This window comes from Heteronotia binoei, chromosome 1 (assembly GCF_032191835.1).
Source record: "Heteronotia binoei isolate CCM8104 ecotype False Entrance Well chromosome 1, APGP_CSIRO_Hbin_v1, whole genome shotgun sequence".
Taxonomy (NCBI): Eukaryota; Metazoa; Chordata; class Lepidosauria; order Squamata; family Gekkonidae; genus Heteronotia; species Heteronotia binoei.
This window is the reverse complement of record NC_083223.1, coordinates 223484209-223770028: the sequence shown is the minus strand read 5'-3', so window position 1 is coordinate 223770028 and position 285820 is coordinate 223484209. Positions and strand designations below refer to the sequence as shown.

Sequence of the window (285820 nt, the reverse complement as noted above, 5' to 3'; positions counted from 1 at the left end):
TTGCTGTCAGATGGCCGTCTAGCCTCTGCTTAAAAACCTCTAAGGAAGGAAAGCCCACCACCTCCTGAAGAAGCCTGTGCCACGGAGCAACTGCTCTAATTGTCAGGAAATTCTTCCTAATGTTTAGCCAGAAAGTATTCTAATTTCAACCCATTGGTTCTGGTCTGACCTTCTGGGGCAATGGAAAACAATTCTGCACCATCCTCTATATGACTGCCCTTCAAGTACTTGAAGATGGTAATCATATAACCTCTCAGTCATCTCCTCTCTACGCTAAACATACTCAGTCCTTTAGCCTTTCCTCATAGGACTTGGTCTCCACACCTCTCACCATCTTCGTTGCCCTCCACTAAACACACTTCAGCTTGTCTATATCCTTCTTAAAGTCTGGTGCTGAAAACTGAATACAGCACTCTAGGCGTGATCTAACCAGAGCAAAGTGATACCATCACTTCACGTGACCTGGACACTAAAATTCTGGTGATACAACCCAAAATTGAATTTGCCTTTTTAGCAACTGCATCACACTGCTAACTCATGTTCAGTGTAGGTCCACTAAGACCCCTAGATCCTTTTCACACATGCTACTGCCAAGTAGAGTTGCCAAGTCCAATTCAAGAAATATCTGGGGATTTTGGGGGTGGAGCCAGGAGCAAGGGTGTGACAAGCATAATTGAACTCCAAGGGAGTTCTGGCCATCACATTTAAAGGGACAGCACACCTTTTAAAATGCCTTCCTTCCATAGGAAATAATGGATAAGGGCACCTTCTTTTGGGTCTCATAGAATTGGACCCCATGGTCAAATCTTTTTGAAACTTGGGGGGTATTTTGGGAAGAGGCACTGGATGCTATACTGAAAATATGGTGCCTCTACATCAAAAGAAAACTCCCGAGCTCCAGATACCCACAGATCAATTCTCCATTATTTCCTATGGGAATAATATTCCATATGGAATAATAGAGTTCCCAGCAGACATTTCCCTCCCCTCCTCCCACTTTCTGATGACCGTGAAGGGGGGGGGGCTCCAAACCAGGGAGTCCCCTGGGGATTGGCAGCCCTAGCTACATTGCTTTCTCTCACACACACACACTCATACCCACCATTTACTTGCTCTAAAACGAAAGCAAAACAAACGGAGGGGCTTCTGCTATTGACCCTTCCCCATGAAGTACTTCCTACTTCCTGCTTCCTGCTCAACTTTAAAGGCACGCACGCACACACAGGCATTTTGAAAGGGGACCTGTTTGCAGGTTTCTAAACCTACCAGAGATCTAGAGGTAAGTGGGGGCTGTGGGGGCGGGGCTTCCTCCCACTGGCCAGCTGGCTGGGGGTGGGGGGAAGCCTGTAAAACCAGTGGATCCCCTGCTGGGACCTGGAGATTGGGAAGCCTACTGTCAAGGCAAATATCTCCCATCTGCATTTGTTTTTTTCTACCTAAATGCAGAACTTTACATTTATCCCAGTTAAAATTCATTTTATTGGTTTTAGCCCAGTTTTCTTGACTATCAAGAACATCCTGTATCCTGTTTCTGTCTTCTATTATATTTGCGACCCCTCCCAATTTAGCATCATCTGCAAAACTAATAAGCATTCTCTCTATTCCTTCATCCAAACAATTTATGAAGATTTTGAACAAAACAGGTCCCAGGACAGATCCTTGAAGCACTCCACTTGTCACTCCTCTCCAAGAGGATGAGGAACCATTCACAAGCACTCTTTGGGTGTGGTCTGTCAGTCAGTTACAGATCCACCTAACAGTAATAGGATCCAAACCACATTTTACCAATTTGTCAACAAGAATAGTATGTTGAACCTTAACAAAAGCCTTTCTGAAATCAATATAAACTATGTCTACAGCATTCCCTTGATCCAGCAAGGTAGTAACATTTTCAGAAAAGGAGATCAGGTTAGTCTGACATGACTTGTTCTTGAGATCACAGCCATCTTTTCCAAGTGCTCAAGGACTGACTGTTTGATGATTTAGTCTAAAACTTTTCCAGATACAGACATCAAGCTGACAGTTCAGTACTTCCCAGATCCTTCTTTTTCCCCTTCTTGAAGATGGGGACAACATATGCCCACCTCCAGTCTTCTGAACCTCACCTGTTCTCTAAGAATTCTCAAAAATGATGGACAGGGGCTCAAAAATTATGTCTGCAAGTTCTTTTAGTATGTTTGGATGCCGTTCATCTGGCCCCAAGGACTTAGTTTCCTTTAAAGAAACTAGGGGCGTTTTCCCACAGAGCTTACCGCGCAGCGTCTGCGTGGATTTCCCACCAACTGCTCCACATAACCAGGAAGAGCCATGGCTTTTGCGTCACTAACGTAAACTGGTTTTTAGCGGTTTACATCTGTGACGCAAAAGGTCTGGCACTTCCTGGTTCTGCAGAGCAGTTGGTGGGAAATCCGCGCAGATGCTGCGCGGTGAAGAGGGACGTCGCTCCACGGTAAGCTCTGTGGGAAAACACTCTAGGTGTTAATGTACTATCCCTATGCTGATCCTTGGCTGCAACTCCCTTCACTCATCATATGTTCTGTTTCTTCCATATTGAGCACCATTTCCCTCACAAGAGGAGACTGAGGAAGAGTAGGAATTGAGCATTTCTGCCCTTTCTTCATCACCTGTTACAATTTCACTTTCTTGTCCTTGTAAGGAGCCTACCATGTCCTTGCTCTTTTTCCTACTTTGTACATAAAAAAGAACCCCTTTTTGTTGTTTTTAGCATATCTTGCTACTCTACACGGATACTGAGGTTTAGCTTTCTCTACAAATACTGGTGATTTGCTTATAATCATCCCTGGTTATAAGACCCAAAATGTTTTTTTTTTATTTTTCAAGTCTTTAAAGAGCTGTTTATGGAGCCATCTTGGCTTCCTTAGGCTCCTCCCATTTTATTATATTTACCCAGAGACTCTCAACTAAACTGCCATGCTCAGATTCATGAATTTCCTCACAAGTATATACCTCCTTCACATATAATGCTACTTTCCACCCTTCCTTACTTTTTTGTCCCTTTTAAATAAATTGTACCTCTCAGTCCTATTATTCCAATTGTGAGTGTCATTCCACCAAGTTTCAGTAATGCCTAATAGATCATAGTTCCCTTCCTATATTAGGATTTCCAGTTCCTCCTGCTTATTTCCCATACTCTGCCCATTAGTGTAGAGACATCGGAACCCATGTTTTAAGCATCCTAAGGTTTTTGTTTCCTTATGTACCTGTGAGTTAATGTTACCTAGCATATGTGCTATTCCCTGCAAATCTTCAGCATTCTTATCTCCAGTTATTGGCATCATAGTAGGCTTTGAATTATTGTCTCACTCCCCAGTACAATTTAGTTTAAAGCCTTCCTTATTAGCTTAGCAAGGCTCTTACCAAACACTTTCCCCTGTACTTTTGTGAGGTGCAAACCATCTTCTGATAGAAGAGCTTCATCTCAAAAGTGTAAGCCGTGGTCCAAAAATCTGAATCTTTCTTGATGACACCATCTATGGAGCCAGTCATTTATTTGCAGTATTCTTCTTTCCCATCTTAAGCCACAACCTTCAACAGGAAGAACTGATGAAAACACAACCTGTGCTCCCAGCTCCTTCACCTTCTGACCAAGAGCTACATAGTCTCTTTTAATACATTCCAGGTTGTGCCAGGCAGTAGCATTTGTTCCCACATGGATGAGCAAGAAAGGATAATAATCCATGGGCTTGACAAATCTTCCTATCCTTTCTGTTACATCCTGGATGTGTGTACCTGGTAGAAAGTATACCTCTCGAGATGGCAAGTCTGGTCAGCGCACTTTGGGCTCTACCCCTCTGAGTAGGGAATCCCCAACTACTAGCACACACATTTTCCTTTATTGGGGAGCAGAAGCTCAAGTCTTCTGATCCACAGGGGTCTGAGAAACTTCCTTCAAGCTTTGCAGAGGCTGATGAAGTAGCGCTTGTTCTGGTGGTTCAGAATCAGTATCCATGGGGAGAGCGTGGAAATGATTGCTTAGCAGCAGAGGCTCAGAACATCTCCTTGGTTTTCCTGCTCTTGCGGGTTACATTTTTCCACATGCCCTCCTCCTGTGATTGGCTGTCCTCCATTCCCTGAGATACCTTTTACTCTTCTTCTTATCCTCTCAAGAGCACTTCATGCATTCTATCCATGAAATCCTCACCTTTGGGGAATATCTGGAGATGTGGGAGGTGGAGCCTGAGGAAGGTGGAGTTTGTGAAGGGGAGGGACTTCTATGTGGTATAATCCAATAGAGTCCACCTTCCAAAGCAATAATTTCCTACAGGTGAACTGTCATCTGGATATCAGTTATAATCCCAGGAGGTCTCCAGCCACCACCTGGTAGTTACTAATCAAAATTCCACCGCTCCAGACACAACAAGAAACAATTTAGTAATAGCCAGTCATTTGTTTACAAATATATCACATACAAATCCCAAATATAAAGTATGGACTATGGTGAGTCAATCCAGTACACTGCTTCAAATCTTCCTCAGATCCAAGGATGAATAGGTTGAATCCAAAAAACATATAGTCCTGTTTGCTGAGATTAAAAGAACAAAAGCTAAATCACTGAGGCATAATGACTGACAAAAATAAAGTATACTCATTCAAAAACTAAAACCCCACACCTTCTTGCTATCACTTTGAAGTGAAACCAAACTAGACTCCAAAGAATTTACAATCTTAATAACTAAAAATAAAAAAATAGCTGAATCACAAAAGCATAATAAATTAACAAGAAAAAGTATGAGCACTCAAATATAAACCTACTTGTTATCACTTTTGGAATGGGGCCAAACCAGATTCCAAGGAACTTACAGTCTTATTTGCTAATGTAAAAAGAGGGGGCAGAAACTGAGTTAGGCACTAATACATAGAGACTAAATCTATATATATAAAGACAAGTCTCCTGACCTACAAATCAAGCCCCAGCCAAAACCCCTGGACCTAGAAACTTGGAATTTGGGGAGAACAACCTTCCATGTTGTAGACAACCACTAGGAAAGGATTTTAAGAAATTTGCCCACTAAGAGGGTAAAAAGGAGTAAAATGTGTTTCCCTAAAAGGATATAGTGTGGCTTGGAGGCTGCTGCCTCTTCCCCCGCTCACAAAGACAGTTAGAGCAAAAGGTCATTTGCATAACCCACCTGATTGGATGTCACCTCCAACATTCTAAAGCTCCCTAGGCTTGCCAATCTTCTTGTGGAGCCTGGCTGGTCTGAATTACAAGACAAGTCTCCTGACCTATAAATCAAGCCCCAGCCAAAACCCCTGGACGTAGAAACTTGAAATTTGGGAAGAACATTTCTTTCATGATGTAGACAGCCACTAAGAAACTATTTGAAGGAATTTGCCCACTAAGGGGGTGAAAAGGAGTAAAATGTGTTTCTCCATAAGGATACAGTGTGGCTGCTGCCTCTTCCCCTGCTCACAGAAAAAGAGCAAAAGGTCATTTGCATAAACCACCTGATTGGACATCACCCCCAGCATTCTAAAACTCACTAGACTTGCCAATCTTCCTATGGAGCCTAGCTGGTTTGAGTGACAGTTGCAGGAAACTGCTGACAACTTTCCATACCTCATCCCCATCCCACCCCCAAACCAGTTGGAACACAGAGGTCATTTGCATATGCGGTCTGGTGGGTCCTCACCCACAACATTCTAAACCACATGCATTTTCTGTTGGGAGTCATTGAATGTGCCCTGAGGTAAAATGCACCTCCCAGTCTTCCTCTAAAAATTCACTAGGGGGTTAACATAAAAGCCAGTATGTGAACTGAACTTTCAAATGATCAGAGGGAAACAGTGCATGACCTTTCGAGGGCCCGTTTGGAAGTGAACCTCTCACTTGAACATGCCAAAGTATCCACCACACCACCACTCCCTCAGATCAACTCCCTCCCACACTTCTCACAGCCATCACCTCTTACTGCCTTCAAGAAAACTCCTGGCAGACATCATGGAAGATACACCAATGCTGTAAGGAGAAACATAGAGATGCAGCAAAGAAATTCGCAAATAGTACTTACATACCACAGCAAAGCATGGGTATCGAGCTAGTCAATTATAAACATTTTACAACTCTTCAAACAGGTAATACATACCAATAACTTGTGTTTATGTGGGAATCACCGCAAACATCCACCAGTATCCAAAGCCTACAGTAATTATACAGGAAAAAATTTTCCTGATGGAGATAATCTCTCGGCTTGGCTTCGCGAACGAAGATTTAAGAAGGGTGCAATAGTCCACGTCTGCTGCAGGCTCGCTGGTGGCTGACAAGACCAATGCGGGACAGGCAGGTCCGGCCACAGTGGCTGCAGGGAAAAGTCTGATTTAGGGTTGGTGCTGTAGCAGTGCGATTCTTCCTCAATCTCCTTTTGTCCTCAAGACCAGGATAAGACCAGGATGGAGATAATATTCAGAATACTATTTGAAGCAGTCATGCAGCACAGATGTGAGGCTGCAAAATTATCTTAAATTTACAAGAATGCCAAGGACATATTTAATCCTTCAGGATATAAAATTTAAATTTATGAATGAAGAAAAACCCTTTCTATAGTAATATTCCCTAAACATTTTCAATTAATCTTTTTATTTATTTATTTATTTTCGCATTTATATCCTGCCCTCCCTGTCGAAGCAGGCTCAGGGCAGCTAACAACAACATTAAATCCACAATAAAACAATAAAACCATAGAACAATAAAAACAATTACAGTAAGATCAATTAAAATTAACAATTGCACTTTAAATATTGAACAAATTTTTTATACTGATACACATTACAGAATTCAGATCTGCAGGCATGAGACGGCAAAATTATCTTAAAGCTACAGGAGTGTAGAGAGATCTCATAACATATTTAATCCTTACATATGTAAAGTTTAAAAATTATGGATGAATTAGAACTGTCGTAAACATTGTAGAATATTATGAAAGACATCCAGAGAAGGAAGCAGCACTATTCTTTGCGGATGCAGAAAAAGCATTTGATAATTTAAATTGGGACTTCATGTTTGCAGTGATGGAAAAAATGGAGCTTGGAGAGAGTTTTATAAGGATGATAAAAGCAATATATTCTGAACAAAGGGCAAGGTTGTGCATCAACGCAGATCTTACAGATGAAATGAAAATCAGTAAAGGTACTAGGCAAGGCTGCCCGCTTTCGCCATTGTTATTTATAATGACTCTTGAAATTTTACTGATGCAGATTCAAGAAGAAAAAGTTCTAGAAGGATTACAAATAAAAGGATATACCTATAAATATAGAGCATTTGCGGATGATATAATGTTTATAAATGAAAATCCCTTACAAGCTACACCGTTGTTGTTAATGAGAATACAAGAGTTTGGGGAGTTGGCGGGACTTTACATAAATAAAGAAAAATCAAAAATTTTATGTAAGAATATGCAGAAAAATAGACAGCAAGAACTACAAAGATTAACGGGTTGTGAAGTTACCTCTAAGGTAAAATACCTAGGGGTAGAGATAACAATGAAAAATATTGATCTGTTTAGGAACAATTATGAAAAACTCTGGCGCAAAATAGAAGAAGATATGCTAAAGTGGAACAAGCTCAATTTGTCATTGTTGGGCAGAATAGCTGCAGTAAAAATGAATAGCTTACCAAGGGTTATGTATTTGTTCCAAACCATCCCCATTGTGAAAGATGTTAAGCAATTCGATAAATGGAGAAGAAAAATCTCGGAATTTGTGTGGGCCGGAAGGAAACCCAGAATTAAAATGAAAGTCCTGATAGATGCAAAAGAGAGAGGTGGATTTCAATTACCAGATTTGAAACTGTATCATGAAGCAATTTGTTTAGTATGGTTGAAAGAATGGATAACGTTATTAAATAAAAAACTTCTAGTGCTAGAAGGCCATGGGAAAAAATTCGGCTGGCATGCCTATTTGTATTATGGGAAAAAGAAGATGGACGGTCTTTTCTCTCACCATTATATAAGGAGTAGCTTACTAAATGTGTGGATAAAGTATAAGAAATATGGCGATGAGAGAAGACCTTTGTGGATAGTGCCGGCGGAAGTGATAAAATTAACGGCCAAAACAGTTAAGGAAAAACAACTATCATACAACCAACTACTAAAAATACAAAGTGGGAAAATAGAAATGAAAACTGCAGAAGAATTGAACTATAAATATGATTGGTTTCAAATGCAACAAATAAAAAGTTTGATGGAGAATGATGTCAAAGCGGAAGGAATAAGGAAAGAGCAAACAGAAATGGAAAGAGTTCTGCTTGGAGATAATGAAAAATTAATTTCAGAAGTGTACAAATTACTTTTACAATGGACTACAGAAGATGAAGTAGTGAAATCTCAAATGATAAAATGGGCAATTAATGTAAATAAAGAAATAAAGATGGAATCTTGGGAATATTTGTGGAAAAACTCTATGAAACTCGCAACATGTCATAGTATTAAAGAGAACTGTTTTAAGATGATGTATAGATGGTATATGACTCCAAAAAAATTAGCAAAGATGAACAATAAGATGCCAGATAGGTGTTGGAAATGTAAAAAACATGAAGGCTCTTTCTACCATATGTGGTGGACTTGTGAAAGAGCTAAAATGTTTTGGCAGATGATTCAACAAGAGATATCTAAGATCCTAGGATATGAATTTAAAAAAGAAGCAGAGACACTTCTGCTGGGATTACAAATGGAGAATTTTCCAAAAGAAGATAGAACTTTAATATGGTACTTGCTCTCAGCTGCTAGGACATTGTATGCGCAGTTGTGGAAGCAAGAAAAAATACCAGAAAAATGGGACTGGACTTTAAAAGTTATGTCATGGAGTGAAATGGATAAGCTAACAAGAAAATTAAGAGGCTGCGATTTAGAACTCTTTAATCGGGAGTGGAAGAAATTCAGAAGATATGTAGAAAAAGAGTGGAAAATAAAAGGACACTGGACAATTTTTGAAGATTAAGACCTTTAAGACAAGAATATAACTTTTGAAGGGTTTTTTTTTTCTTTCTTAATCAATTTTTGTTTTTTCTTGATAGTTAAAGGTACCTTTAATATCTGTTTTCTAAAAAATAACACTGGCGGGGGTCAATTACTGGGGGTGGGGTGGGAGGAAAGTAAGATGTGGGGTAGAATGATGCTTTCATCTTAAGGTTTTTATAAGCTGTAGAAACAGTTCTACTACCATATGTTACCAATAAAAATTGTTTATACGCAAAAATTATGGATGAAGAAAGACACTTTCTGTATATTTTCTGGACATTTTCAATTCTATAGTCTTTGAATTTATTTTGATATAAAGTACAGAATTTAAATCCATCAGGGGATGGGCAGCAGCTGTAAAATGATTCACCATTGGACCCTCTTCAGCATTGCCACAAATGTAAGAAATGTGCTCAAGGATTCTCACCTTAATAGGTCTGGTGCTTATACCAACAGAAGTTCAAACTACCCTACTTGTTGGAGAGCTGTGATCAGATCTGCCATGGTGTCTATTTTTTAATGAAAAGGAGCTATAGCAGGCGAATATTTGATTTGGAGAAGCAACACTGTGTGCTTAAATGTCACCCTGAGTCCCTCAGCTGGCCTACCATCCCCTTTAGGGACCTGACTGGTCACTTTATATTTAGTTCCTGATTTGACATCATCTGCTGCTATCTTTTGATATTGCTGTGAAGCCCAATCAGTTTTTGTTTGATTAAAGCAACTTTTTAAGATAAACATGTATTCATAGATAACATAAAACATGTTTTTTAGATAAACATGGCTTCATACCTGGACTTTTGATCTTTTCTCTTTGCACAGTGCTCAGAGTCACTCATGAAGCCTTTGGCCAACTTTTTCATCCTCTTCTCCAGCCAAAATGAAGCTTGAGTGTGTGCATGTGTTTCTGGCTACAATTCTACTCCATTTCATTGTTTGACAAAGTGTGCAGGCACACAAAAGCTTACATTCTCAATAAAACATTGTTGGTCTTAAAGGTGCTATTGGACTCCAACAGTTCAGGGTGTTAGCTTTGCCCTTTGCCTCCCTAAGCAGTCTGGGTCTAGACTATCTCAGGAAGTACCCACATGGGTCCCAGGGTATGGTTGGAAGACACACAATACAGAAATCTTACTGAAGTTAAGCAGGTCTCAGTCTGGTTGGTGCCTAGATGGCTGGAGGACCAGTTCACAGGCCAAGCAACCCAAGGTGCTTCTAGTAATTCCAAGGCGGTAGAGAGCAACAAGACAGGAGTTGCCAATCCCCAGTTGGGGACAGGGGATCCCCAGGTTTGGAAGCCCTCCCTCAGCTTCAGAGTTATCAGAAAGCAGGAAGATGAGGAGAAAAATGTCTGCTGAGCACTCCATTATGCCCTGTAGAGACTAGTTCACATAGTGTATAATAGAGAATCAATCAGTGGGTATCCGGGGCTTGGGGGTAAAGGTGCCAAATTTTCAGCATTTTTTGAGGTAGATGCACCAAAGTTTCAGCATAGCATCTGGTGCCTCTCCTCAAAACACCCCCCAAATTTCAAAAAGATTGGACCAGGGGGTCCAATTCTATAAGCCCCAAGAGAAGGTGCCCCTATGCTTCATTATTTCCAAATGAAGAGAAGGCATTTAAAAGGTGTGCAGTCCCTTTAAATGTGATTACCAGAACTCCCTTTGGAATTCACTCATGCTTGTTACACCCCAAAGTCTCCTGGCTCCACCCCTAAAGTCTCCAGATATGTCTTGAGTCAGACCTGGCAACCCTGGCAGGAGTAGATGATGAATGCAGCTTCTATCTGCTACCAACTTCCCAAACCCATCAGACTAGAGCGTGCCTCGGACCCAGCAGAGATGGCACAGGAGGTGGCATGTGGCCCTTGGACTCATTGACATTTCCTAGACCCATCCTACTGCTGCCCAAGACCTCAGCCAGCCCTGCTGAGCAGGAGACCTTCAGGAACCCCAGGCTCAAACTTTTGAGATTCATGAAGGAAGAAAGGTGACTGAGGCTTACCCAGCTTTCTTTGCTAGGTGGAATTGCTATTTGTCCAGTAGAGCTTCAAGGAATGAGAAAATCTGTGATTTCCTCTTAACCAAAACATCTGTACTTCAGGTGTCAAGCCCAAATAATTGAGCATTTTAGTAGGTATAAATTGCTAGTATATGTGTTATAAATTGCTAGGGTCACTTAAACATGGCAAAGGTGATAGGAATCTTGAAAAAGCCAACAGAAGTTATGTCTAATGGATGGAATTTGCAATATAATCACTTGGGGAGAGGAGGCACAAACCACCTGATTTATTTACAACCAGAATTTTTCTTATTCTAAAAATAGGCATTTACTCTTTAAATGGAAGTGTCAATAGTGAACCCCCCCCCCCTCTTTCTTGAACAATTCTTCAGTGGAGCAAAACAGTCCCTCAGGACATGCAGTATGCCCACTAGCCCTTCCCCAGCAAGTGTTGGGATGTAAATGCAATAAATGAATCTTCTTGCTCTTTTAGGTTCTGCCGGGGAGGCTCAGAATACTAAATCACTTGGATGCACTAGAAGCAGGGTCTTTTTCAGGGGTTGCCCCTAACATTGAAGAATTCAGGGGTTGTGGCTCAGTAAGACAGCATCTGGTTAGCATGCAGAAGGTCCCAAGTTCAATTCCAGACATCTCCAGTTGAAAAGATCTCGTAGCAAGTGATGTGAAAGTCCCTTGACACTTGTCCTGGACACTTGTCAGAGCACACAAGAGTGACATTGACAGACTGGTGGTCCAACTCAGTATGAGGCAGTTCTGGGTGTCCAACCGGTTCTCCTCAAGGCTCACATTTTTCCTCACTGTCCTCTTTCTGGAAACATCTGAGATTGGAATTTAATGAGCCAGATTCTTTTGGGCTGCTGCTGATTTATATGTATTATGACATTCCATTATATTGTTTAATTAATTTTAGGGTTTTATTGTTTAATGTTAATCTGCAAATGAATTTGCAAGTCTTTTGGATGAATCAGCAGAATGAGTTCTCAGTTAAAGAAAAATGACTGTGGGTTGGATGCAGACTAAATCTAACAACTCCCCCATCCTGCTGTAGACCCCTTATGTCATTCCTTAGAATTCTTATTCCCAGGACAGCATTTTGTGGAGATCAATGGGCTGAAGTCAGAAGGGAGGGGCAAGAAAGTTCAGCTCCATTAATATCCAGGGTCCAGCCCTGCACCACTCCCATTCATCGCATTCATTCTTTCTCTTCCTCACTGCCCAAAGTCAGTAAATCCCAGCAATTTTAAAGAGCAAGAGAAGTTTGCTTAACATAAAGCTTGCTGAGAGTCCTCATAGGCAAACATTCCACCATAGGCCAGTTAATGGCTACAATTCAAATATTTTGACAGCAGTTAATGAAATTCTCGTTGGCGTAAACCCAATTCTGACTTACTAAATACAATTTAATTATACGGTTTTGATCAATGGCTTGCTAAGAAATAATGCAGTTTTAAAAACTAAAGATTTGACACTGGCAAAGATTCCACAGGTTTGTGAAGGACTTTACAAAACCAGCCAACTACCTGCAAATTCTTTCCTCTGTCTTCAAATATGACCTACATGATAGTAAGGCCACCAAGGGAGTCAAAACTCCAGTGGGTCCTAGTCACCTGGGAGCGGGAGGGTTGTGTAAGGGAAGTCATGTTACTTGTATTCACACAATGCTTAAACTGTCAGGGGTAGGGTTGGCAACCTCCAGGTATCACCTGGAGATCTCCCACTATTACAATTGATTTCCAGACAACCAAGATAAGTTTCCCTCGGGAAAATGGCTCCTTTGGAGGATGGACTCTATTGCATGATACTCTGCTGTGGTCCCTTCCCACCCCCACCCTCCACAGTCTCCACCCCTAGACTCTCCAGGTATTTCCCAACCTGGAGTTGGCAACATGAGCTGGGGCAGAGTCCCTAAAAAGAGCCCTCCTAAATCATGTCAATGGTTCACCTAGTTCAGCATCCTGTTTCACAAAGGGCCTCACCAGTTACCCTGGAGGGGCAAATAGGGTATACAGGCCATGGCCTCTCCTGGTGTTGCCTGTTAGCACTGGTATTCACAGAGAGTAACTGCAGCTGAATATGCTACCATTAATAATATGTGAATGCAGATTATCATTCCATATATTTTGTTTCCTTCTCCATGCTAAAGTTTGGTGTTTGGATAGGACTGTCAGTCTGCCCTAGAAGCATCCCAGAAAAAGCTTCTTGATCTATCACATCTTTATCCTGCCCTTTCTCTGAGCAGATTTCAAAGTATTTGATAGTCATGATCTATTCCAACAATTAGTATTTTAAGGTAAGTACATATCATTCATTTACAAAACGCATCTAAGCACAATTACATCAGAACAAATAGTTTAAAGTGCTTAGTGCTACAAAGTGCTTGTATGTCAAAGTGCCTGTGCAGATTTTTCTTCCAAAAGGCTCCATGCTCCATCAGAGGGACATCAGGGAATCTTCAAATATATTCCTTTTGGAAGAAAACTCTCTATAAGATGTTCTAGTCGCTTCGTCCCGAGTACGCCGCCATTTCCACTCTAACCGTCTGAGTCCTTGTTTCAGCTGTCACAGCTCCGGGGTGTACCACAGGGCCAGCTTAACGCGAGGGCGCAGAGGGCGTCAAGGTGCAATCTCATCAATGACTCTGGAGAGCCGGCCATGCCAGGAGTCAACCAGATCATCAAGAGAGTCACCAGGGGGCCAGGGATCCCTTAAAGCCATTTGGAACTGCTCTGGGTCCATCAGACTCCGTGGGTGAGCCAAAATAAGCTCGCCGCCCAAATGGGTTTGGGGTGGAGCATCCACATGAGCCTTGAGGGCAAAGTGGTCCAACCGTGGCACTGCCTCTGCAGTTATATCGTCCACCATAACCCCGGCCGCAAAGATCAAATCTAACATGTGCCCTGCTGATTTTATACTACTGGTTTTACCACCTGTGTAAAAACAGTAGTATAAAATGATGCGTGATTTAATTATTGTTGTGGTAGTTTAATTTTTGAGAAGCTTTTTAAAATTTTAAATTGTGTTATGTTGCTAACCACTTTGGGTAGGAGGAAAGTGTGGAACATAATTCTTTTAAATAAATAAAACATCTGCTCTTCAGTCTTATTATAATCTTACTTCCTCCAAACCTGAGTGGTTGCCTCAGACTGAGTGTGGACTTGCACACCAAACACTTTGATGATGATGATGATGAACGTAGATTTATACCCTGCCCTTCTCTCTGAATCAGAGTCTCAGAGTGGCTTACAATCTCCTTTATCATCTTCCCCCACAAAAGTCACCCAGTGAGGCAGGGGGGCTAAGAGAGCTCCCACAGAAGCTGCCCTTTCAAGGGCAACTCTTGCGAGAGCTATGGCTAACCCAAGGCCATTCCAGTAGCTGTAAGTGGAGGAGAGGGGAATCAAACCTTGTTCTGCCAGATAAGAGTCCACCACTTAACCACTACACCAAACTGGCTGTCTGTGATCTTGTCTCCAAACAATTTTTTTAAATATAATAGAATAACTAGGACCAGGACTACTGCTTTAAGGGAGACACCAACATGGGGGAGGGGAGAAGAGAGAGGGAATGGTATTTTAACCCTTTTACCTCACCCCATTTTCCATCAAAATCAATCCTGCCATCATTATGTGTTTATTCCTGCTGGGGGGAAATTTACTATAAAATTCCCTCAGAAGAGGGTGAAAGCAGCTCAGGGTGATTTTCAATGGCGAAACAGGACGAGAGTCATGGAACAACACATAATGTTTGGTTCTACCCTGGGAGTTTCTTGTATTAATGGAGATGGTTAATGATTAACTGAAGCAAGGCTTGCCCTGGTTACTCTTTTGCACTTGCTTTTCTTTTTTTACTACATAACTGATACAGCTGCATATACATCCATATGGAGGATTTGGCCCCCAAGTAGGAAATTCTTATGTATGTGAAAGAGAACAGTGATGTAGTACTACCAACACTGCTTGGGATTTCAGCCCCAGCACTAAACATGACCAGCAGCAGGAATATAGACTTGTACAGTTTGGCATCAGTCTACCCAAATCAACTATTATAAGGCTACTTTTTCAAAGCTGAAAACTGGGTTCCTTCTTCAAGCTGCTTTCTGTTACCAGCCACTGGTGATTGGGTCCCACTTGCCACAGTTAATTGTGTTCTTTATCGCTTTCATCTGCATACTTGAGGTACTTCTAATAGGTTCTACTGGGTGAACCACATTCCCTAGAACAGAAGGGGAGAGGCTCAGTCCCTGACTGGGGCCAGTAGACACATTCCAGAGGGGCAGCCATGTTAAACTGCTGTAGCAGAAATAATGAGTCTTTCAGCAAAGAAATTTATGGTGACATCTGTTTTCATGAGACTCACAAAAGTTACTGCTGCATAGCATTTGTTGGTCTCTATAAAAGTGCCACAATACCCCTTTGTCACAATGGCCAATAGGTTGTTAACTGGCCATTGAGAAAAAAACAGTCAAGCTTGCTTTTTCTTTATACAAAGATCTGATCTGCAGATATGAGCTGACAAGTAGGGTTCCGTCCTCCAGGTAGAGCCTGGAGATCTCCTGCTTTTGCAACTGATCTCCAGCTGACAGAGATTAGCTCCCCTGGAGAAAATGACTCCTTTGAAGGGTGAATTCTATGGCATTGTATCATGCTGAGGCCCCTGCCCTCCCCAAACTCCACCCTCTTCCAGATCCACCCCCCCAAGTCTCCAGGTATTTTCCAACACATATCTGGCAACCCTACTGACAAGTTTTTAATAGCTCCAGCCTAAACTTATCACCTCTTCATTAATGTAGATCAGATTGCTTCTTACAGAGCAGTTGAAGGGACTGGTTCAAAAGTTGACAATGCGAGTCACTGCCTGGAGATCTCTGTAGAGAAATGACAGTGCAGGTGGTGAGAACTGCAGAACTTTCTTTCTTTCTCTCTCTTTCTCTCTCTCTCTCTTCCTTCCTTCCTTCCTTCCTTCCTTCCTTCCTTCCTTCCTTCCTTCAGATCTGTGAAACAACATACAACTTTAAAATCTTAAGCAGGCTTCAGGTGGCTAGAGACAGGCATGGTTGCTATGAGGATCCAGTTATTGTACTTTACTTCAATTTTTAAACTTCATTTTTATGTCAGTCAGAATTGGCCTAAGACCATTTGCCGCATTAACTGTCCTCTTATGCTGTCTCCATGGGGTCTGGCAAGTCCCTCTGAAGTCTGCCTTGAACCCTGGCCAAGTGATGTGGGAATTCTTCCTGCTCTCAGTTGCCAACTCCAGGTTGGAAAATTCTCAGCAATTAGGGAGTAGAGCATGTGGAGGATAGAGTTTGGGGAGGGGAAGGATTTCAGCAGGGAAGTGCCACCATAGAGTCAGCTTTCCAAAGCAGGGGAACTGATTTTTGTACTCTGTAGATTAGTTGTAATTCCAGGAGAACTCCAAACACCTCTAGAAAGTTGCCATCTCTCTCCTGCATTATCTCTGCCACATTGACACTGCAAGCAGCCACTTGGGTTGTGATTGACTCCCCAATACCTGCACAACTAGTTTTCAAGCAGTTTTACAATAGTTTTGCAAAAATGCTGTCAGCAATATTTGTTGCTGTTTTAATTCCTAGGATACAGGGGGAGCTAGGCCCAAAGATGAGCTGAGCTAATATCAGTAGCCAACATCCTACCGTTTCACTCAGCAAAGTTAGGAGCCTTCCTTCAAATTAAGTGGCTTCTCTTCTTCCAAAAGGGCCACTTAATTTGGAGAAAGGCTGGATCTGGTTGCCAACCTCTGAATCTGAATGTTGTAACCTGATGGAAGTATACAGTTGTCAGAATGATTTTCTGAGAGTTCTTTTTGATCATTGTAAAAGCTTAGATGAAGCCTTGGCAAAACTAGGTGTGAAACATCAGTCTGCCTGTTAGCTAAACAGCTGGATTCAAGTTTGACTGTGTATGAAACTTTGATTTACCACACAGCTGGATTGATTCTCTCTACATGGAATGGAAGATTTTCCAACTGCCAAGTGATTGTGCTTGGGGCTAACTTGAAAGAAATTCTGGTTTTGGTTGGTTTCTCTGTTCCTTTTCATATATATAATGATTGAATATTGTTGTTTATATGATTTATTTGCTGTTTATGGTGGAATTACTTTGACAATTATCATATTTTTAAAAATCATAGGTATATTAGCTGTAGTAGAGACTTTTCTTGCATAGGGTTGCTATGTCCAACTCAGAAAATATCTGGGGACCTTGGGGGTGGATCCTGGAGATTTTGAGGATGGAATCAGGAGACTTCTCCATTCTCTAAAATAAATAAAAATACAGCAGTGCAGTTCCTCTGATTAGTCTTCATTTCCTCACATCCCAGCAACTGCACATCCACTAAATGAAAGTGAGCACACACACACTCCCTCCACAAAGCAGCCAAAATAAAGAGTTTGCAAAAACACACGTTTGTGATCTCACTGGGGCAGTTTACTCACAGGAGTTGCTGAATGTAACCATCTGCTATATTTCAGCCAACTTCTTCAAACTAACAGGAAAATGAAAGGAGAGAAGCCTAGGTGGTGAAGTTTTCCTCCATCCCATAATCAAGTTCTAATTAACTCCATTTTTCTGTACACATGACTTCTGAAAGGAATGTAAAACAAACAGAGGGGCTGTACGGACTTCTCTTCCAGTTTGGTGTAGTGGTCAGGGCTTCTTTTGAGCAAGAACGCACAGAAATGCAGTTCCAGCTGGCTTGTCATCGGGGGTGTGGCCTAACATGCAAATGAGCTTCTGCTGGGCTTTTTCTACAAAAAACCCCTGTGTGAATCAATAGTGGCATCAGGGGATTTGGCCTCATTTGCAAATGAGTTCCTGCTGGGCTTTTTCTACAAAGAAAGCCCTGGAAGTGGTCAAGTGTGCAGATTCTTATCTGGGAGAACCAGGTTTGATTCCCCACTCCTCCACTTGCACCTGCTGGAATGGCCTTGGGTCAGCCATAGCTCTTGTAGGAGTTGTCCTTGAAAGTTGTCCTTGAAAGGGCAGCTGCTGTAAGAGCTCTGTCAGCCCCACCTACCTCACAGGGGGTTTGTTGGGGGGGGGAGGAAAAGGAGATTGTGACTGTGAGATTCAGAGTATAGGATGGGATATAAATCCAATATCTTCTTCTTCCTTTCCCACATACTTCACACACTTACTTGGAAGAGCCACATGGCTCTGCTTGCTTGCTCAACTCACCCATGCAGCTTTTCTCCTGAGATTTAAAGGCACACACACAGTCCAAAACACAGGCAGTTTGCAAGGTTCTTTTAATCCTGCAGTGGCTTAACATTGTGGCTGTTAGGGCAGGACTTCCCCCTTCTGGCCAGCTGGCTGGTGGTGGGGAACAGCCTGTAAAGCGGGGGGGGGGGGAGGATTTCCTCGCAAGCCTATTTTTGCAGAGGCTTTTTGCCACTTTATCAGCATCTGGGTGGGACCTTGAAATCTCTGAATATTACAACTGATTTCCAGATTATAAAAATTAGTTTCCCTAGTGAAGCCGTTTCTAGCAGCCAGCAGCAACGCTGCTAAACTGTGGGAACGTATTTGCCTCCCTGGAAGGGAAGGGAGGACTTTTGTGGCCCATTTGGGTGTGCTCTGGAGGGGACGGGGCTTTGCTGTACTAACAGCAGGACCACCCGCCCTCTATCTCAGTCCATGGCAGAAGCTCGGAGGAATAGGAGCGCTTTGTGCTGGCTCCTGTTTTTTCTTGTTATTTTCGTTGCCGCGGACTGCGAGGATCATCGGGAGCATTTATTTTCACTCCGAGCCAGTCTGCATTGTTTATTTATTTATTTATATTTCGATTTATATCCCGCCCTTCCCACCGAGGTGGCTCAGGGTGGCTTACAACATATAAAACTTACATAGGTTTGGCTTAAAAACAGTTAAATAACAACAGTTAAAACAATAATTTAGTAAAACGTAAAACATAAAAAAGCAGCGGTCTATCAAATGCATTCTAGCTCCATCCAAAGATTCTCAGTGTCAGTTAGTTGTTGTAGGCCAGCCAGAAGAGGACTATCTTGCAGGCCCTGCGGAACTGCCCTAGGTCCCGCAGGGCCCTTACCTCTTCCGGCAGCTGGTTCCACCAGTAAGGCGCCGTTACCGAGAAGGCCCGATCCCTGGTGGATTTCAGACGGGCCTCCTTTGGCCCGGGGATTACTAGCAGATTTTGTGAGCCCGATCTTAGTACTCTCTGGGGAACGTGTGGGGAGAGACGGTCCCTAAGGTAGGCAGGTCCTAGGCCATATAGGGCTTTAAAGGTAATGACCAGCACCTTGTACCGGACTTGGAATATTATTGGCAGCCAGTGCAGATCCCGAAGCCCCGGCCGAACGTGCTCCCATCTAGGGAGCCATAATAGCAGCCGGGCGGCGGCATTCTGCACTAACTGCAGTTTCCGAGTTCGGCACAAGGGCAGTCCCATGTAGAGGGCATTACAGTAGTCCAACCTCGAGGTGACCGTAGCATGAATCACCGTTGCTAGGTCATCGTGCTCCAGGAAAGGAGCCAGCTGCCTCGCCCGCCTAAGATGGAAAAATGCAGACTTGGCAGTGGTTCGCTAACTGTATCTAATATGGCAGGGAAGTCGGAGTGGAGCGACGCGATTTTATCCACAAAGAAATTCGCAAAAGCCTCACAGCCAATTTCCAATTCGTTAGAATTTGGTCTGCCCTGTGGCAGTGTTGTAAGAGTCCGAATTATATTGAACAGTTGTGCCAGGCGCGAAGTTGCAGACGCAATCTCGGCCGCAAAGTATGTTTTCTTTGCGGCCTTGACTGCCATCTCATAGGACTTCATAAACTCTCTATAAGATGTTCGAGTCGCTTTGTCTCGAGTATGCCGCCATTGCCTCTCTAGTCGTCTGAGTCCCCGTTTTAAACGCCGCAACTCCTGGTTATACCAAGGTGTCGGCTTTAAACAAGGACGCAGAGAACGCCTAGGTGCGATCTCAACGATGGCCCTGGAGAGCCTGTCGTTCCAAGACTCCACCAGGTCATCTAGGGAATCGCCAGGGGGCCAGGGATCCTGCAGAGCCATCAGGAACTGTTCTGGGTCCCTCAGGCTCCGCGGGCGAGCTAAAATGTGCTCGCCGCCTAAACGGGCTTGGGGTGGGACGTCCACACGAGCCTTGAGGGCATAGTGATCCGACCATGGCACTGCTATAGAAGCAAGATCATTCACTAAAACTCCCACCGCGAAGACCAAGTCTAACATGTGCCCCGCCTGGTGGGTGGGCGTTGTAACTAATCGGGAGAGTCCTAGTGTCGCCATGGAAGACACTAGGTCCATCGCCTGATTGGAGGTCGCGTCATCGGCATGAACATTGAAGTCACCCAGGATCAGAAGCCTTGAGTGCTCCAATGCCCATCCTGCTGCAGCCTCCATCAGGGATAGGAAGGCGCTGGCCGGTGCGTTAGGCGGTCGGTACACCAGCCAGATCGCCAACCCCTCCCCAACGTCCCACGCCAGACCGGCACATTCAGTGCCCTTGATCTTGCAATTAAGGGCTGGGGGGAGAGTTTTATTCGCTCCTCCTCAGGCCCCCTTTTGTCAGTTTCCCTTATCAGCGATCGGATCGCTGACAAGGTGAGAAGGCACGGCTCTTCAGTGGCAGTGGCAGTGACAGCTTCTCCGGGCTCCACGGCGTTGCCCCAAAGACCGACCTTGCTTTCGGGGGCTGCGATGTTCTGTGGACGAGGGGAGAGGAGCTCCAGACAACGGCCTGTGTTGCCCCCCCTTTTTTCCCGGTTTCAATTCCATCCCCCCCCTTTTTTCGCTTAAGATCTGTGTTCCAGGGGGGTGATTGCGCACTCACACACCCAATTTTGTTAAAGTCCTTCCCCTCTTTTCTAGGGGGTGTTTGTGCCCCCTTTACCTTCTTTTATAGGCAAGGGAGTTTGTTTTTGACTACCCTGCTGGGGCCAGGTTGGGCTGTCTTGGGTGGAGTCGGCCATATTTGGTTCCCCTTCTTCTATGGGACGGTGGCCATTTTATACAGCTGTAGAAGGGAATCCAGTTTGTGGGTCTGATTCAGTATAAGGCAGATTCACATAAGCAGGCACTTTCAGCTTCTGGGGCTGTTCTTCAGTAGTGAGCAGCGGCTGGGGGCAGTTTTAATAGGGTCAATTTGGTGTAATTTTTTGTAGTACTATTTGCCCTTGGCATTGCAGAGATGTCTGGTAGAAAAGGGAGGGGTATATCCAAGGGTAAGCAGCCTGTGCCAAAGGCCCCTAAGGCCCTGCCTAAAAGGCCACCACCGCCTATATCTTCCTCTGATGATGAAGGTGAGGATGAAGTTAATGCAGCTATTATGCAGAGGCTGTTGGCACAGGAGCAAGTGTCTGGTATTCCTCCCTCACAAGGTGTAGGAACGGGGAAGGTTTCTAAAATGGCACTTCAAGCAGATATGTTAACTCGATTGTCTATTCTCGAGGGCAGGTCTGCTGGAAACATCGCAGGGGGCACCTTCGGAGTTGGCAGTTCAGATGGGGGATCAGTTCCATCTCTGGGGGCTGCTGGATCAGTGTCGGCACTGGTGCATATTGGAACTGTGGTAAGGCTGGTGACACTCCACAGTCAAATACTGGGCTGGCTTGGCCTTAGGATCCATGGGGTCCTGCCACCTGGCATTGCTGCTGGGAGTTCTGGTGTAGCTCCCTCTCCAGTTATGGGCTCTCAGCCAAATTGGTCTTGGCCACCTGGACAGATTGGCCCCTATGGAAATTGGCCAGCTGTTGGGTAACAGGGTGTTGCAGGTTCTTTTGGGGGGGGTTCGGGTTTGCCTTCTCCCTACGGGGCAGTCCCCTTTACGGCCTTACCTTTCGGGGACGTAGCATTACCTTTGGGTGATCATTTGTTGTTCACAACAAAAGATAAGATCCTAAAGGGGGAGTATGTCAATATCTTCTCCGGGAGTTGGAAAAAAAAGATAAGGAGGATTTAGATGACAAAGAAAAAGAGAAATTGAAGAAGCGCAAAGTAAACCAGACTTGGGCCAATTGGCTGCCTGGGTTTTTTATATATGCTGTTGTGATTGCACGCGCCCAGCTTTGACAGGCGGCTGCTCTTATCCAGTATATGGATATCATTTTTTTTTTCAAATTTTTATTCAACACCACAGAAAGGTGAACATAAAATAGAATTGTATACATACAAAATAGTCAAAAAATCATTCTTAAATATATGTGTACATATATCCTCAGAAACCGATAGACAAATTATAACCAGATATTTCAAATTAAAACCAAAAGGGCTGCCCAAAGCTAACCACATTTACGATAGTAACAGAAATTTATAACTCTCACATTTTAAGAGCAAATTTACATAGCAAGGATCGTTGTCTAACTTTTCAATTATTGGAAACCATTTTGCAATAAACTTTTCATGGGCCATGTAGGGATCTATAGAATTAAGACCTGATGCTATTTTTTCCATGGCCATATGGTCCCAAATTCTGGGAAACCATTGATCAACACTTAAATAATGAAGGCTTTTCCATGTGGTAGCTATGACAGATTTCGCTGCTGTCAGCAGAGTTACCAGCAATGAGCGATGCCTAGATGGAATTTTCAAGTCTAACCAGTTATACAATAATATGGAATCTGGAGTATATGGAATGTGAACACCCGTAATTTCTGATACCTTTTGGATAATACATTTCCAGAAGCTTACGACTTTCTCACATTCCCACCAACAATGGAAAAAAGAAACTTTCTGGCCACACCCTCTCCAACACAAAGGGGAACTGTAACGTACTCAGTCTGGAGACGCGAGCAGGGCAACATTCTTTATTCGGAGCACGTTGCAAGAGAGAGAACACGCGGGCCGGGTCCCGCTTATGTACAATCCCCGGTACAGCCTACTGGACAGGTCAGGCCAATCCTGACCTGTTAAACTCCCCGCCACAGCTGGTGATTGGCGGGGATTTCGCGCCCCGCGCTGGAGGCGCCTGGGACCGCCCAGTCGCCTCTGCGCATGGCGCATATGGCTGCCGATACACTACACCCCTCCCCCCCTGGTTAATGAACATAGTCCTTAAGGTATGCGGGAGGTCGGCGCTCCCTGGTGGACCTTCTGGGGAGGTCCGGTGGAAGCGGCGCGGCTTCCGCCGCTGGTGCATCGGTGGGCCGTGGTGTGGCCGGAGGCTGCGGGTCTGGTTCCGTCGGTCTCTCGGGCTCTGTCGGTCCCGGCGCTTCGTGCGACGGTGTTGCTGGTGTTGGGGCCGCGTCCTCTGGTCGGGCCTCGGTTGGCTCCTCCCTGGATCACGCCCCTTCTGTATCCGCAGGTTCCTCCGGTAGCATGCGGCGGCAGAGCTGGTCTATGTGCAGCCGTAATACCTGGCCCCCCTCGGTTGATATATCGTAGTGGCGGGACCCCGTTACTCGTAGCACTCTGCCCGCCACCCACTCAGGCCCCCTCGCATAGTTCCGGGCATATACTGGGTCGCCCGCAAAGAAACCCCTGGCCGCGTCCCGGACCTCGGGACTTCCGCGGGTCCCCGAAGCCCTGTCAGGGTGTAGTCTGTCCAGTCGGGTTATGAGCTTGCGCCCCATGAAGAGCTCGGTCGGACTAACCCCTGTGACCGGGTTGGGGGTAACCCTATTATCGAAAAGGAATGCAGCCAGCCTGTGGTCCCAGTCGCCCTGCACGATTCGGCTCAGGGCTTCTTTTGTTGTGTGGACCATCCGCTCTGCCTGGCCGTTGGTGGCCGGGTGGAAGGGGGCAGACCTTATGTGCCTAATCAGATATCTCTGGAGGAACGCCTGGAAGTCGGCCGAGGTGAACGCGGTCCCATTATCAGAGACTATGGTGTCCGGGATACCGTGTGTGCATAAGACCCTGCGCAGCGCTCTGATCGCGGCTGCGGATGAGGTGGACCCTACGGGAATGACCTCTAACCATTTGGTGTAGGAGTCCATGATTATCAGGAAGACCTGCCCCTGAAATGGCCCCACGAAATCCAGGTGGAGTCTCGACCACGGCTTCCTGGTTGACTCCCACTGTGTGGCGGGGGCGCTGGGAGGTTGGGGCCGCGACTCCTGACATATCTGGCACCTCCGGACCCAGCTCTCCATCTCCCCATCCATCCCCGGCCACCAAACGTAGCTCCTGGCTAAGGCCTTCATGTGGACTATGCCGGGGTGGGTCTCGTGTAGGGATTCCAGAACACGCTTTTGCAGCGGGGGGGGGGGACCACCACCCTACTTCCCCATAATAGGCACCCTTTGTGGGCTGCTAGTTCCTCCCTCCTGGTTTTATACGGCTTGAATTCTTCCCCCATGTTCCCTTCTGGCCAACCCCTCACCACCCAGTCGAGCACCCGTGCCAGTGTCTTGTGTTTCTGGGTGGCCCTGGCGACCTCCGCTGCATGGAGGGGCTGCTCCGGGAGGCTCTCCACTAGCATTACCTGGTGTGCGGGGGCGGGGTCTGGACCTACTTCAGGGAGTGGCAGCCGGCTGAGTGCGTCCGCGTGACCCATAGCTTTGCCGGCTCGGTGGACCAGTGTGTAAGTGTATGAGTTGAGGAATTGGTTCCACCTCAACACCCGCTGTGATAGAATTTGGGGGGTTTGTTGGTCTGGGGCTAACAGACCTAGGAGGGGCTTGTGGTCTGTAGCAGTAGTGAACCTCCGCCCGTACAGGTATTCATGGAACTTGCAGACCCCCGCCACGATTGCCAGAGCCTCCTTGTCTATCTGCGCGTAGTTGCGCTCAGTCGGAGTCAGTGTGCGGGAGTAGTACGCTACCGATACCTCCCTCCCATCCGGGAGTTGGTGCCCCAGGACTGCTCCCACCCCATAAGGCGATGCATCACAGGCCAGGATGACGGGGAGGCCCTTGTCAAAATGGTGGAGCACCGCATTGGACACCAGGACGTCCTTGACCGCCTGAAACGCGGCGGCTTGTCGTTTGCCTTAAACCCAAGGGGCTTTTTTGTCCAACAGCCGGTGAAGGGGCTCTGCAAGGGCTGCCTTGTGGGGGAGGAATGAATGGTAGAAGTTAAGCACCCCCAAGAAGCTTTGTAGCTCCGCTTTGCAGGTGGGGGCCGGGGCTTGCACGATGGCTCGGGTCTTTTCTTCCGTTGGGTGGATTCCCGCTGCATTTACGGCGAACCCCAGGAACTCCACCCGTGGGACCCCCAGCAAGCATTTCTCCCTCTTAACCTTGAGCCCCGCTGCCTGGAACCGCCGGAGCACCTCTCTTAGACGGTTGCCAAACTCTTCGGGGTCCGGGGCGGCGACTAAAACGTCATCGAAGAATGGCTGGACTCCGGGGATCCCTTTAAGGAGAGCGTCCATTATACTCTGGAAGATCCCCGGAGCGACGCTTACCCCAAACTGTAGCCTCCTCACCCGGAAGGCCCCCCTGTGTGTCACGATCGTTTGGGCCTCGGCCGTCTTATTGTCTACCGGGAGCTGTTGGTAGGCCTGTGCCAGATCCAGCTTCCTGAAGATTTTAGACCCCGCGAGGGCAGCCAGGACGTGGCTAACCACCGGCACTGGGTAGGGGTTATCCTGCAGTACCCTGTTTATCGTGCATTTATAGTCTGCACAGATCCGCACCTACCCGTTTGGCTTGATTGGGGTTACGATGGGGGTCTCCCAGGTGGCGTAGTCCACTGGCTCCAGGACTCCCTGGGCCGTGAGGCGGTCTAGTTCGGCCTCTATTTTTGGCTTCAAGGCGAACGGGACCCTCCTTGCCTTGAGCTGAATCGGCCTGACCGTGGGGTCTAGTGGTAGGGAGATGGCCGGCCCTTTGTAGCTCCCTAGGGACCCATCGAATATGTCAGGGAACTCTTGGCATATCTCGCCAAACCCTCTGGGCGTTAGGGTTTGCCCCACCCCCTCCAAGCGGATCCCCAAGGGTTTGAACCACACCAGTCCTAGCAGGGTGGTAAGCTGGCGCTTTACCACCAGGATGTCCAGCGGGCCGTAGAAGGACCCCCGCTCGACTTGCACCCGCGCCCACCCCGCGATTTGCACCGGGTTCTTCTGAAAGTCCCGGAGTATGAAGTCCGCCGGCGTTAGTTGAAGCCGCTGGCGGGGGCACAGTTCCCTCAGGGTTTCCTCCGCTATAATGGAAATGGAGGAACCTGAGTCCACCTCCATTTGGCAGGGGTTCCCTTCGATGAGGACCGCCATTTTAATTTTGTCGGGGGTGGCGAGGGGCAAGTTCAGTACCAGAAGGGACGTGGAGTCTGTGGAGTGGAACTCCGCCGACTCGTGATGCGTGGTCGGCCTCCGGCGGTTGGGCTTGGCTCAGCAAGCCCTGGCTATGTGGCCGGTCTTCCCGCAGCTCCGGCAGTCCCAGGTCCGGTACTGGCAGTCTCTCCGGTCGTGGGGGTCGCCGCAGCTGGCGCACTTGATGGCAGGAACCCTCTCCGACGCTGGTGGTCGATCGGGCGCTTGGGGGCGTTGGGCTGCTCTGTTGGGTGGCCCGGCTGGGCGACGCAGCTGGTAGGCTTCTCCCTCCTCCGGGCAGTCGTGGTCCAGCTCCTCGTGGTGGACAGCATCTGTCCGGGCCTTGGGAAAGGTCCTGGAGGTCCTCTCGAACGCCACTGCTTCGTTGAAAGCGCTCTGGAGGGTGAGCTCTTCCTTGGTAAAGAGCTTCTGCTGGAGCCTCTCGTCGCGGAGGCCCCACGTGAAGCGATCGGCCAGGGTGTCTTCCAGCTGGGGGAAGTTGCAGTTCCCGGCGATCCTGCGGAGGGTCGCCAAGTAGTCGGCGGCCGATTCTCCGGCAGCCTGGTCCCTTCTGTGGAACAGGAACCGGCGGGCCACCCGTGAAGGCTGAGGTAAGAAGTGGCCGGTGAGGAGTCTGCTGACCTCGGCGAAGGACTTCTCCGTGAGGCGGGCGGGGGCCGAGAGACCCTTGGCGATCTCGAATGTGGCCGCCCTGCAGACACTCAGGAGAACGTCCCTCTTCATGCTGTCCTCCGTGACCTTGTTGGCCCTCAGGTAGCATTCGACCCTTTCCAAGTAGGACTCCCAGGCCTCTGGATTCGCTGGGTCGAACGGCTCAACGTGACCGGTGGTTCCGCCCTGGTTGGCCATGGTGGCTGAGGCGGCGGTCATGGTCGGTAGTGCCCTTGGTCTCCGACGTAGCCGGTGAGGCTAGCATCCCATCCTCGTCGCCAGTGTAACGTACTCAGTCTGGAGACGCGAGCAGGGCAACATTCTTTATTCGGAGCACGTTGCAAGAGAGAGAACACGCGGGCCGGGTCCCGCTTATGTACAATCCCCGGTACAGCCTACTGGACAGGTCAGGCCAATCCTGACCTGTTAAACTCCCCGCCACAGCTGGTGATTGGCGGGGATTTCGCGCCCCGCGCTGGAGGCGCCTGGGACCGCCCAGTTGCCTCTGCGCATGGCGCATATGGCTGCCGATACACTACAGGAACAGTCTGGTAAAATATGTGCTAAACGTATAGGAGTATAATATCACCTTAAAAGTATTTTATAATTTAACTACAGAGTATTAAGTGAATTGGTGCTAAAAGCTTCTGATGACCATATAGAATCCCAATGGTCTGCATCAAGAATCGTATCATAATCTCTATGCCAACGTACAATATAAGAAGGCGGCTATCTAAAATGATCTAACAATAACATGTGATACAATTTAGAGATAGTATGTTTACAGTAAAATGAATAACATTTATAAGGGGTACACAATGTTTATTGGGCCTGCCTGGATTCAATATGATGAGGAATTCCAGATGAGGGCTGCCTTGTACCCTTCCCTGCAGTGGGATCACATTCATCAGCAGCTATGGCTCCAAGTCATGTCTCCTGTGTGACCGAAGTTGGGCAACCACTCAGACAGCGGTCATTTGGTGGCCAGGGCAGCAGTGACTTCTTCAGCTTCGTCATCCTCTTCCTGCAGTTTTGCGGGGCAGGCAGTTCAACCCCGCCTGCTGTGCTGGGAGTTCAGCTCCCAAGAAGGGTGCAGTAGAAAGCTTGTCAGTTCAAGCATGAATGCCCCATGAGTGGTGGCTCTCACTCCCTCAGTAACTCTACAGAGGGGATGGGGTGCATCTCTCTGAAAAAGGTAAAATGCTTTTCTTGAGAGATCTCTGGCAAGGGCTGTGGGTGGCATTGGGCCTCCCGGTGGGCACTAAGGCCTAAGTAGAGACTTGGCCTTAGTAGTGGCAGGTTTTTACTGGGTTTATGGTACTATGCAGCTAGAGGAGGACCAGAAAGCATCCCCCTTTTGGGGATTTATGGGTCTGGCAGAATCAGCCCTTGGGTTTGATGCCCTTGGATGAGAGAATGCAGACTGTCCTGGAGGCTCGGCTAGGGGGTGCCTTCCATTGAGATGTGTGTCTGGTGGTTGGGCCCTCTGGGGCTTGCCTCCTTGCTGGGCCAGCCTGGCAAGAGCTGTGACATACAGCTCCGGCTGGGGGCTGGGTCTCTCACCCGCTAATGGCAGGGGAGCAGTTTGTTGAGACCCCTGGCCCTGACCAGGCCGGAGTTCTGGTTGCCCTTGCCGTTTATTATTATACTTAATAAAGTGACCCTTAGTTATACCAATACCTTGTGTCCGACTCTTCATTCTGACTTGGGGGGCAAAATGCCTTGCTGAGGTGCCTCCTCTCCCCCAAGCCCTGCCCTCTTCAGGCTCCATCCCCAAATCTCCAGGAATTTCAAAACTCAGAGTTGGAAAGCATAAGGCTGGAGGAAGGCTTCAAATCTCGCTTAGTAGAGTGGTAGAAAAAAGAGCCATTGTTTTGCTGTATCTGCACCTATTTAAATTTTGTCCTGGATTTTTTTCTGGTATGAATAAAAATGTCAAGCAGTATCCAAAGTACAACTGTGTACACTTCCTTCCCACCACACAATACTGGTTTTCATAGTGGAATAAAATGGTATATCTAAATTATTAACCAGTCAAAGTGGAAAGTTGCAATACTCATCCAGTGCCTTTGGGATAGGACAGGGTACATCTCTAATTTTTTAAATTGTTTAACTGTTTCAAGAGATGAGTGGCAACTTGCTTAGTCAGTGGATACGTATTGGCACATCTTTTAAATGGATCAGTAGTTAAATGCTCATGCTTTCATATCATGTTTGTCTCAGTTTTATTTCAGATTTCTGCTTGGCTCCAGATTTCTACAGTCCAAATTATATTCCTCTGATTATTGGGTGTCACAACCTGTTGATTGTATAAGGTATAATCCACCTTTGAATGTCAGTGAGAAAGGCAGATAATAAAGAAATAAATATTTACTTCATTTATATCCTGCTTTCCTTCCCTGTGAGGACTTAATGTAGCTTATGTTGTTCTCCTTTCCTCCTAGAGTTGCCAGCTCTTGGCTCACCATCCCCAGAAGCATTAGGAAGGGGGAGTGCAGAAATCAGTGTTGTGTATTACTGGCCCCCACCACATTTTGTTCCTGGATCCATCAAGCAGCTGCAGGAGCCCAGGGGCAGAAGGTGGGAACTTGCTCACCATAGTACACAACCTAACAACACTATTTCCTCCATTTTATCCTCATAATCAACCCTGTGAGGTAGGTTAGGCTAAAAATGTGTGACTGGCCTCAAGTCACCAAGCAAATCTTGCGTGGCAGAGTAAAAATTCAGACCTCCTAGAGATCCTAGTACAGCATTCTAACCACTGTACCAACACTAGCAAGTTAGATCAGAATTCTGTTCCTATTCTGACATGAATGTTAGAGGATGATTTATTACTAGGGATGGGCACAAACCTCCAGTTCACGAACCACAAACTGGCAATGTTTGTCAGGAAATCAAGTTCATGACAAGGTATGTGTCCATCCCTATTTATCCCTCTCTCTGAAGCTTAAACTGCCTTGCAGAGCTGTTGAGGGGAGGGGCTGTGGTTCAATGTTAGAGCATATAGTTGGAATCCTGAAGGTCACAGGTTCAGTCCCTGCATCTCCAGTGAAAAGGACCAGGTCACAGGTAATAGGAAATATCTCTTCCTGAAACCCCAGAGAGCTGCTGCCAGGCAGATCCAACAATACTGACCTTGATGGACCCTGGTTTGACTTAGTATGACAACTTTTTGCATTCATGTGTTGTATGATAAATTGGTTAACTCCCACATACACCACCCTGAGCTGCCTATAGGAAAGGTGGAATACAAATAATAAAATATGTGCCATAGAATAAATGCAAGACCTCTTGAGATCCTTTTACCCACTCTGTCTCTAATTCCAACTCAACATTTCATCCCAATATAGACTTACATAAATGTACACACCTGTCATCTAGACTGAAAAATACATGCATATGTATAATTCTACTCATCTCCCTTTGAAGTACACCAGATAAGGGAAAGGGGGCAATATTTTCCAAATGCAGTTTCTAAGTATTTAACAGGACATACACTAATGTTTGCATTCATGTGCTTTCCTTCCTACATGAAAGGTACATGTATTAATGTACTTGGATATCAATGCCTGAAGTTTCATACTGTAAAGTGAGCACTTGTCCTCATTTCAAGACCACAAAAATGGCTTAAAGGAACCAATTTCAAATATTAGAGAAAATGGCTCACATTTTTTGAAGGAACTGTAGCAAAATATGATGAAGCCAGGAAAGAGGTGATTCTAATTCCTTTTTTTAACAGAGCCCTGCAGACACCCTGTGGCCAGCCTGGTCAATTACACAGCAGTAAAGCAGCACTGGCAGAAAAGGAAAGCAACAGGTATCTCCATTTGCTATGTGCCAAAGAAAAAGGAGGCATTTGAAAAGGGCTAATGGGAGAGGCTAAACCTTCTTAAGAAATAGTTCAGCCCCCCTTCCTTGAATGTTCAGAGTTGTTTTGTTTTTTAGTTTTATACCTGGCCTCTCAAGCGTAAGCTTCCAGATTAAAGCATAAAATTACAATTCAATACATAATCAATGCAATTCTAAAGAAGTAAGCCTCTAGCCATTCTCTCTGTGAAAATTGCAAAGCAGAAAGGGCAGGGAGCATTTGATTTAAAGTTCTCTGTAAAAAGCAACTTCCTCCACATTTGTGGGTATTGTGTTTTAAATGCTATCAACGTTGCATTTTACTAAAATTAATAAATTTCACACTGAGTGAATTAGACTTAGGGAGAGTTTTGCATTGATTTTGTGTTTAACCCTCAGTTCTAACATCATAGAATTTATGGCTACAGTCAGTGCCTTTGGTATGTGCTCATTTTTGGTGGGCAGGCAATAGAAGGGGGATACCTTTTCTTGGAGTGATACCTGTTAGCTAAAATCACATAAGGAAGCATTGTCTACTGCGCAATGGTCACTCTGCACCTTGGATTTGTGGGGAATTGAAAACTGATCTGGGTGAGCTTTGATTATCACTCATGAAATTAATGTCTCACAGGATAAAACCTCCTAGGATCTAGTTTAATGGTCCTGCTGCTGCTTTGGACTGTTTTCTGTGTTTTCCATGGCGGTGCATTTCTAGCCATTTCTAAATGTACAGCACACAGTTCATGACAAGCCAACAGAGGCACAGTGAATAGGGTTGCCAACAGTCCTAGAGAAAACCTCCTGTCCATTTAATACAGCTTTAATGTGTAGAACTGGGCAGTTAATGCTTTTCATAGTATTGAGGTAAATGGCATCATATAGTGAACAGCATTCCATTAAGCCTACATTAAATGAACAGGACATTTTCTCTAGCGCAGCTGGTAACCTTAAAAGGAAACTCCATGACACTATAGCATGCACACCTGAGGAGCAGCAGTGATGAACTGTAATGTAGGCAAGTCATTGGGATGGGTGCATTTGTGTGTTTGTGTGTTTAATTAGCTACTGAAATGTTGCAAGAGTTCTTGAGTTTTATGATCACATGAATATGGCCAAAAACTGAAAAGACCACTCACTATGTTCAAGTTGATGTTTATGAGCCATCAGTTCACTCTGTTGCACTCAGAACAAAGGAGCTGAGGGCTGCCTGTTAGCCCATGAGTAGACTGCAAAATAAAGCAGGAGTCCAATGATGCTGGAATCTAACAAAATTAATTCCTGAATTTCAAGCTTTAAAAACCAATTGCAGATAATTAGACCTTGGTTACAAGAAAAATGGATATATATTAAGCCAGAGGTGTCAAACATGTGCCCCAAGGGCCAGAACAGGCCCCCCAGAGGGCTCCTATTGGGCCTACGAGCAATTTACTGCTGTCTCTTCCTTCTTCCTTTCTTGCTTCCTTCTGTGTCTCAGCATGCTTTGCCAGGCTTGCTCAGTCGCACAGGATTTGTAATTATTTCTCTGGGGAAGACTATAGTTTTACAGACAAACACATAGCCCTCAGTCTGTGTCATGGTACAAAATGTTGCAAGAATTTTAAGTATTTTTTTTAAAAAAGAATTGTGTTTATCTGTGTTCTTTATAAAGTTTATGGTCCGCTGCCTGGTGTTACATTTTATGATATACATGGCCCCACCCGACAAGGTGTCGTAAGAACATAAGAGAAGCCATGTTAGATCAGGCCAATGGCCCATCCAGTCCAACACTCTGTGTCACACAGTGGCCTATATATATATATACACACACATATATACACACACATACACAAACACACACACACACACTGTGGCTAATAGCCACTGATGGACCTCTGCTCCAAATTTTTATCCAATCCCCTCTTGAAGCTGGCTATGCTTGTAGCCGCCACCACCTCTTGTGGCAGTGAATTCTACATGCTAATCACCCTTTGGGTGAAGAAGTACTTCCTTTTATCCATTTTAAACCAACTGCTCAGCGATTGAATGCCCACGAGTTCTTGTATTGTGAGAAAGGGAGAAAAGTACTTCTTTCTCTACTTTCTCATTCCCATGCATAATCTTGTAAACCTCTATCATGTCACCCCACAGTCAACGTTTCTCCAAGCTAAAGAGCCCCAAGCATTTTAACCTTTCTTCATAAAGAAAGTGTTCCAAACCTTTAATCATTCTAGTTGCCCTTTTCTGGACTTTTTTCAATGCTATAATATCCTTTTTGAGGTGCGGTGACCAGAATTGTACACAGTATTCCAAATGAGAACACACCATCGATTTATACAGGGGCATTATGATACTGGCTGATTTGTTTTCAATTCCCTTCCTAATAATTCCCAGCATGGCATTGGCCTTTTTTATTGCAATTGCGCACTATCTTGACATTTTCAGTGAGTTATCTACCACGACCCCAAGATCTCTCACTTGGTCAGTCTCTACCAGTTCAAAACCCATCAACTTGTATTTGTAGCTGGGATTCTTGGCCCCAATGTGCATTACTTTGCACTTGGCCACATTGAACTTCATCTGCCACGTTGATGCCCACTCACCCAGACTCGACAGATCCCTTTGGAGTGCCTCACAATCCTCTCTGGTTTTCATCACCCTGAACAATTTAGTGTCATCTGCAAACTTGGCCACTTCACAGCTTACTCCCAACTCCAAATCATTAATGAACAAGTTAAAGAGCATGGGACCCAGTACTGAGCCCTGCGGCACCCCACTGCTTACCATCCTCCACTGCGAAGACTGCCCATTTATACTCTGCTTCCTATTAATTAGCCAGTTTTTGATACACAAGGGGACCTGTCCTTTTACTCCATGACTCTCGCGCTTACTAAGGAGCCTTTGATGAGAAACTTTATCAAAAGCTTTCTGGAAGTCAAGATAAACAACATCTATTGGGTCCCCTTTGTCCACGTTTGTTCACCCCCTCAAAGAACTGTAACAGGTTACTGAGGCAAGATCTTCCCTTACAGAACCCATGCTGAGTCTTCCTCAGTAACTTGTGTTCATCAATGTGCCTACTCATTCTGTCCTTGATAATGGTTTCTACCAACTTTCCCGATATTGAAGTCAGACTGACTGGCCTGTAACTTCCTGGATCTCCTCTGGAACCCTTTTTAAAGATGGGGTGACATTTCTTACCTTCCAGTCCTCAGGAATAAAGGCAGATTTCAATGAAAGATTACATATTTTTGTCAGGAGATCCACAGATTCAACTTTGAGTTCTTTCAGAACTCTTGGATGTATGCCATCCGGACTGGTGACTTATTCGTTTTTAATTTGTCAATCAGTTGTAGGACCTCCTCTCTTGTCACCTCAATCTGACTCAGGTCTTTCAACACCCCTTCCAAAATTAGTGGTTCTGGAGCAGGCAAACACTTCTCTTCTTCCACAGTGAAGACGGAGGCAAAAAATGCATTCAGTTTCTCAGCCATTTCCCTATCTTCCTTCAGTAATCCTTTGACCCCTTGGTCATCCAACAGCCCCACTGGCTGGTTTCCTGCTTCTAATATATTTGAAGAAATTTTTATTGTTGGTCTTTATGTTTTTTGCAATATGCTCCTCCTAGTCTCTTTTTGCCTGCCTGATGACAGTCTTGCATTTGATTTGCCACAGCCTTTTATTAATCTCACTTGGACTAGCTTTCCACCACTTAAAGGAGTCCTTTTTACCTTTTACAGCTTCCATTACTTTGTTTTTAACCATGCAGGCCTTTTCTTATACCTGTTTGTGCCTTTCCTAACTTGTGGTTTATATTTTATCTGAGCTTCTAGGATTGTAGTTTTAAATAGCCTCCAAGCTTCCCCAAGGGTTTTGACTGTATTTACCTTTCCTTTCAGTTTCCTCTTCACATGCCTCCTCATCTCAGAGAATTTACCCTTTATAAAGTTAAACGTGGTTGTGCTGGTCTTTTGGGGCAACTACCTATTTATACAAATGGCGAAATCAATAACGTTATGGTCACTGCTCCCAAGCGGTGCGATCACTTTTACATATCTCACCAAGTCTTGGGCATTACTTAGGACCAAATCCAGGATCGCCCCACCCCTGGTAGGTTCTGTGACCATCTGCTCCATAGCACAATCATTGAGAGCATCTAGAAACTCAATCTCTTTCTATTGACCTGAACACATATTGACCCAATCAATCTGCAGGTAGTTAAAATCACCTATTACAACACAGTTTTTATGTTTAGCCACTATCTTTAATCCTTCCATCATATTATAATCATCCTCTATCTTTTGATTTGGTGGGCGATAACAAACTCCCATAGTTAAATTTCCTTTGAGTCCCTCTATTTCGACCCAAAGCATTTCTAGAAGGGAATCTAATTCTCTGACCTCAGTCTTACTGGACTGTATACCCTCTCTGACATACAGAGCCACCCCACCTCCAACCCATCCCCCCCTATCCTTCCGATATAACTTATATCCAGGAATCACCGCATCCAGCTGATTCTCCTCATTCCACCAAGTTTCTGAAATTCCCACAATGTCTATGTTTTCCCCCAACACTAAACATTCCAACTCACCAATTTTACTTTGAACACTTCTAGCATTTGTATACAAATATCTATAATTTCCCAGGCAAGTTAGGCCCGCAACCTTCCTCCTGCTGCCTCGAGACTTTGGCAAACAGTCCATACTGTTTGTCACCATCTCAGTGGACAACTCTAATCCATTACCCGGTAGAAAAGTAACAGCTAACCCTTCATCTCTTTGAGATGAGTCCTCCCGAACCAGAGACATTTCATCTCTTGTCAGCTTTCCCCCAAGATTTAGTTTAAAAACTGCTCTGCCACCTTTTTGATTTTAAGCTCCAGCAGCCTGGTTCCATCTGGGGACAAGTGGAGACCATCTCTTTTGTACAGCTCCCACTTGTTCCAGAAAGCATCCCAGTGCTTAACAAACTTAAACCCTTCCTCCCATTATTTATGTCAAATCCTTTTCAAACCCTTCCAAGGAAATTGTAACAAACAGTGGTGGACCTACACTTTTGGGACCTTGAGCTTGAACTGTTATGGGGGGCCCCTTCTCAACCAGCAACAATAGGACAACATCCAACAAGGTCAAAGGGCCTCACAGCCCTTGCAAGGACCTCAAGGCCCAAATGGCAGAGAATGGGGTGGTGGGGTGGAGAGCTGGAAAATGAGCTGTAGAACTATTAAGCCTTGCAGCAACAAAGGATTTGAGGATCCAGCTGCCAAATGTAGGCTATGAATAGATTCTGGAAGCTCAGTGAGCCCATACAGCTGGGGGTTTGGGTGCTGCAAGCCCCCAAGAAAATTTTGAAATTTGACCAATTACAGGGGCATTTGGAGGCCATATAAAATGGATATTAGAGCATAGTCTAATGTCAATATTAAGTACTTCAGCCTATTGGCTTATGAGTCTGTCACTAAAATAGCCTTATTTTAATAACAAACACTTTTTAAAATTCCATCAATTTTGTAGAAAAATTCGCTGATTAAAAAAAAAGTTGCTTCAGGGCCCCTCCAGGATTAGGGGCCCTGAAGCTTAAGCTTTATTAGTTTCATAGTATTTATTTATTTATTTGATTTGATTTATATCCTGCCCTCCCTACCGAAGTGGGCCCAGGGTGCCTTACAACATAAAATCCAACAAATAATTCCACTTCTCTTAAATACCGGTGCCGAGTCAATTAAATGCCAGCCGGAAGAGCACAGTCTTGCAGGCCCTGTGGAGCTGCACAAGGTTCCGCAAGGCCCTCACTTCATCTGGCAGTTGGTTCCACCGGCAGGGGGCTACAATTGAGAAGGCCCTGTCTTTGGTTGATTTCAATCAGGGCTTAGGCTTCCCAATCCCCAGGTCCCAATGGGGGATCCCCCGTTTTGACCGGCTTCTCCCCGCCCCCAGCCAGCTGGCCAGCAGGGGAAGCCCCGCCCCAACAGTCATCCTGTAGTTTTAGAGCTCCTGCAGGTTTAGAAACCTGCAAACAGTTTTTAAAATGTGTGCCTTTAAGGCTGAGCAGGAAGCAGGAAGGGCTTCATGGGAAAGGGTCAGTAACAGTTTTGTCGGAGAAGAGCCCCTCCCTTTCTTTTGCTTTCAGTTTTCAGAGCAAGTAAAGTTCTGCAGGAACAAGACCCAGTAAGTATTTGTGTGTGAGAGAGAGGGAGGGGGCAGGGGATTCCCTGGTTTGGAGGCCCGCCCCCCGCTTTAGAAGGCGTGAGGGGGGAGGGAAATGTCTACTGGGCACCCTATTATACCCTATGAAGAACGATTGCCATAGGGAATAATGGGGAATTGATCCGCGGGTATTGGGGGCTCTGGGGGTGCTATTTTTTGAGGTAGAGGCACTAAATTTTTAGTATAGCATCTAGTGCCTCTCCCCAAAATACCCCCCAAGTTTCAAAATGATTGGACCAGGGGATCCAATTCTATGAGCCCCAAAATACGGTGCCCCTATCCTTCATTATTTCCTATAGAAGAAAGGCATTTGAAAAGGTGTACTGTCCCTTTAAATGTGATGGCCAGAACTTCCTTGGAGTTCAATTATGCTTGTCACACCCTTGTTCCTGGCTCCACCCCCAATGTCTCCTGGCTCCGCCCCCAAAGACCCCAGATATTTCTTGAATTGGACTTGGCAACCCTATCAGGGCTCCTTCGGCCCAGGGATTACTAATAGATTTTGTGATCCCGATCCGAGTACTCTCTGGGGAACATGTGGAACATGTAGATCCACTGCTGGTAACAAATTAAGAATATTCAGCAAAAAAAAAAATATTATGTTCATTCTCTGGCGCCAATTCTGTATGAACTTCAGAGAAACCAATGAAGAATGGGCAAAGCAGAACAGAATGAACAGAATGCTTCTTCTTCACAAAATGCATTTTATGGATCTGACAACATGAGATCGAGCCCACAATAGCTTCTGTTTCAATAACTTCAGGGTGCCACACATTTCCTTATGATTCCACCACCCTCCCTTTTCATTGGTACAGCCGGCTAGGAGATTCTCCACCCTGTTTCCTCTTCATGTCTTGCAGCCTCATCCTATCAGTCACGGTGGCAGCATAGAATCATGTAGGGATGGGAAGCTTTGCTAACTAGTGCAACAGTCTCACTCTGTCCTGCAGCACCACAGCCTTCTAAGGACATTCACCTGTTGCCAAGAAGAGTTCTTTGGCTCTGGCTTTATTGACAGTAAATGCTCAGAGGTACAAGGTTGCCCTCTTTTTTGCTGGTGCAGTTTCTGTGCCTTTAACTGCTGCCTGATATACAGACGTGTAGCAGGTGAATCATTCCTTGTATGCAGAGATTCTGTAGGATTTTGAAGCAACCAATTCATTACCATCAGTTCACCTTTTCCCTGCTGTGGAATGCAGCATGTTTTCATTGTTAATATTAGGGTTGCCATGTTAGGAATGGGCCCTTGTGGCTGCCCTTTTTACTGCAGCTTGATTCCTGCATATCACACCTCTGTTAAAGGGACAAGAGCAGCCAGGCCATGGGGGAGGGGGGGTGTTGCTAAGTGGTGGCTGGCTGGGGAGTTCTTCATATTTGACTCCTTGACAATGCTTTGAAACATCCAGCAATATTTAAATTTATTTACTTATTTAATCAAATGTATATCCCGCTCCCTCTTCCCCGAATGGGACTCAGGGCAGCTAACAGCATTTAAAATATACCAGTAAAAACAACACAAAGATACAATAAGTAATATTTAAAATATAAAACAGTTAAAATCTATCTCTATTAAAATCTATCCAATATCAAACAGGGTAGGATGTATGGATGGTGATGACACAGCTGAAGCCTACCAGCTGCCTGGTGGATCACAATCACCCAAAGGCTGCTTGAAAAAGAGCAGCTTTGCATGCCTTGCAGAAAATAGGAAGTCCTGCAAGGACGGGGCCACTACTGAGAAGGCCCTCACCCTTGTTGACACAAGGCAGGCAGTTTGTGGACTATAGACCTTCAATAAATTCTGAGACGAAGATCAGAGAAAACAGGGAGGGATCATGCTGGAAGAGGCGGTCTCCAAGGTATGAGGGTCCCAGGCCATTTAGGGCTTTCAAGGTAAGTACCAACACTTTGAATTGACACTGAAAATTAATTGGGAGCCAATGTAGCTTCTATATGCTGACCAGGACACTCCTGTCAGCAATCAGGCAGCTGTGTTCTGGACCACTTGCAGCTTCTGAAGCATCTTCAAAGGTAATCTTGCATAGAGTGCATGACTGTGGAGAGCTCCAAGAGGATCTTCATAAACTGGGTGAGTGGGTAACAATGTGGCAAATGAAGTTGGTAAGTGTAAGGTGATGCACATTGGGACAAAAAATGCCAACTTCAGGCTAATGAGGTCTGAACTTGCTGAGACTGAGAGAGGAAAAGATCTTGGGGTTGTAGTGGCTAGCTCAATGCAAATATCAACCTAGTGTGATGCAGTAGTAAAAAGGCAAACTCTATGTTAGGGATTTTTAGGAAAGGGATTGAAAATAAAATGGCTGATACTATAATGCCCCTGTATGGATCTATGGTGCAGCTTCAATTGGAACACTGTGTACAGTTCTGGCCACCATATCTCAAAAAGGATGTTGAAGAGCTGTGAAAAGTACAGAAGAAGGCAACCAAGATGATTAGGAGACTGGGGCACTTTCTCTATGGGGACAAACTGAAGAGTCTGGGAATCTTCCATTTAGAAAAGAGACAACTAAGGACATGATAGAAGTTTATAAAATTTTATTCCTCTCCCAAAATACTGGAACTTGAGGGCATCAGTTGAAGCTGATGGGCAGTAGATTCAAAGTGGACTATAGGAAATATTTCTTTACACAGTGAGTTATTAAAATGTGGAATTTGCTGCCAGAGGATGCAGTGACTGCCAGCTTTGAAAAAGATTAGATAGATTCATGGAGGATAGATCTTTCAGTGGCTACTAGCCATAGTGACTAAAGGGAACCTCCACATTCAGAGGCAGTGAATCTCTGAATCCCAATGTCTAGAGATAACATCAGGGGAAGGCTTTGGCCTCTATACTGTGTTGATAGCCCTCCTGCGGAACTGGTTGGCCACTGGATGAGGCAGGATGTTGGACTAGATGGACCACTGGTCTGAATCAGCAGGGACTGTTAGGATTGTTAGGAAATGATGTCCTGGCAGACCAATTTGGAGTCCAATTCCTACTACCACCCAGACGAAGTGTCCAGATTACGTAGAAAACAGTCAAACTTAACATATTCAAAGGTGTTGATCGAATATCAGTGGAGGTAGGACTTACCAGCAGCAGGGAATGGCCTAGCTCAGCATTGCAGCAACATGACGATGTCACTTCCAGCATGTACTAGAAGTGATGTCATCACATAGCCAGCTGGTATTTGGGCAAAAACTCTCTGGTAGAAGCTGGGGTTGCCAAGTCTAACTTAGATAATATCTGGGGACTTTGGGGGTGGGGCTGGGAGACTTTGGGGGTACAGCCAGGAGACTAAATAAATAAATAATAAATAAATAAAAACACACACTGCAGTTCCCCTAAATACAGTCTTCATTTCCTCACCCAAGCAGCTGCAAATCATATCTCTCTCTCTCTCTCTCTCTCTCTCTCTCTCTCTCTCTCTCTCTCACACACACACACGCACATGCACAAGCAAAAATAAAACAGTTTGCAATCCCACACTGGTGTGGTCTCACTGGGGCAATTTATTTACGAGTTGCTGAACTTCCAAGAACACAGGGAAACTAAAGGTTCAAATTTACCCTTTACTATGCAAATGACCTCTGAAAAGCTTGTACAACAAATGGAGGGTCTGGGCTACTTTCACAGCTACTGGGAGCAGCCATGTTGTTCTGGCTGCTCACCCCGCCCCCATTCAGCCTTGAAGACACAGACACACCATCCAAAAAGGAAGCCTTTGCAAGCTTTCTCCTAGGTTCTGAAGGGGAAAGACACATGGTAGCTGTGGGGGCGGAGCTTCCCCCTGCTGGCCAGCTGACTGGGGGCAGGAAGGAGCCTGGGAAAGCAGGAGAAACTCCGCTGGGACCCAGGGATGGGCAAGCCCAGTAGAAGCAGCTTTTAGTGTAGAGATTTGTCCAAATTCCAGAGCATCCCACGTAACTGGCAATGCGATGACATCACTTACAGTGTGTGTCAGAAGTGATGTTACTATGTTGCCAGTGATGTCACTGACATGCCAGGCTAGGCCTCCCCCATCAACGCAGCCAGTAAGTCCGCCTGCCAGCCAACTGATTGGGGGGGGGCAGCAGCTGAGGGCACTCTGTCACCCAATCTCGTTGGTTCATACTAAACTGACCTGATTTACATCAGATTTTTTAAAAGCTGTGCAAACACAAAGACACTGCTGATTTAAACTGAATGGTAGCCATTAGCATCAAGGGAGTAGATTAGCAACCCACTTTACGTGTGGGCTTCTAATGCAACCCCCAGTCCCTGTGTTTGATCTCCCTGTTGATTTCCCACTTGAGCCAGTAGGGAAAATTTTTTTAATTAAGCCATAATGTCACTTATAGGAAATACAAGAAGTGATGTCATATCACTGGCATGAAGTCAATGCAACGCTCTAGGATTTGGGCTAAACTCTATGGCAAAACCATAGTTTTACATTTTGACCAAATCCTAGATTGTTACATCACTGGCACCATGATGTTACATCACTTCTGATATTTGCCAGAAGTGACATCATGCTATTGGCACAGTGCCATTTCCTCCATTCTCACCACCCCCTGACTGCCAGACCTTGACTTGCAACTCTAGTTTGATGAAGGCTGAAATACAGAAAAAGTTGTGATCAGAGGGTTCAGATTTCTAATTTCACTGTTATTTCCACCTTCTCTAAACACAGTGGTTGTGGGTGATTGGCTAGAAAGCTACTTGAAGATAGCACAGTGCACCAAATCCATGTGTTTCATTGTGCAATGTGAGGATATGGCTGGGATATGCAATCTTACAGTGTTTTTAAGTAACCCTGTATATAAATCACAATGATCTGTGATTTTCTGGTACCGCCTATAGACCAGTATATGAGATGTGATGTAATAGCTTTTTTGTGTCTTTATAAAAATCCTAGGAGGACCTATAAAGAACAGAGGCTTCAGATCTCTAACTTTGCTTTGTTTCAGCTTTCTCAAAACACAGTGTTTGGGACAGATTAGAAGCCTACTCTAGATGAACTGACAGCAAGTTTCTAACCCACCCTCATCTCCAAAATCGCCCAAGCCATGAATGCCACTGTCATTTTAAAGGGATTTAACTGTGCCTTTCCAAGTGCAAAAACCACTGGGTATGTGCATTTCGTTATTATAGAAGGCATGTGGATGAAAACAAGAGCACCTCAGCCCCTGTGCTGTGAGCCTGATCCACAACATTTTAAAAATCACTTTAAAATGGCATCATCATATATAAATGAGACCAGTGGACACCATGATATCAAGTTTCATGCTTGGCCCCCAGGAGACAGAAGACAAATTAATAACTTATGTTGTTTAATATCTACATGCACCCCCTTGCCCAGATTGTCCAGAGGTATGGGCTTGGGTGCCACCAGTATGTGGATGACACCCTGCTCTATCTGTTGATGGGTGACCGGTCTGGCTGCAACCTGCAAAACTTAGACCTGGTGCTGCAAGCTGTACAGAGGTGACTCAGGTTGACTGAAACTGAATGCAATGAAGACAAAGATCCTTTGCCTGAGTTGCAGCGGTCTTGGTGGGGAGTTTCCTCTGCTGGCTTTTGGCGGGGCACCACTGGTGATGGCGCCAAAAATCAAAAGCCTGGGAGTGCTTCCGGAGCCTTCTTTGATGATGGAAATCAAGATAGCAGCCACTGCCAAATCTGCCTTTGATCATCTTCGTTGGATAAGGCAGTTGGTTCCCTTCCTCACGCGCAGCATGGCAACTGTGATCCATGCTATGGTTACCTCGAGAATGGACTACTGTAATGCCCCCTACTACTGTAATGGCCCCTACTAGCTTCAGCTAGTGCAGAATGCTGCAGCCAGGCTGTTATTGGGGCTCCCCATGTGGGAGCACATACAGCCTGTGCCGAAAGTGCTTCACTGGCTGCCTGTTGCATACCGGATTCATTTCAAGGTGCTGGATCTTACCTTTAAAGTCCTATATGGCCTGGGATCTGCTTACCTTCAGGACTGTGTTTCCCCATATGTTCCCCAAAGGGAATTTAGGGGGAGATATTTGTGAGTTTCCTGCACTGTGCAGGGAGTTGGACTAGATGACCCTGGAGGTCCCTTCCAACTCTATGATTCTATGAGTACTGCTTTCAGGGACTCAAAATCTCTGAAAGCGGCCAGGCTAAAAACAACTAGGGCCAGGGCTTTCTCAGTGGCTGCACCCTATTCGTGGAAGGAGCTCCCAGAAATGATCAGGGCCTTGAGGGACCTCTAACAGTTCCACAGGGCCTGCAAGACCAAATTATTTCATCTTGCATTTGGTTGAATATAGAGCTGGATGGAGTAGCAATGTATTTAATATCACCTAAACCACTGGAGGAAAGTGAAACTGTGAAAATTGAGACAATTTTAGATACCGCCTAGTCTTTTATTTTAGGTATTGCATTATTGTATCACAACATCACTATGCAACACCTTTTTATGTTTTATGGTTTTATAATGTTGTATGTTTTATATTGCCATTGGCTTATTAGCTGCCCTGAGCCTGCTTAAGTGGGGAGGGTGGGATAGAAATCTAATAAACTAAATTTTTAAGGAGAGACTGCCTGCTTGCTTGTTGTCTCATCTGGCCCAGTGAATGAGTGGGTAGCAATGCAGTCAACCTCATTGTGGGCCTGGATTTCTGTTGGAATTACAACTGATCTCCAGACTACAAAGATCAGTTCCACTAGAGCAAATGGCAGCTTCAGAGGGCAAACTCTATGGTATACCATAAATTCTAAGTGAATCACTTTCCCCTTCCACAGTCACTGCCTCCAAATCGCCAGGAGTTTATCAGTCCAGAGCTGCAACCCTAGACACTGTGCAGTGGTAACAGGGATGAAGAGAAGAAACTTCTAGGGCAGTGTCAAGGAGGAGGTGGGTCCACAGAGTGAGTGAATCCCTTTTCTTGAAGATCCTGAAGTGAGACCTATAGTTGTAAAGTGGCTTGTCATAGAGAATTCTGAGGTTTGTAGAAGAAAGTTTGAGTCCATTATCATCTTTAACACGAACAAAATTGTATTTAAAATATAAGCTTTCATATGCAAGCACAATTCTTCGTAGGGTTCTCAGTCTCAAGATGGTGACTGCAGATCTCCTGGGATTACAACTGATCTCCAGGTGGCAGAGATCAATTCCCCTGGAGCAAATGGCTACTTTAGAAGGTGGACTCTATGGCATTATTGAAGAAGAAGAAGAAGAAGATATTGGATTTATATCCCGCCCTCCATTCCGAAGAGTCTCAGAGCGGCTCACAATCTCCTTTATCTTCCTCCCTCACAACAGACACCCTGTGAGGTGGGTGGGGCTGGAGAGGGCTCTCACAGCAGCTGCCCCAAACCCCATCCCCCTCAGGCTCCACCCCAAAAATCTCTAGGTATTTTCCAACCCTGAGTTGGCAACCCTAATTCTTCAGTTTGCTGAGGTTGCTGAGAATCCTGCTAGAGATCTTTGGCCTCCTGCCATATAACTACAATGCCCAGGATACTTTGGGAAGAAGGTGTGTATACTAAATCAGTTTCAGTTTGTGACCTAGATGTACCCTGAGAACACTTAATACTCAGAAACCTGAAGTTTCCATAGTTCTTCCATAATTGTTAAAACAGGTTTAAGGTTATAGTGCTATAAATCCCACATAATGTCTTCTGTGACATTCTAGGCATGGAGCAGGTGTCACGGGGGTATGGGGGAGGTATTTGTGAGTTTCCTGTATTGTGCAAGAGGTTGGACTAGATGACTCTGGAGGTCCTTCCAACACTATGTTCATATGATGTATCATTGAGACTTCTTTTACAATAAAAACCAAAAAGACACACAAGCCAGTAGAAGAGAAAAAAGTTAGTCATGTTGTCCTGGCAAGAGATAGTTAACTAAACTAGCAATATAAAATGGAAATCTGAATATATATATATATATGGATTTACCAATAAGTTATTTCATATTTCCGACTAAAACAAATATGCTATATAATAACAAAGGACAGAACATCTTTATGTACATTGTCATAGTTGAAAGGTAATTTAAGGCCAATTCATACATTACTTTTTGACATAGAAACAGCATCTTGAGAAGGATCATTTTGGGCCCTCCTCATGTGGAAACAGCTGGCTTTTACTATATCAGGGACTGGTGTTGCAACAGCATGTATTTACTTGTAGGTATAATCCCAAGAAATAATTCCAGCATAAACCTGATGCAGTAAAATCCTCTCAGGATTATGCTGTTGTGCACAAAACTGCAAAGCTGGTCTTAACAGTCAGGTGGAAAACAGTCAGTGCCTCACATGATCTAACACTGCACATATCCCAGAATCCTCTGCAGCATTCAGCATTCCTCAGCCAATAAACTATGTGAGAAATATACCTTGAACATAGCATGTTCAAAAAATTACTATTTTAGGTAAATGGGAACATTTTACATGGGAAAATAGAAGGAATCATTATGATTTGGGATAACTGAAAGAACTGGATAACTGAGGGTCAGATTATATTTGTTCTATTGTATTGGCATACATACTGCTTCAATATAAAATGAATGATGTACAATTTTATTACAAAACCCAGTATCTTAAAATGAGAAGTTTTAAACTAGGTTCTGAGGGATCTCAGTTTTAGCAGAACTCAGTCTTTAAATAAATTTTAGCCAGTTTATTTTGGAACACAAATTGTAGCTCTTTGGCACTGTCCTTGCCATGATGTCCTTTTCTTTTGCAGAGACATTTAGTGGTAGTAGTTGCTGAAAGCGTGTAAAATATACAGCAGTGTGGTGATGAATGCAAAGAACTGAAAAGGAGAAAAATAATAATTGATAAATTATAATGCTCATTGACATATTGTTTCAGAATGGTGGGAAATCATAAGACAGCTTCAAAGGGTCCATTTCCTTCTAAGAAGAAAACTCCCAGGCCCCTTGTATCCAGAACTTCCATGGTCAGAGATGGCATGTTCCCATCACGAAGGCAACTGGACTGCAGCTCAGTTCTCCTGCCATGCTGCAAGCAAGGTGCATACATAGTACCCCACTGCATATTTCCCAGCTTGAATGTGCCTGCCCCTCCCCCCCCCCAGCTCCGATGTCCCTAGATTGCAGCATTCCAGATCAGGCTATGCTGCTTGGAATTTCGGGTTGCCAACCAGGCCTGGCAACCATCAGGAAAGCGGAGGGGGGACAGGAATATGAAAGGTGGCCAGTGGAGATGGTGTGATATAATTTCTTGGGGAAACCTTCACCCAAAGGGTGATTAACTTGTGGAATCCACAGGAGGTAGTGGTGGCTACAAGCATAGCCAGCTATATATATTGGCCACTGTGTGATATAGAGTGTTGGACTGGATGGGCCATTGGCCTGATCCAACATGGCTTCTCTTATGTTCTTAACCTGGAAGCGAAGTTGTTACTCTCTATGACTCTCCAGAAACTCTATGGTGAAATGATATAATTTTGTACACTTCCTAGAGATGCAGACCATCACACCATCAGCCCAATGGCTTTCCTTTGCCTTCTTTTCTTACTGTCACCCCTCAGAGTGACAGCAGGAAACAGGAGCTAGCAACAGGGGATTTCTTCCAAAAAACCAACTGACCTCTAGACCACTGTGATCAATTCTCCTTAGTGTTGCCAGCTCTAGGTTGAGAGATACCTGGAGATTTGGGGGTGGAGTCTTTGGAGGGTGAGGTTTGGGGAGGGGAGGGACCTCAGAAGGGTATAATGTCATGGAGTCCACTCTCCAAAGCAGCCATTACCTGCAGGAGAACTGCTCTTGGTCTCCTTCAGGACAACTGTAATAGTGAGAGATTTCCAGGTATCACCTCGAAGTTGGCAATCCTAATTCCTCTGAAGAAATTGCAGCCTTGGAGGATGGGATCGATGGCATCACATTTCTTCTGGCCTCTTTCCCCTCCCCAAACTCTGCTTTCCCCAGGCATCAGTATCTATGGATCTTCACTTCAACTATGGTTGACAGGAGGACAAGGGTCTCATGCCCAAGGTAAGAGAGGCTTAGGTCTCTGGAACCTCTTCTTATCATGAATTTAATAGGGATAACTACTTAAGGGAGAACTATTTAAGAACTCCCTGGGTGTCTGAAAGTTTATTTTCCTTTAATATAATGGACTCCGTGGGGGATGGGAAGGCATGTTGTTTGCCCTCAGCTCCTATTGCCAACAAGCACTTAGGCAGCCAGCAAGAGGAAAAAATGATAAAAGATTGCAGGCAATATCTTTACATCACTTCCAGGGAAAACCCAGAAGTGACCACACACCATTCCAGGAAGGTCAGAATTTCTATGGTTTTATGGCATCCCCATGTCCCCACTGACACAAATGCCTGCCAGTTGCCAACCTCTGACTGGCAACCAATGTGAACATTCATCTAAGACTGTGAGGGCTGCCTAGGCCTGCCACCTTTCACACAAAAGGAATGCATATCCCCCTGCACACAAAGATGAAGCCTAACTGGAAGGTTTCATTAACAGAGACATTGGGATCACTTGCCCATATAGGTAACTTACTGTGGCGGCAGCATTAAGCTGATAGTAGAGAGGTATATATTGGTCTGGCACTTCTGTCTCAGAACGGATTGTGGCATTAGCCTGTAAGACTGCCGCACTCATATAAAAAATCCCAGTGGCTCCATGGTAAAGGCTATCCTGAAAAATTAGAGCAGGAAGCTGATTATTTAGGGAGTAGTAGTAGTAGTAATAAAAAGAGCATAAAACAACCAATGAGAAGCCTAAAGTGTCCATAGAATAGATTATGCTAGAAGCAGATCATAATTTAATTTAAATAGTAGGTTCTATCTGTGTAAACTTAACTATTACATAACTTAAAGAACTTAAAGAACTGTTGAATTCTGCTGTTCATATACATAATGAATGCATAAAATATATTTGCTGATTTGCAAAATTTGATCTGCATCTAATAGTTACGAGGAGGATAAAGGAGCTATGCATGAAACTTAAGAACTACCTTGGTTTTTAAAATCTCATTTTCTTTTAGTAGCCATGAGAAGGACAAAGTGCTATGCAGGACAGGAAGGCTTTGCCCACTGTAAAATTATAGTCCAATTCCCTCTAGGTTTTGAGATGTCACCAAGCTTTCTTGACATGCTTTGCTGCCCTTAGAAACTTGATTTAAACAAACAAACAAAGCTAAGAATGCGGAATTCTATATCTAGTACTGGTAGGGTTGCCAGCTCCAACTCAGAAAAAATCTGGGGATTTTAGAGGTGGAGCCCGGAGACTTTTCCATTCCCAAAAATAAAAATATAGCAGTGCAGTTCCTCTGAATATAATCTTCATTTCCTCATCTTCTTTTTTGCCTTCAAAGGGTTCGCCAGCAACTGCACTTCCACTAAATGAAAGTGAACACAGTTTGCAAGCACACACTTTTGTGATCTCATTGGGGCAATGGTATAAATTGCTTTACTCATGGGAGTTGCTGAATGTAACCATCTGCTGTACTTCAACCAACTTCTTCAGACTATCAGGAAAACAAAAAGAGAACGACCTAGGGGGTGGAGTTTTCCTCCATCCCACAATCAGGTTCTAGTTAACTCCATTTTACTGTTCATTTTACTATACACACTACTTCTGAAACAAATGCAAAACAAACAGAGGGAGTATGCTCACATCTTCCTTTCTCACATGCTTCACACACTCTCCAGGAAGAACCACATGGCTCTGCCTACTCACCCCACCCATGCAGCTTTCCTCCTGCTGAGATTAAAAGGCACACACAGAGTCCGAACCATAAGCAGTTTGCAAACTTCTCTTAAGTCTGTGCACATTTAAAGGCACATCTTGGTTGTGGGGGTGGGGCTTCCCCCTGCTGGCCAGCTGGCTGGTGGTGGGGAGCAGCCTGCAAAACTGGGGGATCCTCTACTGGGACCTGGGGGCTGGCAAGTCTAACTACTGGATTCTGTATTTGGGCATTATAATATATGTAGCTTTGCTTATAAATGAATAAGCAATACGCATGTACTTCTGTGCTGGATCAGGATTAAATGTGCCTCTCAGTCAAAATCATGATGTGAACAGAAATTCACTTCAAATGGATTCTAGGTGGCAACTGATTTGACCTAGTGCTACTATGAGGAACGAAAGAAATCTCACCTCCACTACAGGATGCACAATTAAATTGACATTTCTGTTAACATCCAGTATCCCTGCCTGAACAACCACCTTCCCAAAATAGTACTGCAGGGCTGGTGACAAACGATACAGGGAGCTAACACGCCTTGCTTTCCAATCTGATGTGTTAGCAGATCCCCACAAAACACATTTGCTCCCCAAATCCTTGTTAAAAGTCCTAAACCAAATTTACATTGCCTCCACACTAACCCAGCATTGTGAAAACACTGTACCATGTATGAAGGAGTTTACATAACAGGTGACAGAAGCAAGTTCAGCCCAAAACTATGTGTATACATTTTTCCTCTTACCAGGATTCTCCAGGATTGAATGTTTCTGTGGAAGCCAAACAGGTAGGCCATTAGGAGCAGCAGAGAAATGACAAATGAACTGACAGACACATACATAACCCATCCCTGCAGCAAAGGGAAATGTACATTGGTAGCTGCTACGAGGATCCAAACCCAACAGCCAAAGAACTACAAGGGAAGAAAAAGAAAAGGGACAGTCATCAGCAACACTGAACATTAGAAGAAGATGATGATATTGGATTTATATCCCACCCTATACTCTGAATCTCAGAGTGGTCACAATTTTTTCTACCTCCCCCCCCCCCACAACAGACACCCTGTGAGGTAGGTGGGGCTGAGAGAGCTTTTTACAGCAGTTGCCCTTTCAAGGACAACTCCTGTGGAAGCTTTGGCTGACCAAGGCCATTCCAGCAGGTGCAAGTGGAGAAGTGGGGAATCAAACCCAGTTCTCCCAGATGTCCATGCATTTAACCACTACACCAAACTGGCTCGCTAATACACCCAGTACCCAATATTGCCTGCCTCAGACTTTTAAAAAGTCCAGAGACAGGCAAGCCCATCTGTCTTTAAAACTCTGTGGTTTGTTTTTCCCAGACAAATGCCATATCATGTGCTCAAAATAACACACAGTGTTCAAACCAGTAAAAGCAATCTAGAAAACAAGTTAAAAGCAGCAGAGGAAAAAAGGGTCCTACGTTATTCAGGGCAGGCAATGCAATTGACCAGGGCTAGAGAGAGAAATTTCAGCTTGGATCAAAACCCACTATGGAATATAATCCAGATTATATTAAAAGTAGATAATTTTTAAGAGCATTTGTTGTAGTTGCTTTCTCTCTCCTAATATTTCTAGTAATGTTATTTCAATTATACACACACTTTTTCATTTTTGAATAGGGATTTGTGCCTTTGATGGCATTCTCCCACTAGTGGCCAGGAGGGACCTCACAACCCTACTAGCTTCTCCCCAGCATGTTGTGTCTGTCATCCTTCCCCCACCACCCCACACACACATAGGCTGGTCCCCACAGAGTTCCTTCTTTTCTAAGGTTAAATGTCCAGTCACCTTCAGTGCATTCTAAACAGTTTGGCAGTATTAGATTTTACCTTTCCCCCCTAAAATTAGCAATAATATGTAATAAACAAAAAGATCATTATTTTAAGAAGGGCTATGTGAAAAAACTTCTTTAAAATTCCGGTTTGTGTGGGTGCTTTTAAAGTACATTTAGAGTTCCCCCTTGGCCTATCAAGTGTGCTTTGAAAAAGAGAGTTAAACCCAGGTCTGCCTTTCCTTTAATCATCTTGATTGTGTTTGCAAGATCTGTTGAGCAGAACAAACAGGGTCAGCCTGACCTTTTGATTAAATGGATGGGTATGAGAAGGCGCAGAGACACCTGGAATGCAGCGGAATCACTGCCAATCGGCTTCTGCACTCCTCCTCTACAAATGCAGACAGCTCCTTTCTCTCCAAGATATCTACCTAGCTGAAGAAGGGGAGCCTGGAATTTCAACCACCCAGGTGAATGCTTGCCCTTAAGAGTTGGCTAAGACTACAGGCTGTGTACGTCAGGATTAAATGAGCTCTAAGGAACACTCACTGGGCCAGGCTGCAAGGCTGCAGTGTTACCCACCCAAACCAGGAAGTGAGTCTCATTGGCTTCAGAAGGACTTATGTTTAAATAAATGTCTTTTGGATAGGACTGCAAGGATGGGAAAGGAAGGACTCAGATCCTCGCTCAGCCATGAAGTTGGTTTAGGCTTGCCAGCCCCCAGGATCCTTAGATTTTTCAGGCTCTTCTCTGCCCTCAGCCAACTGGCTGGCAGGGGGGAGCCCAGTCCCAACAGCCATTATGTGCCATTAAATTTTGGCAGGACATTTTAGAAGAAGCTTGCAAACTGTTTGTGTTTGGGAATGTGTGTGTGCCTTTAAATCTCAGCAGGGCAAAAGCTGCGAGGGGGGGGGAAGGAGCAGGTACAGCCAGGTGGCTGTTCCTCATGAGTGTGTGAAGGGTATGAGAAAGGAAGTGAACACAGCCCCTCTGTTTGTTTTGCATTTGTTTCAGAAGTCATGTGTATAGTAAAGTGAATAGTAAAGAGTTAAATAGAACCTGATTATGGGGTGAAGGAAAACCCCATCCTCTAGATTGCTCTCTTCCTGAATTTTATTTTCTTGCGTTAATCTTAAGAAATTGATTGAAATAAAGCAGATTGTTACATTCAGCAACTCCCATGAGTAAAGCAATTTATACCATTGCCCCAGTGAGATCCCAAAAGTGTGGGCTGCTAACCATGCTTGGGAAAAGAATTCATTGTTTATTTTGGCTGCTTTGTGAGTGTGTGTCTCCCTTAATAAAGCTGCACTTGAAAATAGTACCAAAGCCTGGCAGGGGACTTATAGGGGTATGACAAATTACTATTTCATTTAGCAGAAGTGCAGCTGCTGGGGAACCCTTGAGGGCAAAAAAGAGGATGAGGAAATGAAGGCTGTATTCAGAAGAACTGCACTGCTGTATTTAAGGGAATGCAAAAATAACCAGGCTCCTGGCAACCCTAAGTTGGTTAGCTGAGCCTTTCGGTCTGTCTTAGACCATCCTACCTCACTGTGTTCTTGTGAGGCTAAAAAAAAAAAAGAGTATAAGTATACATACAGACCCTGAGTTACAAGAGGGGGGAAAGTAAAATAAACAGGATGCAAAGTGCTTGTGGGGAAGAGAAGGTTGCTTTGTTTTCTTGGGGGTTGTCTCTGCTATTGCAGTTTTGACTATTGTGCTTTCATTGGGACCAGTTCATGCTCACACTTTTTCCTGGGTTTTCCCTATCAGGATTCCATCCATTCTCGTTCACATTTACATCTAGGACAGCTCCAGAGCTACAAAACAGGACACCATAGCCATGCCATACTCCCAAACTATGGAGTCCAGCAAATGGGAAGGTAGGCGCAAGGGACTAGGGAAGGTCCAGAGCAGGAAAAGCTTTTGCTCTTGCAAAGTGGGTCAGGAAACATATGCCCAGTTCTGGATTCCAAAACTCTAAGGGGCAGTTGAGGGCGAGCCAAGGAGTCCTCCATTCCTGGGATAGGAAGTGGTCCACTGCTGCATGCACTCCCCATCATTAGAGCTATGGATGTGTCCTTTGCAAGGGGTACAGTGGGTATATTTATCCTGTTGGTCCCCTCTTAATCATGCCATAAGTGGAGCCCTACTCTGTTGTTCATGTAATGTAATGTAATGTAAAATTTTATTTATATCCCGCCCTCCCCCGCCGAAGCAGGCTCAGGGCGGCTAACAGCATTTCAAGTAAACAATACAGTAATAAAAACATTAAATTCACATTAAAATTCACATTAAAATCAGTCAATAACAATTATTCATTCTGCATAATTGTTAGCCTAGACCCCTACCACTATATTAGAGGGACACTGTGCTTTCCTGTTCAAGCTGATTTAGATCTACCTGCCTTCCTCCTTCAAGTGACATTAAAGCCTCTGTCATATTTATGGATCCCTAAGCAATAGTTTTCTCTCAGGACTAAGGAATCACATTCCATCTCATTGTGCAATACACAGTCTCCTGCCTTGTGCTTCCACACCCGTTCTCTCTCCCTCCGCACTCCAGTCTCTGTCAGGTCTCCACCCAAAAGTCTTTGAACAAGATGCATAGAGACAGAATAAACAATATCTGCTTTTTACAAACAGAAGGTACAAATAACTTGTTTGTTTTTAAGCTGAGTTTTTATTCTGAACTAGCTTGTCATTCTGATAAATGCCCAAAGTGAGTTATTAATGAAGAAACAAAATAGGATTCCTCACAATCATTTGTTTTTAATAATTTTTTTTTCAGTAAAGAGTAGTATAATTTTCTGTGGCTGAAGGCATACCAACCATTAGCAAACAAGACCTGGTGGGACTCTCATTGTAGCCAGTCTAAAGATACAGATTCTTCTTCAGGTTCAAGACCAGGGGTGGGGTGGGGAGGACTCTGGTATGTTTGCTGCAGAAGCTGTCTGTCTGCATGGAATTGAATGGCTGCTTCACCATGATGTTACCAAGAAGCTCCACCACCAAAGCAATTTTGCACTTTTAATATAGCAGTGAATGAATGGATAAACACATGAAAGTTTTTAAAATCTCCCCACCCCCAATTCTTTTGTATTTGCAAAAGGGATTATGAAATTATTACAAAGGGGTACAATGTATATTATTATTAAAAAAACAAATACTGAGTATAGTGTAAATCCATCTATCTAAAATGTAAAATGGAAGAGAAGATGATATTAATCTGGAACAAAGCTTAATTAACCAGTTATCATAAGTCTAAGAAATTAAGTTCCAGATAAATCATCTTGCTATGGTTTCTGAGATTAAGGAGGTTAATCTCAATAAGGACCCAGGGCATGTATTAATTGCCATCAAGCCTAGTATGCTAGAAAGGGATTGTGGGTTAGGGAGACTGCATTGTGTAGTGGTTAGAATGTCTGACTAGGATCTGGGGGACCCAGGTTCGAATCTCCACTCTGCTATTGAAGCTTGCTGGTTGACCTTGAGCCAGTCACACTCGCTAAGCCTCACTACTTAACATGTTTGTTGTAAGGCTAAAATGGAGGAAAGAAGAACAATGGTAATTTCTTTGGGTCCCCACTGGGGAGAAAGGTGGGGTATAATAAAATAAATAAAAGAGTCATGTTAAATATGCTGCTTGGGGCAAGGATTTTAACTGTGCGGTCTGGAAACCAACTAAGTTACCAGATGTCCAAGAATGGCTTAGGGAGGTCTTGTTTGTGATGCTGAAGAATATACTTTCTATGTATAAACATATTTTGGGAGAAAGATTATAAACACAAGCAATTTTTATATCAGTGACAACCATGTATGAAATACTGGAATAATAATAACAGAACTAGTGATGTATAGCAAGAAGTAATACCTTGAATATAAATAAAGACACTGGATAAAAATGTGTGAAGATGATTTATCTAGTACTTGAGTTGGTTGGTTTATTATTTAAAAGGTCTTTTTTTTAACGGCAGACAGCCCCACCCGAAGCATGGAGAGAGAAACAGACTGATAGTTAAGCCACAGTTCCAGTATATATTATGGACTGGATTCAGCCAGTTTTTCCACTGGTGAAAGGAAGGACTGGGTTTCCATTGACCACCAAAAAGATGATACTGGAGAGTATGGGACCTGCGTGTACAAAGGTTGCATGGGAAAGGGGCCATGGTAAGCAGGGGGAGCTGGCTGGATCAGTGGTTATCTTCCATATTCATTTTTTAAAACTTCATTTATTTTGCAAAGCTAGCTGCCCTGATTGCTTTATCAAGAAGGAAACTTTAACCCTTTCTTCCTGGAAAAAGCCACCCCCAGCTGCTTTTAATCCTACTGAAGAAAATGTACAGATACCTGTATATTTTTCCCAAACAGTGTAAAAGCAACTCAGGGGGTGGCTTTTTGTCGTAATTCAGAAGCTGGGACCAAGTGCGAAGATCCAGCCCACGCACTGGTGATAAGAGAAAGATTTACACCAAAAGAAAAACACACACATGCACACAAGGAGGCGCCTGGAAAAAGTTATCTAGTGCTGCGCAAATCAGTCAGAAGCTTCTTCATAACTCAAAAACTCTTTATTATCTTCTTGGTACATTCTTAGTTCCTACAAAAAGCCCTACAAAAGACAAAAGACGCTACAAAAGGACCAAAAGGACCAAAAAGCCCAAAAGGACCAAAAGCCCCAAAAGCACCCTCCCAATTCCGAGGGCTGCCTTTTATATCTTTCATGACTTAATAACATGCCACCTGTACCAGCCAATTAATTACCCTGTGTATTCTGCCCAGAGACAGTAGCTCACACATGCGTATATGAAAGAAACAATAAGTTTTCTCTAACAGCAAAATCAAGGTTATATGAAAAAGCACTGTCCACATTCTTTATCTCTCTCTGTTCCTCAAGCCTGCATTCCAACACGTCTTCTCTGTATTAAACTGAATGAATCCCCACAGCTTTTCCTAGTGAGAAAACAGCTGAAGGAGAAATGGTTAAAGTCTCCACTGTTTTCCTCCTCAATAAAACAATCCTGGCAGATTTATTTGCAAAAGTCGGAGGAGACACTAAAAATAACCATGGAAGATGTTGTGTCTAGGGTTCAAGAAAAGGCCTAGGCGCTGCCTCAAGCCTCAGCCTCCACGGGGGGAAGGTTTGCAAACAAGTCAGTGAGATAGACAGGCAAACTGTGGGTTTGCTTCTTCTTTACTCTCCTGTCATTACAGTCCCTTTGATGTAGACTGATAGATTACAGGGAAATTGCCTTTCTGCTTTCCATTCTGCCCTCTCACACACCTCTCTTCTCTTGTACACACAACAAAGAAGGAGCACAGGCCCCTCTTCTTTGCCACAATGGATGACAGATACCCCTCTGGATCAGCATTCATCCAAGGTAGTCTAGATTAGTTCTGTCTCTATCTCTAAGCTTCACTATCTAGAATATAGTTCCTAAATAAAAGGACTATTATTATTCTTGAAACTGAAAAATGGCTCTGTGTAACTTTGTAACTCTGCCAGCACACTGAGAACAAAGGGCTTCAACTGTGTGTAGCCAAGGTGCACTCTGCTAAGTATGAGATGGGATACTGGACTAACTAACCAGTTACTCCCAACAATTGTAGGTAAACCCTCAGCAATCGATCTACTGATATGTATCAGTATGAATCATAACTTCTCAGTTATGAAGCCAAAAGGAAGCTGGACTGAGACATCTGCGGTAAGACCTCTTGCACTATAACATCCATCCTCCCTTTGTGTTGCCAATGGAAGTGTACTTCCTGCTGTGTCCCACTTTTCAAATAACCTAGACCAAGGGTGGCCAAACTTGATTAATGGAAGAGCCACATAGAATAAAACACCAGATGTTTGAGAGAAGCAAGACGTGAATGTCAGATGTTTGAGAGCCGCAATACAAAAAGATCTGATATTTAAAAGAGGGAGGGAGGGTGGGAGGCAAATAGATTGGGGAGGGAAGAGGGAGAGAGAGGTGGAAAGAAACCAACTTTAACTTTAAATGCATTCTCTAATCCGCTGGCTGGCTTGGCTTGAAGAAGTGATTTAAAGAGAGAAATGTCTTCTCCAAGCCAGCTGATGGGGAGGCAGGGGCTTCAAGAGCCACACAATATGTGTGAAAGAGCCACATGTGGTTCCTGAGCTGCAGTTTGTCTACCCCTGACCTAGACTAAATCTAAGGCAGGACTGGCAGCAAATATGAATATTTACTGACTTTGGTCACATCACAAGAATACAAGACTAATTGAAAAAGACAATCATGCTAGAAAAAGTTGAAGCTAGAAGGAAAAGAGAAAGACCCTGCATGAGATTTGCTCAGTCAAGGAAGCCACGGCCCTTAGTTTGCAAGTCCTGAACAAGGCCAGAAGTCATTAAACCACAGAGTCCCCAATTCCCCATAAAGTGACTTGACTGCACGCACACATACAGACAGAGATTTTGTTTGGTGTCAACTACTATGTAGTGTATGGCGTTCGCAGAACGCAACCAGTTCATAATGGCCACAACAGCAGAATGACATCAGTCCACCCCAGCCGCGGAGGTAACTGAGAAACATCCAGGTGCCTCCGCGCTGAGCGCAACGATCCACCAATCACAGCTTGTGGCGGGAAATACGGCTGGTCGGCATTGGTCCGGCCAGCAGGGAGAATAGTCCGGCAACTGTATATATGCGGGATCCGGCCCGCGTGCTCTCTCTCTTCCATCTTGTATTGTACCATGGAATAAACTATGTTGCCCTACGCTCGTCTCCAAGTCTGGTACTTTACAGTGGCGACGAGGATGGGATCCTAGCCTCATCGGCTACGACGGAGATCTTGGGCAACGAACGACCGGACACGACCGCCGCCGCCACCATGGCCAACCAGGGCGGAATCACCGGCTACCTCGAGCCTTTCGACCCTGCAAATCCAGAGGGCTGGGAGTCCTACTCGGAACGGGTCGAGTTCTACCTCCGGGCCAACAAGATCACCGACGCCGGAGCAAAGAGGGATGTTCTCCTGAGCGTCTGCGGGCCAGCCACGTTCGAGATCGCCAAGGGTCTCTCGGCGCCCGCCCGCCTGGCGGAGAAATCCTACGAGGAGATCATCAGGCTCCTCACGGGCCACTTCTTGCCGCAGCCCTCACGGGTGGCTCGCAGATTCCTGTTCCACAGAAGGGACCAGACCGCAGGAGAGTCAGCCGCGGACTACTTGGCGGCCCTCCGCAAACTCGCCAGGAACTGCAACTTTCCCCAGCTGGAGGAAACCCTGGCCATAGTAGCGGGGGTCCATAAATTCAACGATTATTTGTATGGGCGCCGGTTCACAATAGCGACGGACCATAAGCCGCTTTTGGGTCTGTTGGCCCCAGACCGCCAAACTCCCCAAATCCTGTCCCAGAGGGTGTTGAGGTGGAATCAATTCCTCAACTCGTACACCTACACGCTGGTACACAGGGCGGGCAAGGCAATGGGTCACGCGGACGCTCTCAGCCGGTTGCCGCTCCCTGACACAGGCCCCGATCCAGCCCCAGCACACCAGGTCATGTCGATCGAGTCACTTCCGGAGCAGCCCCTCCACGCGGCGGAGGTGGCTAGAGCCACCGGAAAAAACAAAACCCTAGCACGGGTGCTCGACTGGGTGGTGAGGGGGTGGCCAGAGGGGGACATGGGGGAAGAGTTCAAACCCTACACAATGCGAAGGGAGGAACTCGCAGCCCACAAAGGGTGCCTACTATGGGGGAGCAGGGTAGTAGTCCCCCCCCCTCTACAGAAACGGGTCTTGGAATCACTCCACGAAACACATCATGGAGCAATGGTCCTTAGACCACAACACCAGCTCTGAAAGAGATGCAATTTAAAGATGTTTTCCTAAAGGAACCACTGGCCTTGCCTGGAGCTGCCCGGAGGCACAATGGAGAGCAAAAACCAACAAAACTGCATTACAAAAGCAAATGATTTATTCTAAATTGAATGACTGTGAATATGTTATTTCAGATGCATTATTGATACTGTGCTGAAGGCAGAATATCCCACTGCTTGGATTTAGACTAATGAGTTTTGCAAGTAAACCATCAGATCGAATTGTACAAGATTAACACAGTAAGGCATCAATGTGTCCAACCTATGAATTTCTCTTAAGTCTCTCTTCATACGCAATTTGTAAGACATAAATAGTTTGAAATCCTGCTTGAACCAACTCTCTGCTATAAACTGAAGATCCTCTTTGTAAGAACTGGAATACAAATAAAATATTCTAACAATTAAGTGGGTTTAATTATATAAATAACATGGACCATTTTCGCACATGTGCAAACTGCCGCATTGGCATTCTTAAATCATCAATGTTTATAAAACTTCTGCACAATGTTTGGCTGCTCTGAGAGTAGCTCCAAACTTACTGCCCCATTATCCTGCATTTTTTCAAATATTTTCCTGCAATTTTTTTTTCCTTTGGGCATTAATTTGCAGTTTTCAAGTATGGAATTCCCAAAATTGAATATTGTTTCCCATCACCCTTTTGTGGTGTTAGCATCACATGCAAAGCCCACCCCAAACAACAGCCTGATTTTTAACATAGTTTTGATAGTGTTACAACAATATTTTTTAAAACTTAATAATATCACTGCATTATAATGCAGAGACAAAATGAGCGGTGAGCTTTAATATAGCTTTCTCCATGCAATTAATGTAGCTTTCTTCATTACCAGTCCATGAAGTTCCTTCTCTCTTTTTTTTGTGGTAGATTTTGATGCCTCATGCTTGTATTCTTTCTTCATTCTCTCCCGCCCCCCTTCTCTTTCCCTATAGCTCCTGGTGTGTTTTCAATTACAATTCAGTCTTTTAAACATCTGAAAATAATGGAATTATCTAATTAACTTGATAATCATGAAAACTCAATGTGTGCAGTGTTTCCATTTAGCATGCTTCATAATTATTGAATAATACTGTTATGAATTGATATATCCAGTTTGACAATCACAAACAAAATACTATTTTCATTAGGGTTATGTGTAGGCTTCCCAACCCCCCCCCCCCGCCCTGGTGGAGAACCCCCGAATTTGCAGCCTCCTCCCTCGCTCTCCAAAAATCTGGAAGCGGGGGGGGGGGGGGGAGAGAACATGCGTGTAGGCATCATGTAGTTGTAGAGCTCCTGCAGGTTTAGAAACCTGCAAACTGATCTGTTTGTAAAATGTGTTCCTTTAAGGCTGCGCAGGAAACAGAAAACAGGAAGGGCTTCATTGGAAAGGGTCAGTAATAGTTTCCATGGAGAACGGCCCCTCCCTTTCTTTTGCTTTCGTTTTCACAGCAAGTAGAGTTCTGCAGGAAGAAGATCTAGTAAGTATTTGTGTGTGAGAGAGAGAGGGAGGGGCAGGGGATTCCCTGGTTTGGAGGCCCTCCCCCCTTTAGAAAGCATGGTGGGGAGGGAAATGTCTACTGGGCACTCTATTATTCCCTATGGAGAATGATTCCCATAGGGAATAATAGGGAATTGATCTGTGGGTATTGGGGGCTCTGGGGGGGCTATTTTTTGAGGTAGAGGCACCAAATTTTTAGTATAGCATCTAGTGCCTCTCCCCAAAATACCCCCCAAGTTTCAAAACGATTGGACCAGAGGGTCCAATTCTATGAGCCCCAAAAGATGGTGCCCCTATCCTTAATTATTTCCTATGGAAGAAAGGCATTTAAAAAGGTGTGCTGTTCCTTTAAATGTGATGGCCAGAACTCCCTTGGAGTTCAATTATGCTTGTCCCACCCTTGTTCCTGGCTCCACCCCCAAAGTCTCCTGGCTCCGCCCCCAAAATCCCCAGATTTTTCTTTAATTGGCCTTGGCAACCCTAGTTATGTGGGAATCTTCACTGAGCATTTTCTTAGTTGATGACTAAGGAGGAGTGGGAGATCTTTGAAATGAAAGCAGCCATGCTGTTCCCCATGATACATCTAGCCCTTTTACAATGTTATGATGTTATAACGTTACAGCACATGCACAGAAAAGGAAGGTCCTTCGCTGATTAAGTACATGATGACACATTTAGTGTGCTTCATAATTTTCAAATAACACTGTTATGAATTGGTGTATCCAGTTCGACGATTATGGGCCATTTTCTTAGTTGGGTCCCCATGATACATATGGCCTTTTGCAATGCTATGATGTCATAACATTACTACACAAGCAGAAAAAAAGAGGAGGCTCCATCAAAGACAAAGTACACGATGGCATGACCACACAACCCCTTTTCAAATGAACTGTAGAACACATGGGTAGGGTTGGATCTGAATTCAAGAAAAAAAGTCCCCAAAATAAATGCCCTTTTGTAGAAAGAGTGCCACAAAGTCAGAGCATCAGCTGGGGATTCAACTTGATGGGAAACAGCAGCAATGCTGAGATGTAGAAAAGGTCATGTTTCGCACCATACTTAATGCAAGATATTGACTGTTTTACTCACTATCCTTTTGGCTGGGAATTTTACATACTATTAAGAGGCAAATCAATTTTGCCTTTTAAAAAGTAGCATCTATATTTCTGAGAAAAAAGCATTTTTAATCAGGCATAAATACCCTAATTTGGAAGGTCCTCTTGCAATTTAGCTAGTCTAGCTATTTACCTGGCAAAAAGAAGAGCCAGTCCTGTGCTATAGTTCTTTGAATTGCATTTGATATTGGATAATTTGTGCACAGCCGAGGGTCCTAATTAGTTATAATCCATAGGACCAGGTATATGGATCATCTTTCAATTTCTTCTGTTTAAAACTAGACAGCCTATTATTTATTTTAAAAATCTGACAGCCACATATCCCTGACCGTGAGGCAATATATAGTTGTTATTACAACCATAAAATGAAGCAAAAAAATCTAACACAATTAATTATGAAAATATAGCAAGCCAAAATACCAAAAAAAAAGGTCAGTTTTGTCAACCAAATTCACCAAATGTCCTTAAAATAAATAATGAGACTGGAGTAGGCTTCCCAAATCCCCCGCCCTGGCGGGGTACCCCCGGTTTTGCAGCCTCCTCTCCCGCTCTCCAAAAATCTGGAAGCAGGGGGGGAGGGACGGCGCTTCCCCCTCACAGGGCCGCCGCAGCAACACCAGCGCTGCCGCCGCTGCCGCCGGCCCGGGCACAGACACAGGCAGCAGCAGCCGCCGCCATTGCCGCCGCCGCTGTTGCTGCTGGGCCGGGCCCGGCCCCGGGCAGAGACACAGGCAGCAGCCGCCACCAGTGGGCCGGTGCCGCCGCCGCTGTTGCCGCTGGCCCGGGCCGGCCCCGGGCACAGACACAAGCAGCAGCCGCCGCCGCTGCTGCCGCTGGCCCGGCCCCGGGCACAGACACAAGCAGCAGCCGCCGCCGCCAGTGGGCCAGTGCCGCCGCCGCTGTTGCCGCTGGCCCGGGCCGGCCCCGGGCACAGACACAAGCAGCAGCCGCCGCCGCTGCTGCCGCTGGCCCAGCCCCGGGCACAGACACAAGCAGCAGCCACCGCCGCCGCCAGTGGGCCAGTGCCGCCGCCGCTGTTGCCGCTGGCCCGGGCCGGGCCGGCCCCGGGCACAGACACAAGCAGCAGCCGCCGCCAGTGCCGCTGCTGCCGCTGGCCCGGGCCCGGCCTCGGGCACAGACAGAAGCAGCAGCCGCCGCCAGTGCCGCCGCCGCTGTGGCCCAAGTTACAGGCTCCGAGGAGAGCGGCAGAGGGTCTCCTCTGGGCAAGTTGTGATGGAAGCCAGCAATGAGACCTGCTGGCCAGCCTGGCCCCACACCCTGTTGTTGCTTCTCCCCCACTCAAGGAGTTGCTACTAGTCTTTCCTTTTGGTCAAGGGAGGACAATTACCGTAAGTTGGCATTGATGAGAGGATATGTTTTGCCTACACTCTTCTGGAAGTGGCACCCTGGGGGTACAAAAAAAGGACACTATTTATCTTGCCTCAGGTTGTAGCTTGGAAAAGGCATCAGAGCCAGAGCCCCTGCGGATGTTCTTGATAGCAAAACGTAAGCAAATACCTGCCACTCCAGTTAAACCCCTGCAGGGACGTAGTCTGGACAAATTCTCTCCCCCCCCCCCCGCTGGGTGAAAATGCAGCGCAGAAATATGCTAAACAAATCAACTGCAGATTCCCTTTGGTCTGTGTCTTGAAAAATGGCGGCTAATGATGTTTTCGGGATTTTGGTGGGTTTCTTCATCCCCTTCCCATCTTCAAATGCTTCTTTATTCCGTAATTACATTGTTTATGGCACTGGTATTATCTTCTGGGACTTTGGTATTGCTGTTTTAATCTGCTGTTTGCGCCAGCTGGTTTTATGGCTGTGTTCTCTTTTGATCCTTCTGGTTTTGTTTTTTTTAAATACAGGTTTTATGTCTTACTAGAAGTTGTTGTTGCCAGTTGCTATTTTGAGGCCTTGGAGAGCATGTGCCCCCCCCCCAGTTTTTGGAAATATCCCAGTGGGGTCTTAAGTGCCATGAGCAGCCAGAAGGCAGCCCCCCAAGGCTTGCTTCTTTACTGGCTCCTTGATATGGTTCCTGTGGGAACCTTCTTTTTCCACCAGCACAACCATTCTCCCCCCACCCCCAGCTGAAGGGAACAGCAGAGAAGCCAGTAGACCTTATTTCTTGTTTTTCTTATGATCAAAATGACTCAGGTCAGTTTGGGTGAAATCTCCAAGTTCCTTCTGATCTCTGCCAAAGTGATTTGAGTCATTCTGGTTTTGAGGGAAACAGACTTGTAAATCCTTCTTTGGTCAAAGCAGAACAGAGCTGGGATCCTTTGGTCTGTACCAGTGTTCTCTCTAAGTTGAGTTAGTGTGAGCTAGCTCACAGTTTTTTAACCTCCAGCTCACACATTTTTGTCTTAGCTCAAGAAAAATGGCTCCAGAGAAAACTAATTTATGCAGTAGTTCGCAACTTTAATGCCAGTAGCTCACAAAGTAGAATTTTTGCTCACAAGACCCCACAGTATTGGTCTATACCCTCAGTTTGAGCGAAGTTGCCCTCAGCTTTGCTGGGCAGCCAAAGCTTTCATTTCCAAGTAGGCGAGTTTCCAGTGTAGCATGTTTCCAAGTCAACGTGGCTCTGTATACCGGTGTGTGTGTGTGTGTGTGTGTGTGTGATGGCCAGAACTCCCTTGAAGTTCAATTATGCTTGTCACACCCTTGCTCTCGGCTCCGCCCCCAGTCTCCTGGCTCCACCCCCAAAGACTCCTGGCTCCACCCCCAAAGTCCCCAGATATTTCTTAAATTGGACTTGGCAACCCTAGACTGGAGTTTTATACTTGATTTTCCATCAAGGCCAGGATAGAGGTTCTTCTTGGGGCTAAAGATTTTTACTGAATTTAAATGCATGTCTGTATGTCTGAATTGTATCTATTTTCTATTGTGACATAGATTGCTTCTATATTAGCTATTTCATCAGAAATCACCTTCATTCACTCATTCATTGCAGAGATTCCAAAGGTCATAGCTAAACTGCCACTTTTCATGCTTTCCTCCAGCTTTTGAGCTTTTGGTAATTCTAAAGCTATTACAGTGTGGATCCCCACAGCACACTCAAATAGTCTTCACCGAACAATAGTGATACACCCTCAAGCTTACTGCTGTAGCCCTGAAGACAGGAAACTTGGTACTTCTGATGCTATATGTTTCTAGGAAGGAAGGAAACAAAACTCTCCATCCAATGCTGTGTTTGCACAGTGCCCCTCTATAAGTGCAGAATATAAGTCCAGCCTATAACCAAAATATCTCTCACTCCTATGTCTATCTGTGCATCCAATATTTGCCATTCCGAGGATGTTTGTGAGAGAGAGAGATGATCCATAGTCAGTATAAAATATTTTATATTGGACATGATTATAGTGGTCTTCAGGCAGCTTCACCTTTCTCTCTGACATAGGCATAAATCACTGGAAACTGCACCCTTCAGCTAGATTTGAATCCAGTAGAACTTCAGAAACCAACAAGATTTTGAGAGCATAAGCTTTCTAAGCTCAGACAAAGGAACCTGAAAAGCTTATACCCCAAATATGTTGTTGGTATCTAAGATGCTACTGGGTTCCAGTCTAGCTAGGGTCTCCAATCCCCAGGTGAGGGCAGGGGAACCGCCGTTTTGGAGGCCCTCCCCCCGCTTCAGGGTCGTCAGAAAGCGGGGGGAGGGGATGTTGGTCTTCCGCGTTTAGTGAGAGAGGTTCCTGAAGACGCAAAGGAATCCAGTCTTGTACACTGCTGCGATTAGACTAGGTATATACATTTATTTACAACTATAATACAGACTAGCAAAATGCTCCGCACACAATTCACCATCCAACCTCCAACAAGTAGCAGAGTACTACTGTACATTTATACATGTCCTCTACGTAAGTGACCAATCAGGTTTAGTGCTGAGTCATGGTCACATCACTCTGGCTGATGCAATCTGGCTGTCTTCCAGATGCCCCTGTCAGCCAGATCATCTAATGTCAATTAGATCCTTTGCTGTCAGCAGTGGTCTGTTGCCTGCACATACACTGACAGGGGAGGGATATGTCTGCTGGGGACTCTGTTATTCCCTATGGAGATTTATTCCCATAGAAAATCATGGAGAATTTATCTGGGGATATCTGGGGCTCTGGGGAGGCTGCTTTTTGGGGTAGATGCACCAGATTTTCAGTATAGCATCTAGTGCCTCTCCCCAAAATACTCCCCAAGTTTCAAAAAGATTGGACCAGGGGGTCCAATTCTATGAGCCTCAAAAGAAGGTGCCCCTATCCTTCATTATTTCCTATGGAAGGGCCAGAACTCCCTTTGGAGTTCAGTTATGCTTGTCACAGCCTTGATCTTGGCTCCACCCCTAATGTCTCCTGGCTCCACCCCCAAAGACTCCTGGGTCCACCCCCAAAGTCCCCAGATATTTCTTGAATTGGACTTGGCAACCCTAAGTCTAGCTGTTCTACTGCAGACGACTATTCTCTGAAATGATCACCTAGTCAGTGAACACCCTGGTATAAAACCAATGTATGCGGGCTTAAAGCACCATGTAGTAAAAGCTGGCACTGTGTTTAAGACCATAAGTTAGAACATTCACAGTTCACAAATGAGCCCAAATGAATTCCAATCAAGTTCTTAAAGAGGTATGGGAGTGATTGTCTGGAATTCAAGCTGTTCTATGACTGAGGTCAAAACCCAAGACTTTATCTAAAGGTGGGGAAAGCAAGAAGTTCAGAACCAGATAAAGAATAGGCAGGTGCACCATGTGGAAACCTGGGAGAGGGCCTTCTCAGTCATGACACCAAAGCTCTGAAACTCTTTCCCCAGGGAGATTCATCTTTCCCCTTCTTTTGATGGCCTCTTGTTGTTCAGTCGTGAAGAGTCAAGTCCGACTCTTCGCGACCCCATGGACAAAGTCACGCCAGGCCCTCCTGTCTTCCACCATCCTCTGAAGTCTGCTCAAATTTGTGTTAGTTACATCAGTAATGCTGATGTACTTAGGCAACTTGTCCAGCCATTGCATCTTTTGCCTTCTGTCTTTCCCAGTATCAGGGCCTTCTCCAGTGAGTGCTCCCTTTTCATTTGGTGGCCAAAGTATTTGAGCTTCAGCTTCAGCATCTGACCTTCCAGGGAACAGACAGGGTTGATTTCCCTTAGGACTGACTGATTTGATCTTCTTGCAGTCCAAGGCACTCTTAAGATTCTTCTCCAGCACCACATCTCAAAAGCATCTATTCTTCTGCACTCGGCCTTCCACACATTACTACTGGGAATACCATCGCTTTGACTATACGGACTTTTGTTGGCAGGGTGATGTCTCTACTTTTTATTATACTGCCTAGGGTCGCCATAGCTGTCCTCCCAAGGAGCAAACATCTTTTAATTTCATGGCTACAGTCACCATCTGCAGTGATCTTGGATCCCAGGAATGTGAAGTCTGTCACTACTTCCATATCTTCCCCTTCTATTTGACAAGATGTGATGGCTGCCATTAGAGTGGCGTCATCTGCATATCTGAGGATGTTTTCCCCAGCAATCTTAATTCCGGTTTGTGCTTCATCTACAATGGCCTTTACCAGTAAGTAAAGACTTTTTTGTTTGGCATTGCTTCAGTGATCCTCCTTCCTAACTAACGTTATAATTGCTGTTTTCATGTCTTATTCATGTTTTAACTCTCAACTCAAAAAAGTTCAATGCATCATCAGAGACTTACAACCTCTGCCAGATAATAACAGTTCTCTTTTGCAAGTGCTGGGGGCAAACCTTTTCATGAGCAAAGATAGCCCCCCCCCCCCCAATCTCAAACAACTCCTTACCCACAATAATACATCTAATTTGAACATGGACACTGGTACCAAAGCTTGCAATAAACCCAGATGCCAACTTTACTGCCACATACAGCCAGATTACTCAGTCACTGGACCTAACAACATCAACTGCATCATCTCAGGGTTATTCGCTTTTCTCATTTTTTAATACTGTGTATGCCATTAAATGCCAACAATGCCCTTCAGTTCTCTGCACAGGACAAACCAATCAAATTCTGTGCCAAAGATAAATGGACACAAATCTAACAGCAAGAATCATAGAACTGAGAAATCTGTAAGAGAACATTTTAACTTCCCAGGACTCTGAATAGGGGAACTCAAAGTAGCTGTTTTATTTCAAAGGAACTTCAGAAACAGGTTGGAACAGGAAATTGCTGCAATCAGGACAATGGAACTCTTAGGACTTGACAGAGATATCAGCTTCTTATCTCACTATACATGCTAAGTCACTACATATGTTCTCACATACCTAGAAATCAAACTTTGTTGGTCTTAAACGTGCCACTGGACTCAAACTTAGTTCTCACATCTGTTAACTCCTTTATTATCTGTATGCCAATTTGTTGCTATTTACATGTCTTACCTAACGTGTTATTCCAATCTTAGCTCTAATTTATTGCTCAGTTACTTAGGCAACTTGACTCTAATTAGCTCTTCCTGTCAAGTAAACCCCCCACATCCATATGTAATATTTGAGGAAATCTTTTTCAATGAATCTGAAGGAGTGTACATGTACACATATTAAGTCTCTCTGTTCTCACTTATACCCAGAATTGAACTTTGTCTTGAAGGGGCCACTGGACTCAAACTTAGTTCTCCCAGATGTTTGCTAATTTACTGTCATTCACAGATTTTACCAATCGCCTTAATCCAATCTCAGCTATAATCACCCAGCCATTACTTATGTATCTTATGTATCTTGACTCTAACTGGCCCATCCTAACAACCAACTCACCCCCACCCCCTGTATGTAACGGCTGAGGAGATTCTGTTTCACTGTTAGGGTTGTCTTCGCCATGATTCCTAGAGCGTCCCTGGCGTGACGTGCCTGGCACATTGATGTCACTTCTGGCAACAGGGCTCTTCAGTGACGGGGATTCCCCCCGGCGGCCTCCTCCCTGCCAGTGGGTTGGGGGGCCCCAAACTGGGGGATCCCTCACCCTCAGTGGGACCTTGGCAGCCCTATTCACTGTAATTTGAGGAAGTTTGTGTGCACACAAAAGCTTATACCCTGAATAAAAGTTTGTTGGTTTTAAAGGTGCCAGTGGACTCAAACTTTGTTCTGATATTTTAACTCTGTTTTTGATTGTTTTAATCCCTTACACTAATGGTGAGTTTGCTATTAGACAAAGGGAACATCTAGCTAAACGCATCAGGGCTTCCATTTATTTGCACCAACTTTTACTGTTTTCATATTCACTATTACACTAAATGTTTATCACCCATTTATTGTTCTAGAACACTAATAATAAACTCCTTTTTGTTGTCATACTGCCTGGGTCCTCATGTCTCCTTGGTCACAGTTAAGAGGTATTTACTAATAAGGAAGACAGGGATGATTGGGTGCTCTGGCCCCCCACTTCCAGACCTATTGTACCATCGATTTTTAACCTCCCAAATGGCTAGAGTGTCCAGGAAAACCATAGAGTTTCCCCAGAAATGCTTAGAGTGGCCCCTGAATGTGTGCTGCCATTTTGATGACATCACTTCCAGGTGATGTCATCGTGCCAGCAACGCAGGGTGAGGTTCCCCCACATTGGGCCGGTGGGTTGGGAACCTCCCAGGCAGGGGATTCCCCGCCCAGACCAGGGGCTTGGCCGCCCTACCCTTATCAGAGTGGTGGCAGCCAGTAGAAGGCCCTCCTAGGCCCTTCTGTGTGACAGATCCTGAAGAAATAGCACTTCATTTCATAAAAACATCTCTACTGGATCTTAGACCAAATTAAAAAACCTCCTAATTTCACATTCAGACTAGCCAGCTAGATGCTTCAAGGAAGCTCAACAGTAAGATATGAAGGCATCAGCCCTTCTTTACCATCACTATCTCAATTCATTTTCTCCACATCAGACTCAGTGCTGCTTTGATTATCATCATTACTTGACCATTAGGAAGTGCCAGCAATGTGCACGGTGCTCCACAGAGTAGCAGAGCCTCACCATCAAATGTATTGATATTTCATTATCGTGCAAAACCATTTGTGTAAATATTTCATCATGAACAGTCCATGAATCTTTCTCCCTGACCTGGATATCGCAGGCTACCATGATCTTGTCTATCTCAGAAACTAAGCAGGGTTGGCCCCAGCTATTATTTGGATGAGAGACTTTCAAGGAACACCAAGGTCAAAATACAGGGGCAGGCAATGGCAAACCACCTCTAAACATCTCTTGCCTTGAAAACCCTACAGCAGTGGTCTCCAACCTTCTTGATACCGGGGACCAGCCCCAGGGCTGGCCCGCCCACCGCAGCCCCAGGGTTGGCAGGGTGGGGGCACCAAATTCCCCCCATCCCCTGTGGTGCTGCACAGCCTCGCCACCCCCCCCCAGTGCCTTGCAGCCTCGCTGCCCTGCCCCCCCTCCCCTTGCGACGCCGCACAGCCTCACTGCCCGCCCCTCGCAGTGCCTCCGCAGCTGCAGGCAACGCGCTGAAGAAGCAGCCTGCCGGACTTTAGCTCCGTTGCCCCCCACGCACACGCGACAAGGCTCAGATCCCCCCTCCTGCTGCCGCCTTCCCTCTCTCCCCAGTGCTACAACGTAGCGTGGCGCTCCGTCACCCTTCCTCTCCCTCCTCCCTCCCTCAGATAGAGCAGAGCAGAGCCAAAACTGGGCCTTACCAGTTTCGATGGGGCCAGTGCGCCATCTAACACTGAAGTACGCGCGAGAGAATGCTTCTCCACCCTCACTTCCTGTTCCAGGAAGGCAGGAGGAAAAGCATTTTATCACGCAGTCTTCAAAGTGTTAGATAGCGCGCTGGCCCCATTGAAACTAGTAAGGCCTAGTTTCAGCGCGGCTCAGCTCGATTGGAGGGGAGGGCAACGACAAACTCCATGGCAGGGGTGGGGGGGCTGCCAGGCTTCGCAGCCCACTTGCAGACAGGCCGTGGCCTGGTAGTGGTCTGCGGCCCGGGGGTTGGGGACCCCTGCCCTACAGGATAGCCATAAGTTAGCTGTGACTTTCCACCACAACCATGAATCTTCCAGATCATTAATTCAGAAGTAGGAACCTAGCCAAGTAATTCTTTTTGGACATTAGTTCCTGCATACTTACTTGAGACATAATTATAAATGGCTACATACTTTTCAAAGGTGTTCCCAGACCTACCCAGAGCTACCACTTGCATACCAAGAAGGGGGGGGAACAAATCTGACATTTAACTTTTCATGCTCAGTGCTGACTCAGACCTCCACTCCCATTTCTAACAAATGAACAAGGATTACTTTGAAGGGAGAGAGGCAATTAAACAGGTTTGGGATGGGGAGGAAGAAATAAGCAAAGTTTGCCTTTTTAAAGTAAAATGATGGAATTAATGTCACAGCCTCACTGCTCTAGTCTTCATAGGGCTGTGTACAACTTCAAAATCCAAAATGTTTTCCAAATGGTAAATTCTTTTTTTACGGAACATAGTCCACTGTGTTAGCTTGTTGTATAAAAACAAAGAAATTCTGCAAGAATGACTATGTGAATAAACTGGTAGATGTTCTCATGTCCTGGCCCCACAGTGAAATGCATGAGAGCTGCACAAGAACAATACTTTTAGTTGGACTTCAACACAATTTTCCCTCTAGATTATGCCTCTGCTTTCTATTGCAGTGTAAACTATGCATCACAGAAAAACAGATGATCAACTAGCCTATGGATCCTCAATGTACTAAAACACAATCAGCCACACGCATTAAAAACTCTCCCAGCAGGTTTACTGCCTAGCCCATCTAGGATTACTCAGAAGCCTTGCAGAAGGCGAAGAACATACCATTATGATTTGAAAGGTGCATCATCCTTTTCAACAAAGGTCAAACTTGGGACTGGGGGGTGGAGGAAGCGGTTCTTCATATTTGCAGTGGGAATGAAGTGTGGACAGCACTGACTGGCTAGCACCTCTACACTCCCCCCCATTGCAAGCCCCAGAGCAGCTCCTTCCTCTTTTCTTAAAAAGATGGATCTATTCATGTATCTGTGGATTTCTAAAAAGGTGATCAGACCATCTGAAGCAGAACAGGAGGGGTAAAATTGATTGCTGAACCACTATTAGATTCACTAATATGTACAACTAGTCATTCAAATTGTGAAGCCAAGAGGCAGCTTAGTCCACACTGAGCATGAACAACTAGTGACATTTTTTTCTAACAGTATATCTGACTTCAGGAGGGAGAGATGGGTGGTTCTTGCTTCTGACAAGCTGAATAGCACTCCTGAACTAACTTCACAGAAAGCAGTGTCATACATTTATTCCAGTAATGTTCCCCATTGTTTTCTCCCCTAGAATTGACAGCTTCCAGGGGTACACTGACTCTGAACATGTAAGTTCCATATAGCTATCATAGCCATTGATAGAACCATCCCCCATTAATCCCTCTAATCCCCTTTCAATATAATACCATCTAAACTAGTAGCAGTGAATTCCACACGTGAACATACATGAGGCTGTCTTATACTGAATCAGACCATCAGTCCATCAAGGTCAGTATTGTCAACTCAGATTGGCAGCAGCTCTCCAGGATCTCAGACCAAGGCCTTTCACATCAGCTACCCCTTGATCTTTTTGCAAGAGATGCTGGGGATCAAGCCGGGGATGTTTTGCATGCCAAGCAGATGTTCTTATCACTGAGCTATGGCTCTTCCATCTGTTTTGCATGAAAGTTGCTCCTTTCTTTTGTCTGTCCTGAAGCTAACCACCAATCTACTTTATGGGGAGATACTGTGTTCTAGAGCTTTGAGACTTGGAAATTTATTTCTATCTGTTCCAGACAAACAATGTGGACTTTATGCTCTTTTTGTTCTAAGGGCAGAAATGGAAACTGAATATCTAATCAGAAACACGTTTTAAGCATCAGCTTCAAGAACATGTGAGAACTGGGAGGTAAGTTCAGTTCAGTTCCTCTGTTTATTCTAATTTCCTCTTGTCAGCACCATTTGACAAGTTTTAAAGGCAAAAAGTCCAGCTGAGTTAAAGTCCACATGCCATGGACTGCATCAACTAGCTAGCTCCACAGTAGTTTCCAAAGAGGCAAAGTCTTAGGAATGTAATCACCCTCCTCTTTCTCCTATGGAATTCATCCTCACAATAAATACCTTTTTGTAAAAACAAGATAGATTTGTGGATAAGAGTAAGGATTGACATGAACTGGCTCACAAGCCAAAATTCAGGCCAAACTTGAGCCTGTCCAGAGCTCGGGAACAAATGTTCAGGGAAGGCACATTCCCCAAATATTCACTGGAGTTTTGACCAGTTCAGTTCAGCTGTTCAGGGCCAGCCGTTTAAACCTAACAACTGAGTAGTGCAGGGTCCACCGCTCAGCTGTTAGGTTTAAACGGCTGCCAGTCATTTAACCCTTCAATTTTGTTCCTCTCCAAGCAGCAGACAACCATTTAACCCTTTAATTGGCAGCCATTTAGCCCTTCAGTTTTGCTCCCCCACCTTTGAAACTGTGTGGAACAAAACCTAAGAGTTAAATAGCTGGTAGCAATTTAACCCTTCAGTTCTGCTCCCCACTGCTTTGAGAGGGGAGAAAAATGAAGGGTTAAATAAACTCCCTTTCCCAGGCAATTCCTGCCCCCCTTTTTCCAACCATGACTCACCACAGCCAGGAGAAAGGCAGAACCAAACTTGCTGGACCAGTTTGGTTCATGTGGGGCCCATTCCGTTTGGGTTCAGTTGATGGGTTCAGTCCTGAATCGAACCACCCTTTTTTAGGTTCATGCCCATCCCTAGATAAGAGGCCTCTTGAATCAAGGTAGAGGGCCAACTAAGGGAGCCCACCACAACAGACAAGGTTACTGGGAACTTGAGACCCATGTTTCAAACATTATGTTGCCATCACCATGAGATATACTGAAAGCAAGCACACACACTAAAATTTTAATTGCACTGACTAGTGCCTCCAAATCAAAATGTTCTGTTGTCATCTCTATTCTCTTACTTGTGGTATAGTCTTGGTTACACCCTCATATAACACCTAGCATTATATAGCACATTCAGTGCAGTAAGCAGTCATATTAAAAATCTTTTTGCAATCCTTACAACAGTCTTGTAAGCTAGGCTGGTATTATTTCCCCCATATGGTAGATTGGAGGCCTTAAAACCAACTACTAAGTTCTTGTTGAAGGTGAGATTTGAACCAGGGACCTCTCAGATCATCCTCTTAGCCCCTGCACTTACTACCTACATTGCAATCAATTGCCATTAAAACTATATAGTAGTGTTACTACCTGGAGACTTACTTGCTTGTAAAAAAATTAGTCAGATGGTTAGAGATAGTTCCAAGCCATGAATGGAACATGTTATTATATACTCATAGAAATTTGCCTGCAGGAGATGAATGATTAAGGAAGGAAGAGGACAGGTTTGACCTTCCTGGCTGAGCATTATATTGTATAGGAGAGCCAGTGCAGAATAGTGGTTGGACTAATGTCTGGGAGACCTGGATTCAGATCCCTGCTGTGCCATGGAAGCTTGTCTCACCTTCCACACAGGGTAATTTTTGTGCAGAGGATAAAATGGAGGAGGGGAAAACAATGTAAGCTGCTTTGGGGCCCCATTGAAGAGACAAAGTGGGATATAAATACCTAAATAAATACTGCAACCATTGGAACTCCCATGTCCATGATTCTGTCTTCATGAACACCTTAATTTTCCATTGGGACCTGAAATTTTCTTGTTTTCTTCTCAGGGGCTCCCTCTTTTAGCTTTTCATCCCTTTTGGGTTCCCTCATTTTGAAATCTTTGGCTTTCAGGAGTTATGTAATTGCAAGTTGCACATCATTTGCTAACTGTTAATATATGATTGAATTTTTTAAAAAAAAGCAATGCCATGTAATCACTGGACTAAGGGGCAAACTTTAAATCCACACATTCCATTGTTTATACATACTTGTTTTCTTGGAAGAGGCATTGTGTGCATTGGTTAGGTGGGATGCAACTAGATACATGTAAAACATTGTCACCTTGATCCAACTCTAGTAATACTTTCAAAAGATGCACAGCTATTTACAATAGAATATGGAAGGGGGATGTGCATTTGAAAGCATATCCCACCATAATCAATGCAAGGCAAATCAATACCCTTAGCACTTGGATGTTCATTTTGATGGGTATTTGACTGTGCATAAGGTTTACACTTATGGTTTCTGATCCAGGAAGAGATAATATACACACATACTCAGAGAAACCTGTTATGTATAAAGATTTCCATAGCTGAATCAAAGTGTTTATGATTCACAATAAAACCATAACATGTGCATATGATAAATGTGTGTGGAGCAGAACGTACCACAGAAGTTACAGATGCTGGGATTGGTTGTTGTTCCATCTCCTGAATGCATGTTATGTAAACACCTGGGTGAAGCAGCCCTTTGTTAAATAGGATGTCAGTTTTTAAAGGTTATAAAAAGTTTTAAAAGTTGTAATAAAAGAAACATTGGATGAAGTTTGACTTACCAGCTCTGGCAGAATCAAAGCATATGGTATAGTTCTAAAAACATCTAGTCCAGAAGGTACCTCTTCAGGAGCTGGGAGGGCAGATGGCATTGAAGATTTGCTGGCCATTTCTGCAGGCTGAACAGCAGTGGTTCCAGCTCTGTTACACTTGATTATTTCTGCAGCACTGTTGGCATGTGAAGCTTATAATAGTAACCACTGACACACCCATGGGGACGTCAAAGGTGAAACCAGTTCCAGCTTGGCAGGTAACACCACTCATCATTGAAGAATCATCAACTATGTAAAAGTTAATAAAACTACTCAGCACACGGAAATCTAGTACCCTACTGGGGGGTGGGGAGGAGAATGTGTGTTTATGTACTTAAGAAAGTTATGCAGCAGGCCCTAATCACGAATTAGAAGAAAAATCTCTAACACTCAACTAATATTTATTCTGAAAGACTAAACACTGAGCAAACCATTTAAAGAAAAAAAAACCCTGCTTTCCAAATTTCAAAGTCAGCCCTTAAGATTGTAAGAATTTTGCACAGATTAAATTGGCAAAAGCAAGCTACTTGGTCACTGCAGCCGGGTGAACAGGCCAGCTGGTTAGAGGGTGAATTGTAATTTACTAGGAATACAAACAATATCATACAATCATAGAACTGGAAGGGACCTCCAGAGTCATCTAGTCCAACCCCCTGCACAATGCAGGATATTCACAAATACCTCCCCCCCACACACACACATACATCCCCAGTGACCCCTGCTCCGTGCCCAAAAGATGGCAAAAATCTCCAGGATCCCTTGCCAAATAGGCCTGGAGAAAAAAACGCTGACTGACCCCAAAGTGTCAATCAGGATTTCCCTGGGCGTGTAAGAAAGGGCCACAAGAACTAAACATTGATGCAACCCTTCTTGCTCTCCTTTTAATGATCTACCTAATTCACAGAATCAGTATTGCTGTCATATGGCTATCTAGCCTCTGCTTAAAAGCCTCCAAGGAAAGCCCACTACCTCCCAAGGAAGCCTGTGTTACTGAGGAACTGTTCTGTCAGTTCTTCCTAATGTTTAGCCAGAAAGTCTTTTGATTTAATATCAACCCATTGGTTGTGGTCTGACCTTCTGTGGCAACAGAAAACAATTCTACACCATCGTCTATATTACAGCCTTTCAAGTACTTGAAGATGGTGATCACATCACCTCTCAGTCGTCTCCTCTCCAGGCTAAACATGCGCTCCTTCAACCTTTCCTCATAGGACTTGGTCTCCAGACCCCCTCACCATCTTCGTTGACCTCCTCTGGACCCGTTCCAGCTTGTCTATATCCTTCTTAAACTGTGGTGCCCAAAACTGAACACAGTACTCTAGGTGAGATCTAACCAGAGCAAAGTGGATTGATACCATCACTTTGCATGATCTGGACACTATACTGTACTTCTGTTGATACAGCCCATAGGTCCACTAAGACCCCTAGATCCTTTTTGAACAAACTTCTGCCAAGACGAGTCTCATCCAACCTAATTATGCATTCTTGACTATCAACAACAGACAAATTCTCTATAGCTCAATGTTTTGGAAATACAAAAATATGTTTAGTTCTGGGCAAATATTTTCCCTTTCATGGGTTTATAAAAGACACACTAAGGGGTCCTTCTGATACAGCTACCTAAGCTAAGAAAGACTGCTGTGAGAGGAATGCCTTCCTGTTAGTTTACAGAAATTCAGATTCCCAGAATTTGCTGTTGGGATGTTGCATCATGCTAAGCCAGACCACTGAGCCATTTGGCTTAATATTATCTACTTTGTCTGATAGGTCCACTCTCACATAGGAAGTCCTTTTTCAGCATCCAAGATCCTTCTAACTGGAAATGCTAAGAACCCAGACTTGCTAGCAATAGAGTAATTAACAGACATTTATTACCTCATTCTCCCATTCTGACATATTACTGTTTATTAGTTTCCCATGCAAATGCTATCCAAATCAAATGTTCTTTCAATTTGTTAATGTCACTATTTTGCCATTGTATTCTAACTTTATACCACTTTGTATTCTAAACCACTGCTTACCAGCTGTAAGTAGTTCTGCTCACTGTACCCCATTCCATTGTCTGATGACTCTTCTCTTCTGGTTGACCTTTGCACCTCTCCCTCCAACCACTGTAAGGCATATATCCCAGACTGAGTCTCAAATAGCTTGTTGCCTTACCTTGCTGGAAGGAAAAGAAGATCAGAAGGCAGAAACTGCACCAAAGCCTCAGAAGAAAACTCTGAAAGTTTCATGGAGAACTGCGTTCTCTCTAATCAATAGCTACAGAAGGGAGAAGACAGCATCTAGCTGTGCAGATATTGTTGAACCTTTGTTTGACCCTTTTTTCTGACCAAATAATAAGCTTATATTTTCTGCTTAATTAACTTGCTTTAACTTCCTTTCTTTACTTTTCAGATAGCAAAAATTAAAGTATATAGGCTAAGGTAGCATAGGTTGCATCAGCTTGCAGTTTTCTCAAATATACTGGGGATATTTGCAGTTCTGCTTGTAGAAAAGGTAAGGCATTTAAAACTTTTAGATTCTGCAAATAATTCAAACATTGCAGTTTTATATACTAAGTTATAAATGATGCATTTTCTATTCTTAAGGCAGTAAAATTAGTTTGATAGGATAGCAAGTATTACATGTGTTTCAATTTTCCCCAAAATTTCTGGAAATTTTACATCTCTAGTCCCAGATCACTTGTTACTTTCTCCCCAAGAGATACACATGCTCTCTGAAAGCTGAAGCCACACTAAGCATTCTCCTCAGAGGCTAACAACAGAGGAGGCCTTCTGTTACCTTTCTTTCTGCTTAGATCAAAAACCAGACGGAGGATCCAGATGAAAGGCACTATCAAGCAGCAGATAATCCTGTGAAGATGAAGCAGGGGTTTCAAGATAATGCTAAAATCCATACTTTTTGAAATGCCAAGTGTGCAATTTTTTTACACTCTCCAGAGGAATACTAATAAAATTGTTGCTGTTTTTAGTTTGATTGAGCCCTGTTCTGAGGGCACACAACAGATAGCTTTTGCTGGCACTGGGAGTTGCAAGGGGTGGTGGACTGGCCCAGGCTTCAGTGTCATTTCTCAGCACACCAATGTTATATCATGGCTAGTACTGGATTCACACATGTGAGGCAAGTTCAAAATCAGTCCTCAAGAAGTATTCTCATACCAGAGTAGTTGCAAAAATACAATGAAGGAAAGGACAAAGACTTAAGCTATACCCTGAGCTATATGAAGGACAAAAAACCATGTGAAAGGTAGATGGCTATCCATACAAAGTAGAGAGCTTATAGATCCCACAGTGTATAAGGGGAGAAGAGGATCACAATGACTTCATTTTTCCCTTTTCCAGTCCAATGGTTTGTCTCCTCATTCACAGCTGTGTGAATTGGAGGCATCCTGCAGTCTGAAACTAAGAACTACTTCATCTAAACTTGCCAGGTTTTAAATGTGGCTAGTTTTGTTCTTGGTAAAAAATTATATTATTATGAAGTTTTATTGTTTTAGGAATCTGTTGTATACAGTTCCAAGGGCCATGCTTTTAGAGTAAAGAATGTAATTAAAAATTGTACATTAAATAAAATAGGTGTGTGCTTGTTTTCCTTTTATTTCACCCATCCCGGTATGTCATGTCTGTTTTACTGAATGTGTGTCTAGAGGTCACTGTAATTGTCAAACACAGAAAAGCATAGTGAAACAGATATTCACACATAGAATACACTTTGTCCTCCACACACCCAGGTTAGAGAAATGTTATGTATGAGACACTCCCAAATACTGTTCATACTGCCACAGTCTCTGCCTGTTAGCCTCTATGCTCTGCTGTAAGACAGTTATAAACAATTAATGGCTTAATGTAATAACAACTTTAAAATAAAGACTTATCAGTTTATGGCAGAACATTTTTCCTACATATTTTAAGATCATGTGGAAGGATTGTATTGTCTTGGTGTTAATTGACTGTAAACACATCCAAACAATTACCCTTATTTCTGGATAGCCTTGCTAAACTAGTCTCTTCTCAGTTTGGGTGCCATGGCTCCATTCAGTTTTAGGCTCATTAAAAAATAATCTTTAATAATTACATGGCAAATTAACATCCCTATATCCACACTATGCTGTAGACTCTTAGTGAGATTTGTACCAGCATAACCTCCAGGGAATTTTCTGAGGCAGTCTATGTTGCAGCAAAAATACCTAACACTCCAGTCTTAGGAGATTTTAGTTTGCAATGCTAGAATAACAATTTTCAGTGACACTTCAAAAGGGAGTGTGCAGTGACAGCATGACTTAAGGTTGGATCCACCAGGGAACATCTGCAGATGGCAGTATTCTGGGCTTCAGTAGGAGAAGGAAGGCAAGAAAGCTGTTTCCCGTGGACAGAAATCCTTCCATCTGCAAAAATACTGTAGGATACTATAATGAGTTAAAAGAAACTGCTGCTGCTGTTTCAGTGCTGTTGGCTTCAGTGGTTCTTTTATTGATTTTCATTTATTCTAATGACTAATTTTACCTTTCTGCAAGGCCTTCAGAGATTTATGGGTATGCAGACTACCCCCTCCCACTCCTAATCAAAAAAATCCAACCCCTTAAAATAAAGATCCTCTGCTACTGATCAGCTGTTTATCTCAGCCCCAAAGCTGGGAACAGCAAAACAGTACAGATCCCACAAGGTAACTGCATATTGAGAGTGACATAACATATGTGTCAGGATTGGGGCTTTATTTCTTTTTGGCCAATTTTACTTGTCACTTTCTTTACAGATAGCAAGGTGAATGTAATAACCTCAATAAATTGCCAGAACTTGATGTTTTTGAAACGCAGCCGTCATTTCACACAAGGATGATATTTGGCCACTAACCAAGGTTATCTGATACCTCTTGAGATTTACCAGGAATAGTCTGAATGTTCTGACATTTTCCACTCACCTTCTAAAATATTAAGCAATACATGTTGAGATTCATGTGATGTGTGTGGTAAGAAAGACTCTGGGAAAGATAAGGAGATGCAATGAAAACTCTGAAGAAACTCAATATAAAATTCAGCAGAGCTTTATCAAAGACATTAAATATATCTTTACAAGCTTCATTAAAAATACCCTAAATGACATGATATAAATAATAGCAATACAATTGACTTATAAAATTGTTGTAAAAATAAAATAAAAAATTCATACTATGAAAACATACAAAACTCCCCCCCCCCTTGGCTAAGTTTTCTGAGGTGTGCAGTCTATTCCTATTAGCATGGCAACTGGTAGAGTTCCAGGACCTTGAAATCCATTAAAAATCAGGGACCACTCTTCTGTGCCTTTCCTAGGAAATCATATGCAATCTCTGTGATATCAAAAGCTTTGTGAAGGCTTTCTGATGAGAGCAGTGAGGGCAGAGCGCCATCTCTTTCTCGATTCTGCTTCAAGAAATCAGCAATCATTCGCCAGCGGGTGCCTTCGGACTCTTCTTCTGCCCACCTATACTCAGGAAGGAGTAGGGACTGGAGCAGAGGGAAGACAGAATCGTGATATACCAGGGTGAACACAGACTTCAGAAATTCCCGGTCTCTCTAAGAAGAAGAAGAAGTAAAGGAAACCATTAAAATACGTTGCTTCCAACTGGATTCATTTAGGCTGTTTCTTTGCTGCCTCTCTATTACAAACACTTGAGGTGACCCGTGATGTTTAAAACAAAATATCTGAAACCATTATATGAAAGAGTGCAAACAATATGAAAAGCAGTAGAATAAAAGAGTGTTTAAAAGCAACTTTAAAAGCAAAAGCAGCAACAACACAAGAACATATAAATTAACTGAATGCCTGGAAAAAATAACATTATTTATTTCTGACATTTTAGCTCATGTTTCTCAAAAAATTGACTCAAAGCAAATTAAAATATTATATCACAATTTTTAAAAAGATGAAAAGCATTACAACCACCAGCACAGAAACTAAGAACCAGCTCTCAATTCCAAAACCAGTTAAACAACAAAACTTTAACCTCTAACCACCCTCCTAAACAATTCAGCCTTGCAAATTCTTCCTTTGCAATAGTTAATGCTCAAGAAGTTCAATATCAGGAGCACCACAGAAAAGATCTACAATCAAGGTGCCACAGCAAAGAAGGCCCTGCCTCTGGTTGCCACTTACCTTATCTCAGAGGAGTAGGGCCATTGAGATTGATCCTAACTGACAAGCAGGCTCACAGAAGTATAGACTTTCAAGCACTCCAGTTTCAGATGTATTAAAGTGCAGTAAAGTCAACCAACTTTTGGCAACCCCAGCAAGGGGTATTTGAGGCAAGTGAGAAGCAGATTAGCCATTGCCTTCCTCTGTATAGTCAGCTTGGTGGTCTCCACACAAGTACTGACCCAGCTTAGCTTCTGAGATCTGACAAGATCAGGCTATATACCAGGGGTGGCCAAAATAGAGCTTGGGAGCTACATGCAGCTCTTTCAAACATATTGTTTGGTTCTCAAAGCCCCTACCACCCAGTCAGCTGGCTTGGAGAAGACATATAAAGTTAAAGTTGCTTTCTTTCCACTTCTACCTCCTCCCTCCCCATCCATTCATTCATCCATCCATTCCTCTCTCTCTTTCACTTTCTCATTTGTTTCCAATTGAGGGAGCTAGGGAATGCTTGCCAAAATATATAACTTTCAAGAAACATTTCAGGAAACAAATAGTTCTGGTTATCTAGTAGTTCAGTTTATTACCATCAAAGATCAGTAAAAATTTAAATAAATAAGATGTTCTGCCAGCAACTTAAGGCTGCTTTTATTCTTGCCTGATGATCTCTCTCTGTACGTATGATAATATATAATTGCCCACTGAATTGGACGGGGATGTGGTTGGCTGCGTTCATGTCTTTCAGCTCTCAAACATCTGACATTTATTTATTTTTATTTAATTATATTTATATCTTGCCCTCCCCTATCAGGCTCAGGGCAGCTAACAATAGTTAAAATACATAATATTAAAATAGAATACAATAAAAATCATTAAAATCATTTTATACACATATAATACATTATTCTATTTGGCTCTTACATTAAACAAGTTTGGCCATCCCTGCTATTTACCATTCTGCCTTCCCTCTTTCCAAATCCTTTAGGGCTTCAAATATAATACAGGGGTGGCCAACAGTAGCTCTCCAGATATTTTTTGCTTACAACGCCCAACAGCCCCAGCCATTGGCCATATTTATATTTAATATAAGAACCAGTACTCTGATTTGTCAGCCAATAAAGTTATTTGGTGACTATCAGAATATCTTCTATATAATCTGATTTTTTTAAACATCCACACATTGAGGCCACCCAATGCTAGGATAGATGTTTGCTCAAAGTTGGGGGAACCTCCAGGTTGAAGGAAAAAAATCTGAGAACTCAACAAAAAGAAAGGTGGTTGAAATAATAAGAAAGCAGAAGCTGTGACACTTGTGCATGTACAGGTATCAAACTAAAAACACCTCATTGTTTGGGTGGCATTTTGGGTTTTTGTTGTCCTTATCAGGATTAAGGAGAGATGGAATATAGCCACAAAAAGGGGCAGAGAGAGAAGCAATGAAGAGTGGGATGGTCCAAGGGGCTGGGAGGGAGAAGGAAGGGACAAACAAGGATGGAAGGGAAACTGGATCAGTGAGAGGATGGGGAAGGGACAAAAACACAGCACAGGGGCTGTGAGGGGGAAGAAAAAGGAAAGTGGATGGGAGTGCAAGAGGACTAAATGGCTGCTGGAAGGAAGACAAAGCAACACAAAAATCAGGAAGGTGGACAAACAGGGGAGGAGAGAAAACAGCAAACAGATTGGGGGGAGGAGCAATTGTAGCCAGAGCATTGGAAGGGGGGGGGGGGCAGGGGCTGAACAAGATAGTAGAAAAAAATTTCTTCTCAGCCCCTCAACCCACCAGAATATACAGCTGATACAGGAAAAGCCCTCCTGCTTGCTTACCTTTTCAGATCTCTTTAGTGTGCTTTCCTTTTCTGCCCAGGCACTCTGAAAATACAGATCCAATGCTCTGTATCAGATTAAAAGTTCTTGAAGAAACAGGGCAGATATGCATGTGAGAAAAACATTCACAATAACTCAAGTATCAAGTTGTGGGTGACCAAACTGGATCTTCTAATCAAGCCCAAATGGGAAAAGACCACACATATATAAATGCAGGGGTCGCTTTGTAGAAAAATAGATGGTGGAGCTCATCCAGAGATTGTTATGCAGCTGTACCTACTATTCAATGGATAAGGTGGGGAAGAGCCGGGGGAACCCTCAGAAAGGTTCAGGAGCTGTACTCCTGTGACCTCCTGCTGAATCCAAGGCCTGTATAAATGTAACAGCTGACAGATGCTGGTCCAACCTCCCCTTGAAAGCATGGAAGAAAGGAGAATTCAAAACCTCCTTGTGTAGGCACAGTCCTACTGAATGTGTGTGTGTGTGTGTGTGTGTGTGTACATGTGTTTGTTTGTTCACAGGGGCCAGTAATTCTTCCTTTAATTTCTTGTAAATATCTGAAACTGCTCAAACCCTCTTATTACCCCCCAAGTAAACATACCTGAGTGCTTTCTGAATTCACCTTCACATGCCTTTTTCACAAGTTCACAAAAAAAAAATCACATATTGATTTTCAAACCAATGATGTATCTAGTCCAGCAGCCTCTCTCCAACAGTGGCTAACTAGAGGCTCCTGGGATGCTTACAAGATGGAGACAACCACAGTCTGTGGTAGCAAAGATGCCAAACAGTGTACTGAGAGACAGCTTTTTCTTGCCTTGATTCAGCCCCTAGCCTAGCCACCCTGCATTTTCTTCATCCTCATTTGTGGATAATGCCACACACAGATTTATGGATTTGAGGGTCTTACACCAGAAGAAGTTAGGGCCTTGTGGGACCTCACTCAGTTCTGCAAGGCCTGTAAAATGACACTATTCTGGCTGGCCTTCAGTCTGGAATGACTGATAAGGGGAGCAGGGAATGACATCTTATATACTGAATGCCATCTGAAATGTAATATTGTCAATTGGTAGCAGCACCAGTTTGTTTTACCTGTTTTGTTTATTTTAATGCATAGTGCAATGTATGTGAACTGTTCCGATTTTACTGATTTTGATCCGCCCTGAGCCTGCTCCAGTGGGGAGGGCAGGATATAAGTCTAATAAACTTAAACTTACACATATGCAAAGGACTTACATGTTTCTCCTCTACCATCTTATTAGAGTAATGGAAATGTAAACAAAAATTCTTTCTTCAGTAATGGCCACTGGAAAATCAGACCTTTCAGAGCTTTTCTTTCAGTATACCACACCCTCCAACTACGTTCCAATCCCCTCCTATCACATCATTTTTTAAAAAAAGAAATCTCTGTCTTTGGAGAAACAACAGATTTCTATTTCTGTTTACTTTGCTTCCAGCATATTTGCCTAAGCCTTACATCACCAGAGCAGCTGTTTAAAACAGCTCAATAGGACAGAAATATGCAAAGCAATCCACTCCTGCTGGCAAGAAACAGAATTTCATTGGAGCTGTCCTTTCACATTAGCAATGCAATGCATTTTACCCACCCTAAGTGCATCCATAAGATCAGGCTGCTCCATGAGTTTGGGGAAAGTTGACAAAATTGGATTGCTGAGCAAATCTGCAAGATAGATGGAAAAGATATTGGTTATTTTTGTAAGCTGTAAATGGTATTTTACCTAAGACAGGAGCAATTTGAGATGTGCTTAAATGCAATTCTCAGCCTCGTAATTTTGAATATCCACCAAGGACAATTTAAAATAACAAAAAATACTGGTGAATTTATAAAGGAATTATGTTGCTGTTACAGTGCTAAATAACCTTTGGGAAGAACATATTCAGCACAACAGATACATCTGTAAGCAGGCACCTGTATTTTTAATTTAGGATACCCTTTAAAACTACTTCAAAGACTGCCTGCTCCCAGAAGGACCTCTTGGGTGACTGCTTTTTGTAACTCTACTGTCTGAGATATGGTGGGGTGTTTATGACAGACAGGACCTCCTCTTGTGTCACACAGGCTTTGGAATGCCCTTCCCATGGAGACTCATCTGGGTTTTTTCCATTTTAAGTTTTATGAGGCAGGTTTGTTCTTTTCTCCTGAGCCTTTGAAGGGGCAGAAAAAGAGCTGGTTTCTACTGTTTGCATTCTCAGAACCTGCAGCACATTGTTGTTAGTTCTGATTAACAGCCCATTTCTATGCTGTCATGTTTTTATGATGAGTTCCCTATTTTGTCATTTTATCTGGAAGCCACTTGCGGATGATTTTTTGATGTGTCATGCTAACCATTGGTGCTATAATAATAGCAACAAGTTGGAGGCATGCAAGGTCACAAGGGAAAGAAAAAAATCCCATCTCTTCCTCACTGGCCTCCACTTGCCTACCTCTTGCAAAAGCTATGGTTCCCCCTCCCCCTTTACCCAATTTCCTTTTTCCCTATCTAATAGCCAGTGGCCACTCTTCTTACCCAACAAGTTCATCCCAGTCACCCATCCAATTTTCCTTTCCCCCTCCCCCCACCCCTATGTGCCCAGTTTCTTCCCCCCTTGTCTACCTGCCCAGTTTTTCCTCTCCATCCTCAACTATTGGACTGATTGCCTACCCTTCCCCTTTATGCATAGCATTTGGGTTCCATATTGCTCATTTTCATATCATCTGCATATTACCAGTGTCTGATTTTTTGAAAAAGGACAAGGATGGGCCACCATTTCTGAGTGTTTTTAAGAGGGATGTGCACCTAGTTCTATGCCTGTACAACTGTTATTTTGATTAGTCTTCTTTCCCCATCAGATACCAATCCACCACATCCTTTGATTCAAGCTAAGCACTGACTAAGCCAAAATCTGGAAGAGGCTCTGCGAGGAGCCGAACATATAGTTTATCGAACTTGTGTTTCCACGTGAATGTTCTGCTTTATCTTGGCTTCGTCACAGTAGCACGGTTCTGGCAGCATCCACACAATGTCATCTTCTATTTGTGCAGAAGCAGCCATGGAGTCAGCATCCTTCTGAATTCAATACCCATCCTCTGAATTTAATGCTCATTATGGCTGATAGTACAGCAAAGCTATCACCAGATCCCTCTGTCACACACCAAGATCAATTCTCATCTCAACACCTAGCTCTTCACTAGCATGTTTTAACTAGTATTGGCATATAAATAGTACACCTAATAAAACAGGAGAAAGGCTATGGTAGACTGACAGAGGTACTGAACATGCAATGGAGTAGTAAGATGCACTTAACAAGAACTAAAACAATTCTTAAGGAGCTTTTTTCCCTCTGTTTCCTTTGTTTCCAATAGCAGATCAGACAAAGGTTATGGTGAGAAGGAGACAATTAATGGTATTTAGATGACCAATGTATGTTCCGTTCTCTCAGGCTCCTACCAGATCAGACTGAATCAACATAATTCAAATCTTAAACTGGGGACTCAGACCAAAATCTTAGTTTCATGATCAGAGGTCAGAGACAACACAACACAGTCTTAACAAGGAAGAACACAGGGTCTGGGGATTTCAGATCTCTTCTTTGGCATGCATGGAGAAAAGGGCATCATCCTGCTGCTGCCATTTTCCTGACTCAAAATGGCTCGGGGTAGGGAGCAATATTTGCCCTACTGGGGAACCCACAAGTATATTCTGAAGGGCATTTTGCCTCACCACACAGGATATGTTTCATGCATCTGTTGCTCAGTAATGAGCCCCACATAGCATTTCGGGAAGTGAGTCTGAAGCTACTGTGCATCCCCTGAGCCTCTTCCCACAGGTGGCTGTAAATAGGTGACTGCCTCTTCCGTTCTCCCAGCCTAAACGCCTTTGCTGGATAGTTGGGGAGGGAAAGGAGAACCCTGTACTCCGCCCCAAACTCTCTGGAGAAAGGGTGGGATAAAAAATGGTGTGTGCCCCAAGTCTCTGCACCTTTCCTTCTGCAGACCACTAAGATCATCCCAGAAGAAGGCAGAAAGGAGGCTACAGCATATCCATGGACCTCAGGCCATTCTCTGGAAGCTCGCTTACCACCTGCTGGTTTGCTAGGGTTTTTGCACTGGATGCTGGACTAGATGGATCTTTGTCCTATCCCACAAGGCCTTTTTTTTCAAGAGCACCTACGCAGAATCACGTAACAGTTAAACAACTGAGAGAATATGCACTTATTTGAAATAAGCAAGTCATGCAAGCCAATAATTAGATGAACCTTGCTTTATGAAAACTGAAAGGCACAAAATTCACTCAAACTTTGGTCTGTATTCATGTGCACAGCACCTCTTGTGGCTATCAGTGGCTATTAGCCACAGTGTGTGTGTGTGTGTGTGTGTGTGTATATATATATATATATATATATATATATATATATTTGGCCGCTGTGTGACACAGAATGTTGGACTGGATGGGCCATTGGCCTGATCTAACATGGCTTCTCTTATGTTCTTATGTTCTCTTCGTTCTGGAAACATCTCCCATCAGAAAAGCCACCACATTTACCTGCATTCTGCATGTTTAGCCTGTCCTTGAGAAGCACGTCACCCAGAATCTGCCGATAAAACAGCAGGAGGTGTATGTAGCACATACTGCCAACTAATACTTCTGGCAGCAGGCTAGAAAAGAGATGAGTAAAAAAACATTAAAAATGTGTTTTATTACAGAAATGATGTATCATGTCTTCTTGATACAAATATTTGCAAGCTATTTGAATCTAACAGCAACAACACCAACTTTGTTCAGTTCAATCGAGATTTTTTTCTTGCCCATTAAATGATTCTGCCATTAAAGAGCCAAGAAAGAAGGCCAAACAAAACAGAAATACTGCTTTTGAATAATCTTAATCAAAGGATATTCTTTAGTTTGTATTCCTAGGCCTCTCGGTATAGGAATATCAAGAGGCTCAACACGATAGGGGGCATAAACTCTTTCTCTTCTGTAAACTTAAATGCCATCAGCCCTTCTCCTCCCAGGCCACAAACCATTAATTGCCACACCTGCTATCTCTAAACTCCATACTTCACTTTATACAAGAGACTGGTACTTGCTCTGCTCCAGAATGCAGCAAGGATGTTAGCAGATAAACCAACTCCTAGCCAAAAGTTAAACAGCCAAAGTAGCAGCTGCATTATTGCTAGAAGTAGAGAGATGTACCTGCTCTAGTCAGCAAATCTAGGTCTTACCCTCACTTTTACGGTGAAGGTTCAGACTGCAGTCCTTGACTTGCTTTGGTTCCTCATCACTGCAGGAGCTAAACAGTATGGTGCCTCCACACTCTACTGCAGCACAGGGTGGGAAGAGGAAGAGGAGGGAGACAGTGGTACAGATGAGGGGAGGAATAGTCCTAAACCTACAGTCCTCTTCCGTAGTTCCTCCTCAGATGCATCCCTCTCGTTTTATAACCAGGTCAATACTAGAGCTGAAACAAATTTGCCTCTTCTGTAATTTTCAAGTAAAATAATCAGCAAATATTTGACATTCAATATTTGAAGACATTTAATGACATTTTATTTCAATATTTGACGCTATTTGGCTGCTGCTATTTGACAAATGCAGCTTAATATCATTTTTGGAATCCCTCTTGTAAAGCTATCAAGCTGTAGTTAAACAAGAGTATCCCCACCTCATTCAGGCAGTCTGATATAGCCTTATAAGAACAAACTAATCACAGAGGACTACCATGTACTTCTTGGCACTTTTTAATTTTAAAGTTGTTATTTTGTATAACATATATTTCTCATTAGAATAACTAGTCCATGATTTATTCTCAGGGCTCAGTCTGCCTGTATTGACTCACAGTCTGGGGCACTCTGTTCTTTTACTTACTGGTTTTTTACATTTGAAAGCTAACAAACAATGGCATTTAGCAACTTGGGCAGTATTTGACAGCTGACATGCAAGATATGGGGTGGAGGACTTAATCTTGAACCAGGAATAACCTCATGGACATCATATACACAGAAACTCTATATGAGAAAGAAAATTAAGTCTCCAGAACTCAACAGCATGACGCAATGTCTACTGCCAATTTTGCTTACTTACTTCAGAATGTCTTTGGATCGTGTGTTCAGTGACCTCAATTTCACAAGGAGCTGAGGTTGCTTCCTTGGTGCTATCATTTGGTGGAAAACACCAATGCTGGCTTTAGTAAAAGAAAAATAAAGTCACAGCAATATACTAATACCAGAGTCAGAAATAATGAATCTTTAAATAATCCAAAAGGAATCCTTTGTTCTTCTTTCCAGCACCTTCTCAGACTACCTTGCTCAGTTTCACAGTGATCACCTATTTTCCAGTTTATTTTCTTCTTTGATTTTATCCACATATTGCTTGTCTATCCTCCCTCCCCCTCTCATCTCCCATCAGAGTGAATTCTTTACCTTCTCATATATAGATGCAACGCTGCTACACCTTCTTCTTCTAGCAAACCTCTTTAAATGTCTTTATCCTGACAGACTTGACTGCACATCAGGCAATCAACCAGAATTTTTCTACACTTTTTGAAAATATTTTATTTTAATAATTTCTTCCGCTTCCCTCCTCTGTTGTTACACTGTAAGTTACTGACAGGGACTTGTGTGAAGATAGATCCAGTGGGTAGCCATGTTGGTCTGAAGCAATGTGACAAAGTTAGAGTCCAATAGCACAACAAAGTTTTATTCAGGATGTAAGCTTTTGTGTGCATGCACAATTTGTCAAACAGGATGGAATCAGACTTGTCCATATATATATATATATATATATATATATATATATATATATATATATATATATATATATATATATATATATATATATATATATATATATAACAGGGGCATTTCAACAGGGGCATTCCCAGGGGCTCTGAAGGAAGCAGTGGTCTGTCCTCTCCTGAAAAAAACCATCTCTGAACCCCACGGTCCTAGCAAACTACCGCCCAGTTTCGAACTTGCCGTTCTTGGGCAAGGTAGTGGAGAGGGCGGTGGTAACGCAGCTTCAGGCTTTCTTGGAGGACAATGTTGTCCTGGATCCCTTCCAGTCCGGCTTCTGCCCTGCCCATGGGATGGAGACGGTGTTGGTCACCTTAGTGGATGATCTCCGGAGGCATCTGGATCGAGGCAGTTCAGCGCTGCTGATCCTTCTTGATCTGTCAGCAGTGTTTTATACGGTTGACCATGAAGTGCTGGCCCACCGCCTTGCCGACGCAGGGATACGGGGGCTGGCCCTACAATGGCTGGTCTCCTTTCTCCAAGGTTGGGGAGCGAGGGTGGTGCTTGGGGGTGAACTATCCCAGCGGCACCCATTACAATGTAGTGTGCCACAGGGAGCAATTCTCTCCCCAATGTTATTCAACATCTATAAGCGCCCCCTTGCCCAGATCATCCAGAGGTATGGGCTGGGGTGTCATCAATATGCAGATGACACCCCGCTCTATCTGCTGATGGATGGCCACCCGGATTTGGCCCTACAGAAATTGGGTAGGGCATTGCAAGCTGTGGCTAGTTGGTTGCAACAGAGCCAGCCGAAACTGAATCCATTGAAGATGGAGGTGCTGTGTCTAGGCTGTGGTGGACAGGGATCAGAGATCAGGCTCCCATCCTTTGATGGGGCTCCATTGATGCCCACATTGAGGGTGAAGAGCTTGGGGGTAATTCTGAATGCCTCTCTAACTATGGAAGCCCAGGTTACCACCACTGCCAGATCAGCCTTTTTCCATCTGAGGCGGATCAGACAGTTGGTCCCGTATCTCGACCCCCATGACCTGGCCACAGTAACCCATGCAATGGTCTCTTCCAGGCTAGATTATTGTAACTCTTTCTACATGGGGCTGCCCTTGACCCTCCTCCAGAAACTCCAGTTGGTGCAGAACGCTGCTGCACGGATGTTGACTTTGTCGCCTGTAAGGGCATAGATCCATCCTGTGCTGCATGAACTGCACTGGCTACCCATTGAGTACTGGATCCGGTTCAAGGTGTTGGTACTTACCTTTAAAGCCCTACATGGCCAGAGGCCAGCATGCCTTCAGGACCGCCTTTCCCGGTATCAGCCCTGTAGGTTCCTACGATCAGCAAACCAACAACTTTTGATAATACCCGGCCCCACAGATGTCCATCTAGCCTCGACGAGGGCCAGGGCCTTTTCAGCCCTTGCCCCTGCCTGGTGGAATGAGCTCCCCCTAGAGATCTGGGCCCTGCGAGATCTGCTTCAATTCTGCAGTGCCTGTAAAACAGAGCTCTTTCGCCAGGCTTTCAGCTGAGGCAATGGACATCACTTGTTACTGGCCTCCCTCCCTCATTCCATCGCACATTCCATCCCAGCGCTGCTGGATCTGGACAATAGGTCACACCTGTGAGGCAGAATCTGCCATCTTAGTCTTTGTAATTTTAGATTTTATATATTTTAAATTGTTTTATTGTTTTTTACTGTTGACTGTTTTTATGATGTAACCCGCCCTGAGCCTGTTCTACGGGAAAGGCGGGCTAAAAATCGAATTTTATATATATATATATATATATATATATAAAAGGCAGAGGCTGAACAGCATCCTGCTATTTTGTATGCTTGTATGCTAATTTGCTGTTCAAGGCTGAACAACATCCTGTTATTCTGTACGACTGTTTGCTAATTTGCTGTTCAACCTCTGCCTTATATATATATATGGACAGATAAGCCTGATTCCATCCTGTTTGACAAAGTGCGCATGCACACGAAAGCTCACATCCTGAATAAAACTTTGTTGGTTTTAAAGGTGCTATTGGATTCTAATTTTGTCAGAGATTTGTCTGTTTTAACAGTGCCATTCTAAGCAGCTCTATTCAGACATACTCAGTGGGGCATATTCCCAGGAAAGTGCTTGAGGGGGTGACACTGTTAATCTTGCACAATGTTTAGTACAACATCAGGGTTGCATAAATAAATTGTATTTATTTTATTTTAGCTGATTTACATTCTGCCCTCCCTGCAGAAATAAATATAAACTGAACATTTCTAATACAATGCTTAGGCTACCTTCTGCCTTCATCCAAATCCAAATCCCTCTATTGGCATAGAGCCTTCATCCATTCTTTTTCATTTTCAGTTAAAAAGTCAGATAAACTATACCTTTTCTTGAAATGGATGGGTCTACCTCAACCCCTTTTTCATATGGAGTCCCACCATTCAAAAGCAACTCATATGTTCTGCAAAATATAAATGACCCCACCACATAACAAAATAAAAAATACAGATTTTACATAAATGAAAAATAAGTTTTATTTATGGTATTGGTCAGCTTTAATACTTTGCCTTTTCTGAATTACCATATTGAAAATTGAAACACTTTTCTATAGCAGGGTTTTCTTAACAGAAAATCCAATAACCATCAATTAAAGATTTTATAAACATAAATGTATTTCTTCTATAAATAAGGACACACTTGCACAAGTATTTTTCTTTAGTCATGTATGCTCATCAGGCATTCATCTTATGACAACTATAGAGACTCAGAGGCAAGTATACATGTCATCTTGCATACCAAAGTACTAATCCTCCCATATAAAAACAATAACATGGCAGGTAATAGAGATAAACTATTTGTTGGGGACTATCTTATGAAAGACAAGCCAATAACAGACCATCAATCTGTGTATGCCCAGATTTTTATTAGATTGCTTTTCATAAGCGAACATTCAATGCAATAGTTCCCCATACATTATCTGGCGGTTTATGATACATGAGAAGATTTGTGCTAGTACTTAGGGTGTGTTCTTTTGTATTTCTATTTTACATACCAAAGTGGCAATATTTCAGAAAGGAATGTGTGCATGCATGCACGCACAAACACACAAAAGTTTTCCTTCCGCCACAGAACACCTGAATCTTAAAGACAGGAATAAATCCCACCATCCCAGCTTCCAACAATGTATCAAGAAGACCCAATTTTATGCTTCTTGGCTATAAAATTTAGTGAAAGCAATCCTCCTTATTTAGTTTTTTTAAATGTAATTTATTTTTGTTTTTTTCAAGGGTTTACATAATATTTTATAATAAAAGATGAAAAACTATTAAAGAGAGTTATTTAAACATACTATCAATGCTAGTTAAGTTAAAATAACAAAAATATCTAATTAAAAGTATGTTTTCCTACTCCTCTCTTTTCTTTGCTTTCCCTTCCTTGTAGTTCTCCTTTCCCCCCCTTACCAATATTATTATTAATACTGACCTGAATAAGTTATATTAGTTAAGGTAAACGTATTATAGAATTAGCAATTTACTCTCTCCATTGTATATGCATTAAAAATGTTAAGTTTAATTTTCAACTGATATGCTGTAACAATGGACCCACTACTACTTGTTACTCTTTTACTACTATTAAATTAAAAAAATAAAATAAAAAGACCCAATTTTGAAATGCTTGCAATTTTCGAAAGTGGTATACTATATGGCACAAGAGTCTGCTGTTTAGAAACGACACTCTACATCCCCACTGAATCTTTTGAATGATCAGCTGAATGCCTGAAAGGCACCTTTGAGTTCAAAGACACCCACTGGGCAGACAAGCAAATGTCATTTAAGGTAGGACTAGATAATGCTAAATTTACTCCTGTTCTGAATTCCACTCTAACCAGTTCGTTTCTCTGGATTTGCACAAAACAGTTCCATGAGGACTTGTTCCATATTTCCCCCACACACACTTTTCATTTAAGTGACACAACATGGCAAACAGCCATCTCTTAACCCTTTGTGTATTATCTTAAGAGAACATAAGAGAAGTCATGTTGGCTCAGGCTAACGGCCCATCCAGTCCAACACTCTGTGCCCACAGTGTCCAAAAAACCCAGGTGCCATCAGTGGACCTCCTGATCTTGCCCCAGAAATGGGGCAGTATGTGGAGTAGTATCTTGCCCCAGAATCATGAAATTATTGAAAAAGAGGTCAAACAAAGGGCTGTTGTAGCTGTGAAATTCTTAGAGGTGATAGGTGGATGGCATTAAACACTTCCTATTATAGCACTGATGGTCTCACTTCCTAGTTCTGAAACATCTCAGGGGTTACTTAGCTACAGCTAGATAACCCAGCAGCAATTCAGAACTATTTTACTACACCTTTAATTTAGAGTCAGTTCAGATTGTGCACTTTGGCTGATAAATCATTCCTGTCTATGGACAAGAAATGACTGGAATTATGCCACACTCGCAGGCTGTTATTTCCTTAAACTCCAGTATTCCAAATTCCTCAGGTCAATTCAGAGACATGCATACATTATTTCCTATCATTTGATGGCTTTCAGCTAAATTTATGAGCAGATGCCACTGATAAGCATTGCACATAGGGTAATACAAAACTTCTATTACATCTGTGATAGTTCATTCACACATACAAGTCATTTCTGCATGGAGTACCATCAAATGATGAACATGACTGCATGAACCAGCCTCCATGTAGTGGCTAGAGTAGCAGACTAGGAAACTAGGCAGCCTGGGTTTGAATCCTTACTTCTACCATAGAAGCCTGCTAGGTGATGAACTTTTAGCCTGACCTACCTTACAGGGCTGTTGTTATGGGAAAATGGAACAGGAGAGAATGATGTTCTAAAAGCTGCCTTGAGTACCAATAGTGGGGGGGCAGGAAAGTGGAATATAAATGTATCAAGTGCATCTGTGAGCCAGATGTGTGTTTTACCAATTCACACAGCACAATTAACCTGTGTCAGAAAACACAGATACGAGTCCCATGTCAGCAGAAATGAATGTTGGTTCTTCATACAGGGCATATGTCAAATGTCATGGTTCAGGAGAATATCCTACATTAGATATGTAATAGTTTTATTGTATGTGGCCACTGGCTATTACAATATAAAATCACAGTACAAAAATGTACATTAGATAGGGGTTTATCAATTGGAAAAGTTGTATCCAAATGTAGCCACATCCAAACTCGACTGTTGCTTAACCTCACATTTTCTAAGATTATCTTGTCCTATAAATCAGCATTAATTACTACCCCTGAACAGGATTTTAAGATGTTTTTGTCACTATCATAATTTGTGTTGTCTTGTTCCAAGAACTGCTTGTCACATAAAATGCAGAAGTGTTAATTGGTTCAGTATGATTTCCTGTATGCCAGTGATTAATGTGAGATGCATATTTACGAAATCTCTCATAAAGGTTAATACAGGTATTTAGTGATAAAGGCAAGTGAAATGCTTTGCATTCTCTGCATCTGTCCCTGCCAACTACATTAAAGAAGAGCCACAGTCTGAAAGAAGCACCCATTTCTTTGTGCTTCAGACATCACACAGCAGCTTCCACTGGCATATCAAGTAGCAAGCAGAACATAAGAACATAAGAGAAACCATGTTGGATCAGGCCAATGGCCCATCCAGTCCAACACCCTGTGTCACACAGTGGCCAAAAAAAAGGAGGTTCACAAATGGAGCTAGAAGCTCTTCCACTTTGCCGCCCCCACCCCAGCACCAAGAATACAGAGCAACTGTCCCAGACAGTTCCAATAATATGCTGTGACTAATAGCCACTGATGGACCTCTGCTCCATATTTTTATCCAAACCCCTCTTGAAGCAGGGAGACAACAAAAAAAAAAAAACCCTGGTCAATGAACCGCTTTCCAGGTCTGTGGAGATGGCATTAACTTAAGAGTCAAACAATACATGACATCAGCTTTCCATGAGTGCAACTAAGTGTATGGGATGTTTTGGTTCTCAAAAGAAAGGTGTGTAAGGCAGTAAGAATTGGAGATGTAACAATGGGGACCTCGCTCTTTCTTCCCCTTCCCTTCCACTGTTGTCCTAATAAAAAATTCCACCACATATTTTGGGTGGTCTTGGTAGCTTGCTAAGAAACCACTGTCTCTCCATCTTGGGAGAAGGCAGGATTGTGACAAATTCAAGAGGTGCTCTGACAATATTCAAGTTCCAGCATGACTACAGGAGGCTGGAGAGGAGAATAGGAGCTCATCTCCCTCACAGCAACTTCAGAAAGGACTTCTGAATTCAGCATTAGGTCTGGAAAACACTGCCCTTCCTGGGAGGATTCCACCAGAATAAAAAATGCACTTGTCATTAGTGAACTAATGAACATATCTGTGAAGCAAGTCCTGGGAGGCAACACTGGTTCATGGGACAGTCTTCTGCGGGAGACAGCTATGCTGCTTTTTGAATTTTGCTTTTCATCAGTGCTGGTTATCCAGATGTGTAGGCCACACACCAGTGGAACATACAGCTGCAGAGGACATCAAGAAAAATGGAAAGCCCAGTAAATGGTGCTGCCATAGAGGTGAGGCAGTGCAGAGACCTGGCATTGCTTATCACTGGCCAGGTCATGGACAGAGCCCAACAGATACCTATGATGCTTGAATACTGTAATACATTAAAAATATGATATTGTGCCTTCAGGGAGAAGAAGTACAGTTACAAAGTACAGAGCATCTAGTACTGGCAAAATGTGGTATCTCTGCCACAGGAATATGGGAAGATGTCTTGACTATGGAATATTAAAATGGGTAATGTGCATTTTAAAATAGACTGTGTGGAAGTGTCTAGGGACTGACCTAACAGTCAGGTTGGCTAACAATAAAGATTTTAAAAGAAATTTACAAATTAAAAATGCTACAAAACCACAGGTTTCTAACTTATTTTAGCCTCCCCCCACCAACTCAGCATTTAAGACTGAATAAACAGTGCATTCACAGTACACTAAATAATGTGCTTTCAACTGGATTTTTGCTATTATTACATGGTAAAAATCCAGTTGCAAAATGCATTATTTAGTGTAGTGTGGATGCACCCACAATAGAATAGAAGCAGCTTTGAGCAGGTTCTCTGAGGAGGCAGCATACAACATTTTCAAAATAAATAAATACTAAACTGCTGATGAAACACAAAGTCCTTATAAAAGGCTGTTTCAAAAGAGGAAATCTGGGTTTGGTTTGGGTTTGGGTGTAGAAAAAGCACAGCCAGAACTTATTTGTATACTAGGCCACACCCCCTGGCATCACCATTGTTTCACATGGGGCTTTTTGTAGAAAAAGCCTAGCAGAAACTCATTTGCATATTAGGCCACATCCTCAGATGCCAAGCCAGCCGGAATTGCGTTCCTGTGCGTTCCTGCTCAAAAAAAAAAGCACTGGGTTTATCCAAGCCACATTTTAAATAGTTCAAGGACTGAGGCTTGTTTAGCAAGTCTAACCACTCTCAGAAACTGCTAAGAGCCTGAATATATATCAAATGACATCAAGTTTCAGTGTTCAGCCCAGGCTCTTTGACATGTTTAGCGAAAACACCGAAATGAATAGTTCTTCTGGCATGATCCAACCCCTGCTCAAAGATATGTGGTATGGTGAGAAAGTATATCTGAAAGGCAACTTCCTTGGGCTGAGTCCCTGGGACACTGAAACTAAAGGTTTGCCTGCTGGAAGGCCATTATTAAGTTGAATTAGTCAGTTCGGGTCCTGCCTTGCCTTTCATAGAAAAGGTTTATTGGAAGTAGTGCTATTCTAGGTAAATATGAATAAGTTTGTCTTTAATAAGCTTCTAGACAGGAGGAGGAAAGAGAGGAATCAAATATGTGCTATGTGGAAGATCTATGGTTGACTATCAATATACCTAATTCTCAATATTAATAAACATTGTCTCAAAACCATCTATTTTAAGTGATAAACTGAAAAATGCTTCTGCTTACAATTTAATTAACAAGCACAAAGGAGAGGGTATCCACATAGGATTATTCATGAAACTGAAAATACAGCTGAATTATTACAAGGATGTTACACAACAAGGTTGGATCTGCCTATAACAACAATATTACATGAGCATTTCAATACTGTCATTCATCCTATTCTGTTCAAAAATAATATACAAACACTGGCATTGTGGGGAAACAAAGTTCATGCTGCAATGATTTCCTATATATTGGATTTAGGAGACAAAAGGACTTTACAAATCTTTTCACCCATTCAGATATTGATCATGTTAATACAAGGAGAACCAACTATAGTGGAAAATGAGTTGCTACATCATTTTTCAAACTGCAGTTCTAGACTAGTTATCTATGTCAGCGGTCCCCAACCATTTTGGCACCAGGGACCAGTTTTGTGGGAGACAATTTTTCCACGGACCAGGGGTGGGTGGGGATGGTTTTGGGATGATACCATTGTGCACTTTTTGGTGTAGTGGTTAAGTGTGTGGACTCTTATCTAGGAGAACCGGGTTTGATTCCCCACTCCTTCACTTGAAGCTGCTGGAATGGCCTTGGGTCAGCCATAGCTCTTGCAGAGCTGTCCTTGAAAGGGCCGCTTCTGAGAGAGCTCTCCCAGCCCCACACACCTCACAGGGTGTCTGTTGTGGGGGAGGAAGGTAAAGGAGATTGTGAGCTGCTCAAAGACTCTGAAATTTGGAGTGGAGGGCCGGATATAAATCCAATGTTGTTGTCTTCTTATTACTACATTGTAATACATAATGAAATCATTATACAGCTCATGGACTGGCTGCCAACAGGCCACGGACCAGTACTGGTCCACAGCCCAGGGGTTGGGGACCCCTGATCTATGATCAGATGTCCAATTGGCTTGCTATTTGGGGTAAGTGTAGTCTTTCAGTTTGTTTGTTTAATTTCTGACCACCCTTCTCGATAGCCAAGCTCATGGCAGTTAACAACAGGATTATAATTATAAACAATAAAAACAGAATAAAACCATACAATTTTACAATCCCCAGAAAAGATGGCATCAAAATCCTGGTGGTGCTGCTATCTTGCCAAGGGAGGGGGGATGAAAGTGGAAGTGAAAATGCCAAGATGGAACCATAGCTACCCTCAGCCAAATGCTGGAACCCACATAATGGAACACTGGTCTCATATCAGGACTGCTATTATGGAGGCACCTTTGATTTCATTTTGTAGGGAAAGAACAGGGATTTTCAGTTTTTTTATGAGTGAGATTTTACACATACAACCATGTATTGAAGTTGACCACAATATTATGTAAGCCCGAACATCCATTCCACCTTTTTATGTCATATGGAATGGATGCTCAGGCTTAAGCCTTATATGCTATACAGTGTCAATTCCAACTTAGATCTCACCTGTTTCAAATAAATATGGTATTTGTTTTGTAAGTTGTAAGGTGGCGCTTTTCCACATTCTCATTTTTTGCATTTGTCTGTTTCTGTTGCTTTTGAGGGGGGGGGGTCTGTTCTGCACATTATACTCCCTCTAGTGGTTGAATCAATATTACATTGCTTTCTGTCCAACATAAAACCCTGCAGTTTAAATTTGCAGGGAGATATGCCAGTAGGAAGGAAGTTCCCTGCAATTACCAAGGTCTTTCCAGGTCATTGTCATTGGAGTCCCTAAGAGAGTTGAAGTTTGTAAGCTACAATGTCATGTTTAACAGAGTTTTGTTTTTTTTAGGGATGCCAGTCAACTTCTTAAAAAACTTATACTAGTGGGTTATTGAAATAAACAGTGGTACTTTCTTTCATAGGAATATAGACAAGTGAGGTTTTACTACTTTTAAGGATATAAGAACCACACCTTCTGCAAGAGAAATTTACACGTAGCATAATTTGTTGGAAGGAATGGATGATAAAATCAGAGAAAATAGTTATAACAATCATATAATTCTGTACAGTTGCTTGAAATTGAAGCTTCTCTTCATAGAAGTATTTTAAACACACGTTTTGTATTAATTATTGTTAATTATCTCATTGACATCTTTAATATTTTTAATATTCACCTCTGAATTTATCTGAAGAAGAAAACCTACTTCAAAACGGGATGGATACTGGATCCCTATAACAAATATCCATGATATCTAGATTCCTCATCTATGTTGCTACTACGTTGCTGAACCTTTGGTTATGAGATTTTTTATCACTGTTATGGTGGTTGTTATTTTTAGGATTTGGGACCCCTTAACCAACAGACCCTCAGTAAGGCCAGTGAGAGCTCTTGCAAACTACAACATACCCAAGAATCCTCTGCCAGAGAATTCATGCATGCAAACCAAGCAAAATGCTATACTTTTTTTCAAATAATGTTGCCTTTAACGAAGGACAGTTCTACCATTCTCCATAACACATTTGCCCTTTTAGTTACACAGGCCAAGTTAAGTCAAAGGAGATAATAAGGACTATGTGATGCTTTAATTGGAAAGTTTTGTCTAGCTTCCACCAACAGAGGGGACCTGGCAACCTGAGAGTCCAGGGAGTCTTCTCTATGTCCTCTTCTGGAGCTGGCAAATACTTGAAGGAAAAGGGCATCCCCAAACTTGCCACTTATAATACAGATGTGGTAATTATCCCAAATATACATTTTCCATAATATAAAAGCCATAGTCATAGATCCTTATTTTCAATCACAATGTTACACAGCAGAGGCATTTGCAGCATGAACACCAACATTTGTTCTGATGACCATTGTAAATTATCAACATTTTACTAATATGAGGTAGGGAACTCTGCAGCCAATCCTGACCATATCTCTCAATTCCACTATCACATTCAATACACATGTAAAGTGCATGTGTAAAATGTGACTCTGACATAAGATTCTACACAGGCCAGAACGTAAGTGAGGCACCATGTATTCATGGCCAACACGTGGGAATAGGTGAGGTAGGCAGCAGCCTGAGGCACTACCTTGTCTACAGGGCTAGGTGCCCCTCCTGCTAGGTGCCCCTGCCCCACCGCTTTCAGCTTCCCAGGTCACAGACCCAGGAAGCTGAGAGCAGCTGGACAGCACTTTGGCAGTGCTCTCCTCACAACCTGGCTTCCCTTGCAAGGGAAGCTTGGCTCAGAGGAGAATGCGCCCCGCTCAGCTGCTCTCACCTTGAAAGTGAGAACAACCAAGCAGGGAACGTTCTTCTCTTCCAAGCTCGGGCTTCCAAGGGAGGAGAAGAGCATGCCCGGCCCTGCCTGGCTGCTCTCACCAGGCGGGGTGCCTTCTTCTCCACCGAGCTCAGCTTCCCTTGCAAGGTAAGCCAAGCTTGGAGGAGGAAAACCCACCCAGCCCTGCCCAGCTGTTCTCGTCCTCAAAGTGAGAGCAGCCTGGCAGAGCACATTTTCCTCCGAGCTGAGCAAGAGAAGCCGAGCTCAGAGGAGAATGCCTATGAGTGCACTCTCAGAGGCACTCTGAGACTGCCCTAACAAGGCCAGTCTTGGATTGCTTTCGGGAGTGCAGGTGCGGCTCAACAGAAGCCCACCCTACCCTGCCAAATCTGCCCTCCCCACAGGTTGGGATGCAGTGGCGGGGCAGGCATGGGGGGGGGGGGTATGGGAGCAGGTGCCAGCCTGGGGTGCCTGAGCCTCTAGCACCAGGCCTGCCTGTATTTTGTAGTCTAATGTTAGGTAATCAGCAATGCTGTGATTCCTGACCTACTGGAGGCAACACCAATTGCATGCGCCTGTTTAATTCTCTTTGCATTGTGCCTCTATTTGGCATTTTCCCCCAACACACACACACACACAAAAACAAACAAACTTACTTAGAGGGGACTGGAATTCCACTGGAGTCAACAAGTTTTAGAAATGCCCAGCCACAACTTAATTCTCCTCTTTCACCTGTTGACTAGAAAATAAATTGAATGAAATAGATTATTTCATAAGCAACCCAGGTCTTTTGCCCATATACATGTCTCCATACCCATGCTAGCCCAGGTAGCTACTGAAAAGCAGTAGCAGACTCCTCGCTCTCCTCTCTGTTCTGTCTCCCAGTGAGCAATGCCCACTTGACGCTCAAAGCATGAAGGTTTGGATAATACAAAGATAAGTGGCTCAAAGGGGAGGTGATTGCTCTGCTGGCTGCTACTATGATCAAAGCACTGAAGTGTGCATACTCAGGCTTGCCTGATATATTCCCATTGCAGTCCCTGTGGTTTAGGTGTTTTCTACAGATAATGAGTAAACAAAGCACCAGATTCCAAGGCCTGCCATTGAGAGGAAAACTATTTGTAAATCTTATCAAATATTATTATTCTGAGTATTCGTTTATATTCATAATCTTTTAAAGTTTTAAATGACTGGCAATGCAGCACCAAGCAGAAGTATACCTTTCCACCTCATTGAAGTCAATGGGCTCAGAGGAATGTAACTTCATTTAGGATTGCAGTATGGCAATCTTACTTACGTCTGCATATGCACATTTACAAGGAGGCTGCCAGATCACTCTCTGGGAGAGTGACATATTCAAAAACATATCAGTTTCTATGGGAGGACAATGTTCTATCATTTACAGTTTCAAATGACTGCTTTTGAATATGCACATTTGCAATGAGGCTGCCAGATCCCTTCACAGGAGGATGGCAAAGAATGTGTTTTTAATGCCAGTTTCCATGAGAGGTTGACATCCTTTTAATACTGAAGCCAACTCATGCTTCATTCCTGTGGATTATGATGAAGCTAAACCCTTTGTATGAAGAATATCAACATACAGACTTGTCATCAAACACAGTTTCACACAATGAGTCACCCACATGAACCTACATTGCGAATATATGTGATTCCAAGTTCAAATAATATGCCAATGTCTGGAGATGGAGAATTGGATCTAACAAAACAATCGCCATCAAGCAGGCAGGGTAAGATGCCAGTGATCTATAATAAAAAAAGACCTGTCATTTTTCTTGTTTACTTTCAAATGGAATAATCAAACAGATCATCAACATATAGCATCTTTTCACACCACAAAGCTTGTCCCCATCTTCAAGAAGGGGGAAAAGGAGGATCCGAGTAACTACCAACCTGTCAGCTTGATATCTATACCTAGAAAAGTTTTAGAACAAATCATTAGTCAGTAAGTCCTGGAACATTTAAAAAAAATGGCTGTGATTACAAAAAGCAAGCATGGGTTTCTCAAGAACAAGTCATGTCAGACTAACCTGATCTCCTTTTCTGAGAAAGTTACTACCTTGTTGGATCAGGGAAATGCTGTAGACATCATTTATCTTGATTTCAGTAAGGCTTTTGATAAAGTTCCACAGACTATTCTTGTTAACAAGTTGGTAAAATGTGGTTTGGATCCTGTTACTGTTAGTGGATCTGTAACTGGTTGACAGATCGCACCCAAAGAGTGCTTGTGAATGTTCCTCATTCTGTTGGATAAGAGTGACAAGCGGAGTGCCTCAAGGACCTATCTTGGGACCTGCTTTGTTCAACGTCTTTATAAATGATTTGGATGAAGGAATAGAGGGAATGCTTATTAAATTTGCAGATGATACTAAATTGGGAGGGGTTGCAAATACAGTAGAAGACAGAGACAGGATACAAGATGATCTAGACAGGCTGGAAAGCTGGGCTAAAACCAAGAAAATGAATTTTAACGGGGATAAATATAAAGTTATGTATTTAGGTAGGAAAAATCAAATGCATAATTATAGGATGGGAGCAGTGTTCCCTCTAAGCTGAGTTAGTGTGAGCTAGCTCACAATTTTTTAGCCTTCAGCTCATACATTTTTGTCTCAGCTCAGGAAAAATGGTTTTAGAGCAAACTAGTCTATGCAGTAGCTCACAACTTTTATGCCAATAGCTCACAAAGTAGAATTTTTGCTCACAAGACTTCACAGCTTAGAGGGAACATTGGATGGGAGAGACTTTCCTTGGCAGTAGTTTGTGCAAAAAGGATCTAGGAGTCTTAGTGGACCTACACTGAATACAAGTCAGCAGTGTGATGTGGTGACTAAAAAAGTAAATCCAATTTTGGACTGTATCAAGAGAACTAATGTCCAGATCACATAAAGTGATGGTATCGTTTTACTCTGCTCTGATTAGACCCCACCTAGAGTATTGTGTTCAGGCTTGGGCACCACAGTTTAAAAAGGATATAGACAAGCTGGAACATGTCCAGAGGAGGGCAACCAAGATGGTGAAGGGTCTGGAGACCAAGTCCTATAAGGAAAGGTTGAAGGAGCTGGGTATGTTTAGCCTGGAGACGACTGAGAGGTGATATGATCACCATCTTCAAATACTTGAAGGGCAGTCATATAGGGGATGGTGCAGAATTGTTTTCTGTTGCCCCAGAAGGTCAAACCAGAACCAGCGGGTTGAAATTAAATCAAAAGAGTTTCCAGCTAAACATCATGAAGAACTTCCTGACAGTTAAAGTGGTTCCTCAGTGGAACAGGCTTCCTTGGGAGGTGGTGGGCTCTCCTTCCTTGGAGGTTTTTAAGCAGAGGCTAGAGGGCTATCTGACAGGAATGCTGATTCTGTAAATTAGGCAGATCATGAGAAGGAGGACAGGAAGGGTTGCATCAATGCTTAGTTCTCATGGCCCTTTCTTACACACCCAGGGAAATGCTGATTGACACTTTGGGGTCAGTCAGCAATCTTTCTCCAGGCCACTTTGGCAAGGGATCCTGGAGGCTTCTGTCATCTTCTGGGCATGGAGCAGGGGTCACTGGGGATGTATGTAAGGTGGGGAGGTATTTTTGAATTTCCTGCATTGTCAAGAGATTGGGCTAAATGATCCTGGAGGGAGGTCCCTTCCAACTCCCTTCTATGAAAACTTTGTGGAAATGTATTTATTTATTCCTTGATACTAAATTCTTGACAAGGTACACCATTAGGAGCAAATTACATTTCGTTCATCATATAAATATAACTATCAGACACTTATTGACAGTTCCTACTGAATTTCTAGACTAAATTCTTTTCATTCTGAAGCATGCTCTCTTTTATTCAGCTCTAAATAAGTGCTCAAAATGAAGCTGAACTAGCCATTGATTAAAAAAAAAAAGAAACTGTGGGGTATCCTCAGGGCTTTTGTTGTAGAAAATGCCCAGCGGGACTCATTTGCATATTAGGCCACACCCCCTGATGTCACCATTGTTTCACATAGGGCTTTTTGTAGAAAAAGCTCAGCAGGAACTCATTTGCATGTTAGGCCACATCCGCTGACACCAAGCCAGCCGGAACTGTGTTCCTGTGTTCTTGCTCAAAAAAAGCCCTGGGTCCCTAAAAGATTTATTGTGGGATAACCTTTCCTTTCATAGACCAGGGGTGGCCAACGGTAGCTCTGCAGATGTTTTTTTGCATACAACTCCCATCAGCCCCAGCCATTGGCCATGCTGGCTGGGGCTGATGGGAGTTGTAGGCAAAAAACATCTGCAGAGCTACCGTTGGCCACCCCTGGACTAGACCATACTTCATCAGATTCATGAAGTGTATCCTCAGCTATACATTGGATAGAGGAACAAATAGTAAGTGAGGTTAAAAAACCCCCAAAGAAATACAAGTCTGTGACATTTCTATGGAAGGCTCAAGTGTATGTAAAATAAACACAGTGATCATTCACAACAGCAATAATAGAAGGATAACGCACTGTTTCTGGATGTGCTAGGTAAGTTTAAAACATGAATTGTGACAGAAATAGTGAATTCCATTTCAAAAATGACACAATGGAATCTCCCTTTGAATGGCCATTGTTCTTATATTTATATCCAACTGAGCTTTGCATGGAAATGTCATGGATTGCACTTCTTTCACTGCACTGTCCTCTGACCCCACTGTTAGGGCCAGCCCTGCCACTAAGCAAACTAGGCAATTGCCTAGGGCAGGGGTGGCCAACGGTAGCTCTCCAGATGTTTTTTTGCCTACAACTCCCATCAGCCCCAGCCAGCATGGCCAATGGCTGGGGCTGATGGGAGTTGTATGCAAAAAACATCTGGAGAGCTACTATTGGCCACCCCTGCCCTAGGGTGCCAGCCTTCTGCGGTTGCAGAATTCGACACCCCCCATGTGACTCAGTGATGTTATCAGTGGGGGGGCACCAGAAGTTAGCCTTGCCTAGGGTGCCAGACAGTCTAGGACTGGCCCTGCCCATTGTTTACAGTTTTTCTTAGTCTATGCATATGTATGTATGTATCCATACCTGCTAACTAAGCAGACACTTCATATATTCAGGAAGTGAACTTTAATTCACAAAAGTAAATCACTAAGAAGCTGCCAAATTCCTTTTTCTTTTGTCTTTGCTGCAAAAGGAATTTGTAACTAATCACAGAAAATTAGAATCTGTTCCGCTCCCTCTACTATGTTATTTATTTATTTATTTATTTCCTCACATTTATATCCTGCCCTCTCCACAAGAAGACTCAGGGCAGCTAAGAAGACTGAGGGCAGCTATCAACACACTCCCTTCTATTACACAAATTCTGACAAACTAAGAGTAAAACTAGGTGTGATGAAAACGCATGGCAGCAGCTGATCCTACATTACTTTGCCCTTTCATAATGCATAGTGATGAAAATGCATGATGAGATCCCATCATATCATGTATTTCCCCATCCCCAGACTATATCAAAAAGCCAGTGTGACATCTCTATTATCACACCTTGGAGGGAAGAAGAGAGGGAATTCAATGTGGGACTGCCATTCTCAGTGGCTATCCTGTGTTATTCATCTACCTGGGAGACAAGATCTGCAAGGGCGAAAAGAAGGGGTTTGTTTGTTCTAATAGTCCCTCCCAAGATTTCTTATCTAAGCCTGACTTTGCAGTCTTTACATTGTTATCCTAAGCAGAGTTACACCCTTCTAAGCCCATTGATTTTAGTGCACCTAGAAAGGTGTAACTCTGCATAAGATTTATTTATTTGGAAATTTTTATGCCATGGAATCTTCCTGATGGTAAGGAGACAAAGATTTTAGTTACAAAGGACTTTCCCATTTCAGCAGTTATTTCATGTCACAGTCTGCCAGAGTCAGCTGTTAGCCTGATCACTAGTGAGATTTTTAGATGCAATTGTGGTGAACAAACTGTATGTCTAATTTATTTCAGGAATTTATACACCACCTCTCCAGAGATCTGTTCAAGGCAGGTCACAAGTAAAATAAATAACATAAAACCATCAACATAAAAGATCAATATTAAAAACAAGCCATGGGCATAAAAGTAGCATAAAACAACTGAGCAACACAGAACAGTTTTCTGATCCCCAATGCAACTAAAAAATAAAAAAATCCTTAGTTGAATCACCTAGGTAAAAATAAATGTTTGCCCTGACACCTAAAAAATAGAGCTTGCTGGATTCCATCCAGCATATTTTATTAAACTGCCAACTGTATACTAATCTCCGGAAGATTCTGTTAGATAGTCTTTCCTTACTGTCCTACAGTCAAGAAAATAGGATTGATTGCCGTTTCCAACTAAATGACAACATAATCGATATCACAAAAGCCATTGCCAAATTCTTGGCTGAAATTGTCAAAAATTATTCTAAGCAGGTTTTATTGTGATCTTAATCTTAGTTTAGCTTTTATGCTTTGAACAGACATATCTGATTGTTGTTTGCTTGACAAGTCTCTGTATATCTCTTTTCGTTATGCCAATAAAGATGTGATTGGATTGGATTGGATTGGACCTAAAAAACAGGCAGGCACCAGGCGGTCCTAAAAGGGGACCTGCTACCAACATACTTTGCATTACCACCCTGCCTTGGAACGCACATGCAATTGAGATCACCTTTGCTTCCCTGTTCTCTTTGGCTCCAACCTCTCACTGGCCCAGTAAAAGGAAGCAAGAAGAGGTTGCTGCCAGGCTAATCAGTAACTCTTACTTCATGTTTCTTGGCTGTACTTGCAGCTTACTCATTCTGCAGCTGCGTGTGGCTTGCTCTGCCCTGACTCTCCTTAAACCTAACCTGGCATTTTTGTCCGCTTCCTACTTTGTCTTCATTTTCCCCTGAGCCAGCTCTGCCACACATATTCTGATTTACCTCCTCAATAGTTGGCTAGTTTCATTTTGATTGGTCATCTATTTTACTGGCCATTTATGCAAAGCTTTGGGTCTTTCAAAAGGAAGGGAAATCTTGTCTTAATTTATCAAATAAAATTCACAATCACAGATGGAAATTACAAGGCAGAGAAGGATAGACTAGGTTTTGCATTCTTGGACAAAGACTGAAGAGACACATGCAAATATACTGACAGATTAGAAAAAGAAGAGTTGGTTTTATACTCCGCTACCCAAAGGAGCCCCAGGGAAGCTTACAATTGCCTTCCCTTCCTCTTCCCACAACAGGTACCTTGTGAGGTAGGCGGGGCTGAGAGAGTCCTGAGAGTGACTGGACTGGACAAGGTCATCCAGCTGGCTTCATGTGGAGGAGGGGGGAATCAGTTATCTGGATTAGAGTCCACTGCTCTTAACTACCACATCAATATGACAATGCTTCCTGTGTGCTGAATATTCTTGCATTAACAGTTTAAAGCAAAAATATGTATCTACTATATTATTGTATTGTAAAGGAACATATACAGTTGGGGATAGGTCTGCTTACGAGTCTCCTTTAAAAACTGCTGTTTTTCCTTCCAGTTCCTTCCTTCAGGATTTTAAGGTTGATTCAGAGGCAAGGTTGCCACCTGCTGAATAACTGATGCCACTTCCTTCCTTTTTTATATAGTGTATTATCATTTATTTATCAAAACAAATGCAGTCAATTATTTCAACTACTTGAAATTTGGGGCTACAAAAGCTGATAAAGATTATGATGGTTGCAATCCTGAGAAACGTTCTGGGGAGTACACCTCACTGAATAAAATGGGACTTACTTCTGAGTAGACCTGCTAAAGATTGCTCCTCATAGCACTTACATTTACCTGGTGTTTGAGACAAGTCACTACATCTCTTAGTGCTTCAGTTCCCGACTCTTTATAATGCTTAACTAGTCTCTTTTTTCCCCCTATGGCTTTGGGAAATCAATTAAGCACCACTGTATACACTGCAGTTCATGCATCATGCAAAATTTACAATACCAAATCAATGTATAATCTCCTCTGCATACATACCCGTGGAGAAAAAGTCCATGTTTTGGGATTTTTAGGTTGCCATGTAGCTCTAACTGCATGAATGTTACTCAGAACCTAAAATGAGAAGCAGTGGCACCAGAGAATATTGTTAAAATGTAATTTTTTTAACAATATAGATTAAGACAGTGAAGAATGTAAATCTGAGTGCAACAATGCAGATTAAGACAGTGAAGAGGAGGTGAGTCCAACTATATCATTGCAAAATCAACATTTGATGAGGAGATCAGCCTTTTCTTTCTGCACCTGATGGGATTTAGATAACCTGCAATGCAAACCCACCCTTTCATAAGAGATCCTTTCAGGTCATTTTGTGAAGGATACCCAGTTAAACCTTGGTCTTATTAATTACATGATACTTCTTTGAGCTAAGGAGGACCCAAACAAGCCTCCAGAATCTATGTAGACTTGCCCTCTAAACTACCCAAAACATTGAGTTGGAGTGAAACTTCCAGTACTCTCTGACTGCATTTCCCCCCATGGGGAAAAGATTATGTTAATCCCTCTGGTGAAACAGCTGGCTCTTAAAGAAAGAATCCGAGCAACTAGAAATACTTCCTTCTGATTTTAAGAAACATCACAAAGAAGGAGCACCATACAAGCCATCAGTATGCAGACACTGCTTTATGAAAGGGTTAGATGGCAAATACACCAAGATAGCTCTGGAGTGAAGGTCCAGTGCTCAACTGGTGTTCTTCAAACTTTCTATATCATTAAATATTACCCATTTATTCAACTGTGTATTTATTTTGTTATGTGGTCTGAATCACACACAATGACCATACATCTACACTAATATTCCAAATGACAGTTAAACAGGCACATCTTTCTTATTCAAAAATCTGGCCAATGTATTGGAAAGAATTCAAATTTTAACTCGAGTTAACTAATTTGTAAAACTTACTCTGTTACCATCAAAAAGACAAAGTCGAACATGCCTACTGAGAACCTGTATGCTCAGTCCAGGAAAAGGAATCGCTTTACAGTTCCACAGTGTCAAAATTAGTGATATCCGAGTTGGCCTGGACTGTATCTGAAAGGCAGACAAAACACTAAAACAGGACATTATGACTTCATGATGTTCCTAGCTACTGAATAGTTTCTAGGATGTTTGACAGGTTTTTGTCTTGTCTTGGTAAGGTTATATTTTATGGTTAGGCAGCATTCCTAATTCATAAGAGCTACATGCCATCAACTGCTTTACTATTACTCCAATTTAGAAAGCCCTAGGCCTTCCTAAAAAAGCACAAGAAGTATGCACACAGAGTATAAATGGACAGCAACTAAAAAAGTCTCATACTGTTGGTTCTACTAGGGCAGATGCTATCTGGCAAGCAAAATCACATATCTGCGCATATTCACACTTATGCACCTTTACTTCCTACATGTCCATTTTGCCTTTGCTTTTTCTGCCAACAGTAGCATGCAATCAACAGGACCCATTAAGCTAGTTCAACCAGTATCATCTGTACTCGTTCATAAGACTAAACATGGGCCCATCAAAAGTTTGTTTCCAATAGTTCATACAGCCATATGACTTCAAAGAATTAACAACAATGGAACCATGGCTGAGTTCTCTCTAAAGTGGTAAACATGACTGGGATTCTGTGGTATGCTGCCCTCCCTGCTGCCTAACAACCTTCCTGTCTGAGCTGACAGAGGTGATCCTTAAGCTGGTTGTCCTGGAGGACTTCAACATTTATGCCAAGGCTGTCTTGTCAGGAGCAGTTTAGGATCTCCATGACAACCACAGACATCTTCTTTGACTTTGTGGATTCAGGAGAAAATACGTACAGTGCCTTTCTCGGAGTTCCACACTAGATCTCGGAAAGCAAGTTTTGAAGGTGTGAGCTCAGGTTGCAGGAAGTAATGGGCTCGAAACTGAACTCCTAGAAGAATAAAGTGCACTACTTTATGAGTTATTTGACCTCAGGACTGCAGCAATAGTTCAATTACAAATTGATATCCATGTCCTGACCACACTGACAGTTTTATCAACTCCAGAACATATTTCAAAGCCACAGCTTTCAGGCTTGTTCACAAATAATGGAGCAGCAACCTCAGCTTTGTCACAAAGGTATACAAATGAGAGGGAGTCAAAACTAACCTATGTGTCCAGATTAAAACAAAATGGACATACAACACACATGAAGCGTTCTACTGAGTAAGACAACTAGTCTGTCAAGGTCAGTACTGTCCACTCTGACTGGTGTGAGATAGAAATTGAAGACCTCCACTGTTCTAACAGGCTTCAGCTAAATATGGGCTAAGTTTTAATGTCTTTCAGGCCAAAAGTCATTGGCCCTGCAGAAGCTGAAAATGTGCAAAAATGGAAGATGAAGTAAGTTCACAGAGAGACAGGTAGGGTTTTGATCCCTATGTCCCAGTCTCCTGAATGCTACTAGACTTCATTTCTAACACTGGCTGTAGCTCTCCAGGATCTCAGGTAAAGGTCTTTCATGCTTCTTGTGTTTTTAAATGGAGATGCCAGGGAATGAAGCTGGGATCTCCTCCAAGCAAAATCAATATTGTTACTATTAAGCCACAGCCTCCTGCATGATGAGCTCCTGAACACTGTACAAAAACATCCCACTGCAGCAGCGTCTATTTACAACTACAACTGCGTTTCAAAGGGAAAGGTATTTTTAAATATATTAAAACGTTAATACCAACACTCATTCTGGGAACCTAGAGAAACAAGACAAAATAAACACCCACAGACTTAGTATCAGTGATTATATTATCCAATCCCAGCCCCAGTCACCCCCTACAATTCCTAAGGGAAACTGGCCTCACAATTTGGAAACTCTGGTTTCTGTGAAATAGCTTTACCAAATTCCTACCTTCTTCCAAGAGTTGCGCAAGTGTTGAGGGTCGAAATCCAGCTGGAACTGCTCCCATGGTGGTCAACGCATCTAAAGTATTATTCTGTTCAGAAAAGAAGATTTCAGCTGTTTTTGTCCCTACAGTATATGTTCACTGCCACCACTACACTAATTTGCTAGTTTTAGGGCTAAAAGATCAATGAATGCCAAGTATTCTACAGCCCAAATGTTTGAGAAATGTTAAGAGGATAAAACACAGCTTTTGGTTTATAAAAAGTCAAACTAATAGCAAAAAGGCTCCTATCAAAAATCATTAATGGTAGCTTGTAAATAATAAGCAAAGACTAACCTCTGTTATAGCCTTTTTCACAGCACTCCAGTGTGAGTCTGTTCTGGTGTAAAAATGTCACAAAAGAAAACAAATTAATATACTGCAGGTGTAAAGGTAAATGTAGTCCCCTGTGCAAGCACCAATCGTTTTCGACTCTTGGGTGACATTGCTTTCACGTTTTCACGGCAGACTTTTTTATGGGGTGGTTTGCCATTGCCTTCCCCAGTCATCTACACTTTCCCCTCAGCAAGCTGGGTACTCATTTTACTGACCTCAGAAGGATGGAAGGCTGAGTCAACCTGAACCGGTTACCTGAACCAGCTTCTGCTGGAATCAAACTCAGGTCATGAGCAGAGGGCTCCGACTGCAGTACTGCAGCTTTTGACATGTGTTTGTTGATGGATTGCTGAAATAGTATGTTGAGTGAATGTCCCAGTAGATAATACCAACTGATCTGTATTCTGTCCAAGACCAGTAAAAACTATGTTTAGTGGGTAATGCTGCAATCCTATGCATTCAACCTGGAAATAAATCTGTTAATTCAGAGAGAAACTTACTTCCAAGTAAACATGCAGAGAACTGGGATGAACATTTTCTATTTGACTGAGTTCACTACTTGATCCAGATGTTTGCTAACTTCAGAAAGTGATCCAGATGGCTGCTAACTTCAGAACCATTCTTCACATTGTTACCTCAGCTATCCACTCCCAATGTATTCAAGTCAATATTGGTTATTATGCCTTGGTCACTGTATGCACCACCTCATTTGCTGCATTCTTTTCCTTATATGTTCTACCACTTTTGTTTGAATATGTCCCAAGAGAACTGAGATAGGTTCTATAGGTTTTCTACTGGTGAAAAAAGGGAGGAAAAGGTCTTCTTCGATCACCAAATAAACTATTCCTGTGGATCATGGGACATAAGCTACTGGAATGTGGAATGGAAATTAAGCAAAATTGAATTTTAAAGTTGGCTAGATCAAATGCCACACTCTAACACCTGTATGTAGTGAGTTAATATTTTGATCCTTTTGTCTCTTCAAAGCTACTGCTTTCCTATTTTACAAGAAAACTTGCAAATAAGAAACAAATGTGTGTGTTTTTAATTTAACATACAGCCTTCAGTACTATATCTAAGCATTGGTCTGATTTTTGTGGTACAGAAGTTATTCGTGTATTTATTTTTCTGCAGTACTAGAAAAATTTCAGATATTCAAGAAAACTAAGGGGTAAATCTAAATTTAAATATATTTTCTATTTGTCCCTAGACTGCTTCTTAATTATAACTCATAAATTGTTCTTCAAGAATATCAATTCAAACTATCTCTACTGGAAACAATTTAATTCTGCCACTGGCTTTACCCAACTTCTGTATACAATACAGTAAATTGTAAATAAAAAAACAATGGAAAAGATAGAGAGAAGCTGAAATTAGCAATGTTAAACCAGGAATGGACAGCCTATGTGTGACAGACTGATTTTTTTAAAAGCTCAGAAGTTACATACAAGCACAGTAATGAAAGGAGATGGGTTAATTCTTTATAGAAACAGAGAGCCTTAGCTGACAGGCTACCCTGAGCAATCTGATTGGTTAGCATCAGCTGAGCAGAGAAAGACTTGAGACCTGAATACTGAGGAGACAGTCGGTCAAATTTCTGCCATGGCTGAGTTGAGTACTGATAGTCTGATTTCAACCCTAGCTGAGAAGACTGACAGTTTCAGATATCAGCCTTAGCTAAGAGCAATTTAACACAGATAGAGAACTGGAGGAAAGTTGTCAAGAAAGTTTGGGAAATAGGTGAAGACTCTCATCTGGACCAAAGAGAAGAAAATTCCCTGCCCAGTCAAACAGGGAGTTAGAGATCCCTAGTCTGGTGTGGTTAGAAACTGCCTGGAGAATCCTAAAGAGTCAGTAAAAACTAAAGACGAGTACTGGTGTTTCAAGAGAAGAGGTTTGGGTACTGGGAAGAGTATCCCAGCCTTCTGGAAACCAAAAGAGTTAGAGAATATTCAAAGAAAGTGTACTGGAGTGTTTGGGAAAATAATGGAACAAAGGCTTCTCAATACAAAGATTTTAAGTTAACTGTGAATCGCTTAAGGAACTCTCATTAGTCTGAAACATAAGAACTAAACATAAGAACATAAGATGAGCTCCTCCTGGAGTCCTGGGCCCTGCAGGATCTGCTTCAATTCCGTAGGGCCTGTAAAACAGAGCTCTTTCACCAGGCTCTTAGTTGAGGCAGTGGACGTCACTTGTTATTGGCCTCCCCCCTTCATTCCATCCCAGTGCTATAAGACCTGCTGGACCTGGACAATAGGCCATGTCTGTGAGGCAGAATCTGCCACTTTAGTACCTATTGTTCTTTGTAATTTTAGATTTTATATATTTTAAATTGTGGCGGGGGGGGTTACTGTTGATTGTTTTTATGATGTAACTTGCCCTGAGCTTGTTCTACAGGAAGGGCAGGCTTAAAATAGAAATAAATAAATAAATCAAGTTTATGCATGTACTAATTTTACTGCAGAGTTATCTATATTGAGTTACCTCAGGAATTTTACCCCGATTTCCCCTGACCTTTCCACTCTTAAATCAAATATTTTGTTATTTTTGAGTTTCAAAATGCCTCAAATGCCATTCAAGTTGTTTAGGTTGAAGGGGGCTCCTGATCCTTCCCTCAGGTTCCTGGGCTGAGCCAGCAGGCAAAGTATTGTATTGTGACAGCCTGGAATAGCCAAAGTTCTTCAGCAAAGAAGAAAACACATTACTAGGGCAGCTCAGTCACTAAAGGGAAATAGAAAATGAGGGAAGTTGACGGCACCATCATACTATGCAAGATTGATTCTGTCCTGAAGAAGCTCCCATCACAATGAATATGCTAATGATATTAGTATATATTAAGTGCCGTCAAGTCACAAGTGACTCAGGTAAATGAGAAGCAGAGGTGCCTTGTCATTGCCTTCCTCTGCAGAATCATCCTTGGTGGTCTCCCATCCAAGTTCCAACCCTGCTTTAGCTTACAATATCTGAAAGACTGAGCTATACCATATCCATTCACCATCCCCAGTATGCGTGTATTCCAGCCATTTTCTCTTTACCTTTTCAGAATTTCAGCTCCCCCAGCTGTTTCATCTGTCACCTCTATGTCTTCTTCTGTTTCCTCATCACTTGCTCCTTGGCCCACCCCTTCTTTGTCATATACCTGCAAAGTTAACACATTGCAGTGGTGAACCACACTAGATCTTTATTTCTTAGAACTGGGAAAGAAGATCCAACTAACTAGGACAATCTAGTGCAAGGGGGTCAAACATGCAGTTCAGGAGCCGAATCGGGCCCGCAGAGGGCTCCTATCAGGCCCCCGTGCAACTGGTTGTCATCTGCTTCCTTCTCCCTCTCTCTTGCTTCCTTCTGCATAACAGCTTGCTTTGCAAGGCTTGCTCAATTGCACAGGAGCTACAGAGCAAAACCTCTATTTTCTCCATTAGCTGAGGCTCCTCCCTTGGGGGGAAGGAGGAGCCTCAGTGCACAGTGGAGCTACTGAGCCAAGCCTCTCTTCCTTCTATTGGCTGAGGCTCCCCCCCAGTCCCCTGCGGAAGGAAGGAAAGAGCCAGAGCTTCCTTTGCCCAGTTCCCTGGATCCCATGGGAGAAATGCAAAGACAGCATCTTTAAGACCAATGAATGCTAACATTTTAAGCATGTTTTAAGTTTTTAAATAATATGTTTGTGTTCTTTATAAAATTTGTATTTCTGCTACCTAATCTTAAATAGGTACACACACAGCCCAGCCTGATATGGCTCAGCCCAACAAGGTCTCATTTATGTCAGATCCGGCCCTCGTAACAAAGGAGTTTGACACCCCTGATCTAGTGCCAAGAGGTCTGCACAACTGCACAGACCAAGAGAAGAATGATGATAGCCAATCATGGGTTGAAGGGCCATGCTACCTCATCATAGCCTGCCCTGGAGCAATTCAAAGCACTGAGGAATAAGGTATTCTATTCTCCTTGATATGCTGTCCCAAAGGAGACAATGCTACGTTTTAGTGAATAGCAGAACATTTCTGCTTCTTGGTATACCACTGATTTTACAGATTGCTTGTGGGTAATTCTTGAGAGAAATTAAGGTTCTGGGAGTATGGCCTGACTAAAAACTGGAGAGCAGTCCCCTCATACAATAGACAGGTAGCCTGCACACATTCTATGTACTTTGGCAGCTGCCTTTCTTCTAAACTGTGAGGTCAATAAGGGGAACTCAGATAATGGTAAATTGATTGTGTAAATTGTCTGTGTAAATTTTCACAGCAGACCACAGAGTGCTGCAAAACCAATGTCATACGAAGGCAGACAGATGCTAACAATAAAGGCAGACAAGTCTAAGTAAACAGAAAAGAAGGCAAAAGCACACTCACGGCCAGATAGGTTTTAGGCACGAGGCCACTCTCCCCTTTGGTGTTTTTAGCCAGCCACCAGCCATCAGGCTTTTTGTCAATTATAAGAAGCAACTCACCTTTCTGAAATATAAGAAAGGGAGAAAAGAAAACATTTTAACATTCAATTGTTTAAAAAGTATGCAGCTGTTGTAAGTGCTAGATGCATTGTGACAGAAGCTATGTAATTTGATGTTTTCCAGCAAAAAAGTAGCCATTGCTTTTATCTGTTTTTGTGCTTAGCATAGCATGACTGTAAAACATGCCACAGATGAACAGGCAAATCTAAAACACCCAAACTGCTTGGCAGCTGCTCTAAACAATACCACATATGAGAGACACTATGCTGAGATTCCCAAAAGAAAGCAGGTTGCACTCATGTCAACTTAACAGAAACATTTCTCGAGGACTGTAACAGAACAGTATTGTTCTGGCAAAGCGCAACATCAAGTACAACATTCTACTGCCCTCCATCTCTGTACTATACTCCAAAAAACAGAACTCAGGGCAAGGCTACAGAGATGAAGTTCTGGTCTTGATCCTCATGGACTTCTATTAATACAATACAGATTGACTTCAATCAGCAAGCCTTGAAGATGGAAAAATGTTAGCTCTCTTCCTCTTATCAAGAATCTGAGGTCACCTGGGACATATTTAGCATTTGCCTCAACTGTTTCCCAAAGTATGCATTTTCTCTTTTTTCTTTTAGGAAGGAATGGTAGCTATTTGTTATATAGGGAAAGTAAAGAACTGCACTTAGGGAAACTCTATAGTGGACTAAAACCTTAACCCCATTCCTAATAATAGGCAAGCCTGTCTCCACTGAGAATGACTTCACAGGGAAAGTGCATTACTGTCACCTTTCACCTCGATACAGGTCCATACAGTATAATAATCAGTAATAATCATGGCAAACCAATTCTACAAAGTAGCTTGCTTTGAAATAATTTTACCAGACTGGACACAACAACAGCTATGCCTGCACCAGTCTAAACAACCTGCAGAGTCAAGTCAGTGGGTCACACCTGTGCAGTAGCACCACACATCATCTAACAAATTTGGAGCACATAAAAGAGAGGCATAAGAACACAAGTAAATAGTCACTATAACAAATGGAAGATCTAAAAAACCCTGCAGTGCTTGGCAAATTGTGCCCACAGATTCTACATTTTACTTGCTTTGAATGTCAGATCCCCTTCTTGCTGAGCAGTAAAATCACCAAGAGTGGAAAAATGCCTAATAGCTGAATCATCTCCTAGTTTGCTTTCATCATCGTCCTCCTCCTCTTCTTCCTCCTCCTCCTCTTCCTCCTCTTCTATACTTTCTTCATCACATTCTTCATCATCATCTTCTTCAATATCCTCATTTACCTGTTTCATCTTTGTACTGGCTTTGTTTTTCTCATCTCTAGCCAAAAAACAAACCACAGAATAAACCATGAGAGGTGATTATTTTAAACAATCTCTGATTTAATCCATACACAAGACCTTCACTTTCTCTTTCTAGCGTTAAAAAACATGTTTTGGAATCGAATGGGTTAGTGGGCGTCAACGTGGCAGATGAGGTTCAATGTGGCCAAGTGCAAAGTAATGCACATTGGGGCCAAGAGTCCCAGCTACAAATATAAGTTGATGGGGTGTGAACTGGCAGAGACTGACCAAGAGAGAGATCTTGGGGTCGTGGTAGATAACTCACTGAAAATGTGACAAGACAGTGTGCGTTTGCAATAAAAAAGGCCAACGCCATGCTGGGAATTATTAGGAAGGGAATTGAAAACAAATCAGCCAGTATCATAATGCCCCTGTATAAATCGATGATGCGGTCTCATATGGAATACTGTGTGCAATTCTGGTCACCGCACCTCAAAAAGGACATTATAGCATTGGAAAAAGTGCAGAAAAGGGCAACTAGAATGATTACAGGCTTGGAACACTTTCCCTATGAAGAAAGGTTAAAACGCTTGGGGCTCTTTAGCTTGGAGAAATGTTGACTGCGGGGTGACATGATAGAGGTTTACAAGATTATGCATGGGATGGAGAAAGTAGAGAAAGAAGTACTTTTCTCCCTTTCTCACAATACAAGAACTCGTGGGCATTCAATGAAATTGCTGAGCAGTCGGGTTAGAACGGATAAAAGGAGGTACTTCTTCACCCAAAGGGTGATTAACATGTGGAATACACTGCCACAGGAGGTGGTGGCAGCTACAGGCATAGCCAGCTTCAAGAGGGGGTTAGATAAAAATATGGAGCAGAGGTCCATCAGTGGCTATTAGCCACACTGTGTGTGTATATATATATATAAATTATTGGCCACTGTGTGATACAGAGTGTTGGACTGGATGGGCCGTTGGCCTGATCCAACATGGCTTCTCTTATGTTCTTATGAGCCCTGAATTCATTTTCAATTCATTCCGATTTTCTTAGTAATCTTATTTCTGAAGCTCAAGACGGGTACTATCAGTCCACAATGCAGGGTTAGGTATCTTCTAGACAAGTCCCACATGGACCGTCACCAAACACTACTTCCCTCACCTCCTCTGGCTCCATTCTCCCATCTACACCTTGCAGGAGGAGAAATCCTGTTCTCCTCCTCACCATCCTCCTCTTACCACTCTCTTCCTACTTGCTCCACTTCTTTCCCCCTTTCTACTGCCAGGCACATTGAGTCCTTGAGCTCACATAAAACCTTGCAAGTAATCTTTGAAAGAGTTTCCTGACCTCTCCCAAGCACTGAGCACAACTTCTTCTGTAGCTTCCCCAGCACAGGCTTTGGTGTTGTCATCATGGGTAACTCTGGGAACCCATAATGCTGCTCAACAGCTCACAGGGTCTTCTCACAAAATATCAGCCATCAACACAATGGGAACGTACATTTTGTTCTCCCTCACTTAAAAAAAAATAGTCCTGAATGGCCACTAGAGATAGGCATAATGCAGACACGGTTAAAATAAATATATCTAATAGTCAACATGGTTCCATCTGTGGACACTTAAATTTGCAGACTGGGGCCATGTAAAGAGAAAGGAGGGATTTTTTTTGATAAACTTGCAGGAGCCTCCAGGTTTGTAGAAAAATAAAAAATGGAAAGGAAGCTAAAAACAAACAGAGGAGAGCACCTGCAGAAATTCAGACAATGAAAACTTACTAGCAACATGGAGAAGAGAACCCAGACAAGCCCACATGCTCTGTTTCAACCCAGCTCCACCTTTCCTCTGGAGGCTGGAGAGCTGGGAGGAAAAAAGGAGCCCTCCCCCTCATGAAATGTTAGCACTTCGGGCAGACAAAGAGAAGCAGGAGCTGCCACCCCACACACTAGTAGCTGCTGCTATCCCCACCACCAAGTGGGGTGGGACAGACAGAAGGGTGGGGAAAGAACAGAAGCTGCCACTGCTGTGTAAGCTGGGGAGGGATGCCAATATGGGCATGGAGGAAAGAGCTGAAAATACTTCTTCACAAACACAAGCCAGTGAATGGATGAGTGCACTAGATGGGCAGGCAGTGAGGGGAGGGCAGGGGGAGCAGTGGCAGCACTACCAGTTGGCTGACTGCCTAGCAATTGACTTCACCAGTGGGAAAGCAGAGGCGGGGAGGGGATTCCCCCCCACCCGCCATATGTTTCACAGAGTTCCTACTTGTATTTCTCTCATCCATAACCATTATAGGAAAGTGTAAATATGGATTCTAAAAAACACCCATGCTCAAAATTAAGAAGACTGTGATAGTCCAGACTATGAATTCCACATCCATTTTACTCTGCTTACACAATGGAGCCCTTCATCACATTTTCTCGACTCAGGACTGAAGCAAGTTTTTCTAATTGCTGAGAAAGCATCAACAATTGCTTTTCTTCTTCTTCTTTTCTCTGATGATAATTTCCCACAGGCGCAGGTTCGTCTGACTGTAAGATCACAATATGGTACATTACTGGAACATTATGATTTCAACTGCATGTGATACAGACTGCATTTTTGGAGAGTATACTCTCAAGCACTCAAGAAACTAAAAAAAATAGAGGTTATCGATAGAGGAATTAAAGGGTTGTTGAAGCGGATAATATTCACCTGATCCAGAAGAGGAGACATCCTTTCAGTGGATATACAAAGAGAGAGACGAGCATGGCCAGCATGACACGCCGGAGAGTATACTAATTACATCCAATCATTCACATGGTCCCTTATGCCAAAAAAAAGAACCCTGTCCTTTGCTTATGGGACACAGCTATCAGCTGTTGTGTGATATATGCAGCTTCCAAAGTCATCTTCATGAAGCTTCATATCCTATATATATATATATGCCCTGTATTTATGCTAAGGCCAGACAAGGGTATATAGAATCATAGAGTTGGAAAGGACCTCCAGGGTCATCTAGTCCAACCCCCTGCACAATGCAAAAAACCCACAAATACCTACCCCAAATTCACAGGATCTTCATTGCTGTCAGATGGCCATCTAGCCTCTGTTTAAAGACCTCCAAGGAAAGAGAGCCCACCACCTCCCAAGGAAGCCTGTTCCACTGAAGAACCGTTCTAACGGTCAGGAAGTTCTTCCTAATGTTGAGCCTGAAACTCTTTTGATTTAATTTCAACCCACTGGCTCTGGTCCTACCTTCTGGGGCCACAGAAAATAATCCCACACCATCCTCCATATGATAGCCCTTCAAGTACTTGAAGATGGTGATCATATCACCTCTCAGCCACCTCCTCTCCAGGCTAAACATGCCCAGCTCCTTCAACCTTTCCTCATAGGACTTGGTCTCCAGACCCCTCATCATCTTTGTTGCCCTCCTCTGGACCCGTTCCAGCTTGTCTATATCCTTCTTAAAATGTGGTGCCCAAAACTGAACACAATACTCCAGGTGAGGCCTTACCAGAGCAGAGTAAAGTGATACTATCACATCACATGATCTGGACACTATACTTCTGTTGATACAGCCCAAAATTGCATTTGCCTTTTTAGCCACTGCATCAGCGTATTATCCACTAAGATCCCTAGATCCTTTTCACACATACTACTACTAAGACAAGCCTCCCCCATCCTATAACTATGCATGGGATTTTTCCTGCCGATATGCTGTATAATGCTCCCCGGAAGCTTACATAATTACTCTGAACTTCTGACCCAAAGTATTTTGAGGAAAGTATCTAAAATACTTACTTTTTTCAGGTTATGAAGAGTAAAAGCATTCTCATCAACAGACTTCTTCAGCTCCAAACATCTACAATAAATATGAATAGCAAAAGGCTGCATCTTTACCTGCAAGCACAACAGGAATAAAGCCCCCAATTCTGCACATGCAATTGTGCTTTAACAGACCAACCACGCAATTTGAACTCATGAACACATAGGGAGACAGATCACTGATCTATCTAGCTCAACACTGCTTACTCTGACTGGTAGCCACTGTCCATGTTCTCAGGCAAAAGGTCATTCCCAGCAACCTTGTTAGCAAAATGCCAAGGACTGAACCTGGGATGACCTCTGTGCCAAGAATGTAGTTCTACCACTGAGCCATAGCCCCTCCAGCTAGCTGCTACTCACCTGGGCAGATAATTCACTACAGGACTGCACTGCCCACCATAACACTGCACCATACTTCACTGACTGGGAAAAGAAAGTGGAGCATTATGGCTGTTGATTATTGAGTTGTGCTCCCTGCTGGTACCCAGAGAGGAAGACTTGAAACTGGAAGCCACTCTAGTGCTTTGCTGTGTTTCCAGACCAAGGATACACAGCAGCAGAGTGTCTCATTTGCTCACTATTCTGGAGAATTTCAACAAACTTCAAGAAGGCACCTTGGACAGAATATCAGCAATGTGGACTAGAAAATTTTCTACTGCCGCATGCTTATTTTATCATAATATTAACAATGAAAGGATGCCATTGCCTGTACATTATTAGTCAAGCCTGGCAGAGTTAAAGTTGTCATGAATGTTTTTCAGGTGACTATTCCTAGGAATTGGGTATATGCAGGGCTTTTTTTGAGCAGGAACACACAGGAATGCAGTTTTATATTTCTACATGTTTTTATAAACCCAAATGACTTAACAAGTAGCTCAACAAATCTTTTCCCTGTTAAAAAAAACCCCATAATTGTTTACTGCCTCTAAGGGAAACATTGTATTGAAATGTATTCAACTTTTTATACTTAAGAATAAATCTTATTTGGCAACTGAATAAAGTTTAGTTCTCACCTTGAGTCCTCTAGCCCACTACACCTTCTGACTGTCTGCATCCACAAACATTTTTGAAGAATAGTGACCATACAACTTTCAAACACACTTTAAATTATTTATTTAGACATGAACTTCACTGAAGTTAATGAGGTTTTCTGCCAAATAACTGTGCTTACAATTGCAGCTTAATTGTAATCTTAATAGCACCTTCCTGGAGTAAGCCCCATTAGACAGACATCAATAAGATTCCACGCAGACCTGACAGTACTGTAAAATACTTTTAGGTCCCCTATCTAATCTCTTTACATCTTTAAACCCTCCTAGTAAATATTATTTTGATGCTAAAGCTGTCCAAAGAAATTTTTAAAATGCACATTACCTCTGACTAAGGTTTTTCTTTTTATCAAGATCCATGGTCCCTGCTTTCTTGCTCTCTTGAAGCAAAGAACTCACCTAAAATATTTTACAATGAAATACAAAGATCCACTTTGTTGAAAGAAAACAGCTGTGCAACCTCATATATTTTCAAATATACATTCAGAAGAGTTAGAACTGCTATTTGTATTATCCCAAGCATAGGAATCAGCATTTCTCAAAGCAGGAGTGCGGGGTGGGGTGGGGTGGGGTATGTCATCAGCTAGGGGGTTATTTTTCTACAGTAGCAGCCACCAGTGTCATAGCCATTGTTCCCTCTATACTGAGTTGGAGTGAGCTAGCTCACAGATGTTTAGCCTCCAGCTCACACATTTTTGTCTTAGCTCAGGAAAAATGACCCCAGAGCACAATGATTTATGTAGTCATTCACAACTTTAATGCCAGCAGCTCACAAAGCAGAGTTCTTGCTCACAAGACACTGCAGCTTAAAGGGAACATTGTCATAGCATAAGTAATGGCCTCAACTAATGCAGTTATATCGAACAGTGAGCATACAAGGGCGGGGACTGCCACAGGGGATGCAGATTCCCATTAAAAGTATGTTCAGAGTCACGATTTAAGGGAGGGCCACAATGAAAATTTCTTGACCAAGGGCTAGGCTTCCCAACCCTCCCGCCCTGGCGGGGGACCCCAGGATTTCCAGCCTCTTCCCCCGCTCCCCAAAAAAACGGAAGCGGGGGGAGGGGGGAAACGGCGCCAAGGAGCGTGGTGTCACCGTGGCTGCTCCTCCGAGATGGGCTCAGGCTGGGCTCATCTCGGAGGAGCAGCTGGGATGGGGCGGGGAGGGGGCGGCGGCGGTGCAGCAGCATCGCCCGCTCCACTCCGCCTCTGAGGTGGAGTCGGGGGGGGGGGTGGGCCAGGAGAGTGGCGGGGAGGGGGAGCGGGAGAGAGAGTGTGCCGCTCTAGGCTGCGCTCGGAAGTGCCTCCTCCTCTTCCTACTCGATCTCCGGGGCAACCCAAGTCAGACGCCTTAGCTGCCCGCGCCACCTTCTGGGGTGGGGGGGAGGAAAAGCGAGAGGGCCACTCTAGGCCGCGCCCAGAAGTGCCTCCCCTTCCTGCTCAGTCTCCGGGGCAACGCCAAGCAGAGGCCTTCGCTACCCGCTCGCTCGCCCGCCACCCGGCAGCTGCTGGCTTGGCCTCCTGGAGGGGTGGGGGCGCGGCTCCCAGGAAGGGTGGGTGGGGGTGGCTCTTTGCCTGCCCCCCGGGTCCACTTGGGGCGGGGGGGGCGCTGGTGGGCGGGCTGCTGCCATGGTTGGTCCTGCCACCACCGCCGCCATCCGGATCGGGGACCAGCTCATCTTGGAGGAAGACTACGACGAGACCTACATCCCCAGCGAGCAAGGTGTCCCCTCCTCGCCCTGCCCGGGGGGTGGGAGTCGCCCAAGGGGGGTCCAGGCCCTCCTCCTCCTCCTGCTGTAGGGTTGCCAATCCCCAGGTGGGGGCAGGGGATCCCCTGGTTTGGAGGCCCTCCCCCCACTTCAGGGTTGTCAGAAAGCGGGGGAGGGGAGGGAAATGTCTGCTGGGAACTCTGTTATTCCCTAGGGAAATTTATTCCCATAGAAAATCACGGAGAATTGATCCGCGGGTATCTGGGGCTCTGGGGGGGCTGTTTTTTGAGGTAGGCACCAAATGTTCAGTACAGCATCTAGTGCCTCTCCCCAAAATACCCCCCAAGTTTCAAAACGATTGGACCAGGGGGCACAATTCTATGAGCCCCAAAAGTAGGTGCCCCTATCCTTCATTACTTCCTATGGGAGGAAGGCATTGAAAATGTGTCCCTTTAAATGTGATGGCCAGAACTCCCTTTGGAGTTCAATAATGCTTGTCACAGCCTTGATCTTGGCTCCGCCCCTAATGTCTCCTGGCTCCACCCCCAAAGTCCCCAGATATTTCTTAAATTGGACTTGGCAACCCTACCAAGGACTACGCAGTCAGATACTAAGACCGGCGTGAACGCCCCATAGCCTTCTGCTACACTGATAATGTACAATAATGACAGAAAAAACACGTTCCAGATGCATATTGCTAGTCGTTAAGGTGCCGCAAGGTTTCTGCTAAAACACACTGGGCAGGAGCCGGCCTCTACATGTAGGGATACCCTCGTTTACTGCGGCCGTACCAGAACAAATCGTGTATTGCACAGTGAATGGGCGCCAGCGCAGCTGGCCGTAAGGGAGGGAGGGCATCTTTTGAGCCTCTCGTACAAAAAACCGGTCTTGGGTACGCCTGCGCTAGGAATCGGTTCCCCTCTTATTTCTGCCCGTCGGCCTCTCTTAGCCAGGGCAGCGAAGTCCGAGAAGGCACCTGTTCCCGCAGCTCCCGGCCCCGACGTAGCACGCTCTGCAACGGCCCCGTCCGGCCCCGACGCCCCGTCATTTTCTCCGGGCGGCGTGAGGTGTGTGCTGCTCCTTGCACAGAAGAGCACAGCCGCCGCGGTCTCTACGGAGACGAAATGCTGCGACGCCGAGTAATAACGTCATTTAATGCGCCGTGAGAAATTACTCAGGGCAGACGTGTTAGTGTGGCGAAAGAACGAGTCGGGCATAACTACATGTCCCAAGATGCTGTGGAGCGGCAAGACTAATGATCCATAAAGTGGGAAAACTACAAATCCCGACCATCTCAAGCGGAATTCGAGGGGGAAATACTACAGATTTCGCATGCTAGTGGTACAGGCAACCTTTTCCTATTTCTGGAGGCTTCCACGTGAATCCTGGGAACTGTAGTCCTGCGAGTGAGAGGTTAAATATTGCTATCAATTCTCAATATCCCCAACCCAGCAAATTAATATAATCCCAACATTTTAGGTGAAACCAGCACACATCAATGAGCATCCAAGCAACCTAAATTGCTATTGACATACCCTGTTAGAGGAATTTTTTTATGAGTTACAAAACCTATTATTTAGCATGGGGGTGCTCCTGGACCTGCTGTTGAACAAACAGGTGGCAGCAGTGGTGAGCCAGCTTCCTGGGCAGAAAAGATCTTGCTACTGTGGTGCATGCCCCAGTAACATCTAAATTAGATTATGGCAATGTACTCTTCATGGGACTATCCAGAAGTTACGCTTGATACAGAATGCTGCAGCCAGTGCCCTGTTGCTTCCAAGACTTTTGGAAAATTGTAACTTCACTGTGTGCAAAGAACTGAAATCTTGCTGTGCTCTGATAAAGTTGTTGAAAGCTGGTCAAAACTTCTAGTGAAATGAGGGAATATAAAATACTACCTCATTGCTGTGTGATGCTGTGTACTTAACACATTTGGAATTGAAACCATTCACATACACTACAGGGTCTCCTCAGGAGCAACTGGACAGAGGATTCCTTCAAATGTGGAAGGACGTATCGTCTACATGGGACTATCATGAACTTTCAAAGACTATGTCCTTCCTTTGTTTTCACTTGAGGTGTTCTGTATATCAGAGTAAGTTTTAAGATGGTTTGTCTGAGAGTGTTTTGAATATTACAGAAGTTTGTTTTGTATATTTGCATAGCTGTCTTATTGCTTCTTTGGAGGTTGGTTATCATGGAACCTTACGGTTTTCTCCTGTCACTCTCTGCTGTGATCCTCTGTTTGTTGCACAGCCTCCAGACAGAGCCTGGAGATCTCCTGGAATTACACAATTTCCAGACAACAGAGATCAGTTCCCCTGGAGAAAATGGCTGCTTTGGAGGATGCACTGTAGTGCATGGCATTATACACTGCTGAGGTCCCTTCCCCAAACTCTACCCACAAATCTATAGGAATTTCCCAACCCAGAGCTAGCATTCCTATGAACTCAATGGGACTTTTCATAACCCCACTCTGCATTTGTGTGTGCTTACAAATGTAATGCATGTACATGTTCCTCTTCTTTAGGGCACCACCTGCAAGTCAAAACCCAACCTCCCTTCATTACCAGTGACTTGGAAGACACTAATAAAGGCTCTGAGCAAGTACAAAGGGCAGTTCCCCCATTATTTCAACCCTTTCTACTGTGCATTCATATTTAAGCATGAGTAACTTATTATGCAAGGGGGGCTTTGAATCAGTCTGCTGCCTTTAACAGGAAAATTTTATTGCTACAAATTAAGCTAGAGCACAATACAGAAAAAATATCTAAACTACTGGGGGTTACAGATCTAAGGAAAATAACAGAAAAGTATAAAACAACAACAGTGAAGATTTACTTCTGACAACAAATGCACACCCTGACCCCATCTGCTCCATGCAGGGTAATCCAACTTTCAGCATTTGAACAAAGACTGCCTCTCCTGGCTCTCACCCAATGCAGATTTAGTAACTCACCCCCACATGGGAAGGTGAACCCCAATCTGCCAATCAACCCAAAATGCAAGTCCCACACATCTCAATACCCAGATCATGTTTTCTGAAAGCTAACCATCTCATCCTCTCTGGCCAGTACAGCAAATGGCACTCTCTCTGCAGAAACACATCTTTGCTGCGCTAACTTCATCATGCATTTTATCACTCTCTTCCCTGGGAACATAAGTAGCTGTCAGGATCCCAGGGGAAAGGAAAGGAGAGGTTTACAAGATTATGCATGGGATGGAGAAGGTAGAGAAAGAAGTACTTTTCTCCCTTTCTCACAATACAAGAACTCATGGACATTCAACGAAATTGCTGAGCAGTCAGGTTAGAACTGATAAAAGGAAGTACTTCTTCACCCAAAGGGTGATTAACACATGGAATTCACTGCTACAGAGGTGGCAGCGGCTACAAGCATAGACAGCTTCAAGAGGGGATTGGATAAGCATATGAAGCAGAGGTCCGTCAGTGGCTATTAGCCACAGCATATTGTTGGAACTCTCTGGGGCAGTGATGCTCTGTATTCTTGGTGCTTGGGGGGGGCACAGTGGGAGGGCTTTTAGTAGTCCTGGCCCCACTGTGGACCTCCTGATGGCACTTGGGTTTTTTGGCCACTGTGTGACAGAGTGTTGGACTGGATGGGCCATTGGCCTGATCCAACATGGCCCCTCTTATGTTCTTATGACTCCTGGTGCGCTTCAAAGCACCTGGAATCTCCAAGTCACAACAGAACTTAATTTCTAGAGAAAGTATAGATACCTCTTCAAAGATGTGTGGGTGTGAATTAAGGTACACCTAATTAAGCAAGGTCATACATATTCCCCACACTGGATGATTAGGTTAATTAACTCACATGCCCCTATACCTACTAACTGAAATCTTGCCCACTGCAACCTACAATGGATGACACCACAATAAAGCATTTCATTCCAGGGTGAAGGTTCTTGGGGCTCAAGATAGATTTAAATATCAGTATGTCTAATGCTCAGCATGGCCAAATCTGTGGACTTAAATCAAGAGACTGGAGCCATGAACAGAGAAGACAGATTGCAAACCAGGAAAGGCCTCAGATTTGCAGACAATCCTGAAATCTAAAAAAAATACGAAATACATTGGGGGAATTTTTAAAGATGAATAAAACACCTTTAGATTTAAAGAAAAACAAGCTCTCAGTGGCCTTTGCTAGGCCACTACCAGAATATCGCCAGCCTTCAAGCTGTGGTTTCTGTCAGTGAAAGGCAAGGCGAGGCAGAGTACTTTCCAGGGCTGTTTTGAACTTTGAAGGGCAACTCACTGGAACCAGGCCTGGCAGCAACTACCTAGTGACTTGCTACCACCCATGAGCTTATGCAGCAAAGCGGGTTGGAGAAAGATCAGACCAAAGCCAGAGAAATCCCAAGAGATATATGAAAGTACCATGATGCTGTGAGGAGGCAGGGGGAAAACTGCTTCCCAACAGTATTGAACCCAGGGCAAATAGCCTAACCGCTACACTATACTAAATTCATTATATGTTCTTCACAATTATTGAAAGCAAAGAAAATAGACATAATGCTGACCAAAATAGTGTCAGCACATTGGTTCTTGCAAATAAAAGGGACTGGGCATCTTCAGGCTCAGAAGTAGAGAATTTAGAACAACAATTTTCTCAAGGCAACTATTTAAAATAACATTATTTTTATTCAGTCACATACAAATTGCTGCCCCATCATCACGGTTCCTCAAGTGTCACAACAGGAAATAATTCACCTAAGCTTGGCACTTGACAAATGTACATAATCAAAGCAGGTAGGTATTTTAACACTTCCCTTCTACGTGCGTTGAACATTTTTGCAGAGATATCAGTCATCTGAAAAACAGATTAAAAGTAATTCCATCAGTGTTTTCCTTCAGAACAGGTGTGTATATATGAACATTTTAAAGTCAATTCATAGAATTCAAAACGGAATAAGTTTTCATCCAAGTGCTTCTCACAGCTTCCATTTTTATCTGAAAGAGAAAATAAATGAAAAATTAGTTGCACATACCTATTTGTTTCCCCCCCCACACACAAAATCTGAAAATAAATTTAAGGAAGTGGGGCTGGGGTTCAAAGGAAAAGCATTTTACTTTGGCATGTGTAAACAAATAAATATAACTCAAAATACCAGCGAAGAAGAGCCCCAAGACAGAGAAGCTCTTTTCCTCCTCCATCACAGAGTATATATACTCTACCGCAATAAGTCAGTTTTACTTTGCAGAAGCCAGAGGAAGAACAATCAGGGAAAGGCAACCCTGGGTACATGTGCCAAGCAACAGTATCACAGGGCCAGTTCTCCACCAAGCAGCTAAGGCAGACTCCTAATGCACTGGCAGCATGGCTGGGGCACAGCTTCCTCGTACTGTAGGCATGTTTTCTGGTTGTGTACCCCTGATCTGGACCCAGCTAAATCTAGCAATTAATTAAGCACATGCACTCAAAAGGCTCGTGGGATATTATTTATTTTAAAAGAACAATCCAATGTCTTTGGTGTTTTATAATGATTTCTTTTAAGTAGTCACATAAGCAGTTCAGGGCCTTAGGGAAGGAGCAAAATAGTAATAAAACCAATAAATCTAACACATTTTTTCAAAGAGTTAACAGTTTGCTTCCACCACAACTTCTTCCACACAGGTCTGATAATTAACCAAGGAGAAACTGTATTTCAAAAGTTGTTTTTACAGATGATCAAGGAACCAGGAAGAAGAGGAAGGTATAGTCTTAGGGCCTGCAAGACTCTGGGTGCACACACACATCCAGCATTAATATATTGAATACAAATCAAAATTAAATTAAATTATTTTCTCCCCTTTGCAGGGCAGCAGCTCCTTGTATTGTAGTATGGTGGTCTCCTTTGAAGCAATCTCCAGTTTCACTGGACACTTTGGCCAGGGTCAGACATACAGAAAATCCCGACATGGACATGGATTCATGTCGGATTTTATGTGGACATCTGGGAATAGTGGGTGACTCGTCCAGGTCCCGCATTGCCTTGACTTGGACCTGGAGGTTTTTGATAGTGCTTTAAATCTGGACCAAGAGCCCTCCTGACAACTCAAGAGCAGACTTTGCATGTTTGAATGCTGCTCCATTACTGGGTCATTGTAAGCACAGAACCAGTTCCCGCCCAAACCTCAACCAGAAGTAATATCAATGTGTGAGTGGACATGAGATAGAAAACTCTGCCAACTGCCTAGTAAACTGAGCACCTGAGTGGCCTTTTAATCCAATCCCAAAACTGAGAATAGTCATGTGTAATTTGGCAGGTTATTTCTGCATGCATTGCGATCGTGCAGGAAAAGTAGTTCCGTGGTAGAGAAAAGTAGAGTCATGGGGAAGGTACTAAAACGAATGACAAGATTGACCAGAGAAAACAATGGGAGAGACTGGATTACTCATTGGATATAATGGGAGACAAGATTGCCAATTGACTTGCAAGGGCTCCATTGAAACACAAAAAAGGCTGCAATAAAAATCTGGAATGGATTTTCCAGGAAAGTCAACACAACCTGGGGGATTGCTGGGGGAAGGGCAGATTGCCAGCCCCTGGGACTGGCACAGGTGTTCTGGGTTGTTCTGGACAATCCAGTCCCAGAGGCTGGCAATCTAACGTTTTCCCTGGCAATCCAGTCCCAGAGAGTAGTAATCCAGTCAGCCACCCTGTAATCCAGTCCCAGAGGCTGACATTCTGCCCTGTCCCCTTGCAATCCAGTCCCAGAGGGTGGCAACCCACCCTCCCCCCTGGCAATTCCTGGACACTTGTAGGTTGTGTTGACTTTCCTGGAAGATCCATTCCAGATTTTTATTGCAGCTGTTTTTATGCTTTAGTGTGTTTCAATGGAGCCCATGCAAGTCAATTGGCAATCTTGTCTCCCATTACATCCAATGGGCAATCCAACCTCTCTCATTGTTTCCTGTGGACAATCTTGTCATTCATTTTAATATGTCCAGCAAGCTGTTGGGAATGCACCTGCGCAAATCCAGAGTGCTACTGTTGGAAAATGAGATCCGGCAGCGACGTCTGATCAACCAATCATGGGAACAAAATGGGGTATAACGGATGGCTGTCAGGATGTCAGATCCAGGAAATGTGTTGATAATACACCCAGACTATAATAGCAATGCGTTCATGACAGCTTTATTGGTGAGTGACCAGGGTGCTTTTCAGGCTGCATAGGGGCAGGAGGGGCTTCAGGAGTCCTGTTGCACAGCCCTGTGGATCAGGGCTATATTTTAACAATAAAGGCATGTAAAGCTATATGGTATTATTTTAGTAAGAAAATCAAAGGATATGGCAGTGAAAGGGAAAACAGCTTTTAAGAAACAGGTTGCAGGAAGGAAATAACAGTATTGGGGTGATTAATTTTTAGAGATTTATGAAAATTGATTCACAACTTTCAATTATCTTATTTCACTGCTTCCCTTTTTCCTGTTTTACTTCTTAATTGGTTTTCTTTCATTTTTTACACTTTTCTCCTCCCACCCATTTAGGACTACATAAGAGAGGGAAATTTTTGTTTGATAGTAAGGATTTCAAGTTATGTATTGAACAATAAAAAACAATTTTAAAAGAAAATTGCAAGAAATGCTGATACTCTCAAAATTCTTATTAAATTAGAAGCTCATGTAAGAGTTTTTTTGGTCTGATCCTGTAAAAACTTGTGAATGTGGTTAGTTTATCATTTTCTCACATCTATAAAAATTCTAGCATTAACAAAGCCCAGAGTTTAGTACATATATATAATTACAACACAAAATATTAGCATCAATCTGTGAATAAATGATGCCAATATTTATTAAAATGAAACTCTTAAAAGCAAACATTTCAGCTTTTGCATTAAAACAATAGTACCAGAATGCTTAAATGAGTAGTTTAGAAAGATATCTACTTTCATTTATATGAAAATAGTAACTGGGCATAACCTTTTAATAACTTACATTGATCTTGAGGTCCGTATTCTGCCTGTTTTATGCTGGTTTTCTGTATACTGAAGTGCTATTTTGATCTAGCACACACGACTTAGAAAATGTTAAAAAAAATAAAGAGTAGGGGGGACAGCACTTTTGGAAGTGGTACAGACATTTTAAATAGAGACTACAGCAATTAAGAACTGCAAAGAAGCAGCTCAAAATAGAAAAAAGTACTTAAAAAACGGTTCAACCACACTTTGTCAACTGGATGCAAGAAGATTTGTTCAAAAAAGTAAATCAATTAGCAGCTGCTTGCTAAAACGGTTGTGTTTTACACCAAAAAATCCATTAGCAGCTGGCTACTAAAACGGATTACAAAGGATGCATGAAAGGGGCCTATGAGTTGTCTGTTTCTGTCAGCATAATAAAATTTAGGGAGACTGTGGTGTTTTCCACATGGGGGGGGGGGGCGGACTTTTATTGTTTTCTTGGTAATGCTGTAGCCGTCAATACAATGCACCAGCAACAAAGCTTCCACATGGCAGGTTACCCTGTAGCTTCCTTGGGCCAGTCCTCTGGCAGTAACATTTCACACCAAGAAGTTTTTTAGGTAGTGTAAATCCCATTTGCTACCCCAGCACTCTGCTACTTCATTCAGCTGGATATTGAGCCAGATACAGGATACCACGAGGCTCTTTGGAACTTCCCCTTGTAGCTGCCTCAGCAGCGATTTGATTCGAGCAATTAACCCGGGATCTTTTTTAGCTCTGTGCTGGCTACTACATATGAACCCTGTACCAAAGGAAGAAAAGTACAGTAAACTAGGAGTTAGCCAGGCATGCTCGCTAAAGTAAACCCCTAAAGATTGAGGACATGACCTTCCCCAGCCAGCCAGCCCCGCACACCTCTCCACTCCACTGGCTCAAGACAGATCCAGCTTTTTCTGCGTGGCCGAGAGTTGATCCTGCAGCCGCCGTTTCCTCCAATCCAGATAGCGCCTCCGCATTCGGTTTGCTTGCCAGCCCACCAGCACCCCCGAAGCGAAGGCCAACAATAGGGCAAATTGCACCGACCGCTCCGACAGCGTCTCTGATCCCAGCGCCATGGATCACCACGCTTCCTCTCCGTTACGGCAGCGCCCGAGGCCCAAACCACTTTGCCACGCGTTTTTCAGAGGCGAACAGGAAGGTGGAGAAGGGAAATCTAGGTTTGTGGCGCAGCTCCCTCCAGTGGCAGAGCCCCGTGGCGCAAAGTGTTAAAGCTGTAGTACTGCAGTCCTAACTCTGCTCATGACCTGAGTTCGATCCCCGGCGGAAGCTTAGGTTTTCAGTTAGCCGGTTCGAGGTTGACTCAACCTTCTAAGATCGGTAAAATGAGTACCCAGCTTGCTTGGGGGGAAAGTGTAGATGACTGGGGAAGGCAATGACAAACCACCCCGTAAAAAGTCTGCCGTGAAAACGTCACCCCAGAGTCGTCGGAAACTGGTACTTGCACAGGGGACCTTTCCTTTTCCTTCCCTCCAGTGGTGGCCATTGATTACCCGAAGGGGACCAATCAAACTAGTAGTCAGGCCAGCAAGAACTCTTCATAAGGTTTCTGTGTCTAGTGCAACATAAAGAAGAATTGTGTTTTGGGTGGTCCTACCGTTAACACTGCTGCTGTTCTGGAATTTCAATATGAACCAACAGAGCTGTCTTCGATCTTGGTTTAAGCCAACGAGACCAAGGATTTCCATTTTATTACAATCCACTATCAACTTTGTCTGATCAGTTAATCCAATATACTGGTAATCCCATGAAATGACATATCACAATAGTTCTAATTTGGAGGATCAGATATGGTCAGGCCTGGAGAAAAATGTCCTGGTTTTAGTGTGTGAAGTTGACTTTTTTTCATGGCATAGAATAAAGCATACCTGATCAATAAAATCACAAAAAGTGACAGGTCATTTTTCAACAGTATTAGCTAGAGTTGCCAGCCTTTTAACTCAGTCCCGCTCACTGTTCCTTTAACAACTGTTGGGCCTGCAGCAAATGCCAGGTGATGTTCTTTACTTCCGTGCCATGAAAAGCTTCGCCTGCCCATTTCCATGCATGAAGCCTCTATTAAAGGGATATGGCATTATTCTCCAAATTGTTGGCAATCCTAGGATTAGCTCCTAAAGCCTGCATGACCAAAATGCAGGGGTGAAGACTTCTCAGTTTCCTTGGGTAGGGCACAGGGCTGAACCTGGTCCAGGCACAGTGATATAAATTACTTAAATATGAAATTATGTTTAAAAAAAAAAACGCCATCAGCAATCATGTGGTTTGAAATATATAATTTTTCACTTGTAACAGTCAGCCCCTCAGTCAATGAAAGAGGACTCTGTACGAGGAGAGGAAAGAGGTCATGAATTCCTTCACTGAGACAGTTTGAGTGAATATTTCATTTTTGTATGAAAGAAAATACTTTTCCTCATAATTTATTACGAAAGTGGGTGAGTATCCCAAGGTTACATATTGTGTGCTTTGTGACTAAATGAGAATTCAGACTCTGGTCTCCCCAGTCTCAAACCAACAATCTAATTGCTTCACCGCTCATTGTACTCAATACAAATCTCCAAATACATCTCAAAATCCAAAGTAAATACTGGGCTTCTCAGATACCCTCTCCTGAAAATATGGGTGGCATTTGTTTGCTTGAAGTAGGGGCCAGAACAGCAGAATTGTCTTATTTTCTGTATCTGGTGAGTCAGGCTTATCTCTTTCTCTCCCATGTAGATACACAGACACTTCCCATATCTTCTGTTTCTTCTTAGAATCATAGAGTTGGAAGGGACCAATTCTTCCCCCTAAGTTTACAGGATCTTCATTGCTCTCAGAGAGCCATCTAGCCACTGTTTAAAAATCTCTGACCTTCTTGTCTAAAGCTACAAGTTTCCAGATACCAAAATCACCATAACTTCCTGTATTTAAGCAACAGGCCTCTTCTCCCCCCACCCCCGTCCCAACGCACATGGCTAAAGACAGAAATATTCTCATTTCTTTAATTTCCTTTTCTCTAATGCTGCAAGTCCCAAATTACAAATATCACCATAACTCCCAGTATGTTGTCTGTTTTAATGGTCCACAGGTTGAGATGAAGGGTTTTAGCAGCGCTTCCAAAGATCCCAAAGAAAAACAAAGTAAGGCAGTGAAGGGGTGCTCCTGTTTGTCACATAAACATCCCAAAGAAAGAAAAACAGAGCTGGCAACCTTTGTGCAAGTGGAGAGAATGAGACTGCACCATGTTGGCTGGCAAAGCAGCACAAAAGAATGTCAAAGATATAAGGTCCAGAAATTCAGGTTGAATCCAGGATGAGAATATATGGGCTGCAATCACACACACACACCAAATAATGCATTTTCAATCCAATTCCAATGCACTTTCCAACTGGATTTTGCGTATTCACACAGTAAAATCCAGTTGGAAAGTGCATTGGAAGTGGATTGAAAGTACACTATTTAGTGTGTGTGATCACAGCCTATGGATTTCCAGGCTCTAAGTTAAGGGGAGGAGGGGCTTCCCAGAAAGGTGACAAAAGGAGATTGCACCCAGGCAGGGTAGACTAAAGGCCTGACAGGACAGTAGGTTCCCCTATGCCTTCATGCCATGACAAAATGAGACTGCATCCAGTCAGGGTGGACAAAAGGGCTGGACAAAAGAGCCAGTTTGGTGTAGTGGTTAAGTGTGCGGACTCTTATCTGGGAGAACCGGGTTTGATTCTCCACTCCTCCACTTGCACCTGCTTGCATGGTCTTGGGTCAGCCACAGCTCTGGCAGAGGTTGTCCTTGAAAGGGCAGCTGCTGTGAGAGCCCTCTCCAGCCCCACCCACCTCACAAGGTGTCTGTTGTGGGGGAGGAAGTAAAGGAGATTGTGAGCCGCTCTGAGACTCTTTGGAGTGGAGGGCAGGATATAAATCCAATATCTTCTTCTTCTTCTGTTAGACTAGGAGACAGTCAAAGAGGAGCAAGAAAAGGTAATCAGCTCACCTGGCTCTGTGAAGACTTTGCACTCAGGAAGCCTTGCATTTTCTGATGAAATTACCTTGATAAACTAAGGTGGGTGCCTGGCTTTGCAAGCCCCTGTAGCAAAGGGTAGACATGCAGATGTCCCATCAATGAATCTGCCTCCTGGTTTTGGCCATTGATTAGCATAGCCTGAGGAGAGCCTTGACCTCACCTTCTCCAAAGCAAGGTATGCTGGCTCCTAACATGTCTGCCAAGGTAAAGTTAGCCAGGATGGAATCAGAGCAGACAGCACACATCTAGGTAGGAAGGGTATCCTTAGTAATGCTTCATCAAACCCATAGCTAAACCTATAGCTAAAGACAGAAATATTCTCATTTCTGTCCCATAGCTTCCTCAAACCCATAGCTAAATTCCTCGCACCAATAGCTGTGGCACCATTTCTTTCTCTTGGAGTTCAGGTCTGTGGGGCACCAGTGCTCCTGCTTGCAAAACCCATTTAAAGCAGGGTGTCAAACATGCAGTCTGGGGGCCAAATCAGGCCCTGGAGGGCTCTTATCAGCCCCCCCCCCCCCAGCAACTAGCTGCCATCTGCTTCCTTCTCCCTCTCTCTTACTTACTTCTGCATAACAGCTTGCTTTGCCAGACTTGCTCAATTGCACAGAAGCTACAGAGCAAAATGTCTCTTTTCACCATTGATTGATGTTTCTCCCTTGGGGAGGAAGGGGAGAAGACAGAGTTTGCTTTGCCAGGCTCTTTTAATTGCACAGCAGAGCTACTGAGCCAAGCCTTTCTTCCTTCTATTGACTGAGGCTTATTCTTATGCAGAGGTCCATCAGTGGCTATTAGCCAGAGCATATTGTTGGAATTGTCTGGGGCAGTGATGCTCTGTATTCTTGGTGCTTGGAGGGGGGGGCAAAGGGGAAGGGCTTCTAGCCCCACTTGTGAACCTCCTGATGGCACTTGGGGTTTTTTTTGGCCACTGTGTGACACACAGTGTTGGACTGGATGGGCCATTGACCTAATCCAACATGGCTTCTCTTATGTTCTTATGAGGCTCCTCCTCGTCCTGGACCCCTGGGGAAGGAAGGAAAGAGCCAGACCTTCCTCTGGGTCTCATGGAAGAAAGCAAAGCCTTTAAGACCAATGTGTGCTAATGTTTTAAGCATGTTTTATTTGGGGGTTTTAAAAATCTTTAATTGTTTTTTTCTGTGTCCTTTATAAAGTTTCTATCTCTGCTATCTAATCTTAAATAGGAACACACATGGCACAACCCGCATTGGCTCAGCACGACGAGGTCTCATTTATGTCAGATACAGCCCTCATAACAAATGAGTTTGACACCCCTGATTTAAAAGGAAGGGCTGCATTCCCAACATGATTATGTCACTTCTGTGTTATTATGTTGCGGGCATCCCCTTCCTGACAGAGTGTGCTGGAATACGTCCCGTAGGGCACTCTGGTCAGCCCAGCTTCAGCTAAAGTTCTAATGAATACAGACTCACAGACAGCCAGTTCAACAGTTATATTAGGGTTCAGGCAATAAGCATAAGTCAAGTACAGTCCAATAGTCAGATCACTCACAGTCAGTCCAGCCAGTTCAGAGGTACAATAATCACAGTCCAGAAGAATAGTCAGTTAACAGATAAGAGTCTGCATGCTTAACCACTACACCAAACTGGCTCTCTTAGAGGGAACACTAATCAATAATCAAATATGGCTACACCAGCGGGGGAGCAGAGCTGCTGTGAGTGCCCAGGCGAAGGGGAGGTTAGCTTGTGGGACTCAAGTAGAGTTGCCAATCCCCAGGTGGGAGCAGGGGATCCCCTGGTTTGGAGGTCCTCCCCCCACTTCAGGGTTGTCAGAAAGCGGTGGGAGGGGAGGGAAATATCTGCTGGGAACTCTGTTATTCCCTAGGGAGATTTATTCTCAGAAAATAATAGAGAATTGATCCGTGGGTATCTAGGGCTCTGGGGGGGTGCTGTTTTTTGAGATAAAGGCACCAAATTTTCCATATAGCATCTAGTGCCTCTCCCCAAAATACTTCCCAAATTTCAAAAAGATTGGACCTGGGGGTCCAATTCTGTGAGCCCCAAAAGAAGGTGTCCGTATCCTTCATTATTTCCTATGGAAGGAAGGCATTGAAAAGATGTGCTGTCCCTTTAAATGTGATGCCCAGAACTCCCTTTGGAGTTCAATTATGCTTGTCACAGCTTTGATCTTGGCTCCACCCCTAATGTCTCCTGGCTTCGCCCCCAAAGTCTCCTGGCTCCACCCACAAAGTCCCCAGATATTTCTTAAATTGGACTTGGCAACCCTAGACTCAAGGCAGCTTACAGTGCGGAGAGCCCTGGGCTGCCAAACTGGGTGGCCCTCCCGGCCCCCCCAATCAACAAATCCACCAAACACGAAATCCTGGCTATGGCCCTGATAACAAGATATATCACATGTATACAACATGCAGCTTTTTCCAACAGCAACAATGTGAAGGACACATTTCATGTTGTAAATACAGGTTTTGTGTTTTGTTACCCATAGGGTGTGGTGATATACTAGACTACTTTATAGATGGGGCAGAAGTAATACTATAACAGTTCCTCTTCTGCTTCTTCTCTTAGTAAGACTGTGCTTTTGGAGCTTCTCCATTGAGAAGCTTCTCACAGCTCACACAGCTGCCAACAACCTGGAAAAAAATGCCATGTCCCTTTAATGGAGGCTTAATATGTAGAAATGGGCAGGTGAACCTTTCCTTGTATGAAGGTAAATAAAATCACCTGGTAAATTGCACCCTATTGAGCCTGTATCAAAGGGGTAGGACATACTTCCTCCAGGCTGTCGGCAGCCCTGTGCACACTGTAGAACATTCATGCTGGGAGAAGCCTCTCTCCAGCATTTCAGGATGGGTTTCTGTTCTAGGCAGTTCTTCTGCATGAGAAGTACACAGGGAAATAATGTACACATTACTCTGGAGGAGTGTTGATGGAAGAGTGGCTCTACATTAATCATATGTGATGTTATAAAGTCCTCATGTCTCCCCAAATGTGTTCTGAAAATGCTGTGCTCAGAATTAAATTCCAAGGCACATGGATCAAGCCACAATATGTGGGGAGAGGGAGTTTAAGTCTTTTATCCTGAGCAGTTTTTCTGATCTGAAATAGCCTTGGAGAGCCACTATTTGCCCCACTGGGGAAATTCATATGCAGCCAATCAATACATGCAAATATCCTCCTCAACATGGCAAATAGTATCTCCCCAGGGCTGCAGCCAGAACAGGGGGGAAAATCTGTTGTACCACTAGATACATCAGCTCTGTGTATGGCAGCAATGAAAAAGGCACATTCCATGCTAGGAATTATTAGAGAAAGGACTGGAAATAAACTATGTAGTCTGTCTTTATATAGTTCAGTGGTACAGCCTGTGTAAAAGTTTTATGTAAAGAATATTGCATAGCTGGAAATAGTGCAGAGAAAGGCAACCAAAGAGTTGGCGAACCCTTTTCTATGAGGAAAGGATAGAGAGTCTGGTATGGGATTTTTCAGTTTTAGAGAGTTATAAAATAACCTGAGTGGAGAATAAAACCAATGGAGGGGGAGGGAGAGCTTCCTCCGTCTCCTGTAATAGTAGAAGGGGGGGGCATCCAATGAAGTTGATGGTCAACAGATTCAGATGGGGAAAAGCATGTCTTTTTTTCACTCAACAAGTAATTAAATTGTGGAATTTGCTGCCAGAGGCATAGTGCTGGCCACTTTAAAAGGGTATTAGAAAGATTCGTGGATGATGGAACTATCAGTGGTTACTAGTCATAGCAACTAAAAGAGTCGCCATATTCAGAGGTAGTAAACCAACCCAAGCTAGAAAGCAACATCAGGGGAAGGCCTTGCCCTCTATGCTTCCTTTGTTGGTCTTCCAGCTGGTTAGCCACTGTGTGTAACAGGATGCTGGTCTGATCCAGCAGGCTTGTCTTATGTCCTTATATGCAAGCTTTCATGAACCACTTTGTCAGACACTGTGTTATTTTATTGTAGTTCTGTCAGAGCTGTTTTGGAACGAGTTGCAGCTGGACAATCTGCTCACAGAGTCCAAGCAGACTTCCTGCTGGAGAAGGTGGATGGTCAAGGGCTTGTAGGTCCGCTTCTCTGCAAGATAATTGGCTGATGTTTATTTGGCTCGTGGCAATTTTCCCTCTAAGCTGAGTTAATGTGAGCTAGCTCTCAGGTTTTTAGCCTTCAGCTCACACATTTTTGTCTTAGCTTGGGAAGGATGGCCCCAAAGCAAACTAATTTATGCAGTGGCCAAATTGCTCACTCATAACTTTAATACCAGTAGCTCACAAAGTAGAATTTTTTGCTCACAAGACTCCACAGCTTAGAGAGAGCATTGCTCATGGGCTGGAGCACTTTCCCTATGAAGAAAGGTTGAAACGCTTGGGACTCTTTAGCTTGGAGAAACGTCCACTGCGGGGTGACATGATAGAGGTTTACAAGATAATGCATGGGATGGAGAAAGTAGAGAAAGAAGTACTTTTCTCCCTTTCTCACAATACAAGAACTCGTGGGCATTCGATGAAATTGCTGAGCAGACAGGTTAAAACGGATAAAAGGAAATACTTCTTCACCCAAAGGGTGATTAACATGTGGAATTCACTGCCACAGGAGGTGGTGGCGGCCACAAGTATAGCCACCTTCAAGAGGAGTTTAGGAGCACAGGTCCATCAGTGGCTATTAGCCACAGTGTGTGTGTGTATATATAAAAATTTTTGCCACTGTGTGACAGAGTGTTGGACTGGATGGGCCGTTGGCCTGATCCAACATGGCTTCTCTTATGTTCTTATGGGGTATATTGATGGAAATATGATAATAAAATGATCTTAAGATGGGCAAATTTATACAGCTACATTCCAGACCTCTTATTCTCTGGTTTGTGTAAGGGTACTAGAGAAGTTTGTGACAATGAGACTGGGAGGGAAATTAAGGTGTCTAACTTTCCCCTCACTAGCAAATACAAGATTGCTGTATTCACAGCCCTGCCAGACTCAGACCTGCACTAGGGATTGACCAATTTCCTTTAAATATTGCTAAAAGCAAAACAAAACCAGGAGTGAGCCTACAGTGGTTGAATCATTTGGGGGATTTCCCCCCCTCCCCCGTTAAATGCAGCTGAATGAACTATATTGTCCTCTTTCCATGCAGACTCCTTCTGTGTGTGTCCCTGGGAAGATAAATGCTTTCTCAGCATTCCTTGGGCACTGCTTAGAGAAACAATATTAAGCTAACTGGAACACTAAACTTCCCTTTCCTGAATGCCAAATCCCCCCACTGGCAGATGAACTTTTTCAAAGCTGAGAGTTGCGGCCAAGCACTAACCACAGTCCATGAGGGCTGCCAACTTTTCAACCTCTATAGCTTGGCCTGAGCAGCAGTTAGCGTAAAAGAAATGTACTCTAACCTCAGGGTTCAACTAGCTTACACAAAGTATGGAGCCCTGAGAGTAAATTTATTGTGTGTTGGATTTCTGTTCTCTCTGCCGCAATTAGCAGAGCATAATCTTCATGCCCTGAATATGAAAAGCTTCACCTGCTAATGTCTGCAAATCAAGCCACTGCTAAAGACCCAACTAAGGAAGATGGTTGGAACATTGGCAGCCCTACAATCCACAGTGGCATTGAGCAAGAATCATAAATGCACATATGTGTTTCCCAGGCTTTTGTGGAGTCATTCACAGCTGGAAACTCAGAATAGGTATTACCCAATTTGAACCTGCTTCTCTGTAGCCCTAAACTGTTTAGACTAATGTCTAGGCCTAGGGCATACAGCAAGATGTGACTACTTTTAACAGCTACAGAAAGGGAGCAGCAAGAAGACCTCAATAAGCATGCCGGAATGCTAATGATTCAGATCTTGTGTCTCCTCTACACACTTAAACCAACATTACAGAATAAAATGTTAACTGTATTTAACGTCTAAGAAAATAGTAGCCCCCTGGATCAGACCAGTGGCCCAGCATACTGTTCCACACAGTGGTCCAACGGTTGACTTGAAGGGCCAAAAAAACCAGGCATAGAGGCTGAGGCTCTCCCCTGCTGCTGCTTTCTCCTGGTACTGGTATTGAGAGGTTTGCCACCTCTGTGTATAGTAGATCTGCTCTTTATTTACTTTACATTTTTTCACACACCTTTCATTTAACTCCATGTGTTTCTGCTGTTTATTTCACAAACACACACTTCGTTGGGCCCTGAGCTGGACACTCAGGACCATGTAATCATGTAGGAATGGCTATGTTATTAGTGCACGTTATAGCAAAAAAATAAAAATAAAAATTAGAGTACCATCTGTGGAGGATTGCATTATTATTATAGAATAAAGTTTGGATCCAGTGGCACCTTTAAGATCAACAAAGTTTAATTCTGGGTATAAGCTTTCCTGTGCACACACACTTCAGATACATTAAAACAGGACTTCCTCAACCATTACATACGGGGCGGGGGTTTAGTTGCCAGGAAAGGCTAATTAGAGTCAAGATGTATAAGTAACTGAGCAATAAGTATAGTGAAGATTGGATGAAAGCAGTTGGTAAGACCTGTGAATTGCAGCAAATTAGCATATAGATAATAAACAGTTAACAAACAGATGTGAAAATTAAGTTTGAGTCCAGTGGCACCTTTAAGACCAACAAAGTTTGATTCCAGGTACAAGCAAGAACTGGATGGCTTAGCATGTGTAGTGAGGTAAGAACCCTGTTAAGCCCTGTGAGTTCTATTGTCCTGGGTGATGCAAATTAATAACTTGTAATTCAGCAACCTCCCATTTCAGTGTTTCTGAGATTCCTTTGTAATAAAACAGCTACTTTGAAGTTCCCCATTGAGTGCCCTGGGAGGCTGAAATGTTCTCCTACAGGTTTCTCAGTTTTGTGATTTTTGATGTCAGATTTCTGTCTTTATCCTTTGGCAGAGGGTTTGTTTGCCCTATGTAAAGAACTGAAGGGCATTGGCATTTAATGGCATATTCAAAGTTAGAAGATGAGCAAGTAAATGGGTCTAAGATGGTATAGTTGTTGCTAGGTCCAGTGATTGTGTTGTCTGGGTGTATGTGGCATCAAGACATCTGGGTTTAATGCAAGCTCTGGTACCAATGTCCGTGTTCAAATTAGATGTTGCATTATTGTGGGTGAGGAGTTGGGTAAGATTGGGGAGCTGCCTGTGCACAAGAAAACAGTTGTGTCCCCCCCCCCCCCCCCCAGTATTTGTGAAAGAGTATTGTCTTATCCAGTAAAGGTTGTAAACTGCTGCTGATGCGTTGAACTGTTTTGAGTTGAGAGCTGTATGTGGCCACTAGTGGTGTTCTGTTATTCTCTCTTTTGGACCTGTCTTGCAACAGGTTTTCTCTGTTGCATCATAACTTTGTTTTATCTGTTTCTGGATATTTTAGTTCTAAGAAAGGTTTGTTGTGCAGATCCATCAGGTGAGAATCCCTGTCTGTAGGATTGGAAGCAGATGTGGCTTAGTGTAGAGCCTGGCTATATACAATGGATTGTTTGGTATGTTTAGGATGGTAGCTGGAGCGATGCAGGTATTTTTGTCGGTCCGTAGGTTTCCAGTATAGGTAGTCTTTATGTGTCCAATTTGTATTTTTACACTAGCGTCCAGTTGCATAGATTTGTTCATTGTCAGGTTGATGGTGGGGTGAAAGTCATTGAGTGCCTGGTGGAATATGCCCAGGGCTTCTTTACCAAATTTGAACATTTCCTGGCAACTAACCAGTCTTGTTTCAATGTATTTGAAGAAGTGTACATGCATATGAAAAGCTTATGCACAGAATTAAACGTTCATCATCACTGAACTCAGACTTTGTTCTTTTGCTTCAGACAAACATGGCTACTCACCTGAATCTAATGTTATTATGTTGTTGGTATTATGTTGTTGTTGCTGAATGTGGCCCATTTCATCACACGCACCTCTCCATGAAAACTGCAAATCAGTTTGTAGTTCAGACATGTCCAGATGCCCTATTCCAAAGGTGCTCCATTGCCTGGAAATCGAGTGAAACATCTGCATGCCATCACCTTTCTCTTGCTGTTTTTGAATTGCTGCTTCAAAACTTTCCTCTGGTGTCCTTTGGTTAGCCCCATGTATCCTATGTTAATCCTATGTAATCCTTTGCAGTATCCTGTGCATGTTTACTTCAATTCCTTACAGAACTTTCTTTCAAATAAGTGTTTAAAGGATTACCCAGGAATAACATCTTCTTCACACTTTTTAGAAGGATCCTAGAAGATAAGCCTGTTAGGTACCTTTCTATAGCTATTCACTATAAGCCATGTCCTCTACTGAGGATAGCTAAACAGAACATCCATGTTGAGAGGCAGTCTACCTCACAAGACCGGATGATGGGAGGGGAGAGCTGTTGTCTTGGGGTCCATGTCTTTGGATTACCTGGAGGCATCTCTGTGGATGCTTTATTTATTTATTTATTTATTTTTATTTACATTAAACTTTTATCCCGCCCTCTCCGCAAGCGGACTCAGGACGGCTCAGAAACAGGATGTTGGACTAAATGGACTTTGGTCTGATATAGCAGAGCTCCTCTTATGAAGTTTTAACAGCTGCTTACAACACCAAAACCTTCCATTCCATGCAGCTGATAAAGTCCAGCTCCTCTGTTTAGGAAGGGTAAGCACCCTATAAATCAGAAACTGAATGTAGAGATTTATTTTATTTATATCCCGAACAGGGAGGGAGAACTGCTCTAAGTTTTTGTCTGCAATGAAAACCGGAAGGGGGAGTAGGGTTACCATATTTTGAAAAACAAAAAAGAGGACATATTTCTCAACTGACTGCCTCAAACAACTGATCTAACTATGACAAATATCATTTTAAACACCCTTGCTATTTAAACTGAAACTTGTCTCCACTGAGGGATTCTAGGGCAAAACAGGCTCAGCCTCCCAGCCCCAAAAGAGGACATTTTCATCAGTTTTGTTTAAAAAGAGGACTTCTGGTAACCCTAGGGGGTTACTTCTGGGGTACCATGCAGAGAATCTTTGGTTGAGTACAGTTCCTCGGGAATAACCCTGGCCCATCTACATCCATGGCTCCGCGTAAAATACAGAGGATTGCGCTGTAGGACTGCAACCCTATGCGCATTTACGTGGCAGCACTGAATACACCCGCCTGTATAGGATCGGATTGCATGGTTTAACCCTTCGAACATCGGGAAGTAACTCCCATGGAACAGACTCCGCGGTCCACATGCCTCCAGGCTCGGGCTGCAGCCCGAGAAGGAGCGGGATCCGCAGGCCAGGGCGGGGGTCCGGGCACTCCTCCGGCCGAGCAACCCTCCCCGCCTCTCCAGCCCCCGTCCCGCTCCTCTCGGCTGGCCTGTGGGCCGTTTCCGCTCCCCGGAGTCACGTGCGGGCGGGGATTAAAGCGCGGCGGCGGGGCTGGTCCGGGGATGGAGGCTCGGCGTCGAAGCCAAGCGGGGATCCAGCAGGACGAGCTGCCAAGCGCTGCGGCTGCAGTGGCGGAGGTGCTTCCGCCGGCCAGGCCAGTCGTGGCCATGAGCGACCCCACGCAGGAGGTGACTGAAGGGGAGAGGGAGAGAAGAAGAGATGCCCGGGCAGTTGGGGAGAGGGGGGGCTGCAGCGTCCAAGTTGCTCGGCTCTTCTGCTCCAGGGCCGGCTGAGCCGCGCGTCTCCCCCCCGCTGGAGCCCCCGGCTCTCCTCTCGTTTCTGCTGCCTTTCTCCGCTCTTTAACAGCGGGGAGCCCTTCTGCTAGGGTGCTGGAAGGACTGCGTTGGGCGGGGTGTTGCTACTTTGTACCCGTGTCGTGCTTGCTTTCCTGCAAGCCGAAGGAAACCTCTGAAAGAGCTGAGCGAAGCATTTCGGCGCATTCCTTGGCAAGGGCCGCGCGACCCTACCGGCAGGCTGGGCAGCCGCTTAGGGATCCAGTCGGACAGCTGGAAGTGCAACGCTGGAAATCCGTGTGCAAGGCTAGGCTTTTGCGTGTCGTAGCGCCTTCTACACGTGAAGTCTGCGTTTCAGATGCCCGGGGCTTCTGGGGGAGTGGGAAGGGGGGGAAAGCAGCATTCCAGGGTTCTGATCACTCTGGGGTCCCATGATGTGACGCCTGACGCGTTTTCATGTAATGGTTGGGCTTTTGGTGATGGGACAGAGGCTCAGAGGTAGTCTAGGGCCATATCTGGGGGCACTTGACAGTGCTACGCATGCCTCTAACACAGGTGACTTTCTGGGATTCATGCTCTGTTAGCCATCTTCATACCATGGTCCACGCTGGGTGACGGAAAGAGCTGGGCATGTTTCTTGGTAGCTCTAGAGCGCAACTGGCAGAAGTTCTATACCTGCAGTATGCCCTCCTCACTTGTATTGCAGCCCCTACTCTAGGGCTCTCCTGGGTGGAGATACTGCGCTGTACCCTTTCCTTAAGAATAGAGGAAACTAGTTGTGATGGAAAGATGAAGTTTATGTGAAATGTGATATAAAACTAGGTTGGCTTCTTGGTACTGCTTTCCTCTTGTTAAAAGAACATGGTTTGGTTTAGTTCTTTTTGTTCTGTGATAGGGAAAGGGATTCTGGCTTCCTCAAACCCTGTGCAGTGTGTGTTGAATATTATTGCTCCAGACATTAGATGTGTTCACTTGATTTGATGATAGTGATCCTCATTCATTGTAGATGCTGTAATCTGGGTCTGATGCTGATGTTGTGGTTGAGCCTAACTTGGTGACAGGATATAGACTATGCCACTTCAGACTGAAGGGGAAGCATTTCCATTTTAAGAGCTCCCTTAAAGCCAGGAACTTTTTCTTGACCTTCTCTATGCTATGTAGATTGATCCAAGTGGGCAGCCGTGTTGGGCTGAAGCAGTTGAACAAAGCAGGAGTCAAGTTGCACCTTTAAGATCAACCCATTTTTATTTAGAACATAAGCTTTCGTGTACTCTTAAGCACACTTCATCAGATGAGGAATCCAGCACAATGAGCAGAACCATACATAGCTGGTAGGCAGTGGCCCAGAATGCAACATGGTACAGATTTAAGAACCAATGACAGTGAAGTAAAATTATCTGGTAGGCAGTGGTTTAGAATGTAAAATGGTAAAATGACAGAATAATAAAATAAACAAATTGAGCAAAGCTTTGATCTGAGTAGCATGAGCATGTGAAAGCAACAAAACAGCAGTATGCAGTAAAATTAACAAATTGAGCAAAGCTTTGATCTGAGTAGCATGAGCATGCGAAAGCAACAAAACAGTAGTATGTCAAAATGTGAGATTGTCTGTCAATGACAATGGGAGATGAGTTCGATATATGTAATGGGATAAGCAACCAAAGTCGCTGTTTGAGTGTGTCAATACAGCTAAAAGAGAAATACATTGGATAGTGATGTTCTTGTCCACCTAATTTACTTTTTAACATGTAAACATAATTCTAGTTTGCCATAGGAAAAAAGAATACAATAAAATATAGTGAAAATGGGTAAAGCATATGTAATGAAATATACAGCCAATATCCCTATTTTGAGTATGTCAATACAAATAATTATACTGATACACAATTCTAAAAGAGAAACACATTGGAATACTGTGGATGTATAGCTATACTCACTGAGAGTGGGTTTAGCATCTGTAATGAGATACAAATCCAATATCCCTGTTCAGTCCTGGGGAGGTGTTTGTTCCAAGTTTCATAATAATTTGTAATTCAGCAATTTCTCTCTCCATTCTGTTCTTGAAGTTCCTTTGCAGTAAAACAGCTACCTTGAAGTCACCCATTGAATGCTCAGGAAGGTTAAAGTGTTCTCCCACAGATTTCTCAGTTCTGTGATTCCTAATGTCAGATTTGTGTCCATTTATCCTTTGGCGTAGGGTTTGTCCTGTGTGCCCCATGTAGAGAACTGAAGGGCATTGTTGGCATTTAATGGCATATATAATGTTGGAAGATGAACAAATGAATAAGCCTGAGATGGTATAGTTAATGTTGTTAGGCACAGTAATTGTGTTGTCTGGGTGTATGTGGCAGCTGTGAGGAAAAGCCCCCTTTCTGAACATCGTAGTCACCAGTATGGTTGCCAGGGCACCTGGAGAAGTGAACTCGCACACGTCTGGGCAGAGAGTGTGGGCAAACATATCCAGGAACAGAAGGGACTTATGTGTACAAGCAGCCACAAGTTATATAGGCACTCTAAACCGGTACGGAGTGCCTACTAGCACCACAGACGTCTTCCCGTTGTCGCGTATGCCAGCCATGGAGCAGAAGAGACTGCGCCACCAAGGAGCTATCCAGGTGAACGGTTATGAAGTGCTGACCATGGAATCCACCGTGGAAGGCTAACACCTCACACAGCCATCTTCCTGCCAGGCTTGACTCCATTTCATCGTAACAGAAGGCTCACGTACACACCAGATGTCACCTTTAGCCTGCAAGCAACCCATCTGCCCAATGAATGGACCATCAACTCAACTGTCGTTTCCTTTGTCCAACGGAACCCTGGACAAAGACTCGTACCCAGAAGAAGATAGAAAAAGAGGAAGACCATCTCCTGCCAGAGCCAAGTCTTTTGTCTAATCCGGGTGCTACCTAGGCCTATATTTGATTCTCTATTGTCACCTTTTTAGATAAGCCCATCTAATCTTAAGTGTCCCCCACCCAGTAGTCACTTCTGTTCTTCTACCTAACTGTCACTGTGGAGCCGCCCCAGGGCCTGTTTCAACCTGAAAGCTCTTGAAGGTATACAGGATCCAGGCAAGTTCATTGGTCAAGAGCAGGTACCCAAATAGGTGCCACCAAGGAACTTTCTATTGGCTACTGCAGTAGTCCAGCCCTTATGGTCACTGCAGAACCTCCCCTTTCTCCTCCCTCACACCTCCCATCCCCTGAGGGCTCAAGAGAGTCCTCATAACCTGTGGACTAGCTACCCACAGGTGTGCTTCTGTCAGTATCCCACCTTCCGCTGCATAGATCCATCCCCGATTCCTGATCAGTTTCGGGTCCCTTACCCGCGCCCTCACTCATCGCCAATTGGAGCCTTCCTCAAAGACTACGATGGGTAAATATTACCCTGTGTGTCTACCCTTTATGTTCCCCTATCCATCTATCTATATTTCCTAGGACTGTATGTGCGATTGTATGTGTATTTTTATCTTGTATGGAAGACTATATTTTTCTCAATAAATTATAATTGGTTTTACTAAATTAGAGTCCCCATTATTTAAGCATTACTCTCTGGTTGGTTAATCTTGTATACATTAGGGAAAAGATCTCTAGTGAGCCAGGTACCCACCTGACTAATTCCCCAACCTCATTTTGAGGGCATTTCGGCTTACAGAGCAAAGTTGGCACTTAGGTTTATTGCAAGCTCTGGTACTGGTGTCCGTGCTCAGATAAGATGCTGTATTGTTGTGGGTGAGGAGGAGTTTGAGGTTGGGGGCCTGTCTGTGTGCAAGAAAAGGTTTACCCCCCAGTGCTTTTGAAAGAGAGCTGTCACTGTTCAAAAGAGGTTGTAAGTTGTTGATGATACGTTGAACTGGTTTAAGTTGAAAGTTGTGTGTGTCCACTAGTGGTATTCTGTTATTTTCTCTTTTGGGTCTGTCTTGTAACAGGTTTTCTCTGGGTATCATTCTGGCTTTGTTGATCTGTGTCCTGACTTCATCAGGTGGGTACTTTAGTTCCAAAAAGGTTTGTTGTAGATCTCTCAGGTGAGAATCTCTGTCAGCAGGATTGGAGCAAATGCAGCTGTAGCGTAGAGCCTGGCTGTATACAATGGATCGTTTGGTGTGATAGCTGGAGACATGCAGGTATGTTTGTCGGTCAGTAGGTTTCCGGTATAAAGTGGTATCAATGTGTCCATTGTTTAGTTTTACAGTGGTGTCCAGAAAATGTATTTCTTGCATAGACTGGTTCATTGTCAGGTTGATGGTGGGGTGAAAGTCATTAAAAGTCTGATGGAATGCGTCCAGGGCTTCTTTATCATGTGTCCAGACCATAAAGATGTCATCAATGTAATGAAGGTATAAGGTAGGTATGAGTGGGTGGGAGCCTAGGAAGCACTGCTCCAAGTCAGCTATAAAGATGTTAGCATATTGTGGGTGCCCATGGCTGTACCATTGATCTGTAGGAAAAGTTCATTGCCAAATCTGAAGTAGTTATGGGTGAGAACAAAATGGCACAGTTTGGTAGCAAAGTCAGCTATGTTTTTATCAGAGATTATATTACTTACAGCTGGTAATTCAGCTCAATGTGGGATGTTGGTATACAAAGATTCTACATCCATGGTGGCTAAGATAGTATTCTCTGGAAGGTTGTTCAAAGATTGTATTTTCCTCAGAAAATCTGTAGTGTCACGGACATAACTGGGGGCACTGTTGGCATAGGGTCTTAGAATAGAGTCCATATATCCAGATACCCCCTTAGTGATAGTTCCTATCCACGACACAATGGGACGTCCCGGGTTACCTGGTTTATGTATTTTGGGTAGAAGTTAAAAAGTACCTGGTCGAGGTTCCTGTGATGTGTCTGACAGGATCTGTTCCTGAATGCTCAGTGGTAATTCTTTTGTAATCTTGTTCAATTCTTTTTTGTATTCCTGTGTGGGGTCTGAGTCCAGTGGTTTGTAAAATGAAGTATTTGAGAGTTGTCTTTGGGCCTCCTTGATGTAGTCTGATGTGTTCATGATGATATATAAAAACACTATTATAAAGCACACACTATCTGTCTGTGGAGAAGCGTGAGTGGTTGGAGGCACATGGTGGCTGGAATGGTTTCTACCTCTCTCTCTCTCGGCTTGGCTTCGCGAACGAAGATTTAAGAGGGGTGCAATAGTCCACGTCTGCTGCAGGCTCGCTGGTGGCTGACAAGACCAATGCGGGACAGGCAGGTCCGGCCACAGTGGCTGCAGGGAAAAGTCTGATTTAGGGTTGGTGCTGTAGCAGTGCGATTCTTCCTCAATCTCCTTTTGTCCTCAAGACCAGCTATGCGTGCGTTCTCAAAAGAAGAGACAGCCTGGTGGATGGTGTGCCTCCATGCTTTGCGATCTGAGGCTAGGTCAGACCACTGGTGATGGTTGATGCGACAGGTGCCAAGGGATTTCTTCAAGGAGTCGTCTACCACTATTTCAACAAAAATGGTTCTGATTCAATCAACCGGTACGATACCAAAAGCAACACTATCATAGCGACTGCAGGATTGGCTTTCCTCTTGGCACTTGAAACTATGAACAAGCTCAATAAAACTATGAATAAGTACCTGTGATGAGTCCGTTCTATATTTTTACAATTTAAAAAATGTTGTTTAAATTGATGTCTAGGACAGAATGTCCTAGTGCAGACGGCCAAGTGCTCCTCACAGACAAGGCATCCATACTGAATCGGTGGTCGGAGTATTTTCGGGTTCTCTTCAGTGCCAACCGCGTAGTTCAAGATTCAGCAATCCACCTCACCCCACTTCAACCGGTGAAAACAGAGTTGGATGAGATCCCCACCCTAGAAGAGACTGTTAAAGCCATCAAGCAACTGAAAAGTGGCAAGGCAGCAGGAGTTGATGGAATTCCACCAGAGATCTGGAAGCATGGGGGCACAGTACTACATAGCTCACTTCACAAAGTACTTGTCACCTGCTGGGAACAAGGCAAATTACCACAGGACTTTCACGATGCAATCATCATCACCCTATACAAGAACAAAGGGGAAAAGTCAGACTGCTCCAACTACCGGGGGATAACCCTGCTCTCCATCGCAGGCAAAATCCTTGCCAGAATACTCCTGAACAGACTGGTGCCCACCATTGCAGAAGAACTCCTCCCAGAGAGCCAGTGCGGCTTCAGAGCTAACAGGAGCACCACCGACATGGTATTTGTTCTCAGGCAGCTCCAAGAGAAATGCAGGGAACAGAACAAGGGTCTGTATGTGACTTTTGTCGACCTTACCAAAGCTTTCGATACCATTAGCAGGAAAGGCCTGTGGCAAATCTTGGAACGTTTAGGATGTCCCCCAAGGTTCCTCAGCATGATCATCCAGCTACACGAAGACCAGCGAGGCCAAGTCAGACACTGCAACGACCTCTCGGAGCCCTTCCCAATAGGCACAGGTGTAAAGCAAGGCTGCGTTCTCGCGCCAACTCTCTTTACGATCTTCTTTAGCATGATGCTTCAAAGAGCCGCAGTAGATCTAGATGAGGACGATGGTGTCTACATCCGCTATCGCACCGATGGCAGCCTGTTCAACCTGAGGCGACTAAAGGCCCACTCCAAGACAATGGAAAAACTCATCCGAGAGCTACTGTTTGCTGATGATGCTGCACTCGTCTCCCACTCGGTATCAGCTCTGCAGCATATGACGTCCTGCTTTGCAGAGGCTGCCAAGCTATTCGGCCTAGAAGTTAGTCTGAAGAAGACAGAAGTTCTCCACCAGCCTGCACCCCAGGAAGATTATCACCCTCCCTGCATCACTGTGGGTGAATCAGTTCTGAAGACAGTCCAGCAGTTCAGCTACCTGGGGTGCATCATCTCCTCAGATGCCAAGATCGACAAGGAGATTGACAACAGGCTGGCAAAGGCAAACCGCGCATTTGGCCGACTGCACAAAAGAGTGTGGAGCAACAAGCATCTGAAAAAAGGCACAAAGATCAATGTTTACAAAGCGGTTGTGATGACAACCCTCATCTATGGCTCCGAATCGTGGGTTTTATACCGTCATCACCTGCGACTCCTTGAGCGCTTTCATCAGCGCTGCCTTCGCACCATCCTCAACATCCACTGGAGTGACTTTGTGACCAACACTGAAGTCCTCAAGCGGGCAGAGGTTACCAGCATCGAGGCACTGCTGTTGAAGACGCAGCTGCGCTGGGCAGGGCATATTTCTAGGATGGAAAACCACCGCCTTCCCAAGATTGCCCTGTATGGCGAACTCTCCACCGGCCATCGAAATAGAGGGGCACCAAAGAAGAGGTACAAGGACTCCTTGAAGAAATCCCTTAGCACCTGTCACATCAACCATCACCAGTGGTCTGACCTAGCCTCAGATCGCAAAGCATGGAGGCACACCATCCACCAGGCTGTCTCTTCCTTTGAGAACACACGCATAGCTGGTCTTGAGGACAAAAGGAGATTGAGGAAGAATCGCACTGCTACAGGACCAACCCTAAATCAGACTTTTCCCTGCAGCCACTGTGGCCGGACCTGCCTGTCCCGCATTGGTCTTGTCAGCCACCAGCGAGCCTGCAGCAAACGTGGACTATTGCACCCTTCTTAAATCTTCGTTCGCGAAGCCAAGCCGAGAGAGGACAGAATGTTTAAAATGAAGCAAAACCCACTTTGGCAACGTCAAAAAAACAAATGGAAATAAAGATTGTTCAGATCCTAGGTTTGTATGTTTTGTTGGTTCCATTCTAGAGAACTGAGACGTTATGCTAAACACGTTAGATGACCCTGCGATGCAACCCGTGTAATGATGTGTGTTTGGATTTTTTATGGAGGGAGTTCTAATCTTATTTCAGTTGAGTACTCCAATTGTTTCATACTGGATCCAAAAAAGGGTTCTATACACTGTCATATCTAATAGAAAAGTATTTTATTAAAGCAAGAATATACAAAGCGTAGCTTTTTTTTTATTAGCAACAATTTGCCTCCCAACCCATTTGTCTTCAGTTCCCTGTGAATGAGGCACCTTCCACTTTGGTATCGAATAGGCAGGGAGGGGGATTGCCAGGAAATCTTGCTGGGGCAGTGTAAGAAATACATGGCATACGTCTTTGTTGTGTTGTGATTCACAAGGATTAGACACGTATGTATGTACAGAATGTGTATCAGAGATAATCTGTTTCCTTCCCACAGATGGCATTTGCCGTTTGATCAATATCACACCAATACATCTGCTTTATCTATGTGAAAAAACAAAAACAAGTGTGATATTTCCCCCACCCTACTGTAAAAGTACAGTTCTTACTACCTACTTATACACACCTACAGGTCTTATATACAAACCAGATGTATGTGTTTTGTCATCTACAGGTGGTTGGGACATTCTCGATTCTAATCTGCATGTTTTTCTTTCTTTGCGACCTCTTCTTCTTCCCCCATGAGGGAATCAACCTCCTTTGGAGGCTCTGGTGTTTGCGCTTCAGAAGATGACGACTCCTTTACTCTTCCTTCTTTCTCACGATCCTCCTTTTCATTTTGAACATTATATACAGTCCTGCATTCCCAGCAGCAACTTGGTTCCGCCTTCACAGGGAAGACATCCGCCACCTACGAATACGGGCGAGTTTTCCCTACCTTGTCAGGGGAAAAAAAAGTGTCCAAGTCTTTCTGTTTCCCTTCTAGACATCCCCATCCCACCCTTTAAAATAAAAAACTTACACCTGGATATAAATCTCGCACACAGGGGGGATGCTGAGATTTCATGTCCGTTCTCACCCAACTGTCCTCCTGATACCAAGCTATTATTTCACAATATGAACAGCAGCTGGAAATAACCCTCTGATGCGCCAACTGCACTGCTTTTGAAAACACCCTCCAATCCAAATCACAATCTAACTGCAAGAGATAAAACAGCTTTGTGTTTTCTGCTCCCTCACATCACCATAATCTTTCTCACGTCCCATTCCTCCCCCCTCCCTCCTTGCTAATTACCATCTCTAGGTGATATTCGGCACGCACTGGTTCTTCCAACACCTCTTCTTCTCTCTTGATGGAATCATCCTCCTTTGGTGGCTCTGGTGTTTGCGCTTCATAAACTGGGGGTTCCCTTGCTTTTTCCACGGCTTCAAGCTCCATGTCTGCTCCAGAATCTCCAGAGGTGCCCTCCATGTCTGCTCCAGAATCATCGGTGGTACTGTGCTCAGCATCTGCTAGGGAATTTTCCTCATCATCCCTTTCATTGCCTGAATCTTGAAAGTGAGCTAGACCCCCACAGTATGGGCAGTGACAGGAGTCCGGCCTCCCTGAGTTGACTGCTGCCACATTCTCTACCTAGAAGGTTGAAGAAGCAAAAAAAAAATTAGTATCCTGCCTCATGACTGTGCCCCCCCAATCCCACACACCTCATTTTTAGGCCTTACATCCGTATAGAGTGCTTTAAATAGAGTGTTTCCTCCACAATCTCCATATTTTCTTGTGCCTTCCCTCAATGTGCTGACTCCTTGATAGAGACGCTATTCTCAGAGAGCTCTGTCAAAAGTACAGCTTGCTGATCCTCCACAGTCTCTTTTTTCCCAAGCCTTCTTTATGGAACTTTCCCCCAAAGGGGATTCGTTATTCTCCACCTCTGTTGAGTTCTTGAGATTAGAACCACACTTTCTTAAAGATTTGAGCAACACCAGGGTTAGCATCCCACACATGACCAAATCCTCTAAATCAGCAGCTTCAGTCTCTGATCCCTCTGCTGCCTGTTTAAAAAAAAAAGGGTATAATACTACATGACCTGCCTTTGCATTCCTCCCCACTTTCCTCTTTTCTCACAACTTACCTGTGCATCTGTTTCTGCTTCCTGGTTCTTCAAGCTCTCCTCTTCCATGTTTTCGGGTATAGATTCTAGAGGAGACATCTTGGGGTCAGTGTTCTCTGCTTCTATCTCATCACTGTTGCCTGTTCTTGAATGTTTGTGGGACTTAATGCCTAGGGGTCCCTCCATGTCAGAAAATTTCTCCATGGTGCTATGGAGCCGTCAGAACGGTGCCTGGCTTTCCCATTTTTAAAGAGAATTCTGTGCTGACCCCTCCACCCGCACCCGTTGGTGCGTTTGAACAATGGCAACTCTTCTATTGGTGGTGGGTTGAAGAGCTGAATTCACAGAGGGGCCTATCTCAGGGGTTGCGGTATCACTAGCGACGAGCGTATTACAGTTTGGCACATCAAAAGTCAGAGTAACAAGGTTGTCTAATTTTATACATTGTGACTACGTATTATATTTTATTCGGTTATATACCGTGACCCGCTAAGACACGCATAATCAAAACACTGAATTGCACGGATGCTTTAGAAACTACCGCAAAGGCCCCATTTGCGTGCCTTTGTATTAGAACTGAAACATATCTTCTAAATCGACTTCCATGTATTCACGGTATGTGTTATAACATATAAAAACACTATTATATTCTAGAATACAGGTACCACCATAAACAAAGGAAATAAAATCTCGCAGCCGCCTTAAACTATTTATTTCAACACTATTTGATTATGATCTGTTATATTTTTGAGGCTGCAAAGTTTGTTCCCGGTGTTATATACACCGCTCATAATCTCTCCCATTTCTCACAAATTGTTAGAATCGTTCTTTTGTTTCAGATGGTGGATGTTTGTGCTCTGTGATGAGTTAAAAAAAAGTTTACAAATCTGTGTTGGAGAGGCCTGGACAGGACAGAGAAGGCAGCATTCGTGCACATACGTTCAGAAGAAAAGAGGCATCTATTCCATAGGGTTTAGCATTGATCCGTTGTACATTAGTGGCTAATTTTTACTCAAGATGAATTGTGATCTTGCGGATTGCTCACAGAATTTAGCATCTGTGCAACTTACACACACACACACACGCACAAAAACGGCTGTGGATGTATGTCCTGTGAAAAGCGATGAGCCTATACCGTGCATCGCTGTTGAGTACAGCATTGTTCATATGGAAATTTATTAGTAAACATCCAGTCTGAACTGTCTCTTTTTTCAGAAAGGCTGGGGTAAAGTGTTCCCACATGAATTCTCTTCTAGCTGGGGATACTAAGTTGGCTTAGGAAGATCCAGCTGCACCCTAAGAATGGCAAAACCTGTTCCTGCATAAGGTGCAGTTGTACTTTTGCCACAACACAACGTTGTGTGGGGTGGGGGTGGCTAGCCCCCCTGGAATTAAAGCCTTGTAAACAGTTTATACGTCGTTCTACTTCTCCCCATGCTCTGATAAGTGTGTCCTACCGGGCTTGCACTTCTTGAACTTACTGCTAGAATGGTTAAAAGCCTCTTTGAAAACATTAAAAAAATGTTGAAGGAAAAGTTGGAGAAACGTCGACTGCGGGGTGACATGATAGAGGTTTACAAGATTATGCATGGGATGGAGAAAGTAGAGAAAGAAGTACTTTTCTCCCTTTCTCACAACACAAGAAGTTGTGGGCATTCGATGAAATTGCTGAGCAGTCAGGTTAAAACTGATAAAAGGAAGTACTTCTTCACTCAAAGGTGATTAACATGTGGAATTCACTGCCACAGGAGGTGGTGGAGGCTACAAGCATAGCCAGCTTCAAGAGGGGGTTAGATAAAAATATGGAGCAGAGGTCCATCAGTGGCTATTAGCCACTGGGTGTGTATATATATATATATATAATTTTTTTTGGCCACTGTGTGACACAGAGTGTTGGACTGGATGGGCCATTGGCCTAATCCAACATGGCTTCTCTTGTGTTCTTATGTTGCGAGCATGGCTTCTGACATAAATCAATTAACAAATGTAATTGAGAGAAAAAAATGTCAATCAGTGCATTTGCCCCCCCATAACTGTGGTGCCCCAGGAAAAGATGCATCTGAATGCCAAACCTACAGTCTCCTCAGAAACTAATTATGCATCTGATGACTCTGTTAAATGCTGCAAAAAGAAGCAAAATCTAATCTTTCAACCAAACCGAGTTTGCTTAACTATTTGAAGCTACAGAGGAAGAGTTCTAGGCTGGGGGAACAGTCATCTAGTCTATAATCATCTTTGTGAAATTCTCTGTTTTAATCTTAACTTTTATTTCAGCTCTACAGTTTATGACAATTGTACCTTATAATAATGCTGAGAATCTGCTTGTTAAAATGTAAACTTTTTATATAATTATCTCTTTATTTTGTTTTTCTTTCTGTATTCTTATTATGCTTTTTTAAAACTCACATTATTGTCATTTTAAGCAATAATTTTGATATATAATGCTACAGTTCAAAACTACACAAAGTGCCTCGGTCGGGTTTAGAGTACATGTGTGTCTAGAAGAATACCCATTCTAGATATTAAATCAGACTGAAGAGACCATTGTTCAGCCCCGTGTTCATTTTTTGAAAGTCCCACTAACTTCAATATATGTCATTTAAATTTATTCTTTGGCCAAATGCTAGGAAATGGATTCCTCTACATGGAGAAGAGTGGATGGGGGAGACCACTTTGTATTTGCTCCATGAACTTCCATGGCATGTTGTGACGGTAACTACTGTATGGTTAAGTTGTTATAATTTTCCTTAGATCTACATAGCCTTTAGACGCCGTTGTCATCTCCCCCCTTATGTTGTGCTCTAGTCTAATAACTTGTAGCAGATAATGATTTCCCAATTAAAAGAGCAGACCGTGTTTCAAACAGACTGCCTGCACAACAGGGCCTTCGCTCTTGCTTTCTGCACATCTAAATTTTTTTCCCTATTTATATTTTTATTACTTTTTTGAAGCAAACAAGTTAATATCAACATTGATGTGTGTATACAATGAATTAAACTTATGATAAGTTAAGAAACATGTGCCAACCCTTACATACATATCATAGAAATCATGGATGGGTTTTAAGCTATATAGTTGTGACCAGACACACTGATCATTTTTCATTTCAAGGTGAGAAGTCAACATTAATACAAAATTAAAAACTGAAGCAATAATACCATTTATAATATGCAGATAGTTACAATAATTTGCAATGTTATAAGCAAATATTACTAAGGTAATGTTATGAATGTCTAACTGCTTAATATGGACTATACATTGTATAAAAATAAAATTTCTTTGTTGGGTGATTTGTATTGTGGCTGGCACCCATAGTTCTGTGCCTATCAGACCACTTCTATTAAATTTTTCTTTTGACAAATTATGCATTTAAAATCAGAGGTTTTGGCAGCCCAAAGAAATAAAAATTTTAAAAAATGTCCATTGCATTGAAATGTGAGGGAAACTAATTACTTAAAAACATGTAACAAACAGACACAGCTCTGCACAGCTTTTGCACATGCACAAATGCTGTGAATTAGGGATGCCAACCTCCGGGTAGAAATCTAGAATATAATCCAACAAATAATTCCACTTCTCTTAAATACCGGTGCTGAGTCAATTAAATGCCAGCCGGAAGAGGACAGTCTTGCAGGCCCTGTGGAGCTGCACAAGGTTCCGCAAGGCCCTCACTTCATCTGGCAGTTGGTTCCACCGGCAGGGGGCTACAATTGAGAAGACCCTGTCTTTGGTTGATTTCAATCAGGGTTTAGGCTTCCCTATCCCCAGGTCCCAGTGGGGGATCCCCTGTTTTGACCGGCTTCTCCCCGCCCCCAGCCAGCTGGCCAGCGGGGGAAGCCCCGCCCCAACAGTCATCCTGTAGTTTTAGAGCTCCTGCAGGTTTAGAAACCTGCAAACAGTTTTTAAAATGTGTGCCTTTAAGGCTGAGCAGGAAGCAGGAAGGGCTTCATGGGAAAGGGTCAGTAACAGTTTTGTCGGAGAAGAGCCCCTCCCTTTCTTTTGCTTTCAGTTTTCAGAGCAAGTAAAGTTCTGCAGGAACAAGACCCAGTAAGTATTTGTGTGTGAGAGAGAGGGAGGGGGCAGGGGATTCCCTGGTTTGGAGGCCCGCCCCCCGCTTTAGAAGGCGTGAGGGGGGAGGGAAATGTCTACTGGGCACCCTATTATACCCTATGGAGAACGATTGCCATAGGGAATAATGGGGAATTGATCCGCGGGTATTGGGGGCTCTGGGGGTGCTATTTTTTGAGGTAGAGGCACCAAATTTTTAGTATAGCATCTAGTGTCTCTCCCCAAAATACCCCCCAAGTTTCAAAATGATTGGACAAGGGGATCCAATTCTATGAGCTTCAAAATATGGTGCCCCTATCCTTCATTATTTCCTATGGAAGAAAGGCATTTGAAAAGGTGTACTGTCCCTTTAAATGTGATGGCCAGAACTTCCTTGGAGTTCAATTATGCTTGTCACACCCTTGTTCTTGGCTCTACCCCAATATCTCCTGGCTCCACCCCCAAAGTCCCCAGATATTTCTTGAATTGGACTTGGCAACCCTACATCAGGGGTGTGGCCTAATATGCAAATGAGTTCCTGCTGGACTTTTTCTACAAAAAAAAGCCCTGGAACAAACTAGAACCAAAAGTAGCAATAAAACAGTGACTAGGGCAGCAACTAAAAATAGTAAAGCAATTCTGCCTTTTAGCCCATCAACAACTTGGGGAAATACAGGACAGACTTCAATGTGGCTCCTAAAGAGCAGACACTACTTAGCTGGGTGTGGAGAGGATGCTCAGTGATTGGGGTGCCACTACAGAAAAGATGCTGTTCTTGGCAGGTACCCGCCTAGCCTCTGAATATGGAATATGATGTCATGATCCTGGACCTAGTGAGGCCTACAGGCTCCAGAGAAGACTGCCTAGCAGTTACTACAGAAAGCCTACGTCTCCCAGGATCCCTTCTGTCACTCTGACTGGATGACAAGGTTTTGGAGGGAAACTAGCCCAGAGAGGGGTGGGACCTGTGAGGAAAGCATAAAAGGGCCAAGCACAGACAGGGTGTGTTCTCTTTAGAAAAGGCTGCAGGAGAGAAGGCAGCAGAAGAGATCTCTTACCCAAGGTGATGAGTTTTGGTATTAGAGCAGGGAATGTCTAGCTAAACACATCAGGGCATCTGTTTATTTGCACCCACCTTTACTGTATATATATTTCACTGTTTTTACCCACTTATAATTTGAACACTGTAAGTAATTGTTGTGGTTATCCTGCCTGGGTCCTCATGTCTCCTTGGTCGCAGTTAAGAGGTATTTACTAATAAGGAAGATAAAGGGTGGTTGGGTACTCTGGGCCCTCCCATGCAGACCCTTACTATAGTGGTGGCAGCCAGTAGAAGACCCTCCTAGGCCCCTGCTTTGTGACAATGCAGAATAGCACCTTTGCTTGAGCACCTTAGCAAACAGGTGTAGGGGAGAAGATAGCCCTTCACACAGATGGTCTGGAGTCAGGTTCGGAATGGAACCAGCACTTAAAACTGCCTGCGAATAAATCTTCTAAAGTGCTACCAGTTTTGCATGTCTTGCTTGTGCTACCCCTGCTTCCTCTTTGTTTTCCCTTCCTTTGCTGTTGTACTTCTGAAAGTTCTTCTCTTACAGCTATCCTTCATTGTTTGCTCTGTAATGGCTTGTACAGCTTTGGCATCTAAAGTAGGGTGTGTTTGGTGAACTGACAAGTTGTTTCTTCTCTGCCTCCCCCCTTTATATGGATTTTTAATCTTGAGGTGGATCTGGTTGCAATGTTCTGTAGTGGTTACTGCTACAAGCACATCCAACAACACTGGGGGACAAGAGGAAATCGTGCAATGGAAATTCTTTACTTGGGCAGCCAAAAACCGTTGGCGTAGCCACAGTTTTGGCTTTAGCATCTCAAAGCGAAGAGGGTGTGTTGTTCTTTGTTGCTGAAAGATATTCTAGAAAAAAGATGTGATTTTTCTTTCCCTTTCTCAGCTGCACCATTATGAAATGATTGCCTGTTCTCTAAATCATGATGTAGTATTTATGTGCATATGTTTACTGCTGCTACTTTTCTGTGCAAAACTGAGATGCCATTGTGATCTGTCTCCTGACCTGGGAGAAAGGGCTAAAACTGGAAGAAAGCTAATTCCAAGATAGAAATTATTTTGTTTTTGCTGTCTTTATCATAGTAGGTTACAGGCTTGATTACTATAGTGTATTGCCTTGGGGCTACATTTGAAGACTGTCTGAAAATGGTAGCTGGATCATTGACTGAGGCTTTCTGTAGGCAATATGTCTTCCCACCCCACTTTCTGGCTTGTGGTCTTCTGACACTACTCATATTACTTACAATTGACCTGTAAGATCCTAAAAATGGCTTGCATTGGAATGAAAGGCTGCTTATATTTGTATGAATCTGCTTATTTGTTAGATTCTCAACAGAGATCCTTCTTTAGTTATGTCTCACTTCTGAAGGCAAGTGGACAGCTATCTATCTATCTATCTATCTATCTATCTATCTATCTATCTATCTATCTATCTATCTATCTATCTATCTCATTCATTCATTCATTTCTGTGAATTTATATTCCGCCCTTTCCCACAAGGGCTCGGGGCGGATTCCAACATTAAAACTAACAAACATCAATAAATAGACAGTTAAACAATTAAAACATATTAAAAGTCAACTATATTGGCCCAATTTTCCTGCAGCCCAGATGGTAATAAGTGTTGGGAGGCCAGTTAGATGGTATAGCGAAATAAGGATGCCCGCTCGCCTCAGCCAAAGGCCTAGCGGAACAGCTCCGTCTTACAGGCCTTCTGGAATGGTAACAGATCCAGGAGGGCCCAGACCTGCGTAGGGAGCTGATTCCATTAGATTGGGGCAGGGCCGAAAAAGCCCTGACTCTGGTCAAGGCAAGGCGAACGTCCTTTGGGCCAGGGATGGTCAGAAGATGTTGGGTGGCCGAATGTAACAACCTCTGGGGCTCATATGGGAAGAGGTGGTTCCTCAGGTATGCTGGTCCCAGGCTGCACAAGGCTTTAAACATTAGTACTAATACCCTGAAGCGAATCTGGTACTCAGTTGGTAGCCAGTGCAGCTACTAACCATTCTAATGCTGTAGAGTTCACCCTCCAAAGCAGCCATTTTCTCCAGAGGAACTGATTTGCTGTAATTCTGGGAGATCTCCAAGCACCACCTGGCAGTAGATCCCTAGTGGTTACGGCTAGAGGAAATCATGCAACAGAAATTCTTTGTTTGGGCAGTCAAAAAGCCATTAGTGTAGCCACAGTTCTGGTAGATCCCAGTGAGATGCCCTCCTTTTTGGGGGTGCCCTCGTGGTGGAATGCCCTCGTGGTGGAATGCCTCCTTACTCATCTTGTGACATGACTGGCTGTTTACCCACTGTTTAGTCAAAACAGGGCTAACACTTTCTGAAAAGTGAATTGTGACTGGTTTTGTTACTTCTGTTTTTATAACAGGCATTTAGGCTTTTGGAACACAGGATCAACATCTCAACTCTGATGCTTCTGCATGCACATTAACACATTGTTAAATCTCAAAAAGGCAAAATTAGGGAAATGATCTAAGAAGCCCCATCACTAGGCATGCAAGCCCCATTCTGTTTGGGCCCTTCAAGGCATCTAGGCCATCAGCAGTCATCCCAAGTTTCAATTCATCAATGAACAGCTCTCCTGAGCTCACCCAACTCTCAGGAGGGGTTCCTAGCACTACTTTTTCAGTGCATTACCACCAGCTGGTCCATTGCAGAAATTCCTGACAAGAGGGCTGACACTCCTAGCTTTCCTTCCACGTTGCAATTTAAAGACCCTTCTTAGTGTCCACATATCCTGCTGCCCAATGATAGGTTACAACCAATTGCCTCCCTTCCCCTGGTGCATATTTTAGATAGCATGTTTGAATGGTGGAGTTCTGTGGTATGGAGAACAACTACCAGCATTTAAGATAGAAAAGTATGTATTTAAAAAAAATCTGTGCACATAACCGTACAGCAACCAACTGAGCAGCTCTATGCATGCCCTAGCTGAGCTTGTTCTAAAGCTGATTTTTTTTCAACTTAACAGTTATAGCATTCAGAAAGTCTTGGTCTGGGCTGGCTCTTTGTTAGCTTCATATGGCGGTGACAATCATCAAATGGGGCCCAGGTGTCACAGCTCCTTCTTCCAGATCACATCAGCCAAAATGAACATCGCAAAATGGATTTTATTCCTTCAGGACCAGGGAATTTGTTAACCCTTCTGTTCCATCTCCATAAGTCATTTGTGTCCTTCCCAGGAATAGATGCTATCTGGCTTACCCAAGTGTCTGTACCATCCAAGGAGTTGCATGCCTGGCAGGTTGCGAGATGGTCCTTTGATAGCTAAAAGCATTTACATGGCCAAGCCTTAAGGATGTTTGTGAGAGCCATCAGTGGTATGAGAGCCATTAACTTCTCTTCTGTTTTCTGTCCTTGCACTAACAGAGAAATTTCTTTAAATGAATATTTGGGGGTGGGGGGGGTAGTTATTGGATTGTAGTCCAAAATGGAGTGGATTTCACCAGACCAGAAGTGGCTCAGGGCAGCTCACAACACAAAATTTCATATAAATAAGATTTAAGCATAAAAACAGTTAAAATAATTAATACATTTAAAATTTGAAGACATTTAAACCATTTAAAACATTAGGGACAGCAGAATTCTAGTATAACCACACTTGGTTTCTTGTACCAGCTAGTTATAGCCAGCCGGAAGAGGGTTGTCTTACAGGCCCTGCGGAACTGAGCAAGGTCCCACAGGGCCCTCACCTTTTCCGGCAGCTGGTTCCACCAGGAAGGGGCCATAACAGAGAAGGCCCAGTCCCTGGTAGATTTTAAACGGGCTTCTTTTGGCCCGGGGATAACTAGGAGATTTTGAGTTCCCGATCTCAGTACTCTCTGGGGAACATGTGGGGAGAGACGGTCCTTCAGGTTTTGTTCTGGCCTGGCATCCAAACTGGAACAGATTTTTTTTTACCATCCTCATGACATCATCCTCTAATCATCCAGTCTCCATGCTACTCCCTCTCTAGTTCCAGTGTTTCTCAAATTTGATTTGGTATAATAGTTTCTGGAATGATAGTCAAATGATGATTGCCATGTATACGGGAAGGTGCTTGCTTTGAAAGTCCTTCCTGCAGCACCATCTTCCTTGTCACAGCCAACTTCCCCTCCTCAAGAGTGAAGAAGGGCTTTGGAGGCTTCTAAAAAAATAGCAGTTGATATTGTTATAGACTTAGAATGCAACAATTTATCTACTAGGTCTATGAATCCCCAGGGTTTTTTCGTTTGTTTTTACCTTTAAGTCTCTGGATCCTCTCATTGTAGAGATAAGGGGAAATTAAAAGACCTCGTTTGTTCATTCTTTCAAGCTGGGGATACAAATGAAAAGTAAAACAGTTTCATGGCAAAGGTATTCCTTTATTCTTATTTTTGCTATGAGCAAGGCTAGAGACTGATCTTAAAGAAAATGCTGGGAATTCAGAGGACCTGGTAGGTAGGTCACCCTCTGGGGTGGGGGTAAGCTGAGGTAAGGAAAGTGCAGGTAAAGCTGCTATGTGATTGTGTCTGTGTATTCACAATAGTAGAGAAGGCTACCCAAAGGATTATTGCCATGTGGAAGTAGCCAGTGATGGGGCGGGGGGAGAATGAAGTTGAGAAACAGCAGCTTGCGGAAATCTCTACATGCCTGTGACAGAGGAAGGTTTAAGTCCAGGTTTTCCAGGTAAAGTCCTCATTTCCATCACCACAGTGAAATAGGTTTTTATAGCTGCCTACCTACCTTATGTTCTGGGTTGACTGTTGCTTAGCAGATGGATTAGACTTCCCAACCCTCCCACCCTGGCGGGGGACCCCAGGATTTCCACCCTCTTCCCCCATTCCCCAAAAAAACGGAAGCGGGGGGAGGGGGGAAATGGCACCGGGGAGCATGGCGAGCCGCCCCATCCCGGAGCAGGCAAGGCTGCCGTGCCGCTGCTGCCCCCTCCCTGCCCACCGCAGCTGCTCCTCCGAGATGGGCCCAGGCTGAGCCCATCTCGGAGGAGCAGCCAAGAGGCGGCAGCTGCGCAGGGGAGGGCGAGGCAGGCCAGGAGCATGGCAAGCCGTGAATCTGGGCCCTTCTAGGACCCGGACTCACGGCTCACCATGCCCCCGGCCCGCCTCCACCCCCCCTCCGATTCCACAGCGGAGCGGGCGAGGCCGCCGCGCCGCTGCCGCCTCTTCTCCGCTTGCCGTGGCTGCTCCTCAAGATGGGCTCAGGCTGGGGATACAAATGAAAAGTAAAACAGTTTCATGGCAAAGGTATTCCTTTATTCTTATTTTTGCTATGAGCAAGGCTAGAGACTGATCTTAAAGAAATGCTGGGAATTCAGAGGACCTAGTAGGTAGGTCACCCTCTGGGGTGGGGGTAAGCCCATCTCGGAGGAGCAGCCACGGCGAGCGGAGAAGAGGCGGCAGCTGCGCAGCGGCATCGCCCGCTCCGAGACGGGGTGGCTCGCCACGCTCCCCGGCGCCGTTTCCCCCCTCCCCCCAGCTCCACCCCAGTGTCTCCTGGCTCCACCCTCAAAGTCTCCTGGCTCCACCCCCAAAGTCTCCAGATATTTCTGGGGTTGGACTTGGCAACCCTAAGATGGATGCTTCAGAAGAGGCCTGTCAGACTTGTGATGTCTTAAGCCAGGGGTGTCCAAACAGTGGCTCGGGAGCCACATATGGCTCTTTCACATGTTTTGTGTGGCTCTTAAAGCCCCCACTGCTCCATTGGCCAGCTTGGAGAAGGCATTTCTCTCTTTAACTCACTTGTCCAAGCCAAGCCAGCTGGCAGCTTGGAAAATGCATTTAAAGTTAAAATTGCTTTCTTTCTGCCTCTCCCATCTATTTTCCTTCTTTCCTTCCTTGTCTTGTGGCTCTCAAACATCTGATGTTTATTCTGCGTGGCTCTTACATAAAAGACAGTTTGGCCACCCCTGGCTTAAGCTGTATGCAAATCCATATGAATATGATAAAGGGGCTGGAGATGTTTGCTTGCCCAGAGATGTATAGCAGAATTATAGTCTAAGTTAGCCTCCTGGTGGTGCACTCCCAAATAAAACCCCCTTCTCTCAAATCAGAAGTGCAAACGTTTGCTTAGTGAGAACAGTCCTATCCCTGCAGCTGTGGTACCTTGTATAGAGACCTCGTGTTGTGCATTTGTAAAACTGCACATCATTGATATGAAACCTTCTGCTCATAATGTGCTTTGTTATCACCACCCTCTCCACTCCTCAGATTAAGTCAACCATGTTAAAAATTGCCTCAAGATCATGTTGTGACTATAAAACATAATACGGTTGTGCTAAATTTGTTTCCCTTTGTTCTTTGTTTCTGTGAGTTTATAAGAGATGACCACTTCATTATAATATCTCATGAGTCAGGAAAAAGACTCTCTTGCAAGACCTCTTCAGTAAAAAGTTAACCATTGCATCAGTAGCTAAACCATACCATTAAAATAATCCTCTGACTTGCGTACTGCATAGTACCTGCTGGTGTGCAGGCTTATATTAATCTATATATACTGATAAGCCCTCAGCTTAGGAAAGCTTATTTCAGGGTCATTTTCTAAAATAGTTTGGTGGTGGATAGCAATATAGCATTCTGGTTACCCTCTGAGAGCCAATATGCTGTAATAGTTAAGAGTGTCGGACTAGTATCTGGAAGACCCAGGGATCAAATCCACACTCATGCTACGAAAGCTTGCTGGGTGACACCTAGTTTACTGGGTAGTGGTGAGGATAAAATGGAGAATAGGAAAATGATGTAAACTGCTTTGGGTCCCCGTTGGAGAGAAAAGCGGGGGTATAAATGAATTAAATAAATAAATATTCTTTAGATTATAAGAAATGAAGCTTTTACTGCCAGGGCCAACTTATCCATTAGGCACAATTTATCCATTGTAGGCGTGAGCCCACAATACATTTAGGGGCCCACAAAAATGTTTTCATTTCTTTTAAAATTAGAAGGAGAAAATGAAATTTTAGGGCCCATGAAAATCTATTAAATTTAAATCTATTAAATGTTGAAGTGTTTAAAGTTATATCAAAAATAATTTTTAAGATTGATAATACTATGATAGAAGGTAGGGATACCAACTTCCAAGTGGGACCTGGGAATCCTTTGGAATTATAATTTATATAATCCTTTGGAATTATAATTTATCTCCAGACTACAGAGATCAGTTCCCCTGGAGAAAATGGGTGCTCCGGAGGGTGGACTCTGATATTGGGTGCTCTGGAGGGTGGACTCTGATATTGTACCCCATTGAGATCCTTGTTCTCCCCCGGCTCCACCCTCAAATCACCAGGAGTTTCCCAGCCTGGATCATGCTAATCCTATCCCCTGGCAACCCTAGTGGCAGGAATCCACAAAGGCAAAAGTGCCGCCCTAGGATGTACAAGAGCCATAATATGCAATCCTGTTTAGCACCTGGAATTGTCAGGCCAGTCAAGCAAGCTGATCCTACATATGTTGACTTAGAAGTAGGTTATGCTGAGTTTTATGCTCAAATAGACAGAGTGGTATAATAGGTTCAGACCCTTTCTCAAAGTTCACTATGTAATCTTGAGCTAGTTTCTCCTCAGCTTCAGGGTCCTTGTGAAGATACTTGTCTTTCCCTGTGCTCCTTAGAGCATAATGAGATAAAAATGTAATAAGTAATGGGACTCCCTAAAAAGTCCACAAAGGATTGCTGTCGTGTTTAGAAATTTCTCAGTTAATAGTGACACCTGTTGTGGATTGAGAACCAGTGATCCAGAAGGGCCAGAGTTAGATGATCCTATTCAAGTTGACCCCTTGAAGAACCCAGGAAAGTCTTTAATGGAAGAGAGGCCATAGAAAGTAGAAACATGTCCAGTAGGGGGCTGCTAAAATGATTGAAGAGTAATGTAAAATATAACTTCACTGAAAATGATCTTGTTCTTCTTTATCAACAGAGTCTTCTCCTGGCAGCAGCTTATGTCTATGATGCTCAGTATAACAGAAATATCCCCTTTGAGACCTCATCACAGGCAGTCAGGTAAATGCATGCTTTGGGTTGCATTTACTACACTGATGTGTGGTGGAAATGGCGCAAAATCCATGGTGGAAAGACTTTTTTCACACTGTCCCATTCATGCTTATACAAAGTGTCCACACTGGACCCTTCTCTGTGTTATTTGACCAGCAGCTCACACTTCCAACAGACTGAAATGCTGACACAAGAAGTGTTGAATGGCACTAAGCTTTTGGTTCTCTGGTTGCTTGCAGAACCTGCACGTCTCAAGGTTTCTACTCAATTGGGGCTGATCTGGAATGGTGCAATTTTTAAATTGGCTGATAAATCAGTTGTTTGAGGGGGTTGTGTTCTCTTTCAGTAGGAAGCTGTATGATTGTATGTAGATATCTGGCTAGAAAAAGAATAGAAGGGCATATTTCTGGCTGCATCTGTAAATCACTGGAAGTTTTTGCTTTTGTTACACTACAGCAATTACTCACCACCTGGATTGTCAATGCAGGGGAAATCTGGTTGCATTTTCTATTGTTGTGGTGCAACACCCAATAATATGCAGTTTCCGCCCTGTCTGTATATTAGGTATTGTATGGTGACAGAAGAGAAGTGGAACTTAGTGTGAAAACTTGTCATAGCAAAAGGCATAAGTCCTCCATTATGAAATTATGTTCCTGATGTTGAAGTTCTATGATCATTATGAGGATCTGGTGGCTATATCTGCTATCAATATCTGGGAGGGTGCTGAGAGATTAAACTCTTCAATATATTCTGGGTTTTTTGGCTTGCCTGATGACTATTGCTCACAAATTGGGGAAGACATGTGCTGGCTTACTAATGGATTTTTCAGGAGCCTTAAATTCCTGGTTCTATAGCAGAGTGGGAAGAAAGCCTTCAGTGATCCTTTAAGCTTGGGAGTCATGAGATTCCACACTTCTATAGCTTTCAGATTCTTAGAATGGTCATTTGGAATGGGTCAGGTGTTATCTCCACCACCCTTGTGGCATGTACTTGAACCAAGCTGCTGTCCTACAGATATTCTCAACAGCTTCTTTGGCTTCTCTTCCCAGGCTTTATTATCTCTATAACCACTGGGCTATGCAAGCGGCCACCTACTTCTTTATTTTTGTTGACCTCTCACTTGCCCTGTTTGAAGAACCGGCTGCATACCCACTTCCTTTCTTGGTAAGCATGTGGACATGACCCAGCCAATAATAACTGCATCCTGATGTTGGAGCTACATAGTGTGTATGTAACCTAAAACTCTGAACTCAAAATGCAATATATTGAACAGAAACTCTTCTTGTTTTCTTTGGCACCAAAGTGGAATCTTGCAACCTGAACCCATAATCATATTTTCCTGGAAGCAAAGACCTCTAAAGTAACCACATGTAAAGTTAGTTACTTGCAATTATGAGAATCTCACATAATGTCATACCTTGTGCTGTCCCAGTTTGAAGATTCCTACTGCCTTTTGCGGGGGTGGGCGGGCAATGTAAGCTTCTAGATTTTATAGTTGACAACAGGCTTGGAAAATAGGCAGACATGAGACCTGAGTCAGCTGTAGTCCTGTACAATGTCCAGAGACATTCTATGGAAATGGGCAGCCCTCAAGCAAAGGTGTAGCCAGCCATTTGTGCTTGGCCCAGATGAACATTGCACTGGGAATGTTCCTTTGGATGTGCTTCAGAAAGGGATCTCCATTGCTAGGAAGGAGTTACTGTGGCCCGCTTTTCTGGATTGTCTGCAAGTTCCCTGGCTTAGGGAAACTGACCTGAATGTTGTTGCCTGCCCCTGCTCCAAAAATGGAGCAATCTGTCCAAGTTACTTAAAAAAATTTGGGCAACCTTCCCTCTGTAAATAAAGCATACACCTTTATCATTAGCTGTGCATTAGTTTTGCAGGATACAGTTCAAAGTCCTCCCCTGCACTGCTTCCTGTTTAGTATACTTTTATCGTGCCCTTGTTCTAAGGGACTTGGGGTTCTCTCCGCCTCTGTTTGGCCCTCATAAGAACCCTGTAAGTTAGTTATGGACGTTGACTGGCCTAGCAAGCTTAAGCTACATCTTTATTGACTTCATTGTTTAAAGGACCTTTCTTTTTCACTTCAGTAATTTTGTAAATGTACACCCCAGTTTTGTAATCTGTGGGCTTTCTGTTTTGTAATTAGTCTATGTAAGTGCATCTTCTTCCGCTGTGTTTGTATGAAATAACAGTCAATCAGATATTAGATTAGTTATGAATGTTTAACACACATACAAAGAGTTCTTTTGATACAAACACACTTGCTATTAAAACATTTATTGTTAAAAATTGTACAGCATTTTGCTTAGGCTATTAGATTATATTCTTGTGATTAGAACTCTGGCCTCTCTGATATTAGTCCATTACACTGTCTCTGCACATTGTGCTTGTAACGGTGAGTCCTTTGCTATATGCATCCAGAGAAGAGGGAGACAGATGAGGAGGAAGGCAAGAGTAAGTCCAGTTTATGTTGCCTGCAGTGGCTTCTCTTGGGAGCCCAGGCTCTCCTTTACACTGATGCACAAGCAAGCAGAGACTCTGCTTGTGTAAAGACCACAGAGGAAGAGGGGAAATAAGACTTCCATGCCATCACATGTTGTCATGGAGAGACGTTCTTTGAAAGTATGCTGGAGGAGAAGGATGCTTACTTACTCCTCTTCTGTGTGAATCAAGGCAGAGATGTGTGAGGAGAGGAGGGAGAGGTTTTCACATGGTTTAGGAGGAAATGGGTTTTCTGGGAACAGGGATTTCTGTGGCTAGTTGCAAAGTGCGCTACGTGTTGATTCTTGCTCCTCAGTCTGACGCTCCTTTGTTTTACCAATTCCACAGGCTACCTCATTGGTTGAAGTTATGTGCCTTCTGGCATTTTTTGGACGACTCTTCCACTTTGCAAAAGTTACACCTCGTGATGTATTTTGGAAGGATGCAAAGAACATCTGCATCATGATAGCCACACTGGTCAGTTGCAACTCAAGGCTTTTCTCTCAAGCTGGGGTGGCATAAAGAGCAGTAGTGCAGCTGAGTGCTCTGAATGCCATCATTCCTTGGGGCTCCCTCCTGGAGAGCACTGTGCACGCTCTTGCTTGCAATGTAACTGGGTGTGGGTACCACTTGGTGGCCCAGTGCAAACTTTGTGTTCATTTAGGGAGCCTGGGAAACTAGCTAACAAATCATTTTAAAATTACAGTGAAATACTACATTGCGTACCAAACTGCTTGGTGGTTCATAGAAGGGAGGCAGGTTGTAAGTCTGAATTAGGACACTGTTCTGCTTGCATATTTGGTCTTTGGCTTAACGATCCATACATATGTATTGTTCCTCTTTAGTTTCCTTACTGCAGTGCTCTTCTGTGTTTTCTCCCTCTTTACTGCAATCTTTCCTAAATCTGGTTGGTACAATCTTTTTTGAAAGATTGTAATCAGAAGTGCCTAAAAAAAATCCTCTGGTGTGTGTGTGGGTGGGGGAGGTGGAATGGCAGGAGTGTTTATCTGAGGTAGTGAAGGGGAATGGTCATATACTTATGTTTGCAGTGCGGTGGAAGCTACGTGAAGAGTGTTCACTGTGTGGAAGCAACCTTGAAGTGTCTGTTGGGGACATGTATTAATTAGTTCCTGTAGGAAACACTGACCTGAATTAGCCCAGGCTAGCCTGATTTTCTCAGATCTTGGAAGATAAGCAGAGTCAACCCCAGCTAGTGTTTGGATGGACAACATCCAAGGAATGCCAGTATTGTAATGCAGAGGCAGGCAGTATCTTGAAAACCTCACAGGGTAGTCATAAGGCAGCAGTGACTTCACAGCAAAAACAAAACAAAATCCAGAAAGCTGTCTGTAATGTACTCAGTGACGAGACGTGTTGAAGGCAACATACTTTATTAGCTGGTACATCACAAGAGAGCGAAACGTGGTCCGGATCCCAATTATATACATGCCCCAGAACAACCCTTCATCTGGCCAGGTCCAATCCTAGCCAGTTAAACTTCCTGCCACAGATCTTGATTGGCAGAGCGTATTAGCAAGCTACATCCGGGGACCAGTGGGTTTCCCCTGGTCGCCTCTGTAGCGTTCGCTGTATTATACCCAAAGACTTGGATGCAATACATAACACTCCTCCCCCACTAGTTCAGGACACAAAGTCTTTCAAGTAGGCTGGTGCTCTGTGTTCCCTGGTCAACCTTCTCCCTGGTCGACCTTCTCGGAGAGCCGGTTTGGTGTAGTGGTTAAGTGTGCAGACTCTTACCTGGGAGAACCGGGTTTGATTCCCCACTCCTCCACTTGCACCTGCTAGCATAGCCTTGGGTCAGCCATAGCTCTGGAAGAGGTTGTCCTTGAAAGGGCAGCTGCTGTGAGAGCCCTCTCCAGCCCCACCCACCTCACAGGGTGACTGTTGTGGGGGAGGAAGGTAAAGGAGATTGTGAGCCGCTCTGAGCTACATCCGGGGACCAGCGGGTTTCCCCTGGTCGCCTCTGTAGCGTTCGCTGTGTTGTACCCGAAGACTTGGATGCAATACATAACACTGTCTTTCATTTCTTATAAACTCTAAATCAAAAAGTTCTTGATTTGCTTAGACTTTTCCATAAATGGCACTCCCTCTCCCCTTTTTGTACCTGTGAACTACCATTATCTTTTATATCTCCAATCATGAATAGAGCTTCTTACGTGACAAAGAAGTTTTGCCTAGCATTTAGTGTCGTCATACTTCTGGGGGAAATTTTGCCTGACATTTAGGATATCTGTCTCTAATATAGTGTCTTCCTATTTTTTTCTGTTGTTTTTGTTTGTGGGGAGGAGCCTCTTTCTTTTGCATAATTATGTGGCTGGCTCTCAGATATTTTAATGTCAGGCCTCACTTGCTAGCGAATCACTTGGTAATGGGTTAACTCCACATATCTGAGTGGGTAAATGATGAGTCCGGTCTTAGATTTTTACAAAATCCATTTATTTCACATCTGTTTTCAGGCAGGGTTGTAAATCAAATAATTCTGTCCACCCAGTACATTGTACTCCCTTCTGCTAAGCACACTGTACGTCAGACAGCAATGAGAAACTCTAGACTGCAACTCTAAGCAAGGCTTGCTTTTGAGAAAACATGGCTCTGATTGCATTTTGTTTCTAGGATCCTGCAGGGCAGTGGTTCTCAAATTGTGGGTTGTGACCCAATTGTTTCCAGCACTCTTGCAGGTGAGACACAGTGCTCAGGGCAATCTTAGATATTGGACAACAAGGCAGCTGTCTCAAGCCCCACTCTGGGAGGGGCACCACGTACCCACAGCCCTACCCCATGCTGAAGGAGAGGGGGGTGGGGGAAGCAAGCTCTTGCTCTCTTCATCGGAGGCCCAGGCAGCAGGCTTGCAACAGTTGTTGTTTGTGCCTGCTCCTTCTGGGGCTTGGACAATAGGCTTCCAGCAGTAGCTCCCACCCACCTTGCATGGGATGAAGACCGCCTAGGGTTGCCAACTCTGGCTTGTGAAATTCCTGGACTTTTGAGGGGTGGCACCTGAGCAGGCACTCCAGCAGAGTTATGATGCCACAAATTCCACCCTCCACTGCTGCCATTTCCTCCAGGAGAGCTGGTCTCTTTAGTCTGGAAATCACTTGGAATTATGGGAGATCTTCAGGCCCCACCTGGAGGTTGGCATCCAAAGGACCACCCCACCTGACCCTTACGGGAGACAGGCTGGGGGGTGGTAACAATTATGGGGACTCCACATGGCCTTTTGGCTGGGGCCTCAGAGTTGTTAAGACAAGGCCAGGTGGGCGTTAAAGCAGTGGGGGAGCCAAAGGAGAGGAGGCTCTATGGTGGTGACTATGTATTTGCCTGAGATAATGTGCAAAATGGCCATGAAATACTTGTGACTCAATAATGTTTTATATTTATAAATACTGAACATGGGGAAATAAACTTGTTTATTAACTAATTTTAGATTTTTGCGGGGTGGGAAGTCAGAGAAGAGGGAGAATTGTGTGGAGCTACTTGCAAGTGGGTAGCCCAAAGGCAAAGTGAATTGAAAAGTAGGATCCACTTGAAATGTTTCGGAACTTTTGGGCTAACAACAGTCATCCTTGGACCTTTGATGGTTAATATTTTTTTTGTGTGGAGGGGGTGTTGTACTGCCTGTGCATGAGCTGGGATAATCAATTTAAACCCTGTACAGAGAGACTTCTCTTAAGGCTCCAGCTGAGCCTTCTCTGCCAGGCTGCCTTCCCACATATGTAAGGCTATCCAGTGGCCAGCTACTCAGTGGGAGGCTGGGGGAAGGCCTTGGTTTTAGTCTGACAGCCTGTGGAATTCCAGTGCCTCTGATGAGGTTGTGGAAGGCCATCACGCCTGCAGCCTGCGGTGGGGGTGGTAAACTAGAGACATATGGGAAGCTGCTCTGTGCACTGCTTTTGGCTTGTGCTAAGATTGCAGCCCTAATGTACAACATATTTGACACCATATTCTCTTCTCTGCTGCGTAAGCCTCTAATGGAGTCTGAAAATGAGAGTGTAGAGCATTTGAAACTGAATGTCTAAGCTGAATATTCCATTTAAAAAGAGGAGCTGCAGCTCAGTAGTGGAGCATCTGCTTGTAGAAGGGCCGGTGTGTCTTCAGTTAAAAGAATATAGTAGTAGGTGATGTGAAAGGTCTCATCCTCAGACCCTGAAGTATTTTTGCCGGTTCCCTCCCAGCCACCGGCGGGGGATGGAGGGCTAGGCTTACCAGATCCAGGTTGGGAAACTTCTGGAGACTTTGGGAGATGGAGCCTGAGGAGGACAAGGCCCTCAGTGGGGTTCAGTGTCATACAGTCCACTCTCCAAAGCATTCATTTTCTGCAGGGGAGCTTATCTCTGTAGTCTGTTGATCAGTTGTAATTCAAGGGATCCGCAGGTACCTACTGGAGGCTGGCATCCGTAGGAGCCCTTGCCAGCCTGAGTAGGAAATAGACCAGGGGCAATGTCATGTGTTCAGTGTATCTTAACAGTACTCTGTATTGTACTCAGGAGGGGCAGCAGTGTTGCTCTGCAGTAGAAGAGCTAGATTGAGTCCAGTAGCTCCTGGACCCTCATATCTGCAATACTGCTGCTCTCCTATGACATGCTCTCACCATGACAGCTTTGCTCATTGGAGCATGGTCTTCTGCAGGTACCAGGCTGCAAATGGGCAAAATAAACAATTGCCCATACATATGCCTTCTCCACTGTGGTCCTCACTTTATGAAATGGTCTCCCCGAAGAGGTCAGGAAGGCTCCCACACTCCTGGCTTAATGCAAACTATGCAAGACCAAATTAGGCAAGAATGCTTTTCTATGCAAGCAGTAACTGTACACAGAGTTACTTAGATAAACCATTAGGGCCTGTGGCCTATGCTACTGGTTTAGGTTAGTGAAACTAGGATCCTGCTATGTAATTTTTGCATCATTAAATGTGTCATGTTAGTACTTATGCATTGCTTCAGTTCTGTTTTTAAATTTCTGGTTAGTGCTACAGCCCTAATTCCTATAGAATTGTTCACTGATTGTCTCATCCTATTGATTGTATTGACTCACTGTGTCCACCTTGAATCCAAGTGAAAAAGGCGGGACTATAAATAACCTACATAAATAAATATGATAATAGTGTTTGATGGGAATAAGCTTTCAAAATTCAAAACTCCCTGATCTGATGAAGGGAGCTTTGTCTCTTGAAAGCTAATACCCCAAGAATTTTGGTCTCTAAGGTGCTACTGGACTTGAATCTATCTTCTGTATTGTATGAGTATTCATTTTCTTTCAGTTATCTGTTTTATATGCCATTATCATCTGATTTGGGAAAAGCAGGAGATAGATGTGATTACATATTAACTTTAGGGGTGTCATTTCCAGACTATAGGTTGAATGTCTGATGATCAAGATGGGTAGTTGAGGTACCTGAACTATGTTGCGACTTCCAAGTCCTGAAACTGACTAGTTAACATATGTGAGTTCAGTCCATGGATATGGCTTGTCTTCTGAGCATCAGGAAAGCTGGATTATGCTATCTCATGGCTCTTTCTAGGGCATGATGCTTTTATTTTACTGGTTCACAATCTCTCTCTTTTCACCAGATGACCTTGGTTGATCTAATTATCTATGGATCTCTTAGGATCTCGAACATTCAGAGTGTCAGGTGGTCAAGACCCATGCGGCCCATCTTCTTAATAAACTTTGCAGAAAGTCGACAGGTAAAAAAAATGCTTGTATTTAGTGTTGCCAACTCCACCCTAGGAAATCCCTGGAGGTTCAGGGCAGCACCTGTGGAAGGGGGAATTTGGGCAGGGTTCTTTAGAATAATGTAGAGTTTGTCCTCTGAAGCTGTCATTTTCTCCAGGTGAATTTTTCTCTGTAGTCTGGAGATCAACTGTAATTCTGAGAGATCTCTGGACCCCTGAAGGTTGGCAGCTGACTTGTGTTTCTGAATTAAGCATGCTTGTTTGTCAAATTAATTGGCAACTTGTTGGTGGATATTCTTTATAAAGTGAAAAGGGCCTTGCTTTAGCTTTGTATTATGTCTTTTCCAAAGATCTTTTTCTACTTCTGAAATTCCTTTCTACTTTTTCTTCTCTCTTTATGCAAACCTGCAGGCTTTAGCCTGACCTAGCTTGAGGAAGCTAAAAGCATGAGGTAAGGTATCATTAGGTCCCTGGAAGAAGGAGAATATAACTTCTGTATGCAGGGGGAGAGCATGTAATGAAGATAGTAGATCCTGGGTTTAACTAGACAGTCTAACAAGATACTATGTGTGTGTGTGTGTCCAAAACCGTATCTTCCCTGAGGTTTGAAAATGGAATCACTGTGATCACTTACAGCTGCTCAGAATAGAGTCAAGCCAGGGGGAAAGAGAATTTAACTCTGACCAATGCACAGTTTGGTCTTCCTGCTTCTAACTAGTAGCTGCTTCTCTTTGACAGATCCGAAGAGCATTTCGTAGCATCCGTAACACCCTGCCTGAGATCACATATGTCTTTCTGCTGTTCATGTTCAGCGTCCTGATGTTTTCTCTTATGGCCTTGAAACTCTTTGGTGACAGGTAAGATTTTTGTTCATTTGTTTTATTTCCCACTTTTTCTTTCCAAGTGGGGACCCACAGATTGTTTTCAGTTTTTTTGCACAAAGGGGGGAACAGTTGTAATGTTTCCTATTACTCAGGTAAGACAATAAAATGGGTTACTTTCAGGGCTGCTTCCTCCCATATGCATCTACCTGATTTCCTGGATCATCAGCTGAGGCCCTCTTGTGACTGTGGGAGCTCAGTGAGTTGGGGGTGGATGATGTTGATGTCACTGTGGTCATGCAGTCCCTTCCCATGTGAAATGCCCCTTTTCTCTCCACAACTTGACTTCAATGAAAGCCTGGGTTTCAAACATGTGATGCTGGTGGAGATCATGAAAAGAGCTCCCAGGTGTAACATGTGCAAAAAGCAACAACTTTTTCTCTCTGTGTGTAAAGAGACTAGAGATTGGCGCTCCAGTGCTGGAAAAGGGCATTAGTTTTTTCTCATTCCCCATTTTCTCCAGTTGAAAATGGCCCTCCCAAATGGCACTTAGGCCATCTGTATATGAGAAAACTGCATTGTTTGTCTTCTCTTTGTTCCTCTACTCCCAGGTATAAGCAGCCAGGGGAGGGCATTTTAGCTTGGAAAAGTTGAGCCTAGGAGGAATTAGTCCCATCTCCCATCACTGTGGCTGCACTGTGTGGTGGGCCTTGCTTGTTTTTGCAGCCAAAACACATGCTGGGGATCTTAATCCCCTGTATTTTATATAGAAGGGCTTTCAGGAAGGAGCAGACCATAGCATTGGCTAAGATGTCTGTTTCCTGAGGTTTGATTCCCCCCCCCCCCCCAATGATTTTAGTTTACTGGTGTGCATTTGTTTAATTTAATTATGTTTGTCAATTTTATGTGGTATTTGATTTTTTAAAAAAACATTTAAAATCTATTGCTGTGCTCTGGTGTTCTTTAATAGATGGGATAAAATATTTTAAACAATCCCAGCAATATCCTTTTTTTTTTTTTTTTTTTGCATAATGTTACCCATGAACCATTAACAACCAATTGGAAGTAAATAATTCAGAGGGAGAAAGAGGAGCTCTCTATGATAGATCTTTGTTAAGAGTATAGTTAGGGTTGCTGAAGCCCCTACTCTTCTCACAAGTGTAGCTCAGAAATGGGCACAAAATGGGCATCAAAGGGTATCGTAGTTTCTCGGCCCAGATTGCTGAGAAAGTAGCAGGTCAGATAGAATGACCTTTTTGTCTTCTCATTAGCCTAACGCAGTGAACCTTATGTGGGATTTAGAGAAGTCTGGAGACATAGAATGCTTTAGCCATCTGTTGAGTAGCTAGTCAGTGGTCTTTCTTATGGTATTTTTGTAATTTCCCCTCCCTTCGTGTGTGTGTGTGTGTGTGCGCGCGCGCGCGCAGCTGGAAGTCATGTCAGCCTCTGGTGACTGACCCTTACTGGGGGCCTGGAGTATATTCAGGGAGATGGCTCGATAAGCCTGACCCCGCCTCCCAGCTCTAGTATTTCAAGGAGGTCTCCCATCCAAGTACTAACCACAGTCGAACCTGCTTAAGTAGAAGATATTGGATTTATATCCCACCCTATACTCTGAATCTCAGAGCGGTCACAATCTCCTTTACCTCCCCCCCACCAACAGGCACCCTGTGAGGTAGGTGGGGCTGAGAGGGCTCTCACAGCAGCTGCTCTTTCAAGGACAACTCCTTCAAGAGCTATGGCTAACCCAAGGCCATCCCAGCAGGTGCAAATGGAGGAGTGGGGAATCAAACTCGGTTCTCCCAGATAAGAGTCCGCACACTTAACCACTACCTCAAACTAGCTCTCCAAGATCAAACTTAGCTTCCAAGATCAGACTTGTCTGGGCTGTCCAGATCAGGGCAGTCAGTGGTCTTTCTGAATGGTGAGAGGGGAGGCATATAACTGCTAGGCTTTTTTCTGTGAGCTCTTTTCTTTCTGGGATGCTGTCTGCAGGTACAGGAGAATGGATGTTATCTCGTCCATTTCTGTCATCTCTGCAGCACACCACAGAAGGGGGACAAAGAGCCAAAAGTACATGTGAAAAATCACCTTTGAGAGTAGCTTCAGACAGACTCTTGTGCAGCTTGCCTTGACACCTTGGCATTTGTTTTCTTTGCTGCTTAGGAATCTGAAGACGGTGGAAGGTTTGCCATATTTTACAGATTACCTCAGCATTGTTTTCGATATGTATGTGCTGGTGACCACAGCAAATAGCCCTGATGTCATGTATGTATATCCTTTCTTCAGGCTCTATAGTATTCCTTCTAACATAAATTGATGACATGTTGATCTATAACAATTAGCTTCTTTTCAGCTACATGAAGGAACTCTTTCCCTTTGCTGACCTGATAATCTGAGGGTGCCACTATCTTTTGGTTGACTCTCTGCAGTTCCATGCTCTGCCTTGATATGCTCCAGGTAGGAGCTGTGGTCAGAGCTGAAGCATTTGCTTGGCATGAAGAAGGTCCCAGGTTCAGTCCCAGGCATCTCCAGCTATAAAAGGAGCAGGAGTGTGAAAGGCCACACCCTAAAACTCTGTGTAGATCCTGTGACAATCTGAATGTCCTCGGTTGGAACTGGCAAACTACTCACACTACGCTGAGCCATGATTCTGACAGGCTGATGAGCTATGAAATAAGAGAGCTCAGAAGGAAAGGATTAATTTTTTGCTTGATTTCCTTGAGGTAACAATTTTGAGGGTATAACTGAGTGCTCAAAGAAGCACAGCAACACTTATTCCTGAGGAAGGTTATTTAAGGCAAAAAGGAGAAAGGCACAAGCGAAATCTGGAATTAGTTCCTCTGACTTTCAGGTAAAGCTAATTTTTTTTTACTCAGATAAACTTATTTCCTATAATAACACAAAATACATGTGATCAGTGAATGCCAGGGGCCTACCTGCCTTCCTTAACTCTGCCAGGATAGACAGAACAAAGAGCCAGTGACTGGAAGGCTCTTTTCATAAATTATTTGAATTCTTAAAACCCAGTTATCACATTGGCTTATTTTCAGTTGGTGGGGTCAGGTGGAGTTCTGTATGTCAGTGAAAAAGTGGTGTGGACCACTAGCAGAATTTCATGTGAGCTAGCCAAAATTATGTTGATATCCTTGCTGTGTTAGACTTTGTCATCTTTGCCATTCTTCTCTGGATGGGCCATCTACTCAGGGCTAAACTACATCTCACAACATATGTGGGTCCATCCTGCGGAGTCAAGTTGCATGTTGAAGACCAACAAAGTTTTATTCATGGGAGATAAGAGGGGTTCTTGCCCTTCCCCCACATGCAATTTTTTCACATTGAAATAGCATGGGGGAGGGGGGAAAGCTGAACGCACAAGCACTCAGTGCATGTGAAGCTTCCCCCCAACAGGTCAAATAGCACCCCCTGGTGCCATTTCAATTTGGGGAAATGTCACAGGGGGAAGGAAGGAGCCCATCCCCACATGGCGTAGTCCCAATCCAAATTGGGGCCCATTGCTCTTTACTAACTTCACGGTGGTGTTAATGTAGTTCGGCCCTCAGCTGTTTTCTGGCAGCTTCCTGGAGTTTGACAATGCCTACAAATGGTTTTATTTCAGACTTTGAGGAAAGGGCTTTTAGGGAGGAGTAATAGTGTTGTCACCACAGGCACTTGCCCATCACCAGCGAAGGTCTGCTTGGTTTATTGTATTGATTTGACCTTGGATGTGTGGTATGATTTTGTCTTGATTTCCCATGAGATACTTTAAGTGCTTTTGGAGTAGAAAAGCAGGATAGAAATATTTTCGCATATATAAATGAAAAAAGTGTCAGTAGCTCTTTTTACCTGCTGGTGTTACTGTGGTTTCGAGGCTGAACTGCAGCAGTTTTTCTCCAAACATCCTCACTGGCACATTCTGAGTTTATTTTTCCTGTGGATTCATTACTGTATCTATAAGTGTGGAGTGCTCATTGAAGAATACCAGGCAGTTATATTGTACATTCAATGTTTAAAGACCCATGTTATCTTTATTCTTAAACAGTCCTGTAAAATAGGTCAGTAAATATCTACTGCAGATGAGGCTGTGAGAACGGCTTGTTGACGTCCAGCTAGCAAGCTGAACAAGGGACTTCCTGGATCACAGCTTATCCTCCTGGTCACTACTATAGGGAAATACTTACATGGAATTCAGTAGTACCTTGAGCATTGAAGCTGCAAGCATTTTAAGGAGTACTTTTACTAACTGCCACTTCTCTCCTGCAGGATGCCTGCTTACAATTTCAGTGGGTGGTATTGCTTGTTTTTTATAACCTATGTGGTTATCAACACCTATATCTTTATGTCTGTCTTCTTGGCTGTGGTGTACAACAACTACAGGAAGCACTTAAAAGTAAGTTCTGCATGAGGAAAAGAAGCACTTCCTATGTTCATTTCACGGTTTTATGGCAATGGAGTAAACGACCTAGTGGTGGTTTCAGACATCAGTCAGTCACTCTTCGGATATGGGAATCTCATGGATATTGTATGCTTCCTTTACCTCCTGATTATAGCACTGTCAGGAAGCAATCAAATGGGAAAGAACCATGCATTTTTGTCCCACAGCTCCTGCATTTGAGTGATGCAAGAGGTGGGGGGGTGGGACCCTGACACAATAGCTCTACTGCACCTCTCCTGGGAATGTCTAAATTGGAATGTAATGCTTTTCAGCCTTCTTAACTACTATTCTTGGTCCTATTCAAACTAGTTACTTGGTCTGGAATTGCCATCATCCATTGATTTGTGAAAGTGCTATGGAGACTACTGATAAGGTTGCTGTCAAATCATTATTGGCTGGACATGAAAGCCAGCATGGCACAGTGGCTACAGTGTTGTAATAGGATCCTGGGAGACCCAGGTTCAAATCCCTACTCCACTGCTTGCTGGGTGACATTGAATTAGTCATTCTCAGTCTGATTGCCTCACAAGGGTGGTGGTTAGAGAACAGGAGGGGAGAACAATCTTCCTAGCTGTTTTGGATTCCCATTGGGGAGAAAAGTAGGATATAAACAAATGGAAATTTTTCCCTCTTTGACACAAAAATTTTAGTTCATGGTGGTTTTTTTCTGCGCTTTTTACTTTGAATGGAATTGCAATGCTCACTGTCAGATTAGAATGGCACAATTTTTTGATGCACTAGCTGTGTCTCAGTGATAGAATAGAAGCTGTGTCTCTGTTAGAGCATCTATTTGGTATGCAGAAGGTCTCAGTCTCATTCCCCAGCATCTCCAGTTATAAGGATTAGGCAGCAGGTGATTTGAAACTAGAGAGCTGCTGCCTGTTATAATAGAAGTACCAATCTTGATAAACCAGTGGTCTGATTCCATGTGCACATCCCTGGACTTCCATTGTGAGACAAATCATCTGCTGTTATGAACCCTTTTAGCAATCTGCATGCTGTTCTTCTTCCACCTTGAGCTGGCATGTAAACTCTTTAGCCTTATTGGAGTGTGGGCAGGGTTGCAGGATGGATATGTTCCTTGGTACCTGTCACAAGCAGGGGGCCAGGGAGGGCCTTCTACTGGCTGCCACCACTCTGGTAAGGGTCTGTCAGAGAGGGCCCAGAGCACCCACCCAACCCTTGCCTTCCTTCTCAGCAACCACCTTTTATTTGTGACCAAAGAGGCATGCAGATCCAGGCAGTATAATAACAATGTGTTTATTGTAAGTACTCAAAACAAGTAGTTTTAATTATTAGTGCAACAGTGAAAGTTAAATACAACAGTAAAGATGGTGCATAGAAAATAAAAGCCGTGACTATCTACATGTTTCCTTCTTTTAATTTCAATTCACTCACCCTTCCTACTACCTTCTCTCCAGCCCCAGCCAATCCAGAGAGAACTCTCCTGACTGCAGCCTCCCCAGAGAGGATAACCCTCCCTCTCTACTAGTCCTCTATTCTTCACTGGGCAAGTTTTTCATCCTAAACTTCTGCCCACCCAATCAGAGGGACAGAAGGGAGCCTGAAAAATGTAGGCCCTGTAGCTACTTTAATACAGGTTTCCCTGGAGCCTGAAGGCCTCACTAGGCCTAAGATCATGACAATACCCCTGTACAAATTACCTCAGTTCATAATTAGTAGATAACATACTGTTTCTTTTAATTCTGGCTTGCAAAACTATTCTACCAAAGCTTAATGTGCCACTTTAACATTTTATCATGAGGGAAGTTTATACATTGTTAAACATTACTAACTTGCAAGGCATCTTTGTGATGTATGTGATTCCCAAACTGTGTGCTAGGGCATATTGGTGCAGAAAGAGGAGATGAAAAATGTTTTGAAAAATGAGGCTTCATATCAGTCCATCTGTCATTCTGTGCTTTTTCATGATGGAGATGCCCCACACAGCTAGATTTCCCATTCACTCATCACAACCGGAAGACAAAGTAGGGTTTCACCTCTAACCCCCATGACTGATTGGCAGAGAGGAGGAAGGGATATCAAGAGGCATACTGTGCAGTTGTGTGGAGGATGCTGGCCTACTGTTTTGGAAGCTTGCCTAGGAAATACCTCTTCCTCTAGTTTTGATCCAGAAGAATATTTATACCTGGTGTATCAAAAGTCTAGGAAATGTTGACCTATGTCGACATCCTGAGGAACATTATCGCTTAGCTTCAAAGCATCCTGCTGGGCCACCTTATAAAATGACTGTTATAAAATGATAACTTTAATGTCAACAGAATGAGATCCGCAAACTTGTTTACATGAAGCGTCGCAAGATGGTAGAAGCCTTCAACCTCTTGAAGGTCAAGGAAGGAACGGAATTTGTTATCAAAGAGGACCAGTGGAAGAATCTGATAAAACTGGTGGCTCCTGATATCAGCACATCTCATCGAGAACTTCTGTTAAGGATATCTGATGAAGAACAAAAAGGCCATGTGGGTAAGCAGTGCCATACTGATGCATCACCTGAACCATCTGGATAGAAGGTGAAGTTTGCCAGGACTGAGGGAGTCATGTCTCATCCAAGGAAAAACACTTAGAAGAGCTTCGTATCCTAAAGGCAACCCTGTGCTACTGCCAGGCTGATTTTAAAAGCAAACAAACTCTGGCAGCGGGACAAGACAGAAGGGGGCAGGAGCAGAGTTCTCCCATGGTGTATACATAAATGGTTTGTTTAGCCTAGTGTGATGCAGGTAAAATCCTGACTATACTACTTAAAACTAAGGAACAGATACTATCTCATTATGTTCCCTGCATGGGGAGGGGGTAAAACATCAGACTCAGAGAAAGCAAGTTAACTCAGGCTTCTTTCCACTATATGAATTTTTACCTTGCAGAGCATATTGGGTAGGCGACCAGTCAAAAATCTTTTTGCTACCTACAGTCTGAAATGCTTGTTTTAATGAGGATGCTACTTAACAAAACCCTGAGCTGTGCTGCATGTACCCAGAGCACACTGGTTAGAACAGCAGCAGGCTGCAAATCAGCAGCTGTAGCCATAGGTTATAATATCTTGTTGGATATGGGCTACTGTTAGTTGAATATTGCAAAAAGCCTGGCCCCAGATTCTTTGTAAGTTCTGTTTATCCTGTTCTTATGTGCATTGCAGACAAAAAATCTTTTGTCCGTCTGGCTGATCTTCTGAATATACAGGTGATTACAATGAAGCTCCGTAGTCACCCTCTTGCGATCTGGTTCCCGCATATGTACAACTCCACTTCCAGCCTCTTCATACGCAGTATAGTTCAACACAAGTAAGTCTGTATCCATGAACTGATTCCCTTTTTGCAAACAGCTCCTGATGGTTAGTGGCAGAATTCTCCTACCTACCCATGTGACTGTTGGGATGGCAGAGAGCTGAGCAACTGCTTAGGTTTAAAAAAACCCTCTCTAATGTTAAACTTTGAAAAAGTACTTTGAAGATTTTTTTCACAAATCTTTCTCATTCTCCTGCAGGGGATTTGTTTGGACGTATGATGTCATCATACTTATCAATGCAGTCTTCATAGCTCTGGATGAGAAAAATCCATTTATCTCTTATGCAGAGTGGGTGTTCCTTTCTCTGTACATACTTGAGATCCTCCTGAAGCTGTACACCTATGAACCCAGAACCTTTTTTGCAAGGAACCAATTCTGGAACTGGTGAGTACAGGGGAGGGGCCATGGCTCAGTGGTTCAGCATCTGCTTGGCATGCAGAAGGCCCCATGTTCAGTCCCTGGGATCTCCACTCAGAAGGATCAGTTATGTAGGTGATGAAAGACCCCTACCCAAGACCTTGGAGAGTCATTCCAGTCAGTCTAGATGACATTGACCCTGATAGAGTAGAGGGCAGATTCAGTGTAAGCAACTTCGTACGTGTTCATTACCGGGACGAAAAGGTCAGTGATGCTATATCCAGTTGCTTTGATAATTTACCAAGCACCCTTTGTGTAGGTGCCATTTTAAATGTCCAAACAGGGATGTGCATTCACCTTCAGCTTAACAGAAAAAACAAATAAAAGGAGCTCTGTTTTTAATTTCTGATGGTAGGACACCTAGAACAGGGCTTTAGAAGCATATCTGGTTCATATTGGAGCTAAGTACTCTCTTGGGGAGAAAGATGAATTTTGAAGCTGGACTAGCTGAGGGTTTGAGCTGAAAGTAACCAAAAAAGAAACACCCGTGGAATGCCATATTTCTTTTGGAAATCTGATGCACAACTGTGGACTTTTAGGGCTTAGCTTTTACTGTACATTATAACGTCATTCATTTTCAAATATAAAAGCAAAGACTGACCCAATCCCTCCAGAGTTTTTCTTCCAAAAGAAGGGGAAGTCTTTTTAGGCTGCCTCTGGAACTTCTCATTGCTCAGGGGATGCCTAATAGTAACTAAGAGTTTGCTGATTGCTCAGGAAGGGTCTGTGTCTTGATGTAGCATTTTTTCCTGCAGCCAAAGAGATCATGAATATCAGACTTTTTTCCTGATTTGGCGGTATGTGGCCTTCTTTCTTCCGTCCTGCCAGATGTTTTAAGCATTAAGTAACATTCCAACTAGATAAATAAACCTGGGCAGGATTCAACTAAAAGGCTTGCAAAACATCTAAAGCATATGGATAAAAATGTGAATGTCACAACCATTTTTCTGTAGAACTGTGTGGAACTTGTTGGACTTGGATAGTTTGAGTTTCTAATGTGCAGAAAGGAAATGGTTTGCCAGACCATGTTTTTTCTTTCTTCCCACCCACGTCCAATTGCTCAGTTCTGGAAAATATTTCTCAATTAATCATCAGAATTTCAAGAGTAGTGTTTAGATTTTTAAAAAGTTTTATTGATTTAAACTACTGCAGGACAGAAGCATTGCAGAGGTTACATAAAAGAAGGGAGAAAGAGAGAAAAGGGGTCATACAGAATGGGAATAACAGAAACCAGAAACCAGTACAAATATATCAGTTATAACTCCACCTCTCAGTATAATACTCAAATCTTTCTACCTACAAGTATAAACATCTCCTTAAATGTTACTTTCCTTTCTTCTTTTACCAGGATAAAAAAAATAATCCTTTTAATAAACTAGTAAAGCGTTATATAACTAAACAGTTCTTAAACACAAATCAAATATAACCAATAAGCAAAAAGATTTTTTTTTTCTTACCAGACTGTCTCATCATCAAATTTTACTAAATTAACTTATACCTATAACAAGCACAAATTAGGCTATTGATTTAGCAAAAACCCTATTAAGGAAAGCACATGAAAATCTTTTCTTTGTTCATAGCAAATTGCGTAAAGTACATCAAATACAGCCAGTTACTTTGTCTATCTCTATCTAAACCATTTCTCCTGCAGGCATATTAAAAGCAAGTCTACCGAATTACCGAATTGTTCAAATTCTGCAGCCATTATGCTATCTAGCTTTTCACCATTGATCCTATTTTCACATCATTAGAAACAATCTCTCTAAATAGGCAAACTGTCAGTGTTTACCTATTCACCAGGAGAAAAAAAAAGAAAAAACAAAAACAAAGGAAAGACCCAGATTCCAAAGTCCTTCTTCCCAAGGGTAAAAACTTTTAAGTTCCTTTAGTTTCTGCGTCCAAATTATATCCGAGGCAGCCCATTTGTCCATCGTTTATCTTCTAGTGTCACCTTAGAGTTCTTAGTCAGAATTCCTTGTTCAGCCATTCACCAAAGCGGAGAGAAAAAATCCAAAATCCTTTTTACGAATAACATTCCAAATCCAGATTCGCTGATTGAAGTGCAGTTTTTCTCTTCTCAACATGGCCTGCCTCCTCAACCACCGAAGAGAGAGTTCATTGCCATTTCCCCTTCTCCATTTAATCTTATTAGCGCTCAGCATCCGGTGAAGTTTTGAAAATGCATCAGAGGAAGCCATTTTTGTTTTCCTTTGCTTGTTTCGCATAATAACAGTTTCCCCTTCTGCTTTCACTGCCACCGAATCACTCTTTTTAGTGCAGGGCCACTGTAGATTTGCCCTTTCGCTGTCGGATCCTCTTCACTCAGATCATTAGCTATAAGCATAAAATAATCTTTAAGAAGCTACGTAAATGAAATGAAAATTTCCTTTAAAGATCTGATATTTGCACTGATATCTTTTCCATGTGCCATTTCATTAAATGATGCCATATTAAAACTCAGATTGTGCATTCAAAGCTCAGTCTCTTAAGTCAGATTGTATTTACGCTTCTTTCTTGTTAGTTCTCGTTCTACAGCAGCTTCAACGGAAGTCGTTGAGAGGCCTTCTTTCAGCTACAGACAGATAATGAAGGCAGAACTTTATGTATTTCCCTTTTGTATTCAGATCGTATTGCAAATTCTTGATTATCTTTCTAATATATATCCAGTTACAGTCTGGCTCAATCTTAGTACTTATATTCAAATCAGTTTGAATAGTTAAGACTGCTCATAACGTTCCGAGGCCTTTTGAAGTAATCCTTGAGCTAGTCTATTGATGATATCTTAAGTGACCCATCGGGGGGGGGGGGGGGTAGAGTTAGAAATTTCAAGAGTAGTGTTATGTATGTGCCTTAAAGTATGTACTCCCTGCCGGCTCATTGGAGCCAGGAAAGCAGAGCTTGGGGACTGTATAACAATGGGTAGTGGAATCCAAATACCTGCTGCCCTACACCAATCACGGAGCCCTGCATGTTTGAATGAACCAATGGCAAGCTAGCGCGGGAGATTAGAGTTGTATATAGGTTTGACCCACAGGCCCTTAGTCAATCTTTTGTGGAAGCAGCCATCACCATGCTGCCCCTAATAAAGAGCTGTCCTCACTATGATCTCGTCTCTGCAATGCTTTAAACCCACTATATAATAGTGGCGATGAAGATGGGATCCTGGTAGGTGACTGAACTGGCACTGCATCGCGTGCCACAGCAGCTCCACGCATTGCTCCGCGATCGCTAAAATAGCGCCACGCCAGGACCAGAGATGAGGGATGACCAAGCTTCCAGCTCCTCCACCGCCATCGCTTCCGAGATGGCTTCAGCGCTCGGCCCCCATGGGCAACTATCAGAGTTCAATCTCAACCAACCGGAGAGGTGGGAGAGATGGGAGAAGAGGCTCAACTTCTACCTCCTCTACCATGACATCACAAACAAGCAGAAGCAGAAACAGCTTTTTCTCAGCCTCTGTGGAGAAGGCACGCTGGTGCTGGCCGAGAACCTGATGTTGCCAGTGCGACTGACTGATGATGCTGCTACATACAAGGTCATCACGGGGAGGCTCACCGAGCATTTCTCATTTCGCCTACGCTAGCGGCCCTGAGACTAGAATACCACCAGAGGGTACAGAAAGCTGGCAAGACCGCTTCGACCTTCCTAGCTGAGCTGCGCCACCAGGCCTGAGACTGTGCTTTTGCGAGTCTTGACGAAGCGCTGCTGTGCCGTTTTGTGGCAGGCCTCCGCAATGAGAAGCTACAGGCCAAACTGATGAGATACAAGAAGCTTATGCTGGCGGACGCCCTGGACGAGGTGGCCGCCTATGAAAAGTCACATAAGGAGTGGTGTACCACTGCAACGAACCAGGTAGCCAGTGGGTCCAACTTGGAAGACTCCGGCGAGGAAGACTCACTTCAGACACGCCAGGCCCCGAAGCACCAACAGCCATGTGCCACTGACCCTACCTCGATGGGAGGATGCGCCAGCTGTGGGGAAGCCCACGAACACCATTCCTGCAAGTTCCGGAACACCGTCTGCCACACATGTGGAAAAACAGGGCACCTCGCACAGGTGTATCGGGCGAGGTCGCTGCACCCTGGCAGAAAACAGTGTCAGAAAGATGGCCGCCACCACGAGGTCACATTCGTGGAGGACATCCAGGTGCTCAGTGAGGCGAGGGATCAGGTATGCCAGCTTCCCATGCCCTCCCCAGGCAAGTACAAGGTGACTCTGCTCATAGCGGGCAGGCCCTGCCAGATGAAAGTTGATTCAGGGGTGGGCCAGATGGTAATATCAACCTGGACATTCAGGGAACTGTGCCTGGGGAGAGAAAACCAGTTGAGCCCATCCCCCTTCATAGTCCGGGACTTTCAGAAGAGGGAGGTCACAGTACTGGGAGTAGGAAATGTCCATGTCAAGTGCGGCCAGTTTTCTGGCTGGCTCCCCCTGATAGTGGTCGAGGGGGACCTGTGCAGTCTAGTGGGGCGGTCCTGGTTCAAGGCCCTGGGAATCCAGGTAACTGGCATCCATCATGCGCCCGCGCCCTCCCAGACTAATTTCCAGAGGGTGTGCGAAGAATTCCCTGCCATTTACAACGGCAACCTGGGTACATACACAGGAGAACCAGTGATCCTACAACTAGACCCCAATGTGTAGCCTATTAGACTGAAGGCCCGGCAGGTGCTCCTGGCGTTAAAGCCCAAGATAGAGGAGGAGTTGGACCACCTCGTGGCTCAAGGGGTACTGGAGTCGGTGGCGAATGCCAAATGGGAAACCCTCGTAGTCACTCCAGTAAAGCCCAACAGCAGCATGTGCATTTGTGCAGATTACAAATGTACGATAAACAAAGCACTGTAAGGCCACGCTTATCCGGTGCTGGTGATGGGTCACATGTTCGCTCTAGCTAAGGCCCCCAGTCTATAGGCTCTGACAATGGCTGGAGCTACCCTGTCTTCCGCACCAATCGCCTTTCCAAGCCACACAGACACATAGCTTGCTAAATCTCCTTTATGATCCACGTCCTCCTCCACCCCTCTTAGTTTAAGGTTACACGATCTCCATCTGTTCTCCACAATTAAAAGTCTGTCTGCAAGATTTTTTTCTGACCTTTGAAGTGCTTGTACTTGGGATGCTGCTGCTTGGCTGATTTCCGTTGCATGCTCTGCCATTTGGTTTGTTTCATGCATTTCAGCTTTCAACTGATCTATATCCAGTTTAACTGGTTGCAGGACGTCATGGACTGCTTCTTTTATGTACAAACGCAGGTCCTCCTTAAGCTCCTTAAGATCTTGTTTTGTAAGGGTATTGGAGTCTTGCATTGTTTGCTCTTTATCTCCGTCATTTCCTTCGTTAATGGTTGGCGCCATTTTTAACTGCTTTTGTGTAGAGGGGGGTTGAGATTTTCCCTGCCCTTCAGGCCAAAAGAATTCTTCAACTGTTGTTGGTCGTAAGTTTCTGGCGTTCTTTTTAACTGCTGATTTCCTGTGTTTGTTTTTATTCATCTCTCTCGGTCCGATCTATGGCAGTTTGATTTAATGCTGGGAAAGTGGGAGCCCGCTCAAAAGTATGCGTCCGCCATTGTCAAGCGACGCCCCGCCCCCCGGGTCACATGTTGACCTCACTGGCAGGAGCTAAGATTTTTGGGAAGCTAGATTTGGCTCAGGCTTCTCAGCAGCTTCCAGTAGACGTTGCCACTGCAGACACACAGAGAGTCGTCACACACGGGCTTTCAGGGGCAAACGGCTGCAGTTCGGCGTCAGTGTGACCCCGGGGATCTTCCAGAACTTAATGAACTCCCTCCTTAAAGGCATTCCTGGGGTCCAGCCGTTCTTCGATGATGTGCTGATCACTGCAGCCACGGAGGAGGAATTTGCATCCTGCCTCCGAGCAGTATTGCAGCAGTTTGACAGGGCGGGGTTGAAGTCAAGAGAGAGAAATGTGAATTGGGGGCTACCAGCATTGATTTCCTGGGGTACAGGGTGGATGAGCAAGGGATTCACTCGGCAAGGGACAAAATCAGAGCGATTTGTGATGCACCGGCCCCCAAGAACAAGGCGGAATTACAATCATTTTGGGGACTTCTAAATTTCTACCATGCCTTCCTTCCCCACAAGGCGGTGATAGTGGAACCTCTGCACCGCCTACTGGACAAAAGGACTCTGTGAGTTTGGGATCACCGGCAAGCCTCGGCGTTTCAGGCGGTAAAGGACATTTTGACTTCCAACAGCTTGCTGGCGCACTTTGACGAGCAGTCTTGGCCTGTGATGCATCACCATATGGGGTGGGGATGGTCTTAGCTCTCGTGCTGCTGGATGGCCGCAAGGTCCCAGTGGCATACTATTCCCGAGCCTTGCAAAAGCTGGAGTGCGGGGTTGAAGGTAAGGTTTGTGCGCATGAAGGCGCTAGCCCGCAGTTATGTCTGGTGGCCAGGGATCAATGATGCCATTGAATCCTGGGTAGCTTGTTACCAGCCATGCCAGTAGACTCGGCCAGCTCCGGCGAGAGCCCCAGGTCAACAGTGGGAACACACACAAAACCCCTGGTCCTGCCTGCATTTAGATTTTGTGGGGCCCTTCCAGGGACAGGTATTCTTCTTGATCATAGATTCCCACTCCCAAGTGGCTAGAGGTAATCATGGTAGCATCCCCTTCCACCAGGGCAGCTCTAGGGACGCTCCGAAGGGTTTTCGCCACACACGGGTTGCCAGACAGCCTTGTTTCGGACAACGGGATAGCATTCGCTTTGGCCAAGTTCCAAGACTTTTGTGGCAGAAATATAATAAAGCATATAAGGTTGGCCCCCTTCCATCTCGTCACAAATGGCCAAGTGGAGCAGATGGTGCAGGCTCCTAAGTATTGCTCCGCTGCATCGTCCAGGGCAACTGGAAAGCCCACTTAGCCAAATGCCTGCTTGCCCAACACTACACCCCTAATATGGTAACAGGCCGAAGTCCAGCGGAACTGTTCATGGGTAGGAGGCTTAACACATTACTATACCGCATGCACCTGGACCTGGCCCCAAACCTACCAGAGACGGTCCAGGTGCCCAGAGGGTTCGACACAGGGGACTTGGTGTTTGCTAAAAACTTTGGAGGGGGAGCAGCATGGATACTGGTCCAAATCTCCAGTGTCCTGGGGGGCCATAATGTATGAGGTCACCTCAGAAGAGGGATTCACAATGAAGCATAGACCAGTTGCGGCCCTGCGAGGCACCGGAGGGCAGGGCAGCAAGCCCCAATGCCTCAGCGGATGACAGTCCGGAGACAGAGACAGAAAAAGCGACTGCTGCTCAACAAACACCTGCACCACAAGGGGAATCAGAACATCTGGCTGGAGCCGAGCATCAGGAAGACCCTGAACCACTGGCCAAGGCTCCAACGCTACCGGGCCCCCACCCTGCTGCACCCGAGGCCGCAACCTCTCTGCCTACGGCCCCTGAACTCAGAAGGTCAACATGCGAGCGGCACAAGCCAGTGTACCTACAGGACTACGTACAATAAGACTTGCGAACTTACGGGGGAGGGATGTTATGTATGTGCCTTAAAGTATGTACTTCCTGCCAGCTCATTGGAGCCAGGAAAGCAGAGCTTGGGGACTGTATAACAATGGGTAGTGGGATCCAAATACCTGCCGCCCTACACCAATCACAGACCCCTGCATGTTTGAATGAAGCAATGACAAGCTAGCGCAGGAGATTAGAGTTGTATATAGGTTTGGCCCACAGGCCCTTAGTCAGTCTTTTGTGGAAGCAGCCATCACCATGCTGCCCCTAATAAAGAGCTGTCCTTACTGTGATCTCATCTCTGCAGTGCTTTAAACCCACTATATAATAAGTAGACAGTAGCTTTTTTCTCTTTTCTGAGTGTGATGGCTGGGAGGGAGAATAAATAAGGATGCTTAATAGTTGGGAGTTTTGTTCTTTGCTGGGATACCCTTTTGCTTAAGATGGTCGTGGTGGGGAGAAATGCAAAGGCTGACAAGGAACCAAACCAGTGTGAGGGAACAGGGAAGTGACTCTTTTGCAAACGTCCCTTGGGTAGGAGGTGGCTATCCTTTAAGAAGGGAACAAAGTTAGAGTCCAGGTGCACCTTTGAGACCAACAAAGTTTTATCCAAGATGTGAACTTTCATGTGCAGGCACACTTCAGCTGCCCACCTTGATCTGCCTTTTAGAAGGGATTTCACTGTCCCTCCGCCCCTACACTTTCCTACCCTCTCTGGTTCAGGGGTGGGGCTTGTCCTGACGAGACTTTCTGTGATTTGCCGTCCCTTGAGGGCTTGGTGTTTGGGCTCCTAAGTTTCTATGAATTTCTTAGCTTTCCAAACTAGTTTTAAGAGTTGGGATAGTGTTCCCAGTTTTGTTTACCACTTGAGAAAACTTGGTCTCAAATTCCTATAATCCAGTTTTCATTCTTAGAGGACACAATCTTGGAAAAAATAAAAATGACAGCAGGATTGATGGTTAAATATTCATATTACTAGTTGGTGATAATGTGACTTCCAGCAGACTGGATTTGTTTCATGGGAAATTGGATGTACAGAGTCAAATCTTGGGTCTGTCTAACTTATTTTTGTCCGCTCTTGCTAACTAGCAGGGGCTCTTGAAGATGAGAACTTTCCTGCTATCTGAAATCTTGTTCAGCTGCAGATACCAAGAACTGAACCTCAAATCTTGTTTATGTGAAAGGCTATGGGCCCTTCATCTTGCTTAAGGCTAGGATACTTGGATAAAGCAATGCTTTAAAAACCCTACATGGGATTGCTTGAATTCAGTAACTTGGTTCTATGTGAATGAAGTGTGCATAATGTGTGACTCACAAGTAAATGGTCACCCATATAGGTGGCCCCAGGCAAGGACTCCGTTTGCATTTGCTTGGGACCACAAAACCAGAAGGCTTGTTGAGCACCGGGCAGGCTGACCACAGTCCAGGAGAAGCAGGCTGCATGAACCATGCTGAGGTTAAGCTGTGCAGACGCTTTGCTAAAGCTTGAACCCACAAAGCAGATTCTTTGCTAAAGGTTGAATCTATTTGTACTCCACTAAAGTAGCTTCAAGATTAGGTGCTTTGCTGGGAAGAAGGGTGCTTAACCATTTCCCTCACCTGTTGCTTTCCTGATCTTCACCATACAGACTCTGGGATTCTAGACCTGTGTTTCCTGTCCAGTACTGGTCTGGTACCCTAACTGAGCAAAAAGCAGCATATGGGGGAGAATGTGGGGGGTAAACTGTGAACCTGGAAAGGGTTGAGCACTTGCCCCTTGGAAATCACTGACCACATTGCAGAGAAGCACTGGCTAGGTAACACAAGGGGGCAGCCTAAACAATGGTCCCTCTCAAGGGGCCAGGAGGAGTCTGCAGATACTGTACTCCAACCCAAATGACAGGAGACAGCCTTCTTTTCCAACCCTACATCCCACTGGCTAAAAACACTGTTTTATCTGGATTGTTAAAATATTGTTGCCTCACTTGCTCTAACATGACAAATCCTCCTTCCTAGGTTTGATACTTTTATCATTATTGCTGCTTTGATAGCAACTGTGCTCAACACTACACTTAAATCAGGTAAGCCATCCATGTATGTCCAGATCTTTTCTCTGGGGAAGTATGCAGGGAATGAGCAAAAAAACTCTCTCCATTCCCAGTACTGTTGTGATCTGTTTGGCCTTCTCTTCTTTACCAAGGGCCCCAAAGGTTGAGCTGTATGTTTCCAAAAAGTCAAAGATATACTAGAATCTGTGAAACTACACTGAGTCAGAGCATTGGTCTGTCGAGCCCAGATCTGTCTACTGGGATTGGCAGCAGCTCTCCATAGGGTCATGGGCAGAAATGACTCTTTTCCCAACAGTGTTACCCAAGGGTCAAATGAGACAAGATGCTGGGAGGTTTGAATTAAGATTCCCAAGCATTTTCTTTGCAAATTACAATTGTGCACTCCCCCAATTCAGATCAGGATGGTGGTGAGGGGAGGGTGGATGAGCCCCCACCCACCCATGAAATGCTGCTGAGGCCAGACACTCTGAGGCAGGCCACCAGTCACTGTGTCTCAGGCTAAAATCAAATATACCCAATTTCCACAGTTAGCTATCCTAATCAGGGTACACAGGTTTCCCCATGGCTTAATACCTCACCTTTGCATCACACTCCCCTTCCAAATCAGCCCCACCCCTCTGTTTACCTTATAAATGTGGGAACTGGGTATTTCTGATTTCGCCCTCAGGGTATCTTTTGTGACATAAGGAAGAATTATCTCAATAACAATAGATATTTGCCTTTAGTGGCTTTGTTAAAACTGCCCACCAGTGGTTATGGGATATGACCCCCCTCCCCAGCTACCACTACTTGGCTGAAAGGAATAGGCAAATGTGTGCCTGCATGAAAGGAAGCACCCTTTTAGATGCAGAAGTGGAGAGCAACTGCTATCAGAAGTATCCCGGGGTGCAGAATCTCTAAGCATCTGATGTTGGGTAACAGATCTGCTCTGTAAAGAATGCCTCTGTGTTCTACCAGTGAACATAAAGTAAATGATATAGAAATCAGCATAAGCCTCCAGTGCAACGCTCTGTACCAAAAGGAACCAATCTTGATTAGCCCTTGCATCATTTGGAGAAGTGGGTTGTGCATAAGCATGTTGCTTGTACCTTTGTTCCAAAACTATAATAGAAGAAACGTCAGGGTGAAACTATACTGTATTACAGGAAAAAAAATGTGATAGGAAAAACCTTGTGGCCTCTACTTCTAAGTAGACTCTGCTTTTAAGTAATCTAAGATGAAAAATATAAATGTGCACACAGGCACTTTGATATTCCACAGCTTTTACCTTTAAACAGACTGCAATAAAATACATAAAATGCACGCAGATACTTGGACATAACCTCTTTTCCCAGTCTGCACTAAAATGAATTCAAATAGTCTGCAGAAAAATAAATCAGAGTTCACACAGGCACTTTTAAATTGCACGCAGACACTTTTTAAAGGTTAAGAGTCTGCTTTTGACTCATAAACCAAAATCATGAGAAAACAGTCTGTAATGAATTCTTTCATCCAAATTGCTCATAGGCACTTTAACAAACAAATTATCCCACTTCACAGTCTTGCATGTTCAGTCCACTATTGTTTCAATGAGGTGTTGGTGCCTGTGTGCACTCTGATTTATTTTTCTGAAGACTGTTTGAATTTATTTTAGTGCAGACTGTTTGGGAAAAGAGGTTATGTTAAAGTGCCTGCATGCACTCTTGTGTTTCATACTGCAGGCTGTTTAGAGGTAGAAGCTTTGGAATATTAAAGTGCCTGCATGCACTCTTGTGTTTCATACTGCAGTCTGTTTAGAGGTAAAAGCTTTGGAATATTAAAGTGCCTGTGTGCATATTTATATTTTTCATCTTAGATTATTTAAAGGAGGGCTTTAAACTAAATTGTATGGGGGAGCGAGACAATAATTCAAAGCCTTGTATGATGCCAGAAACTGGGGATAAGAACATTAAAGATTTGCAGAGAATGGCACATATGCTAGGTAATGTGAAATTGCAGGCTTGTACAGAAACTAAGCCCTCAGGATGCATAAAACGTGGATTCTGATGTCTCTACACTAATGCACAGAGTATTGGAAACAAACAGGAGGAACTGGAAGTCCTAATACAGGAAGGAGACTATAATAGGCCTTTCTGAAACTTGGTGGGATGACAGTCACAACTGGAATATTAGGATTCCGGGGTACAACTTATTTAAAAGGGACAGGCAAATGAGAAAGGGCGTAGGCGTAGCAGTATATGTGAAGGAGGTATATACTTGTGAGGAAATATGTGAATCTGAACATGGCAGCTCAGTCGAGAGTCTCTGGGTAAAAATAAAAGGAGTAAGAAAAAACAGTGATATTATTGTGAGGGTCTGCTGTAGACCACCAAGCCAGGCAGAGGACTTGGATGAGATACTCCTACAACAGATTGCAAAGTTCTCCAAAAGAAGGGATACAGTGATCATGGGAGATTTCAGTTACCCGGACATCTGTTGGAAGTCCAACTCTGCTAAAAATGAAAAGTCAAATAGATTCCTGACTTGTCTTGCAGACAACTTCCTTTTCCAGAAAGTGAGGAAGGAAACAAAGGGATCTGCTATCTTGGATTTGATTCTCACCAACAAGGAAGAATTGATTGAAGAAGTGGAAATAGTGGGCACCCTGGGCAGTAGTGACCATGTGATTTTGGAATTTACAGTCTTGGGGAAGGGAAAAGCTATACGTGGTTAGACTTATAGGTTGGACTTCAGAAAGGCAAACCTCAATAAACTTAGAACTATGCTGGGTAAAATCCCATGGTCAGAAATACTTAGGAAGAAGGGGGTTCAGGAGGGGTGAGAGTTTCTTAAAAGCAAAATACTGAAAGCATAATCACAGACGATTCCTATGAGAAGAAAAAATGGAAAAAGCCTAAAAAAGCCAAGCTGGCTCCATAAAGAGCTCTCTAAAGACTTGAGAAATAAAAAAGACTCCTTTAGGAATTGGAAGGAGGGCCTCATAACCAAGGAGGAATATAAACAAATCACCAGTGCTTGTAGAGAAAAAGTTAGGAAAGCTAAAGCTCAGTATGAGCTTAGGTTGGCCAAAGATGCTAAAAACAACAAAAAAGGGTTCTTTTCTTATGTTCAGGGTAAGAAAAAGAGCGAAGACATGGTAGGCCCACTGCGAGGGCAGGAAAGTGAAATTGTAATGGGTAATGAAGAGAGGGCGGAACTGCTCAATTCCTACTTTTCCTCAGTCTTCTCTTCTGAGGGGAACGGTGCTCAACATAGCAAAAACAGAACATATAAAGAGGATATGAAGTTCCAACTAGGGTCAGCATAGGGGTAGTATATAAACACCTAGTTTCTTTAAATGAAACTAAGTTCTCAGGGCCAGATGAACTGCATCCAAGGGTTCTAAAAGAGCTTGCGGATATAATTTCTGAGCCTCTGGCTATTATTTTTGAGAATTCTTGGAGAAGAGGAGAGGTGCCGGAAGATTGGAGGCAGGCGAATGTTGTCCCCATCTTCAAGAAGGGGAAACGAGGATCCGGGTAACTACTGACCTGTCAGCTTGATGTCTATACCGGGAAACGTTTTAGAACAAATCATCAAACAATCGGTCCTGGAACATTTAGAAAGAATGGATGTGATCACTAAGCGCCAGCATGGGTTTCTCAAGAACAAGTCATGTCAAACTAACCTGATCTCTTTTTCTGAGAAAGTGACTACCTTGCTGGATCAGGGGAATGCTGTAGACGTCGTTTATCTTGATTTCAGTAAGTGTTTTGATAAGGTTCCACATACTATCCTTGTTGACAAGTTGGTAAAATGTGGTTTGGATCCTGTTACCGTTAGGTGGATCTGTAACTGGTTGACAGATCGCACCCAAAGAGTGCTTGTGAATGGTTCCTCATCCTCTTGGACAGGAGTGACAAGTGGAGTGCCTCAAGGATCTGTCCTGGGACCTGTTTTGTTCAACATCTTTATCAATGATTTGGTGAAGGAATAGAGGGAATGCTTATTAAATTTGCTGATGATACTGAATTGGGAGGGGTTGCAAATAGAGTAGAAGACAGAAACAGGATACAGGATGACCTTGACAGGCTGGAAAACTGGGCTAAAACCAATAAAATGAATTTTAACGGATAAATGTAAAGTTCTGCATTTCGGTAGGAAAAATCCTATGCATAGTTATAGGATGAGGGAGACTTGTTATAGGATGAGGGAGACTTGTCTTAGCAGTAGTATGTGTGAAAAGGAAATGCAATTTTGGGCTGTATCAACAGAAGTATAGTGTCCAGATCACGTGATGTGATAGTATCACTTTGATGTGATAGTATCACTTTGCTCTGGTAAGACCTCACCTGGAGTATTGTGTTCAGTTTTGGGCACCACATTTTAAGAAGACTATAGACAAGCTGGAACAGGTCCAGAGGAGGGTGACAAAGATGGTGAGGGGTCTGGAGACCAAGTCCTATTAGGAAAGGTTGAAGGAGCTGGGCATGTTTAGCCTGGGAAGGAGGCAGCTGATCACCATCTTCAAGTACTTGAAGGGTTGTCATATAGAGGATGGTGTGGAATTGTTTTCTTTGGTCCCAGAAGGTAGGACCAGAACCAATGGGTTGAAATTAAATCAAAAGAGTTTCTGGCTCAAGATTAGGAAGAACTTCCTGACTGTTAGAGCGGTTCCTCAGTGGAACAGGCTTCCTCGGCAGGTGGTGGGCTCTCCTTCCTTGGAGGTTTTTAAACAGAGGCTAGATGGCCATCTGACAGTGATGAAGATCCTGTGAATTTGGGGTAGGTATTTGTGGGTTTCCTGCATTGTGCAGGGGGTTGGGCTAGATGACCCTGGAGGTCCCTTCCAACTCTATGATTCTGTGATCTTTAGCTTTGGTCTTGCGGGTCTGCCACAGAAAAAGAATGGTGGCTTGAGATTTTCCATCCCTAATAGCTAGGGCTGCCAACCCTCCAACTGGTGGCTAGAGAGCTCCTGGGATTACAACTGGTTTTGAGGTGACAGAGATCAGTTCACCAGGAGAAAATGGCCTCTTAGGAAGGTGGAATCTATGGCAGTATGCCCAACTAAGGTCCCCCCCTCCCTCCCCCCCTAAGGCTCCACTTCCAAAACCTCCAGGTATTTCCCAACCCAGAGTTGGCATTAAAATAAGAATAGTCAATGGCTTGCATGGGAACCTGTGTGGGAGGGAGCACATTTATCCTCAGCTCTGGGTTGAAACGCTTGGGACTCTTTAGCTTGGAGAAACGTCGACTGCGGGGTGACATGATAGAGGTTTACAAGATAATGCATGGGATGGAGAAAGCAGAGAAAGAAGTACTTTTCTCCCTTTCTCACAATACAAGAACTCGTGGGCATTCGATGAAATTGCTGAGCAGAAAGGTTAAAACGGATAAAAGGAAGTACTTCTTCACCCAAAGGGTGATTAACATGTGGAATTCACTGCCACAGGAGGTGGTGGCGGCCACAAGTATAGCCACCTTCAAGAGGGGTTTAGATAAAAATATGGAGCACAGGTCCATCAGTGGCTATTAGCCACAGTGTATGTGTGTATATAAAAATTTTTTGCCACTGTGTGACACAGAGTGTTGGACTTGATGGGCCGTTGGCCTGATCCAACATGGCTTCTCTTATGTTCTTATGTTCTCTGCCCTGTTTTGTCCTAGGGCCCAGACCTGCAGGCAACAATGCCTGTCCTTTCTTCCCTTGACTCCCTGCTTCCTTTTGAAATCTTTCCTTTATTCCTTCCCTTCTGCCTCTACTTCCATCTTGGTGGTTGTTCAGATAAACCATTACCGAGTCTCTGGAACAGCCTCTTCCACAATAGGGGTGGAAAATATATATCTTTTTCACAGTCTTGGAACTTAGAGCAGTTTTTTTTTTCAAATTCATTTCTCACAAAATATATTATCTAATTTGAATATAACATACAATTTCATATACTTTGATTCCATCTGGCCCCTAGGGTGAATTAAAAAATATGTTGGGAGAGAGATTGGGTAGGGATCCAAGCTCAATACAAGGTGTGGTAGGGGATGTAGGGTCTCTGGGCTTCTGTCCATGAGGTAGAGGAATCCTTGTTCTGGAGTCCTAGAATCCCTCTTCTAGAATATGACAGGCATTTAGTCATTAAAATATGGCAAGTTGCATGGAACACTTAATGTGCAGTAAATTAGAATGTCTGGCTGTAAGGGTAATGGGGCCACTTTTCATTAAACTTTTCTCACTGATAATGAGATAAGGTTGATCAGTTTATTTATTATTTATTACTTTAGTCTTCTATCCCGCCCTCTCCGCAGGTAGATTCAGAGTGGCTAACAGTCAGTTAAAATATTTATAGTTACAATTTAAAATGATACAATAACAATTAAAATACATTTTATGGTGCTGTTCAACTTCAATATAGGTGGTCAAACATGTGGGCAATTGGGGTGGACTTCATGTGATGGTTAATGCCCTTTTTTCCCCTCCTCAGTCACTGTATACAACAGCCAACAAGTACTGGACATCGTGTTCATTCTGAGAGTTCTTAGGCTCATGCGGATCATCGACAGTATACAAAGGTAGCTGTTTGTTAGCCCTGAAATAAGAGCTATGTGCAAACTCAGAATGTGGTTAGTTGAGGCAAGATTGGTAGGGAATAATTGGATTAGTTACTTGTAGTAAGACACAGTTGAATAAATGGGGTGGGGGAAAGACATCAGCTAGAATTCTTGCCATGTATTTCCTCTTGCTGTTTTTCCATTTAAATTACCAGCTATATCTTTGTGATAGAAAATTATTCCGGTGAGGTGAGGTGTGCCTCTTCTGGGACAAAATACATTGTGCCCATCTTTTCCATTGTGCTGTCTTTTAGGTTTCGTGTCATCATGAATACACTCATAAACATTGTACCTACAATGCTGACTTTTGGTGGCTTGGCTTTGGTGAGCAACTTCTTATTTCTCTTCTTCCTAAACTACAGTTGCTTCAGACTCCACCCTTTTACAGCTTCAACAAATTAACTTAATAAATGTTTGCTTTTAGTCATTTGTAAAAAGTCTAAGAGTTGTACATTGTGTTAAAAAACATGCTTGGCTTTTCTGAAGGCTGAATCTTCTCAGTGCTGTTCTTTCCTCTTTTTGAAAGGCAAATCTAACATGCTGCTTTCCCCTCAGGAGGGTCTTGCTGATATAAAGTCATATGACTATATGAAGCCTTAACATGAATTGCTTCATCAAATGTAATTACTTCAAATGACGGTTGCTGTTTTCAGTCTCAACTAAGCAGAGTCCTATCTCAGCTCTTCTGCCCAATACTTTTTTAAAATACAGGTGTTAGGAATTGAGCCTCAAACTCTATGCATACAAAAAAGAATTGCTCTGCCACCAAGTTATGTAGTCTTTTGGGAGCACCCTAGAACTCTTCTTTCAGATTAGGAAGCAGAGCCATGCTCTCTCTTGGTGGACAGAGATACCTTGAGAAGGAAAAGGGCTGCACATGCACAGAAAATTCCCACCTTAATTTCTGTGGTCTTCACACAAAGACACTAGAAAAAGTGTGAAGGACTTGTTACCCTTCCCATAAGGTAAGTATGCATTGATTTTGTGCATGCAATGTGTAATTTTGGCAACTGTCACTGAAGTTTCTAGGACCCAGAATTAGGATTGTATGTAGTTTTACTGGTACCTAGAATGGTGTATGTGTAGATAACTGCAGTGGCATCCTACATTGGTAGAAGCAGAGGGTACTCAATGGTTGGCTTCCTGGGGCAGATAATCAAGAGCAGTGGCCAAATATATTTGCTCGTTTAGGAGGACAGGCCTTAACAATTCTTAATTATCTGCTGTATGTTTAATATGTAATAAGCCCATACTAAGTAGATGTGTCCTTCTCTTTCCCATTAGGTGGTATACTATATCTTTGCCATTGTTGGGATGGAAATTTTCCATGGAAAGATCCAGTTCTTTGCTGGAAACACCACTGCACAGCATGCCTTGTACTGTGGAAATCCCTCTCTGAAAGACTCTGCATTTGCCCATTCTAAATATTGCAAAAACAACTTCAACAATATTGTGTCATCTTTCATTGTCCTAATGGAACTCACTGTTGTCAACCAGTGGCATGATATCCTTTGTAGACACACAAACGTCATTTTAAAAATTGATTTGGAGGGGTCAAAAAGATCTGCAAAACCAGGGCCATCCACCCTCAGCCAAGCCACTTGTGCTTGATCCACTGTTTTCCCAAAACAGGTAGGGCTCAGACGTGCTGTTGGGGGAGAATATGAGGCAGGTAATAGTCTTTGTACCTTCATCCAAACAGCATCTAAATATGTGTGGTGCTTGACCTTGACTTAGTACTCCTTGCCAATGGATTTGCCCTTGTGACTCATCAGGCTGCAAAGCTGTACTTCATCACCTTTCATATTGTTGTGGTTATTATGATTATTAAGTAAGTCCTATGCTATTTTTTTCATTAGTTGACACGTGTTGTTTAATGTTGCATATATACTTGTAGTAGCCTGGAGGGAAAAGGAGAGAAGCAATGTGCTTTGCTTCCTTCTCCCTGCCATGTCTTGGAGGGGAGGGACAGATCAGCCTCTCACCTCCCCATTTGCAATAGGGAGAATAGAAGCTGATCACTTCTGATCACAGTAAGAACATAAGAAGAGCCCTGCTGGATCAGACCAGTGGTCTATCTAGTTCAGCATCCTGTCTCACATGGTGGCCAGCCAGTCACTCTGGAGGGCCAACAACAGAGTATAGAGACTGAGGCCTTTCCCTGATGATGTCTCCTGACACTGGGATTCAGAGGTTGACTGCCTCTGAATGTGGAGGTTCCCGTTAGTGACCAGGGCTAGCATCCACTGATACTCCCAGCCTATCCTCCATAAATCTCTCTAATCCCCGTGCTTATGGGAGGGGGGTGTGTGAGGGAATAGAAGGGATACTTACCATGAACGGTCCTACTCCTCTGAGGAAAGGAGGAAATCTTGGTGGGTTATTCCCACCTTCCATTCAGGGAGGCAGGAACAAATTCTTCTCACTTCCTGTCTCTGAGGTGGGAGTCATCCTCCTTTTCAGTTTTTATTCATGCCTCTTCAGAGATAGCAGTTTAGATTAGGACTTGCTTTTATTCAGGGCTTTCTTTGTAGCAGGAACTCCTTTGCATATTAGGCTATACACCCCTGATGTAACTAGTCCTCCGGAGCTTACAGTAGACCCTATACTAAGAGCCCTGTAAGCTCTTGGAGGATTGGCTACATCAGGGGTGTGTGGCCTAATATGCAAAGGAGTTCCTGATACAAAAAAGCCCTGCTTTTATTCAACATCTAAACCTCAAATATACTATTTACTTTTCTAAATCTTTAATTATATCTACATCTATATACTTTTTTCTGGCTTCTTAACTGTTCTTTATTTTTTCTAAATCTTTCAGAAAAGAACAACAAAGCCTCAAAAGCCATCTCTGTTAGCAGTGGTCATTTTAATAGTCTGTCCTCTACCTCCGAGGGTGAAGCTGGCGACTGAGAAATTCATAGCTTTTATTATTTTGTCTAAAAGCTTATGTGCTATGTAGAATTCCTTGAATAAATGAATGAAGCTGATCACTAATGTTCTATCCTTACCATTAGCTAAGAAAACAGAAACAATTAGCTTCTTTTCTCCCCACCCCAAGCATCTCATGTTCCTGCAAGATGGACTTAGGGAGACCCACAGGCTTTTCCCTATGTCATTGAAAGGCCTAAAAAGCAGGCACAAACAACTAGTCAGAAAACTTGCTCAACCAAACTGGTTGCTGTTTGAGCATCCCTATGGTATCATGCAAACATATGTCCATCCATATTCTAGGCTCCACCTCCCCCAGTCTGAAGTTTTGGTTTGTAATATGTGAATGATACAAACTGTGCAGGCCAGGAAATCTTTCATGAGTTTACTGTGGAAATGAGGAGGGGAAGAAGAATGGGAGGATGTTAAATACAATGCAATGTACCACATCTTGACTTGATTTTTTAGCATCTTCATAGCATTTATTCTGGAAGCTTTTTTTGTGGAATATTCCCTTGAAAAGAGTGAAGTAGAAACTGCCATAGAAAAGAAAATCCAAGAACTTGGTGTAGGAATCCAGGAGTAAGTAAACATTTCTCTTCTCCCAGTGCTAGTGGTGGTTGAGGAATAACCTCTGGTTGCGCCTAGTTACAGCTGTGAGATCAGCTGGTGACTAACCACTCCTAGGTTAACTTTGCTGTGTATGAGTCTACTGCAATTCCTGTCCTCTTTTCACATCTCATGGTCTAAACTTTTTTTACATGCTACAGTCCTTAATAACTATGGCTCACAGCTGCTGCGGTTGCTTGGGATAACAGCCATATTGTCAGTGACTAAAACAGTGACTGTTTTTCCTTTTGATGTCTTCATGGGGGGCAGCACTCTCAGCATAACAGTAAAACAGCTTTATTAGTCATAGCCTTTAAAAGTTTTATTCAAGATATAAGCTTCTGTGTGTGCACACACTACTTCAGTTACAATGAAATGGGAATTACCTGTCAATACATATAGGTAGAGGATGAGCAGTAAATTAGAATACAACATAATGAAGATGTTTAACAGATGCAGGGCCAGCCCTAGACTATCTGGCACCCTAGGCAAGACTGACTTCTGGTGCCCCCCTGCGCTGATAATGTTACTAAATCACATGTGGGGGCACCTAATTCAGCACCCTCGGAAGGCTGGCACCCTAGGACTAGCTTGCCTAGTGGCAGGGCCAGCCCTGAACAGAATGCAGGGACCAAACAGGAATAACAAGCTTACTTTACATGGTTACCACTTGTTTAGGTTTAATTCCAAGGGAAAACATAGTTAAGAGCATAAGAGAAGTCATGTTGGATCAGGCCAATGGCACATCCAGTCCAACACTGTCACACAGTGGCCAAAAAAACCAGGTGCCATCAGGAGGTCCACCAATGGGGCTAAGATAATAGAAGCCCTCCCTCTGTTGGTCCCTTTCCAGCACCAATAATACAGAGCATCATTGCCCCAGTCAGAGTGTGGCTAATAGCTACTGATGGACCTCTGCTCCATATGTTTATCCAATCCCCTCTTGACGCTATCTATGCATGTAGCTGCCACCACCTTCTGTGGCAATGAATTCCATGTGTTAATCACGCTTTGGGTGAAGAAGTACTTCCTTTTATCCATTCTAACCTGACTGCTCAGCAATTTCATTGAGTGCCCATGAGTTCTTATATTGTGAGAAAAAGAGAAAAGTATTTCTTTCTCTTTCCCTTCCTTTCTCTATAGGAAATAAATATATCCAAATTGGAGACTGATGGGCAGATTTATCCTTCTTAATTGGGGAATGCTGAGAGTAATTAATTGAGACTCTGTCATCACGCTCCATCCATCTCCTGTTCAGCATGGAGGCAACCTTACAGTATCCTCTTTTTTGAAGTGGGAAGTCTGGCTATGTAGAGTATCCCCTGTCCTCAGACCAGAGAAATACATTCCAATCTGTTCCAAATTACATAACAATCTACTATTCTAAAGAAGAGGATGTTTAGTCCTTCTGGGGGATTGGTGAGAATACAGATATAAAAACTGGATGAAGTTAGCATATGTAGTGAGCTAAGAAATCAATACAACCGTTAAATCCTGGGGATTCCATTGCTCTGAATGTTGCAATAACTTGCAACTGAGCAATTTCTCTAATTTGTTCCTGAAGTTCCTTCATAATAAAACAGATACTTTGAGGTCACCCATTGAATGTCCTGGAAGGTTGAAATGTTCTACACATTTCTCAGTCTTGTGATTCTTGATGTCAGATTTGTGTCCATTTATCCTTTGGCACAGGGTTTGACCTGTTTGCCCTATGTAGAGAACTAAATGGCATTGTTGGCATATACAATGTTAGATGAGCAACTGAATGAGCCTGAGAAGCCATATTTTATGTTGTTAGGTCCAGTGATTGTGCTGCCTGGGTGTGTGTGGTAGCAAACATGGCACTTGTGTGGCCACTTATAGCAAGATCCATATTCAAATTAGCTATTCTATTATTGTGGGGCTGTCTGCGTTCATTTTCTAAGTGCAATTTCTGAAGTATTGAAAGGATTGGCAGATTTGATTCAGAGCACAAGCAGCTGTTTGGTGTGCGGGAAGACTAATTTTCCTTTACCATCCCTTCCCAACCTGTTATCTCTCTTCTCTGCCTGGCCGTGGTTGGTGAGGCTCATATGTCTTCAGCAAGGGTCACCTCACTCCTAACAATCAGAAAGGAGGAGGAACTTTCTGAAGAGATTGACTGTAGCTACAGCCAAAACCCACTATAATTTGCTGCAGAATTATGCTGTCAGGATAGTTTAAATTCCACATGCTAGTAGAAGCGTATGCTAAAATACAGCGATCCTGTTTTTGCTATAGGGCAAATAAATACCAAGGAGTATCTGGAAACCAGTTGTGGCTGCCTCAAGCAGGCAGGCACACATTATTTTTTAATGCCTCTGTTATTGACTTTATGAGAGGGGGGATGAGAATAGGAGTAGGTAACACCAAGGCAAATAAATAACCAGCTTTTAGGAGAAATATATCAAGAAGGCTGGAATGTCTCATGATTCCTTAATGGATGGCTTCTTTTCAGGGAAGAACTACTGGATGGTAAACTGATAGACAACATGGAAACCAGTGACAATGACCTTGGAGGTGAAGAAGGGACAGTAACAAAGAAGAAACCTAAAGGACTGATGTTCAAAATTGCTTCAAAAAGTGAGTGTACGCTGTCAAGAAGCTCTTTTGAATCTTTCCCATTCTGTAATTTTTAAAAAGAATATATCAAATAGAACTACTTCCAAGTTACAGATAAGACAACATCTGGTGACCATCTTTGATACAATGTCTAGATTTTTTAAAATAAATGCAAGTGTTGTAGTAAACCAACAGCTCAAATGGAGTTTTAACTCTTGCCGTATTTTTGTTTTATACCCCACATTTCTTAGTGAGGAACCAACCCAACATGACTTATCTTTCTCCCCACCTCTATTTTATGCCTGTAATTCTGTGAGCAAGATTAAGAAAAGAGAGTAAGTAGCAACCTTCCCCTTGCAGAGCAGATTCAAAACTGGGTCCTCCAGATCCTAGATTGATACTCTAACCACCCACTATTCTAGTTAGGGCTAGGTTTTCAGTGGCTGTCTCTTCTTTTAACTACTAAAACTAGGTGTAAGTCATTCACCTCTCCCCTAGAATGGAAGAACATTTGAGGTAGGTGAAGTGGCAATAAAAAAAGTAGAAGACTGAAAGATATTGAGCAGTGTGGGTCTGTGTCTTGAATCTGCTTTCCCACCCACTCTCTTTTGCAGTGAAGGCCTGTTATGTGTGAACACACTTGCAAGTTAGTCACTATTTATTAGTAGTAATAGTCATCTCTGCTTCCATAGATCTTACTTTTGCAGTGCAAGGAAACACTTTAAGGTCTCATAATTACTTATAGTCCAGCTTTTTCACAGAGACTCAAGGTGGGTTACAAGTATAGTCAATGAGATGGGGCATCTAATGAACAGTAAAGTAGTGTTTATATATAATATATAACCATACATGAAGCTGCCTTATACTGAGTCAGACCCTTGGTCCATCAAGATCAGCATTATACTCAGACTGGCAACAGATCTCAGGTAGTCTTTCACATCCTCAACTATCTGATCCTTTTGACTACGGATTTGAGCCTGGGACCTTCTGCATGCCAAGCAAATACTCTGCTGAGTCCCAGCCCCACAAGTTTCTAAGTGTAATACATTAAGTAGTTTAGAATCTACCTAGCCTAGAGCATACTTAGTGATTAGCAATAGAGGTACAAATTAGTCGTTATCCCTTTACCAATGCAACTTTCTGACAATTTCATTACAGTACTGTTCTGACCTGTGCAAAAAAGCTTTAAATAATTCCACTTTTGCATAGTTTCTGGAAAGTGGGAACCTTCCTAACCTAAGAAGGGAGGCTAATCCATAAGGAGAGGGCCACAACGGAGAATTCATAGGTATGGGCAGTTATTGATTTTTGTCCATTTGCAGGATGGTATCTGCAGAGGCTGTGCTGTGAGATGAGCTAAGCTGGTGTGCATAGGGACAGAGGTCACACAAATATGAAGGACCAAGGCAATGAACAGCTTCATGTATGATTAGTTAATACCTTAAAGTGAGCCCAATAATTAATGGGCAGCCAGTGAACTGACTGCAGGATGGGAATTATAATGCATGTTCCATCTAGCTGCAGTCTCCAAAGTTACTTTGAGGAGACACCTACATAGGCGTGGATTATATAGTAGCTTTGTCTCAATGTTACCATGGTATGGATCCAGGTTGCCGGAGTGGTTGAGTCAAAGGAGCCCATCTTGCAGGCTAGACTGAGTTGAAAAAAAGCATTTTTGCAGCTGCATTAACTTGCTTCTTGAACAGCAATACTGAATCTAGTGATACCCCAAGGATCCGGAGTCAGCTGAACCCCATCTAAAGTGGGAAGCACAAGATCCTTTAAGACTTCTGTCTTCTCAGCCAGCATAACTTGCTTGTCTGGGTTTGGCTTCCATTAATTTGCTTTTAGCCATTCAAACACAGCAGTCAAGCAGGTCAGGACTTTTACTATTTCATCAGGGGACTTTAATGCAGAGATGTAAAGCTGGATGTCATCTGCACATTGATGACATCCAGTTCCAAAGCGACAAATGATTTCTCCTAAAGGTTTCACCTAGAGGTTGAATAACATGGAGGAGTGGGGAGTAAAACTGCATGCTGGGGAACTTCCTAAGATAGCTCTGAAACTTGAAGAGAAAGAACTAGACTTCTCTAGGTGGGTGAATCCTGTATATTTATATCTAGACCTTGCAATACAGGCTAAAGGTGAATCATGCTACTATCTGCATAGTGTGCGTTAGTGAGGATGGTGACCCTTTCCATTAGATCCCCTGCCCTATCCATTTACAGTCAACCGCACAAATAATGAGAAATTCAAGTAGATCTTCTTCCCCAGGATACAGGACAGTGGATGCTTTACTCCAGCGCATGTTTGAAGCTGAGATATCGCCAGAAGAAGAAGGTCCTTCACTAGATGAGATCCTAAACCTTTCTGCAGATGATATTTACCTGAAGAACCCTACCTTTGACAATGCTGCATAAACTAGAGAATGAAGGGAATTACTGGAAGCGGCTGGACCAGTTTTTAAGACTGCTTCAGCTCTCTGAGTACAAGCTACAAATTACTGCAAGAACCATCTACCGCTTACAGTGAAGACACATTGCTGCCCTGCTTCATGACTTTTCCTTCCAAAGAATCAAACATTCCAGTGATCATTTTTTTAAAAAATGTATATAAATCATGAAAAATACAATATTTTTAATAAAGGGACACATTGAATGTGTCTAAAATGCTTGACTATTTAGACTGTTGGCATGAACATAGTATTAACTTGTGTAAATGTCTGTACTTTGTAACGTTGTTGTCTACAACCAGCAACTTTTTGTGAAAGCATAATGAAACAAGATGTGGGAAAATAAAAGGCTATGTATAGACATAGTGCTATGCATGCTTCCTTGGCTCTGATAAATTTTAGGCAAAGCAGGAATAGGGTATATATCTTTCTTCCTTGCTGGCAAATGCTACATTTCTGTGTAAACAAGTGTAGATGAGCAGGTCTGAGTGCAACAGACTTCATACAGTAAAGGTTAATTCACACTTCAAAAAAACATGCAACAGCTATGAGATGTTTATCAAATGTACAGAAATTCCCTACTGGCAGCATTCCAACCTGAAAGGGTGCTGGAGAGCTGCTATGGTTGTGCTGGGGAAGCTTACATGTAGCCTTTGGATACATGAAGCTTACAACTTCCCTTCTCACATGCACAGTGCTGGAACAATTCTCATTTGTATTTATTCATTAATGACCACAGAGGGAGGATTAGCTGAGCCGAGTGACACATGGAGGGCTTCACTGTGTCCTTCTAGCTGCATCTGCACAGAAATTGCAAGGTCCTTGGCTTCCGCTTACCCGTTTTCTCACATCTCCTAAAAGAAATACCTAGAGTGGTAAAATCCAGAGGGGTCACTATATTAAACAATTCCGGTGGTATCTTAAAAACTACCAGCAAGATCTTTCGTGAGTCAGCTCTTCAGAAGGTTGTTTTTATTAAAGATTAGCTATCATTTATCTTAAGTACTATATACAATTTATCAGATATTATCTGAGCTGTAGCTTTGATAAAACCTCTTCACAAGAAATGTACAGGACTTTATTTCTCGATGAAGGCCTGTGGGTTATCTGAGTTTATTTACGGGAACGTTTATTTTCCACAAGCAACACTGCAAGCCTGTTACGGAGCGTCTTTACTTTGTTAGTATAAGTAGTCAGAAATAAATCTTTTAGTCTTGTCCGTAAAGCTCTCAAAGAAGGCAGATGGTTGCAGTCTGGTACATTCAGCAAAGTCTGGAAGAAGTCACTCCAAACTTCTGCATGTGGAATCCTGGATAAGGAAGCATAAGAGTAAAAACATCAGCTTCATTATCTCTCAATACAAAAATGCTGTACCCACTGTTACCATTTCTAGGGCAAACGGGGGTCCCCCACAGCTAATTAAAAATTCTCACATGAGTCCCCCCCTCCCTGTTCTGTGGTAGTACTTCAAGAAGCAATTAGAAGGACTGCTTTCTTCTATATGAAATTACCTGTCTACCCCAGTCTGCTGAGGAGAGCTTGCTTTGGGTGACCCTGCCATCTGAGACTAGAGAGGAGGCAACCTAAGAAAGGGCCTTGGTGCTGTGGCACCAAAATTCGAAACTCCCTCCCCTGGGAGATTTGTCTGTCTTCCTCTATTATCTCCAGCCAGCAAGTGAAGACTTGCCTCCACCCACTTTTAAGGTGTGGTGTTTGTTGATATGTATTCAACTACTTATTTTTAATCTTTTTACTATGGAAATGTTTTTGTTTGTCACCTGAGAAGAACCCTATTTGGATGGAAAGGCAACACAGAAGTGTTTTAAAGAAATATAATAGAAGGCAACTACAAAACTATACTCCCTTGAGCAAGTGCTTCATCCCACGAATTTTTAAATGCTAAGCTCAGAGAGCGAAACAGGGCCATCTGCAGTTCTGAGCCCCTCCCGCCCAAATTTTCTCTCAGAGAAGGCCTACAAATCTGCTGTTACCCCCTTAGGAGAGGAACTGAAATGACCTATTCATTTTTTACCCCTTCAAATTGCAACAAGACTCAAGAATTGGCTGCTATAGTTGTTACTTCCAAAGTCTTAGTTTAAATCAGGTGTTAAAAGGCTCATGAAGATGCCAGATTTTATTCCTGGTAGCCCCACAAATAAATATAAAAGGCATTCTAGTTTGAGATGCCCCGTATCAAACACACATACACCCCACCTTGGAGAGCCAGTCTGGTGTAGTGGTTAAGTGTGCGGACTCTTATCTGGGAGAACCGGGTTTGATTCCCCACTCCTCCACTTGCACCTGCTAGAATGGCCTTGGGTCAGCCATAGCTTTGGCAGAGGTTGTCCTTGAAAGGGCAGCTGCTGTGAGAGCCCTCTCCAGCCCCACCCACCTCACAGGGTGTCTGTTGTGTGGGAGGAAGGTAAAGGAGATTGTGAGCTGCTCTGAGACTCTTCGGAGTGGAGGGCGGGATATAAATCCAATATCATCATCATCATCTTCAAGCTCTTTAGGCTGATTGAACCAGAAGGTGTCTTGAGAATCCCTGCTGCTCCATAATATAGCAATTTAAATCAATATATATACAGCCACATTTTCAGCCAAAGGATAAAAATATTGGAAACAAATCTGCCCATGCACATATTTCCATCTGACGGAATCCTCGATTCAGAACAACTCTGCTGTGGGGCTAGCTGTATGAGCCCTCTAGTGGCAAGAGGCTCTCTAGGATATTTCAATTTGGACTGCTTGGGAAGTCGGTACAAACACTTTTTACTTTATCATGCCATTAATACTTTTGTCACTATTTGTTGGTTTTAGACTCATGCAGATCACAGCATGGAGAGTCATTTGTTCTATTTTAAAGTATCTGATTCTATAAATATGGTTTCATGTACAAATGTATATCTTTTTGTAGCTGAACTGATACATATACATTAGAAACAACCACAAATAGACACAACTGAGGTGCCAGAAATAAAACCTTCCTTAAAATGGTTAAATCTATTCTACAGAGAGCCAGTTTGATGTAGTGGTTAAGAGTGGTGGACTCTAATCCGAAGAACTGGGTTTGATTCCCCACTCCTCCACATGCAGCTTCTGGGTGTTCATGGGTCAGTCACTGTTCTCTCAGAGCTGTTCTCAGCCCCACCTACCTCACAGGGCATTTGTTGTGTGGAAGGGAAGGAGACTGTAAGCCACTCTGAGACTCCAAGTGAAGGGTGGGGTATATATCCAATCTCTTCTCTCTACAGCCCAAGTTTCTCAGTTAATGAGGCTGAGTCCAAAGGTCAGTAATGACATTTACACTAGCAAAGTGACAGTGTTGTTGGGATGTTTGGGGGAGCAGGGGTCCCCTTCCTGCTGCAGATCCTCATTTGATCCTGGTGTAGTTCATGACCGTTCCCAGACTGCCAGAGGCAAAATACTCAAGTAGCTCAGTGGACTAAAGCTGGACAGTGGAGTAGGAAGTCCCATTTTATGACCTCACTATCAAGCTTCCTCTGAAGTACAGAGGTGCAAGAGAGTATCAGGCATGCTACAAATAGTGCTCTCACATTCACGTAGGTCAATTGTGAGGCATGGCCAATACTCAAGTAAAGTCTATACTTCCGAATCCTCTGTAATACTCAGGGGTTTTTCAGCAAAGACTGTTGAAGGTGTTACCAGAAGAGAAGAAAAATTTTAAAGTGCTTGAAAACCAACCTCCTGAAGACACCCTCGGGCTTCCATATGCCTTCCTCATTTCTGACTTTCATGTACGTTCCAAATAGTAGGCAGTACACCGTTCCAGCTATTCCAAAATAATCAGTCTGAAAAAAGAGAAAAAAAGGACAGCTGTAGAAAGCTTTACATTTTGGAGGGAGGAATGAAATATTCATCCTTCAAGTGTCATTTGGGCCTACAGAATCTTAAGTCCTTGTACAAAGCTTTTCAGTGTCAAATCTCAACAATGAGAAGTGAACTGTAAAAACCATATTTTTTCAATATAAAATTTTAAGTTTGCTGCCTCTCATGAGTGAACAGTAATAATGAATTATTTTGAATTAATGAATATGAATTATTTTCCAGAAGGTTAACATGGCCGTCACTAGGTGTGTCATCACAGCCACAAAAATATTCTGCTAATGACACAGTTTATACAAATTTATATAAAGACACAATCTTTGTAACCCCTTTATAACGTCTTTCCCCACACGTTCCCCAGAGGGTACTTAGATCTGGGATGAAAAATCTCTTAGCGATCCCCGGGCCGAGGGAGACTAGACTACAGTCCACCAGACAGCAGGCCTTCTTGACTGCTGCCCCCTATTGGTAGAATCAACTGCCGGAAGAAGCTAGGGCCTTGCGGGACCTCGCCCCATTCCGCAAGGCCTGTAAGACAACTCTATTCCAGCAGGCCTTTAATCTGACATCGAAGGACTGATACGGGGTGACTGAGATACATCGAATATAGACTGAATGCCATCTGAAGCGAGAAAACATCAGATACAATTAGCACCAGACTGTTTTAATTGTTCTTAACCATTTTAATTGTTTAACTTGTTTTATTGTTTAACTGTTAAATTGTTCTTATTCTGCTGGTTGTGAGCTGCTCTGAACCTGCTTCGGCGGGGAGGGCAGGATATAAATCCAATAAACCTTAAACCCACATGTTCAAGTACCTGGTAATTCCATGGCTTGCACATCAACATTTCAATACACTGAAATCCAGACGTTTCACACTTCCCTGTGAATACAGTTCCTTCAGGAAACAGGTTCATGTCTATACTTTGGCCAAAGTCAATGACTGCCAAGCCGTGAGACACGCTGTCAACATCACAGGTGTCATCATCCAAAAACCTATGTGGGTTGAAAAGGACTATTATCAAAAAGGGTAATGCAACATGGCAAGATTTTCTTTTTTTAAAAAAATGAAATACTTGCATTTCACCAAAAATAAAGTTGTCAGGTTTAATGTCACCATGAATTATTCCACATTTGTGAAGCTCTTCGACCATATGGAGAATTTTTATGGTAAAGTAGATGACCAGTGCTTGAGGCATCACTTTCTCTGGGAGCTTTCGATATATATTTATGGTGTTCTAAAAACAGTCGGGAAGAAATCAGTTAGATGTAATGCAGCCACTGACCAAACATATTAATATTTGTATTTTCCTATTAGACTCCCAATCTAGGATTAAGCCATTCAAAACAATGGCGCTTTCTGAGTAAATATGCATGAAATTCAGCTGCAGAAGCACAATCTATTAGAAGTTCTCTTGTACCTCCCCCACTAAAATCATGGAAGCTGTGTATGAGTATGATGTAAATGTCATTTAAAACAATTTTCACCCAGCTTAGTGTCCCAAAGTTGGCAAACAATAAAAACATTAAAACAAGACTAAAACAAACAGATATATACATATACACTATACAAAACAGAACACATGAACAAGAGGAAGAGTCAATAAGAATGAGGGAACCCCAGACAAAATGAAATAATAGAAGTAGATAGACAAATCTCCCTGGGAAGGGAATTACATGAGTTTGGAGCTATGATTGAGACGGTCCTTTCCCAGGTTGGCAAACATGTAGACTCAAATGACAGGGACACCCAAAGCTAGCCCTCCAATGATGACTGTAGGTTCATATGGAAGAAGGTAGTCTTTTTAGACCCAAACCACAAGTACTTCTATACTTACCAGCAAAGTTCCATAACTGTAAAGTTCTCCAACTAAAATACTTCCATTTCGGAAGAAATGAGCTGAATAGAACTGGATGAAAAGATGACGCAGGCTTGGCTTAAGCCTTTCTGTCAGTTGAGTTGCTATGTAGAATTCCCAGGGGCTTGCAGGCTTCTGTACCTACAAAACAAAAAGTTCAGTTTTGAACTTAGTGGGGAACAGTTCTGTTGTGTTCGCATTGCCACAGAGGTACTGGTTCTGCTGGGCATTCTGAACACTGCCTTTGGTTCTGCTGGATTTGTAAAAATTCTCCCCTTCAGTTTTCGCTGCAGAGATTCTCTTGTTTGTTTTTGGTTCTGTTTGGCTTGGCACGTTGGCTTGTGGTTCTACTGGGATTACTGGGTTTTGCAATGGACTTGCTGTTGGTTCTCAGTGATTGCTAATTGCAAGCGTGTTTTTTTCACCCTGGAAGCAGCTTGCAGTTTTTTTCTTTCCACTCCATAGGAAATAATGGCCATCAGCTGGGGGCACCCTCTTCAGCAGCCCATAAAATTGAACCCCTTAGTTCAATCCACAGTTTTGGTGTCTGTATCTTTAAAAAGAGTGCCCTCCCTCCAGGCAAATAATGGTCCCAAAAAATCTGGACCCCTCCAAACCCCCCCCCCCCCCGATCTGAATGCACATACCATATTGAAATTTGGTAAGACCAATATTTTTGGATCCAATAGAACCGAAACTGGGGGGGGGGGGGGGGGGGGAGATTTTTTTTTTTTGCACACCCCTATTTGGTACTATTCAAAGTGTTCTTTTACAATGGCATAGTATAGTTTTAGGGAAACTGCTCAAAGTTAGAACCAAGCTCACTTACTTTCAATATTACTTTCTGATTATTTCTTGTGTTGGCCATATCAAGGATAGAGGCTTGATACACATGCGCAAAAGCTCCTTCTCCAAGTAAACAGTCAATGTGGAAGGATGTGGATCCTGATGCAGTTTAGGAAGAAGAGGGGAAAAGTTATAGAACACAGCAAAAATTACCCATTTCAGAAAGGGGCAGGTGTTAACATTTCAGCCCTTTCAAAGTATTCTCAGAAAGAATGCCATTGAACACAGGTTAAATTGCTCCCAGCTGCTATGCTTTGGTTCAAATATAAGAAAGTGTTTTGTCAGACAGAATATGTTGGAAGTGGTAGCTAGCTACTTTGTGTGTTTTTTTAATCTCACAGTACATCTGGTCTACATGAGCAACAGAATGAAGTGGTAAAAGAGATTGCAGAAATTCAGATGGAGAGTAAGGATGGGGTAATTGTTTTAAACATTTCCCGTATAAAACTTGCTGCATTTTTAAAATAAAAAATTAGCACATCAAGGAGAAATGGCCCCTCTGATTTATTAGCTTTCTCATTTTGGGTTTTTTGTTGTTGTTCTGCTTGTTTTAATGTAGGAGGAACATTCCATATAGAGCAGGTGAAACTTTGCAAGTCATAGAGGTAAATAACCTGGTGAATAATACTTAATTCAACCAGTTTTAAAGGGACATTTTTCTCGTTAGCCGCCCTGAGCCTGCCTAGGCGGGGAGGGCGGGGTATAAATAAAAGTTTATTATTATTATTATTCTCTAGGCCAGTTAGCAACCACAATTCCATAATGATAGTCACTCCCCATTCTGAAGTAGTATAGTCCATTCTACTCTTTCATGCACCTTCCTGGATGGATACAGGTATCCAATATCATGTCTGATGGAATTTCTGGCTTATCTCCTGGATAGGTAACAAGGTAATCACAAACAACATAAAATCCATTCTTTACATGTTCAGTAATAAAATATGAATTATGAAACCCTATTCTAGCCAGGGCTGCATGTATTTAGTTCTTAAATAAGAATTCTGTGCCTAAACAAGCTATATTCTATGCAAGGAAAAACTATAGTCTATCTAAATTACCATAAAAAATGGCCAAACTTGCTCAATGTCTTCATCATAATTTATTATGCAATTTTTACTATTTTACCAGTCCTGACGTAGGGTAACAATGCTGAAGACCCATCAAGAGCCACTGAAAATGTGTGTCATCTTCCTTTCTGGCTTTTGAGACTGCAGCAAGCATTGGCTACATACTTTCAAATAGGTCACCACAGTAGTAATGGTTAGAAATTTGGCTTTATACTTATGCATCAGAAGTGATCCTTCAATGTTTTGAATTCTACTCCCCTTACTACATTCTGTATTCCTGAAGAAAGCGCACAGCCCTGATGATATTGTGTACCACCATGTAAATTGATATGCGCTAGGCCTTTACCGCAGACTGGGCATAACCCTCATCAAATTTACTTCAGAGAAACACAGTAAAAATGGTTCCAAACTTGCAGAAAACAAACAAGACCAATGTTGCACTTCAACTGCTCCCCCTCCCCCATGTACCTGGAACACATTTAATTAACCCAAACAGATCAATTTTCAGAATTTTCATCATTTGCATCACTCACCAAAACAAGTTCACAAAAACAAACTAAGCAAGCACTATCTTACCCAATCTGAGTTGACCCTTAAGCTTCAGAACTGGAAGGTTTGGTTCCCATTCAAAAGTATTCGAGTAAGCACTTATTGGCTTAGGCACCTCAGACAGAAGCTGGCGGATTAGGCCGTCATCCCAAGGATTTTCAATTACTTCACGCAAGAACAAATAGTAAGTCATAGACAAGAACCAGAAAAAAGATTTCACAAACATGCATTTCTAATTGTTGAAAAGTCAAGCTTAAAGAATGTTTGAAAATAGGCTAATGAGCTGATTCTCAGCGCATGATATGAATGGTCTCAAAAATTGGTTTCAGACTTTAAAAGCCAGAAACCAGTCTAGTAGACCTCCAAGCAGTGTGACAGAACGGTGCTGGACTCCTTAAAGCCAAATTCAGCCCTGAAATTTATTAGGTGACCTCAAACAAGTCACTTTCTCAGTCTTCCTCACAGAGTTGTTGAGAGGATAAACTGATGAGAGAAACACTATATAGGTTGCCTAGTGGTTGGCAATTTTAGCATTCAGCTCTAATCACCATCCTACCATATGAAAATATCCAGTTCTTGTGGGGATCTGGTGTTACACTAACCAGAGATTCCCAGCGTGGATAGCTCATGACATTTCCCTCAAGGAACAGGGGCTAGTAAGGGTTGCCATCACACGTGTCCTTGCAATTCTCTAAATGCCAGCCTCAATTTTTTTTTAAATCTGCCTGTTTCATAAAACAGTGGACACCCACCAGCATTTATTTTTACCTATTATTGTTGAGTCATCCATAACTGCCTAACTACCACATTGTTGTGTAGGAGGGCAAGGACAGACAGAGCAGAGGCTACCCTTGCTGGCTGGTTTCAAGAAAAGAATTCAGGGTGGTGGAGTGGGTAGCCTAGCCAGACTCTTCTCTTTACAGGGGTCTCAGAGCTGTTCCTCCCTCTCCCCTCATGGTCCCCTCTGATGTCTCAATGCTAAGTGCTTCAGCATTTTAGTGATACATTCTATGTAGCCCTACTGGAGTAATTCATTAAAATTATTCTGCAGTCCTGCAACACTTCACCTTTGTTCCATGTCACTTGGCAGGCATGTACTGGAACAGAGTTGAATGGTGTGGAGGCATATCTTGCAGCACAAACGAAGTCTCTTGTATCATTAGGATTGGGAGCCAGGGTTTTGTTGCAGTGGTTAGCCCACACAGTACAGTCACCAGTCAGGCACTCTGTTGGTGGACTTCCTTCCTAAAGAACATGCACAGAGACACACTCAAGTGATGACCATCTTTCTATTCAAAGCAGAAAGCAGAATTTCATGGGAGGGATTTAGAAGCCTAAAAGCAAATTTGAATTTCACCAATTCCATGGCTTGCAAAATTATTTCTCTCTGATGCAGGCCACGTGCATGGTTTAGATGCAAGGCCAAGCCACAGTTTGACAACTGGGAGCACAAATTATGAGACAGAAACAAAAAAAGGGGAGAGAGGCAAACGTCAAAGGAGTGCTAGGATTATTTGCTTTTTCACAAAGTGCTCTGAATTCACTAGAAGCAAATTCTTAAAAAACGAAGTCAGTAATATATTCTACCACAAGGATTATCAACACCATATGTCACAAGAAATGTTTTATTTTAAAAAAAAAAGCAATCTGGAAGGCCCTGGCCTCAACAGTAAAAGAATACCTCTCGCAACAACTGCAACAGAATGAGAAAAATCGCTCACTCTCATAACTCTGCCTGCACTGAAGACTACTTGATGAACAACAATTACAGATTAATTTCAACCCTGTTTTCATTGTCCTGCATTGGGAGACTGGCAAGCTCACTGAGTGAAGGAGGTGGGTGTGAAGCTCTCAAAGGAAGAGACCATGGAGGACTGCCTTTCCACCAGTTGTTTGGTGTCCCATATTGACCTGCATCCCGAACTGTCTTATAATTGAGTGGGGAACTCTCTACAAGTATCCCAACCGAAATATACACAGAAAAGCAGCAAAGAGAAACAGCACTATTCCTGAGAGAGCTGTGATATGTAAAGTGGCATTGAATAGCCATGCACTCTATCTTGATGGGCTAAGTGTGATAGCCTCTACCAATCTACAAGGATGGGTTGTGTGAGGACACTGACCAAGCCTTCTTGGAGTCTGAGAAACCAAAACAAAGTAGAGTTCCTAGCGGACCCAAAACCCAAGGAAAGTCACATTCAAGGAATATAAGAGGTGCACCAATGTCTGACATCAGAAACAAGTGTAAGGGAAACATTGTGCAACTTGAGGACTGAGACACAATCCCTGGTAGGGGATCCAAGTCAGGTCACTGGACATTCCAACCTTGTGAAGCTTCATGGAGTGGGCATTAGTTAGAACCTACAATGTCCTAATTCCACAGCTGCATACTAAAAACCCTATTCGAAGTGAAGCAACAGGGAAGTGCAAAATCAGGGGTTATACCTCCATTTTGTAACATCTTTAGAAAGCCAATATGGAAAAGAATTCTGGAATCAGTGATGTGTTCTCAGAAATGGCCTGAGGAAACTCTGGTAGTGGGCTGTTTACTTCATACTCTGCAGGTGGGCTTCCCAGAAGCATCTGGCAGAGTCTTTTTTGACAGCAGGTTGCTGGAGTTGACAGACCCTTGTCCTGATGCAGTAAATCTTTTCTTATGTCCTTCACTCATCCAACTTCAGAAGGACTGACAAGTGAACCCAGAGAATCTCCTGGGAAGAGCTGCATGTGTCCCTGCTCTACATTCAGTTCTGCCTCACTTGGAAGATTATGCAACCAGGTTTGCAGCATAATAGTGAAGAGGCATGAAGAAACAGCCCTAAGAGCAGCAGTCGCTCACCACACTTAGGATTTGATAAGTCTGCACTAATCTGGCTGATGAGAGCACTTTTTGGCCCACCCACACACCACCCAGTTTGCATAAGCCCTATCTAAACAATTGCTATACCTCAAATTTTATAATCTACAGATTACACAGATAGGGAAGCTGCCATATTCTGAGTCAAACTTTTTGGTTTGTCAAGGTCAGTGAGGTCTGAGTGGCAGTGGTTCTTCCAGGTCTCAAACAGAAGTCTTACATCACCCACAACCTGATCCTTCTAACTACAGACACTGGGGATGAACCTGAGACCTTCTGCATGCAAAGTAGGCACAACCACTGAACCACAGCACCTCCCCCAAAGTACAATACAAAGTCATTGAACTGTCTGGAATAAGTGCATTCCTGGGATGCAGCAGCGTGACCCAATGAAATCCTCGCTAATTAAGGAAATGTCTGTCAAGGACTACAGGTAGTGTTCATTGCTGCCAGTCTCTCAAAAACAGGGCTGTACTGACGAGAATTAATTAGAAGACTGTCTCATTTACAACATTGTTGATTCACACTTCCATTATAGAGGCCCTTGACTTACTCCTGGTTTGGTGGCACATTCTGTGAGACGTTCTCTTAAGACCTTGACTTCTGTTGGCTTTGGGGGTGGCTGGAGGACCCTAGAAGAAGAGTGTTTTAATTCAGAGACCTTCAGATTAGATTATTTATGAAGAAGTCTATGGATTCAAGGTGGAAACCTAGCTTGCAAAGTATATAACAACATTCAGAAGAGAAACAAATAGAAAGTTTCATGGAGACTGTGAGTAAGGACCAAAAATCCTCTAATAGGATAATCAGTCTTTAGTTCTTAATTTTTCTTTAAACCGCAGAAGTGGACAATGTTGGATTCCACTCAGATCAAGCCTTCTGTCACTCACTTCCCAAGTCCCACTACGTCTTCCCCATCATAACTAAAAAATTGTCCCTGCTCTATCATTTATTTGGTTCCACTCTAATCTGCAAGTAGTGCTTCAAGGAGATTTTTTTAAACAGAGGTGAACACATTATGTGAGGATGGAGGGAAGTGGTAGAGAGTTCCTTTTCTTTGAAAATTTTGTATTGAAAATATCTCATTCCTCCTTCAGGGAGCACAGAGCAAGTTATATGGAGCTCACAGCAGTCTCTAACATAGACATTGACCAGGAAGAAACCTGCTTAATTTCAACAAGGTAGCATTATCACATGCCTTTCAGGCTATTCCCTGTGTTCCAGCCACAGTGATGCCCAACGGAGAGATGCTCATACTGTGAAAAACAGAGGAGGCAAGCATGTATCTGTGTGTAGAAAGGCTTCAAGACTAAGCTTAGGAAGCAGTCTGCTGGACATTGCTGGCAATGCGAAGCCCAAGAAAAGAAGGATTGCACCCAGGGTTTTTTTTTTTGAGCAGGAACACACAGGAACACAGTTCCAGCTGGCTTGGTGTCAGGGGGCATGGCCTAATATGCAAATAAGTTCCTGCTGTGCTTTTTCTACAAAAAAGGCCTTGATTGCACCCTTCCCTCACCCCTTGATGTGCTCCATTACTCCCTTCATCTTGCTTCCTACACTATTCCAAAGCTGAAGAAGTCCAAATCTTATCACAAGAAGGCCACTTAATATGATACCATCCAGTTATTCCTAGAAAGAAAGTCTTTTATTGCTTTGACTTACTCTGCATTCTCATCTTCAAAGACTGTGAAAGTGGGCCCTGCAGCAGGAGCAGGGGGTGGCAGACTCTCAATCTTGCATGTCCCTAAAAAAGAAAAAGAAGAAGAAAGATTTGCTTTGGCTTTTCCAAAGGAAGCATAAGTAAGGCAGAAGGAATGCTTTTAACGAAAAACTGCATATTTTTATTAACTAAAGGTCTCAGAGAACTCTCACAGTTGGGATGAAGACCTGGTTAGTACTTCAAGGAAGAAGAGAGAGGTTATGACTGAAAAGACTTTAGATTCTTATTCATTTGGATTCAGCCTTCTAGAACATGATAACCGCAAGTAGATGTGTTGCCTCACCAGTACTGAGCCCAAGGGGACCTGCATTTTCTAACAATATCTCCACAAGCAAATAACCCTTTGTGATGAGTAACCCAGAGCAAGTCAGTTTTCTCCTAGCCAAACAAGCAAAGTCTCTGGCCTAGTTCTCAGTGAGATAGTAAAGCTGTGTCTGAGCTCTACCACTTCAGATTGCAGGTGGAAGGTCACAGGATGAAATGTACTACCACAGTGAAGCACTCCAACATGTTAAAAAGCAATTTTAAAAATTAGCACATCAAGGAGGTGAACGTAAAACCCTACTCCCTGACACTTGATTTCTTATAATCTTATTTTTGTACATGGTGGAACATTTAGTCACATCAGTCTCTACCTGCAGCCTGAAGTGATCCATGCCAGATAGCTCTAGGAGTACTTAGGCCCCAATGTCCTTGTGTTGCGTTACATCTCCAGTATTAACTTGGACCTTGAAAAGTAGAAAGTTTGTGTTGGAAGTTTCTTATTTGTACAATAACCAACCTCTGTCAAGTGTGCATTTCCTCTCAAAGGAGGCTCACTACAACCTAATCAGTTCTCTCCCCTTTTTCTTTAAAGTGTATTGTATAACCAAAGGCTAAATCACTGAGAACAGAGAGGCTGCAGCTAGGAAGAAAAACTATAAATTACTTTTGTAGGCAGCTTATTTTCAGTCTCTGCCTGAGGTTTATTTATTAATTACTTATTAAGTCTAATTTTTAAGCCGCCCTCCCCTGAAAAACAGGGCTCAAGGCAGTGTACAACAGTGATAAAAATTTACAGTGATAAAAAGTTAAAACAATACATAAAATACATTTAAACAGCAACCTAATATACATTTAACGTAAAATACACTTAACATTTTCCAGATGTGCCTGTGCTAACTTTAACGACTCAACAGGAAGGAAGGCATTTTGTATATTCTCAAGAAGTTATTTCATTTGTCCTTGAGCTCAACCTTAGCACTGACAACAGCTTCTACAGGTGAATGCTAGCAAGTCTAACTAAAGGTAATCCCTGTGCCTAGGGGAAATGTCCTTTTACATACTACTGACTCCAAAACAGTTTCTGTTCCTTTCACTGCCCTAGCAAGTCATTTAGAAGGCAGAAGTGGTGGAAAGTCTGTCTTGTTTCACAATTCAACCAGGAGTGCTTTGACACCTACAGTCCAAGAAGCAAAATAACCCTTTATTTTTAAAAAGCATTTTCTTCTCTTCTTCCATTGCAAAGCCATCACTAGGCATGCTTATTTCTCAAAGTTAAACCATCCTAAGGAATTAAACACACACAGCATTGCTCAGGACCTCTGACTCTACCGAAAGCATACTCAATAAAGCACAAATTCACTTCTCCAGATCTTGGCATTTAAAGACCATCCTTCCCCCCTCCAAACCCCCCCCCCCAACAAAACCCTTACAACATGTGAGGGAAGTCACATAATCAATCAATCAATCAACTTGACATCAGTCAATCAACTAGTCATACCTTGACTTCTACAATAGGATTCAAATTCATCCTCCTCTGTTTCAGAAACCATAGTGGAATCTTTAGATGAAGGTGCGTGAAACTCATCCATAATGAAACCTAGTTAGACCATGTAAGAAAAGAGTATTCAGTGGTCATGCATAACAGCTAGCCCCACATTTATATCAAGAAGGACGCAGCTTTTCATGAGGCACAACAGAATCGTTGACCATATTCTTCACTAAGAGAAGATCAGTGGCAGAGCACACACTTTGCATGCAGAAAGTCCAAGTTCAACCCTTCCTCCTTCAGTTCAAAAAGGTCTGTCATGATCCTGGACCTAGAGAGGCCTACAGGCTCCAAAGAGGACTGCCTAGGAGTTATTACAGAAAGCCTTTATTTTCCAGGGTCCCTTTTGTCCCTCTGATTGGGTGGCAAGGTTTTGGAGGGAAACTAGCTGTCAAGCAATGTTTTATCTTACTATGACTGTCTATGTTTATCAGAATATAACTAACCCTAACCCTAAAACAAAGCTGTTACTAACCCTAAAACAAAGCTGAGGCACATCAAAGTAGAGAATTAGCTGGCGCCTCTTTCACTTTTACTAACAAATGCAGGAATGTGCCTTTGAAGATAAAGCCTCCAGGGACAATTTCCCAGGCAGAGCCTGGACCCAGGAAGAGTAACCACAGAGGAGATAAAGAAGGGAACCGTGTGAACTTTCACACGTGAATACAGAAATGTTTAGTGATTGTAGCAATGTTTAGGGAACCTTTGATGTGCCACCTTTAAGTATGCATTCTACTGTTACTCTGTATCAGTTCCAATTCTTGGCTCAATAGAAGCACATGGATTATCAATTAAACCATATTTTGTTTCAACTCAAGGCCACAGTCCGTTGCCAACTTCTGGTGAGAGTTTTGTAAGCTAACAGGCACGGAACAAGGGCTAAGCTCTGCATATCACCCCCAGACGGACGGACAGACGGAACGAGTGAATGCCCTTCTAGAACAATATTTACGGTGCTGTTAACTACCAGCAGTCCAACTGGGTGGAGTTACTGCCATTTGCTGAATATGGGTACAATAACAGCCTCCACAGCTCCACCAAAACAACACCGTTTAAAATTGTAAATGGCTATGAGGGAAAACCCTTCCCACTGTCACCCAGCAACAGTGGAGCCCAACCCCCCACTTCTTGCCAGCAGTGGGGGGAAACGTTGGGAAAAGGATGGGCTGTAATCCAAGACAACCTGGAAATGGTAAAAAGGTAATGGTAATGGTAAAAAGGAAAATGGTAAAAACACACTTTGACAAAAAGCACTCTCCGGAGTGGGAATTCAAAGTGGGAGAGATAGTATTTTTATCCACCAAGAACTTACCATTGCCACAAACATCCAAAAAGCTAGCCTACAAATACTTGGGGCCGTTCAAGATAAAACGGGTGATCAATAAAGTAACAGTGGAGTTACAGCTGCCTAAACTGTTTAGTAAAATTCACCGTTTTCCATTGCAGCCTTCTTCGGAAAGATCCGGGGGCTACGAGCTTACATCCCCACCCTCCAGAACCCAAACCTATTCAATTGAAGGGTCAGAGTCACCATGAGGTCCAGGAGGTGTTGGATGCCAAAAAGAAGAGGGGGGTACTATATTACTTAGTCCATTGGAAATATTTTCCCCCCAGCTGTGATGAATGGGTAAAATCCTCCGACCTTAGGGCCCCCCTCCTTCTCAAAAGATTTTACCTACTGCACCCAGACAAACCCCAAGCAGGAGCTTAGGGGGGGCAGTATGTCAAGCAATGTTTTATCTTACTATGACTGTCTATGTTTATCAGAATATAACTGCCATACTGTAACTGTTACTAACCCTAAAACAAAGCTGAGGCACATCAAAGTAGAGAATTAGCCGGCGCCTCTTTTGCTTTTACTAACAAATGCAGGAATGTGCCTTTGAAGATAAAGCCCCCAGGGACAATTTCCCAGGCAGAGCCTGGACCCAGGAAGAGTAACCACAGAGGTGATAAAGAAGGGAACCGTGTGAACTTTCAGGTGTGAATACAGAAATGTTTAGTGATTGTAGCAATGTTTAGGAAACCTTTGATGTGCCACCTTTAAGTATGCATTCTACTGTTACTTTGTATCAGTTCCAATTCTTGGCTCAATAGAAGCACCTTTAAGTGTGCATTCTACTGTTACTTTGTATCAGTTCCAATTCTTGGCTCAATAGAAGCACATGGATTATCAATAAAACCATACTTTGTTTCAACTCAAGGACTGGTTACTTTGAGATCTGCTTGCTTGACACTAGCCCAGAGAGGGGTGGGACTTGGGAGGAAAACATAAAGGGGCCAAGTACAGACAGGGTGTTCTTTCCTGAAGAGGCTGCAGGCAGGGAGTTCTTTGAGAGGTTGCAGACAGAGGAGTGCTCTCTCAAACAGGCAGTAAGAAGAGATCCCTCACCCAAGGGAGGTGGTGAGTTTTGGTATTAGAGCAGGGAATGTCTTGCTAAATGCACCAGGGCTTCTGTTTATTTGCACCCACCTTTAGTGTATATATATATATTTCACTGTTTTTACCCACATTATTTGAGCACTGTAAGTAATTGTTGTTGTGGTTATCCTGCCTGGGTCCTCATGTCTTCCTGGTCACAGTTAAGAGGTATTTACTAATAAAAAAGAAAAGGGTGGTTGGGTGCTCAGGGACCTCCCATGCTGACCCTTACCAGAGTGGTGGCAGCCAGTAGAAGGCTCTCCTAGGCCCTGCTGTGTAAAAGAGTCTCTGATTGAAGATCACTATCAGAGACTCTGGAAAGCTGTTGCCAATTGAGGCAGACAACACTGGCCTAGATAAACTCAATACAAAGCGTTTTCATGTGTATTTCTCTCAAGCAGAAACCACACAAACACCATTTTCTCCCATTAACATTCAACTAAGTTAAGTGGAAGGCTGGCTTAGGTTGTAAATCTGTAGCCCATTTCAACAGAGAGTCTGAATTTTGAAAAGAAACCACATACTTACCCAAGGCTTCTTTAGTGTGAACAGTAGGAGATGGCTGTACTAATGGAGCAGTTTGCATCGTTGCTGATGTATTTGGGGTGGCTTGTTGATTACTAAGTAAAATAGAAGCGTTTCGGCTACCTGATACTGAACCAATAAGAAAAGCAGTAAGAATGTGACAGCAAGGTATATGGTTTCAATTTTTTGATTCTGTTCTATGCGCACATTCCATTACTATGCATAACTATCACAAAAGATACACAAGAGTTGCACAATGAAATGCCAACAATATTTTATTTTTTATATAAAGATTTACAACCCACTTTTTGATGAGAGGCCTCAAAGGAGCTAAAAAATTAATATTTAAGCTGCAATTTTCAGTAGCTGCTAACTCAAAATTAGTATTGGGGTATTTCTATTGGTATTTTTCAGCATTCCAAAAGTTTATGGGTTTTCTCAGGAAAACAAACAAAAATTTCTTTTCCTGAAAAAAATCCCAGGTATCTTCAGGAATTACTGGTAGATCAGAAAACAGAGGAGCTCTCAGCTTTGTTGGGCTTCTACTGCAGTGCCTTTACAGTTAACAGCCTCTTGATCAAGACAGCCTGATGATCAAGATCAGCTGTGCCAGAGGGAGCAGACTGTTCCCACCAGCTCAGTTTGGGGCTGGCTTCTCATGCGGTTCGGTTTAAACTGGGCTGTAGGAGAAGCTGTCCCAGTCAGGATCTGCATGCCTCAGGCGGATCCTGGAACTGGCTTCTCCCACAGAGCAGTCTAAACCAGGCTTCAGGAGAAGCCGAGTCAGCCCCAGAACTGGGCGGCTTTTAAAAAAAATCTGGTATTTTTCTTCTCTGGTCTATTGGACTTGAAACAGTTTCAATCAATCAATTTATTTCTTATGGTCTATGACCAGCACAGACCATTATACACACTGCTCAGAATTTTAAAAGTTGTCCATCAGTTAAATGGGATATAAAAACAAATTAAAATAGACAGTTACAAGTTAGATGAGTAATTTTAAGAAACTAAAGTATTACATAAAATATCTTTGTGAACTTTACAGGCAGCAGCAAAAAACCTTGAAACAATTTGGAACAATTTGGGATTTCTGAAAAATCCCAGATCTGAATACCATACCAGTATTTTTTGGAAACATCAAACTTTTTCGGGTTTAATAAACCTGAACAAAAAAAAAATACTGAATTTTTAAAAATTGCACATTCCTAATTAGCATACATCCCACTAAAGAACAGAAGCATCTAATCCCAAGGAAACATACAAATTATTGCATTAACTGAGAACATAAGAATGTAAGAGAAGCCATGTTGGATCAGGCCAATGGCCCATCCAGTCCAACACTCTGTGTCACACAGTGGCCAAAAAATGTATATATTGAAGCTGGCTATGCTTGTAGCCGCCACCACCTCCTGTGGCAGTGAATTCCACATGTTAATCACCCTTTGGGTGAAGAAGTACCTCCTTTTATCCGTTCTAATCCAACTGCTCAGCAATTTCATTGAATGCCCACGAGTTCTTGTATTATAAGGTTTCAGGCAGATTGTGTTTAGTCAACTGATGGCACACAATCTAGACACAAACTCCACAGGTGTGTTTTGTTTGGTATCTTTGCAAGCTTTTAAAAGTTCTGAGGTTTTGACTTATAAATCCTGAATGGCCTAGGTCAGAATTCCATAAACAATTACTATTGTATGAACTTCACCACGTGATCAGGTAGAGGTCTGAAGGCAAGGCTTCATGTTTCACCTCTATTAGAGGTAAAGTAAATGATTACTAAAAGCAGCCCCCAACGAGGGGCCATGTCTCAATGACAGAACGGATGCTTTGCACACAAGAGGTCCCAGGTTCACTATCTGGCATTTTCAGCTACAGAATCTCAGACTACAGATGTTGAAAAGTAGATGCTCTCTCTGCTTGAGATCCTGGAGAGCCACTGCCTATACAAGTAGACAATATTGAGCGAGACAAATATTCTGACTCTATATAAGGCAGCTTCCACTAGAGCTCTGCTTGTCCCAGTTACAGAGCATCATCTTAAAGGCTTCACTGGCCCCTTTTATCGTTCTGGAAACAGGCAAAAGCTGCTTTTCTCCCAAAAGCTCTGGTTTTATTGGAGGAGAATGAAAAGAAGGGCTACAAATAGCTTCTTTCTATTCTCTGCTACATTTAATTAATGTTACAATTGTCCATGTATTTCTTTAAAAATATTTTGTTGCATAAGTTTCTTGGTAACTTTTATGGCAAAAGTAACAAAATGTAAGAATTTTAATTCTGTTAAAGCTGTTTTAAGCTGCAGAGTGTTGTACTTCTTGAGCTAAGAGCTTCTAGCCTTAAAGCTGTGAGACAGCCTGATTTGACTATCGCATGAATTTGTTTTTAGAAGATTATTACAATTACTTTTTAATTACTTTTGCTATAACATTTTATATTGCACAGCAGTGCCTTAAAGACCAATAAGGAACAAAAAAGGTAAGTTAGAAACCAAGTAAAGGCCCAGTTGCTAAAAACACATATGTTCAATATTTAGAGGGCTGTGATCACGCACACTAAATAACACACTTTTAATCTACTTTCCAACTGGATTTTGCCAGTGCACACAGTAAAATCCAGTTGGAAAGGGCATTGAAAGTGCATTATTTAGTGTGTGTGATCACAGCTTGGCTCTGACCATTTGTCTATACCTGTATTTTTTGGACCAAAATAGGAAGGTGTACAATATTAATATCATTCAGCACGTATGCATGTGAATATGGCACAAGGCTAGCCTCTAGGAGGACTCAAGCACTCTCCCACCTTGTGTACATTGATTCTTATTCTTATTAGAAAAGTTGGTCCTACATCAATTTGTTCACTGTTTTATTATTGTGTCTTGTGTTTATATGTACTAATATTGCTGGCATTGAAGAAAGCCTATCTGGGCCAAAACATGGCATGATGCAATAGTTCCCACTTGCATATATGGTATTTTTTATTCTGTAACGAGGCTACAGTTGGGCCCATAAATGTTTTTAACCATTTGATAAATATATGTGTGTGTTTTTGATTACATTTAGGATATATATGTTTTTAACAATTAGCCCTGTACTTGCTTTCTTACTTCTTTAGTTCTTGATACATTTTAGAGGGTTAAGTCCCCCCCTTCATTCCTGGTACCTTAAAGAACAATGCATTCTAGCTAGTGTTGCCAACCTCCAGGTTGAGCCTGGAGTTCTCTAAGAACTACAACTGATCAGCAGATGATAACGATTCCTTCCCCTGGGGGAAATGGCAGCATTGGAGGGAAGAACCAATGCCCCTGCATCCCCACTGAGCTCCCTCCTGTCCCCAAATTCCTCCCACTGCCAGAATCTTTGCAAGCTGCAGTTGGCAACCTTGATTTCAAGCAGGCAATTGTGTTAGTCTTTCAGGGTGTCCCCAGCCATCTGGTTGTCTTTCAGTAAAGTTGCCCACCTTCCACTTTCAAAGTTTGGCATATTATTGGTGAGAACAAGGGTTGCCAGTTTTGGAATGGAGATTTTGGGTGGTGGTAGTATAGCCTTAGGCCACACCCTACCTTACATTCCTGACTCTCGTCTCTGCTTTTAGCCACAACTGATCTTTTTTCCCTTCATGATTTGCTTCCACCTATCATGAGGCCTGCACCTACCACAAGGCCTGTAGCAAAGCACCAGCATTGCCTTTTGCCTGCTTGTGAGCACCTGCACTGCCACCACCCACTCACTCGATAAGAGGTTGTATGTTCCCCATACATGTCTGCTCTGCTTACCAGCCCAGGTGAGTGATGGTGTGGCTGGTGCTGCGCTAGTGCCACTTTGCCATCTCCTGGCAGCCTCCCAGTGGCTGGGTCCACATGCAGGACAAGGCGAGCCCCCAGCATACCCAATGGCTCCCCGCAACACTGCCTGGGCAACTAGGTAATCCTATCTAGGAAGTGAATCCTTGTCTCGATAGGAAGACAACTGCTGTTTTGAGGTAAGCCCCCGGGCCTCCACACTTTGGTCACATTGTTTTTGCCTCTCCTCTCCTGTCTTTCTTTTTGGAGTTTGCATGTTCATACAGTATGTTATATGCAGACCCAACTCCTTCATATGTGAGAAACTCTTCAGAGTGATGGAGACCACTTTATTATTGAGTCTGATAACTGGTAATCCCTAGATTGTGGCCTCTGAGGTTACAGGATCCTGGCGCTAATACATGTGCGGGGGCTCAGAAACTCTTATAAAGATAGCAGGACAGCTGATTAATTACCATTTCCCATTTCCACAGAACACGGCAGCTTCTGTTCAGAAGCATTCAGTTGCCTGCAAGGAAAAAAGAGCACTGAAGTTCTCCAGCATCAGGTCCATTCAAAAGAAAACATTCTTACAGGACTTAAAAGGGATGCCAAAATCTGAATAAATATTCTAATGCAGAAGTAGACAGCCCTTCTTTAATTCCAGTGCTAAACAACATGCAAACAATTACCTTGAAGACTACTGGATTTATTACCATTCCGGAGGGCCTGCAAGACACAGCTATTCTGCCAAGCTTTTGGCTGAGGCAAGTGGACATCCTCACTGCACTGCTTACACTATCTATTTGTCCTCCCCTACAATGATGTATTAATTTACCATCTTGACTATTAGATTTCGGGCCAACATCTGTGATATCTATCTTTTGATCTGTAAAATGTGCCCGCACCACCTATGCTGTATTTTATCTTGTCGTTCTTGTTTTGATTGTTTTATTATTTTATTGTTGAGTTTTTAACAGTTAGTTATTATGTCTGTAATCTCCCCTGAGCCCATTATGGGAAAGAGTGGAATATAAATCTGCTAAATAAATATGTGAGAAAGCAGAAGAGGCAGGGGAGAAGAGTAATGGCCGGATGTACTGCAAATGCTGCATACAGATATTTTCTTTTTTACGCATGGGAATAAGGGACTAAATAAAATTAACCCACCCTGAGCCTGTCCTATGGGAAGGGCGGGCTAAAAATCGAATTAAATAAATAAAACAACTTTTAAAATGTCAGCACGACGTATCCATAGTTTGCACACTTAAGAATACAACTGCATTACAGAAAATACCATCAATATGGCTTCTGCTCATAAAAGATTATTTGTGAGCAGGGTCTTAGCAGGGCATCAGGACATCAGTGGGAGAGCTTCACTCTCAGAATAACTGTTCCAGATTAGAGGTGTGCATTTGGATCTACCCTTATCAGTATTTTTCAGCTATATTTCAGCATTCCAAATGTTTTTTTGAAAACCAGGGGAAAAAATCCAGAGAAAATCCCGGATATACCGTATTTTACGGACCATAAGGCGCTCCGGACCATAGGACGCACCTTCCTCCTGGGGGGCGATCCGCTGCCTCCACCTCCGGTCCCGGCGCTTCCCCCGCGCCTGCCTGCCTGGCTCAAGCTTCTTCCAGCAAGCGCTGGGATCGCACCACACTGCCCCCACCACAAACCCAGCGCTTTGCAAGCGCCGGCTGCGGAGAGGGCAGCGTGCTTCCTCCCTGCCTGTCTGCCTGGCTCCAGCTCTGACGCTTACAGCAAGCGCCGGGATCGCTCCCTCTGCCCTCCGATCCCGGCACTTGCTGAAAGCATCAGAGCTGGAGCCAGGCAGACAGGCACGGAGGAAGCACCCGCCCCCTCTGCAAACACAGCGCTTTGCGAGCGCCGGCTGTGGAGAGGGCAGCCTCCTTCCTCCGTGCCTGTCTGCCTGGCTCCAGCTCTGATGCTTACAGCAAGCACCGGGATCGCAGGGCAGAGGGAGCGATCCTGGGATCGGAGGGCAGAGGGAGCGATCCTTTCTTTCCTCTCCAGTATCTAAGAGGAGAGCACTTCAGAAGATTGAAAGAGCCAGATGTTTGACGCGGCAGAATTTCCAGGGGCTATAAAGCCCCTGTAAATTCTGGAGCATCAAACCACATCCCCCCCTCCCTTTCCTCTACAGTATCTAAGAGGAGAGCAGTTCAGAAGACTGGAAGAGCCAGAAGTCTGACGCGCCAGTACCGTATTTCCAGGCTATCAGGCAAGGAGGAAGCACGCTGCCCCCTCTGCAGCCGGCGCTCGCGAAGTGCTGGGTTTGCGGAGGGGGAGGGTGCTTGCCTAACAGCCTGGCTGAGCTCTGATTCTTACAGCAAGTGCTGGGATCGGAGGGCGGAGGGAGCGATCCTGGCGCTTGCTGTAAGCATCCAAGATCGAGCTAGGCTATCAGGCAAGGAGGAGGCACGCTGCCCCCTCTGCAGCCGGCGCTCGCGAAGCGCTGGGTTTGCGGAGGGGGAGGGTGCTTGCCTGACAGCCTGGCTGAGCTCTGATTCTTACAGCAAGCACTGGGATCGGAGGGCGGAGGGAGCAATACTGGTGCTTGCTGTAAGCATCGGAGCTCCAGCTAGGCTATCAGGCAAGGAGGAAGCACGCTGCCCCCTCTGCAGCCAGCGCTCGCAAAGCGCTGGGTTTGCGGAGGGGGAGGGTGCTTGCCTGACAGCTTGGCTGAGCTCTGATTCTTACAGCAAGCACTGGGATCGGAGGGCGGAGGGAGCGATCCTGGCGCTTGCTGTAAGCATCAGAGATTGAGCTAGGCTATCAGGCAAGGAGGAGGCACGCTGCCCCCTCTGCAGCCGGCGCTCGCGAAGCGCTGGGTTTGCAGAGGGGGAGGGTGCTTGCCTGACAGCCTGGCTGAGCTCTGATTCTTACAGCAAGCGCTGGGATCGGAGGGCGGAGGGAGCGATCCTGGCGCTTGCTGTAAGCATCAGAGACCGAGCTAGGCTATCAGGCAAGGAGGAAGCACACTGCCCCCTCTGCAGCCGGCGCTTGTGAAGCGCTGGGTTTGCGGAGGGGGAGGGTGCTTGCCTTACAGCTTGGCTGAGCTCTGATTCTTACAGCAAGCGCTGGGATCGGAGGGTGGAGGGAGGGGCCACGTGGAGCGATCTCAGCGCCTGCTGAAAGAAGCTGGAGCCAGGCAGGCAGGTGCGGGGAAGCGCTGGGATCAGAGGTGGAGACAGCGGATCGCCCCCCCCCCCAGGAAGGTACCTTCGCTCCATAAGACGCACACACTCCCCCCCACACTTTTTTTTGGGGGGGGGGAAGTGCGTCTTATGGTCCGAAAAATACGGTATTTAGGAATTGCTAGCAGATACAAAAACAATGAAGTTACAGGTGTAGATCGTTCCCGCCTCTCAGTTGTTCATCAGGCTTCTACTGCAGTCCCTTTAAAGTTTAAAGGGACTGCAGAAGACAGCCTAAGGATCAGCTGTGTCAGGGGAGCAGATTGTGCCTACTAGCTCAGATTGTGCTGTGAAATGGGGAGCAATCGGCCAGCTGCAGCCCAGTAGATCCTGAGGCCAACTTCTTTTACAGTGCAGAAGATGATATTAGATTTATATCCTACCCTATATTCTGAATCTCAGAGTGGTCACAATCTCCTTTACCTTCTCTGCCTCCCCACGACAGGCACCCTATGAGGTGGGTGGAGCTGAAAGAGCTCTTACAGCAGCTGCCCTTTCAAGGACAACTCCTGCGAGTGCTATGGCTGACCCAAGGTCATTCCAGCAGCTGCAAGTGGAGAAGTGGGGAATCAAAGCACTACAACAAACTGGCTCTCCAGATTGTGGCCTCCACAATCTGTGGTTTAAACCGCACTGCAGGAAAAGCCAAGCCAGCCCCAGGATCAGTTTGACTTTTTTTTAATGGTATTTTTTCCCTCTGGTCTATTGGACCTCAAAATATTCAGGATTTCAAAAATAAAAATCCTGGATTCAAATACCATACTGGTATTAGGATCTGGAATTTTTCAGAAATACCAAAATTTTCAAGTCCAAGAGACCTAAACTGAAAAATACCAATTTAAAAAAATTGCACACCCCTATTCCAGATTCTAATTTTAAACAACTGTTGCAGGGTGGAGAGAATCCCACCTCAGGATCCTGCTGATCACCAGCTTGCCCCTCCACTTTGCACCCATAACACGAGCCCAGCCCATCTCTCCTATGTTAAGCAAAATAATCTAATATGCTATCCTTATTATCTGGACTCTGGAAGCCCCTTCCAACTCTATGATTCTATATTGAGCAGCCAACAAAGGGATTGCCTTGCCCTTGTTCTAGTATGATATTTAGTAATCATCCCACTCAAAGCACAAGCTTGCAAATTTATTTGGTTCACATAACATTAGCAGTATAACGGACTATACTGTGTAAGGGATTTTCCCCCTAACATTTTAAAACTAGCACTGTGGTATCACATGGTAACCGATGGAAATGCCACCTGAGACTCAGAAGAAAAGATGACCAGATACAAGGATGAGAGAGTGTAGAAATTCCTTATACGAAGCTTCAGCAATATATCTCAACTGCCATACAAAGCATGAGAAGGATGTTATTAGGCCAACATTGTTACTGAACTCCATTATCACTAAAGACTGATATGTTTTAGTGAAGCTAATGCATCTATAATTTAACATTTAGATGTTGCTGATGAAACCCAGCATATAACCAGTGTGCTACAAAGATAGCCCTGTTCACCCATGCTTTTAGCACATATAGTCTAAGTGTAGTACCACTGCATCTCCTATCAGGTATGTCTTCAGTAAGACATGGGGTTTGAAGTATTCCATGCTAAGGGTTAACAATAAAAGAACTGGGACTATGTGTGTGGAACACAGACTTCTTATGGATATCATATACCTGAAGTGTGTGCCCATTGAGTGGTGTATGCATATTATAGGTGGTTTTACTGCTTATGTGGATTGCCAAAAGGTGTCAGTACAGTTAAAGAAAAAAGTCAACTGGAGCAGGAGATGAAACTCCTAGTTCTTTTACTTACTGCTCAACATGGCGGTAGTCATGGGAAATGGCAGAACGTTTCTGAGGAGGTTGCACAACATCTTCTGTATCGACCTGAAGTCTATGCAGTCTTCTCTCACATTCCTCAAGATCGATCTTGGATTTGGAAGAATCCTTTTCAGCCATGGTGACTGACATAGACCCCTGCCGTTTCTGGAAGTTTTCAGTAGGCTGCGGAGCTGAAGCCACAGCTCCTGAAATCTCTGTGGCTGTGCTGAAAGGCCTTGATGAACTCCAATGCCCTGACCCCAGGGTCAAAGAATGCTGTAGACATCCAGCTGGGGAAGGTGCAGCCCACTCTGGCAGACCTGGAGCTGCACCTGGGCAACCCTTTCCAAATGCAAAGGGGGTAAAAAAATCTTTTTTTGGCAAAACCAGCTTTGCAATTGCATTACAGCTATTTACAACTTCAAAAATGGGTAGGTTTTGATATTTCACCATAAGTTTTAACAATTAAAAGACGATGTACGTAATACCTTACAGGCATTTCAACAAGTCAGCATATTGGGTTTAAACCAGAGGTGTTGACCTCATTTGTTATGAGGGCCAAATCTAACATAAATGGGACTTTGTTGGGCCAGACCACCAGGGAAAAACATAAAATGGCTGGGCATTGCAAGCCTGCACAACCTCTCTGAAACAAATACCTGCCTTCCCTTCCAGCTGGGGCTCTGGCAGCCAGTGCACTGACAAGAGGTGGGGTGTCTGGAATTAACTGTAAAGCACAGGCACCATTCCAGCCACAGAGCACAGATTCTGTTCCCAGGAACTGTCATCCCAGTCCCAGAATGCTTCTGCTACTCTCAAGGGCTGTCATTCCACTCCCAGAGCACTGAGCCAATCCCCAGGGGAAAGAGGGAGGGCTTGCACCAGAGACACTCTCCAAAAAACGCTCCCAAGAAGCCAACTAATAATAAACACAGGAGGGGAGGTGGCAGCACCAAGATTAAAAGGTGCACATTTGCCTGGCCAGGAGAGAGACTTCTCTCCCTCTCACTCAAGGCTTCACCCACCCACCACGAAGAGCCATTGCTCCCCCATGCCAAGCAACTTTTGTCGACCTAGCACTGATTGGAGTAGCTGATTTTTATATGGCCTGCTTGTTCTAAACAACGAGGCTGTATTTGATTTTTAATTTTGTTCTTTACTGCACTAAATTTTAAGTTACAGCGTGAGCCGCTTTAAACTAAGCAACAAATGAAATAAAAGGAGAAAACTATTAAAAAGTAAAGTGTTTCCATTGTATCGCTTGCATCAACACTTCAATAGGAGATTCAGGGAGCAATCCTAACTCTATTAATAAGTTAATACCATGTTCTTCAATGGGGATTACTCCCAGGGAAGAAGAAGAAGAAGATATTGGATTTATATCCCGCCCTCCACTCCGAAGAGTCTCAGAGCGGCTCACAATCTCCTTTACCTTCCTCCCCCACAACAGACACCCTGTGAGGTGGGTGGGGCTGGAGAGGGCTCTCACAGCAGCTGCCCTTTCAAGGACAACCTCTGCCAGAGCTATGACTGACCCAAGGCCATTCCAGCTGGTGCAAGTGGAGGAGTGGGGAATCAAACCCGGTTCTCCCAGATAAGAGTCTGCACACTTAACCACTACACCAAACTGGCATCTTTAGGATTGTTGACTCAGCCTTCTATCCTTCCGAGGTTGATAAAATGAGTACCCAGCTTGCTGGGGGGAAAGTGTAGATGACTGGAGAAGGCAATGGCAAAACCACCCCGTAAAAAGTCTGCCGCGAAAACGTTGTGAAAACGTCACCCCAGAGTCGGAAACAACTGGTGCTTGCACAGGGGACCTTTCCTTTCCTTTTCCATTTTAAATTTGCATCCCCTCCTATCCTGATATACCTCATGTAAACCTCAGGTATATAAATGTACCTCAGGACTCAATATGCAAATTCAGATAGTATCCCTTACTGACAAATTTGCATGCAGAAGTTCTCAGATTCAACAGAGCAGCCAGTTAAAGGAATAATAAAAGTCCTTAGGAAGCAGCTGCCAGTCAGAGTACACAGTCCTTGAATGAAGTGATCCAGGGACTTGACTCAGTAAAAGATAGCTTCATACATTTGTTAAAAAATACCTCTCCCCCGCCAAAGCAATAACTTGTACAAACCATAAAAATCCCATTTAACTTGGATTCTGGAATAGCCACTTAAATGTTGTTAAGCTGCCCTGAGCCTGCTTCGGCGGGGAATAAATCAAATCAAATAAAAATAAATAAAAATATGCATGGATGGCATTCTTAGAACACTTGTGCTTAACATGATACAGGAGGAAAAGTAGCTTCTAAAGAAACTAACTTTGACCTTACAAATTATAAACAAGACCTCTAAGCTAAGTTAATCACTACAACACCACCACCTGAGTGCTCACATTGACATAAAGGAATTCCATATCACATTCCAATATGCAGTGCTATAAACATACCACTGTGGTGCTTAGCAAGGACTGGTGAGTGGATGGCCCTTGCAAAGTGTTCTGGGATAAGGATGATGTCTGAGAGAGAAGAAACAGTTTCTGTTGCAACGTCTGCAGCTCAAGAAGATCATTCTCCTTCTTTTTCATGAATTCTTTGTCTTCATCCTCTGTATGTGTAAAAAAAAAATTACTGCATAGAATGTAGGAATGTTTCTTGTGGTCCCAATCCCACCCTACAGTTCACTTAGCTATTGTTAAAAGCTAGTAACACACAATGATCTCGGTTCGCCTCAGTTTGTTGCCATTTCTGCAACAGGACAGCCTGGATCTATCACAGCATTCCCAAAGGTAAAAGGATTTTCATCTTTGGAGTATCAATGGACTGCAGCTGGGTGGAGGTGAAGGCAAGAAAGTTACACTCCACTGGTGAAAATCCTTCCATCCACAGAAACGCTTTGGCGGATCCAAACCATCACTTCTCCAGGTTTTGTTTTTTTCAAAAACAAGCTTATATTTTCTAATTTGGGATTTTTCTGCAAACTTAGGAGCTCTGCTGGGTATGTAGAACAATCACACCAATTCATATCTGGACCCATTTTTTTATCTACACACTGAGGGCCAGGTTCAGAAAGGATAAAACACTGCTGCTTACAATTTACTTTCATTTGGTTTTTGAAATAAAAAACACTACAAACATGGTTTATTAAATGAGTCCACAGCCTTTCTGAAAGAATGAGAAAACTGCAAGTACTTTATATTGGGCAAGACAACACGGAGATTGCACTTTTTTTCTTCTATGTGACTGTCAGTGCAGCACTCTTCCTGCTTACGTAGTGCTTGACCATAATTGCCTGCTGGGTATTCAACCCACAAAGCTGAATGCATATAGAATTCAAACATGCATCTCCAGGTAACACGGCAACAAGAAACAGCTTAGTCCTGTCCCTGCAGCAGTAATTCCCAATTAAAGCAGATGCTAGAAATGTTTTTCATTAGTCCCATCAGATAAGATGGTTGCTTTTGAACAAATACAGATGATACACATCTGAGACTGTCTACATTGGACTGTTTGGAAGCTTCCTCCAGCACACAATGTCACTTCTTGTTATCCTGATAAGAGTGGGCTGCAAGGTGTGCATTAGCACTACATTGTACTGTGTTTGCACTGGTTCCTTATAACCTTGAATGCACAGTTCAGGTGCTGAATTTGGCCTATAAAGTCAAGCTGTTACGGGAAATGCTTATGTCTCCTTTTTTTTGTTGTTCAGTCGCACAGTCGAGTCGGACTCTTTGCAACCCCATGGACAAAGTAACACCAGGCCCTCCTATCTTCCACCATCCTCCGAAGTCTGCTCAAATTTGTGTTTGTTACATCAGTAACACTGTCCAGCCATCTCATCTTTTGCTGTCCCCTTCTTCTTTTGCCTTCTGTCTTTCCTAGCATCAGGATCTTCTCCAGTGAGTGCTCCCTTCTCATTTGGTGGCCAAAGTATTTGAGCTTCAGCTTCAGCATCTGACTTTCCAGTGAACAGTCTGGGTTGATTTCCCTTAGGACTGACTGATTTGATCTTCTTGCAGTCCAAGAGACTCTCAAAAGTCTTCTCCAGCACCACATCTCAAAAGCATCTATTCTTCTGCACTCGGCTTTCTTTATGGTCCAGCTGTCACAGCCATACATTACTACTGGGAATACCATCGCTTTGACTATATGGACTTTTGTTGGCAGGGTGATGTCTCTACTTTTTATTATACTGTCCAGGTTCGCCATAGCTGTCTTCCCAAGGAGCAAACGTCTTTTAATTTCATGGCTACAGTCACCATCTGCAGTGAACTTGGATCCCAGAAATGTGAAATCTGTCACTACTTCCATGTCTTCCCCTTCTATTTGCCAAGGTGTCTCCTTTTAGAATGGGGAAATTAGCAATATGGAGACAAGGTAGAGCAAAGGATCTTTTCTTCAATAATCTTTTCAAGCAAGAATACTCCAGGCAAATAGATTTTATGTTTACTTAAAATAAGTAAAAAGAATACGTTCACACACAAATACACAATACAGGCAATCAAGAAGCTAGAAAGGGTAGAGGTTATCGATAGAGAAATGTAGAGAGTTATATCACCTGATCCGGAAGAGGAGATGTCTGTTCAGCAGGAAAATCGAGAAGGGCAAGCACGACCAGCGTAGCAAGCCCTATAGACCCAATTACAGGAGTAACGGGGGGGACGGGGGGACAGACTGCAAATGGTGCCGTACAGAATACACACTGAAATGAACTGGTATTCACCCAGTTCATATAGAGTTCTGAGGGGTGGAGGACCATCTGGTGGCTATAGAGTCCTTAATGGCCTGGTGATGGTCTTCCTGAAAGGAATCATAGTTGAGAATAATAGATATGTCCACTAAACGGGTGGACCAGGGTGTAACTAGATGGTTTAGTACCAGTTTGGGTTTGACACTCAGAAAAGAACTCAGTATGGTAAACAAAAACAGGAAAGGCTTATCATAGGGATGAATTAAATTTAGGCTGCTAGGCGGGAGACTTAAGGCCAGGACCTCCAAGGTAGCCTTCTCGGAAGTACTACCTGTTCCACGTGCAGGGCAGGAGAGACAGGCACAAATTAGAAGTCTCAATGTGTGGATGAGACGATGGTGTGAGGAAGGGTTTAAGTTTGTTAGGCACTGGGATGCTTTCTGGAACAAGCAGGAGCTGTACAAAAGAGACCGTCTCCACTTGTCCCCGGATGGAACCAGGCTGCTGGTGCTTAAAATCAAAAAGGTGGCAGAGCAATTTTTAAACTAAATCTTGGGGGAAAGCCGACAGGAGATGAAATGTCTCTGGTTCAGGAGGACTCGTCTCAAAGAGATGAAGGGTTGGCTGCTATTTTTCTACCGGGTAACAGTCCAGAGTTGTCCACTGTGATGGTGACAAACAGTATGGACTGTCTGCCAGAGTCTCGAGGCGGCAGGAGGAAGATGGCGGGCCTAGCTTGCCTGGGAAATTATAGATGTTTGTATGCAAATGCTAGAAGTGTTCAAAGTAAAATTGGTGAATTGGAATATTTAGTGTTGGGAGAAAACATAGACATTGTGGGAATTTCAGAAACTTGGTGGAATGAGGAGAATCAGTGGGACACGGTGATTCCTGGATATAAGTTATATCGGAAGAATAGGGAGGGAAGGGTTGGAGGTGGGGTGGCTCTGTATGTCAGAGAGGATATACGGTCCAGTAAGACTGAGGTCAGAGAATTAGCTTCACTTTTAGAAATGCTTTGGGTTGAAATAGAGGGCCCAAAAGAAAATTTAACTATGGGAGTTTGTTATCGCCCACCAAATGAAAAGAGAGAGGACGATTATAATATGATGGAAGGCTTAAAGATAGCGGCTAAACGTAAAAACTGTGTTATAATAGGTGATTTTAACAACCCGTAGATTGAGTGGGTCAGTATGTGTTCTGGTCGAGAGAAAGAGATTGAGTTTCTTGATGCTCTCAATGACTGTGCTATGGAGCAGATGGTCTCAGAACCTACCAGGGGTGGGGCAATCCTGGATTTGGTCCTAAGTAATGCCCAAGACTTGGTGAGAGATGTAAAAGTGATTGCGCCGCATGGGAGCAGTGACCATAATGTTATTGATTTCAACGTTTGTATAAATAGGGAGTTGTCCAAAAAGACCGCCACAACCACGTTTAACTTTAAAAGGGGTAAATTCACTGAGATGAGGAGGAAACTGAAAGGAAAGGTAAATACGGTCAAAACCCTTGGGGAAGCTTGGAGACTATTTAAAACTATCATCCTAGAAGCTCAGATAAAATACATACCACAAGTTAGGAAAGGCACAAACAGGCATAAGAAAAGGCCTGCATGGTTAACAAACAAAGTAATGGAAGCTGTAAAAGGTAAGAAGAACTCCTTTAAGCGGTGGAAAACCAGTCCAAGTGAGATTAGTAAAAGGGAACACAGGCTGTGGCAAATCAAATGCAAGACTGTGATCAGGCAGGCAAAAAGGGACTATGAGGTGCATATTGCAAAAAAACGTAAGGACCAACAACAAAAATTTCTTCAAATATTTAGAAGTAGGAAACCAGCCAGGGAGGCAGTGGGGCCCTTGGATGACCATGGGGTAAAAGGATTACTGAAGGAGGATAGGGAAATGGCTGAGAAGCTGAATGAATTTTTTTGCCTCCGTCTTCACTGCGGAAGATGAGAGGAGGTCCTACAACTGATAGACAACTTAAAAACTAATAAGTCACCAGGTCCGGATGGCACACATCCGAGAGTTCTGAAAGAACTCAAAGTTGAACTTGTGGATCTTCTAACAAAAATCTGTAATCTTTCATTGAAATCTGCCTCCGTTCCTGAGGACTGGAAGGTAGCAAATGTCACCCCCATCTTTAAAAAGGGTTCCAGAGGAGATCCGGGAAATTACAGGCCAGTCAGACTTCAACACCGGGAAAGTTGGTAGAAAGCATTATCAAGGACAGAATGAGTAGACACATTGATGAACACGGGTTATTGAGGAAGACTCAGCATGGGTTCTGTAAGGGAAGATCTTGCCTCACTAACCTGTTACAGTTCTTTGAGGGGGTGAACAAACATGTGGACAAAGGAGACCCGATAGATGTTGTTTACCTTGACTTCCAGAAAGCTTTTGATAAAGTTCCTCATCAAAGGCTCCTTAGAAAGCTTGAGAGTCATGGAGTAAAAGGACAGGTCCTCTTGTGGATCAAAAACTAGCTGAGTAATAGGAAGCAGAGAGTGAGTATAAATGGGCAGTCTTCACAGTGGAGGACGGTAAGCAGTGGGGTGCCGCAGGGCTCGGTACTGGGTCCCATGCTCTTTAACTTGTTCATAAATGATTTAGAGTTGGGAGTGAGCAGTGAAGTGGTCAAGTTTGCAGATGACACTAAATTGTTCAGGGTGGTGAGAACCAGAGAGGATTGTGAGGAACTCCAAAGGGATCTGTTGAGGCTGGGTGAGTGGGCGTCAACGTGGCAGATGCGGTTCAATGTGGCCAAATGCAAAGTAATGCACATTGGGGCCAAGAATCCCAGCTACAAATACAAGTTGATGGGATGTGAACTGGCAGAGACTGACCAAGAGAGAGATCTTGGGGTCGTGGTAGATAACTCACTGAAAATGTGAAGACAGTGTGCGTTTGCAATAAAAAAGGCCAACGCCATGCTGGGAATTATTAGGAAGGGAATTGAAAACAAATCAGCCAGTATCATAATGCCCCTGTATAAATCGATGGTGCGGTCTCATTTGGAGTACTGTGTGCAGTTCTGGTCGCCGCACCTCAAAAAGGATATTATAGCATTGGAGAAAGTCCAGAAAAGGGCAACTAGAATGATTAAAGGGCTGGAACACTTTCCCTATGAAGAAAGGTTGAAACGCTTGGGACTCTTTAGCTTGGAGAAACGTCCACTGCGGGGTGACATGATAGAGGTTTACAAGATAATGCATGGTATGGAGAAAGTAGAGAAAGAAGTACTTTTCTCCCTTTCTCACAATACAAGAACTCGTGGGCATTTGATGAAATTGCTGAGCAGACAGGTTAAAATGGATAAAAGGAAGTACTTCTTCACCCAAAGGGTGATTAACATGTGGAATTCACTGCCACAGGAGGTGGTGGCGGCCACAAGCATAGCCACCTTCAAGAGGGGTTTAGATAAAAATATGGAGCAGAGGTCCATCAGTGGCTATTAGCCACAGTGTGTGTGTATATATAAAAAATTTTGCCACTGTGTGACACAGAGTGTTGGACTGGATGGGTCATTGGCCTGATCCAACATGGCTTCTCTTATGTTCTTAGCTAGGTGGGAATAATGGGCCGAAGGGAGACGCCATTGATCAGGAGCTGAGGATTAGGGTGTGAGCAATACTTACCGGCAGTCCCCATTGTTATTATTCAGTACGTTTAGGCAGGGAAGAGGGCCATGTATAGAGGGAGCCTTTTGGTGGGACTAGAACAAGCTCTCTGCTCTACTCCATTTTGAATGAAGTATTTCTTGGCCTGTTTCTGGTCAGACTCCATTTTGTATAGCTTAGGGTCCCCTTAGCTCGAGTGGGGTACCTCTTGAGGCAGGCAGCGCCTCCTGGCTACAAAGCTTTGACTTGTTTAGGTTATGAGCTTATGAATGGAACGATGTTTATTTTGTCAACTGCCAAGGTGTTTTAGGTATGTTTGGTCCTATTATAAATCTCTTAATACCTTTAGAGCTCACACTCAAGATACAGCCTTCTCCTTGTCTTGACAGCAATCATTCAAGTGAGCCATTTTAATTTACATGAAGGGGATCCACAGGGCCTTCCAGCAGTGGGGAAATGTCACCCCCACTCCAAGTACTCTCCTCTTGCTTATGCCCTTCACTGCCTTCCTCCCCAACCCTGTTCTCCCCCTCCTCTCAACTCTGCATTTTTAAAAATTTCCCTGTTGAATGGAACTGTGACATTGCAAGGTCATCACTGGCAATTTCTGGAATGTGTGTTTGTTTCACAGGTGATATATATGCAAGCACACACATTGCTTTGCTGGTGTATAGGTGCGGTTAACCCCATTTTTTAAATTTGGGGTTTCTTATTGAACACTAAGTTTGCAAAAAATATCTCCCTTTTATGTATCCGGCCCTATTGGCTTGGATCCAGACCAATGTTTCTACAGGCACAAGGATTTCTTCCCATGTAGTGTAATATTCTCTTCCCCCACCCTGCAACCAAAAAGCCACCAAAATCCTATTTCTAGGAAAATTCATTGTGCGGATTTTCCACTCTGAGACCAAGTTTAGAATTGTAAATTATTAGCATGGACAGAGGCAGTCCACAATCCCCTTCCATTGCAAAATTACTAAAGCCCATTGTTTCTGAAAAGCATCTTATGAACTTTTTATGTGGGTTATTTCTCAGTGGCAAGAATTAAAACTGGGAGAGGACTTGATTGTTACCCATTTACCAAGCAGCAAATAGACAATGTGGAGCAGTGGCCATCTAGTAACATTTCTATCTATGGGATGAGGGCTAGTGGAAAGAGTAAATAGCAGTTACCCCATTCTTTGTGCCTTCTCAGACGTTCAGCCCTTTTCAAGTATATTTTGGCTCTAACTTCTTCAAAGCACAATTCGGAGCCTTCACAATAAAGAAGATTCTTGTCATACATAACTTTCTGCTCATGGGTCGCACTGGACGATGATGTTGGTAAGACTTCAGATTTTGAAATGGAGGTTATATACTGAGGCTGTTCCCTGAGTAGGAAAGTACAGCAATTCATTTACTTATGGCATTGACTAGCCATAGGCACAGCATAAAGGCATCACAATACAAACAACAACAAATGTGTGTGTTTCTGTGTGTGTGTAACTTCTATCCAGTCAACATATATTAAGAACTTAAGGAGAGCCCTACTGGATCATACCAATGGTCCATCTAGTCCAGCATCTAGGGGCCAACCAGTTTCTCTAGGCTGCCAGCAACAGGGCATAGAGGCTGAGGCTTTCCCCCAATACTGCCTCCTGGCTCTGGGATTCAGAGGTTTAGTGCTTCTGAACATGGAAGTTCCCCTCAGTCATCATAGCTAGTAGCCACTGATAGACCTATCCTTCATGATTCTATCTAATTCCATTTTAAAGCTGTTTATTCCTATGGCCATAACAACCTCTGGCAGCAAATTCCACATTTTAATTGCTCTCTGGGTAAAGTAGTATTTCCTTTTGTCTATCCTGAGCCCATCAGCTTTGTTGGATGCCCTCAAGTTCTAATATTTTGAGAGAGGGTGAAAAATTTCCCTTTGTCAACTCTCTCCATAATTTTATAAACTTCTATCATGTTCCTCTTTGGTTGTTTCTTTTCTCTTCAGCCTTTCCTCACAGGAAAGATGCTCCAAGCCCTTAATCATCTTGATTGCTCTCCTCTGTACTTTTTCCAGCTCTGCAATATCCTTACGGACAGTGACCAGAACTGTAGACAGTATTTCAAATGAGGCCACACCGTAGAGCTGTGTAAAGGCATTACAATATTGGCAGATTTATTCGCAATCCCTTCCCTAATAACCTCTAATATCGAGTTTGCCTTTTTCACTGCTGTAGCAAATTGAGTTGACACCTTCATTGAGCTATCTACTACAACCTTAATATCTTTATCTCTCTGTCTCAGCAAGTTCAGACCCCATTAGCCTATATACCTGAAGTTGGGATTTTTTGTCTCAATGTGCATCACCTTACACTTACCAATACTGAACTTCATTTGCCACACTGTCACTCACACACTTAGTTTGTGGAGGTCCTCTTGGAACTCTTCAAGGTCAGCCTTTGTTTTCACCATCTTGAATAATTTGGTGCCATCTGCAAACCTGGCCACATTACTCACCCCAAGTTCCAGATTACTGATGAATAAATTAAAACAGTACCAGCCCCAATGCCAATCTTTGTGGGATCCCAATGCTTACTTCCCTCTATTGTGAGAAATGTCCATTTAGTCCTCCTCTTTGCTTCCAGTCATGCCCATTGTCTCTTCGAGCAGCTGTTATTATTAGCATCTCTTAAGAGGTAGCCCAGGTGCTCTTGTAATGCCAGGGGCCACCTTTCTCCCCACCCTTCCTGCTTGTCTCTGAGCTCAGAGACAGAACCTTTTAACAAGCCAGCTGAGACAAGGCATTTCTCCACATCCTCTATGAGCCTAACAACTTTATCTTTGATTAGTTTCTAATAATTTATCTGGGACAGATGTTAGGCTGACTGGCCTGTAATCTCCTGGTTCCCTCTAGATCCCTTTTTTAAAAATTGGTGTAACATTTGCTATACTCCAGTCTTGATACAGCAACTGAATTTAACAACACCTGTCTACTAACCCATATATGTTGCCTATCTCACATCAGTGTTCCTTAAGAACTCTTGGATGTATGCCATCAGGACCTGGAGACATCCATTTTTAATTTCCTCAGCAAGTCTAGAATGTCATCTTTGGTCACCTCAGTTTGGCTCAGCTCTTCAGACTCCCTTCTTGAAAACAGGAGCTGTGGCATGGGTACTTGCCCCACACTTAACACAGAAGCAAAAAAGTCATTGAGCTTCTCTGCCTATCCCTATCTTGCTTTAGCAATCCCTTTAGCCCTTTCACCCAAAGGCCCCACGGCTTCTCTGTTTGGTGTCCTGATCTGATATATTTTAAAAATACTGGGGGAGGGCAGTTTATAAATCAAATCTATTAATAAAAAATATTATTGTTTGTCGATGCTTTTAGCAACCTGCTCCTCAAAATCTTTTTCCATATTTCTTTTACTAGAGCCTGTGGTCTCCCTTGCTCAATTCACTGGGGCACACCTTCCACTTTTTAAAAGAAGCCTCTTTACTTTTTATAGCTTCCTTGAGTTGTTTTGTTAACTATGCAGGCCTTCCTTTAGACCCAGCAGCTCTTTCTAATCTGTAGAATGCATGCTTATTTGGGCTTCAATCAGTGCGGTTTTAAGACTCTCTTGTGTTTGCCTTTCAGTTTCCTGATTCTCTTCATTTTTGTAAAGTTCCCTCTTTTGAAATCAAATGTTACCATTTTGGACTTTAGGTGTAACTTACCATGGACCTGAATGCTGAAATTAATAGTGTGTGGTCACTGTTCCCAATTGGTGCAACAACCACTCATCAGGTCTTGAGACCTGCTCAGAACCAAGTCCAAGATTACTACCCCATGGGGTGGCTCTGTGACCAACTAACTATTCCAGTGCATAGGCATTTACATTGTCTAGGAATCTCATTTCTATATCATGATGTGAGCACGTTTACCTAGTCAATATGAGGGTAACTGAAGTCTCCCAGTATATCATCATCATCTGCTTTAATCACCTCCTTTATTTCTTTCTCCATCTCAAAATCACCTTCAAGGGTTTATTTAGGTGGGCAATACACCTCCGCTTTTTAAGTAACCCTGAAAGCCTGGTATTTCCACCCATATTGCTTCTGTTTAGGAGCTAATTTCCCTGACATTTTCTAACATTTGATTCAATGCCCTCTTTGATGTATAACACAACGCAATACCAACAGCAACCCTTCCTTCCCAGCCCTCCAAATAGAGCTTATACCCAGGAATGACTGTATCCCATAGATTTTCCTCATTCCACTATATTTCTTAGATAACTACTATATCTAAATTGTCATTAAATCCCAAGCACTTTAGCTTCCCCATCTTGGGTTACAGACTTCTAGCATTGGCATATAGACACGTATAACATGTTTCCCTCTCCAGTAACCCTCACCTCCTCTGCCCCTTATGCCTTATGCCCCTTATGCTGTCACTTTCATTTTATTAAACCTGACAATGAGTTAACAAAGCAACAATCATAAATTAGTCTTTGTAAACTGACACAGAATGGAAGAAGCTTTTGAGAATAGAAATATTTTCATTCACCCATGAAACAGAGCTTGGAAAGTAGCTGTGAGATTGATCTCTTCCTGGAAATACCTGCCACAACATAGCACCATCACAAAAATAGGCTTACTATTTTGGCCTCGGCCAAACTTCTCTCCCACATTCAAGGAACAGGGAGGTATATATAGCCAAAAGTGTTCAGGATTAAAGCAATTTAGTCATGTTAACTAAATGCTCCTGAAGTACATTTTTAAAACAACTACTCACATTTTTTCCAATCCGCCATAAACAGGACACAATTCAGAATTTGCTGGATTCTAGGAAGTAAGATAGGAACTTTAGAACAACACTTTTTTAAAAAATCAGAGTTCAATTTCTAAGCCGGGGACTGGGGGGGGGAGGAGTAAGAGGAACAAGAATTGTTGGAAGATGAATACCAGATATTTAAAATCTAAGCTGAGCTTTGGTTTCAGTCCTGTTACCAATGAGGTGTAAGCCTTTTGGCAAGAGCCAAAGAACTCCTGGTTCTTAACCCAGGGCTCACAGCTTGAGGTCTTGATGGACCACACTCTAATGGGCCCTAAGTCAGGATGTTAGTATACCATTAGGAGGGTTACTGATGTTTCTTTACATTGTATTTTATTTAAATCCTATTGGTATTTTTGTAAGCCACTGTGGGCCCCTAGTAGGATAAGAAATGCCTTAAATACAAGAACAAACATCCATTGCGACTTGTATATCAGTCTGAAACCATATTATTTTATGGCACTGTGTGGCATCACACTATCTAAAGAATGGGTAGGAAACAGGAAGAACAATGAGGAGAAAAGCAAAACAAACTTTAAGCTTGGTGAAAGGATTCAAATTGGCCCATGCATCCAGACTCTATAAACTGAAGGGCCCTTCTGGAAGCGCCCAGAGAGGAAGATATGAGGGGACATCAGTGGCTAGCTGGGCATGAGAAGTGCCTTTGGTCCATGCAGTAGAATCTTTGGATTGGAGACTATAGTTCCATTATACTGGTGGCTATGTGTCTGCAGGCCCCAGGTATGGAACATTACTTTTAAATTTGGGTTTAAATCTTCATTTCTGTAACAAAACTCTCAAAGCAAGTTATTGAAATATCCATGGATCTCTAAGAAAAACAAATTGCACAACCTTCCAAACATTCAAAAAGAAGTCTGGACACAGTGAACAATTAGACACAAGCAGGAATCCACAAGGGAGGAAAAATCCACTTTCCTCTGCTGGTCCCTGTCTTCATCTGACAGCTTGCCTCTTTCCTCCCCCACCCCCACCCCCACGCTTCTGCTGCCTTCTCCTTTCCACTGCCACAACTATTTTGCTCCCTCCAACCCTTCTAAGCCTCATCCCCTCTCCTGCTGGGCCTTGTAGCTCCCGCCTACAGGTAACCAGTGGGTAGGGGGGGCGGACTTGGAGCAAAAAAATGTGCAAGATGCACTTTTTGTTCTAGGCTTCCCTCTACTAAACAGTTGATAGGAAAGGTTTAATAAAAAGTATAAACAAAAAAATTGGTTTTCCATTGCAGTTCCATGAAAGTGAACAAATATCACCTATCAAATCTCTAAAACTGCTATTTCACGGAGGAATAGAAGGAAACCTACCATGTCCTCAGGTTTTTTGTGAACACTGGCTAGGTCATCTTTAGAAGTCATCTGATTGAACTGTTGGGAATTATGTGGCACCAAGACTCCAACTATTTAAAAAAAAATTACCATTAGAAAATTCAAAACGGAATCTGTTCATTGTTACGGGACTTCAAACTGCCAAACCAGAGCTGAATTCTCAATTTGGAGCGGGGGGTGCTGGTCAAAGCAAACCAAACAATGAAAAAGGCTGATATGTGAGTCCTCAGACATCAGAGTAGTGCTGCCACCAGTCCTCTTCTACTATCCAGACAGCCAGAGATGTCTCAGCCCTCCTGGAACTAAGGTCAAGAAAGTCACCCTTGCAGGGTAGGGCACCTTTGAGGCAAGTTTCATAATTACTCTGATGGCTGTAACCAATGAGGAGTAAAGTACTGTATTCAGATTGAAGCCTCCTGGATTCAAGAACTCCACAAATATAATATTTAAGTGATTTATTTAAAATTCTGCAGAAATAATCAAATCAGAGCAGTGAACAGTGAAGATAAAAATAACAAAGGCTAAAAGACTGTCTAAGCACTTTTACAAATAATAGTTCAAGGTTTCAGATATTACTCAACAGCAGACCGAGGTCTTCAAGGTTCCAAGCTTCAAAGTCCAAGACAAGGTTTCCAGTCAGTGAGACCCACCAAATAAGATAGTGCCCAGGCTAATCCAGACACAAGGTCAGTCACAGCAATTGACTGAGGCAGCGGCCTAGGGACTGACGCAACTGGCCAACAACACTGTGGCATGCACCTCCATGGCAACCCCCCTCCCTTTCTCCTGGCCCCAGCAGGCTACAACAGGGAGAAAGATGGAAGGGAAGTCCCTTCCAGGCCAGTCCTTGCCCTTTTTCCCTGCCACAGCTCACCATGGCTGGGAGAAAGGGGGAACCAAACTTGCCAGACGAGCTCAGTTTTGGTGGGACCCTTTTGGCTTTGTTAGGTTCAAGGTTTAGTTCATGGGCCACCCTGAACTTCAAACCAAACTAAATAGGCAGTCATGTTGGTCTGAAGTAGAACAAAACAGGAGTCAATTTCACCTTTAAGACCAACTTAGTTTTATTCAGAACGTAAGCTTTCGTGTGCGTGCACATTTCTTCAGACGAAGAAGTCTGAAGAAGTGTGCATGCACACGAAAGCTTATGTTCTGAATAAAACTAAGTTGGTCTTAAAGGTGCAATTGACTCCTATTTTGTTCAAACTGAACTGCCCTTTTTAGGTTCATGGTCATCTGTAGTCTGGAAGTTCTGGCTCCCACAGTTCAGTCCCAAATGTCACTATTATAATTCTAGCTATGGATAGAACTTGCTGCAGTCCTGCCCACAGAAGACCACTGAAATCAATCTTCTGTTTCAAGATAGGACCACCCAGCTATCAAGCCACTTTCCCCAAAAGGCATCTCAAGGAAGAGCAAATCAAACATATTGCTGAAATCTTGTTTATAAGCAAACATGTTCATGATGGTGGCTTTTAAAATACACTGATAGAATTGGACCCACCTTGACTTGAAATCTGATTCTGGGCTAAGCAACTCTGTAACAACCTAAGTTGAAGAAAAAGTAGTAGTTACTTACATTGAAAATCAAGATGACCCTCAGAAAGTAAACCAGTGTGGTATAATGCTTAGAGCAGGGGTGGCAAATGTGCAGCCCCCGGGCCCGATCTAGCCCCCAGAGGGCTTCTGTCCAGACAGAATGTTGGACTGGATGGGCCATTGGCCTGATCCAACATGACTTCTCTTATGTTCTTATGTATAGCCTCCTGAACATTACACTCAGGTCAGGGGAATTATAAATCACAAAAGGTTGCTAGGCTTCTGTATGTTTATTCTGATTCTAACTAAATGTGAATAAGTCACTATTCAGAAAAAATACATGACAAGCCTGTTGACTCTAGGAAAAAGGAACTGTTCACTTTTATCTCGTGAAATGCTGGCTGAATAATACACTTTCAAAGAAAACCAGAGAAATATTTGTGTCCTTTTTTTGAAGCTATGTGCTTAAGACCACCATAAATGGCAAGAAAGACACTGAGGACAAGAAACTGACAATCTATGCCGAAGTGGTAAAAGACTCTCCAAGCACTGTTTTCTTAAAGATCTACTAGTTAGTTGGCTACACGCACCCCAGTATTTTAAAACTAGGCTACCTGTAATTTTTGCATTCAACTATGTAGATAGGGAGTGGGGGGGAAGAGAGACTGTTTGCTAGGAAACCAGAGTACATAGAAGGCAAAGCTCAGTAGGTGATCAGCTTCTGTATGGAAAAACAACTCTTTCCTGTCATCATAGTCTACAAGGTGAAGCTTCAAAGACCAGACATAGACATACCCATAAAGCTGATGTAGCTTTTCAGCAGGTTGTGCTCCATTGTGAATCCCCTTCTCAATGACAGTGTTTGCATGTGACACATTTCCTTGCATGCCAAGTTGCTGAGCCCATGCAACATACAGATAGGATGACTTGGTACCAATTCCTTGGCTGTACATATAGTCAAAAAATTGACTTGGGTCATCAATTAATGTGGCCTAAAGAAAATATGAATCAATATTAACATATAGCCAAGCAGAGGGGCAGTTTAACACAGCAGTTATTTTCCTTTACCACCTTACCGCAGGCAATACCATCACTGCAAAATAACCTACACTGAGTACCTGGAGAAATCCCTTCAGGTCAAGTTATACCTCTGGTCAGCAACTAGTTTTGTTTTTAACAGGGTTCATAATCTGAATTGAGCACAAGGACACAAGAAGTTACTTAATACTGACTTATCTATTCTGGTTTGTATTGTCTGCTCTAACTGGTAGCACCTCTCCAAGGTCTCAGGAAAAGGTCTTTCATGTTAGCTGATCCTTTTCACTGGAGATGCCAAGTATTGAACCTGGGACATTCAGCACTGAGCCTCAGCACCCTTCCCCCAGTAAAAAACAGGAAAACAGAAGCAAGCAGCTGAGGTGCATGAGAAGAGTTCTTTGAGCCCAAACAAATGCAATCATCTGGACCATCCCACAAAATGGTAAAGAGGGCTTTAGCCATGCATAAAATCTGCAGTAAAATAGGCAATAGCTCTTTGATAGAGGTTCTGTGACTATTTAAAATGTTCACATCCAGCTTTTCCAGCATAAACGTACCTTTGAACGTATGCCTTCCAAGTACCTTATAGAGCGTACAAAAACATCTGCAATCATATACTGAGAATCAGGTAATAACATATGGAAAAGGAGTCATGACTCATGACCTTCCCTCCCACTGGATCCCTCTCATATAACTTGGTTAACAGCAGTCTGCGGAACCACAAAAGGCTAATATCCCTATAGGAGGGTGCTTGATGGAACTTTACCCCCTCCTACTCAGATGTCACAGGTGGTTTTATTTATTTACATTTATATATATTCCACCTTTCTCATTTGGACTCAAGGAGGATTACACAGAGTGAGTTGATACAGTTGAGAAGCTCAGGACATTCAGAAAAACAGAACTGAGCAAAGCATAACTATTAACATGATGCAAAAATTCCCTAGGAAGGGCCTAGTTTCACTAAGCTATGCACAGTAGTACAGACCACAGTTCCTATTAATTTATCAAAGTAACTTTGTGAAATATTTAGTGAGTGTGACTGTACTGCATGCATAGAAAAGCTGTCTTGTATAATTCAGTTCTGTACAGTTTGCAAATAACCAGGAGAGTGGGAGCCTGCCTGACCTCCTCAGGCCAGCCATTTCATAAGGAGGGACCACAACAGCCCATGTTCACTGGTGGTGTTGCAGGAAATCCACTCTTTTGCCTATGCCTCAGTTTACACAGGAATAAACTGGAAGACACATGGGATAGTTGTGGGGCTAGTGAGGGTTTCTCGGTACACATCTGATCCTTCTGCACTTTCTGATTGTCTGAAACACAAAAGAACTAAAAATCATGGCTAAACATTAACTGGCCAAAAGAAAAAGAAAAACTGAGCTTTTAAAAAAGTCATGTAGCACAGGCTAAAATTCTATCCATTTATTCTTCAACCCTGCATACGTACAAATTTCAAGCAGTAGCTGATGAATCTGCTATCATGTTGGTACCTCTTGTCACTCAAAAAGACCTTCATAAGCCGCTCTAACAAACTTGATAGGTTGTTTTGTCTTCCTTCTTCTTTTGAAATCCCTTCTACCCATTGACAGTATCTAAAAACAAAACAATCTGGCTGTTTCCTACTGTAAGTTTAGAGTATAGAATAAAGAATGCAGTTAATCCAAAGCCAAACCTGTCCCAAGGATCAAGTGGATCATCTCCATTGTAGCTCTGTATGTCAGCTTCAAATAATCTGTAAAGCAAAGATAATGTCGTATAATATTTGCACATAACAGCATACATACATGTAATAGAAATGGGGCTAATGAAAGACTACAGATGGCAGATTTTTATACAAACAGAGTGGTTGTTTTGACCATTTATGCCTCACCAAGCTAGGGCATTAGAAAACAGGACCTTAACCACGCTGCTACGCTCATAAACAGGTCTTCAAATCACGGTTGATTTTTTTCATTCCACCTGTTGCAGGAGTTGCAATTTTAACTTGATATTTAAATTTATGTGTCTACTATGTTTCTATTTCATAAGCCACCTTAGGCATTATAGACAAATGGAATATAATATTTAAAACAGATAAATGGCTCATGTGGGGCTCTAATCTGCTTCAGCAACTGAAAGCCTCCTATGGGTCATGTGGGTATTCTGGATTGCTGAGGGCAGGGTCCCAAGCATATTGTGAGAGTTTCATCCTCAGGCCTGTTCATGTCACAAATACATTAGTCTTTATATAGGCTTCTTGAATCGGAGTGTTTTGGTATGTTATTGCACCAAGAAAAGATTTGCTATTAAATTTGTGTGAAGACCATATTAAAGGCCAAAAGAACAAGTCGCAATCTTTTGCTGAAACTAACACTCCCCAGAAGGGAGAGCGACTGAAGGCACAAGAGGGAAAGGAAAGGTCCCCTCTGCAAGCACCAGTCGTTTCCAACTCTGGGGTGACGTTGCTCTCAGGACCATTAAAGCCCTACTTTTTTCTCAGCAAGATTCAATTCACAGACCTCACAAAATCCTTTGCTTCCTGTGACCTTCTTTATACCCAACCCATCACTGCATTAAATACTCCAGTCCAGCTCCTGAGAGCGATTTAGGAAAAGAGGGGTAATACAATAGGGATGGGGGAGGGGGATAGGAAGAAAGGGGCCAGAAACAAAGCTTTATTCTCATCAATCCTGGAAAAGGGACAAGATTAGCGTTGCCAGGGGCTCATGATTCCCATAAATACATATATGCCCGCGGTGCGTTTCTACCTCCTTCTCCTACACATGAGAAGGTAGCAAACAGCGTGTTTCTGAGCATGAACAGAAACTCCTGGGACGGGGTTTCAGGGGCAAGGATGAACCCAGAATCTTTAAACGCTAGGTGGTGGTCAGCTCGCCCTAAAGGGAAAACGTGCTTTGCCTGCCGGCCCCGTAACTCACTGCGCGCGTGCGGAGAAGTCCATGGCAGCCTCAGCAGAAGCAACATCAGCCGCCGTCCCCTCCGCAACGGGCGAAATGCTTTAGAATTCAAATCGTCCCGCGCAGTTGCGTGAGCATCCTGGCTTCTTGGGGACTGGGTAGCGTCACTAGAAGGAAAGCCAATCAGAAGGAAAAACAACAGAGCTCTCGGCCTGTTACATTCATCGGAATAGTGGCGGGTGGGGCATAGAGGTGCACGCAGCCTTCACTTCCGGATTTCATTCAACAGCCGTGTAGTAGCGTGTACTGTGGAAAGGCAGGAGAGCTGCTCCCCATTCCCCCACACCTCCAAAAATCTCTGTGCTAGCCTTGCTGATTGGTTGGCCCCACACATTCAGTTAAGGAGGATAGCTAGAGCACTCATACGTCGTCGAGTGGTGTTTATTGACTCTGCGTAGCAGTAAGAGTTTTTACTGAAAGAGCCAGAATCACTTCCTTTTGACTAATGAATGAGAAAGGAAGATGTAAAGCCAGGAAAAGAAAATAGTTACAATCTTTGTGCTGTTTTCCTGGTTTCTACACAACTTAAAAACTGGTTCCTTTTATAGGAGTTAGTCCGATCGGTACACTGTCGTATTGTTATTTTTACAAGTGACCTATCCCAGAAATTTTTAAGGTCTAGCAGGAAAAACAAGCTGGTAGAACGGATTATGCCACTTCAGGATGCAGGTAAGAGGCATTTAATGCATTTATATGTTAGCTATCAGTCTTCAGTACTTAGATAACAAACGATCACCTGATCTTCTCACGCAGTCAGAAGTGGTGTGGTCCGTTGTACCACCTTCTTCAGCTACAGAACCAGCCTGAGAGAATGTAGGTAAGGTACTTCAAGCGCTCAAAACGATGTTGAATAAACTAGTGTTGTTAAAGCAGTTAACTAACAGAAGAGAAATGCATTCTGCACATGCCATGCACAGAGGTGATTTGCATTCGTTCTTGTTTGCTTTTCTTGCTATGCCGGTTAAATAGGGATGACCTTTCCCCATAGGATTCATTGGTGCTCTGCCTGGAAACATGTCTAATGTCTCTTATAATTTGTGACCTTTGTGGCTGTCCAGCTGAAATGCTCTCTTGCCATGCATATGGACTCACCAACTGAAGACCCTACTTTTTATATATTTCATGAAATGCATAACAAGGATTTGGGGTTCCCGAGAAGTATAAATTGTGGCCCTTGTCTTTCAGTCTTCCTCAACTACCCTTTGTCTGCATACAGGGCAAATGCATTTCAAAATTGTTACCATATTTAATAGCATAACCCATCTTCCTTCCCCAGCCCAAACTTTATGAGATTTCAGTAGTCAAGTATATTATCCAGGATCAGAAATCGGAATCAAGTCGTCAGCCAACATTTATGTTGGTTCCATATCTTAAATACACTAGATACACTAAGCATAAAATGCGGTACTCAGTTAAAATATATGCTTTTGTCTAATTAAACATGCCTGAGCGCAAAATCTGGCTACTTTAAGGGTTGTTTCATTACATCAGTCTCCAAGAAGGAGAGAAATGTAAAACTGAGTGGCTCTACCTGGGAAATTGAATAAAATTGGAGTAATATAAATATTTTGAAAGTTCTGGTAAAATTGACAGTATACTGAGATTTCAGTAAAAGTATGTTACATGACCACAACAGGATCCTCTGGCTTATGATCCCCAGCAACAGAAAGAGAAGTGTGTACTGCCTTTGATGCTGAAGGGAGTAAATATCCATCATGATTAGTAGCCACTGACAGGCCCATCCTGCATGAATTTGTCTGCTTTTCATTTAAAGCATTCCAAGTTGGCAGCCATTACTACCATGCACCAGCAAGTTCCACAGTTTAACTATGCACTGTATGAAGAAGTTTGTCCTGATTCTCCCACCTTCAGATTCAGTGGATGATCCTGGGTTCTAGTTATGAGAGAGGGAGAAAAGCCTCTCTTCGTCCCCTCTCTCTCCACACCATGCAAAAATTTCTAGGTCTCTCTCACATCTCTCCTTACTTGCCTTTTTAAAAAAGCTAAACTGCCCTAAGCATTTTAACCAATTACTCTAGTCCCTTGGCCATTTTTATTGCTTTTTTCTGCACCTTTCATGCTCTACAATATCTTTCTTCAGCCGCAGTGACCAGAACTGTACACAGTATTCCAAGTGCGGCTTCACTGTAGATTTATATAAGAGCAGTGATAATGGCAGTTTTATTCTCTATTCCTATTCTAATTGCAGCCAGCATGAAATTTGCCCTTTTTAAAGTAACCACACATTGGGTTGATATTTCCATCAAGGTTTCCACTACCACTCAGATGTACTTCTTCACCAAAAGGGTGATTAACATGTGGAATTCACTGCCACAGGAGATGATGGTGGCTACAAGCATAGTCAGCTTCAAGAGGGGGTTAGATAAAAATATGGAGCAGAGGTCCATCAGTGGCTATTAGCTACAGTATGTATATGTATGTGTGTGTGTGTGTATAAAAAATTTTGGCCACTGTGTGATACAGAGTGTTGGACTGGATGGGCCATTGGCCTGATCCAACATGGCTTCTCTTATGTTCTGTTCCTTGGACTCTTGCTGCCAGCTCAGATCCCATTAGTGTATATGTAGAGTTGAGATTTTTTTTTTTTTGCTCCAATATGCATCACTTTACACTTGTTCATGTTGTATTTCATTTGCTATTTTAATGCCATTCCCCCATTTTGAAGAGCCCCTTTTGAAGCTCTTCACAATCTATTTTTGCCTTATATCACTTTAAATAATTTAGTATCATCTGTAAACTGGCTGCCTCACTGGCCAAATCCTTGTTATGCACTTCATGAAATACATAAAAAGTGGGGTCTTCAGTTGGTGAGTCCATATGCATGGCAAGAGAGCATTTCAGCTGGACAGCCACAAAGGTCACAAATTGTAAGAGACATTAGACGTGTTTCCAGGCAGAGCACCAATGAATCCTATGGGGGGGAAGGTCAACAACAACAACACAACAACAACAACAAAATTTTATTTGTATCCCGCCCTCCCCGCCGGAGCAGGCTCAGGGCGGCTAACAGCATCATTCAAATTTCAATTATACAAAGAAAACAAAAGAAAACAAATTACATTCAAACATTAAAATTCTGATTAAGTGTAAAATTAGTTAATTAAATTAGAATGATAAAAGTGCTAATGCTTCTTTTTTGATGGCGGTTATCATTAGCAATTTCTTTCTTCAGCAGCGAAAGCCAGTCGGAAGAGGAAGGTCTTGCAGGCCCTGCGGAATTGTTCAAGATCCCGCAGGGCCCGCATTTCCTCTGGAAGTTGGTTCCATAGGCTCGGGGCTACAGAGGAGAAGGCCCGGTTACGGGTGCTTTGCAGCTTCACCTCTCTCGGTCCGGGAGTAGTCAACAAGTTTTTCCCGGCTGACCTCAGTGCTCTCTGGGGTTCGTATGGGGAGAGACAGTCCCTAAGGTAGACAGGTCCTCGACCATATAGGGCTTTAAAGGTAATGAGCAGCACTTTGTAACGAACCCGGTATATAACTGGCAGCCAGTGCAGCTCGCGCAGTCCAGTATGTGCTCCCATTTAGGAAGCCCCAACAGCAGTCTAGCCGCTGCATTCTGCACCAGCTGCAGCTTCCGGGTTCGGCACAGAGGCAGCCCCATGTAGAGGGCATTACAGTAATCCAGTCTCGAGGTGACTGTTGCGTGAAGTACCGTTGCCAGATCTTGGCGCTCTAGGAAGAGAGCCAGCTGCTTTGCCCGCCTTAGGTGGAAAAAGGCTGACTTGGCAGTGGCTGCAATCTGGGCCTCCATTGATAATGAAGGCTCCAGTAAAACTCCCAGACTTCTAACCCGGTGCGCCGCCTTCAGCGGCGCCCCGTCGAAGACCAGAAGAGGTATTTCCCCTTCCTGAGCGCCCTGACCCAGACAAAGGACTTCTGTCTTCGCTGGGTTCAATTTCAGTCCGCTCCTCCTCAACCAAGTTGCCATATCCTGCAAGGCCCGGTCTAAATTCTCAGGGACGCAGTCAGGCCGGCCGTCCATCAGCAGATAGAGGTGTCATCTGCATATTGATGGCACCCAAGTCCATGTCTCCTGGCAATCTGGGCAAAAGGGCGCATATAGATATTAAATAACATTGGTGAGAGAACTGCCCCCTGGGGCACCCCACAGTCCAGTGTGCGCCTCCGGGACCGCTCGCCCCCAATTGCCACCCTTTGTCCCCGATCCTCCAGGAAGGAGGAGAGCCATTGTAAGGCAGACCCCCTCACCCCTATATCGGCGAGGCGGCGGGTCAGTAGCCAATGGTCGACCGTGTCAAACGCGGCTGACAGATCTAGCAGCATCAGCACCGCCACACCGCCCCGATCCAGGTGCCGTTGGAGATCATCTACCAGGGTGACCAGTACTGTCTCCGTCCCATAACCCGGGCGAAAGCCGGACTGGCAAGGGTCTAGGATGGAAGCGTCATCCAGAAAGCTCTGCAACTGCGACGCCACTGCCCTCTCTATTATTTTACCTAAAAACGGTAAATTGGAGACCGGTCGGTAGTTTGCCAGTTCGGCCGGGTCTGCTGTACTTTTTTCAAGAGGGGTCGGACCAAAGCCTCTTTCAGAGATGATGGAAAGCGCCCCTCCAAGAGGGATCTATTTATGATGTCCCGTAAAGGACATTCAAGCTCCCTCAGGCAAGATTTAATTAGCCAGGAGGGGCATGGGTCCAAATCACAAGTTGTAGGGCGCGCAGAGGAGAGGATTCCGTCAACTTCCTCCAGGTCATTCCTATTTAACCGGCATAGCAAGAAAAGCAAACAAGAACGTATGCAAATTGTTATTTCTGAACACGTTGAAAAGCACCAGTCCTGAAACATCCCTGAGAGTCTGTGCTGACATCCCTTAAGATACCCTAAAAGCCGCTGAGAAGAGAGCACAAAACTGACCATTTTCCTTTGAGAGCACAAAAGTCAGCCACTAATCCTCTGTTAACAGCATCAGGCAGCAAAAGCCCCCAGGGGCAACTGAACAGCTCCAACTCGGCCTGTGGGCGCAATGCTATTTGGTCTGGTTGCCCATAGAAAATTATGTTAAAGGACTCTTGACTCATTGGTTGGTATTACAGTCACTTCTGTATCTCTAGTCTGACTCCTCTAGCAAATTTTAATTTCCATTTTTTTCCACAAGAGGGTGGCAAACAATAAGGGTTTTTGAAATATAGCTTATAGTTTTACACTGCTGCCTTCTTTCAGTATTAGAAGTTTGTGAAGAGTCGGATTGTTTAAGTACTGTTTGTTGCTGATAATGAGAGAGTTAATATAATAATGAGTTTAGAAAGATGCCAGTAACTGTATATAATATTTTTACAAAATATTAGAGATGAAAGTCTTAAATAGAGGAACTTTATAATCTCTGCAGTTCTAAAACATTTACTAGTGAGGTAACTCCTATGGAACTCAGTGGGACTTAGTGTCTGAGAAAATATGCTTATGACACCCTGGCCTGGATAGCCCAGCCAAGTCCTATGTCATCATATCTCGGAAGCTAAGCAGGGCTAACTCTGGCAAAGTACTTGGATGGGAGACCTCCTTGGAATACCAGTAGTCAGGAGGACAGGGGCAGGCTTTATTCAGCCACCTCTCTGAATATCCTCCAGTCCCCTAGGAGAGGTCAGTCACCAGAGGTCACCATGGACTTCCAGGTGCACACATACTTGCACATAAAAATACAAAAAATACATCACCCCTTTAAAAAAAAAGCTTATGTTCATACTATACATCTAGAAGTTATAGAAAGAGACCACAATCCAATGGAAGGCTGGGCATCTTTATGCACAAAAAGTTTAAGAACACCTGATTATCTGCTGTATCAATGCCTAAATCTATAGTTGTGAGATAGATTTAATTTTTTTTTCATTCCACAAAAGCACAGAGCAGGTGACAGAATTTGAGTTTATCAGAACAACAATAAATGACTGCTGCCATTCAACAGTGATAAATACACATTTTAATAAACAAGCATCTGTGATTCTTTGCTTGTATTACAACGAGATAGTATAATACAGACCAAAAGCGGGCTGCTGGTTCAAATCTCATCTCAGCTGTAGAGAGCAATCCTAAAGAGGTCTCTTCAGAAGTAGGTCCCATTGTATTCAGTGAGGCTTGCACCTAGGAGTTTGTTATCGCCCACCATATCAAAAGAGAGAGGACGATTACAATATGATGGAAGGCTTAAAGATAGTGGCTAAACATAAAAACTGTGTCGTAATAGGTGATTTTAACTACCCGCAGATTGATTGGGTCAATATGTGTTCTGGTCGAGAGAAAGAGATTGAGTTTCTTGATGCTCTCAATGACTGTGCTATGGAGCAGATGGTCTCAGAACCTACCAGGGGTGGGGCGATCCTGGATTTGGTCCTAAGTAATGCCCAAGACTTGGTGAGAGATGTAAAAGTGATTGCGCCTCTTGGGAGCAGTGACCATAACGTTATTGATTTCACCGTTTGTATAAATAGGGAGTTGCCCCAAAAGACCAGCACAACCACATTTAACTTTAAAAGGGGTAAATTCTCTAAGATGAGGAGGCATGTGAAGAGGAAACTGAAAGGAAAGGTAAATACAGTCAAAACTCTTGGGGAAACTTGGAGGCTATTTAAAACTACAATCCTAGAAGCTCAGATAAAATATATACCACAAGTTAGGAAAGGCACAAACAGGTATAAGAAAAGGTCTGCATGGTTAACAAACAAAGTAATTGAAGCTGTAAAAGGTAAGAAGAACTCCTTTAAGCGGTGGAAAGCTAGTCCAAGTGAGATTAATAAAAGGGAACACAGGCTGTGGCAAATCAAATGCAAGACTGTGATCAGGCAGGCAAAAAGGGACTATGAGGCGCATATTGCAAAAAAACATAAAGACCAACAATAAAAATTTCTTCAAATATATTAGAAGCAGGAAACCAGCCAGGGAAGCGGTGGGGCCCTTGAATGACCAAGGGGTCAAAGGATTACTGAAGGAGGATAGGGAAATGGCTGAGAAGCTGAATGAATTTTTTGCCTCCGTCTTCACTGTGGAAGATGAGAACTTTTTGCCCGCCCCAGAACCACTAATTTTGGAAGGGGTGTTGAAAGACCTGAGTCAGATTGAGGTGACAAAAGAGGAGGTCCTACAACTGATGGACGAATTAAAAACTAATAAGTCACAGGGTCCGGATGGCATACATCCGAGAGTTCTGAAAGAACTTAAAGTTGAACTTGTGGCTCTTCTAACAAAAATCTGTACTCTTTCATTGAAATCTGCCTCCGTTCCTGAGGACTGGAAGGTAGCAAATGTCACTCCCATCTTTAAAAAGGGTTCCAGAGGAGATCCGGGAAATTACAGGCCAGTCAGTCTGACTTCAATACCAGGAAAGTTGGTAGAAAGCATTATCAAGGACAGAATGAGTAGGCACATTATGAACACGGGTTATTGAGGAAGACTCAGCATGGGTTCTGTAAGGGAAGATCTTGCCTCACTAACCTGTTACAGTTCTTTGAGGGGGTGAACAAACATGTGGACAAAGGAGACCCAATAGATGTTGTTTATCTTGACTTCCAGAAAGCTTTTGATAAAGTTCCTCATCAAAGGCTCCTTAGAAAGCTTGAGAGTCATGGAGTAAAAGGACAGGTCCTCTTGTGGATCAAAAACTGGCTGAGTAATAGGAAGCAGAGAGTCAGTATAAATGGGCAGTCTTCGCAGTGGAGGACGGTAAGCAGTGGGGTGCCGCAGGGCTCGGTACTGGGTCCCATGCTCTTTAACTTGTTCATAAATGATTTAGAGTTGGGAGTAAGCAGTGAAGTGGCCAAGTTTGCAGATGACACTAAATTGTTCAGGGTGGTGAGAACCAGAGAGGATTGTGAGGAACTCCAAAGGGATCTGTTGAGGCTGGGTGAGTGGGCGGTTCAGTGTGGCCAAGTGCAAAGTAATGCACATTGGGGCCAAGAATCCCAGCTACAAATACAAGTTGATGGGGTGTGAACTGGCAGAGACTGACCAAGAGAGAGATCTTGGGGTCGTGGTAGATAACTCACTGAAAATGTGAAGACAGTGTGCGTTTGCAATAAAAAAGGCCAACGCCATGCTGGGAATTATTAGGAAGGGAATTGGAAAACAAATCAGCCAGTATCATAATGCCCCTGTATAAATTGATGGTGCGGTCTCATTTGGAGTACTGTGTGCAGTTCTGGTCGCTGCATCTCAAAAAGGATATTATAGCATTGGAGAAAGTCCAGAAAAGGGCAACTAGAATGATTAAAGGGCTGGAACACTTTCCCTATAAAGAAAAGTTGAAACGCTTGGGACTCTTTAGCTTGGAGAAACGTCGACTGCGGGGTGACATGATAGAGGTTTACAAGATAATCCATGGGATGGAGAAAGTAGAGAAAGAAGTACTTTTCTCCCTTTCTCACAATACAAGAACTCGTGGGCATTCGATGAAATTGCTGAGCAGACAGGTTAAAACGGATAAAAGGAAGTACTTCTTCACCCAAAGGGTGATTAACATGTGGAATTCACTGCCACAGGAGGTGGTGGCGGCCACAAGCATAGCCACCTTCAAGAGGGGTTTAGATAAAAATATGGAGCAGAGGTCCATCAGTGGCTATTAGCCACAGTGTGTGTGTTTGTATATATATATATACATATACATGTGTGTGTGTGTGTGTGTATGTGTGTATGAAATTTTTGCCACTGTGTGACACAGAGTGTTGGACTGGATGGGCCATTGGCCTGATCTAACATGGCTGCTCTTACGTTCTTATGGTATTGTTAGGATTGCAGCCAGTCTTGCCAGATAGCCTTGGCTAAGCCATTCCTTTTTCCACCTCAGTCTTCATTTGCAATTTGTGAGGAATAATATTGGTCTACTGCACAAGGTTGTTGTAAGTATTACTTCAGTGATGTATTTGCTTTGAACACTGTAGATGCTAAGCATTATTATTATTGGTTCAGTGCAGATTCAGCTATTGGCAGCACATTTTGTTTGGTGGTGTTTACATTGACACTTTACAATATGATCTCTCTTTTATTAATTCTGACATTAACTCTGCCCAGGAGCACAGCGTATGAATTTTGATTGTAATGTGTATATCTGATTAACATTGACAGTGCAGTCATCAGTTTTGCTTGCATTATGTTTCAGAGCAGAGTTAGGGCACATGGAGTGGCTCCTAATGTTGACGTTTTGTTTCCTTGCTTGCGTAATTTAATGCATATGTTCTATTCTGCACTGTGTTGCTGTTATATATTAGAGATGTTTTCATACAATCAAAATTCCCTTACATGGAGTAATTTAATTTCACTCAGCTAGTTCAAAGTAGGCGATTAAGCAATTAAATATTCTTTATTCAGTTAAGTGTCCTAGTGGCAACAGGTTAATATAAAGAAATGTGACTATTGCCTTACCGTGAATTTGGAAGAGAAGTCTTATTTTTAGAAATGACAGCTGTGTAACTATCAGGAACAACTAACTGCACCTGAGACCTTTTTGGGCATTTCCTGACAATCTCCCATTACTCTTGAAGGCAGTCGAATCTGCTCATTTTGTAGGCTCTGTTTCATATGGAAGTTCTTCATGCTTGATACGAAACATCTGGCTGCCAATAGGCTGTACCAAATCTGACTGCAAATTTGATCAGATAGGGGAAAAAATATCTTGGCTCCCACCCACAAAATCCTTACTGTTTGCATATAAAAATGTTGACTCTCCATCCAGCAGGTAGAGATGTCTATAGGAGTGCTGTTTCTCATTGTTCGCAAAAGATCATCTCATGTTCATCAGCACTTCATCACATCACAGTGGCTCAAGCGTTTACCATAGGTGCTGGATCAAGAGTGCTGAATACTGTTATGCTGTGTTTTTGTCTTTTCCAGCTGAATCTATTTTAAACACAAATTTCCAAACGGTGCTGAAAAACATGCTAGAGTGTTGTGAGAGAACTGCTAGTGTGCTGTGAGAAATAAATACATGAAGCAATTAAAGGCTCTTGGAAACCCAAAAGTATCCACCTACAGAAGAACTGCATGTGTGTCTCTGTGTGAGTCACTGCTTTGTTTATTACAACACTAATACCTATCCTTGTGGCTTAAGGAAGCTTACACATCAGCCAGTGTGGTGTAGTGGTTAAAAGCAGTGATCTCTAATCTGGAGAACTGGGTTTGATTCCCCACTCCTTCACATGAAGCCTGCTGAGTGACCTTGGGCCAGTCACAGTTCTCTCAGAATTCTTTCATCCCCACGTGCCTCACAGGGTCTCTGTTGTGGGGAGAGGAAGGGAAGGATATTTTAAGCCACTCTGAAACTCCTTAAGGTAGAGAAAAGAGGGTATAAAAACCTGCTCTTCTCTGTGATTAAAAGCATCCCAATTTAAAACCAACCCCTCCAAAAAAGCCCCAACGCCCCCCTCCCCCACATATATTTTGTGCTACTGGACAACTAAGAGGGGAAGGGAATTTTAAATTAGGGAAATGGTAGCAGGAAGTTCCTCAGGCACCATGTCCCTGATCCAGTTCAAGGACTTCTGTAGGTGCAGGTGGTTTCAACCATTAAAAAAAATCTTCATGAGATCTTGTGGTGGTGGTGTTTTTTAGGGACGGGGGGAACAGGTCTGCAAAGCCTGGTCACAGATCTCTTGTGAATCATTCGGTTTGGTGCTGAGACAAAAGATTACTCAGAGGCTAATCTGAAGGCATGTGAGGCTGCTACACAGCCGTGGCTAGGCAGGGGCTGTGGGGGCAGCACCCCTCCCAGATCTGCCAGTCACACCCTCTCCTGGTCCCCCTACCCCCTCTCCCCTAACAAAAAAAATCTTAGATACAAGCCTGGGCTGCTACTGCTGAAGCTGTGCCAATCAGGACCTGAATGCTGCCTGAATGGGAGACTGCCTGGGATGGGAACCATAGGGAGATGGCTAAGAGTGGGGTCTGAGCTTAATGAATACATTCCTAGGGGGGTTTTTTGTCTGGGAGTAATCATGCAGAGAGGCTCTAAAGAAAGGGTAGATGAACTCTGGTGTTTTTCCTACATGAACATGCATTATCTTTGTGCAAGAAATGACTGTTTTCTAATTTATGATGCATTTTCCAACAAAGGCAGGCAGAAATCACTAGTGGGAAAAGACCCCAAAATTGTGCTTTTGGTATCATTCAAAGAGCAGTTCTGAGCTTATCATGCTGAAAATAAGTTTGTAGTTTTTTTCATTTCTACCCCAGTTTTCTCCCCAGTGGGGACTCAAAGTGGCTTACAGCATTTTCCTTTCCTCCATTTTATTCTCACAACAACCCTGTGAGGCAGGTGAGGCTGTGTGTGTATGTCTGGTCCAAGGCCACCCAAGTGAGCTTCCATGGTAGAGTGGGGATTCAAACCTTGGGTCTCCCAGATTCTGGTCTGATGCTCACAAGGTTCAAATTGTGGGGGTGGGGTAAGAATGAATAGGTTCATTGGGGAAATCGTAAGTCTGTTGTAACAGTAAAAAAAAATTGTCACCCCACTGGTGTACTGTAATTGTTCAAAGAAAAAGTGAGAGTACTTTTTAAACTTTGTAATTAAATTTATGTAGTGCTGAGCCCTGTTGGCAAATGCTGTGTTTGCTGCTACCTTGAGTGAGTGACATTTCAGTTTAATGCATGATCTTGAGGTCATTGCAGGTAACTTTTATTATTCTTTCTAAGCTGTTACAGTTGACTGCTGAGTCTGGAAAAACACCATGCCATTTTGAGAGTGGAGATGATTGAGATGATGCTTTCATTTTTTTAAAACCAGGTATATCTTTTGGGTGGTTTTTTTTTTGTTCAGTGACATTAAACTGGCATCAGTGTCAAATTTCCATCTCTTGCCTTTAGTAGCTGAAAGATGATGAGCTGTATCTGCACATGAAAAAAGGCAATGAGGCATCCCCAGAATTGCCCTTTAGAGATAACACATCTCCAAACCTCCACCTACACAGTCAAGAGAGATTTCCTGGAGTGTGGGTGTTGTCTGTTTCTCTCAAGGTTCAAATTGTTTATCTCCCGCCTCTTCATGCACACACCAAGTCTACCTTTTTATACTGTGTCTTGCAATTTTAAAAAAAGGGTTTAAGTTTCTAAAGAAACTTAATGTTCTCACTCTGGCTTTAGCTCTGATTGTCCAGTTTCTCATCCATAAGAGTTTATGGCTTGAGCTCCATAGCCAGAAATTGGGGGTGGGGTGAGAATGAATAGGTTCATTAGGGAAATCATAAGTCTGTTGTAACAGTAAAAAAAAGCACTTAAATGTAAGTAATGTGATATTTTTAAAGCTATTTATATGAAATTTAATAAAGTAAGAATTATGTTGTAATAAAAATTCTAAAAAAAAGTGCCAAGTGTGTGTTGATGTTTTTGTATTCACTGGCTGAAACACTGGAAGCCAAGAGTGGTTTTCTATCTATTGAAAGCAAAAAAACCAAAAGGTGCAAAAGGTAAGGCTAAGAAAAGATGCATTTAATATTTAATACAGCTCCAGTAGGGGGTGCATTGGGAAGGCAATAAGGCCTGTGAAATGCTTTCTTCCTCCATGGAAGAAGGATTGGCTGGTGGGGGAGCTGCAGGAAACACACCCAAAACCAGGGCTGCCCTGCTCAAGATGAGACTGTCCTTGTCTTGCTTGGGATGAGGGGGTAAAGTTTTGCCCGAAATCTGTCACAGGACTTCTTGAGAAAATACAGAAGTTTTCAATGAAGAATCAGGTAGCAAGCACTTGTAGCATATATACGCAAGAGTACTTGTCTTGCCAGACTGACAGTAAGTGCAAGGTACAGTCCAAATATAGGTTACAGGTTAACAGCTCATCATTCTCCTGCCTAAACGTCTCCCATTCAAAAGTCCTTGAATTAGTTCCCAGACTACAGTGTTGCTTTTCTCCAAGGTTGCATTCCAGCTTGGTAGACATCTTGGTACCTATCTTCTGTTACCAGGGTGACAAATTAGGCCCTAGCTTCCCACCCTCTACCGTGGCCTCATTTGTTACCAACACTATTCTACATAAATCCATAAAAAGAAAATAATGAATATATGTAAAGGTTAGTAAATATTGATATTATAATACATGGATTAATACAGGCATGAATACATGTATATAAATGCATCTATGAATACATGAAACAATATAGTTATTGGTATATAAATCTGCTTTGGATAATTGACTATTATCAGCAATGACAATACCATTATGAAAATCAATAGATTGTGTTTAGACCACAAATTTAAAACAAATCTTTGTCAGGGACTTGTACCTGACAGAGGGGAAACCTGTTTTCTGCATTTTGCCCGACAGTCCTACTGTGACAGTCCCATGGTGCAGAGTGGTAAGCTGCAGTGCTGCAGTCCGAGCTCTGCTCACAACCTGAATTTGATCCCAATGGAAGCTAGGTTCGGGTAGCCAGCTCGAGGTTGATTCAGCCTTCCATCCTTCCGAGGTCGGTAAAATGAGTACCCAGCTTGCTGGGGATAAAGTGTAGATGACTTGGGAAGGCAATGGCAAACCACCCCATAAAAAGTCTGCCATGAAAACATCATGATGCGACGTCACCCCGGAGTTGGAAATGACTGGTGCTTGCACAGGGAACTACCTTTACCTTTTTTTATCTACTGTGATGTGAAGCCTGTCTGGGGTCAGTGTGACCCTAGCCACAAGGGGCAGGCCATTGGCCTGCTGGGACTTTTCCCGCTATCCTTAATGGCTGATTGGTCCCAGGCTGCAGAGCCAAATGCAGCTAAACACAGAAGTAGAAATGTCTGTAGATGGGATGGCTGACGAGTATGTGAAGGGAATGGCAGGCAGAGATTTTTATGGGACTCAAGGCTTCTTCAGGATGCTTTAAAGAAAGGGAAATAATAGATGTGAACAGTTTATCCATTTATTTTAAATATTTATCTGCCACCTTTCACCTTTGTGGAACTCAAAGCAGCTTACAATATACCTATTTTTCGCACCATAATGTGCTCCAGACGATAAGACGCACCTTCCTTCTGGGGGGCGATCTGCTGCCTCCGATCCCGGCTTCAGCTCTGATGCTTACAGCAAGCGCCAGGATCGCTCCCTCTGCCCTCCGATCCCGGCACTTGCTGTAAGCATCAGAGCTGAAGCCAGGCAGAAAGGCACGGAGGAAGCACCCGCCCCCTCCGCAAACCCAGCGCTTTGTGAGCACCGGCTGTGGAGAGGGCAGCATGCTTCCTCCGTGCCTTTCTACCTGACTTCAGCTCTGATGCTTATAGCAAGCGCTGGGATCGGAGAGCAGAGGGAGCGATCCTGGTGCTTGCTGTAAGCGTCAGAGCTGAAGCCAGGCAGGCACGGAGGAAGCGCTCTGCCCTCTCCTCAGCCGGTGCTCGCAAAGCGCTGGGTTTGTGGAGGGGGCGGGTGCTTCCTCCGTGCCTGCCTGGCTTCAGCTCTGATGCTTACAGCAAGTGCCAGGATCGGAGGGCAGAGGGAGCGATCCTGGCGCTTGCTGTAAGCATCAGAGCTGGAGCCAGGCAGGCGCGGGGGAAGCGCCGGGATCAGAGGCGGAGGCAGCAGATCGCCCCCCCCCCCCCAGGAAGGTAGGTACCGGTACCTTCGCTCCATAAGACGCACACACTTTTCCCCACACTTTTTTGGGGGGAAAGTGCGTCTTATGGTGCGAAAAATACGGTAGCTATTATGAACAATATAAATTTTAAAAACTCATTAAAAGTTGCCAGGAATTCCAAATGTCCATGTGTAGATTTAATGCCAGTGCACTAAAACAATTGCACAGGCTAGTGCTGTGTACATTTATCACTTATTGTGAGATCTCATGGGTGTGACTTCCTAAGAAAGGATTCACAACATTCAGTGTTTGGACAGCTGCTACTGAAACTTGATAGATCAGTAATCATGTCAATTTCAGTAATGCTAAGCTGAATATTTTAAATTATGCAAATAGAATTTTTCACTACTGGCTCTTTGTTGATTTCATGCTGTGTATTTTGATGACGTTTAGCTCTTTTAATTATAAATGATAGCTGACCTCTGATCAGATATGCAGTTCCTGATTTGTTTTATCTATCAGCAGAGTTTTTACAGCAGTCAGACATATAATTACATCTCCGGTTGTTTATGTACTAGGAGACTTTTGCACTGTTCAGTAATTCCTTAATTATCATAATTATGTAATTGCACAATTGTATTCATTCAGAAATAATGAACAATTGCTTTGGCTGCAACTGCAAAAGCAGTAATTAAAACCCATCCCCTAGATAATGAAAGTGCATAGGTTGATTGATGAATGCTACAACTGCTATAATGAAGAACCAATAAGTGACAAAACTGGAAAAAACAAAACTGAGAAAAGAATGAAGGGCCAAACTTAAAGTTACAGTATCCATAAGAACAACAATCCAGACTGGATAAAATGGAACTGCAATTGAGTTTCTCCCCCTCTGTCTCCATGTCTCTCTCCCCCCTCCCCCCCATAACAAAGATGTCTTAATTTTCTAAAAACCAAGACTTAATTATTTCCATTACAGATAATGGAAGCAATCTCTCAAATCTGTTGTTATGGAACTAGATATCCCAACTTAAGGTGTGAAGTGCTCAAGGAAGTAAACCAGAGGACTCGGTACTGGACTCTAGGATAGTTATGTGGATAGGGAACTGGTTGGAGAACCACACTTAAAGAGTAGTTCTCATCTGAACGGAGGGAGGTGTCCATCAGGGTGCAACAGGGCTCAGTTCTGGGCCCCGTACTTTTCAATATTTTTATCAGTGATCTGGATGAGGTTGTGGAGGTGGCACCAAATTGGGAGGGCAGTGAACACATCAGAAGATAGTGATAGAATTCAGTGAGATTTGAACACATTGGATAAGTAAGCAGATGTGAACAAGGTGCAGGTTAACAAGCATAAGTGCAGGTTCTACATCTGTGTAACAGAAATGAGGAACATGCATTCTGGTTGAGGGATACAGTTTTGGGTAACTGCATGAACAAGATTTTGGGGTACAAGTAGACTGTAAGTTAAATATGAGCAGCCAGTGTGATGCAGCAACAAAAAAGGCTAATGCAAACTTGAGGTGTATCAACAGAGGCATAACATCCAGATCGCAAGATGGCATAGTCCCACTATACTGCATTGGTCAGGCTACACCTGGAGTATTGCATGCAGTTCTGGAGGCCTCATTTCAAGAAGGATGTGGACAGAATGGAGTGGGTGCAGAGGAGAGCAATGAGGATGATCACGGGCTTGAAGATCAAGTCCTCTGAGGAAAAACTGAGGGACTTGGGAATGTTCAATCTGGAGAAAAGGTTGAGGGGAGACATGATTGCTCTCAAGTATTTGAAGGACCGTCACTTATACAAGTTTATGTTTAATTCGATTTAGGGCAGGGAGCTGTTCCTGTTGGCAGTAGAGGATAGGACTCACAAGAATGAGTTTAAATTAAGGGTGGGAAGCTACTGGCTGGATATCAGGAAAAATGTTTTTACAGTGAGAGTTATTCAACAGTGGAATCAGCTACCAAGGGAGGTGGTGAACTCACCAGCAGACTTCAAGCAGCGTCAGGACAAACGCTTGTCAGGGATGCTCTAGGAGTCTAGGCTGATCGTGCATTGAGCAGGAGATTGGACTAGATGGCCTATATGGCCCTGTCCATCTCTGTGATTCTATGATTTTAAGTTTATAAATCAAAATTTATGAAGGTACACAGCAATAAAAATTAAGAACAGAAATAAGGCCAGGCACGAAATAAAACTGACGATAAATAACTGCAGTATAGCTTAGTAAAAATATTTGAAATATCATTAAAAGCCTAGTAAAACAAGGCAGACTTTGCCTAAATATTAATAGTGAAGGTTCTAGACAAATGTGTCTGTGGAGAGAGTTCCACAGTTTGGATGTCACCAGAGACAGTCCTCTCTCCAGAAGCCACCTATCTCACCTCAAAACAATCTTGTTTGAAGAAGTACCTCCTCTGTATGTTAAAAGGAGGTGAAATTCTGTGTGTCTAATTGTGAAATAAATTCCCCTCATGGCCAAAATGGGTAATGAATTGCATATCAAAATGTAAGTATTTAATTAGATATTTATATCCTGCTTTTCTCTGCAATGAGAACTAAAAGCAGTTTACAACATCATTCTCCTCTCCTCCATTTTATTCTCACAACCACTTGTGAAGTTGAGTAGTCTAAGAATATGACTGAACCAAAGTCATTCAGCAAGCTTCCATGGCAGATGGGGGATCAAAACCCAGGTCACCCACTACACAATAATTGCACCATATCATTTTGCCTCTGGTATCTTTCTTCTTACTAGGCAATTGGGCATGCTTTTCCTAATATCTCTGTACATAACATAGCCTGGAAATTACTTTTTAAAAACCCACTGGAAATGAAGTCTGAAATGACCTTCAAGAAGCCAAGATCTGTTATGCTTGTGGTTGTTAACTTTAAAGATGAACCTGAAAAAGTTATGAACATTGGCATTTCTTTGCTTAGATTTGCTTATTTTTGTGTACGTTGTCACCTGCCAATGACTGACAGAGGCCACAAGCTATGCAAGCATAATCCCTGTGTGCTATGCACATATGAACTCATCTCTTACATGCAACCTCATAGATCAAGTGACAGCGGGGAATCTGTTTTCTTTTTAGTAAACAGAAATGGGCCATATAATGTTAACAGACTTGTACTCTAGGCTGGACCACTGGGCCCTGATCAAGTGAACCTACTTTCTCCTCTATGCTTGTGTGGCCCAAACTATTGGAAATTCAGTATATTTGCCACCCCCTTCAGAGAAGCCACTGCTCCCTATCTAGGCTGGGGTACCCAGTGCCTGGGGGTGCCATGGCATCCACTGACAGCTTCCTGACACCCATCATGTTTTTAGAAAGTGGAACCTATTGGGCTCTTGCCCGGCAGGGCTTCTGGAGGACCACTGGAGATCTGATTCCCTGTGCAGGTTAAACTAATGTAGATTTGGTGGCAGCTGCCACTGCAGAGTTAGTTTTATTCACTCTCCTTTTAACTGGTGCATTTTTAAAAATTACTTCTCTTTCCCTCTGCATTTTGGCTTCCTCTCTGTATTTGGCTCTACCTTCTGTGTCCCACAGTTTGCTCAGAAAGGCTGGGGGGATCCCTGGAAGTCTGACTGCATCACTGAGGGCCAGAAACTTGCTTAGAAGAAACAAAAGCTGCAATTGTCAGTATGGGTAATCCCAGGACCAATACCAAATTCTGCATTTGTGTGCTCTGATCAGCAGTGCATACTGTCCTGCTCTTGCCCTTTGATTCATTCAGAATGACTGAATAGTATTTATATAGTACATTTTTTTAGCCCGCTCTTCCATGTTCATTGCTTGCCTTGTTTTCTTCTGCAAGCCAGTATTACTTATGAAAACAAATAGGTCAGTATCAAGTTCATCTTCTGAATGTGGGCCCTTTTGTTGTTTTTGGCATGGGACCCACAGTATTTCAGAGAATGGTGTTTTACTTGAAGTTAGCATGCTATCAGTGTAAGATTAATTGCTCCCAGCCAGCCTGTTCTGCTAAAGCAGGGATGTCAAACATGCGGCCCAGGGGCCAAATCAGGCCCCCAGAGGGCTCCTATCAGGCCCCTGAGCAGCTGGCTGTCATCTGCATAACAGCTTGCTTTGCAAGGCTTGCTCAATCACACAGGAGCTACAGAGCAAAACTTCTGCAACCCTCTAGCAGAAGGCTCCTTCTCCCATATGTGGTGGACTTGCAAAAAGGCAAGAAAATTTTGGGAAGACATACATGCAGAGATTCAGAAAATTTTAAAAAATAATTTTTAAATGAAACCAGAGACTATGCTACTGGGAATCTCACCAGACAAAACTGAAAGAATATTTCATGAATTGTTTAGATATATGCTGACTGCAGCCAGAAGAACATGGGCAACCAAATGGAAAGCTGAAAAGTGTCCAAACAATGAAAATTGGAGAGAGAAAATGGCAGAACATGCCATCATGGCCAAACATGGTCAAAAAAATAGGGAAATTATCATGCTTATTATAAGTAAAAATAAAAAATGAATGATTTGTATTAGTTACTGAAATGCTTTCTGTTATTCCAGTTATTAGTATAAAGTTAGCATAGGCATTAATATAGCTGTAAATGTAATTTAGGTTGTTACAGCATATATATAGCGTAAATATAGGTATTTTTGAAACAATGCTATACTTATGAAATAATGACACACTTAAGATTATAAAAGTTAACTTTGAAGTACATATGAACTTTATTATCTTTTTTACTTTTAGAAATGCTTTTCAAAATACTTTCAGATTTAAATACTCTAAGATTTAAATTTGACTATGTGATAGTACTGGGATGTATTAGCATATATAATGAAATAATGGATGTTAATAATAGTAATTTATGTTAATAAATGTTAGGTCTTTGTAACAAGCATAGTATGTAGAAATTACTGAACACTAGGTATTTTAAGTGCTTATGTTTTATACTTACTCTGATGCCATTTGTCCTTATGATGAACAAATAACAGATAACTATGATAGTTATTATTCCTTCCCTCGCTTCTTTTTTTTCTGTACCCCTATCTTAGTTTCTAATTTTAAAAAATTATTGAGGGGGGGAATTGTACTGCCCCTCTAGTAGGACCAACAAGTTGGGTTAAAGTAGGTGAAATCACATCAAATTCTGTTAAATCAGCAGCATAACCTGGTGGAACAGAGATGGACTCAAGTCAGAATTTAAAGGGACAGGACAGAACCAGGTAATACTTGGGACATTTTATTTATTTACAAAATTTATGCTCCAGTATTCTGCCTTCATCAGGGCCACCCAAGCAGCTAATTTATTTAAAACATTTTTTAAAATGTCATTAAAACCAAACAAACACATGTCATTAAAGCAATTAAAACTAAGCTAAAATACAAAAACAAACAACAAAAGATAGGACAGTAGGCAGGAATCACTGATGAGATGCAAGTCTTCACCTGCTAATTTAAGATGGCAACAGAAGGGGATAGGTGAATTGCTCTGGGGAGAGACATGCAAAGTCCTGGTGCTGCAACCAAGAAGGCCCTCTCAGAAGGTGGAGGCACTCGAAGCAGAACTTCAGAAGATTACCATAGCTGTAGAGTTGGGTCAAAAGGGAGTAGGCAGTGATTCAGGTATGCTAGTCTGTCTCAATTATGTTTTAACACAGGCAGGATCTGGGGGAGGGAGGAGTGTCATGGCAGGAATCTAATGGAGCTTACAGGCTTTTGAGATCTCAGTATTGATTTCCTGGTAAGTTTCACTGGCTGGCTGAGTATTGGTTTCCTGATAGGAGACAGATTGGCTGTCATTCCTAGGTGTTTTAACCAAAAAGTATTTTTTATTGGTGTGTTATTCTCAATGAGCTTGACTAAAGGTTTACTAGCTATTGTAATGTTTTAAAAGTTTTAAGTGTGTTGTATTGGTGTGATGATCGTGTAGTATAATGATACATGGAACCACCGTCTGAAGCTCCACATGCACACAAGCAGTCTTTCCCATGGAAATGCATGTGTATCTTTTTTACAGTTGCTGAAATGAACCTTCCATGAAAGTAAATAGGCAAGTATGTGTGATCTGTATATACCAAGAGGTTCAAGTCCCAGTGCAGTCCTTACTGGTACTTCAGATGTCGAAGTCAACTGTCTGTGGTTCTAGTTGCTAATGGCAGGATTATATTGATTTCAGCAGAGTTCTGCAGGCATACAGCAACTGCTATATCCAGTGTTCAGTTTAATATGGAAGTTCAGCAGGACTGGATCCAGATTCTGGAAGGTCTTTTGAAAAGCACATTCCAGTGAATACTGATGTCTTGTGAATCCTGGAGGCAGGATCAGGGCATCACCATTTCACACTTCCTTAACTTTTGCCAGTAGGGCTCAAAAGTAGCTGATGGGTCTTAAAGCAAAATGAAAGCACCCACTTTCTCATCTAGGTGGACTCCAGAAATAAATGATAGGGGCCCTTGGGTAATCTCCCATTCTGGGTAGAAGTGGTTGGGCCAAACATTTCTGGTCAGTGGTGGATACTTTACCCAGGATCAATGTTCCCTCTAAGCTGCAGAGTCTTGTGAGCAAAAATTCTACTTTGTGAGCTACTGGTATTAAAGTTGTGAGCTACTGGCGTTAACATTGTGAGCTACTGCATAAATTAGTGTGTTCTGGGGTCATCTTTCCTGAGCTAAGCTGGAGGCTAAAAATTTGTGAGCTAGCTCATGCTAACTCAGCTTAGAGGGAACACTGCCCAGGACCTGAAGTTCATGCTGTGTGTTACTTTAGTCTTTTTCTTATCTCTTTGGTATACACTTGGGACTTCTTGCAAGCAGATGAAATCAGTAGTTCAGAATGAAAATGTGCCAAAGGGAACAAGCAGTATCTGTAGAGCTGTTCTGCTGCAACCTAAGATGACCTGGATAGGTCATTTCCATGTCAATAACTGACCAATAAACCTTTATCCCTTGCAGTATAATGGAACTCCATATTTATTTACTTTTATTAAACAATTGAACTTTACAGTGTCGACAGCTCCAGGCATTCTGCCAATCTGCCTTATGATAACACAGCAACAAGCAGCCAGCGGTATTAAATACTTTCCTATACTGATAACATGTTGTCAATTCATCTGGCAGTAGTATTAAATTATCACAGACATAAACGTACCCAGACAGAAGCCTGAAACAATCATGCAAATGAACTCAGCCAGCCAGTGAATCAAAGCAACAGGAAAAACCATCCACCCACTCCAAGCACGTACATTCTGCTTCCTCAAAAGATAGCTTTTGCAGTGGCATAAGGTCCTCCAACGAAAATCCTGATTTTGATGAAGATGAATAGGCTGCCATCTCTAGATGCCTAGGTCTTACCTAGACACAGTTGTATCTAAGCAACAGTGTACAAATTACACATTTTCAAAGAATTGGAGGTGACATTGTGGAGCCAGTATTCCCTGTGGTACACACATTCTTTTCTGCGTTTCCTGTCATGGCCACATGCTGAACCAGTTATTCAGGTTTTCATAACGCTTTCAAATCTTCCTGTGGGGTGGGGGAGCAGCCACAGCTGGCCCACTGGAAGTTCAATCAGTGCTGCTGTTTTGGTGTGCCATTTGCAGGAGCCTACTGGATAGTGCAAATATTGTTTAACATAACTTCTTGGACCATGTCTGGAGTAGTTTTAGCACTGGCTTAAAAGCTGTTTTATTTACTTTTTAAGTCTATGTACAAGGAGTTCCTGATTCATGTCCTTCAAGCATTGCTTGTGGATGTCCCAGAGAAACTTAGTTGGCCAAAGTTGAAAACAGGATGCTACATTAGATGGGCTTTGGGAATGAACCAGCAAGGCATATTTATGTTCTTAGGTTCTCATGGATTGGAAATTATGTTCTTGCAGCTCTTAAAAAGAAGAGCACAAGACATTCAGTTCCAGGAGAGTGGATGAGGAAGAGGGTGAGCTGGGAGACAAGACTCTGGGAAGCCTTTTGCTTCTGTATAATGGATTAAGTAGACATGAAATATAGCTTATTAGTCAATACTTAATGTCCATGTAAAGAAACTCACAAGGGGGGCACACAAGATTAGACAGGGAGAAGGGGGGAAATGGTTGGGAACAAGCAAAAGGGGGAAAAGTGGACACTGTGTGTGTGTCAGAAATCTACAGAGGAGGGAACAATGAGTTTTTCCATCTCCTATGATTCATTGCAGGTCCCCGTCTTGTATAGCTATCATTATCTGATTTTTGGATATTTAAATTGAGAAACTGGGACCATAGACATACTAGACAGATGTTTCTGTAAACCCCCCAAAACTCGCAGGGGTATAGAAAATTCTGAAATCTTTTTTTAAATACACTGAGTGATTACCATCCTCATAATAGCTTTAAGAAATAAATGCCTTCAGTGGCATTTTCTAGGCAACCACTACAGTATTGCCAGCCTTCAAGCTTTGGTTTCTTTCAGTAAAGGATAGGGTGAGGGGGTTAATTTTCAGTACTTTTTGGGCTTTGAGGGAGGACTTATTGGAGCCAGGCCCAGCAGCAACCACCAGGCAGCTTGCTACTGTCAGATTTGCACAACTTACCCAGGCCTAGCAACTTGCTACTGTACAATAGCAGCAGCCACCCCACAGTAGCCAATGTGGTGTAGTGATTACCATTGCAGTTCAGGACCTGGGACACCCAGGTTCAAATCCCCACTGCCATGGAAGCTCACTGAGTGACCTTGGGCTAGGGTTGCCAGTCCCCCATTAGGGGATGTGGGATGCCTTGCTCCTGTCTCTTGTTTCCCATTGCCGGGAGAGAAAGTGGGAGAAAAAATTAAAAATTGCCCTCAGGCTGATGTGACATCACTTCTGAGGAAAATCCAGCAATTCCTACAGAAGGGTGATTTTACTTCGGGGGGAAACCCAGAAATGGCATCACCTTTCTGTAGGAATAGCTGAAAACTGGTTTTACCATAGAGTTTCTGGCAGTTCCAAGAGAGGCATAACATCATTTCCAGGTCTTTCCCCAGTAAGTGACATCACTCTCTTGCTGACAGCCACTGCCATTTCTCCCCCAGTCCCCTGCAGGTTGCTAAGATAGGCCTGGCAACTCCTCTATTGAGCCACTCAGACATTCTCAGCCTTAACTACTTCACAGGGTTGTTGTAAAGATAAAATGGAGAATGATGTGAGTTGCTTTGAGTCCCTATTGTGGAGAAAGGCAGGGTATGAATGAAATGAATATAGATGGGGGGGGGGGGTAGATAAAGGTAGTTTAATTGGTGTGTGCGAAGGAAAGAAGGAAGCAGAGAAAGGGGAGAAAATATGGTCCCTGCTTAGAGGAGGGAAAAAAGAAATAGTATGAGGAGGGAAACAGATAAGGCTGCCAAGTCCAAATGACACTCTGGTGAGGTGGGAGGGAGCCTTCTGGGAGTAGGGGTGGGGCTCCACAATGTGATTGCATCAAGCAAAAGTGATGTCATCATGTCAGATGTTGCACAGCAACACTCTGGTTTGGGGGCAAAACTCTATGGTAAAATCGCCCTTAAACCATAAAGTTTTGCCCAAAACCCACAGTGCTGTCACGTGGCATCCCCAACATGATGATGTTACTTCTGCATGATGCCATCATGTTGGGGTGTCATGTGGTGATGTCATTGGGGACGGGGTCCAAAAAAGAAGAAATCCCCCAATGGGACCTGGGGAATGGCAACCCGAGAGATAGATGGGGAAAAGAAGTACCCCTCACAACTCCTTCAGGGTTCGCACTGTGCAACTGGGCCAGCATTTTCCTGGGGAGGCTGCCAGGGAGCAGGAAAAGGGGAAAGCTGAAGATGGAGGGGGCAGATAAAGGCAAGTTGGCTGGTGGGTGAGAAGGAGGCAGGAAAAGGCAGGGCTTCTTACTGGCTGCCCTCATTCAAATGAAAGGGGTTTGCATAGCTGCAATAGCATCCATAGTCACTGGAGAATCAGGAAGTCTGTTAAGTCCCCAAGCTTGCCTTAGCCTGTGTGTGGTTTCACTCCTCTTTCAGACCTGACCAACTATTGCCCTGAAATTCATTTGCAAAGCAGAGAGGGAGCTGTGTTCTAGTTTTCAAGTCCAAGGGGCTGAGCTGTTATGTAAATGAGCAGGTGTAGAAGTTCACCCCTGCCTTTTCCAGGCTTTCTGCCCCTACAGTTACTGAGCCATCTGAACCATGCTTCCAACCAAAGCAGATATAATACTAACCTTGATAGATCTATGGCCAGACTCTGAATTTGGCAGCTTTATGTGTTCAGTATAGTTGTCATGATTTTTTTTTCAAAGCAAGGATAAAGGTATTGCATTTTGCTCTGCCTCCTTTGGCAACCATTTTTGGGTGGTGTTCAAAAAAAGATTGACATTGCACCAACAGTGCAACATCACTTCCAGCAAATAGCCAGAAGTGACATTACATTACTGGCATGATGCCAATATGAGGTTTAGACAATACTGTGGTTTTTGCAAATCCTAGAGCATTGCATCAACATTACACCAGCAATGTCATTCCCAAGTGTTCTCCAGAAGTGAAATAATCATTCCCTCTCCCTGCTCCCTCCCACTACACAGTAGGATTGCCAGTTTTCTCCTGGCCACTGGCGGGGAATGGAGGGGGACTTACCTGGAGAAAGAGAAAGGCTCAGGCCACATTACTGGTGTCACACAGGAAGTGATGTCATTATGCCAGTGAGTGACTTCCGGATGACACTCTGGTATTTGAGCAAAAACTCTATGGTGAAACCAGCATCTATGATAGAGTTTTTGCCCTAATACTAGAGCATTGCCCGGAAGTCACTGGCATGGTGATGTCACTTCCTATGTGATGCCAGCAATGTAGCCAGGGCTTTTCTCCTTCTACTGGTAAGATCTCCTGCTGGCCAGCTGATTGGCAGAAAGCAAGTGGTAACAGTACAGAACAAAGCAAGTCAAAACAACTGGGTACTCACAAATAAAGTAATTATGATGAAAACATTGTATTATTTCTGTTTCTTAGATAAATCTCATTATACAAAGTAGAAATGATACCAAAGTCCACAGTAGCAAAAAAAAAAAAAAACTCCAAAAGCGGTGATGACATCTATTGGTCCTTTTAAAAGTCAATATGTAATTAGGTGGAAATTGAGATTGTGCCTAATGAGAATATAGTAAGATATTTTGCTTAATGCTAATTGTTTGTGTACAGGTATGTTAGATATTTAATATTTATACAGTCTTTGATGTGGGTTGTTGCATTTTATAGAATTAGATTGACTCTGGAAAAAGCAATCCTATGCAAAACATGGGCTTAGTCAACAGCTTCTATCCTTTGAGCCAGACCTTTAAAGGGAATTGGATTCCACATATGAAGAAGATTGCAGATTTATACCCAGCCCTTCTCTCTGAATCAGAGACTCAGCGTCCAGAGCGACTTAACAATCTCCTATATATTCTCCCCCAACAACAAACACCCTGTGAGGGGGGTGGGGCTGAGAGCGCTCTCACTTAACCACTACACCAAACTGGCTCTCATCAAACTGAGCTGTTGGAAGAGTTGAAAATTACTGCCATTCCTTGCTTGAACTTATTCTGTGAAGATTAGTGGAATCATCACCCCTTTTGGAGTTTTTTGCTACTGTAGACTTTTGTATCATTTCTACTTTGTACAATGAGATTTATATAAGAAACAGAAATAATACAATAAGTTTTCTTCATAATTTCTTTATTTGTGAGTACACAGTTGTTTTGACTTGCTTTGGCCAGCTGATTGGCAGCTGGGGGACTGAGCCTGTTTGTGTGGAACCTCACCTCTAGCACAGGGCCTGACAACCCTTCTACCCAGATCCTCATCTGACACACTGACCACTGCATGGCCATGGCTGTTGACATGGAACTTACCTTGACAGTGATAAAAAAAACTTCACCTTGTACAATATGTGTCAGTGCATCTTTTGGCTGAAGCATGTCAATCTATACATATAGCATCAGTTTTACAATAAGTCTGTGGGCTACCTGTTGGTTTCTGGCAAAATTCAACGTGCTTAACCCAAGGCCATCATATTTGAAGGATTTCTTCTCCCTGTATAGGTTCATTTACCAACTTGGGCTGCCCCAGTTCCTCTTGTTGGGGTACTATTCTTTCAGGAGGTACATTTGGCTCCCATGCTGTCAACAGCCTTCTTTGTGACAGCACTCACCTTTAGGAATGGCCTGCCAGAGCAGGTGTGTAGGGCACCTTTTCTGTCAAGACTACAGAAACTATGCAAGGTTACCTGTTCCAGCAAGCCCTTGGCAATTAAGTGTTATTACTCAGCTCTGTTGTTCAAATACCATCATTGCAGTATTTGTCATTGTTGGGCTTTTGGTTGTTTTGGTTTTTATACTGGTCTGGTGATTTTTATTATTATTGGGCTTGAAGGTTGTGCAATTTAGGGTACTGTTTTTGGGGGGGCTGAATTATGCCAATTATTGTATTGTGGTTTTTTGTTGTTTCTGATGTTATTGTTTTATGTTGTTGCCATCTATTTGTACCTTTATGAGAAGCCATTTCATACATTGTAGAAGAAGGTAGTAATTGTACAAGATGAATCACTAGCAGAGAAGAGGGTGGGGGGACACACTGCATTCCCCCAAGAATGTTTTGTGGTTTAAGTGTTGGGAAAGTGAAATTTCCCAGCAAGAGTAGTGCTACCTTGAAAAGAAACATCTGGATTGCTGTCAACAACTGAACACTGACTGTACTACTTGGATTAGAATGAGCCTTCCCCATATGACTCTATGCCTCTTTAGGATGGTCCACCTGATACTTTGAAGGCAAAACTTGGTATTACATTATTGTTTTCTTTGCGGTTTTTAAAATCACAAAAACCTTGTGGTTCCATGTTGTTTGGAGGAACTTGAAGGGAGAGAGAGGGGACTATTTAACCTTTTCCTTGCCATTCAAAGTCATCTCCCTTCCCATCTTTCTGCTTGAAAGATAAAAGATACAGATACCCACAGGACTTTTTTTGTAGCAGGAACTCCTTTGCCTATTAGGCTTCACCCCCCTGATATAGCCAATCCTGCAAGAGCTTACAGGGTTCTCCTTACAGTTCCTACTGTAAGCTCTTGGAGGATTGGCTACATCAGGGGGGTGTAGCCTAATAGGCAGAGAAGTTCCTGCTACAAAAAAAAGCCCTGGATACCCATAACATGCCAAAAAAAAAAAGAGAGAGGCGATACTATGAAACAGATGGATTTGCAGCAGCTGGCTCTGATATTTGTTTTCAAGGACAGGGCTTTGCCCTTTTCTTCTATCTCTACTGGGATCTAAAAATTCCCACCCACCATTTCCACATCTGATTTTATACATAAGAAAAGGTATATCCTTGGACAACATTTGATAAAGGAGATGTGCAGGCCATACTAGAGCCATGATGATGTCCTTCCCATGAGAGTTGTTTCAGACTTGGATTTTGCCAACATGGTTCTTAAGATCAGTGCCTTCTTGAGACCTGCCAATGCTTACATCTGCGGCCAGGTGTGCAGCTATATCATGGCTATTTTATTCCTGAGAACAAAAATTCCACAAAGCTGTTATGTAGTTATAACAGCGCGCCTCAAGGTCTCACTGGATCGCTTCTATATGCGGCTTATGGCTTCCCCAGCCCCTCTTCAGCCTCAGTTCTTCTTTTTGAATTTTACCTCATGGCTATGGAACTCAAGGGGTGGGTGTAATATGGATTTCTCACTACTAGTCTCTTCGGGGGTTTTGTTTTTCTTTCAGATGGATATAAACTCAGTTTGTAGGGAACCACAGCAGCTTTGATAGTTTTCCCAATATACTGGCACCAGAGAACTTTAAAGTACACCACAGAAATTTATTAATGTACACACACCGTCTTCAACTGGGGAATGGGAAATATATACATGGGCTATATTGTATCTCAAGCAGTTAATAGTTTCTTCGTAGTTCAGGCTTTATAATATCAAATTCGCTTAGGTCTTTCGGGTTTCACAGATCATACAGCTTTCACTCTCCAACACTATTCTAGGTTGGCCTCTTGGGTATAATGTGCCAAGTCCCTTAAGTTGACTGGTATCTCTTCTCCCAGCCCTTCAGACTTCTAGACCCACATCTTTCCCTCAACCACCTCTTTAACTCTTAAGAGAAGTGTCTCTGTGTCTGTGACCTCTCAGGTCTTTTACTGTGACTCTTCTCTAGTCACACACAGCCCCGTGGCTGTCTAAATAGAGTGAACAGTGAGCTTTGCTTCTCTCGAAGACTCTCCTCAGCTCCTGTCTCAGCTCCTTCTCAGACCAACTGCTCTCTTCAGCAGTCTCCCTCAGACTCTGTCTGTCACTAACTGCCCCCAGCTGTTAGCTGTCAATCACCTCTAAGAGTTCTGAGCACTCTGGCCCCCACCCTCAGGTCATCTGACGCAGGCTCTATGCGTCCTTAGTTTTCTTGTTAACCCGTTCATTACCGTCACAGTAGTAAACAGATTTTAGGAAGTAACTGTGTATGTCTTGTAACTCTGTCATTGTTTTGAAAACAGGGGTGCTCCTGTCCTGAGCAATCCTAAAATGAAGGTTATCTCCAAACAGCATGGTAGTCTTAGGTTGCTTTTCCATATAACTCCTGTTCTGTGCCCCCTCTCCCTCAAATATCAGCAAGTATTATTTTGGCTTCCATACAACATCATTTTGCTTTGTCCAACCTTGTGGGTTTTCCTTGCTTTGGTATTATCTTTCCTGGAAGACCATGCTGAAAACAGGTTTGGGAAAGGATGGAAGGGAAGGTATAGATCAAAAGTACACATGTTTATTGCAAAAAGATATTAAAAACTTGTAGTGGTCCAAATGAAGCCTCATAAAGTTATCAAACTGAGAAATGCACAAAAAGCAACTCTATAGGATCTGATGCATTTTGACCTGCAGAGGTCTTCCTAGATGTCATGTCAAATAGTACAAATTACAACATACAACAAATTACAACATAGAACAATACACACTTAATATAGGACCCAAAATGGAATGTTCCAATCTGGAAATGAATGAGCGCCCCCTCCCCCGCAAAAAAAAAATTGGGGAGGTCACAAATGTATCTGGCCTTGTGTCAGCAACAATTACATATACTGGAAATAGCAATAATTGCCAATATATACCTTCCAGTGTAAGTCCTTATTCAATTAAAATTCCCTTATCAGGGCCAGTGTAACATCAGTATGTATTAGTCTGTATTCCTGTACTGTGCTATGAAATACCACAGTTTTCCTGAAGTCAGTGTTATACATTGAAAGA

The 285820-nt window shown here is 43.4% G+C and overlaps 5 protein-coding genes across 7 annotated transcripts; 1 reads left to right on the top strand and 4 right to left on the bottom strand.

Annotated features, from left to right (window-relative positions):
• Positions 1-44703: 44703 nt before the first annotated feature.
• On the bottom strand, positions 44704-74437 carry MALL (mal, T cell differentiation protein like). Its single transcript, XM_060259666.1, has 4 exons — positions 74268-74437; positions 49320-49487; positions 47389-47526; positions 44704-45662 (listed from the first exon to the last, which is right to left on the bottom strand). Exons 1-4 carry the CDS (start codon positions 74373-74375, stop codon positions 45600-45602), a joined length of 477 nt encoding a protein of 158 aa, XP_060115649.1. The 5' UTR covers positions 74376-74437; the 3' UTR covers positions 44704-45599.
• Positions 74438-79324: 4887 nt separating this feature from the next.
• Positions 79325-124696, bottom strand: NPHP1 (nephrocystin 1). Of its 2 annotated transcripts, XM_060248352.1 has the most exons (20): positions 124532-124696; positions 122172-122245; positions 120774-120834; positions 119382-119518; positions 116796-117028; positions 115604-115701; positions 114293-114396; positions 111216-111258; positions 110885-110969; positions 109836-109930; positions 108946-109074; positions 108024-108098; positions 101733-101843; positions 100736-100818; positions 91360-91436; positions 88318-88417; positions 86779-86891; positions 83842-83915; positions 82235-82279; positions 79325-79851 (listed from the first exon to the last, which is right to left on the bottom strand). In XM_060248352.1, the coding sequence occupies exons 1-20, from the start codon at positions 124601-124603 to the stop codon at positions 79579-79581; spliced, it is 2082 nt and encodes a 693-aa protein (XP_060104335.1). In that variant the 5' UTR covers positions 124604-124696; the 3' UTR covers positions 79325-79578. The 2 variants fall into 2 exon arrangements, with proteins under 2 accessions (XP_060104335.1, XP_060104345.1); XM_060248362.1 differs by lacking the exon at positions 122172-122245 and having other exon boundaries at positions 124532-124618.
• Positions 124697-128195: 3499 nt separating this feature from the next.
• Positions 128196-136083, bottom strand: MTLN (mitoregulin). Of its 2 annotated transcripts, none has more exons than XR_009555880.1 (2): positions 135480-136083; positions 128196-128524 (listed from the first exon to the last, which is right to left on the bottom strand). XR_009555880.1 is itself a non-coding variant. In XM_060248337.1 (2 exons), exon 1 carries the CDS (start codon positions 132568-132570, stop codon positions 132388-132390), a length of 183 nt encoding a protein of 60 aa, XP_060104320.1. In that variant the 5' UTR covers positions 132571-132630; the 3' UTR covers positions 128196-128524; positions 132371-132387. The 2 variants fall into 2 exon arrangements, 1 of the variants encoding a protein (XP_060104320.1); XM_060248337.1 differs by lacking the exon at positions 135480-136083 and adding an exon at positions 132371-132630.
• Positions 136084-144886: 8803 nt separating this feature from the next.
• On the top strand, positions 144887-210159 carry LOC132578363 (two pore calcium channel protein 1-like). The gene is made up of 19 exons (XM_060248311.1): positions 144887-145027; positions 167903-167985; positions 169026-169140; positions 170809-170937; positions 176045-176161; positions 176888-177006; positions 179137-179238; positions 181234-181360; positions 183688-183889; positions 184560-184704; positions 184907-185092; positions 194606-194670; positions 201096-201183; positions 201477-201546; positions 202507-202726; positions 202963-203053; positions 204619-204732; positions 207236-207360; positions 209617-210159. The coding sequence occupies exons 1-19, from the start codon at positions 144902-144904 to the stop codon at positions 209760-209762; spliced, it is 2370 nt and encodes a 789-aa protein (XP_060104294.1). The 5' UTR covers positions 144887-144901; the 3' UTR covers positions 209763-210159.
• A 592-nt stretch (positions 210160-210751) lies between these two features.
• On the bottom strand, positions 210752-256193 carry BUB1 (BUB1 mitotic checkpoint serine/threonine kinase). The gene is made up of 23 exons (XM_060248326.1): positions 256052-256193; positions 254806-254865; positions 254581-254725; positions 252888-253084; positions 252058-252101; positions 250533-250624; positions 249175-249224; positions 245599-245795; positions 238570-238727; positions 236108-236457; positions 231544-231596; positions 227299-227424; positions 224301-224399; positions 222481-222562; positions 221372-221450; positions 219029-219206; positions 217989-218126; positions 216329-216444; positions 215479-215640; positions 214721-214878; positions 214459-214636; positions 213500-213606; positions 210752-211103 (listed from the first exon to the last, which is right to left on the bottom strand). The coding sequence occupies exons 1-23, from the start codon at positions 256072-256074 to the stop codon at positions 210908-210910; spliced, it is 2988 nt and encodes a 995-aa protein (XP_060104309.1). The 5' UTR covers positions 256075-256193; the 3' UTR covers positions 210752-210907.
• Between the last annotated feature and the right edge of the window lie 29627 nt (positions 256194-285820).

Coding starts and splice junctions, on each gene's coding strand:
- NPHP1 (XM_060248352.1), bottom strand. CDS start 124,603: ATGACGGGGCGTCGGGGCCGGACGGGGCCGTTGCAGAGCGTGCTACGT. Junction 110,970..111,215: donor TGAAAAAGGCTATAACAGAG/GTTAGTCTTTGC, acceptor TTTTCTGAACAG/AATAATACTTTAGATGCGTT. Junction 86,892..88,317: donor CGATCCAAAGACATTCTGAA/GTAAGTAAGCAA, acceptor TCTCTTTTCTAG/CCTGCTGCCAGAAGTATTAG.
- MTLN (XM_060248337.1), bottom strand. CDS start 132,570: ATGGCGCTGGGATCAGAGACGCTGTCGGAGCGGTCGGTGCAATTTGCC.
- LOC132578363 (XM_060248311.1), top strand. CDS start 144,902: ATGGAGGCTCGGCGTCGAAGCCAAGCGGGGATCCAGCAGGACGAGCTG. Junction 167,986..169,025: donor ACCTCATCACAGGCAGTCAG/GTAAATGCATGC, acceptor TTCTCTTCCCAG/GCTTTATTATCTCTATAACC. Junction 183,890..184,559: donor AGAACAAAAAGGCCATGTGG/GTAAGCAGTGCC, acceptor TGTGCATTGCAG/ACAAAAAATCTTTTGTCCGT.
- MALL (XM_060259666.1), bottom strand. CDS start 74,375: ATGGCCAGCAAATCTTCAATGCCATCTGCCCTCCCAGCTCCTGAAGAG. Junction 47,527..49,319: donor TTCAATCCTGGAGAATCCTG/GTAAGAGGAAAA, acceptor CTAATTTTTCAG/GATAGCCTTTACCATGGAGC. Junction 45,663..47,388: donor AGCTTAATGCTGCCGCCACA/GTAAGTTACCTA, acceptor TCTCCTTTTCAG/TTCTTTGCATTCATCACCAC.
- BUB1 (XM_060248326.1), bottom strand. CDS start 256,074: ATGGACTTCTCCGCACGCGCGCA. Junction 227,425..231,543: donor TTCTGTGGAAATGGGAAATG/GTAATTAATCAG, acceptor TTATTGGTTCAG/TATCAGGTAGCCGAAACGCT. Junction 214,879..215,478: donor ACAGTTATGGAACTTTGCTG/GTAAGTATAGAA, acceptor GACTGTTTTTAG/AACACCATAAATATATATCG.